The sequence below is a fragment of the Notolabrus celidotus genome, chromosome 5 (genome assembly GCF_009762535.1).
Source record: "Notolabrus celidotus isolate fNotCel1 chromosome 5, fNotCel1.pri, whole genome shotgun sequence".
NCBI classification, from domain to species: Eukaryota; Metazoa; Chordata; class Actinopteri; order Labriformes; family Labridae; genus Notolabrus; species Notolabrus celidotus.
Window position 1 is genome coordinate 7,785,535 of NC_048276.1, and position 203,385 is coordinate 7,988,919.

Below are 203,385 nucleotides of genomic sequence, written 5' to 3' on the forward strand. Positions count from 1 at the left end.
TCTAATACCCTCAGAGTCTAGACTTCAAGTCTTTTAGTCTATTAATAAGCCTTGTATTCCACAAATAAGTGCAAAAATATCAGCCTTTAGGGGGACCGTTTTACACCTGCTTTAATAGCAATAGAAAGTAGAAAGGCGCTATGAGAGTGCATAGTTGTAGTTTTTGCCAATCAGCAAAATTTAGCAATAACATATTCATAAAGACTCATTCAAAAAAATTTGAATACAACATTAGATCTGTATCATGTTTGGCATTTTAAAGTTCTTCCAATGCTTTGTGAAAATTGAGATGAAAGTTTTTCTGTAATCCTGCTAACTGCACTGAAAATGTTGTGGCAGAAGTAAGCGAGTGTGAAAGGATTTAAAGATAGTTTTTCTCTGAAATTCCTGCATAATATATTGCTTTTTACAGCCTCAATGAAAGGAAACGTCACTGCAAGTCCAATGGCGTATATTAATCTTTCATGGCTAGAACAGTGATTATTTTAGATGAGTGTTTTTGTATCGTAAAGCAAGGAAAACCATCTGAATATGCAGAACATGTAACTGAAAACAGCTTTTTTGCTTTGTGTCCCAAGTAAGGATGTGCACTTTTACTGGACTACACAGAACGTGGTCACTTTCATTAGTCGGCACCAGAATTACTAGTCGTTTAGACTCTTTATCCGTTTTTTTATTATAGGCCAGAAATGCCGGTCAAAGGCATAGACTGTATACAAAATGGACCTAGTATCCGTGACTTCACCCATCTGTTCCTGAGCGCTATTTTGAAGCCAATCGTCAGCGGGTGTCATATTGGAAATCCTGAACTCAACCTAACTTCATCCGAGCTAGAGTGAGGTAAAGAGGTGGACCTCTAGCCTTTTTGCTAACAGCTACAGGGTGTCCACCTGTCAATCAAATCAGCCATGTTCTTATTTGGGCAAAACTTGTAGCTACCGCTTTTTGAACCAGGCTGTAATCATGTTTATTAATGCTGTAAATATCGTCTTTTCTGAATGGGTGTGTATGTGGTTTCCGGTGTTTCTGCAGCAAGCCTCAAGTGGACACTCGATGAACTGCAGTTTTTAGCACTTCTGCATGGGCTTCATATTTTAAGACCTGAGGTTGCCGCTTGGTCAAAGGTTGTGCCTAACCTGTAGGACAGCGGGCCACCATTAGCTGGTGCTGTAGCTTTGGTTCACTGCTACTGCCATAATGCTTTAATGCCCTACATGTGGAGGGAAACAAGCCCAGATGACAGATGGTATCTTGTAGTGTGGTGCAGTTTGGCAGTATTTTGATCAAGTAAATATAGATATGGTTGGATGGAGGCTGTCTGGGTAAAGCAATGTGTAACCACCACAGGCTCATGGACGTTTGACTAGAGTGGCCATATTATCAAACCCCCAAATAGGGACACTATTATTCTCCATGGTTCCTGATGTTAGGCAGCAGGTCTTGTCTGTATGATAAGCTTGGCTAGCTAAGCAAGAGATGCACGCTGAGATTGATTAACACATGCACAGCCAAATCAGTATTGAACTTTGAGGGATGTATTTCTAAAGGTTAGAACAGCATCAACCTTGGCAATGGTATTGACATTGACTGATATATACAGACAAATCAGTGTCACTAGCATGTTGCATTGATTTGGTATTTTAATTGTATTGTATAGTATTTGACAGATAGGCCTATTTGATAAGACTTGAGACACAGAGCTTGAAAATAGGACGGTACTGGTCAAACCACATAGTCGTAATTCAAATTTCCATTCAAACGACCAGGAAATGATTCACGTCTGAACGTCACATAGTTTTAAGTATTTTCCCTTTTTGTCTCATTCAGAAGCAAACAAAACAAATAGCCGTGGAAAAAGAGGGCGTTTGATTCGACCTAATTAAGCCCTTTGGTGTTTTAATCAAGAGTTCATTGTCAGTAAATGTCGGCGGAAATGATCCGTTGATCTGTTCACTGAAGTAATTTAAAATTGATTCATTGTCGAATTGGATGACAAGAGACAGGAAGTGGCTGTATTGTGCCAGCTCTGTAATCTTTCCATCTCCCGTCTTTTTCATCCCCTATCATTCACACACACACACACACACACACACACACACACACACACACACACACACACACACACACACACACACACACCCACACATGGACACAAAGGAGTGCATGTGAACGAACACCCACACATGTCTTTATGGTGACTCACATCCGTCTTTGATTACAGGAAGTTATTACCTGTGTTTCTGCTGTAGTCTGAGGTCACTCTCTTGTACATTAACATGCTGTTTTCAGTTGTTTTTTTAAGGAGATTGATTGGGAAGCAGATTAAAAAGCATCTTTAATTTAAATCTTCACTCTTCTTTTTATAATATCTTAACCACTGCACCTCTTTCATCTCATCCTTGACTCATTTATCGCTCATTTAAACGACAACAGCTGCTACTTGTCAAACCAAATCTAACCACAACCAGAGAAAATCTGCAACGAAACAAGCAGCATTTTCTCCGCTCCGCAGAGATCAAACTCTTCCTGACAGACGTCACCTCTACTGCTCTCCCGGCTGCCTGATCCTCTCTGAGCCTCGCTACCCTTCTGAAGCTCCAACACTCTGATCATCGGCCCACACAAGACACAGGCACTACCTCCACATGTCGCTACAAAGGTGCACCGGAACAGAGAGCTAAATGACTGCCTGCCCGCAAGTAATGCTCCTCTACTGGAGGTGAGGCAGGAATAGAAAGAGATGATTAGGTAGAGGAGAGATGAGAGAGTGAGGGAGAGAGAGAGAGAGAGAGAGAGAGAGAGAGAGAGAGAGAGAGAGAGAGAGAGAGAGAGAGAGAGAGAGAGAGAGAGAGAGAGAGAGAGAGAGAGAGAGAGAGAGAGAGAGGGAGAGAGAGAGAGAGAGAGAGAGAGAGAGAGAGAGAGAGAGAGAGAGAACAATGTGAGTGATTTTTACCCAATCACCAACCAGATCCCTGTTAAGACCTCTCCTTTGGCAACAGAAATCTTTTGTAGAATCATGACAAAGCTGCAGAAGCAAGCCTTTGTCTGAAAACAAAGGGGAATGTGTGTGCAAGAGAGCCTACCATTGTTGTATATGTGTGTGTGTGCACAATTGAGAGCAAGATAGCATGTGTTAGTTTGAGAATTTGTTTCTCTCAGTGTGAGTGAAGTGTGTCTCAGATGAAAAAATGTATTTGACTGTGTGTGTGTGTGTGTGTGTGTGTGTGTGTGTGTGTGTGTGTGTGTGTGTGTGTGTGTGTGTGTGTGTGAAATGTCTCCTTCATTTCCCTTGATTTGGCTGAAAGAAAAAAAAAGAAACGATATGGCCTCTGCTCATCTGTAAAATTCCCTCTAATGATATCACGTGCACATACACACGTGCATCACACCCCCACGCACCCACACACACAGAGCCAAAAAAATGTCACTCCCATGTCACCCACACCTTGTCACCCCCTGTCAGCGGTCAGCATCCAGAGAAAAATGAGGAGCGTGACATCGAAGAGACTGCCATCACTGCCTCTATGAAAATACACTCAGACACACACAGGCACACACAAGAGTGACGAATCGGCCTCTATAGCCTTCCTGCTAATGGAAATCCTCCCCCGGCAGATGAGCCCTGTTGGAGGACCACATGGAGTGTGAAACTGGCTTATGTGCATACAGGTAGTGAACAAGTAGCCACAGTCTTTGCAGCCACCACCGGTACCTGTAGTTGTGCAGCAGTGCAAACTCAATTGAGTGTTTTCATTTTTTTTTTTAAAGAAAGACTGAAATAGTTAAGGATGCAATGATCATTTCCCAGGAGGGCTCTTACACTGCTTTTAGTTGCATCACAATTTTCCAGGTTCTTAGCTCATCTTCGGTCTGTTATCTGAAAAAAGCTTTTCCTTTCACCACTACTTGATTGATTAGCAGCTCTACACGTTACATAGTGGGAAAATGGAGGACAAAAAGGCCATATTTCAAGTAGAATAACTGAAACCTTATTCTGTATTCACAACCAACAGCTTTCACTAGCATCAAAAAAGATCATACACTGCAAAAACTCAAAAATAAGGAAGTGTTATTGCCAAAAGTACAAAATGTCTTATTGAACTTAATATGAGTCACATTCACCTGCAGAGTCCAGATAAATGTCTTATTTTAAGATAGTATGAGCAAAAAATAGGACCTTGTTTGCTTGTGATAAATAAAAAAAAACCTGCCAATGGGATGAGAAAAAGATACCTGTTAAGTTTATTGAATGAATACATTGCTCTTTTCCAAAGAGACTCAACTCTTTTTTTCAAGAAACACAACCAGTAGATATTCTTACCCCATTGGCAGATTTCTTCACTTATTAAAAGCAAATCAGGTCATATGTTTTGCTAGTAATATTATAAAAAAATAAGTTTATTAAGACTTGTCAGGCAAATGTAGCTTATAATTAGTCTAATGGGATATTTTTCAATGGAAATGAGATAAAGTCGTTGGCTTAGTTTGAATTTTTTGCAGTGTAGCTACTGTAACAGTTAGCTAACATTAGTTAAGATTTTTAATTGACCATGATTAATAGCTCATTAAATATCATCTGTTAATGTCACATAGCTTAGTAAGCATTTCAAAAATGTCTTGTTAACATAAACATAAGCTAACACAACTGTAAGCTAATACTAACTATTGTTAGCTCGTAATTTATCCACACCGCCTATACTAACAGCTGATGTTAGCATGCAATAAATTCCTAGCTAATACAACTCATAAGCTAGCTAAAATTAGAGTTGGCTAATGCTATTGCTAGCAAACCAAGAATGAGTTTGCACTTTCCTTTTCGTACTGTTTAAGGCTAACTAGTGTTCCTGCTAGCTTGGATGTTGTTGACTTCAAATGTTAAGCTAATGCGAGGCGCAGAGTTAGCCTAATGGTTAAGTTGCCCTGCATTTAACGGGCGTCCCGTTTTTCCCAAAATTGTTCTCTGTTTTCACCAGCTGTCCTGGGGAAATAAAAATCTCAACCGGGACACAATTTGTCCAATTTTTTGGGGGAAAATGCAAAAACCTCATTTGATTTCCTTCGTTCTGGAGTCTAGAAATGTCCCCTGTGCTTCTGCGGCTATTTAAAATGGTCTCTGTTTTCTTCCTGTCTATGCGTACGTCACGCGCGCGGCCTAGAGCTCAAAGCGGATCAAGCAGGGAGGGAAACTTGACCGAAGAGAGACAGCAAGCTGAATTGGCCGACGTACTCCCCGCTGAGGTCTTCTTTGCACCAACTTTTGGTGTCTCCATTTGAAATGGGAGGAGAGACGACTGACGAGGAAGGAGATGGAGCAAATACATGCAAGCCACCAGCATGAAAAACGATATACTAGTTACAATCCTGACTGGGCGACACTGTCAGAGTTTGAATGCGTACGGTCGACCCAGGGAGACAATTTTTCCACCATATGCGTTATCAAACAAACAAAAACAGGCAGCCATTGCAACTTTTATAACCAAAAAAGCTTCACCAGAAGAAGATTGCCGTGGCAGAGCTTCCCAGTGTTCTACGTCTGAATTTTATGTTCATTTGGTCAGTCTGAACTGGTAATAGTGGCCGAGCCCTCCGCCCCAAACAATTGGTCGAGTGTCCCTTTTTTTCACAAATCCAAGGCGACAACCCTAGTGGCTCCTTTCCTGTATGTCATTCCCCAACACTCTCCTAGTTGCCTGAGCTATCCACTGTCCTCTCCTCTATACAATAAAGGTGTAAAAGCCCCAAAAATATCACTTAAAAATGTTTTTTTTTAAGCAAATGCTAACAGTTAAGGGTAATGAAGTTGAAATGTGGCTCGATATCGTGCCATTGTCTTTTCATTTGCTGATTGTGGTGAAATAACAGCAGTTTGTCATATTCCCTAGGTCAGGAATTTGCAAACACAGTATTAAAACAGCTTTTGAGCTTCTCACTCTAAATATAGGAGGAAAACGTGGCAACTATGTCAATATGCCCAATTGGGGCACCATGTGGCTGACTTAGTACAGCCAGGAGTAAATTCTTGTATAAAGAAACCACTTGCATCTATATCTATACTGTGCGTGGGTGTTTGCTAGAAGCACCCCCACCTCACAATCCCTGCCATATAAACACAAACATTATTGTTTTAGGGTTCCACAATCACCATAACGGCCTGTAAGGGAAGTAGGAATGATGCTTTGTATAACAGAAGGCACAAGGATGATAAAGAGGAGAGGAAGTGAGGTAAGAAGGTGCATGCAAAAGTGAAAATGACCGCAGGAAAGGAGTAGAGAGGTGAGGACACTGTAGAGAAGGATGGAAAGTGAGAAAATCACAGCTGACAGGAAGAGGCGGATGTCATGAGCGCTCGTGTGATGCTCAATGAGGAAACAACAGTACCTGAGTTAAACAAGGGACAGCAGTAAGTGGGACAGATGGAGGGTTTCTGAATACATAAACAGCACCCGTCTGGGAGCCAGACTCCTTAAACCAGGGGTTCTCAAACTTTTTTGGCTTGTGTACCCCCTTTCAAAAACAATTTCAGCCTAGTACCCCCTTGTATGGCTGAGAATAATGTTCAGGATATGGGAAAATAACATGAATAAATGTATGCATGTGGTTTTACAGTGTCATAATAACATTGAAATGAAAGATGACACAAATTCTATGCTTTACATTGTAACATTTTTCAGAAATAATTAAAGATTGAGGCAGATAGTACCGTTGATGGCCCAAGGAGCACACTGATTTATTTCTGTCAAACAAGAATGATTTTAATCTGTAATCTGATTATCCTCCTGGCCACGCTTTTATTAGCATGCAAATGTACGGGATCGCTCACTGAACAATTTACGCCAACAGACGGAGGTCTGGTCCAAGCGGTTTTGCAAATAATATATTTTATGAATGAATATGCTCAATTTGGAAATAGTGCCCTATTTATTGTTGCATTGAAATACAAATTAAATGCTGTTGATAAAGTTGTTTTTAATCAGATTTTTTTGTTGTGACGCAACTTCATTTTTTTTGTCACGTACCCCTTGCAGTACTCCCATGTACCCCCATTTGATAATCGCTGCCTTAAACTGCTCATCCACAGAACACACATCACACAGCAAAAAAATGCACATAATGGGACATACCGGATCAGACATATGCACTGAATGTACATTCAATAAACCCGATGACTACCTCCATGCACTCTGGCTCTGCCCACCCATACAACATTTCTGGAAAGAAGTAACCACTAGATTAACTCAATTCCTTGGCTGTAGCGTCCCACTATCCCCTTCTGTATGCATACTCGGCAATTTGGATATACTCAGAACAGACTCAAAACAAATCACAACACCCCTTCTTGTGGCTCTAACTATTGCCAAGAAAACAATAATACTAAACTGGAAAAGCAGGAAAAAAATCAAAATCTCACAATGGTTGGGCCTCCTAACACAACACATATCAATGGAGCAACAATCAGCCCAACAGAACAATCAACTTGAAGAATTCAATAAAACATACTCTATAGTTCTCAAATCTGTCTTGTTGCCGGTGAAATAATGCCACAAAACAAATCAAAACAAATCAAATCAAGTCAAGACAAAAAACAAAAAAACAAACTATATAACATCAAACCCATTCTGCAACAATTTCCTAAAATACACCCAAACAGACCCCACCCTCTATGTATTTACCCTTTTTTTTTCTTTCTTTCTTTTTTGTGTTGTTTTGTTTTATTTTATTTTATTTTATTCTTTCTTGGTTTTGTTTTGTTTTGTGTCCCCCCTCTCTTCTCCTCTGTTTTCTCTCTCTTCACAACTGTATAAATGTGTTCTTCCATGTTTTGTAATGTTTGCACTTGTTAGTATGCCTGTATCGACTTCATGTTTACACACTAATTGGAATTTTTTTTTTTTTTAATTCTTTATTTTTGTTATTGGACAGCAGTTTGTTGTACAGAGCATTGACCCATAAGAGAGAGAATAATGTTCATTTCCTCTGTAGTCCTCCGTTTTTTATGATTATTAGAACTAAATACAACCTGGGAGAGATGATATGTATACACTTATTGTGAGCCAGAAACATTTCAGAGAGAGATAAGTGACAGAAAATCACACAGAAAAACAAAGAAACATGTAATTAGCTAAGACAAGACAGCATCACTGGGTCCTTGAATGGTATCATCCACAAAATCTGCCTGTAGGGGTTTTACATAGGTAGTCCACTTGGTCCAGAGCTTTATGAATATGTCCTTCTGAAGTCGTAAACAGAAGGTAATCTTTTCCATAACATAAATATAATTTACTATATTAATCCACTCCTGTACTGTGGGAGGTTCAGGAAGCAACCAGCGCCTCGTAATGGCTTGCATAGCACAACTCAAAATGGCGAACAGGTATTTATCAACAGGCCTCACCTAAATTGTAGGGGCATGTCAATATTAAATATATTTTTTAATATTCTGTTGAACTCTATCAAGAAGGGTCTTAACACTGGACATCCCCAGAATATACTAATTGGTGAATTATAAAATAATAATAATTTAAAAATTAAAAAAATTAAACTGCACTAATTTCCCATCAACTGTACCCATAATAAACCCACTTTTTTTTAACAAATCTGCTTTTTTTATATTAATCTCAACTCCTCTTCAGTAATCCTCATTTGCATTCCAGAGTCATTAAATATTAAAAACCTAGAGACAAGCTCAAAAACATAACAAACCATCCAGTTGTTGAGGTGGTGCTGTGCTCTGGATCAGTTTGAACCCATGCATGAATGGCTCCCATGTTTTTCTGCTTCAGCACCCTACCAGAAAAACCCATTACCAGTGCGCATGCGTGGCTAGAGCGCGCTGCCGCAGACAGGGGGCGTCAACATGGCGTTCTCTCCTCCACGACCGCACTGACTGCAACCTGCCAATGAGAGAGAGAGAGAGAGAGAGAGAAAGAGAGAGAGAGAGAGAAAGAGAGAGAGGGAGAGAGAGAGAGAGGGGCAAAAAGAGAGGAGAGAGAGAGAGAAGCGTAGGCTACCATTCTGTCAAGCCTCCATCCCTTTTCGCCAGCCTTATGAATCGCTACACATTTTCAGGAGGATAGGGCGAATTTAAAGGATTTCTGAAAACCTTCTTCCTGCGCAGTGGATGGTTTTTGTGCAAGAGAAGACGCAGCTTGTAGAGCAGGTGTGAGAGACAGAGGCGACCGCTCCTCTCCTCCCTGTTTCCGTGGGGAAATGTCGAGCGAGAAGCCGGTTTCAGCACCACCGGGCTCTGCTTCTTCGCTCACGGACACAGACTCCCATCCCCCGCAGGGCTCCTCCGTGCAGCAGCAGCAGCAGCCGCCGCCGACTCCGCAGCAGCAGCAGCAGGTCGCCGCAGGCTCTGGCTCCGGCGCTACCGGGGACAGGATGGTGTCTGCAGCCGGTTCTATGGTCCTCCCGGCCGGGGTGATCAACCCCGCTGTCCCGATACGGAATATCCAGATGAAATTCGCCGTGTTGGTGGGCCTGATCCAGGTCGGGGAGGTTAGCAACAGGGACATCGTGGAGACCGTCCTGAACCTGGTGAGTGGAAACTGCAAACACAGAAAGGCAGCCATAGAATCACACAGCCTTTAAAGCCTCTATGTTTTATTTACGATGCTTCACTCCCATGGTTGTGTGGCTTTTAGAGGATGATGTCATTTGTTTGCTCGCTGGATGCATGAAGGGGTTTTTCTGTTTTTTGCACACATGAGGCTGTATGTTGGGTAATAAATAGGCTGAGGCTGTATTATTGTAAACCCTACAGGAGCTGAATGAAGCATGTGACCCCAACCAAGGCATGGAGGCTTTAATCACCAGCCTTTTGTTGACGAAATGACCCGTTATGTGGTGCAACAAGGAGAAAACCAGTGCAGTATATCAGTATGAGGGAGGAAATACATGCAGGCTATATATTCTCCTGACCCCGATATGTACCCTGAAGTGATGCAGAAAGGCAGCTTGGTACAAACCGCGATAAGCCACAATGTTGCGCACAACAAACACTCCAACTCCATTTTTTCCCCCATTCCTCAAAAGGAGCGACATCCTGCAGGAATGCATGCATATGGAGCCCTGAGACAGAATGAGTCAAACACGGACAAAGGCCCACTAGCATTATGCTACCCATCGACATATGTGCGTGTATGAGAATGGCTCAAAATTATGCATAGGCCTATTGTTGGAGGAGGCAGGGCCCTGCATCCTGTGCGCAAAGCACTGATGTATAGATAGCAGTGGAACGGTTATCCTGGTGATTTATATTGCTGTGATTAATTTAATTATGGATCACATGTATGTTGCCCCCCCTCTCTCTCTCTTCCATCTTCACCCCTCATGCCGGAGCTTGTGTCGGTGATGCTGGGCCTACCCAACACATCCGAGGATTTAATCCAGCTGGGGAGGGAGGGGAGAGGAGAGGAGGGGGGGTTTGACATGACTGGTGTTTACCGTTACGAAACAGATGAGCAGAAATGTACAGCAGATGTAGGTTTTGGAGAAATATAAGGATCTGTGTGTGTGTGTGTGCTGGATGCTGCCAGCCTGTTTTCCCTCCTCCATGCATCAGGCGATGGCGTGTGCTGCATGAGATGTGCCATTAAAAGGGGAGCTCTGATGATCATTTTGAGGGAAGAAGTAGAATACTGCAGATAGATAACCTGATTTCAGTGAAATGCTTTCTGTATGTTGGCTCTCTTACATGCAGCCAGGGGTCTGTTTACTCCCTGGATGCTTGGAGCAGGACATCCAACAGCCGGACTAAACCATTTTCCTCCTAGTCAGACTAGTGAGCTATCCCGATTCAGGTCGCCTCTCATTTCCCAATCGATTATTGTTTCTACAGGGAAGAACAGGGGGTTGCATTTGCTGGCTCACTCCGACCTTGTCTCCTTCCCCTTTCCAACACCCCCCCCACCCTCCCACCCTCACCCCCTCTTTAGCTGCACAGGCTGATAACCATCCATCCTGCTCCACGGCCTCCCCCTCCTCCTCCTCCTCCTCCTTCACTCTGGAGGGGCTGAGGGGAACGATGCTGCCTGCATAGACCGGCCAGGCAGGGCAACGCCATGCATTTAAAAGCAGGTGGAGAAGAAGGAGGAGGAGGAGGAGAGGGGGGTTGAGGGAGGGTGGGGGAGGAGAAGAGAGAGAGTGGAGGAGGAGGAGGAGGATGAGGTGGTAGGATGCTGCAGTGGCTATGTGCTCTGAAATCACCAGCTGATGCAGCGGAAGAGGAAAGGACCCAGTGAAAGCTCATCAGAGCATCCAACTGAAATGTGTACTCTATATTTTACATAAACACCTGCTTTTAGACCCCTGCTCTTTATCTGGGAATGTTGCTTTAAAGCATTAACACACAAAGGCCCAACACCCAGACAAATTAAAGCAGTGTGTGTTAGCCATACTGAGCTTTACTGGCTAAATCCTGAATTGAACAATCAGTTCTGGTTGCGAGGCTGCCAATAGCTAAGCCTGTTAGGGAATTCTGCTGCCCAGCTCCTTAATTAAAAGAGTTGAAACAAAGAGGTGTGGAGGCAGGAACCTCAGCGGTCATGCTGCTGGTACAATGAGTCCACTGTGACCCAAAAGCTGATCCATTATTCCAGTCAATGTGGGAGACCACAGCGGCCACAGTTCTCCGTCCACCGTGGACGTATTGATCAGATCCCTCTGCGGCTCGGGAGAACAGATGGCTTGTCGGCTGAATCAGATATGCTCCTGGTTGTATACAGTGTGTGACGCTGGCCTTTGGCGAGTTATGAACTCTAGTGTCTCCAGAAAGAAAGAGAAGAGCAGGAAAGAGGGAATACAATAAAAAAAATCAACTTGGGGCAGAAACCCAGCTGTACTGATGCTGATAGTGTGACAAACAAAAACACAGCAGCAACAATTTTCCTTCTTTGTTGCTGCTCCACGCAGGAAGACTACCTCAGTGCACTCGCACACACACATGCATTTTGTACTCGTGCTGCTGGCTGCGAGGTGCACGGCTATTATCATCAACAAGGCATCACAGTTGTCAAGGCAACACTGCTCTTTGACTGCCTGCCTCCAGACGCTCGACCACCTGGTGTTGCTTTTCCACTTCCGGACTTCTGCCTTAGCACCGCTCTGTATCTCTCTCACGCTCGCTCTTTGTCCGTGGATCCCGCCATCTCCTACGAATGTGTTGATGTTTTTTGAGGCTTGTGTTTATTACAACTAGAAACATGGCATTGAAATGTAACTGAGTGGATACAACACTAGAGTATGGGGAATGGTAAATAAGCTTGGTTTATGGTGGGCTGGCATGAGTCATCAGACCTTTGTCAACAATTCCTTATTGCTTAAGATTGTACACGTCTGAGAGAGTGTATGAAAATAACTTTCCAAGAGACCTGCGCTCTGTTTTGTCTTCTGATGAGAGTTATAGTGAGCATGCTGGACTAAATACTTCAGAATGTTGAGATTTGCTTGCTGTGAAGGCCATAGTAAGAGATTTACATCATGTTCCTGAATCATTTAATGATTTGACAGGCAGTAATGGAAGAAGCTCCATTTCCCACTGTGTTCTCCTGAAGTTATATCTGTTTTTGCTCTTTATACGTCCTGTTCGTGTGGATGTATCTCAAGCTTTGGGACTGCCATAGATGTTTGAGTTTGAGATCATTCTGAATAGCCATGAGATCATAAATGAAAGAACAGACTCTTTGCACACAGTCTGGGCCCATTGAGGTTGAGTGTCACTGTTAAAGGTCTGTCGAATGGGATACTTAGGGGTAGTTATTTCATATGGTCAAACATTTATTATCAGTACATTTTCAGACCTATAAAGATAGACAGTTAATATGTTAACAGTTTACTATTTCAATCTTGGAAAGGAGTGGATGTTGCATGCAAAGTAGATTCCCTTCATGGTGAGGAAAGACCTCTCTGAAGTCTAGCTAACCCTGGTAATTTACTTTGCAACAATCTGCTACTGAGAGATCCACTCACCAGCTCTGCTGCTGTTGCCTGGTTTGCAGGACTAGACTCCAATTCAATTCAATTAAAAACCTTTATTTGGGGCGTGGACTAAGCCTAATGGTTAAGTTGCAAGCCCATGAAGCGTTTGGCCCGGGTTCGAATCCAGCCTGTGGCCTCTTTCCCGCCTGTCAGCCCCCCCACCTTCTCCCTGTTTCCTGCACTATCCACTGTCCTCTCTCTATAATAAAGGTATAAAAGCCCCAAAAATATAACTTAAAAAAAACCCCTTTATTTATTCCTGAAAAAACATTGAGGTTTCCCTCATTTCCAATGTCGTCGAGATCACAGGCACATTAGAAACAACGAACAATCACACAATCATTTACAAAACAATAGATTAAATAAAACAGATGTAATTTGAGACTCAGTTGTCAGAGATCAAAGTCTTAAATTCTGCAAAAGAGGGAATGGATATCAACTAGGCCTGGGTGATAATGCAATAACAATAATTATTGTGGTATAATTTTACTCAATATAAATATAACAAATGTTTGAAAAAAAAATCAACATAAATAAACCTGTAATAACACCCCCAACCACTGGAAGGAGGGGGCGCTAATGAGCTTTAAACGCTAGCTGCCAACCAACATTAGACAGAAGAAGATGACATTGAACAGCCAATCATATCGCATGCTGAGAGGTAGGCGGGGCTTAAAGACGTTCGGAGCTGAATGTAAACACAGCTGAAACGAGCGACAGCGGCATGGGAGAAAACTCCAAACCTACCAGCTCAAAGCAGAGACGTTAGTCTGACACTCTGCTGACTCTGCCTTAACATTTAAATGAAATAATGATTTGATTATTATCGTGATAATTATCGATATCGACTGATATGAAATATCTTATCGTGATAACATAATTTCAATATCGCCCAGCTCTAATATCAACTTTAAAGTCTGTCATGATTTAGGGACATCAATGGACTGATCAACCGAGCTCAGTGTAAACTCAAGGGGCTTTCAGAACGAGCCAATCAGAAGAGCGAGTCATGTTGGATCCATAATTCCATTTCAACAAGTTGAAGAATGAGTCAGTAACTCTTCTAGGTAGCTCAATATTTCCAGACTCTCAAGACCAGCCTGAGATGGAAAGTAACATTTTGCCTCAAGTTTATAAATTTGTAGAATGCTAACAGAAACAAATGTTTTTGCCACAGTGTCAACAGGCTGTGATAAAACATGCTGAAACTCCTTTTCATGGATTGATTTGATCAGACCTGTGGGATCAGGTTATCCCTGGTGTTGCTTTTCTATTTCTGGGGTTCTGACCAATCAGAATGAAGTATTTAACACAGCCATAAGTAAGTCAGCTGCTTTAAAAGCTTAAAAGGAATTTACTCATGAAGGAAGACTTTATCTATATTTTTTATACGTTTTCATATTTATAGTTTACATACATTATTAAGGGGTTTGAGATGCTTGAAGACCATGCACTCTGAAAGGGTCTGCTTTATGTTGATGTACACATTTACTGATGTTTTATTCCTTTAGAGTCTTTTCCTCTCTCTCCTTTATCTCTCATTTCAGTGTTTTTGTACATTGAGAACCTCCCATTTCTTCTATTAAATGGGTTAGCCTCTCTCCACCCCAGGCTGTGGTTATCTGATTTGACATGTTGTGATGTTGGATTTTATGGAAAAAGAGGTGAGGAGGAGTTTTTGTCGACAGAAGGAAGAGGTTTGACATATGATCTATCCATCTGAAGCGTAGTGTCATATCTATTCTTTATTTGAAGAATCCAGAGGTATATTTCAAATACAGACAGTGCTGTCACTCCTGCCTCAGTACAGCAGCAGATGTGCTTATTTTTGGACCGCTCTATCTTGTTGTAATGCTGCTTTTTTGGGATCAAAAAACAGCGCGTTTGTCTGGCATAGAAAATGCTTCGTGACACACTCGTCTTTTGCTTTTCATTTTCACCTTTACCTTCCTTCTTGGTGGGAAGCAATATCTTCTGGCAGTGTCAATCCCCACCTGAGCCTCCTTAGTCCTCCCGCTGAGTCTCTGTTTGCAAAATCCTCATTATTCTTGTCCACACTCCACAAGGTCACCTGATACTGAGCTCACAGCCAGCAGAGTCAGAGTTAGCACAACACACCAAGTCTTACATGAACAGAAGGCTCTCAAAATGCACATGAATACTCTCAGATGTTCATATTTTTACATTACCACTAAAATGTAAACAGCATGAGATGTACAGTACAACTTAAAGATTAATGTCTTTGCTGAAGGAAGAAAAAGAGGCATTTAAAAAGATCTCATTTCTATGTTTTGTCATGATTTCAATACTACTTGACCCAACGTGTGCCTGGAGTGTATTGACATTACCTCCTGCTACTCTGGCTTTAAAGGACTAGGTCACACAGTTTAGGAGCACATAATATGGCATGCTGTTTTGCCCTGTGGTGTTTCCAAAATGCCAGTTAAAAAATTCACTTTAATTGAACTGTTCTTGGAGTTCGCCCTGTGGCTGCACACTCGGGGCAGAGGCTAACTATTGGCCTGCAGCTCTGTAATCTGCTTGCAGGGCCATGCTGACAAATAACAATGCGTCATTGTGGCCTTGCACAGCCTGGTCATGGCTCCACTAACAAACATCACACCAATAGACTTACATTTCCCATAAAAAATAAAGTGCAGTCCGAATAATGAACCCTGTGACATTACAGGTAGTTGGAAACTAAGTATAGTGTTTCTTTACCTAGCACCTTGTCTTTGGATTGTACTGTAAAGCACATAATTAAAGGTTCTGCTCTGTTACTGGCTTTGTATTACTGTCATTGACTAATAAGAACATGGTCAAGTCAACAGGCTGTACATTATGTGCTAAAATACCAACTCCAGTAACAGAAAGTAGGGCACCCTCTCCAATAATTCTGCTGTTATGCAAAGAGGACTGTGGCTCATGTCTTCATCATGCACCTATCTTCATGTTCTTTGATTCATGTGTCTCTGTTAGTGTTGAGCTGTCAGGTGCATTCATCATGTTTTGATTTTGCCTGATCATTGTTGCTTTTTTCTGCTGATTTGACAGGAAGTATGATTTAGTAATAGACCAGTTATTGCTGCTGTTGTCCAAGGATTGTTATGTGGATTGGAACCTCGACAGGGTGAGCAGGACTTGTCTCAAATCTGTTTCTTAAACCTGCTCACAGTTGATTTTGGAATGATTTTATTGATTTAAAAATGATAATATTTCCTCTGTTTGAAATAGTTTGTCACAGTTTGTGCTGCATTCATAGAAAACGTTAGCTTTGTCAGTTTAACACTCTCTATTTAACTAAACTGTTTAGTTGATGTTGAAATAAAACAAAGTAAACAGGGTTGCATTAATCACATTTTCTTAGGGGTGTAACGATTCTTTTAAACAACGATTCGTTTCGATCTGAAACGATTCAGTGATTTGAAATTGATTCAGTAACTTTTCTGCCAAAAATTCAACCAGTGTGTCTGTGGCTTGATAATTTCTCGCTTGCCAGCTTCTCCTCTGCTGTCCGCCATGCTATGTTTTTTTGTCTGCTGGAGCGTGGCGATGACGTCACAGACAGGCAGCCTGAATTGAGTAACGTTTAACGTCTTTTTCATAAAAGTGCAAAAAAAAAACCACATCCATGTAAAGTCTGCCGTGCTTAAATCCAGTGTGTTATTTCCTAGTATTGATACAATTGATTTAATACCTTTTGAAACGATGTTAGATCGGTATATGTCGTCCGGAAGGCCAACTTGCCGAGCACAGATCAATGTAGTCGGTTTGTAGGAATATAAATCGATACATCGATGTAGTAGATGAATCGTTAAACCCCTATATTTTCTTCCTCTACGTCCTTAAACACCATCCATATCCCATACTGTGTCAACCTCATTGACCATGGCAATTTTGTACATTTTTCTGTCCTCTGTTTACAGTTTCTTTAAACTTTCCTGCCTTTTCATGGCTGCACTAATAACAAAACAACATCAAATCGACCTGGCTTCTTTCTAGGCATGACAACACTGAAAAAGTCAAATCTGAGCATGTTTATTTGTCTTTTTAACTCATGACAAATCATGATAATCATTTTATTTCAAGATATTCCATCCAACCAAATTCACCCCCAGTATAGTGTGTGCCAATCGAGAAATAAGCTATCCAGACTACACTTGTCTTTTTGTACCAGGCTGTAAACATCTTTATTTCTGCTGTAAAGATCAGCTTTTTTGAATCGGTGTGTATGGGGTTTCTGGTACTTCCAGAGCCAGCCTCAAGCGGATCCTTGTTGACCTGCAGTTTTTAGTACTTCCACATTGGACTCATCTTTTTAGACTGGAGGTTGCCGCTTGGGAGCGACCCCAAATATGGCTGTCACAGGGTTTGGCGTGTGCCACACACTTATAACAACAGATAAAACAAAAAGAAAAGGTAAGAAAACAACGCAATAAGAGTCACAAATGATAACTCCTGTCGTCTCAATCAGTTGAGACGGGGTTATTATCTGAATCCTAATGTTGTCTTAAAATGTGTTGTTCTGTCCAACCTTTATGCTGAAATACAAAGACAATTTGTTCACTGTCATGTCAATTAAACAACAACAACATACTAATATTTGAAAGTCTACTTTTATTACTTTTTAACCAACAGCTTATAATATTTTGATAATTTGGGCGACAGTCACGCACAAAAACATCCCATCTTTTTCTTTTTCATCACTAATGAATGAGTCCACTTTCCATTCAAGCTCTTGTTGTATTTAAGCTGAACACTATATACATTTTTGTGCAGCAGAATTTCAACTGTATCCTGTCTTCATGAGGGGAACATTAGCATGAACTTTGGCCTCAGGCTACTGCTGTAGTAGAGAGAAGAGAAGTGTCTGTAAAAGCCTTAAATATAACAGAAATGTCTCAGAGAGAGGATGTACACTGTGTTTGTCCTCAGCAAGTGTTTTGCTGGCCTCCAAGCGAGCTGATGCTGGGGGTTATTTTTGGGAAAGATTAGCCGCCATAATGCTGCAATGAGTCGGTTTGTGCCTTCAGGCTACAGCCAGTTAGCTAACAGTGACAACTGTGTTGAAAAAACAGCCCAAATGTTTTTTTATGGGGTAACCTGCCCATGAACTTCACGGACACACACACAGTCAAAGCCTGTTTCCACTTCCCTGTGACACACACGCGCTGGTGCACTAACACACACCAGTGTTGTTGAAGAGGTGGAGGACAGAGGGTGTGGCTTCCACTGCAAGGTCAGGAATGACTTTGCGATCTATCACACAGCTGGGTGGAGAAAGTGAAGAGAGAGATGGAGGAGGATGATGATGAGCGCAGGATGCTCATTTTTAAAGGAGGAAGAGGCAGAAAGCAGTAAACTGGAGGGAGAGAAATAATGAGAGGGATTCGGGGGGACAAATTGAAAAGTGTGATTGTTGTTCAGGTTCAGGTGCTCCTTCTCTTCTCGAATGTAACCCAGGTTCAGGTCTACAGTGTCCTGTGGGGGTCTGATGAGTTTCTGGGCCCCCCTGTAGAGCCTCATCACGCTGCCTGTATCACTGTTCTCACTCTGCTCCTCGGGATGGAGGAGGAGGGGAGAGAGGATGAGGAGGAGGACCATCCAGAGACCTGAGTGACCAAACGATTGCACACTTTTGCCTGTTAGAGAAAGCGTGACATTTGAGTTTTAATTGGCCATTTTTCATCATCAGTCTCTGTCACAAAGTGGGAAAAGCCTCTGCTAGCTTGTTAGAGGGGTTGGCGTCCCTGAATTTGAACGAGGGCTTCAGAGGGAGCTTCCATGCTCCGAGGCATGCCGGACAAATTTTGAAACATTTAAATAGTGAGAAAGAAAAATAGCTAATTCAAAATCCAAATCTCAAGTTGTCTCTTTAACCAAAAGCAGAATCCTCTCACTAACAGGCATCTCCATAATTATCCTCTTCAGGGCTGAATGGATCTTTTCCAACAAGGTTCTCTCGTGTGTTTTTTTCTCCTTTCTGGCTTAAATTAGAACAAGATTTTGTCTTGTAGGAGGTGTTAAGCTTCCAGGCTAAAACCACTCACCTCTCCATGTCTTACAGCGCTTCATTTCACCACCCTTTCTCCAAATTCCTCCTCATCCTCGCTTGGCCACGATTCGAAACGCTGGCGGTATAAGCCGTGTCAGATTTTGCGTGAGGGCACCCCGTTTGGATTTGGAAGAACGCAGAATAAATATTCCTCATCCTTCGCTTAACGACACCTTCCCTGTGGTTGCCTTTATCTCTCCCTTCGTGATCTCCCCTGAGAACATCCATCTCCCTAACCCCTTAGGTGTAACCTTGCCCCTCCCTGACATCGCGGTTGGGTGAAGCTGGCGGATAAATGTGGATGAGCCCCATTGTGTGGAGGTAATGGAGCTGTCTGCGGTGCCATTCCCTCTCCAGTGTTCATCTTTTACACAATTCTGCTTGAGAAATCCTGGAGAGGGACTATTTTTTCTCATCCAGGTTTCTTTTCACCTCCTGCTCTGTACTTTCAGAAGCGTGGTCGAGCTGAAGAGAAAGATGTTAAAAAGAGATTTTACTATTTCAAGTATTTCTGTTATTTTTCTGCAGAAGTGAATCACAGGACTGAGCTTCACATGAGCTAACATCTTCCTTTTAAAGCTCAAAAGTCTCATTTTAATACGCTGGATTATATCTTGGATGACTTTGACTTGCATTTCAGGGTCTTTACTTCAAATCCTGTTACGATCTAGTTTGCATTGATGCAGACGAAGTCATCAGACGTCAGAAATCTTTCATAAATAAATTGCATTGATCTCCCACAAGAGTAGATGAATTAAACATGAATTCAACATGCAGAGCGCGTGCTTGTTGTCAACCGCTGAGTGTTAAATTAAGACACTGTCACACTCCCACTATAGCCTCTATAGGTCCTTTATTCGAGACATGCTTTTATTTTTCTTGTAGTTATTTGTTAGGTTTTATAAAGTAACTCAAAACTTTTGTGTATCTTCAGGTCAGGTCAGGTTACTTTATTTGTACCCGTAGGTAAACTTGTTTTGCAGCCAGTGAGATGTTAAGTCGATACAAAATTACAAGATAGACTTCAGACAGAACAATCTACTTAATGTGCAAAACATACAAAAAATATCCTAAAAACGAATCTAACACTAAAAATGGTAAAATGAATAGACATGATAAAATGATAAAAGTGCTAAAGGTTCCATTTAAAAAGCATATCAGAAAACAGTCAACCAATAAAAACAATGGAATCACATGAATAAATAAGACAATCTGGGCTCAAGTCATAAGATTGGAGGCTGACTGTGTGGGAAAATAAAAGCTATTGCTTGTTCAGCTCAGTAATAGCAGCAGGAACAAAGCTTTTCTTGTGACACTGTGTCCTGCACCTTGGGACTAAGGTGGTTTGTTGAGTGTACTGGTACTGACTAATTTCTGCTCATAAGATCTCATTAGACCAAATATGAGTCACACTGAGTCCAGATAACACTTTGATTAAAGATATTACGAGCCAAAAATGAATTCTGAATTGTTTTTAATGAGTAGAAATATCTGCCAGTGCAGTAAGCATTATCAGAACAATGTCATAGGTCAAGATGCTTAAGTTCATGTTACTGAAAAAGCAGATATTACCAACAATTCAGGCCTTTTTTATAATAATATTATAAAATAAGATGTTCATCTGTACTTGTCCAGTGGATGTGGCTTATGTAAAGTCTAATGAGTTATTCTTGACCGGAAATAAGACGACTATTTAGCTAATATTTAAGTTTTAGCAGTCAAAGAGGCATCTTCATTTTCTTACCTTTGTTAGAGGCAGCAGTGGCTCAATCTGTAGGGACTTGGGTTGGGGATTTGAGTGGGTCCAAGTCCAAGTTTGGGTCAAAGTATGGACATAAGGCTGATAGCTGGAGATGTGTTAGTTTACTTTTTGGACACTTCTGAGGTGTCACTGAGTGAGGCGTCGAACCCTCCACTGCTCAGGGTTCCTGACTGTGTGTAGCCTCCTCTCTCTGATATCTCTCCCTTAGTGACCCTGTTGGTGCATGTATGTATTGCCTATGTGTTAAAATTGATTTTCCTCTTTTAAATTATTTATTCTTCCCTCCATATAAAGAAAAAACATTTACTTATTACACAATGGAAGTACAAACTCTGCAATCCTTGAACCAAAAAGCCTTTGATATTGACTCTAGAATAGATTATTCTATAAAATTAGTCTCTCAAATTTGTGTTTTGTAGAAAAGGAATGAAAGGTGTTATAATGGATATTTAAGAAAAATACTTGTAGTATTTTGTTTCTCCTAGATCTGTTTATTTGAATTTTTTTCCACATTATATACAGATAATTAATTTAACAATTAAGGCAAGTGATGTTTTTCTTGTAAAAGAAGGGTGAAGAAACCTGTTAATAAAATAATAATTATCCAAGTTTAAAACAGAAAATAAATAGCTAGAAAGAAGAAAAAAAAACTTGTATTATTAACTTTTATTTTATTTTAATTAATTTATTTATAGGGACAGTGCATGCTAATGAAAATATCAGCATAGCATCCATGTAAATATGCCAGAGTTAGCCATAAGGCTAATTTTCATCCGTAGCCCCCGGCAGTTCATAACAAACAATAAAGATAAATAACAACAGATGGAAACGATCCATCCTGATAGCATGACAATGAAAACACAATAAATCACAAGCACATACGATATAAAAGTAGTACAATCAAGTGCATTAGAGTGTCATTCAGTATAATGGAGTGATATATCTGGAGTTGGACCAAACAAAAAGGCTGCCTGATCCAACATATCAGTATATCACAAGTGCCTTCCTCCATTATTGATCTCCTTTGCCCGGGTAATGATCACATTCTGCTTTAGTGTGTTTCTTAAAGTGACGTTAATCTTGTGTTATGGAACGACTCTCTCCTTCCTCCTCGTTTCTTTGCCATTGTGTCTGTCTGCCCGCTTCTTGCCATTGTGTCTGGCTCTTTTGTGTTTTTTCTTTGTAAAATATTGGAGTCGTCTGTAGGGTGGGGTTGGGTGTAGGGCGTTGTCATTTCTGTGGATTCATCATATAGCACACTTGGATCAAAAGACGTAGAAGAAGAAACATGGTTTTATTGCCCTGTTTGTGTGGGTGTGTGTGTGTGGGTGTTTGGGAGTCTGGCACCCCTGCAACACACTAATCTTTACATTATAACAAGCTGCTTTGTTAGAATTACCTGATGTTTGTGCTGCTGCTGTGTGTGTGTGTGTGAGTGTGTGTGTGTGTGCTCTCTACATCCCAGAGAGATGATAAACGAGTGTTCCTGCAAACCTTTGCTTTAGTCTCCTACACCTTCATCTGCACATTTTCTCTGCACACACACATGCAGCAGATAAAAAAAAAAATACACACACTGCTCCTTTCCTTCTTGTAGCCCACATCACTGCCTGGCAGGGGTGATTTTATATTCATGCTGGCCTACTTCGCTTCTTCTCCCTCGGCTCCTCACTCGCACACACACACACACACACACACACACAAACACATCTGCTTTACTGTGAAGTATCGCTGTATAGCTATTCATCATGCTGAATACTGCAGTGGCCTAAGGTTGATTATTAACAGACTGCGTGTGTTTGTGTTCGTCTAAGTGTAATTTTAGTTTTCAAGAACTACTCCTAATTTGATTTCATACCTTAAACATCCAGCATCTGCCCGCACACGCCCTGAAGCGTGAATAAACAGACTGAGTAACTAGTCATTTAACACCACATCACACTGGTTGGTCAAAAACAAAAACCCCACTCCACTCTCTCATTACTTCCATTTGTATTCTGCGCTGAGTGAGGAGTTTATCAGGACCGCACGTTCCCTCCATGAAACAGACTTTAACGTGTGAATACAGATGAGCGCTACAATCCGTCTAATGTCATCTAATAAATCCAATTCAGTAATGACAGCGAGCTGCAGATGAAGGGGAGGCTTAAAGAGTGTTTCAGTCAGAGATTTCATAAGACGGCACAGCTTGATAGCAGGAAGGCCTCGGTAATATTTAGCACACTCCAAAGAGAACTAGTTAAACAGACCAGACAGAGGGACACTATGCTCCTTTTATTGTGTTCCCTCCTTTTTTTTTTATGTGGATGTGATACTGCCTGGCTAGCATACAATAAAGGAAGGTGTGTGTGTGCTCTGGGCCATGTCAGCGAGGGAAATAAGAAGAACAGAATCCTAATCTGCAGCTCTGCGGCTTTATTCAGTAATAACATTGTGTGAGGGCCGACTTCAACGTCTCAACCAGCTGTGTTCAACGCGTTATATCTCAAACTTTAAGGAAAAATCTCTCCAGGATGAGTTTAGAGAGAGGTGCTCCAAATCCATCAAAACCAATATTGATAGCATGCAGAGCTAGCCCAGTGGCAATATGTACAGCACATGATTCTGTTATTGAGGGTAGAGGTCTGTCCTGTTGTAACATCAATAAGATTCCACATCCCTGTTTGTATTTTCCAGAGGCTTTCTCAGCTATAAGCTAACCATGCTTTGAGCTAAATGTCAACATCAATCTGTGTAAGATTTCATGGCTACCCATCAATACTTACAGTGAGACAGTCACGTAGGCCAAAGCTGCTGTGGACTGATCAACAATCTGCCAGACCATCAACAAAAAATGTCTTTAACAGACAAATATTGAAGCAGTCATGCAATTAGAAAGTCAATCAATCAATCTTTATTTGTATAGCGCCAAATCACAACAAACATTACCTCAAGATGCTTTTACAAACACAGCAGGTCTACACCGTACTCTGTTATGATATTAACAAAGACCCAACACCAAGACAGGATAAGATCCAGTCCCATCCTACAGACAGGACTCAGTCTGATCTCATCTTAATCCACCATGAGCACTTTGAAGCTTTTAGCAAGTTGCAGCAGCAAGGACAAACTTCCTTTAACAGATAGAAACCTTGAGCAGGACCAGACTCATGTTAGACACCAGTGGCGGTTCTGGAGAGGGGCCAACAGGGGCCAGTGCCCCTGTAAAGCTGAATCTGGACCCCCCCTGTGGTCCCCCTTCCACACCAAACAAATATTATACAATAAAAAAAGCTTTGGTATTGCGCTGATGTTACAGGTGGAACACATACGTGTTGCACTTGGTTCCAGTCCCTGGTTAAACAGCCAAACAGCTGCTGTCAGTCTTCATTTTGATATAATACACAGTACTATATATGTCTTGTATAAAGGGATGCACTGATGTTTTGCCAGTTTGTTCTCAGCTTGTCCTCCCCCTTCTCAGTCTCTTTTGTCAGGGTTGAATGTGTCCCTCTGACAACACCCTTGGCCCTAGCCTGGCCCCTCCAGTAAAATTGGTCTAGAACCGCCACTGTTATCCAATTAGCCAATCTGCTGAGAGTGAGTTGGGGTTGGAAAGAGGGATAGAGGAGATGAAGAGAGAGAGATGATAGTGGTGAGATGGATAGTAGTAAACGCTGGTGTCTGGCACGTCCACAGCAGCAGGCTGTCTATGGCAGCGACTCATGTATGACGTGTTTAACCCTCCTACCCCCAGATGAACTAGTGTTTCAATAAGGGCTATAATAAACTGATGTTGCGATATTTAATTCCTGCAATGTTTTTCAGTATGAAAAACTTTTATTTTTATGCATGCAGGATATGAAAAAATATGTGATGTGCCATTACATCGCTCATTATTACAATAACCTTATGAATCGTTGCTTTTAAACTAGTATGAAAGAGTGCTTGCTAGCTACAATTCACGGTTTCTATCTGCTACACATACACACTCATCTCCTGAATCCAAAATAAACCCACATATTTTATTTTTCACAACTATTCTTTTTTTTTTATATATATTTTTATTGATTTTACATGGACATACATTCATAAAAATCGAGGATAAGATGTTAAATATAGACACAAATATAATATAGTCAAAATTAGCCTAGAAAGGAACATCAAGGGTGCTGGTGGAACGTACCAGGCACCACTAAACCAACAACAGAAACCTTAAAATGTTAGAAAAAAATAACAAAAGCAAACAAAACAAAAACACACATACACACACACACACACACACACACGGGGGGGGGGGGGGGGGGGGGGGGGGTTAAGTGTTGCCAGTCAAAGTATTTTAACAGTGTACCAAATCTGCTGGATGTTAGTCAGTCCAACTGCAGCCCATCAAGATCCTTGACAAAGTTCATAAAACCATCCCAAGTGCTATGGAAGTTCTGGAGGGCGCCATTTACACTGTATCGGATCTTTTCCAACTGAAGACTAGACATTATATTACGGACAAGATGAGTGTGGGTGGGTGGAGCAGCGTTCTTCCAGTTCAGCAATATCAACCGTCGTGCCAATAGGGAAGAGAACGCAAGAGCTTTTCTCTGTTTGGTAGTTGTGGTTATGTTTGCTGGGGGTACACCAAAGATAGCAGTGAGGGGGCAGAGGGGAATATTTTTCTTAAATATTTTAGAGAACAAATTGAAGAAGGAGGACCAAAATTGATCTAGTTCTGAGCATCCCCAAAACATGTGGTAAAGGGTTGCAGGCACTATTTTGCATCGATAGCAGTGAGGGTCTATGTTAGGGATTTTCACAACTATTCTCACGCAAACTTTACTGAGGTGTAGCTGATAGCTAAGCTAAGAAGAACGTCATCTTACATGGCATGGCTATTATACCCCAGCCTCTCTCCATCAGGTAAATCTACACATGCTGGGTGTACTTAATATTTCTTTGACTTATTGCTGTAAATTCAGAATTTGCAGTGTGTGTATTGTAAATGATCTGCATGCCATAACGATAAATCAGATATTTATTGTGCAGCTCTGTTTTAAATCTATCATCAGCTATTTGAGTCTTGTACTAAATCACAACAACATAAAATGCAACAAGCACATACTTAAGCCTCAACACAAGTCCTATAAAACAGAGTGAAATATCGCCTTGCATACAACATTGCAGTGCATGGCATCATACATATTGTATCACAGGATGCATGACATTATACACCCCTGTTCTATTATGTTCAACAATAACAGGTTTGTTGTTACATTGAGGTTACAATGAATGCTTTATAGTTTTAAAATCTTCATAATGAGGAGGAGGATTTTTAAAGTAAAGGGAGCAGTATTATTAACTCATAATGCGCTGAATGAAGCCATGCCTGGAAGCTTCCTGCTCTGCATCCAGTCTGCTGCTGTACGGTAATACCTCGCCAGGTTCAGCCTCCCCCCTCTTGTGAGCACTTTCACACTCAGGAATGCTGTTAGATGGAGGTGGAGGAAGAGGTTTAGCAGCCAATACCTGGCAGTGATGACTCACTGTAGGACACTTCTGCCTCCCCTCAACTCCCCCTCCCTTCCTCCCTTCCTCCCTTCCTTCCTTCCTTCCTTCCCCCTTCATCCCTCACCCTGCCACCATGATACATCCAGGCTCTGGTTCCAAGAAAACCATTAATGGGAATACATCATTTGAATGCAGAGAGGCACAGGCTCATAATCAGGCTAATGTATGGATCCAGAAAGCTCTGCTCAGAGGATCAGTGTTGGTTTATGTTATGTAAGGGGGCTCAAAGTGAAAGCTTAGTTTATTGCCATTGTTACACAATGAAATAAAGAGTGTTATGTTGATTTGTCGTCACTGTTGGGGACCATGCACAGTTGTTTCCTCTGGTGATCTAAGACTTTACCATCCCTCTGCAGACGTATATATATCTTTCATCTTTCATCCAAGTTTTATTGTTGTTTCCAAATGCCGTGTCCTCCTTCAGAGAGAGCATTAGCTCTCAAGGCCGTGAGAGCGTGTTGACGATGGACTGTGATATTTGAGAATGGATTTGTGTTGATTTGACCTTTTGATAGGATTTTTTTTTTTTCGTGGGTTAGTTTGACATTTGACACGGTCATATAGGAAGCCTGAGGAAGTCTCTTTGTAACTTTCAGCACCTGAACTGTGTTTATGTTTGTAACAATCATTAGAGTTGTGAACCATTAGAGCGAGGGAGTAGAGCGTTCAGTCTAACCCAGTGAGGGTGAGCTCTAGCTAAACATGCTTCTCAACGTGGCTCTGTCTTTCCTTTCCACTTCCTAACATCTCGCTACAGAATCTTCTCTTTGCTTTCTATCTCTCTGCTCAAGGAAACAGGGAAGGTAAAGCATGCAGCCTTGCCCATGCTTCTTACTTCTCTCTCTGTTTTTCCTCTTCAATTACTGTTTTGGAATATGGATGCAGTGTAGAGGTCAACATACTATCATTGTGACTGATTATCAGGCAGATATTTGGCCTTTGGTTGATCATCTGTATCAGCACCTTATTTCACCGATCACTGATATAATTTATTAATTAAAAAGTGTGCTACTGTGGCTCTGCTGCAGATATGTCTTTCTAAATTTTGACAGAAATATTTTAATTTTTAAGATAAGATAAAATAATACTTTATTCATCCTGGGGGGAAATTTGATTGCTGCAGCAACACAGACATAGTAGCAAGAATAGTACAAGAATAATAGATCACAAGCAGAGAGAACATTTAAATAAAGTTAAAAAAAAAAGATAAATAAAATAAGAATACAATAAATGGTATATACAAATGTTACACATTGTGTAAATTAATTTACTGTAATTACAGACAGCAAAGACATTTTATGCAGATGTGACAGGTTGAAATGGTGTGATTATGGTGTGGTAATGACAGATTGTATGCAATATAAATAAATCAATATATATATATATATATTGGTATGTAGATATATATGTATGCAGAGATAGAGAATAGAGTAAAGTACTTAATAATAGTAACACAATCAGTTGTAATTAATAATAATATAAAATATTTAATATAACATAATATAATAATAAATAATAACAATATACTAATAATACACTATGATAATAATTAATAATACTATGATTATAAATTATAATATACTATAACTATGTAATATAATATTATTATTATATTATTGTAACCTTTATTTAACCAGGAAATGCTCATGGAGATTAAAAATCTCTTTTCCAAGAGAGTCCTGGCCAAGATAGGCAGCAGCACAGTTACAGAGTTACAATTTTACAATAGACATAAATACAAATAGCAGACGCATACAACAGCTACACAACAGGTACCTCCAGAAAAACAGCATGTCACATTTAAACAAAACATCCACAGATAGATGCTTCAGCCTCCATGTCTTATAAGGACCACTTAAAAGCATTGAAAGATATCATCTCAGACAGTTTTAGATTCTTTTGTAAAGCATTCCAGGTCGAGAGAGCAGCAAACCTGAAGGCCTTTTTCCCAAGTTCAGTCCTGACCCTCGGAGCAGATAATATGTATTTTTATTGTAAATGCTTATGAGTTCCAAATTATCTATACTAGTAATTCTCATTGGTATTGGCCCTAGAAAAACAATATTAGAAAGAAAGAAAGGTACTTTATTAATCCCCAGGGGGGAAATTCAATTTTTTCACTCGTGCTATTTTTGGACATGCTACACATACAGTTTTTTTTGATATACATACAATCATGCACACACATGCAGTGAACATGCTTAGGGAGAGATGTCAGAGTGAGGATACTGCCATCAACCAGCGCACCCAGAGCAGTTGGGGGGTTCGGTGCCTTGCTCAAGGGCACATCGGCAGTGCCCAGGCAAGTGAACCAGCACCTCTCCGGCCACCAGTCCACTTGCCAAACTTCGTCCATACTGGGACTCGAACCGGCGACCCTTCAGTTCCCAAGCCAAGTCTCTATGGACTGATCTACTGCCGCCCCCGTCAACCCCTAGTCAACCCCTTGTGTGGCAGGAAGTGAGAACTAGCATGTAGAGGGATGTTTCTGAGACACATGAGCTAACTATCCAGCCTCCCTGAGGTGTCCTGGGCCTGACTTAGCAAAACAAAGATGGAGGAAGGTGCCCACGAGATAACCCTGGTGATGTACCCATCTTTCGTCATGTTTGGGTTGTGGGAGACGTTAGAGGTCATGTGATAAGTTGTGTAACTTACCAACAGATCATAAATGGGATAAGAGCATAAAGGGGCGTCTGATGAGGGTTTGTTCACTGAGTGCTTATTTTATCACAGCACAAGTACCTCTTGTGTTAATTTGTAACAATCCGATTCTAGTTTCCTACATTTATTGAAATGTGATAGTATTTTTTTATGGATTTAGGCTGTTTGATGTCTAATTGGTTAATTAACAGAATGATTTCATGCAATCATTTCACTTTGATGACTTCACTTCCTCTGTTCACAAATAACAACATCATGTCATCAGTAATCTGTAAGTCAGACACTCATCTTGTATATTCGCTGCAGACGTGAAGCCACTCAATCTGAACTCATCATTCAGGATTGTAAACCTCCTCTGAGTTGCAGCTAACCCCTCCAGCTTACACATCTCTCTTAGTTATCCATTAGTATCCATGGAAATATCCGCCAGCGCGATGGCACTGCTTGTAATTTATTCCATCATAATAGACGCTCTGAGATAAAGAATAAAAGGTTCCCTGAGGGCACCGTGTTAATAAGGCAAACTCCTCAGTGTAGAAACAGAAGGCGCTGATGTGGATAATATTGTGTAGCATTGGTCAAAAATATACGAAAAGCTGTGAATCGAAATGAATGAGAGAGGCAGCCTTTAAATGCTCCCTCTTTCAAGCTTCTTCTTCTTCCCAGGCACCAGCTCCTGACAAGTGCTGCTCTCGTACCGCTGTGTCTGCTGTGCATCAGACTACAGCGGCTTCAAACGGCACACGTCTGCACCGCTGTCCACTGTGGAGGACGAGTCTGAAGTAGAGATGATGCACTGACAGGCCTGTAGTGCAGAAACATCTCCGCAGAGAGGCAGATGGTGTTGCCGCTGATTGTTTGGACAAAACCTCAAAATAAAAGCGGTCTTGTTTTTTGAAATAACAACGAGATCAGAGCGAGGTTTGACTTCAGCAGACGTGTTTCTGTGGTTCTTCAGGGGAGGATTATATAGTCTGGTTCATTTGCTGGTCAACTAAAGCGACCCAGACGAACCTTTCAATCGTTTTGAGTCATTTTCTAAGCATTTAAGTCTGAACTATTTAAATCCTTGCGACAGTACACATATTTAAGAGCATTATAAGGTAACACAAGCAGACATTTTAACTCTTTTCTTATACTTTAGGGACCAAACGAATCACTGATTTATCCAAAAATAAAAGACACATCACTCCAGAAGGAGAAACAATCTTAAGCTGCAGCCACACTTAACTTTTGATGGTGTGTTTCACACTGTGTGGTCTTTTTTTCACACAATAAAATGCAGCACATCATGCTCCACTAACCCTTCCAACCCTGCTTTATGTGTGTGTGTGTGTGAGTGTGTGCGTTTGCATGTGTGTGTGTCATTCCCAAGCCTGTCTTATGTTGATGGATTACCGAGACTCATTGGAACTGCTTGCTGCCTCTCTTATCCTCCATCAGCTGTGGCTCAAAGGAACAGTGCTCTCTATTGTTTCAACCAATGTCTAACGCGTGCACAATCGTGTGTGTGTGTGTGTGTATGTGTGTGTGAGGTTGTGCTTGTGTATTCAGGCACAAGCACTCACACACATGAGTGCTTGCACACATTCTCTCTTTGCAGCAGCAGCACACACTCATAACCAGGCCAAACAAACAGATTAGTGATCCTGAGTTGCCACCAGCCTGGCCTGAGTCAGGTCTGCAGGGCTTATCTGCTGACCTTTGAACTTAGCATCAGCTAGTCTACACCTGCCTCGTCTCACAGGCAGACGCTCACAGGCTGTGAATGAAAAAGAAGCTCTGTAGTGTTACCCTCTCTTGTCTCTCTGTGTTCTGCCCTCAAATAAACTCAGTGAGCCTCATCCTCGATATCTTCAGAAGGTTTTTCTTGAAGTTGTTCTTCAGGAAGTTTCTGAGGGAAGTAGAAAGCAGATTCACGACACCGTTCTTAACTTGCAGAGTTCACACCTGGTAGAGGCTTGTGCCAGTTTTCCCTAATTAGCAAGTAAATGCCCCTCCAGTGCCAATAAGAGTGCAAAAGACTGCAGGGACGTGCACATGCAGAGATCACACAACGCTGAGAAGAGAAGTGGAAAGAAGCTGAGACTGCCTGGAATAAAATTGAAGAAAAACTGCTTACTGAAGTGGAACAGCAGATTAAACAGAGCAGATTTATTTTATGATATTTAATAACCTCAGTTGTGAATATAAGATGTGAACTACAGATCCATGATTCACACAGCGCTCTCAGAAAAGAGAAAAGCTGATCATATTTCATACATATTGCTCCACATTTATCTAAAAGCTGCTGAGGTAACATGATGGACTGTGACAGTTCCCTTAGTTAACAGCAACATGAACACTTCTATGAGTAAAACCCTCCACCTCTCCCTCTGCTACCTCATGTCACTCTGCTAAGCCCCTCCCAACACATGACACAACAAACATGCATGCCAGCTGTAGTCGCTGCAAACTGTCTGTTCCACTCGGAGGACAGAAACACTCACAGCCTATCAACACGGATCACAGAAAGGTAAAGGGTTGCTGTGATTGGCTGGTGGCATGTAAGCCAATCCTGATTGGTTGTTTGATTCAGATCAGACCAGTTTAAAAAAATAAAAACAAAGGGGCGTAGCTAAGAGACAGAGATCACACATGATTATTTAAAGAACTCTTTAATTTGATATTTAGTGACATGCAAGGATCAAAATGTGTTAACCTAAATTATAATGACATCATTATTATAAATGTTGCACACAGTAGCTTTGAATAGCCGTGTGTAAAGACAGGCTGTGATTGTTGTGTCTTTTTTCCGACAGCTAATTTCTTAGCAGAATAAGAAAGTACTTAGTAATTTTGCACAGTAGCATATCAGCCCTCAAGCAGTGTGTTCTTAAGTGTTCTTCGATTATGTTTTCCCTTGTTACAAATGAGTAGGGATCAAGTAGCATCCCCCAGTCTCGACAAATTAAGCCAATGTGGATGTGCTTAAAGCTGCAGTACCCCCAGTATCCACTTGAGACTGGCTGCAGGAACACAGGGAGCCCCAGTACACACCATAGACTGTATAAAAAATGGACGCAGTATCCGTGACATCACCCATCTGTTCCTGAAGCACTGTTTTGAAGCCTACCGTCGGCTGGCGCCATATTGGAAATGCTGAACGCAACTAAACTTCATTCAAGCTAGTGTGAGGCAAAGAGGCAGGGTTTTAGCCTTTTCGCTAACAGCTACCCGTCAATCAAGTCAGGCATGTCCTTATTTGGACAAAACTTGTAATCTTAATATCTTTGAAATAATAAGTTCTAGAAAGATTCACCCCTGCACAGTGTGTGCTGAGAGAGAAATTAGCTATTCAGACCTAAACTATTTTTTGTACCAGGCTGTAAACATGTTTATTTCTGCTGTAAATATCGTCTTTTTTGAATGAATGTGTATGTGGTTTCCAATGTTTCTGCAGCCTGCCTCAAGTGGAAGCTCGATGAACTGCAGTTTTTAACATTTCTGCATGGGCTTTATATTTTAAGACAGGAGGTTGCCATCTTTGTACACGCAAACATTCATAAAGCTGATCTTTACAGCAAAAATAAACATGTTTACAGCCTGGTTCAAAAAACAATTTTGGAAACAATTTTGGTCTTACTAGAAAACACAGTGTACAAGGTGAATTTTTCTATAAGTCTTTAGCTTTGAAGATATTAAAATTACGAGTTTCACGTAATTAGGGGCATTGCAGACTTGATTGACAGATGGGCACACAGTAGTTGTAACAAGGAGGCTTAAGACCCGCCTCTTTGCCTCTTGTTAGGTCGACGAAGAGTTAGGTTGAGACAGCATTTCCAATATGGCGACTGCCGTTGATAGGCTTCAAAACACCACTTCAAGGGGTACCGGTGGCCTAAGCACCCAATATACAGAGGCTATAGCTCTCGTCGCATAGGTCGCTGGTTCGACTCTTGGCTACCACCATTTGCTGCATGTCATCCCCAACTCTCTACTCCCCATATTTCCTGTCTCTCTTCATCTGTCTCATCAATACAAACAAAAATGATCATGATTTTTACTCTCTATGGTAGAGATGCACTGATGTATGATGTTTAATTTTGGTATCAGCACTGTGGAGTAACATCTGCCATTGGCAAGTAAAGTGTATGAGTTGTGTTGCATCACTTTATTCTAGCCAGCCAATATCCCTAACTTCTTATTCTGAAATGTTTTTTTTTAAGTGGGCTTAAGCTGAAAATACTCTGACATAATATACAGTAAGTTTTATGGTCAGATGTCAAGGAAAATGCCAGCAGTGTGGAAGTATTTTTATTTTTTTAAATTTTATTTAACCTTTATTTAACCAGATGAGTCCCATTGAGATCAAGACCTCATTTTCAAGGGCGACCTGGCCAAGAGGTCAGCAGCACACGTCAGAATAAATGGCACAACTCAACAACATGGAACATATATGCAGACAGTATGTAGAAGCAAACAATAATAATTTAAAAAGTGCAACTTATTTTCAAGTAAAGTGCAGTTTGTGAATATAAAACAGCATTTAAAAACACAGGCACTGTTCTGGGGTCTTTCTTTCATTTAAGATAGACTTAAAGGTGTCCAGAGAGATGAGATCCGACAGATTCAAGTCCTTCTGGAGTTTATTCCAAGCAGTAGGAGCAGCAAAACTGAACGCTCTCTTACCGAACTCTGTCCGAACACGGGGAACACACATCCGCAAGGTGTCGCAGGAGCGCAAGGCATAGTGACTTCCTGATATCTGAAGATAAACACATAAATACATTGGGATCAAGCCAAGTAGACATTTGTAAATTAGATGAAGCCAATGTGTTTGCCTGCGCACACTCAGGGATGGCCAGTCGGCTCTGACATAAAGCTCACAGTGGTGAGTGAGGCGTTTGCAACCCGTGACAAACCTCAGCGCGCAGTGATATACACTATTTAAAGACAACAAACATTTAGCCGAGGCTCCCAAGTACAAGACATCACCATAATCAATAAGAGGCAAGAATGTTGCAGACACTAAAAGTTTCCTCGCTCTGAGGGAGAAACAGGATTTATTCCTGTACAGGAAACCTAGTTTCACCCTAAGTTTGGAGACCAGGTTGGATATATGAGTTTTAAATGAAAGCTCCCTATCGAGAATAAAACCCACCGTCTCTGAGAAAGATCAGCAACATGCAGACTGTAACACATTTCCCAGTGACATTTCATGAGAGGGGATCAATGCTGATGATATACAGTACATATGTCAAATTTGAAATGCAAGCATGAAAAATTACAAAAAAGGTCACGTATCAATATATTATAATGTCAGTATCAGAATCAGCTATCGGCTAAATTATTATTTGAAACATTGGTATCAGTATTATTGAGTTTTGCAATGGATGCATCCCTTAAATTAAGTTAAGAGTTATGTAACATTTAAAAAAAAACTCTTGTAGGTTTAAAGACAAAGAAATTTGAGGTGCAAGCAACATCTAGGACGCCTTGCAGGTCTTCTCTTCCTGTCAGTGTCTCATAAATTGAGAGAGTTAAGAGACAAAGGCGAGGATGAAGGCCTTGTTACCGTCCTGGATCTCAGCCTTCAGTCCATACTCCTGAAACCCCCTTGACATGAACACACAAGGATGCAATCATTACTGCCTGTTTGGAGGAAAAAAATATCAGAGTAAATCAGAGTCCTTGATAGAATCTGCTCTTTTCATCTCGAAGCGAGCAAAAAAAATCAACACCCCAGCACCCCCTCCTACACCTCACCTCATGCCTCCCTTTTTTGCTCGCTCTAAAACTCGATAGCATGTCTCATTTGTTTCATGCTGTCCTTTCAACGGTGCCCTCTCAATCACAGACGCTCCCTGATGCTATTTTTTCTCCCTGCCTCTTAGTTTTCTCTCTCCACTCTTTCTTCTCTCTCCCTCTGTGCCTTAGCACTTAAGATGTTTTTTTCTCTTGCTCTCCTCTAGACCTCTCTCTCCCCTGGCGAGAGATGCTGCCTTCAGTTCTTTTCTATTAAATCATCAGTCTAGAGGTCTTAACACAAACATCAAACTGTAGTTTTTTTGGTCTTGTGAGGTCCTGACAGAGGGTCAGTGCTTCCTTTGAATTTAGATTGTATTTTTTTTTAAAGCTGTTGTGTTGAATCTTTACAGAGGATGGGTCTGTGCTCAGTTAGTGATGTGTACTAAGGAGGGGAAAGAGTAAATCAAGTGTTATTCACTAAAATCACAAAGTCATGATCTGCATGTATTTTATAATGCTGCTTTGATTTCCAGAAGAACAGATCACACTTGGTTCAGATTCCAGCTACCACTACTACAGCCCCTCCACATTTTCTATTTGTATTCTAACCCTGACCTGATTATTGTCTTATTTCCCCACAAAGACTCCCAGTAACACTGTATGACACCAGCTGAACTGCAGAAACTCCTTTGAAAAGGTTACAGCTTGAGTCCTTATTGTGTTGTAGAAAGAAGGATGTAAATTTATTCATGAGAAAGTGCGGTGGATTATTATTTTAGCTCGGAGGCATGATTCTGAGCTATTCTCTGACACTGTTAGTCTCGAGCACATACTGTCTGTCATTTAACTGAAATGCTAAATTGTTTTTTTTGTTTGTTTTTTTTTCTTTTTGAGGGAAATAAACAGAATATTTAAATTCCAATATTCAACCCCCTCATGGTTAAAAAAACTGACAGTTGAAGGCTTATAGTAGATGACAGAATTTCAACACCCAGCATATCATCAAAAATCAAATGAAATATTCATCAGTTTGCACAATGTATACTCCACAGAGTGAATGAATATCTACTGCAGTAGACATAGATACACTGCTGAGAGACAGACACAATAACACAGTGTGTTCTGGTCTCAGTATATGTCCTGTATACACCTTGACAGACAGCTAAACTCCTTCTTTATACCAAGACTCTGAAGGTGTTGTCTGTCCACAGGTTTATTGATACCTCAGAAAAGGGTAAAACTATACAATATACAAAAAACAATATCAGTATTGCTTATATACAGTGTAAATATACATATATCAACTCAAATGAATTCAATCCTTTTAACATAACCTTATTTTTATTTATTTATTTATCTATTTATTTATTTATTTATTTATTTATTTATTTATTTATTTTATTACCATTAGCTTAGTAACACAGTATCAAACTACAAAATATGTTTATCCCAAAAATAATCCTCTACAAATAAAGATACAAGTTGCACAAAGAACGTTCAGGCAGATGTCAGAGGATTACTAATGCCATAACAAAACACCACCATGTTCTCTAATGCCTCTTCATTTTCTGTTCACAGGTCATGTGACCCAACCACTTGAGGCACACTTCCTGTAACTCTTAAAGTGACAACACCAAACCAAAACTCACAATAAAACAGGAACAAAATCAACACATATTAACTGTGTAACAGCACACAGTGTATTTGGTCAGAGTGTTTCTGTTCAGTCGGTTAAGCAATTGAATGACCTCACTCATGCTGGTCACACTATAGAATAACTATTCAGTTAAACTATCAAGTACTTTTTTGTAATTGTAAGCACGACATGCTGGTCATATGTTGTGCTTTAGCTGTGATTTGCCACTAGGGCTCTATTTCCAGTTAACAGCTACTGCCATAATGCTATAATGATCTACTACCCGGATGTAAACAAGCACAGATGACAGATGAGATCTCATAGCACGTTGCGGTTTAGCAGTATTTTGATCTAGAAAATTGAGATACAGTTGTAAGTAGGTTTGTGGACGTTAACCTGTAAGGAGGAGCAAAGGCTGATGGTGCTAGCTCTGCTAATGTTAGCTAAACTCTGCATTTAATTTGATCTTGTTTGTCTGTGTAAATGTATTTATGAATTTTTCCAATACAACAATAATAATTCACAGTGATGACACATACTGATTAATAGAAATCCCCCTCAATGCTAACATTTAGAGGGACTAAAACTTAATATCAAAAGATTAAATAATATGAAGAACAATAGATAAAGTAAAACAAGTTGTTAGGGGTTTAAGCAGTACACTCTATTATCTAGGGCACAAACCAGCATTGAAACACAAAAGAGAGAAGCTGCGGCATCAACAGGGTCTCTCCAGTTGTTTGTTTCAGATGCCTCTTGTTGTTTCATTAGGATGAAAGGTTACTCATCCACAAAATTATCAGCGCCTAAAACTCCAAGGGGACTCAGAAAGAGCTGCTATATTAATAAAAACATGTAGGATGAATTCTAACCGCTTTCTAAGTGTGCATTTTTTTTTATCTTTATACTTCAGACAGTGCTAGTGTGAGTGGAAATTTAAATTTCCATTGATGATAGTTTTTAATGGGGATCTATAATGATAAACACTACATAAACAATACATTACTCGTTATGTTTTGTGTTTTTATTTGCATTTTCTTGCACTCTATTAGAGTCCAGTCCATGTTTTTGACCACCAATTTACTGCAGTGTTATCAGTGAAACTATATAATACAACACAAATAAGAAGTGTGACTGTATGCAGATGATCTGCTGTTGTTTGTTGTCTTTATATTGTGGTGACTACAGAAAGTGTGAGGGATAACATGCTAGTATTTGTTGCATTTCATGATGCAGAACAAATCTTTTTTGTTATTTATTATTTGTTGCCCAATAGCATGTGAAAAGGCTTATAGCTAGATCCGTTACTAAGCCTCTTTAGCCAATCAGGTGGCAGACATTTTAAACTGCATTTGGATGGAGTCAGAGTCCTGATCACTTGACTTGAAAAGTGTGTGTGTGTGTGCATACATACATGTGTTTGTGACCTGGATTTCTCTCAGAGACAATCAGCTGTGAACACTGTGCTTGTGTTTTGTTGCGATGCCTTTAAACAGCCGAGCTTCAGAGTCATACTCATCCACGTCAGAGTTATATTTTGCCTTCACAGACTTTTAGTCCTTGAAAACACTGATGCTATTTATACAGCTTCTCTAACGGTCGCAATTTCAGCTGTGTGTCAATGGATTGTAGTGAAGGATTTCTACTGCAGCTTCTTTCATAGTGTAGCTGTCAGCAGAGGGAGCAGGAGCTGTCCGTTGTGCTGAAAAGAGTCTGCTGTATATGTCTGTCTGCCTTCTTAATCTGTCTTTTCTCTCTGCTTTTCCTGAGCACACATTCACACCACTTTCTTTTGATGCGCATTTCCTCTCTTCCCCCGTTTTTAGATGTCTGACCTCACTTTCTTGCTCTCCGCCTCTCTCTCCTCTCTTAATCTTCCTCTTTGCTCTTCCTCTGTTCTCCTTTTCTCCTCTGCTCTCTTTAAAGCTCCTTGGCCTCCCACTCTGGTAAACAGACTTTGAAAATTAGATTTGTTTCCTCGCGAGCTGCTCATATGCTAATGAAATGGCGCCTCATTATTATTGGATTGGGAAGATTCCCTGATTTTCCTTCAGTTCCTGCTCTTCCTCTCTCTCTCTCTCTCCCCTTTTCTCTCGCTTCATGTTGTCATTCTTGTGAATCGCCCGCTGCAGCTGTTGTCAGCATTTATGAAAGCGTTAGTGACGAACTGAGTGAGAGTGTTTGTGGGGATGACTAAGCCCTACAAGACTTTCTGCAATGAATTGTTTAAAAGGCTGTTGCCCTTTGAATGCTGAGTATGTGTGCCATTTGGCTGAGTTTGTCGAGTGTGTGCTTATGTGTGTGTGTGTGTGTGTGTGTGTGTGTGCAGTATGTTTTATGCTTGCACTTGACAAGCTTTGAGTCAGATGTTGGAGGCGGGAAAAGGCACACTGAACTGGTCTGCAGCGAACTGGAGACTTTTTAGAGGCTTTTATGAAGACAGATCTCAGCAGGTTCGGCTGTGTTATCTCGCCCTCACTCGCTCCTCTTTCATGCAGCTCTCTCTCTTTGGTTTTCTGGCAGCTTTAATAAAAACTGACAAGCCAATACATGGGCGCTCTCAATAGCTTTTGCTTTTCTTTGATGTATGTACAGAGGCGCAATCATGGTTATTTTGGTGGTAAACGTGCCCCGAGTACAGCTCTTGGCACCGACTACATAAACGCCTGTCCCTTTAATCTAACACAACTACAAAGCAAAAAGCACTTAATTGTTAAATTGAAGGTAGCAGTTTCCTGATTGGAATTTGTCACCTTCCTCACACACGGCCTCTGACAGGTCGCACTAATTGACTGGACGCAAGCCTTTCTTTGTGCCTCGGGTCTCCATGTTTATGCACACACGTCGTTCCTTGTACGCTGAATTAAGCCGTGGCATGGTTAAGGCTTGAATGGCACATTTTTTATTCACTGCATTAGAGCTCATACATAAAATGTATTTGAGCACATTATCTGACTCTGTTCTCCATCCCAGTTTTAATTTGGAAATTTTCACTGAAGCGGTACAATATGCAAATCCATTCCAATTTAGATTGTAAACCTTCCCACAGAGCTTTCATGAAATGTATGAAGAAATGTATGAATGCCAACAGTTCTGATGTCATTACTTAGATATGTAATCTCATTTTCTTGTATACTATTCACGTTTTAAATTGTGTTACGCAAATTCACCCATTCTTAAGTTGTCTTGTGGTTAATTTAGGAAGGTTGAACCAAAAAAAGGAAAGGGAAAAACATGTGAAAAATGCAAATCCGATTTGAGAGGAGAGCCTATAAGCACTCTAAACCGAACCTTTAAGCCCGCTTATTTCCTGTGTATTGGCTCTGTGATTGCTTGGCTCATGCTTCACAGAGAGAAGTGAGGACAATGTTGCTGTTGATGTTGAAGAAGTTGGCTGAGAACTTTGCAGAAGTTAGTTGAAGAGTTTTTTATTGTAGCTCAAGTTGTAGCTTGTAATAAAATACCATGTGCACGTTAAATAATAAACAATGTGTGTTTGGAAGAATGCTTTAACTGGAATCCTGGAATGTGCAGGGACCAGAGATGTGCTCCAAGGATCCATACATCTGAGTCCAATCATTAAGAGTAGTTGGAGGAAGATTCCCCTGACTCCCATGACCCTTTAGCTTTTGTCCTACACATCATGGACGTGAAAAGGATTGTAATCAACACAAGAGAAGCAGAAATTAAGACAAAGGGTAAAGGGTGATAGCAGTGAAAGCTGGTCTGTCAGGCTGCTAAGAGGTTAATGCTAATGCCAGCATGCTAAAATGCTATCAAGGATACAGCTATGCTCATTTTCAAAATATGTTTTATTGAGGGGGGGTTTATTTTTGGTCTTTTTATGCATTTCTTTAGAGATGGAACACTGGATAGAGTAGGGGCAAGAGAGAGAGTGAGAGAGTGAGTGAGTGAGTGAGTGGGGAATGACATGCAGTGATCGGCTACACTGTCTGCTTTGAGGACTATATCCTCAGTACATGGGGTGCATGATTTAACCACTGAGTCCAACACTATCATAGTTCACGAGTTAGCATGCTTAAATATACTGTACTTACTCCCCTTAAACTCAAAGTATAGCTAAGTTATAAGGGAATGTTTTATTTTGCTGTATACACCACCAGTCAAAAGTTTGGACACACCTTCTCATTCAAGGGTTTGTATTTATTTTAATTATTTTCAACACTGTAGATTAATACCAAAGACATCAAAACTATGAAAGAACACATATGGAATTATTTAATTAAAAAAAAAGTGTTAAATAAGCCAGAACATGTTTTATATTTTAGATTCTGTAAAGTAGCCCCCTTTTTCCTTCATGACAGCGTTGCACACTCTTGGTATTCTCTCAGTCCGCTTCATGAAGTGGTCTCCTGGAATGGTTTCTAATTAACATGAGCCTTGTCAAGAGTTCATTTGTAGAATGACTTGCCATCTTAATGTGTTTGAGACCATCAGTTGTGTTGTTCAGAGCTAGGGTTAGCACACAATGGATAGCCCTGTATGACTACGGTTGTAATCCAGATTATGGCAAAACCAGATTATTTCATAGTTTTGATGTCTTCAGTATTAATCTACAATGTTGAAAATAATTCAAATAATTAAAAACCATTGAATGAGAATGTGTCCAAACTTTTGACTGGTATATATTCTTCATAAACCTAAAGCTCCTCTGAGATGTTATTAGCTCTTTAAGAAAAAGACTGAAATTAAAAACATCACCTCTCTGTGAGATACTAAAGCAGTCAGCATAAAAACTGACCGAAGAGTTATTTTTATTCTCACCTCTTGAAACTGCAGCTCTAAGGCAGGTGTTGTACCAAGAGGTCAACTGGAGGCTGAAGAGATTAATTTATGACAAAGTTTCTGTTTCATACTTTTGACTGTTAATATAAAGCAGGATATATTTTGTTGTTGAATTATCTTTTGTTAAATAACACTAACTACAAACACAGAGGTTCCATTCTTTCTACACGGAACATGGATTTCTTGTTATTTCAAAGCGATCTATCCAGTGCTTTTTGAGAGCAGCTAAAGCCAGCAGGATTGATCCTCTGAAGACAATGAATGGCCGTGTTAAATTACTCTGCAATTCATCAAATTTTGAACCGGATCAAAGTGGTGGAAGGACATTACCGTCTCTGGGGAACCTCTCTTCCATGGATGATAAGTAATTAGCCTTGTGATATATTATTCATCGCTCAGACATGCTGCACATGTGCAACGCCACTCAGTGTAGTTATGCTAGACTTCCTTTAAGGTCCCTTACACATTGTCAGAATTTGTCTCATCAGAGAGCTTTCACATCACTGAGGTCACGTCCCTGCTTAGAGTGGTCTGTTTATTACCGTAGAGTTGTAGTTTTTCTTTAAGAGGTATTACCTGCAAGAGAAGATGTAACATTGTTCAGAAGAAGAAGAGTTTATTACATTACACATCCATAATGTAGCTTATTCTGTATGAGAACTACATGAGCTGAAAAGGTGCTCTTTGCACTCTGGTTCTTTTGATAGTAGTGAGAAACCCTCGCATCCTATTTCAAACATCTTTTTTGTCGTTTTGATGCTTCAACCCTTTATTTTTCCATCCCTCCTCACCCCTACCACACCAACCTTCCTCTGTTGTGCTAAACCTCCCTTATATCCCCAGAGTGGATTTACGTAATCATTGGGTGTTTCTGCAGTGTGTGTTGAAATCTTGTTTTTCCTCTGTGTACTTCCTAAAGCTTCTCCACGCTCTCCCAGACTGCTCTCTCTCTCTCTCTCTCTTTCCCTCTTTTCATGTAAACTCTGACGTAAAAGCTTCAAGCTGAACCTCAAGCGTAACCCCTCTTTGATATTTCATACGCTGCTCTCTGATAGTGTTTATTTTGCTGACTTTAGTGTGAAATGACTGTCTCATTGTATGTCCCATCTGCCATCTGTGCAGACGCTGGTACAAAGGCCCATGGGAAATGCAGTCTGGGGGGCGCCCCCCCTCCTCCTTCCTCTGTGTCTGGAGGCTATAGTCAGTCAACATGTCAGTGTTGATCACAATCACAGAGGGAGGTGCAGACACAAAAACTGCACTTTCCTCTGCAAAATTTTCAACATTCTCCTCTCCTGCTTTAACACTTTCCAACAGAATCACAACAGACTTTAGGAATTAATAACCGAGGGCTTCAGCTAATCCTTTTTTTGTTAATCATCCATTTATCCAATAATTATTTTTGGGGGGAAATTAGAGAAACTCTGAAGAAAATTGAAAAGAATGCTGTTGCTCGCCTCAGAGGAGTTTTTTTTAAATCATGTTTTTTTTTTTTTGCTTCTGTTCAATGAACACTGACAAATACAAGTAAAAACCCTCACATCTGAGGAGATAAAAACCTGAAATGACATCCTCAAAAACGCTTGTTTGTCTGACCCAAAAGTCCAATAGAAACCAAATATATTCAGATTAGTATCATGTGATGCAATGCAAAGTAGAAAATCCTCACTTCCAAGAAGCTGGACCCGGCAAATGTTTGGCAGATTTCCAAGTCAAATGACCTAAAACCATTATTTGAATATTAAAACTGTTGGGGATTAATCCTCTACTAATCAATTAATCATCTTATCGTTGCTGTGCCCTCGAAGAATCTCACCATTACAAACATGATTTTTTTATTTCCCCCCCCCCTGAATAAATTTGTCCTCCGTGTTTTTTTTAAAAGCCTCCCCTGCACAGATCCCAAAGCCTGTGAAAACCAAGATTATGAGAAGTTTATCCTGTGCATGAATCTGAGCCAGTGATAAAATTAACCGCTGCTCTTATCAATGCTGTTTACAAAAAAAAAAGAAACGAGGTCACGCTGAAAACAGAATGTGGATTATTGAGTGTTTAGTGGCCAGTTTAGCCCGGGTGTAATCCATATCTTTTTTAGAGATTTGCTATGGTCATCACCAAAGCACTAAACCCTACGCTGCACATTGTGCAGCTGTAAGCAATAAAAGCGCTCTGCCGTCCTGATAAGAGGGCACAATAGCATTTAGCCGCCGTCTCGCCCTCATTCTCTTTCTCCATCTCTCTTTGCTCTCTCACACTCTGTTTTCTCCTCCCTTTTTTCAGATCTCACCGTCCTTTCTCTTGTTTGTTTTTCTCCCTCTCTCTTTTTTCCTCACTCTCCTCCAATTTTGCTCTTCCTGCGCTCTGTTGAGCCCTCTTGGCGAAGCGTTAAGTATATAATCTGTGATCTCATGTCTAGATGGGCCTCTCGTCTCCTCTCTCGTTCGGCGCACAAAGGGACTGAATGGCCGCTGCTCACTCAGGGGACACAAATGAGTAATGAGCCACACACACACACGCAGTCGCATACACACACACAGCGGAAAAACACACTCTCACACCTCTCCCAGCGCACTCCCAGAGGCTTTGAAGTTGCATATTGATGATGCCAGCTCCAAAAGGCTCAATTGAATGCGCAGAGGCAGAGGAGGTGGCTATTGACCGTCCACTCGCCTCGCTGACCTGTCATCTCTGACGGCCGTAATGAGCAACAGGTGCCTCTTTTTGCCAGCTTTGGCCCTGAGAGTCATTCAATATTCAACAGTGAGTCGCAGTAATCATCCGGCATAATGGCTCATTTGATGTGCCATTGCAGCACCGCATAATAGACTGTGGTGGGACTGTAGGAGATCGTTTTCAGTTGAATAATAGTAATTATAGTTTATGCAGCACCCTTAAGAAACCATTTGAGAAAAGTGGTATTTAAAGGCCAGACTTAATGAGGTCAGAACCCGCAGTATAAACACAAGGCATGGCGAGGTCATATTCAAATATTTGAGCTCATACATAATCAGAAAACCAACGATACAACGCTGGATAAAATACTAATTCAAGCATATGGCGAAACGCCCCGTCCGATTTTCAATGCTTGAAATAATTCTGCGACTTGATAAGTTACCTGGCAGGCTCGCCCTCTCCCTCATGCAGAATAAAATAGTACTATAATTTATAAAACAAATCAACTATAAAGGTTGCATGGCTATATTTTTAGCACGAGTAGACCTGAGGGAACCAGATACTCATTTAAAGCAGTCCAAGAGAATTGCCCTACTTTTCAGTCATACAGAATAACACAGATGCTATCAATTGCTTAAAATCTCAGTAATGGTTGTTCATTTATTCTCTGAAAGGAGGAAGGGGAATACATTCAGTTCGACAAGAAACCTCTTGTGGTGTGATGGATAATCGCTTTCCTCCAGCGTGAGCAAATGAAGAAGTATTGTGATGGAGTGTCGGGGTGTTTAGTGTGCAGAGACAACAAAGACAGCGCTTTACATCAGGCCAACATTCATTTATATTACCTCATGCAAAATCTTCTCCTCATCTTTACTCAGCTGTGTGTTTAAGGAGATATAAAAGGGAGCTCACTATGACAAATATTACAAGGATCATCAACTGGATCTGCAGCTTTCCTTTAGCTTTATGCAGCTTATAGAGCTTTAACTCATTGTTTTACAGTCCCACTGCTCAACTTCCTGTCCTTATTCCCTCTTACTGATGTTATAACATCCTTTTTATGTGTCATATGAAAGCTTTTTGTAGCCACAAAACTTTAGAAACCCTATCTGATCAGCAGGTAAAAGGGTTTGTTTGTCTGGAAAAAATAAATATAATCATTTTTTCTGATTTATATGTATGTGTTTGAGTAAAATAAACATATTTGTTTTATTCTATAAACTACTGACAACATTTCTCCCAAATTCAAAATAAAAATATTAGCATTTAGAGCCTTTATTTGCGCAAAAGGAAAAAACAATGTAAAAATATCAAAAAAGATGATTTCAGACCTCAAATAATGCAAATAAAACAAGTTGATATTCATTTTTAAATAACACAATACTTATGTTTTAACTTTACAAAGCTAACAAAGCTGAGCTGTTTGAATTTTTGGGCCAGGAGTGTCATAAAGTCACTCAACAGCAATGAAAAGACTGGTTGAGAGCGTGCCAAGACCATAGTCTGTATAATAAATGGACGTAGTATCCGTGACGTCACCCTTTTGTTTCTGAAGCGCTGTTTTGAAGCCAATCGTCAGCGGGAGCCATATTGGAAATGCTGAACTCAGCCTCATGTCTGTTGAGCTAGTGTGAGGTAAAGAGGCGGGCTTTGAGCCTCCTCGCCAACAGCTACAGTGTTACCGCCTGTCAGTCAAGTCAGCTGTGTGAGAACTCGTAATCTAAATATCTTCAAAACTGTTCGTTATGAAAAAACATGTGTGCCAAGAAAAAAATGAGCTACTCAGAACGAAATCGTTTTTTGAACCAGGCTGTAGACATGTTTATTATTGCTGTAAAGATCGTCTTCTTTGAATGGGTGTGTATGTGGTTTCTGATGTTTCTGCAGCCAGCCTCAAGTGGACACTCAAGGAACTGCAGTTTATAACACTTCAGCATGGGCTTCATATTTTAAGACTGGTGGTTGCCGTTTGGCAAGACGCATGAAAGCTGTGATTGAAAATCAGGTTTATTTACCAAATATTGATTTCTGAACTCTTCCCAAGTCAAAACATTTGTATTGTGTGATTTTAAATTGAATCTGAACTTGTTTTCTTTGCATTATTTGAGGACTGAAAACATCTTTTCTGTCGTTTTGACCTTTTTTGTCATTTTCTGCAAATAAATGCTCTAAATGCTAATATTTTTATTTGGAATTTGCAGGAAATGTTGTCAGTAGTTTGTAGAATATAACAAAAATATTCATTTTACTCAAACACATACCCTTTAAATAGTAAAATCAGAGAAACTGATCATTTTGCAGTGGTCTTTTAATGTTTTCCAGAGCTGTATACCAAAGAGTTACCAGAGACCGGAGCTACACGATAGTTAATAATTAGCTTACATTCAATCTGAAACTTTACACCACATATGTTCAACTGCTCTACATCTGCTGGATGTACAAATGGGCTTTTGTGGGCAACAAGTTCACCATACCAATCAATAAGGTGATACTTCAGCATAGAGGTCACAGCAGTAACCCAGACTGAGAGAGCGTGACCGCTTTTAAGGTTCATCTCACAACAGCCTGTCTGTTAGAGGCAAGAGATCATAAAATCAGGGGTTGAAGTTTCCCTTTGTTTAAAGGGCGAATTATAAAACACCATTGACTGTATATTCATGAGGATGGCTCGTTTCTTTTTCCTCCTGGTGCTGACATATCATGGATATATGCTAAGAGAGCTTCAGGTCGGTACGGTCCACAGCAGAACAGATTCATGTGTGTATTTAAAGTTAACACTTATGGTTATAGAAAGTTTGTTCTGTATTCTCTACTTTGCTAATCCGTTAAAGAATGCTGGAGCGTGTATTTCAACAGATCCGGCAGTCCTGATCTCACTTCCTCTCTTTTTGGTATCAGATCATGAATTAAAACCAAACTTATTGAGTAAATAAACACTTGGACATAAATCAACATGACAAGAACTAGAGATAAATGTATTTGACTTGTATTTAAGTTTTCTAGTTTGATCCATGTCCCATCTGTTATAATGGAGAAGCCAGGCTCTATGGTTAAACTGCATCCAGTCACCAGGGGGAGCTATAAAAGTTCTTGCCTAACTTTTGGAGAGCTGTTGTGCCGTGCATGTTTTCATACAGCTCAATAAAACACTCATTTTTCTAGCCAATGCAGAATACTGTTGATTTTTAGAGGCACTGACCAGTGACCTATTTCACTGTAGGACCCAGGACTGTTTGTGAGTGGTGGTGAGAAAGGGTCAGTGTAGACAGAGGCGGTGTTTGTTATACCGAGCTGGTCTTGGCTGGTCGAGCTGCCTGCTCATATAAGCTCTTTGTGGTGTGAAAACAGTCCTGGCACTGACCCCCGCAACCTCCTTAAGCTCCCACCTCACTGACATGGTCAGAGTGATGCCAAGCTGAGGGCCAGCTTCCCTTTAGGGTCTGAATGAAACCGCACTGCAGAACTGGTCTGGGCAGGATTAGAAATGTGGGATCAGGGATGAAAGGTTGCACGTATGTATGTGTGCAGGGCTGTATCTGAACGAGGATCCAGAGAGTAAAACAGTGAGATACAGTGGTGTCTGGCTGATAGACGGACTCTCAGACCCATAAATACTCTACAATTCAAAGAGATTAGTCATCAGTGATAAGTCCAGTGGGAGATGTTCTTACATTTCAGACTCTTACTGAATGTGTTTCAAGGTTAAACATAACACTTTAAGCTTTGAAGCAAGAAATGAATAAAATATTATATCCAGTCATAATACAAGTCAAATATGATATTTCAAGAGTATGCAGTCTTGAGTGTGTTTTCTTTACTGCACTTTGACTACAACTGCATATTTTATATATAGTAGGTAAGACACACACAGTTGGTATAAGTACGAACACGATCCAGCTTTAAATGTAAACCGTCATATGAACACGAAGCGCTGAAAACACCAGTTGTGGGAAGGAGGTTGCCGCTTCCTCTCCAGCTGCTTGAAAACAGGTTGACTTACCCGCCGGTTTCTCCTCTTTGTTTTGTATGAATGGAACATGAGTGCTGCACTTGGGGAGCAATCATTGCATGATGGTGCCAAAACAAACTTACCCGACCAGTTGCCAAGAGGACGACGAGGTCAGGACTCAAATTGCCTCAAATTGCAGAGAGAGGGCATCACTGCCAATCCCCCTCCCCCTGCGGCGTGTGCCATAATGTGGGTCCCCGTTTATGAGTGGGCTTTCTTTAACCACACAGGGTAGTAGAGGCCTCCTTGTGCACGCTCAATGATGCGATTACTGGTCTCTTTTGTGAGAACTTTCCCCCAGTGGGTTTGAGACGCTGAGGCGGGGTGTGAGATCATCTGACACTGCGGTCACATGGGGAAAGCAAAGGTTATGAGTGTTTATGCAAAGGAAGCATGTTTCTTCGTAAAACTAATTAGTCATCTTTTGTCCGTGTGCATGGTGGCGGTGATGATGCTGCTGCTGGAGTGTGCTCAAGTGTGCTTGAGCTGCTTGTTTATATTGCCATCAAGGCAGCGTGTTTATTTATACATCAATTAAAAGCCCTGCTCGAGCAAATAATGGCAGGAAACGTTCCTGCATCTATCACTTTTATGGAAGCCACATGAAATAGAGAACATATATTTCATGTGTCATTTTTATATCCTAGATGATTTCCTTCTTCTTTCTTTGCACCTTCTTCCTCCTTTCTTCTTGTCACCTAGTTCTTCTTTGTCCAGCTAGAGTCACCAATGTTTGTTTTTTACTTCAATAATTTTTATTGATTTTCACACAAACAAATAGACAAATGTACACAGAAAACTACACGATGGGATCAGCTGGTTCTAACACAAAACCCATCCCTCATAACCCAACAGTCCCAATGTCTGTATAGGGGCTCAATGGTGCAAACATTTAGTAAAAAACAGTCCTGGAGTAAACAGTGTTCAAGTGCTGGAAGTCAGGTCATCAGTTATTTTCGAGGATTACAAAGGTACTAGACATAACAATAATTGGGTGGGAATACATTAGTGGTGCAACGGATCATCGTTGATCCGTGATCCGTACGGATGCCTCTCCACGGTTCGGCACGGACGTGGTCCGCGGATCGGTTGATGAAAAAAGTTGCGCGTGTTCACGTGATGACCGCATGTTCAATCCACACTCACTCGTCAAGCGCAGCTGTTGTCATGGCAAGTGAAGGAGCAGAGGGACTTGAAAAACCTCCTGCATCTTGTAAGTCACATGTATGGGAGCATTTTGTTTTCCCTGTGAAATACAGTGAATGCTGAATGTGCTTGAGCCACGTTATGAAACTCCGTCGAGCACCCACTAGACCAGAGGCCGTCAATACGCGGCCCGCGGCCCGCATCCGGCCGCCTATTTGTGGTCCTCGAACTGTTATTCCTTCACTCTGTGTTTTGGTCGGGTCACCCCGTGTTTACCAGGACTTGTCTCCATGTCAATGATACGCAGACAGGCTGTTACTGGGTCACTTAGAGTCCACTGCTGCGAGTGCAATTTTTAACTTTGTTTCTGGAGCAGTTCGCATGTTGGCACTTTGCCAGCTGTCGGACCCTAGAATGCACGAAAACGGTGTGTTCCAAGTTTGCAGCTCAAAGAAAAGTGGACGGTGAAAATCAGCAAATGAAAGAAGAATGGAGTGAAACTTTTGAAGTTCTTCTGCTCCTTCACTTGCCATGCCATGAAATGCAGTGAATGAGGCAGGACTGGGCCCACAGATAGGGTGCTTTGCACATGCTGTACATTTTGAGTTGAATGTTGTTTTTATTTAATGGGCAAAAGTTTACAAGGGTTTTACAAAATAAATGGAGGACAAGTTATATTTGTCTTGTCTTCTTTTTTTTATTTTTATTTTTTTATTGCTGATCCGAAAAATGATCCGATCCGTGACTCAAAACCGTGATCCGATCCGAACCGTGAGTTTTTTGATCCGTTGCACCCCTAGAATACATAGAATAAAGAGTGTAAACAAATAAAAATAAGAAAAATAAAAAGACTGTACTATAATAATTGTAAGGTCAAAGACCGAGACAAAGAAGGAGGGTGCTTCTTAAATTGACTGAAGTTGCTGAAAGTGCTCCATGAAAGGTCCCCACATTTGATTAAACTTGTTACTGCAGCCAGTGACTGAATAACGGATCTTTTCAAGGTTTAAGCACGACATGATATCCTTCAGCCACTGACTGTGGGTGGGCAGGGCAGCATCCCTCCATCTCAGCAAAACTGCACGCCTGGCTAAGAGCGATGAAAAAGCCAGAGTGCGACTTTTAAATGGAGTCAGACGCACATCATCCTCTCCAGTAGTGCCAAAAATGGCCACCAGAGGGTTCGGCTCTAAATTGAAGTCAAGAATTTGAGACAAGGTCAGAAACACCTCTCTCCAGAATTTTTCCAGACTGGGACACGTCCAGAACATGTGGATAAGGGAGGCCTCACCTATCTTACATTTGTCACAGTAGGGGCTGACATTAGGATAACATATATGGCTTTACATATATGGGCCCTGTGCACAACTTTGAACTGCAACAGGCAGTGGCGAACACAAAGGGGTGTTGAATTCACCAGTTTAAGGACAGAGTCCCAGGCATGCTCTGAAAGTGAAAGGCCCAGATCCTGTTCCCAAGCAGCTTTTATTCTGTCAAGGGGAGCAAGTCTCAGACCTGTCAGCTTATTGTAGATGGTTGATAGAGTCACCAATGTTTTAAATTCCCTTTCCAGATGTAGCTTCTGATTGAGAATAGAGATGTTATCTAGCCACTCCCTCATCTTCCTCAACCGGCCTGCTCTCCTTTTCCTCACTACTGTTTGTCACGAGACCCAATTCGTTGCCATCGTTTGCATCACCCTCTCATCTCGCTGTGATGTTCAGCACACGAGTAGGAAGTACGAGCGTGGAGAGATTAAGCTCCTGCTGTACATGTGTCGGTGGATGCCCTGGGGATGTGTGTTTTTTCTCCGTGCTCAAGTTGAATCTGGGAGTAAGTTCCTACAAAGACTTTCTGCGCTGTCTTCCCCCCGAAGCTTCAGTTGCGTGGTGTGTCGAGCATCTTCACTCGGCAGGTTATATAGATGTTGGAGGACGCAGTCCCCAGCGAGCTCTGTAATTGGGAACCTCAGAGGAGCAGGGAAAAATTCGACGTGGGATGAATTAATTCTTCCTCCTTTTATTCCATGCCTTGTTCAGGAGTTCTTCTCTAATCTGGTCTGGTGCGTTCGCTGAGTGTACCGGATCAATTCACTTGACTGAGAGAGAAAGAGGCCGGATGAAAGTGAAAAATGAGGCGTAGTTAGTCTGTCCGACGAGAGGGATAGGGATGGGAAGAAAGTGGAGCAACAAGGCGGCTGTGTTCCTTTTTTTAGAAGTGTTGCTTTGTTGACAGAGACCTAAATCTACGAGCAGATCAATCACAAAGTCAAACGTGAAGCTAGAGAAGAGCCACAGTTTACAGAGCCTAATGCGTTATCTAACCGGCCCCACTGCTGCCGAGAACAGGTCTGTCGATGGGCCATCATGTGATGAATGTTGGTGTGGGTCATAATTGCTGCAGCTAATGTACCGTTTTATATCGATATTCTACAAAGCCCCATCAAGGAGACATCCTTTGGCCTCCATGCTCTCTGTCTTCCAGTGAGGGGCTCCCCTGCTCCTGATGGATCAGGACTTTGGGGATGGTATAGATGGTTTAAGGCTGACACTTCTATCTGTTTAGTGAGCAGGCAACTCAAGTGACAGATCAGTCACATGCTCGAAGTCTATTCCACATGAAACCTGTTCTGGTTGTTATTTTTATCAATACAGCAGCCTGGTCGCTAACCTCTAGCTTGTAGATTGATTTGCTGTTATGGAGACTGTAAAAGCTTGGGTGGCTACATGTTAGTGTGTTTAATTAGTATGTTGGTCTTGTTAACAGTGCTTGTGTACTGTCCTCAGTATCTAAGCTGTATACCTGGACAATTAATCAATCAACCTTATTTATATAGGGCCAAATCACAACAAACAGCAGGTCTAGACCATACTCTATGTTATATTATTAACAAAGATCCAACATCAAGACAGGATAAGATCCAGTCCCATCTTACAGACAGGACTCAGTCTGATCTCATCTTAATCCACCATGAGTAGAGCACTTTGCAGTATTTAGCAAGTTACAGTGGCAAGGACAAACTTCCTTTAACAGGCAGAAACCTCCAGCAGGACCAGACTCGTGTTAGACACACATCTGCCATGACTGAGTTGGGGTTGGAAAGAGGGATAGACAGTCCCTCCAGGAAGTTGCGATTTCGCGATCGCAACTATCAACGCAAATTCAACCAATCAGCGCGATTTTTTCGCGGCCTTGCAATTTTATACAATCAACGCAACTTTCACGCAACTTTGACCAATTACCTTAATCTCAGCCCCTGTACGTCATCAGTTTTGTCATCAATTTCACTTCCTAGGAACATAAACGTAAGTCCTCACTTGATCGGCACTTTTCAACAACAAAACACGCACAGAGAACGGGTGAAAAGAGAGAGGACAGCAGGCAGGACAAGTGAACATGACAACGTTGTTATTTATAGATTGAGGGGCTCAGTGTTCGCTTGGTCACCTACCTGCAGCAGGTGTACTTCATGAACCAGCTCTCCTCACCTCCATGCATCTGTCTCATCTTCATTGATGATTTTTACTCCCCGGTGTGCGTTAGTGACAAAGACACAACCAGGGGACGTCTGTTTACTATTTGCTGTTTGACGTTGTTGCCGCCATCACCGTAAAAAGCTCTGCATCTACAGCTTGATTTAATCCAGTTTGGTGAAACATCAGACACATTTAGTAAGTTTGGATCAACTCCTGGTCAACAAAGATGCAGATTAATTTCAGAGTGCCGTGAACTGACTGTCTGTGCCTCTGTCACTGCGAGGTGCATTCAGGGACCGTCATAAATGTGAAATACAGCCCTTTCATGGCATTTTTCTGTGAATAAAGAGAATCAAAACACATTCACAGTGGCCACATCAAGAAGGTTTTCTAAAAACAACTGTAATTTAGCGTATTTATTTGCCCCTGAGATGTTATTGGGGGAAAAAAGCACAAAAAAAAAATCGCAACTTTCACCGCAATTTTTTCAAAAAGCTGTCGCAAATTCAGGCTTTTTGGGACGCAACAATCACAAAAAAGTCCCGCGAAATCCTGGAGGGACTGGATAGAGGAGAATAAAAGGGAGAGAGAGATGATAGTGATGGGACCAATAGTAGTAGTAGCTGTTGCCGCTGAGTCCAGCACATCCACAGCAAGCAGGACGATGTCTACAATAGGGATGGACAATGATTTTCCAATATTCGTTCATTTTGTAAAAATTGAAGAGTTACTTCATATATTTTCTAATTTTAGAAGTAATTTTTCATTGTTTTTACCGGTGCCTGGTTGTAATAGGGTATTACTGCCAGATGGGTGCTATAGAGCGTCTTAAAGCTGTTTGCTAACAGCAGAAGAAGAATAATGCAAACTGCATTAATTATCAAAAGAAGAAGAAAACATTAGTGACAGTCGCTGCTATTTCTCCGCTGAGCATGGCTGTAAAATGTAAACACACACGTCACAGATATACTGACATAAAGATCAAGACAGATGATTATTCGAATAATCTTAGAATAGATGCCAATGATTATCGAATAGTATTTCCGCTTGGATTGTCCATCCCTAGTCTACGGCAGTGACTCCAGGAAGGTCAATGGTTAGTAACTTTCAACGGGACAGACAGCTTAACATTTTTCTAACATTAAAAAAACATATTTTCGGGGCACCGGTGGCCTACCGGTGTAAGTGCGCCCTACATACAGAGGCAGCAGTCGCTGGTTCGACTCCCAGCCTGGACAATTTTGCTGCAAGTGTAATTATAATTTCAATTCCTTTCAACTACTTGAGATGCCCACCTCCTGCTTTCTCACCAAGATACCGCCTGGATACAAAACCCTGTCCCGATGCTGATACCTGCAGCAGACAAAAGGGTGTGAAACATACCTTAGGGGGCGTTACTCAGGTATAAAGGTTTAAGTCTCCCCATGTTCGGGGTCTTTCTTCATTCTGACCGCTCGTGTGTTGATTGACCTTTTCTTCGCAAAGAAAATGAAAAGAGAAGTCTGTATTTCATTCTTCACCAGAAGCAGAAAACTTCCACAACACGTCTTTCCAGCACTCTGCTCCCCTGTCTCTCTTCTTCTCCTTAGTATAAAGTATTACTTTTAAAAAGAAAGTATTATAAAGCAAATACCTTCTATCAGTAAATCTGATCTGAATGATTATTCTAAACTGAAGAGCTTTTAATCATTTACTGCTTTAGCTGAGTTATCCCTGTTCATGCCAGCACTTCTCTCTGTTATGCAATACGACACACAAACAAATCTTGAATATATCCACTCTCTATTTTATGTCGTCTTATTTTCCTTCAGCTTCTTTTGGCAAACAGTGTTGTTAAATGAAAACAAGTCACGCTGATCTCATTAAGATAAGAGCGTGCACAGACGGGATGATCCTCCTTTGATTACACAGAGCAGATTCACTTTTTCTTTAACCATTGACTGGATCAGAATCAAACTTTGCCCTGCTCCTCTCCGGCTCTGACACCTCTTCAGAAAAGCCAATAGCGGCGCGTGACTCTGCTCTTCATCGCTCTGTGAAACACGCTCCCCTGCTTGACTTCTCCTTTATTGTCGTCCTCAGAGTTCACACTGACTTCCATGTTTATCCTTTTCATGGAGGCATGTCTTCATTTCTTCTGGTTAATCTCTTCATCTGCTACCTTTTCCTAACTTATTGCATGTTTCTGCACCGTGTGATTAAATAACCTCAATGGTGCACTTCTTAGCTTACCGGTTGCCATGGCTACCGTTTCCTGGATAGTGTAGTTTGCTGAGGATGAACTGCGTGGGTATGCTGGTGTTCATGTGGTACATAAGTGAACAGCCAGTGTGTGTGTGTGTGTGTGTGTGTGTGTGTGTGTGTGTGTGTGTGTGTGTGCGTGTGCGTGTGCGTGTGTGTGAGTCACAGTGATTTGCAGGCTGTACTATAACAAGTAATTATAGTGCAGCAGCCATTAGGAGACAGAACATTTGCACTGGATTTTGAAAGTATGGCGTCCTCTGACTAATGCTATCTGAGAGGACATGGACTGAAATGTGCATTAATCAGTGTGTGTGTGTGTGTGTGTGTGTGTGTGTGTGTTTGTGGTTGTGTGTGTGTTTCTGAGGCAGCAGAGGGGGCCATTTTTTGTGCCTGCTGTGTTTTGAGAGCGTTTGTAGTTCACAGAGTAGAGTGCTGTGCTTCTCACACAGAAAGCTGAAGAGGAAATGGCATTGTGTGTGTGTGTGTGTGTGTGTGTGTGCGCGTGTGTGTGCAAAGATGAAGGACATTTATTCGCTGCAGTGTGTGCGGCCCCCGGCAGAAGAAATGCTTCTCCAACCACAATCAGCATCCATCAGAAGCCAGGCTTACCTCTCCTGCAGACACCAGGTTAAATGCTTCACTAAATCATTCTCTCTTTTTTTCTCCCTCTCCTCCCTCTTGCTTCATCATCCTCCCCCAATATCCAAACACTTCCACTATCCAATTTCCTACCACTTCCTCCTTTCAAAACATTCCCCCTACCTCTCTTCCTCCCACTCCTCTTCCTCCTCCTCCTCCTCCTCCTCTTCCTCCTCCAGCTGGTGGGCGGCGAGTTTGACCTGGAGATGAACTTCATCATCCAGGAGGCAGAGAGCATCGGCTGCATGGTGGAGCTGCTGTCCCACTGCGAGGTGACGTGCCAGGCAGAGATATGGAGCATGTTCACCGCCATCCTTCGCAAGAGCGTCCGCAACCTGCAGACCAGCACCGAGGTGGGCCTCATCCAGCAGGTGCTGCTCAAGATGAGCACGGTGGACGACATGATCGCAGGTAAGAGCGTTGAGTGACAAACGTCAAGACATTTAATGACACGTTTAAATCAGTCATACATTATTACAACCTAGTTTATTTAGTTTACTTCTATGACTTTTTCCATATTATACTGCAACAAAATGGAATTCAAATGGAGTCCAAAAAGTAGTTAACGTAGAAACAAAGAGGAAGCAAGTTGCATCTGCTCTTGATTAGGGGTTTTGCAGCACAGCACTCAGAGCTTTCCATGTTTTTATTTCTAAATAATGTTGAACACCATGTAGTTATCACACATCCAGCTTAAAATGATGCAGTATTATGTTTTTGGTCATAAATCTCCAATGAAATTCATTCTAATTTGCAGCTGTAACATGAAAACATGGAAAGTTCCCAAGCTGGGATGAATACTTACGCAAGACACTCTACATTAAGGAAGAGAAATTCTATGTACACTACCAGTCAAAAGTTTGGACACACCTTCTCATTCAATGGTTTTTATTTATTTTAACTATTTTCAACATTGTAGATTAATACTGAAGACATCAAAACTATGAAATAATCTGGTCCCACCATAATACTGGATTACAACAGTAGTCAAATAGGGCTATCCATTGTGTACTAACCCTACCTCTGAACAACACAACTGATGGTCTCAAACACATTAAGAAGGCAAGTCATTCTACAAATGAACTCTTGACAAGGCTCATGTTAATTAGAAACCATTCCAGGAGACCACTTCATGAAGCAGACTGAGAGAATACCAAGAGTGTGCGAAGCTGTCATGAAGGAAAAAGGGGGCTACTTTACAGAATCTAAAATTTAAAACATATTCTGCTTTGTTTAACACTTTTTTGTTGATTAAATAATTCCATATATGTTCTTTCATAGTGTTGATGTCTTCAGTATTAATCTACAGTGTTTACTATAATTAAAATAAATACAAACCCTTGAATGAGAAGGTGTTTCCAAACTTTTGACTGGTAGTGGACATAATTGTTGGTAATTAATAAAATGAATCTGCATACATTACATCTTTAACAAGTAATAGTTTGAAATGAAATATTTTTCTGGGCACTGGTGGCCTGGCGGTCTAAGCATGTGCCCCATATACAGAGGCTAAAGCCCTCATTGCAGCGGCCGCCGGTCCAACTCCTGGCCCCGGCTTTTTGCTGCATGTCTTCCGCCGCTCTCTGCTCCCCACATTTCCTGTCTCTCTTCAGCTATCCTATCCATTAAGGCAATGCAAGGCAACTTTATCTGTATAGCGCATTTCATACACAAGGGCAACTCAATGTGCTTTACATTAAAACATTAAAAGCATTGGAGACATTCAGACAAGCAGAAAAGAGCACAATTAAAATGACAAATATAATAAAACAGAAAAGAAAAGGAAAATTAGAAATATGTTAAAAATAAAAATAAAATTTGCATTTAAAGTGGGTTAAAATGAGCTAAGATAGGAAGGCAGTGGCAAATAAAAAGGTCTTAATCTTTGATTTAAAAGAGGTGAGAGTTGGAGCAGACCTGCAGCTTTCAGGGAGTGTGTTCCAGATATGTGGTGCATAATGACTAAACGCTGCTTCATCATGTTTCGTTCTGACTCTTAAGGACTGAAAGCAGACCAGTACCTGATGACCTCAGAGGTTGAGGTGGTTCATAAAGTAGCAGCAGATCAGCAATGTATTTTGGGCCTAAACCATTCAGTGCTTTATAAACCATCCGCAGGATTTTAAAGGCAAAAGTTGCCCAAAAATGTAATTACAAAAAAAGCACATAAAAAATAAAATATTTTTCAATCATTTTGGTAACACGAGAACACAATAGGATCGAACCATCACAATATAAAGCACTTAAGGTTGAAAATGGAAGATTAATGGCAATTGACCGAGCGGCAACCTCTTGTTGTGAGAAATTAAGCTGATGTGGAAGTGCTAAAAACTGCAGTTCCTAGAGTGTCCACTTGAGGCTTGCTCTGGAAGTACTGGAAACCACATACACACCCATTCAAAAAAGCAGAAATAAACATGTTTACAGCCTGGCACAAACACAGATTTTGGTCTGATTTAGCTAATTTCTTGCAGCACAGGGGTGAACTTTTAATAACTCAGTTGTATAGAAGATGTTAAGATAACAACTGACTTGACTGACACACTAGCACACTGTAGCTGTTAGCGAGGAGGCTAAAGGCCCGCCTCAAATCCACGTCTTTTCTTCATGCTAGGTTGACCGAAAGTTAGGTTGAGTCAGCATTTCCAATATGGCAACCACAGACGATAGGCTTCAAAATTCTGCTTCAGGAACAAATGGAAGACCAAGCGGCAACCTCCGGTCTAAAAATATGAGTCCAATGCGGAAGTGTTAAAAGCTGCAGTTCATCGAGGATCCGCTTGAGGCTGGCTCCGGAAGTACCGGAAGTCACATACATAGAATGGGGAAAAGACGATCTTTGCAGCATTAATAAACATGTTTACAGCCTGGTACAAAAGATGAGTGTAGTCTGAATAGCTAATTTCTCGATGTCCTCTCACTGTGAGAGGGGTGAATTTTTTTCTAATTTGGTAATTTAGAAGATATTGAGATTACTAGTCTTCCAATGAGAGGCACAGCTGCCTGTGGGAACACTGCAGCTGTTGGCTAGGAGGCTCAAAGCCCGCCTCTTTACGTCACACTGGCTCGACAGAAGCAATATGGCTGCCGCAGCCGATTGGTCTCAAAACAGCTCTTCAGAAACAGATGGGTGACGTCACGGATCCTACGTCCATATTTTTTACAGTCTATGTGGAAGACATCACGAAGACTACGTCCATGTATTATACAGTCTGCTCAAGTTTGACCTTTTATTTCAGTGACAATACTTGAAGTGTTTTGATAAATTTCTGAGCCAAAAATAGAACTAGAAATGATTAAAATATAGAGTGTAGACTATTGCATGTATGAAAACACAGAAACACTCTCCTCAGCTCACATTAGCACCCTGACACCTCCTGTCTTGTGTCATCAATGTATGATGTTCTGTGTGTAAAAATCTGCTGTTGTGAAGGTTAGTTATTTAATTAAGCTTTTCACACGTACCCTCAACATGAAGCAGCCACTGTTTTCAAGCAGGTAGTGATTTTCCAACAAGTTCCTTTCACAATCACACAAAGCTCCTGCATTCAGCAGTGGGTTGGAGTGTGTAGGTGGCACAACAATAGCAATGCCATTGAAAGGACAGAGCGGTGAAAGCCACATGTCGTGCTGAAGACAGAGCAGATCTTGAGACAGCACTCTCATTTATTAAAGATGCTTTTGATGGAGAGAGAGTTCTCTCTGTGTCCTGGACTGGACTCTGTAGGACGGTTTGGCTCCGGGACAAAAATGGGGGAGGAAGGATTGTTGAAAAATGACATTACATTACTTAAACTAAACTTGAAAAAACACATTCACACAGATGCCATTTTTCTCAGGTATCACATTCAGAGTGGGCAGCTCAAATTTTGTGTTGTTGTTTTTATCAAAGCTGTTTATTTTTTACACAATATGTACAGAGGATCAATGTAAACAACTGGGACAACAAGGGATGTTTTTCTTTGAAAGGAAACAAGGAATGAATAAAATCAATATATGAGGGAGTGAAAAATAACGATAGAAGAGATGATGTACATGAAGGCACCTAAACATATATGCTGAATGACTTGAAAACAAAAACAATAAGATAAGTAAATCAATTAATTAATGAAAAAAAAATAATAATAATAATAATGACAATAATAATGATTTCAAATAGAAATGAATAAATGCATCCAAATTGTATATTAATCTTGTACTTTTCCATTATAGTATGCTGATCATACTAAGTTTGGGACTTTGAAAATGTATTGTTCTCATATAAAAGCTTCCTGATTATGACTTTTGTAAGGTACGGCTCATGCATCCCTTTTAAAAGTAGACAGGAGTAAAAAGGATTCATCTTTAGTTTGTTGTGTTTTGGTTTTAGAATGGTGGGGACAGCTGGAGAACTATCAGACACAAAACAGTATTGGCTCTGAGGTACAAATTCTTTAGCGTGTTATTTGTATTTATCTGAAATGGCTTTAAAAGATAATGCATACACCACAATATTTGTTTTATGTTCAGATGATGTCAATCATTCTCTATTTGTCTAGCGCCAGATCAAAACAAACGTTATCTGAAGACTCTTTCCAAACAGAGCAGGTCTAGACCGTACTCTATGTTATGTTGTTAACAAAGACCCAACATCAAGATCCAGTCCCCTCTTACAGACAGGACTGATCAGGTCTGATCTCATCTTAATCCACCATGAGCAGAGCACTTTGCAGCATTTAGCAAGTTACAGTGGCAAGGACAAACTTCCTTTAACAGGCAGAAACCTCCAGCAGGACCAGACTCATGTTAGACACACACCTGCCATGACTAAGTGTGTCTGTGATTCTCCTCTTACCAGCAGCTTCCTGTTTTCTCTCGACAACATTTTGAAAAGGCCAACAAAAAAAAGATGTAACATATTTCTCTGAATATAAAATAATATTAAATGATTCATTTTGTGTCAGGTACATTTAGAAAATACCTGAATATATATATTTGTAATTAATACCTTAATAACCACAACCTCTCTGAAAGCAAAAATATTATTTGGGACCCTTTAAGTTTACCAGGGACCAGCTCAGACCACTACTGTGGGTCCCTGTGACTCATTTAAAATCTATCAACATCCCTGGATTAGAGTCACATGGTTAGCACTGCACTGGTCTTCTTAGCAGTGGTGTTCAATGAAGAATTCACACAGTTGCAAGAGTGAGTATTGACCGATTAGAAACAAGTATTTATCAGAGTTATTAACAGCAGCATAACATATCAACAACATTTCAGATACTCACTCTGAGTTTAATTTGAGAGAGAAATAGTTGAGAATTAAGACTTGTGTATTTTTTAATTTCTTTTTACTGCCCTCTTGAGTTTTGATCACAAGAGACCTCCTCTTTGTATGTTTACCCAGCAGGTAGACCTCCATTAGTACCCCTAGTAGAAGCAGAGCAGTGACCGAAGCGAGTGCCTGTGCTGCAATCTGTATAGAGAGCTTATAGCAAAACAACACATACACAGACGTATCTTTACATGATCGGATTGACCTTGACTTCCTCTTAATGATGCCTGGGAGTGCGCGTCCTCTCCTTCCCTCCCCCGACCGGTGTCATCTCTGTCCTACCTACCGCCGCAGGATAATGTGCTTTATTACTTCAATGACTTATCACTGCTCACCACGGCGGGGTATACACCGCTCACATCAATTTAATGCCAATTTTCACAGTCTGCCTTTCTGAACCACGATTCTGACACTTTTTGAAAAACTGTTTGAAATGACCTACATGCATTGATTGTGCTAAAAACAGGGCTTGGGGGTTTGAATCTAGGACATTGTGTATTGCGGTTTTCCTCTCATACCAAGCACCTCGGTGAGCTTGCCTGCTGCTGCTGTATTCCCTGTCGCTGGGCTCTGGCTAATGAAATATTGTGGGAAGACTATTCATATCTAGCAGGCCCTAATGGGAAAAAAAGAGTCTTTGTAAGCAGATTGCCTCACTCTGAGGGGCCTGCGCACGACTCCGCCATATCCTCACTGATCTTTTGTGGCTGTGTGGAGGGAAAGTCAATGAGGCAGGAAGGTCATTTTCACTGAACAAACGCCTTTTAACACAATGTGCTTTCTAATTATCTGCTTAAGTATGCAGGGGGAAATATCTCTTATGCCTTGTTATTGTCAGTTCTGTTACTCGAGGTCATTAAAAAAGGGCTTTTTGCTGCATTAATGAGCTTGTTACTATGAGTTACCATTACTTGTTAAAATGGGAAAAAGAAGAAAAGGCTACTTTGACTTTTTGGAAAATGTACTGATCCACTGTCATGTCCAGAGTAGGATGAGAGGATTGATACCGCTTTGAGTGTCAGACACAAGTATAGAGGGAGCAATAGATTGGCTTAGCCAGGGTTCCCACGTGTCCTGGAAAACCTGGAAAACCTGGAAAACAGTTGACCAGTTTTGCAGTACTGGAAAACACCTGGAAAATGGGAGAAAAAGTAAAATGTCCTGGAAAATCACAGATTGTTCTGGAAAATTATTCCAACATGACTGTGTGCGACCTGACAAGGTTAAAAAAAATATAAAAGAAATATAAAAAAATTCTGCATTAAAAAAGGAGGAATCTAAAACACAGTTTTAACTCGTTATAAGCAGTGCCTCATAATTATATGGAAAAATCATCATCCACTGATCATTTTTCTTCTACTTAATATATATATATAAACATATACTTACATATGTTTAAATATATATAAAATAATAACAAATTTGAATTTAACATGTTAAGATTTTGATTATTTATAGACTTTATATGTATTTCATGTTTAAATGATTTATTATTATACATCATCATCTTCATTTAACTACATGGCAGTTACTGTGTGACTTGGCAATATGTCTCTGTCTTCCCAGGTCAGTTGTTGCAGCAACACAGACAAGTACAATCACGGAAAAAGTTCCAATTAGTAAAATAAAATAAGTAAAAATAAAAATAGATAAATAAAGATATAATACAATTTAGATATATACAAAGTTACTGATGGAATTTAGATAAATGTTACAAATGGATTAAGTAGAAGTAATTACAGGCAGTATTGAAAATGATTCAGTAGTGACAGGTTGACATGGTGTGATTATAGTTGGTAATGACAGATTAAGCAACATAATAATAAATATGGGTATATAATATGACCATAAGTTATAGTAAACAATAATAATGTAATATAAAATAATATAGTATAGTAAGATATAGTCAGTGTTCCCACGCGTCCTGGAAAACCTGGAAAACCTGGAAAACAGTTGACCAGTTTTCCAGTACTGGAAAACACCTGGAAAATGGGAGAACAAGTAAAATGTCCTGGAAAATTACAGATAGTCCTGGAAAATGATTCCAACATGACTGAGTGCGACCTGACAAGGTTAAAAAAACACATCCCCATTCAACATTTGTGGCCATTTTTGTCATTCAGTTCTATTTAGGTCAATTTATACCCTGATCCTCAGATTATTATTATTATTTATTTATTTCAGTAAGGCAGCTTCCAGATTCCTTTGCTGGCTCTTTCGTTTTTGTACTTAGCTAATTTAATATTTTTTTGAGAAAAGAGAAAGCTGAGATGAGAGTTGGCCATCATTGCTACTTGGTTGCACTAATAAAGTGCTGTACATCTGTGGTTGCATTGTTCTGTAATTGATTTGCCATCATTTTTAAGCATGTAAGAGATGATTTCATGGATAGCCCTAGACTGCACATCATTCAATGTAGACTTCCACTGAGAGGAACATATTAGACTATTTAGGAACTAAATTAGGAACTCAATTTGACTGTCATACCAGCTTGATCATCACTGAAAATGTCCTGGAAATGTTCTGGAAAATGATCTCTGGAAAATAGTGGGAACCCTGCTTAGCAAGCAGAAACAATCCATGAACTAGCTTAAAGATTTTTTTAGATTTACATTTGTGTTAGACAGACCCAGTCTAGCTGTTTTCTTCTGCTTCCCACCCTTTTGCTAAGCCAAGCTAACCATCTGATGTAGGCTTAAATTTAGCGTACAAACATGAAAGTAGTATAAATCTGATATAAAGTAATATTTAATAATGGTAATAATATTTCATAGGATTTATATAGCGCTTTTCTTAATACTCAAAGTCGCTTTACATAAAATAAAAGTAAAAATAAAGCAGATAAATAAAGCAGAACAAGGATAGAGGTGGGGTGGGGGTGGAGGTCATGTGTTGTCTGCTTTTTTGAACAGGTAGGTCTTGAGGTGGTTTTTAAATGATTGAAGTGAGTCAGAGTTGCGGATGTGTGCAGGGAGAGAGTTCCAGAGAGTTGGGGCAGCGATGGCAAAGTCTCTGTCCCCCAAGGTGCGGTGCTTGGACTTGGTGATAGAGTACAGGAAAGGAGGTTGACATCTGATGATCTGAGGCGGCAAGATGGGGAGTGACATTTGAGGAGGTCGGTCAGGTATGAGGAGGCGAGGTTATTGAGGGCTTTGAGCAGGATCTTGAAGTGGATTCTGTGCTGTATGGGGAGCCAGTAGAGGTGCTGAAGGATGGGTGTGATGTGGGCTCTGGAGTGGGAGTGGGTGAGTAACTGGGCATCTGAATTCTGGACATATTGGAGTTTTTTGAGGTCAGTGGAGGGAAGGCCGTAAAGGATGCTGTTGCAGTAGACGAGTCGGGAGGTTATGAAGGCGTGGATGAGGGTTTCTGCAGTAGAGGAGGAGAGAGAAGATCTGAGCCGTGCAATGTTGTGGAGGTGAAAAAAGGATGTTTTGGTGATGTTTCTGATGTGTGGATTGAAGGAAAGGGTTGGGTCGAGGATGATGCCAAGGTTATGGACTACTGGGGAAGGTGTGACTGTGGTTGTCGATGCTTAGTGAGAAGTTCTTGGTGGAGTTGTAGTACTGGGGCATTTTCGCCTTTAAAGGACAGGACAGCTGAAGAGAGACATGAAATGTGGGGAGCAGAGAGCATGGGAGGACATGCAGTAAATGGTAAAGGCTGGAATCGAACCTGTGACCTCTGCGACGAGGGCTGTAGTCTCTGTGTATGGTGGGGCGCTGGCCAACGGCGCCCTGAAACCAATACTTTTTAAAGAAATGTATATAAGAAGATAAATACATAACTTAATCCTAGACATAAACTGAATCTACAACATTGAGTCACAGTGGTCCAAGACTCCCATAATCAAAGGAAGTATTATTTTATTGTACACAATATGCAAACATGTCACATGTTGATATCAGAAAAGCTTTGACATCATGTTCTGCCAGCTGAGGTTGCTTTGCACGTTTCCTCAGCGTGTTCGGCCTCATATTACACGATGTATTACGATCAATATATACTAATGCGACAAGAAATCCTACTGCAGTGTTTGCATTTCAGGTGTTAAGTAATGCTGTGCACAGCAGCTCTGCTCTAAATTCAAGGCTGTGTGTAATACGTGTACTGGGTTGACACAGGCTTGGGTTTCGCCTGCACTGAATCATAAATGACACAGCCCGCATGGCATTACCTCATCATATCTTATCAGAGAAGTGTCGTTGGAAGACCTTCTCAATGCTGACTCACAAACACAGTTATGAGAGCTCTCGCAAACTCACTGATTTCTTGTGCTTACTTTGTTTGTGTGTGTGTGTGTGTGTGTTTGGTTCCTCAGACCTCCTGGTGGACATGCTGGGAGTCATGGCCAGTTACAGCATCACAGTCAAGGAGCTGAAGCTGCTCTTCAGTATGCTGAGGGGAGACAACGGCATCTGGGTAAGTTTGTGGACGCAATAAGATATCACTGACATTATTTGATGCTTAAATTCTGTGTGTGTGTGTGTGTGTGTATCTCTGGGTATTGTTGGCAATAAGACAACCTTTATGTTATTGCTTAAAGGACACACACACATCCCTCTGTGCTTTGCTGGTGCAGGGCAGAATACAGTATCGTTAAATATTTTATTGCTTTTAAATTGAGCAGTAAGTTGGTATTTGAAATCAATTAACATCTCTTACTGGGTATTAAATGCAGTTTTTGTATTACATTGAAAGTCTGTATGAAAGAACTTCAATGTAGACCTCCTCCTCATAGCAGCATACTTCCATGCATAAGAACACATCTGTGGTTTTCTCTGGTCTGTTTTGTCTTTCTTTATTTATCATGCTATATTTCATCACAGATGCATTCACTGAAGCAACAAGTGAGATGAGCGCAAGTAGCAAAGACATTTCAACACGGCTTTGAAGTCCTTTTTAACTCAGAAAGCTGTGGCAGAGATCAGCCGGTGTTTTGGTTTAAACAGTGACCCTGTTAACTGCCGACTTTCAGATGAATGCGTCCCTCATAAACGTCTTTAGACCATCATTAAATATCTGATGAGGATATTTTGAAATATTAATAAAAACTAAACTAGTTTGCATTCCCAGGAACTCCATCTGTGTTTCAACAGCTGTGTAAACTCCACAAACACTGACACGTTCAGCTGAAGGTCTCCAGTTTACAGGGTCACTTTTAAAACCGTAACACCAGGAGAGACGCATTCGCGGTGGGCTGAGAGAAGACTGCTGTTACAAGCTGCTAAATCAAGAGAATCACAGCTTCTTCTTTTGAAAAGTACACACACATACGAAAAAAGATAGAACAAATTGAAGAAAGAGAAATCAAGTGAATCACGGCGGGCGGAATAAAAACACAGCCGTTAATCTACCAATCAGACACATTCAGCATTGCAGGCCCTGCCCCCCTGAAAGCCGCAGGACCTTAGAAAAGTACTACCCCCTAGCAGGGGCTTTTTAGGGGGGGAGATGATCTACCCCTGAACTAAATTTAGACCCTGGGTCCACCGTAGAAACGCACATAGTTCCGGGGTAAAGTTCCCCCTGTCGAAAAACGCCTTTATTCATTCATTCATTCCCTCTAATAACACAATGCTTTATATAACAGTTAAATTTAACGCCTCATTTCAATCTAGAAAAAACACACGATTGTCTAATTATAGTGTCATCATCATAACATTGCTTTATCTCTGAATATCAAACGTTTTTCAATCAAAATAGACCAAAACTGACGCCTTCATTTATTTTCCTGGTGTGCCAGTACTCTAATATTAATGGCTGTGGGAGCTAAATTTGTTGCAGTAGATTAATTATACAGCATTTGTTTGTGTCATTAGTCTGGATGTGACTTAATGGGATGGCCGTGCTAATAACCCAGAATAAAGGATGGGTGTATATTTATCTGTGTGTGTCTATGTTTAGATTGATTTGTGAGTGTAAGTCAAGAGAAGGGCATTTAGCATATGTTTTATGTTTGTCTCCTCCTGTAATTAGTTGTAAATGCAGCAGAGGTTTACCTGTGTTATTTCTGTGAGAGTGATGGAACCATGATGCAAACAGACAAATAGTGACAGCCAAATCATCTGTGAAGGTGAAAACTGCAAAAATAGGCCATGATCTCAATATTGCTTTCCTCCAGGTGAATCCCTCTGTGCCGTGTACCCTGCAGCGTCTCCATTAAGAACCACCGAGCAGCTCCACATGAGTAAACACCGAGCTCCAGAGCTCTTCATCTTAAGAAACAGAGTTGGTGTGCTCAATCAAAAATACAAAAGACATTAGAGACAGTCGCTGGAAATACAAAAATGTGGTGGTGTGAGTTTCAGAAACTGAGGAAATTGGAGAGACAGAGCATGGCTGTAAAATGTAAACATACACGCCACGCTGCTGCGTCACTGAAACACCAGCATATAGGTCGAGAACAAGCTGCAACCTCCAACCGCAAAAATTGAAGCCAGCTCACATGAACTAACTGTTCATGTGATGTTAAAAGATCTTTGTAGCCAATAACAATTTTGTATTTAATCACAGGTTGTATAAAAAATTAGACGAAGCCACTTTGCATGGTTTTTCTCAACTATACTCTCGTGTGTTTTTGGCTTTTGCCATGTTGATTTCTTGAACCACTTTCAGCCAAATGTCTCTTGCAAATGCCATTTTTTCATTGAAGACATACTGTACTCATATATGTATATATAACTTCAACAAACCTTCTCCAAGGATAGAGTTTTTTTTCCACAAGTATGTTTTTCCCAAGCGACAACCTTCGGTCTAAAAATATGAGTCCAATGCGGAATTGTTATAAACTGCAGTTCATTGAGTGTCCACTTGAGGCTAGCACCAGAAGTACCAGAAACCACATACACACCCATTCAAAAAAGCTGATCTTTACAGCAGAAATAAACATGTTTACAGCCTGGTACAAAAAAACGAGTGTAGTCTGGATAGCTAATTCCTTGATTGGCACACACTGTACGGGGGGTGAATTTTTTCATAACACGGCAATTCCAAAGATATTAAGATTACGAGTCTTCCAATGAGAGGCACAGCTGACTTGATTTACAGGCGGGAACACTGTAGCTGTTGGCTAGGAGGCTCAAAGCCTGCCTCTTTATGTCACACTCGGTTCAAGGATTCAAGGTTTTTTATTGTCATACCAACACAAGCAGTCACATGATATGGAACAGAATTTGGATTCTCAGGTCCCGTATGAAGCCACAAAGAACACACAATTTAAAAAGTAATAAATATCAAAAAATATAAATACAAATATAAATAATGTGCATGGACTGATTGAGTTGTTATGTCATAATGCAGTTAAATGTGCAAATATACAATGTGCAAGTTTTGAGCTAGTCCGTTGTATTGTACTGTTGGTATCGGAGTCTGTGGGAGCGGCCGAGATTACAGAGCACCACCAGAGTTCAGCAGTCTTACGGCCTCAGGAAAGAAGCTGTTCCTCATTCTGGTGGTTCTGCTTTTGATGCTTCACAGCCTCCTGCTGCGATAGAAGTTGTGTTGAGTTCAACATTTCCAATATGGCTGCCGCCAATGCCTGGCCTCAAAAAAAGCGCTTCATAAACAGATGCGTGACGTCACGGATACTACGTCCATTATTTACACAGTCTATGGTCGAGACAGGCGCTTGCCAGTTCCCGCTACTAGCAGCACCTCGTCCTGGTGCTGGTTAACGCGGCCGCCGCTTGATTACGAATAATCGCCGAGTATGTCTGGGATTATTGAATCGCATTAAGCAACACTGTCTCCTCATGTGAAACTTTCTTAACTCAGCAAAGAAATAATATCTCTTGTACCAGATATTGTGAACACTTTCGTTGGATGAGTTTTTTTTATCAGTGGGTGTAGGAATGTTATTGAAAAAGAGCTGAATTGAAATGATTTCAGTTTGTGAAGGACTCACTGCATGAGTAGATTAGTATCTCAAAATCTGAAAAATGTTGAGTCTCCTTGAAAAATAATCTAAGTCACACTGTCAGGACTGTCGAAACTAAAAAGCCTTTAAAGCAAACTTTAACAGGGCATTTCAATGTTTTGCCCTTTAACATCAGCATAACTGTGTTATCCTTTTAAGTACATAACTTTTGTACACATTTGGCCTGAGTGATCTGATGACTTTGGTTTGAAGAGTGAGGGGAGATTTAAACCATGTTGCTGATTCATGCTTACGTTTAATGCCAGTTTCTCTTGAGTTCCCTGTTAATGAGATGAATTCAGGATTGGAGAGTCGAGAGTGCTTAACACAAATTCCACTTACAAACCTACCTGTTCGTCTCATTCCTACGTCTCTAGCTCCCTGATTAGCCCAGATTCCCTGGTTTGCATGATGGGATAGTTATGTCTGACTCAACCTAGTGAGGTGTGCCGGCTGTATAGTAGCCGCCGCTCTCCAGTAGTTCAGTCAATACCCCCTCGCTGCTTCTCGTCAATCTATCTTCCACTCAGGCTCCAGGGCGACGGCCATCAACAACCCCTGGTCCGTGGTCTACAGCAGCGCCATCATCCATCCCCTCAGCCGCTCTCTTAGAGCCTCCTCCATCCAGTAGCTATCACTACCTCATCCACCTCGCCCCTATTTCCCTGTCTCCTGTAATTCCTCCTCCCCCGGCAGCCCCCCTCCAGAGACAGATCGATTAAGGGTTGCCATGGTATTGATGAGGTGTTGTCGGGGGAAGGCTGAGGTGATTGAAGAGTTATTGATCCCGGGAGGTTGTGGTTAAGATGTGATGTCACACCATGTTTATTTTAATAGTCTCCCCCCCCTCTGCTGTGCTGCTGATTGCCGGCATCCTTCACACTGTAATGACAATCAATTTTTTTTCTATCCTTCCTTCCTTCCTTCCTTTCTTCTTCCCTTCCTTCTCATCCTGCCTCCTACAGCCGAGACATGCTATCAAGCTCCTGTCAGTGTTGAACCAGATGCCACAGAGACACGGTCCTGATACCTTCTTCAACTTTCCAGGACGGAGTGCAGCGGTGAGTCTGACGAAGATAACACACACACACACACATCCTACAGACATTTGATCAATTTATGTTGCACTTGTTTTCCTTGATGCTATTCTTTCTTAGACGGTAATTCATCACAACAGTGCATAGATATGAAAAGTTAATTCTTCAGTGCAGAACTCTCAGTTTTTGTCCTTATTTTGCAAGATAGTCTAGCTGCAGACCTCCGCTGTCAGGCCCTTACTTCTGCAGACCCCCCCCCCCGTTAACCACAATAAAGGCCAGAAATGCATGCAAAAAGTTTCAAAATAAAACTAGTTGAACTTCCTGTTTTACATTTCAGTCTTTTTTTTTTACCCTTATAATGTATGCAAGATATTTATAATAATAATAATAACTTTATTTATATAGCACCTTTAAAAACAAATGTTTACAAAGTGCTTTGAGAAACAAAGCATGGTTCGAATAACAAAGTAAACCTTTTGACAGACAGGGAGGAGATATTTCTAACAATGCAAAACAGAAAACAACGTGAGGTTAAAAAGAATGCACGTAAATTAAACAGAATGAAGTGGTGTGACAGTAGACCAATAAATGAGTGTTTATCAGAATCAGAATTAGAATCAGTAATACTTTATTTATCCTTGTTGGAAATTCAGTTGTTGCAGAATGTTCTTATACACAGTGTGAAAAAGTCAAAATATCAATAGAAACAAGGAATAAAATAACATATATATACAAATTAAGTTATATAAATTGGATTAATAACGAGTATATACAGAAACGCAGAATAGTTACAGTTCACCATGTACAAAAGCACTGGGAATGAAGTTATTGTATACAGGATGTTAAAGTGGCAGGGATATTGTACAGTGTATTGCATGTTATTGCACAGAGTACAGAATATAATTCAGTCATCAGAGGGAGGAGTAATTAAATTACATTTTTAATTAGTAATTTAGGAGTTTTTTCAAGGATAAATAAAATAAATAAATAAAGATAAATAAATAAAAATGGATAAGTAAATAAAAGCATTTAAAGGACAATACAAGAGGTTTTCAGAATGAGAGGACGATATTAGAAAAAGTGAAAAGGATACATTAGGAACATTAAAATAATAAATTAAATAAAAAAATAAAAATAAATGTAAACAATAAATAATCAAATAACATAATCAAATACAATTTTAAACAATTAATTAATTGGATAAAAGCTAAAATTAATAATAAAATAGAAGTAAAAGCGGTTAGAAGGAATTCAAGTCTTTAAAATGGTTTTAAAAAGAGATTTAAAATATTTAGAATAAAAGAAAATCCAGTGTTCACTTCTGGTTTAACATCTTAGTAATTTATTGAGATTACTCAACACCATGTTTAACTTACACTTGCTACAGATTTATAAAGTGAGAATGGAAAATTAACTCTTTTTGTGCCCCCTGTTAACAAAGCAGTGTTTCTTTTATTTTGCTTACTGGCCCTGTACATGCTTAGGTAGTATTTCTGCTTGTTCAACATTTGAAATGATCACATATTGTGAGTATATGCTGTGGAAAATGTAAAAAACTAAAGTCTGTGTCTTTATCGTACTGCAAATCCTCTCAATCTGATTCTTCTCCACCATTTGGCAATACTAACTTACAGGCTTTTAAAGGATAAAAATAAAAACAGTCAGTCTTTTTAGGTCATCAATAGCTGGCGCTCTGGTTTGTAGGTCATATAGTAGCATCACTGTTATTTTCAGTCTGTTTCATAACCAGCTGAAAACTCCTCACAGGAGCTTTAGGGCGAGGTAATGATTGACTGATTGACATATTGATCACTAAACGTTGGTGTGAGTTAAAGTGTTGTGCGTATCTTCCCCCTTAGGCCATAGCTTTGCCGCCAATTGCCAAATGGCCTTACCAGAATGGATTCACCATCAACACCTGGTTCAGACAGGATCCACTCAACAACATCAACGTGGACAAAGACAAACCGTACCTCTATTGGTAAGTAGCTCGCCATTTTTACTTCACAGAGAGGAGACACTGAGACTGAAGTCAGCTCAGCATTGTCAGGGTTTTCCACTTGAAGATACATCTTTCTGATTTGTTATTTGACCCAATGGCAATTTGTTGAGACAGAGGAGTTTCACTGCAGCAAAATAATCCCAAAATATTAATAGTAAATGTAAGTTTTGTACGTTTCTTCAATATCACATAGGACGATTTTGTTGGTCTTCTAGCAGTCAAAGCAAATAAGGTTGTAAAAGATGCATAAACACCTGTGTCCCTGTTTAAAGTACTCATTTATGCAGCACAGCTTTAAGAACTTTTACTCTGAAATGAGATTTAATTATTGTTTACGGTACAAACTGTGTCTTGCTTCTGCTATTACTATTGATCCGAGCTAAGGAAAGTGCACAGCTGAATAACCCAGGTTCAGGTCTGCTCCTTCTGTGTGTCAAAAGGCATTCTGGTTAGAGTAAGAAGAAACTAACTTAAGTGAACAGAAATGATGCAGGTTGTGGGAGAGTGCACAACACTTAATCAGAGTGTGAGGGAGCACTCGGTGGACTGCAGACTTTTGCTCTGGTCTAATAATCCTCCACATTAGCTGTCAACAGGGTACAGGGCAGGTGATTGAATACCTGTGTGCTGGTAGTTGTGCCTTCTGGTGGATTCTTGGATTTTTAAGAGGCTTTTCCATTAGCATACAATCTGTTAATTGTTGGAGCATGAATGTGTACAGCAGATTTTAGGTGTCTGTTTTAATGATATGTCAAAAACTGAAAGCTTAGCCTGAGGATGGAGCCAAAACAACAGTCACTGGATACGCAGAATCTTCACGTGCAACATTATTTTTTTTGTCAATCATGTTTTCTGATAAGTAACAATTATTTTAAGTAATTAAGTAATGCTTTTTTACTCAGTATACATGCTGTCACATCAACACAAGCTTGGGAAGTATAGTTTTCGTCCAGGGCTTCCAAGCAGCGGCTGATTTCCCTTGCTATAGGTAGGGGAGGCAGACCTAACCTGTCGTAGCTTCTCGTTGGCCTTTTTGCCTTTATTTTGACAGCACAGCTTGAGAGAGACAAGATATATGAGCAGGGAGCGGGGGGGACTGACATGCACATAATGGTGTCAGGATCGGGAATCAATGCAGTGCAACAAGGACCGCAGCCTCTGCACATAAGGCACCAGCTCCACCAACAACCCAAAACAGCTCGTGCTTCTTTGTTCTGACTATAGATTGTATAATAAATGGACGTAGCAACTGTTACGCCACCCATCTGTTTCTGAAGCCCTGTTTTTGAAGCAGATTGTTGGTGGGTAATGCTGAACTCAACCTCACGTCTGTCAAGCTAGTGTGAGGTAAAGAGGCGGGCTTTGAGCCTCCTAGCAAACAGCTACAGTGTTCCCGCTTGTCAGTTAAGTCAGTCATGTCTTTAAATGCGCAAAACTTGTCATCTTAATATCTTGTGAACTGTCGAGTTCAAGAGAAATGAGCTCTTCAGACTGAAGCCGTTTTTTGAACCAGGCTGTAAACACGTTTATTTCTGCTGTAAAGATCGTCTTCTTTGAATGGGTATGTATGTGGTTTCCGGTGTTTCTGCAGCCAGCCTCTAGTGGACGCTCAATGAACTGCAGTTTATAACACTTTGGCATGGGCTTCATATTTTGAGAACAGAGGTTGCCGCTTGGTTCTAACTCGTCTTCCTTGGAGCCTAAGATAGCAGTTCATTATTGTAACATAGGCACTAGGGATGACCACAATTAATCGATTATCGATTAATTGCTTGTTAAGAAATTACTCGAAACACACATTTTTGTTATCAATTTTCCGTCACGTGGAACAAACATCATGTGGTCTCATATTACACTCATCTATCAGGGAGGTGTTTTAAGTTTAAAGCATGTTTCGATGTGAATCAGCTGTTAAAGGTGTTGCGCACAGCGGAGATGCTCAGCTGGCGGCTGCGGCTGTGCGTCAGGTCTCCACGTGTGCTTTTTAAAAGAGGATCAATACAAAACTGCTGCCAACAACAACACGGGCACAAAGGTTGACAGCTTTAAACAGGACATTTCCCACCTTTGGATACGAAGGCAACAGACAGGTGGGAAATTCTGGTATGCTATGTTTGCAGAGCAGCAACATCAGAGCCGTCTGAGCTTTTCTCCAGCGGGACTGATTATGACCCGGTTGCGCTCCTGGCTGACACCTGACCGTGTACACATGTTTATTTTTCTCAATAAGAACGAGTAGACAGAAAACTGGACACTGGGAGTCTGAAGTACTTTTCTCTTAGTACTCTCAGCCTTCACTTTATAAGATTATGTCCGCGTAGAATATTTTAATGAGCCTGATCGTTGATATTCTGCGTGTCAAACATGTACCCGTATTCAATCCCGTCAGTTCTATGCATTTTGTTGCTGTAGAAAATATAATTTAGGGGGAAAACAACCTATTTGGCATAGTTTTTGACGTAAGAATAATAATGTTATTTTTTATCAATTAATCGATAATTGATCTTTAACATTTCCAAAAATCGATCACGGAAAATACTTAAAATGTACATCCCTAATAGGCACGCAACAGTAATTAAACACAAACACAAAAAACTCCTGGGGCGCTGATGGCCTACCATAAAACAATAAGAAACACTAAATATGTGACAAATCCTTCAGAAAGGTCCTGCTGCCTTTCTGGTAGAGGTCGGTTTTACTCCCCACGTCTGCAGATTTGAAGATCTAGTGGATGATTTTTATTTATCATGGATAAGTGCTAGCGCTAGTTAGCATAGCCACATAGCTACATGTTTGTAGCTTTGTACCAAGACACACGTCTACATACTGACAAATAAAACAACAAGAAACACAAAATCTGTGACCAATCCTTCAGAAAGGTCCTGCTACAGGCGCCTCTCCGTCAGGATCAGATTCAGAGGGTTGAAGTAGCGTGGTCTGCTAGCAGCCGTGTATATTCAGCCAACATGTAAACATTAGATCAACGTGCTGGAGAGCTGAGGCCACATCCACTTCCTGAGGGGGCGTGGTCAGAGAGAAAACAGAGTGTTCTGAGGACTGCTGAAGAAGAGGGTTCTTCAGGCATGCCAAAATCTGATTTCAAAGTGTTTTTTTCAGCATAAACTTTAAAGACATGTTTTGGGGACCTCTTAGACCAATATATATTGATGAAAAAAGCATGATATGTCACCTTTAATATTAAGCAAGTTATTCAATGAAAACATATTCAAACTGTGGGTTTTTTACATTTCTGGAGTCTTAATGTTCTCAGCCAGTAGGTTTCAAACAACACTGATAGAGATGAAAACATGTCCGAACCCACGTCACAGATACGCATAACTCTGCCTCTCTTGAGGTGAAGAAAATAAGGGCAACAAATCTTAATTCTAACATATTTGTGTCCAGAACTCCTGGGAGAGCACCTGATGTAAAATATTTAGCCCATCAGACTGAATAACAGCGACAGGAAGTTAATAGATAAACAGATAATGAATTAGATGATAATTCTAAATGTCAGGCAGTCCATTAAGGGTGTGCTGGCGGTGGATGCCTCTGCTCATCGTGCAGCTCCGGACTTCCCCGGCCTCCACGTTAGCGTTATAAGAGCAAGCCGTTAGCCACTATGAAGCTTCATTAGCTTTGACCTTTTATTTAATTGAACTCTTTTACTCCTCTGCTTGGCATCTTCCCACCACCTCTCCAGTCCGTCACGCTAACCAGCAGCGTCTCCCCCTCACCTCTCCGCCCCTAACATATTCACACTCCGGTTCGTTATGCACAGGTTTTGCTAAAAAATTAGTAAGCATGACATGAATGCTCGCGCCTTTGGATACCATCAAGACGTCAGTACATTATCTTGTTTCCATAGTAACTTTTTGTCAGGTTGCCATTGTGTGAGGGGATCTGGAGGAGGAGGGGGCACTCTCCTCCTTTGGCCCAGGTCTTATCATCCCCCCCCAGACACATCTGCTACTCCAGCCGCCTGTCTGATACAGGCCTTCACAGCTGAATGAAGGCCGTGATAACACACTATATGCACTCCTAACATATAGCAGGGATTCACTTGAGAGGGATTTATCTCTGCTTTCTGGCTCTGCTATGTGTGTGTGTGTGTGTGTGAGTGTGATCCTTCTGGGACTGTTTTAGAAGTGAAATATGTCTCATTTCGTGAAGAAGCTTCGCTTTGAGACTTGGTTTTATGTGGCGGTTATGAGAGAAGGAAGAGGAATATTATAGGGAGAGATGTAAGGGAAGGGGATTAGGAATGTTTTTCCTCAAACCTGTGATGTGGGACCCCTGGTGCTGCTGCAAAGAAAAAAAATACATCTTCTCTGCTTGTAAAAAATCCTGCTTTTGTGACTGGTGTTGGCTTAAATGATGCAATATGTGAAAGGTGTCCCACAGATACTTCACCTGGCAGGATTTCTTTCTTTGCTCTCTTATTGATGAAAAAGGTTTGAATTCTCTCAGCGACAGCTCTTTGCAGTTGTAGTGGTACTTTTCAGAAGCACAAACACTCTATTATTAACTCAACTCAAAGCATAGCACATCTAACAAGCGTTTGCTTTTTGTTTTAGTTAATATCCTTTTAAAAATGTCTTTCTGTTTCACTTAAATCAAATGAAACTCTGTGGTGAACATATCATTTAGTCACTCAGTCACCCACATTTTCTTCTTTTCGCTGAGAAGCACCATAATTAGTTTTAATTTAGAGCTATCATGTTTGAACTGAAGAGTTATTTCCAAACACAGATTTAGAGTCTGAATCTCTTTCTTTGGTTCTCCTGCAGTTTTCGCACCAGTAAAGGAATTGGTTACTCTGCACACTTTGTGGGAAACTGTCTCATCGTGACATCATTGAAGTCGAAAGGAAAAGGCTTTCAGCACTGTGTGAAATACGATTTCCAGCCCCGCAAGGTAAGAATCACAAACACACACACACACACACACACACACACACATATATAGGCACACATAATGCAACCAAGAAATTCAATTTAGCCAGTGTTAGGCTGCGTTTTGTAATCCTGTGCCACTTGTTACATGAGACAGCATGCCGCTGTCTTGTATCCATCCTTGCACTCACTTGGAGTGTTGATAAGGTCTGTCAATTAAGACCAGCACACTGCCCCTGTACCGCACTGTCAGCATTCTGTGTCCATCCTGCACACACACACACACACACACACTCACACACACAATCACGAACACACACTCACTTGATGAGATGGCCTTCTGCAGTATTTGCTGACCCAGTGGAATCCCTGCACTGCCTAACAAAGTTCCCAGTGGTTCCATTTGATCAATTTACAAGTCACCATGTCTCACAGCGTTTTGTCCACCCTGTGCATGTGCTAGTGTGTGTGTGTGGGTGTGTGTGTGTGTGTATTGTCCACTCCACAGCTATGCATACACCAGCAGAAATTCCAGTTTCTCCTCCTCCTCTGACCGCAGTCCACCCTCCCCCCTCTGGGACCTCCATGTATCATCTCCAGGGAGGGATCTATAAAACCTAACTCATGGACACAAATGCACATCACTAATAATAATGGTATCACAAAGACAGAGGAGATAGATTTGAATGAAAATTATGGTTATTGACTGATGTTAACACATTGTTATTTTCTATGTTAGCCAACATTCTGGAGATCTCATGCCTCTAGCGGAAGCTTTGAAAAGACATACATTTTTACCAAAAATACAGAAGTTAAAAGAAAAGAATCTTGCACAGCTGGAGGCCCTTATCAATGATCCCCAAAAGTAGAGGTTCATTAAATGTCTTAAATTTTTCTGACCAAAACAGCCAAATATTCCCCTCATTGTAAGTAGTTACTGTTGAAAATGTCATGATGCCTTTTTTTCAGTAGGCCATCATTGCCTGGTCTGTTTGCTCTTGAAAGTCATTTAAAGACATTGGTTTCAATTTGGATCCGATTCACAGCCACTCAAAAACTTCTCACAGGAGCTTTAAATAAAGGTTAGATAAGAAAGTAAAAAAGTACAAAGATGCAAACAATCTGACAAAGCTCCAAGAAGTCTGCATCACAGCGATGTTCTCATTACTGTTTTTTGATTGGCATGCATGGGGGTGTGTTTAACAGGTAAAAACTACCACTTCATTTAAAACAGGTTGCTAGTAAGATCAGTTAAATACAAATTATAAGGAAGGATATTTAAAATAAGAGTTTATGCTAAATGTTGGTATTTGGAGGAGTGAGTTAGAGAGTTAAACTAAAGTAACTAACTCTAAAACTACTGTTAAAGGTGACATATCATGCAAAATTGACTTTTTAATGGTTCTTTACCTGAAATATGTGTCCCTGGCATGTCTACAAACCCCCAGAGAATAAAAAAAATCCATTCTGCCCCTGTTTTGATTTCTACACCTTTCTGTAAATGTGTGTGAAACGAGCCGTTTCAGACTTCCGTGTTTTTGTTACGTAACAACAATATCCGGTCTGTCACGGAGTCAGAGCTCGGAGCTTGTTCAGCCCATAGACTGTATAAAATAATACTGAATCCCTCCTCCGTTTTTCATTACCTGCACAAATGTGTGCTAACAAGGAGCTTAGGAGGGAGGCATGCTAGTTGTAGGCTGTCTTAATGAACACAAAGGTCGGTTTTACTCCCCACGTCTGCAGATTTGAAGATCTAGTGGATGATTTTTATTTGTCATGGATAAGTGCTAGCGCTAGTTAGCATAGCCACATAGCTATATGTTCATAGCTGTAGCTGTAGCTGTAGCTGTAGCTGTGTACCAAGACACACGTCGACATACTGACAAATAAAACAACAAGAAACACTAAATCTGTGACCAATCCTTCAGAAAAGGTCCCGCTGCCTTTCTGGCAGAGGTCGGTTTTACTCCCCACGTCTGCAGATTTGAAGATCTAGTGGATGATTTTTATTTATCATGGATAAGTGCTAGCGCTAGTTAGCATAGCCACATAGCTACATGTTCGTAGCTGTGTACCAAGACACACGTCTACATATTGACAAATAAAACAACAAGAAACACTAAATCTATGACCAATCGTCCAGAAAGGTCCTGCTACAGGCGCCTCTCCGTCAGGATCAGATTCAGAGGGTTGAAGTAACGCGATCTCTGAGCAGCCGTGTATATTCAGCCAACATGTAAACATTAGATCAACGTGCTGGAGAGCCGAGGCACATCCACTTCCTGAGGGGGCGTGGTCAGAGGGAAAACAGAGTGTTCTGAGGAGGACTGAAGAAGAGGACTTTTCAGGCATGCCAAAATCTGATTTCAAAGTGTTTTTTTGAGCATAAACTTTAAAGACATGTTTTGGGGACCTCTTAGACCAATATATATTGATGAAAAAAGCGTGATATGTCCCCTTTAAATAAAGGTTAGATAAGAAAGTAAAAAGTACAAAAATGCAAACAATCTGTCAAAGCTCCAAGAAGTCTGCATCACAGCGATGTTCTCATTACTGTTTTTTGATTGGCATGCATGGGGGTGTGTTTAACAGGTAAAAACTACCACTGCATTTAAAACAGGTCGCTAGTAAGATCAGTTGAATAAAAATTATAAGGAAGGATATTTAAAATAAGAGTTTATGCTAAATGTTGGTATTTGGAGGAGTGAGTTAGAGAGTTAAACTTAAGTAACTAACTCTAAAACTACTGTTAAAGGTGACATATCATGCAAAATTGACTTTTTAATGGTTCTCTACCTGAAATATGTGTCCCTGGCATGTCTACAAACCCCCAGAGAATAAAAAAAATCCATTCTGCCCCTGTTCTGATTTCTACACCTTTCTGTTAATGTGTGTGAAACGAGCCGTTTCAGACTTCCGTGTTATTGTTACGTAACAACAATATCCGGTCTGTCACGGAGTCAGAGCTCGGAGCTTGTTCAGCCCATAGACTGTATAAAATAAAACTGAATCCCTCCTCTGTTTTTCATTACCTGCACAAATGTGTGCTAACAAGGAGCTTAGGAGGGAGGCATGCTAGTTGTAGGCTGTCTTAATGAACACAAAGGTCGGTTTTACTCCCCACGTCTGCAGATTTGAAGATCTAGTGGAGGATTTTTATGTATCATGGATAAGTGCTAGCGCTAGTTAGCATAGCTACATGTCGTAGCTGTAGCTGTGTACCAAGACACACGTCTACACACTGACAAATAAAACAACAAGAAACACAGAATCTGTGACCAATCCTTCAGAAAAGGTCCCGCTGCCTTTCTGGTAGAGGTCGGTTTTACTCCCCACGTCTGCAGATTTGAAGATCTAGTGGATGATTTTTATTTGTCATGGATAAGTGCTAGCGCTAGTTAGCATAGCCACATAGTTACATGTTCGTAGCTGTGTACCAAGACACACGTCTATATACTGATAAATACTGATAAATAAAACAACAAGAAACACTAAATCTGTGACCAATCCTTCAGAAAGGTCCTGCTGCAGGCGCCTCTCCGTCAGGATCAGATTCTGGATCAGATTCAGAGGGTTGAAGTAACGCGATCTCTGGGCAGCCGTGTATATTCAGCTGACATGTAAACATTAGATCAACGTGCTGGAGAGCCGAGGCACATCCACTTCCTGAGGGGGCGTGGTCAGAGAGAAAACAGACTGTTCTGAGGAGGACTGAAGAAGAGGGCTTTTCAGGCAGACCAAAATCTGATTTCAAAGTGTTTTTTTGAGCATAAACTTTAAAGACATGTTTTGGTGACCTCTTAGACCAATATATATTGATGAAAAAAGCGTGATATGTCACCTTTAAACCTCCAGCTGTTGAAGCTTTTATTGTGAAAGAGCTTTTTTGAATTGCTGGCATGTTTTTTTTTCTTCACTTTTTTAAGTTTGTTTTGTAACAAATATATAACAAACAATACAGAATACATAAGACAGACAGGGTCATCATGAGTGAGGTCAAATGTTTGACATGATATCACAATAAGGGACAGAAATAATAAATAGTGGCATGGTGAGCTGTCTCACTCAATGACTAAGTGTCCGAGAATTTATTTTAAATCCTTAAGGTTCTGTTAGTTCAAGAGTGTCCACAGGAGAAAGAGACAAGACCTTTTCCACAGCAGAATACATGTAGAATATAGACATCTTTGCATGTGTTTTAAATTGTATTTGTATTGTTTTCATGTTGATGTGTGTGAATGTTTTGTCTTGATGTCCTTTGTGTGGACTATTGTAAGAGGAGGTGGTCCTGCGGTGATGAGGATGTGATGTAAATACATATAAAACATATGCATACACTTGGCCTCGAACAGGGAGTGTGCAGAATAATGTATTAAAGCAACACAAGCAAAATCTATTTCTTTAATTTCACCATGAATGTGTTATTTTTGTGTTTCTTCCTCTCATCTTTCTCTGCTCTTGTTTCCTGTGTTTTCCAGTGGTACATGATCAGCATCGTCCACATCTACAACCGCTGGAGGAACTCAGAGATCCGTTGCTATGTCAACGGTCAGCTGGTCTCATACGGGGATATGGCCTGGCACGTCAACACCAATGATGTAAGATGGAGGGACAGAGATGTTGTGTTATTATGTGTGCTGACATTTGGAAGGGTAAAAATGCCAGAAAAAACACACGAGGCATCAACAACACGTCATATACTCAGAGACAGTGAAGCTGCTGATCTTAGTACTCTGAATCCTCTTTCTAAAAATTAATTTTCTGGGAGTCACATGTTGCTTTCTATGAAGGTTTGCCCCCAAACAAAGCCACCTTCACCAGCTTTAGAAATCCAGTATTGCTCTGGCTCCACTTCCTCTTCCCTCCTACTGTGATATTGGCAAACGTTTGAGGTTCGCCCTCTGCATTCGTCAGCTGGGGCAGAGTTGCCCTTGGGCCGCGTTCCAGCACAGCTCGCCCAAACTCCAGCTTCAAACTTTTCCATTTAGCTGGGGACAGGTACCCTGACCTTACAGTGGCAGCAGAGCCTCCATTACACTTCCTTCCGGGTCGCCTCTGAGCGTTGCAGCAGTTACCCTGAGCAGGTGTTGGTCTCTGCAAGGAATATCTTAGCCTTGGGGTAAAGTGTCTTTTAGTTCTTGTGACTCAGTAAAAGGTTCATGAGCGAAAGAGCAGGTCTCAAAATGTGTTGATGCTATCAGGGGTTTGTATTTTCCCAAAGGCCAAAGATAAAACTTATCCCATCATGTTTCAGAAGCAGAAAATTGAAGATCTCATTGTGATAAAGGGTGTCAGAGAAGGGGACAGAGAAGATGAAAGGGGAGGGGACATAAAGAACCTAATAGCAGGTGATAACGAAAGTTGTAACAAGCGAGCATCAGAAGTTGGGTCTGTTTTTCCACCATCTTTTGTGTTCATCTCTGCAGAAACTATGAACTTATGACCAGAGCTTCAAAATGAATAATTTAACAAGATGTTTAAAAATGTGGAGCTCAAAACAGACAGGGAGGAACTGTGGCTGGTGTACCGAAGACTCAAGGAAGCCAGACTTAGTTTATTAACAAAAAGAAAAGGACACTGGTATCGTTCTGAAATGTAAAATATTTCAATTAAGCTGATAACTTGTGTTTGTGCTTTTTTCCTCAGAGCTATGATAAGTGTTTCCTGGGTTCATCGGAGACAGCGGACGCTAACAGGGTGTTTTGTGGTCAGCTGGGAGCCATTTACGTTTTCAGTGAAGCTCTCAACCCAGCTCAGATCTTTGCCATCCACCAGCTCGGCCCAGGATACAAGGTGAGACAGCAGCTACCTACTGTACAACTTTATCACTCTCTGTCCTGTATTTCCATGCACACTTTACAGCCCATCAATGGCGAGCAAAAACCTGGCAGGCTGAATATCCAGGCAACCCAAAAAGTATTGCATCGTCAGTTTTTCTAACGCCACCTTTGCCCAATTCACAGCGTAAGCTCCAAGAAGATTTTTCCATCCATCAATCTGAAGCTGTCAATCTCAGATTTAGCCTTTACTTTGCTGCCAAGGTGTCTTTGTTGTTGGCTGGTTAATGTTTATGTTGTCTGTCGATGAGTGGGAGGACTTCACATGGCCTTGTGTAATGCATTAATGCTGGATTATGACTCCCAAGAGCTCAACACCACTTCTCTGATACTTGTTTTCAAATTTGTTATGTATTCATAATAAGCTATTTTTATGAAATGTTGAATGCACTTGAATTTTCAGGGTTCAAATTGATCTGGTTAAGTTTGACTTTGTACTTCAGATCTACCACTTGTTGTTGAAAGCTGTTCCACTTACTCTCTTGCACTTTAGGCGAAGTACTTCAATGTGGTTAGCCTTCACTTCTAACAGCAGCACTGTTGGACATTACCTTTCAACATTTATCAAATACACTCTTTGATACTGTTGTGGTTTATTTCATATTCTTATTCTATTAAAAGTATTTATTCATTTTAGCCATTTAACATTTTGACAAAGTTCCAATTCAACAGATTACCTGTTGTTAGCTCACTGGAGCCTTCAAATGGTGTCGTGTTTACCGTGTTCACGAGAAATAACCAAATGAACGCCCCCATCGTAACGTACTCATGACATCGTAAGTTGAAATTTTCTGAAAGCATCGAGTTCAGGAATTGTGACATTTCTGATGATGTTCTCATAAATGGTGGAGCCCATGGACTCCAGTTTCAGGCAAATGCATTATGTTATAATGTAACTGATATGGTCTGTAATGAAAGGAGTGAAATTGGCCTAACATTAGCGAGTGCACAGCTTTGTACAACGTGGTTTGATTAACGTTAGCCATGTATGGGACCAAGAGGAGCCATGGCAAGTGTTAATCTAGATTGTTAACTTTGTTGCCTTTTGATCTGTTTGACATTTCAGAACTGTAAAATTAGCATTTCCATTTATAAAGCAAGGAAGGCAATGATTGAAATGTTGGCTTTCATGTAGCCATTGCCTAGCATCAGTGTTACCACCTGAACGCAAAGCCACCATTCACACAACTTCATAACTTTACAAGTTTCTTTTGAAAGCAGCATACTTCTACAAACATTGTAGCTAACTGTTAAGCTAACTGCTTCTTTAAGATAACCAATTGTTTTGGTAAGCAGACATTGTTTGACAATTAATTCACAACATTTTGCTATTTGTTAATTTGAGCTCACTTTTTAATGCCTAGTTTTCAGTAACTTTGTAACTGTTGCTATTAGCCCAAAAAATTTGATAACTAATTAAAATATCAAGCTAGCTGTTACATGTAGCTTACATCTTTAGTCATTTATTCATTAACTTTTTCTAACTCTTACATTTATCTGATATTCCAACCTATTGTTTATTACTTTTGGCTAACTCTTACCCATATTCCTTCGTTAATACTTCACTCTAATTCAGTAGTTATTTATTTTAATTTTAGAATTTATTTGATCATTTTTCAGTTGTTGAATTCTTTGCTAGCATGCTACGTTTCATTATCAGGCCCCTTTAATTACAGCATGTCATGGTCAAGAGCTACAGTTTATTCAGTGTGTAGAAATTATTTTTAAAATTAAATCAAAATAGCTATTTTAGTAGAGCTAGCACCTTTTGATATACCCTCTGGCTACTGAAGTCGTACCTTGAGGAGTACAAGTTCAGCTGAATGGGAATCACTAGGATTAAAGGCAGAACTAGATATGGATTTAATAGAGTGTGTGAGAAAAAAATCTACTTTTCAGCACTTTTGTCACTTAAAAGAAAAAACTTTAACAAACATGGACACGCTTTTCTCAACTCTGCAAGCAGTCTTCATCTCTGTGGTGCATCAGGTGCAGTGGATTTTCTGGCTGTGCAGACAAAAATGCCAACATTTAATCTTTTATAGTTCAAAATTGTCAAATTCACAAACAGATGGTCTGCAGTTTAGGATAATGCATCCCTGGAAATAAACATGAATTGAAAAGTTGGTGCTGGTTCAGATGTAAGAGTCGTAACGACAGAGGGAAGTATTACAATATTAGAAAAAACATCACGAGGGAAATTTCAAATTGATGTTTGGAGTGTGCAATTTGCAAGTATGTGAGGGTGGATTTGCCTCAAAACCTTGGGTCTAGACACAGAAGTTTTGCGGTTCTTTGATAATAAAAATTATTCAAATAAGGCTTCAAAATGTTGGGTGTTGAGCTCTGATAGCTTTAGAAATCACCATCTTTGCCTTTTGGCCTGGCTATCGGTGACAGCTGAGATGTCGCAACACCTTGCCAGCTGTCTGCTGCTCCTTGTTTTGGCAGACTTGCACGCCTCAGGCCACTTACAGCTTGTTTATGAAGGTGTCCAAAGCTGTCAAGATTTCAGCACCGTGAGACTGCTCGCCTATCTGAGGCTGCTGATGTGTGCAAGCAGCTGCTGGTGTTTTAACAGCTCCTCAAACGGAGGAATATACTGAATCAGAAATATGCTTCTGTGAGACTGCAACAGCTGATGGAGGAACACATTGACAAGAGAGTGCTCAAAGATGGCATAAAATAAAACTTCTCTCACATAGGAGCCGTTAATCAATCATGCAATTCTGCACTTCTCCGTTTTGTCCATCAAAGTCCTCTCCTATGTTCCGCCTTGCAATCACATGCTCGTGGTTTGCTGTTTCTTGACCACAATTACTGATTCCTCCCTCGGTCACAGCCCACAGTTTCCTGGGTCTGATCAGTCAGATGATTGCCTCTGCATGGTGCAGGATGGGCCTCTCGGATGCCCAGAAGAGACCATTAAATGGCTCAGTTGTTTGAAAGCCGCAGGCCTCAGTGTGGGTACTGTAATGATGAGTGCGCTGTTTTTTTGGTTTGCTAAAGGGGGGAGAGGGACGCAGCTTGTGTCTCACAGCTTCATGTTTTAAAGCAAGTATCGGCCGGTTCATCTCAGAAGCTGATGTGTGTGTGTGTGTGTGTGTGACGAGAGGGTCGAGGAGTGTAGCCTAATGGGGGTTGAAGAGAACTGTATCTGTTTAAATCTTGGAGTGTTAAATGAGTGTGTGTGTGTAGCCGTATGTAGACTCATGGTCTCAGCTTCTGTCACTGTATCTGTTCAATAACAAGGAGCATGAAGCAGACAGACACTCTCCTCGCTCTGCTAATCGAGCTCTCCGCACAGCAAGTGTTCAAGGTCTCCTCGCTCAGCGCGCTTCATGATGGCCAACACACTGAGTGTACCTAATGGGTGTGTATATGTTTCAGCACTACCATGCTCTCCTAATGACGGGAGAAGATGGAACATTACGTCTTGTTTTTCAGTCTGGTCAGAAGAAAGCTCCAGTGACTTTCAGTCTGTTCATATTTGTGTGTGTGTGTGTGTGTTTGTGTGTTTGTGCTTCCTGTGTGTGTGCGGTCATTGGTGTGTTGTTGAGTGTGTCGCTGGTTCATCAGGAGTCCAGATGTCCTCATCGCAGGGCACCGCCAACAATCTGGCCATGGCGGAATTAATGGACCATGTGAGACTATCTGGACAGACACCTGTACTGTATGTGTCTGTGCTGTTTTTGTCGTGCTCTTGTGTCGTGCAAGATTTGTCAAGTTTTACACCAATTTTTTTTTTAGCGGTTTGCAGATTTTATTCCCAAATTATTGTAGCCTCTAAATCAGATTTATGTAGAACTTGGTATCAATGACTCTGTATGGCATGTCTGTAATAATTAGAACTGACAAAGCTGGGATTTTATTCTGGGAAAGTTATTATATGACTAATGGGAATAGATACCTGAATTAAAAATGTTCAAACTTTATTGTATTTAAAACTGACAAATCTAAATACCTAGATTTTATTCCCAATTTATTGTAGCCTCTAAATCAGATTAATGTAGAACTTGGCATCACTAACTCTGCATGTCTACAGTAATTAGAAATTGATAACTAAGGAAGCTGGAATTTTATTCTGGGAAAGTTATTATATGTCTACTGGGGATAGGATGTATGGAAGCCCATTTCCGCCAGTTAAAAAAAAATTAAAAATTAAAAGAAAAATATTTTTTTTTAGGAAAAGTAAAAAAAAAAAAAAAAAATTTAAGAAAATTAAAAAAAATTTTTTAAATTTTTAAAATTTAAAATTTAAAAAATTTAAAAAAAATTTTTTAGGAAAACTAAAAAACATTTTTTTTAAAGAAAAGTTAAAAAAAAAAAATAATAGTTTTTTTTTAGGAAAAGAAAAAGAAAAAAATTATGCTTGTATGCTTCTAGCCATATCATTTTTCTTCAGAAACCATCAATGCAACCACTGATGCATATTCCATAGGGCTTTCATTTGTCATAGCCATCTATATGCCATACATAGTTTGGCCCACGACTGACATACACACGCTTTCTCAAACTGTTGTGCGCACACAGTTCTATCCCCGCTCCCATCCATCAGTCGCATCAATTGACACACAGTTTCTCTGTCTGTAATTATTCTGGCCATCCAACATATTTGGTGCATCCAACTGTAGCCGCTGTAGCTTGCCAAACGTTTGCAACTGATGGTCTATGAAGGCATTAAGGTCTGCAAAGCTTTGTCGCAGCCCCTTCAAACTGTAGCTGCGGCGCAACACACAATGAAGCCCATTTAGACCTATCTCATTATTATGACTTAGTATCTCAATATTATGACTTAGTATCTCATTATTATGACTTAGTATCTCAATATTATGACTTAGTATCTCATTATTATGACTTAGTATCTCATTATTATGACTTAGTATCTCATTATTATGACTTAGTATCTAATAGAATAATTACAGACAGAGAAACTGTGTGTCAATTGATGCGACTGATGGATGGGAGCGGGGATAGAACTGTGTGCGCACAACAGTTTGAGAAAGCGTGTGTATGTCAGTCGTGGGCCAAACTATGTATGGCATATAGATGGCTATGACAAATGAAAGCCCTATGGAATATGCATCAGTGGTTGCATTGATGGTTTCTGAAGAAAAATGATATGGCTAGAAGCATACAAGCATAATTTTTTTTTTTTTTTTTTTTTTTTTTTTACTTTTCCTAAAAAATAATTTATTTATTTTTCTTAAAAATACATATATATATTTTTTTTTTTTTTTTTTTTACTTTTCCTAAAAAAAAAAAATCTTTTAATTTTTAATTTTTTTTTAAACTGGCGGAAACGGGCTTCCATAAGGATGTTCAAATGTTACTGTATTTAAAACAGAAAAATCTAAATACATACCTAACCTAAACATATATTTATTGGGGCGTTGTTGGCCTAGCAGTTGGAGCGCATGCCCCATATACAAAGGCTATAGTCCTTGTTGCAGCGGCCACAGGCCTGACTCCCAGCCCTGGCAATATGCTGCATGTCTTCCCCTGCTCCCCACATTTCCTGTCTCTCTTCAGCTGTCCTATCAAATAAATTAAAAAATGGCCAAAAATATAACTTAGAAAACAAGCAAACATGCATTTATTAACATATTTATTTATTTAACTTATGACCAAAACCACTTAACAAAGTAAATCCACAACGCTTTGTTGTCTGTGCAGAGAAGCAGGAAGACCAGGCAGAGCTGAATGCTTATTTGTAGATATGTGTGTGTGCGCTTTCGTGCATGTGTGTGCATACTGTTATCACTGCCGGCCAGCATTGTATCTGCAGCTTTCAGATGTCACACCAGCAGTAGCTGTCGCTTTCATTCCTCTCTGCCTGTTCGTGTGACCAGGTGAGGGGCGGATACGTGTTAAAACTTCACATTTGTAAAAAATATTCACTTTCCTTCACCGCTGCATGTTTCTCACCCCCTCTCGCTCAAATGCCTCCGTACATCCTTTAATAGTTAAAGAGTCAGCAAAGCTCTTTTACACTTTAAGCTACCTTCCAGCACCATTTGGCGCAGCAGCATGAGTACAAGCCCACATTAACACAACCACATCTGTAAACACCACAAGTACACACGAGCTAACACACACACACACGCGCGCTTCATGAATGCACCACAATAAATGGGCTTACACTGCAGAAAATGTGCATGTTAATAAGTGTATCAGTTCTGTATTCAGGCTATTTAGTATATTTTTTGTGCACCAACCTTCAAAATGAAGCAAAGAGCAATTTATTTATATGTGTGTGATTGATTATCCTTGCACATGGCTGCAGTTTACCACGGTACTTAACATTGGCTAATCAGCACTTATATTTTGCTAAAGTTAGAAAATACAACAAAGTGTGAGAGAGTGTCTTTGGATTGTGTGCTTCACTTTCAGATTCAATATTTCTACACTTCAGCTTTTCATATCACAAGTCACTCTGGTTGACAAAGAAGGGGAAAGTGGAGGTGAAGACGGGGCTGGAAAACAGAGGATTTGTACACAGCCCCCTGGTCGTAGATAAGGATGTTACACAGTAGACTAGCTGTTATCCTCAGACGTCTCCATTGTGCAGCTTACACTCTGCTTCAGTGCGAGTTTTAGTCCTGCATGGTTAAAACCGCTCTGGGCACCTCTTCTACAGCAGACCTCAGATGAAAGGTTCAGAACAAGCCGGGGCCTGCAGGTCTGTGAGCAGCCCGCGGCTTTCCTGCGCAGTCGGGCTGTGCTTGGGCGCCTGGGGAGCATGCCGCTTGAAGGAGAGAGCGCCCCTCGCCTGGAGCTGCTGCAAAGTGTGGCAGAGCAACTCCCTGGCCTCTAACCTAACAGCATTGCTGCAGGATATACGGACCCAGAGACCTGTGCAGATAGACAGATATAGACTTAGAGATGCATGCACACAAGCAAAGTGCAATCTGCCTCTGCTGCAATACTGTACCGACAAAAACAGATTAATCTGAGTGTTTCCTTTTTAGGTTTCCTCGTTTAAACATGCCTTACAAACCTCAATACAATATTTGAATATAAAGAGTGTTTGTATTAATGTGGGAAGACTAAGAAAATGCTCTGTCATAAGGATTCTTGGACTCCCACCAGATGAAGGCTTAGAGGCAGCTGGAATGTTTTTATCTTGGAGTAGAAATGTAGCTCAACATATAGAAACGGAAGAAAGGAAATGAGTGTGTAACTGTTTTGTGTGTTTTCTGTGAGGAGACTACAAAGAGAGGATAAATTTGGATCTCCGGGTGCCTCTCTCCCACACATCCGCTCCCCCCCTCTCACTCTCTTATTCTGGGCTAATTGAATTAGCGCCTGGGTTAGCTCTGTGTTCATTAAGCTAATGCTGTGTTGTTTACACTCGGCTCATGCTGCAATTAAGCAGACTCCATTTTGGGTGCTGAACTTGTACACAAAGGCAAGCGCTCACACACACACACACACACACACACACACACACACACACACACACACACACACACTGACACACACACTTCTCTCAACAAGTCATCCGTCTCAAAGTTTTTCAAACACGCCCCTGCTCTGACGCCTTCTTTCTCCTTCTCCGCAGAGCACCTTCAAGTTCAAGTCAGAAAGCGACATCCACCTGGCCGAGCACCACAAGCAGGTGCTGTACGACGGCAAGCTGGCCAGCTCCATCTCCTTCACCTACAACGCCAAGGCAACAGACGCCCAGCTGTGCCTGGAGTCGTCGCCCAGGGAAAACCCCTCCATCTTTGTCCACTCCCCACACGCGCTCATGCTGCAGGTCAGTCTGGTTGAGTTGTCTGGGTGTCTCAAATATATCACGTCTTTACTTCTGTAATCAGTCATGTGTGAACAATTGAGGTGAACTTAAATATTTTTAGACTTCTTTGTCATGGGCTAACACACCTGAGCAAATAGACTCAGAGACAAATCTGTTGTATTTATCTAGCTCTGGGTTCTATAGATGTTTGCCCGGACAGAAGCTCGCTGCAGCTCACTGCAGTGTTTGATTCTTGAATGAGTCCCTCAGCTGTTCCTTTAACTCTTTGCTTGTGAGGATATTTCCTGCACAATGGTTGTATTTAAGCAAATATCTCTTTTAGAAACTTCATTCAAAGATGATTGTGCAATTACTTGCTAATGATGTTTTTTCCTTGTTACTCATCTCAGCATTCTTATTTTCCTACCCTCCTTTTCCAGCTGGGTAAAAAAAAAATTTGAACCAAAGATCTTGGTGACAATGATTTTAATCCACCGTTACAAAGGGAGCAATTTAGTCAATTGACTCAACTTAAGTTGCTTAGTTGGGGTTCCACAATCATCTTTTGTATGAGCTCAGTTTGACGACTTAAGACATGACAAGTAAGAGATAACACACGGTGAGCAGGTTGTTGTTGCAGATTGGAGTTGGTCGAGTTTTTAACCCCTCCTTCTCTTTCCTCCTGATTCCCTCTCTTTTATTGGTTTTCCCTCCACAAACAACAAACATCAAATGAACAAGACTTCTATCTGCTTGTTGAACTATGATTGATTAGTAGTAGTGAGTCCATCAGAGTCCGTGATCAGAGCCATGTCCTTAGCTACAGATTGCTCTTCATACAGGTCTGCTCTAAGAAATAGCAGACCACTGCTTTGAAATGTTGCAATATAATAACCAATCAGAACCAAGAACGTAGCTCTGCTGTTTAAGAAAACCATAGACTTCATAAGTAATGGACGTAGTATACGTGACGTTACCTATCTGCTTCTGAAGCGCTGTTTTGAAGCCAATCGTTGGCGGGAGCCATATTGGAAATGTTGAACCCAACATAACTGCTGTTGAGCTAGTGTGACGTAAAGAGGCGGGCTTTGAGCCTCCTCGCCAACAGCTACAACGTTCCCGTCTGTCAATCAAGTCAGCTGTGCCTCTCATAATGGGAAACTTGTAATCTTAATATCTTTGAAATTGCCACGTTATGAAAAAATTTGCACCCCGTACAGTGTGTGCCGATCGAGAAATGAGCCATCCAGACTACACTCGTCTTTTGTACCAGGCTGTAAACATGTTTATTTCTGCTGTAAAGATCAGCTTTTTTGAATGGGTGTGTATGTGGTTTCTGTTACTTCCAGAGACAGCCTCAAGCAGACACTCCAGGAACTGCAGTTTTTAACACTTCCGCATTAGCTTCAATTCTCGCGGCCGGAGATTGCCGCTTGAATAAAACAGGCTAATACACAGTCTCACAGGAGCCATTTATGATGCTACAGAAAATGTAACTTTTGGCATAGAAAGAATTAAGTCAAATTATGTATGTTTCTTGGAAGATTCCAGAAATATGTTACTAAATTCTATTTTTTATACAACCTCTGAAACTTCAGATGGATCCAATTCTATGTAACCAAGCTTATAGTAGAAAGATGTCACACTGTGAAGACTCAACAAGTACCTCAACGCTGAAATCAGGCTCACTCTGGGATTCAAATCCCATGTTATTATTCTTTTTATCTTTTTGCCCCTTTTTTGCCTTTATTAATTGACAGGACAACTGATGAGGGACAGGAAGTGTGGGGAGCAGAGAGTTGGGGGAGACATGCAGCAAATAGTAGAAGCCGGGAGTTGAACCTGCGGCCACTGCAACAAGAACTTTAGCCTTTGTATATGGGGCGTGCTTAGGTCGCTAAATAAGCCAGCGCCGCCTCAGAAAAAGTATTTTCTAACATAATATGGGAGTTGAGGGACACCTTTGGCCTAGCGGTCTAAGCTGTCAGCCAATGGCACCCCTCAACTCCCAAGTTATGCTAGAAAATACTTTTTCTTGGGCGCCTTTGGCCTAGAAAGTTTAGTGTGTGCCCCCATATGGGTTGCTGTTTGAACTCCCGGCCTCTACTATTTTCTGCATGTCTTCCCCCACTCTCTGCTCCCCACATCCCCCCTCTCTCTCCAGCTGTCCTATCAAATAAAAGCAAAAATGACCAGAGAATTCAACTTTAAAAAAAGAAAATACTTTGTTGTTTTGTTTCAATAAAGAAGTGGAATTCAATCCTTGTGTCTGTGTGGATGTAGAGAATCTGCCTCTTTCTGTACTAACAGCATATTTCCGTCCCTCAGGATGTGAAGGCCATTGTTACCCACTCCATCCACAGTGCCATCCACTCTATAGGAGGCATCCAGGTCCTGTTCCCCCTGTTTGCCCAGCTGGACTACAAACAGCTCAATGACAGCAGTGTGGACACCACAGTCTGGTGAGTGGTCCACAACATTATGTAGAAAGTAGGGAAACAAACAATATGAAGTATATCAAGTGCAGTGGACACAAAATCCAAGAATGCACGCTTTGTTTTATGAGCAACATCAAGTGCAATTGATCCTTAAATTAACCCCAGAAACAGGAGGAGAAAGACAAAGTGATGAAATGAGACTGTAAGGGACATTACATGAAGATGAATCTACTGTGTGTGAGAGTTTTTTTCCATCAGAAGACAATTATGCTGCAGGCGAGAAATAACTGATTATAGAGAGTAGGGATGTAAGTGTGAAAGAGAGAGAGGAGTTATGTGGTTTTTACCCCAGGGCGATGAGCAGCTCAGGCTTTCTTGATCAGCAGATCAGGGAGTCTGTGTTCTTCATGCTCTAAGATCGTCCCGATACTGCTACATCACATGATCCCTGATGCACTTACATATCAGGCTGCATCTCCTCATCATGTTAGCTGCAGTCGTATAATTTGTCAAAAGTCACCACAGGAAGATAACAATAACAAACGGAAACACATTAGCTTATTGAAAATAATACATCAGAAGCGTCCCGTGTATCATTCCTGAAATATGTGTTTGCATTGTGTGTGTGTGTCGCAGTGCCACTCTGCTGGCGTTCCTGGTGGAGCTGTTGAAGAGCTCGGTGGCCATGCAGGAGCAGATGCTGGGAGGGAAGGGCTTTCTGGTGATTGGATACCTCCTGGAGAAGGTCAGTACACAAGGCCTTCAGAACGATGAGGTTTATTTGTTGTTGGGTAAACAAGGAGAGCAACCTTGACCTGACCAAAGCCTCCTGTTAGTTTTCCAAGGTGTTCACTAACGTAACAACATGCTCTCTTCATGGCTCATGTTTGGCTGCTGTATCGTGGAGACCGTAGTTTATGGTGTTTCAGATGATTTTGTCCGTCTCATTTAGGCAAGGCAGCTTTATTTGTATAGCGCATTTCATACACGAGGGCAACTCAATGTGCTTTACATTAAAACATTAAAAGCATTGGAGACATTCAGACGAGCATAAAAGAACACAATTAAAATGACAAATATGATAAAACAAAAAAGAAAAGGAAAATTAGAAATATATTAAAAATTACATTAAAATTTTAATTTAAAGTGAGTTAAAATGAGCTAAGATAGGAAGGCAGTGGCAAATAAAAAAGGTCTTAGTCTTTGATTTAAAAGAGGTGAGAGTTGGAGCAGACCTGCAGCTTTCAGGGAGTGTGTTCCAGATATGTGGTGCATAATGACTAAATGCTGCTTCACCATGTTTCCTTCTGACTCTTGGGACTGAAAGCAGACCAGTACCTGATGACCTCAGAGGTCGAGGTGGTTCATAAAGTAGCAGCAGATCAGCAATGTATTTTGGGCCTAAACCATTCAGTGCTTTATAAACCATCAGCAGGATTTTAAAGTCTATTCTCTGATAGACAGGAAGCCAGTGTAGGGATCTAAGAACTGGAGTGATGTAGTCTACTTTTTTGGTCCTTGTTAGGACTCGAGCAGCAGCATTCTGTATGAGCTGCAGCCGTCTGATGGACTTTTTAGGGAGTCCTGTAAAGACCCCGTTACAGTAGTCTAGTCTGCTAAAGATAAATGCATGGACGAGTTTTTCTGCATCCTGCTGAGACATAAGTCCTTTAATCCTTGATATATTCTTAAGGTGATAGTAGGCTGGCTTTGTAATTGTCTGCTGAAATTAAGGTCTGAGTCTATGACTACACCAAGGTTTCTGGCTTGGTTTGAACATTTCACCTGTGCACATTGGAGCTGAGCAGTAACCTTTAACCTTTCCTCCTCGGCTCCAAAAACAATCATTTCAGTTTTTTCTTTGTTTAACTGAAGAAAGTTCTGGCTCGTCCAGTCATTGATTTGTTCAATGCATTTACTCAGTGTTTGTATGGGACTATAATCCCCTGGTGACATGGTGATGTAAATGTGTGTGTCATCTGCATAGCTATGGTATTTTATTTTGTTGTTTCGTATTATCTGACCTAAGGGGAGCATGTAGATGTTGAATAGCAGAGGCCCCAGAATGGATCCCTGAGGTACTCCACATACGATTTTTCATCCGCTCAGATGTGTATTTACCTATAGACACAAAATAGTCCCGTAGTAATAGTTTAAGTGAAGTATGCAAAACAACAGACTTTCCTCTCTGTGTAGCGGCATGCAGATAAGCAACAACTCAAACTACAGCCTCCAAAATGATCACACCTTTACATCAACACCTCTCTAACACAACAGCAAGAATAATTTGTGTCTTAATTCAACTACTTTTGGAGTTTAATATAGCCACAGCCGGAGATGTCAGTTTCAAATGTGCAAAAAGAAGTTCAATATTCTGTTGTTGGTGTAAATGAATGACATTACACCTCCGTCGACTGATAACACAGGCACCTGAGATGATGCAACACAAAACATAATGCAGCAGGTAATTAAACAGATGCCTCATGTGCTGTAATGTAGCCTCACAGTTCATTAAATACATAATATTTTAAAAAGGCTTTCCTTTAGAACTGTAAGAGTCTGATCTCACTTAAAATGTTCACCCACTTACAGGGACGCATTTGACTTCTGAATCTTCTGTCATTAAAGTGTCAATCAGTTACCACAGCATCTATATTGTACTATAGAAGCAGTTACATCTGGTTTCATACATAGTAAGGAACCATTGCTGTTGTTTTTATTCACATCTGTTAAAGATAACCAAGTATTAAACATACGTTTTTTTTGTTGAGCACACAAAAATAAAACATTAATGAAACAAAACAAGACTTTAATCAAAAACATTCTGCTATGTTAAGGAAATTATCGATGTAGTATTAGGTTAGGTTTCAAGCTTATCCATATACATCAATATTGGATCCTAGATGCTGTTAAATAATGTTCTTAGACTCTCTCAGTGAATATTTCATCTTTTCCTTTTGTGTATCATTTCTTTTATTCACATTTAACATTATACACATGAACACCAAAACAAACAAACAAGCAATAAAACAGGAAAACACAGGAGACAATTAAATTAACAGTAACCCAAAAAAACAAACAAACAAACAAAAAAAGGATCAACAAACAGAACAAACAAATAAAAAAATAAAAAATAAATAAAAAAGGGCTTTTACAGTCACTAACTCTCTCCTCACACCGACAAGCTCGACCTCTATAATTTCATAATTTTTTTCTTCTTTGAATAAATGTTAGCTGTTAAAGAAATAATAAATCCAAACAACATAAAACCTTTAATCACAAATCAAATTCTGCACTTCTCTCACTAAAACTTATGAACTAAGTGCGTGTAATACTTTACCCCACATGTTTTCAAAATGAAATATTTTGTTCTTTTCAAAGGCTAATGATTTTTCCAACATGAAATAATATTGCAGTTCGTACTCCAGTGTTTAAGTGAGGGAGGATATGTAGCTTTCCAGTGTTTTAAAATAACTTTCTTAAATACAATAGAGGAAAAAAGAATAACCTAGCTTTGTTGATATCTTACTCTTACATGTGACATATGTGAAGTGCAATAAATCACTCAGGCACAGGGACGCTTTGGGAGGACTTCCAATGTAGTCGTATTCTTCTGTGTGAAAGCACTGTTGTAAAAGCAATGCTGTCTTTTTGTCTCCTTCACATTGTGCAGTGATCTTTATCCATATACCGTCCCCCAGTTCATGAACTATTGGACTCTCCAACTGATGATCTTTAACTTTGCACAGGAAGTACTATCGTTAACTCTTTGTTGAGCACAGTTCCAACTACCATCACCATTGTTGGTTTTATTGAAGTTTAGTTAATTTATTAAACACATTAATGCAAAATACAAGGCACATAGAGAAGATGTAAAAGAACACGTGTGGGTTAAGAAGGAACAGAAATGGTTAATATTAAGACCACGCCAAACAAAAGACGGATTAAAAGGTAATCCTAAACCACCAGAATGAGGCTAAACTGACTAGAGCAGGCGTCCCCAGGTCAAACAAAGGCCAGAAATAATCATACAAAAGCATCAAGACAAGCTCAGTGTCAGAGGTCAATGCATGAAAGAGAGCAGAATAGAAATTCAACAGTGAAATTAAACAAAAAAAGGAAGTGAGAGATGTTGACAATATCACAGCACTCTCATTTCAAAGTTAATGGAAAGTTAAAACAACAATATGCCTGCATGAACATATTGTATGTCTGGTTGAATCACAGCTAATGTTTCCTCATCTCTTTTGTCCAGTCATCACGAGTCCACATCACCCGGGCGGTACTTGAACAGTTCTTGTCCTTTGCCAAGTATCTGGATGGTTTACCTCACGGAGCGCCGCTCCTCAAACAGCTCTGTGACCATGTCCTCTTCAACGCTGCCATCTGGATTCACACCCCTGCCAAGGTCTGTTTACTCCGGTGTATCTACTGAATGTATGTGTGTGTGTCTGTTTGTGTGACCTTGCTACAAAAAACAATGGCCTGAAGAAGAAAACAGGCATGACATACAGAGGGAGTTTTCTGAATGTCAGAAAGACTGAGGCAAGCAAGAAGCATTAACCAAGAGGAAGGAGGGACTGATATCTTAATGCCCTTTTCAATAATGAAACAAAGGACATCGCAGGACACAGTGGGAGGAGCTAACACATCATGCAGGGAAAGGACAGCGCATGCAAGCTAAGGAAACAAGCGAGAAGAAGTGACATTTGAAGAGACCCTGGGATGGGAGAGGGATGTGTAGTTCCTCCTCTCCTTCTCCCTCTCTCTTTCTCTCTCTCTGAACTAGATGTGAATGTTCCTGGCATTCCCGCAGGGCAGTCAGCTCTCCTCCTCCTCCATTATTTTCAGAACTTCCTGACTCCCTGTCTTCTTCCCTTTGACCCCGTGATGTGATTGGCTCCTGGGTAAAGCAGCAGCGCTCTCCAGGGTGTGCTGGAGTTAAGACAGGTGACGTGTCTGAGCTGCTGTTGCTGCTGCTGCTTTGCAGAATTAGGAGGATGTGAGAGTCAGAATCCAACACAGCCTCAGTGTCTAGACTTTGTGATTGCCTGGTTTCAGTTTTACCCTTTAATTGAGTGATGTTGCAGCAAATTAAGATTAACTGCTCATAAAAATTACCACAATTCAGTAGGGACATAAAGAGAACAAAACATGCATAATAAGTGTATCCAGTAATGGCACACACAGCGGCTTGCCTCAAATGTACCTCTCTGACTCCCACTCTTCTCTGTTATTGTCCCCTTCTTTGGCAAGGATAGCCTTGGTCATGCTTAGGACGTAACAAAAGATTCAAGTTCTTCACATCTGGATTTCAATCAGGAGAGACACAATTTGAATATTAAAGGTTATTTATTACAACTGAATGAATGATGGAACTTGACAGATATCTGATTAGCCAATGACAGCTCTGGAGCATGCAGCTGGAAGCAGGTGAGCTATTGAATGAGGGAGAGAGAGTTAAACAACTGCTGTGATTGCTTATAGTCTTCCTGTCTGAACTTTTGCTAGAGCTACATTTCACTGTCTATCAATCATAAAGTTTCCCCTTCTTTAAGCCTTTTAGAATGCACGTATAGTTCTTCTGAGACAGAAGAGGGATAAAACCAGATCTGGCAACCCTATAAACAGCTTCAGTGAAAGAGCTCTCAAACGGCTGTGGCTCAGTGGGTAGAGTTGGTCGTCTATCAATCGGCAGGTTGGCGGTTCGATCCCAGTGTCCTTGAGCAAGACACTGAACCCAGAATTGCTCCCTCTGTTGTTCAGAGGTGTGTGAATGTGAAGGAATGAGATTAGCTAACACTGATGGTCCCTTACTATAGCAGCCTCTACCATCAGTGAGTGAATGGGTATGAATGGGTGAATGTGACATGTAGTGTAAAAGCGCTTTGAGTGGTCAGAAAGACTAGAAAAGTGCTATATAAGTACAAGTCCACTTACCAAACCCCCTAACAAACCAGCTTGGTTTCCAAGCAAGTTCACAAGCCCAACTTAAATATATATTTATATATATATATTTTGAAGTTATATTTTTGGGCATTTTCACCTTTAATGGACAGGACAGCTGAAGAGAAACAGGAAATGAGGGAAGTAGAGAGTCCAGGAAGACATGCAGCCATTGGTCGAGGCTGGAATTGAACCTGCATCTCTGCAATGAAGGCTCTGGCCTCTGTATATAGGGGGCGCGCTTAGACCACTAGGCTATCAGCGCCCCACAACTTAGACATTTAACTTCAAACTGAACCATTTTAAGTCATAATATATTTTTTTTATTTGGGGTTTTATTAGTTGATTCATTTCTTACTTACCTTATTTTTCTCCTCAGTGTTTTATATCATCATGTTGTATTTATGCAAATTAAATTTCCCATCAGTTTATGATACTGTAAAGCACTTCTTTGCATGATCTTCACAAGTATGATATCTTGACTCTAAGAAAAAGACTGGACTTGTTTTGTTAAAGTATTCAAATTTTCATTTTATACTATTTTAATATGATAAATTCTGAGGAGGAGTTTCTTTCAATCGACTGTTCAGACTTTGAGGAATTTCAGCAGCAGCCAAACCTGCTACAGATCAACACAACAGCCTCAAATGGTGAAATATAATATGATATAATGAAACCGTTTAAGTGCTCTCTCCATTCTAGATGATCTGCGATGCGGTTCGGTCAGGCTGCACTGCTCTGCTAATTTTCATCTGCTTAAACAGAGCTTCCTCGTTAGGGCCGGTCCTTAGTGCCACGGTCACCGTAATGAGCTCGGAGATTTGCGAGCGTGCTGCAGACTCGAATCTGTGCACGGCCGCTGGAGAGGATCGGTTAGAGGAATATTACAAGAGGGGAAAAAAAGGAACAGCAGGAGGCAGGAAGAAGGAAATGAGCAATCAGTGAGCGCCCTCCTTTAAATGTCAGCGCTGCGTAAAGGAGCCCCTCACATGCCTGACGGCTTCAGGCGCAGAAACATCAAAAAATAACACAAAGCAGAGAGTAAACTTGGTGCGTTTGCAGGAGGGAAGTCTCCTCCTGTTCCCCTGTGGCTGTCTTTTCACAATAAAAGTGCTTTCTGTTTGACAGCAGGAACACACAGAGAAGATTTGTGTCTGCCCAGCAGGCAGCTGACAGTTTGTGTTTGTCCATCAATCTATGTGTGTGGGTGTTTATGTGTGTATAAACCTTTATGTTTAAACGGCTGCGGCTCTGTGTGTTTGTGTTTGTGCATATAGGTCCAGCTCTCCCTCTACACATACCTGTCATCGGAGTTCATCGGCACAGCCACCATCTACACCACCATCCGTCGTGTGGGCACCGTCCTGCAGCTGATGCACACCCTCAAGTACTATTACTGGGCCATCAACCCGCTGGAGTGCAGCGGAATCAGCCCGAAAGGTCTAGGTATGTTTACACATGCACACACAGATACTCATTCCTGTCTTGTTTTTGTTTTTGTCACTGTTATTTGATTTCTACTCAACATACACTACCAGTCAAAAGTTTGGACACACCTTCTCATTCAATTTAATTATTTTCAACATTGTAGATTAATATTGAAGACATCAAAACTATGAAATAATCTGGTTTTGCCATAATCTGGATTACAACAGTAGTCAAATAGGGCTATCCATTGTGTGCTAACCCTACCTCTGAACAACACAACTGATGGTCTCAAACACATTAAGAAGGCAAGTCATTCCACAAATGAACTCTTGACAAGGCTCATGTTAATTAGAAACCATTCCAGGAGACCACTTCATGAAGCAGACTGAGAGAATACCAGGAGTGTGCAAAGCTGTCATGAAGGAAAAAGGGGGCTACTTTACAGAATCTAAAATATAAAACATATTCTGCTTTGTTTAACACTTTTTTGTTAATTAAATAATTCAATATATATGTTTTTTCATAGTTTTGATGTCTTTGGTATTAATCTACAGTGTTTCAAATAATTAAAATAAACACAAACCCTTGAATGAGACGGTGTTTCCAAACTTTTGACTGGTAGTGTACTCAATATCATTTAATTCCCCTTGTTACTGACTCTTACAACAATTTCTCATGTCATTGTAGTCATGTCAGTTGAAAGTCCCCATCATATTCTCACAGAGCCATCCCCTTATCTTCCTATGAATACCCAGCGTACGATATAATAAGGATCTGAAGCCTTTCCCATTGTATGGCTCTCACACGAGGACATATTTCACTGTCACATTCACACCTGAGAGCAAATTAAGGTGACATACGATCCAGCCGTAGTGCTTGTAAGACGGTCGTACAGTGTCTGAATTGCCTCTCTGACACTGTACTACACTCCAACTCTCTGAAACACACCGCTCAACTAGAGAGGCAGTGTTTTTCAGGGGTGCTGGGATGATCTGAGATCTCTTTTTCTTGCACCGTCATCCACGCGTCTCCTGACCTGGTCTGAAAACATGATAGAAATAAATCCAACACCCCCCAAAGCTCTTCAAAAGAAGGCTCTCTATGAATGCAGTCTATCCTTCTTAAATGAAGCATTCCTGGATTAAGGCCTCCTCACACATTTTTTACATACATTGTTTTGTATGCCACAGTCACACTGCGCCATAGAATTAAAGAGGTCATGTACAAGAGGTTCCAGACTATTCACAAGTCAAGTACAAGCTCTATGTTTCAACTGAGACTAATTCATTTCAGACACCACGCAGTAATCATCACATTTATGCTCCTGTTGACGCTTCCTTTGTTTCATTGACTGCATCAGAATACCCTGACCCCTGTGGAGCTGTGTTAGCTAACAGGTTCATTTAAAACTGTCTTTTTGTCTGCAGATAAAAAGGAAAATACATGATGTAACAGAGCTGATCACCTTTTATGTTCTAACTTTGGAGATTTTTTTTCAGTGTTTTGGTGAATAGAAGATTTTTTGGTTTCATAACAACCAGCTTATCAGAATTTAAAGACCTTAATTCAAGGCCTTCTTTTAGTACATTTTTCATATCAATTCATTCTGCCTTTAATCTGCAGAACTCATAATAACACAGAAAATAAGACATGGTTCAGTTATCATAGACGTCTTTAAGGTGAGGAATCAGTTTAAGCCAAAAGCTGAAAACAACCTGCTGAAGATGATAACCTATGATAATTAAAAAAGCTTTATTAGATATGTCAGGTTAGGGACGCTGGTGGCCTAGCAGTCTAAGCGCCCCACATACAAAGGGTATAGTCCTCGTTGCAGAGGTTGCCTGTTCGACTCCCAACCGCTACCATGTACTGCATGTCTTCCCCCCTCTCTACTCCCCACATTTCTTGTCTCTCTTCAGCTGTCCTATCATAAAGGCAAAAATCCTTTCGGTCCTGTCCAGTCAATAGGTGTACCTTGGTTTACTCACATTTCAAAAAGAGTGTGAGCAAAACTGAGACAAAGAGAGACAAGGACGAAGGAAAGTCAGGATAAAAGAAAGAGAAAAAGAAACAAGTGTGTGTGCTGAGAAAGACTTTCAAAATAAAAGCAGTAAAATGTAGTCGATTGTTAAATCAGACACAAAAAGGTGATGAGCAAAAAATCTGATGCTAAAATCTCCTGATACAAGTTTCTTTAAAGGAAGGATTTGATGCTTTTGTTGTGGCCCTCTTCAATCAATCAATCTTTATTTATAAAGTGCCAAATCACAACAAACGCTATCTCAAGACACTTTTACAAACAGAGCAGGTCTAGACCCAATAACAAGACTCGGTCTGATCTCATCTTAATCCACCATGAGCATTGCACCTTGCAGTATTTAGCTAGTTACAGCGACAAGGAAAAACTTCCTTCTAACGGGCAGAAACCTCCAGCAGGACTAGACTCATGTTAGACACACAGCTGCCTCTTGATCATAGGCTGTATTTTTGTTCTTTTTTAGATGGAGGTGAATAAGTTCATGGAACCAAAAACATTTCATCCTCCTCAAAAGAACACTTTGTGTAGAAAACATCGATTTACTGTTTGGTATGAAGTTATGCTCATGCACATCCTTCAGTCAGTGCACTCTTGAATACAGGGTATTTGGAAACAGCACTCTAAAAGGTTTGTCTCTGTTTGAAAAAAAGCAGCTGATGTGCAGCACATCACATTCCAAACAGCGCTCAGAGCTGAAATCAGATTTGGTATTTTCCCTGCCTTTGTGAATCAGCAGAGAACAGTGTTAGCTGCACAGCGGAGCTCCAGAAAGGTCGGAGCAGGCCTTTTTTCACTTTAATCAACCTCTCCTTTTTCCCCCCGCGACCCTGCGCCGGCGATGAGTGCGCATCCGATGTTGCCATGGCAACAGACCGGTTTGATTGGCAGATCCAAGGGAGCTTTTTGAATTTCTAATCGAGTGTCTGTCTGGCTTCCCTTTTCTGTTTGGCGATATTGCCGTTTGACTGCTGGGATTTGGCTTCATAAAGAAGCGCTGATAACAGTAGCAATTAGCCTCAGACACATACTAATGGCTGTTCAAAGCTAAAGGATAATGCTAGATGGGGTTTAGAAGTCTGCATGCGTGTGCACTTGACTACTCTATAAGAGGGTGATACGCATTGATAGAATACATTTTGCATAATAATAGCAGATATTTGGATCATGCAGAAGGCTTACAGATGAAAATATTTTGGACTTAACCCTCCGTCTGAAGTAATGATGTTAATCCAAGCAGCAGGTATTAATAATACAAAGCTTTTCTCCAAGCTCTCCTCTTATTTTACAGCTTAGACCATTTCATGTTGTGGATGAATTGCTTTTGAAGAGTAATGAATGCACCTCAGGCCTTTTGCATTCGGCAGGTAGATTGCTTTTGAACTCTGCAGCTGAATTAAAACACAGTGAGAGCGGTAATTAAACGGCTTCCATTGAATGAAACAAGAATTATTCTGCAAAAACAAATAACGGCATAAATATTAATGTCAGCGTTTATTTTTTACATTTTTTATGAGCTTTTTTTGGAAAGTTTCAGCCCCCCAACCTCATTAATGGAATTGTTTTTATGCATTATGTTTTACTTTAATGTCAAAACCTGACTTGTCTTTTTGTTTCATAAGTAATCTTAACCCCAAGTAGAAAAACAAAAAGGATGCAAAAGAAATGCAGCAATTTGTAGTATATTTAGTTCAAAGCAGAGTGTATGCGTGTGCTTAGTTTTTCAAAGGTGCCTAAATTGTTAGTGCAAACCCAACAGTGTCCTTGCATACTCGCATTCAGACCCATAACTTGAATAGATTCATTAAAAACAGCCTCCTCTCAGGTTGTCACTATCTGGCAGGAAAACAGTGTTTTCACAGTGACTAAATGAAACCGTTGAGTCAGATTAGGATGAAATAAAAAAGCTTGTGAGGAAGAAAATAAAAAATTAAGAAGTAAAAGATGATAATTAAAGCTGCCCCTGAGAAGCAGCTTGCATGTAAGCCTGATTCAAAACTTCTGCTGAGACCCAAAAGACACTTTGATTTGAAGGTCGCACTCACACACGTGCAGCTGCTGCAGCCGTGCCCCCGTTTGACACAGAGTGGCTGCGTAACCGTGATGGATGGTGAGTGTCACCACCCTGCAACGTGAACCAGCTTGACAGGTAAAAGGATGATGGATCACAGGGGACCATTTCGGTGTCATGTTTGGGTTTCCACAAAGCCCTACACCCTCGTATGATTCAAGGGCAGCTGTGCCTGGTAAAGATTCAGAGTAAGAAGCCTCATATCTTCCTCCTGTTTTTGATGTTTCTGTTTGCTCATTTACGCTAGGGTCGATTATCTGTTCAAATGCTCTAAGAGTCTGAGTCTAGTTTCATTGAGCTTACAATAAGTACTGTTTTGCAGTTTCAGTACTTTCCCTTTTGTTGCTCGCATAAAATCCGGCTGATTCCAAACATCCTGACGCAGCAGAGTGTGCGGTGGCAAAAAGCACACAAGCTGGACATCATAAATGTTTATTGTGGCCTTATAAACCCCAAAAACCTCTGTTGGGAATGTAGAATGCTGATGAGGACAGGTAGCTTGTGAAGTTTATTGTGTGCTGTCCATTTGTTTGGTGTTGATATCTGTAGAGGAGTAGTTAAAGGAGGGGAGGGAGTGACAGAGGCTGTTAAAGGAAAAATGCACTTGTATCACCAACCTCTATCTAAAGCTGATTCCTTTTCAGACCATTTGACACAAGTGTATCATTTGGCTGTGGTCTGGAGAGGGTTAATTGCAGTCTTAAGACTCAAAGTTATCAAGCTAACAAGTTAACACCTCAAAGGGAGTCAAGTACATTTCAACACCAAAATACCAATTAAGATATCAGAGCTGTCACTTCTTTCTTTCGCATATGAAAGGGGCCTAAGTGGTAGATTTTAAGATGTAGAGTGAGGCTTTTGAGCCTCAGCTGAAGTTAAATTTAACATCAATAAATAAGAATATGTGTGCAGCATTGGAGTCCAAAAGAAAAATCCTTATGAAGACAACAAAGTGTATCATATATTGTTTTTTGTTGTGTAGTGTCCTGTCTTGTCGTGTCAATTTGTACCGTATCATGATATATCTCACTATAGAATCTTACTGTAATGTATTGTATTGTTTCCTATTGATCAGATTGTCTAGTATATTATTGTATCATATCCCATCATATTGTAACAAATTGCACAGCACCATATGAGTTATATTGCATCATATTTTATCTTTGTATCATTCCCTGTCATATCCTATCACATCATCTGACACAGTCGCAGCAGATGGCTGTTCAACATGAGTCTGGTTCTGCTCGAGGTGTCTGCCTGTAATAAGGATGTTTTTTTTAGTAGCTGCTAAAACTCCCTAAATACTGCGATTCTTTGCTGGTGGATTAAGATTGAATCTTATCTTATTGCTGCATATTTGTAGATAATATAACAAAGAGTTCCATCTGGATGGTAATGTATGGTATATCCTACTGTCCCGTACTATACAGTATTACAATATATCGTATCGTATCATTAAGATTCGTGCTGTTCCTTGGCGTTCCGGGCAGCACTGTGCCCTGTCGTGTCGTTTCGTGTCATGTCATATCATATTGTATTGTCACATACTGTGTCGTGCCTGGTCATGTTGTTCCGTATCATTCCGTGGCATGTTGTGGATTAAGATAGGTCAAGGTTGAATCTTATCTTAATGCTAATGTGACAAAGAGTATGGTCTGGACCTGCTTTTGAATGTATGCCAAAGCTTGATCCATAAAGCAACTGGACTGGTAGAAATTCTTGAAGACGTTTCACCTCCCCTCCGAAAGGCTTCTTCAGTTGTGACCAGACTGGGGAAGACCTCGAAGATATAAGCCACTAACAGTCGTGGGTGTGTCCAGGAGTCACAAAGGGTCCTAAGTGGGGTCGTTAATCTAGTTTCTGTTAGTCGTCCTGTACCTCCTGACAATCGTTAACCTAGTTCTTGACAGTCGTTAGGGTGATGGGTCAGCTGTGAGTCGTTGGAGTCACATGGTCTCTGGTGTGAGTATGGTCTTACCTGTTTTGACAGAGAATTCAAAACAGCATTGTATGTAGGAGACAAATGGTGTCTTAGTCCACCACCTCTGTTAAGATAAGGGTGTCCAGTCTGGTCAGAACTGAAGAAGCCTTTCGGAGGAGAGGTGAAACGTCTTCAAGAATTTGTACCAGTCCAGTTGTCTTACGGATCAAGCTTTGGATTACCATGACCTGGATGACTGAGAACCTTCACAGACATTTTGAATGTATGGTATCATATCCTGTCCTCGTGGCAGGACAGGACACAATATGATCCGACACGACAAGACATGGCACGGCGGGGCTTGATGCGATACGATACAATATGATATCATATGTTATGATACCGTATAGTCTGGGACCACAGGATGTGCTGACTCGTGTTGTGTTGTATCGTGTCATCTCTCATTATTTCATACTGTATCATATTTCATGTACCTGGTGGCTCATAAAGCACGCATTCAAAGGTAACAGAGAACAAATGAATGCTTCAACAATGCCGTTAGATGTCGCAACTTTTATAAATAGGCAATGACATCACTCCTGACATGAAGAACTGCTTGTGCTCTGCCTCAGATGCTTTGGTGTTTTCAGCCTGATTATTTCTTTGTAGCCCTGCACAGCAAACAAGTGATGGAGTGCCAGAGCTCTAAAGTTTATACAGTGGATTACACACTGCCTGTTTGGTTTGGATCATTTGGACCATCAATCACGTTTTTGTAAATTGCCATGTCTTTGCTGTAATCAGTCAGATTAGTACAACTATAAAATATCCAGATTGCTGAATTGCCTCTGGAGTTAATGGAAGTGATTTTCAGTTTACACTTCTATCATAGAGAGAGTGAATGTGGGTGTGTTGACATGTTTTTCTCTGCTCTCCAGGAAGCCTAATAAAACCTAATATCAGTTAACAGTGGAGCTTATTTAGACGAATCCACAGACTGATCATTATCGTCCATAAAAGATCGATTTTTTAACAGGAAATTACTCTTTTTGTTTGTGTTTGTTTGTTTAGACGGACCACGACCATCCCAGAAGGAGATCATCTCGCTCCGAGCCTTCATGCTCCTCTTCCTCAAACAGCTCATACTAAAGGTACAGCCAACAAAATGGATTAAAATCTTTACCACATAGCTCCAGTAGCAAGAAATCACTTTCTCCAGTGTGTCCTCTGTTCTTTGTGTCCCTGCCTGGGGCCGCTGGCTTAATCTGAAATGTGTGTGTGGAGAATCACATCAAAGACCAGCCGCCTGAAAGAAGCTCGGCAGCTTTTGTGTTTATGCAGGCTTGTATTGATTTGGGCTACATTTATATGTGTGTGTGAGAGAGAGATGAGCCAAGAACAGGATTAATGAAGTCATTTAAGGTTAAGGAGGCAAAAACAATCAAAGATCTTACGTGTTTTCGTGTGTTTCCACAGGATCGGGGAGTAAAGGAGGACGAGCTACAGAGCATTCTTAACTACCTGCTGACCATGCATGAGGTAAACACAAACTTTTATGTCTCAAAATAAAAGACTTGAGAGAGAAAGAGGGATACAGAGAGAGACAGTGAGAGCAGGGCGAGAGGAGCTGGTGGCAAAATGTGCATTATAATTTGTAGGCTGCAGTTACGGTCCACTTAAAGGAGTGAGAGAGTGAGTCAGCTCGGGCGCTGTGACAGCATGAAGAATGGTGCAACAATGGAGTGAACAGAGTGTACTCTTCTGATACAATTACAGCTATTCTTGCTCTGATATACCACCTGCTCCTCCACAACCTCACTTCCCCCCGTCCATCCTTACAACTCCTCTCTTTGTCCTCTTAACCCTTGCATTGATCTGTCCATTCAGGCTTCATCTGTCTGCTGCATTCACCTGTTCACCCGTGTCTTTCTTCTCTCTGCAGGATGAGAATATCCATGATGTACTCCAGCTGCTGGTGGCTCTTATGTCTGAACATCCTGCGTCTATGATCCCGGCGTTTGACCAGAGGAATGGAATAAGGTGAATGTTACTAGGTTGGATGAAAAGAGAGATCCCTGTCATATAGAAGAAGTGTCTATCTGCACACATTTTGTTAAACCTTTTTCATGTATGCATATTTTAAATAACAGGTCACCATAATATATTAAAATTTTGAGTCTCACAATGCAGGAAAAAAACCTGGCCTTCATTAATTTCTCAGCTTCTGTCTTTTTCCTTTAATTATTTTATATTACAAAAACAAAACCCTCTGCTTTCTTCTAAAAGGGTTTTTGCAACCATATGCTATAAATGCTTTAACTGTAGGGTTGAATCATCATCTGTGTAGTTGTACAATTAGAGAACTGATGCTACATAAATTAAGGCTTCATCCAGGCTGCGTTATTTTCAGAGGGTGGACTCAAACTGAGCCGGGAAACCCCCAAAAGCACAACTAGACGTGAATGCTTTTCAGTTGCTATGGTAAAACCTTCAATTGCTGGAGCACTACTCTGCAAGCGGGGTGTTTTTCTCATAATTGAAGTACTTATTTGTCCTCTGAGTGCAACCCTTTTAACAAAATGATCATTCAGCTTATGTGTGGCTTAATTTGAGGATGTTGGTCGTGATTATCAGAAAGGAAGGAAGGTTCATTCAAGACAGAAGATCTCTGCTTTTCCTTCATCTCAGATTGTATAACTCCTTCATTGACATAAGATACGATCAACTTCATTGATCCCCATTGGGGGACATTTCTTTGTTAAAGCAGTTTACAGCAAGAGACGGGAATACAACACTATACTTACAAAGTTAAAATAGAATAATTATTTCCAACCCCAACTTGGTCTTATTTATTTGTTATTTAAAAGGACCATGCATATTAATTAACACTTCTGTAAATATGCCAGACTTAGCCAAAAGGCTAGTTTACATCTGTTGTCCCTTGCCAGATGTTCAAAAGGCTCCCTAAAAAGATCAAGATTAAACAAAGATAAAATAGGGTAAAATAAGATCAGAATAAGAAGGTAGAGGAGAAACCAAGACACAAACAAACAAACAAACAAACAAAAAAGAGAAGAAAAGAAAAGTACAAATAGCACCATACGATTAAAGATGACTAAAAGCTACATAAGGACATGATATGACAGTCTTTGAGAAAGTGTCCATGGACATAAAATACATGGAGCAAGACAATCAGGAAGCAGCAATAAGGAAATGTTAAAGAAGACACATGCAGACACAACAGGACACTGGTCTCTGGTCTCAGCAGATGTGTGTCTAACATGAGTCTGGTCCTGCTGGAGGTTTCTGCCTGTTAAAGGAAGTTTGTCCTTGCCGCTGTAACTTGCTAAATGCTGCAAAGTGCTCTGCTCATGGTGGATTAACATGAGATCAGGCTGAGTCCTGTCTGTAGGAGGGGACTGGATCTTATCCTGTCTTGATGTTGGGTCTTTGTTAATAATAGAACATAGAGTACGGTCTAAACCTGCTCTGTATGTGAAGCATCGTGTGATTTGGCGCTATACAAATAAAGATTGATTGATTGATAAAATATAGCAAATATATACACTTTATACTATGGACACTTCCTACTTGTGCATAGTTTAGTTATTGCACCATGTTGCTGAACACACACAGTATGTACCATGATGATATGATGAAGTGAATGATGCAGTGAGCAGATCACAGGAAAATACAGAGTTGGTTACTGAATAATTGCAAAGCAATGATAAGAGATGTTTCGAGTATCTGCACATGTCTCTAACATGTTGTCATTGTGTCTGTGTGACATATTACAGGGTAATCTGCAAACTCCTCGCCTCTAAAAGTGAGAGCATCCGGGTTCAAGCCCTCAAAGTCCTGGGTTACTTCCTCAAGCACCTCGGTCACAAGTCAGTACTTCTTTGTCTCTCTGTCTGCCTGATTCCTTTGTCTGCTTCTCGCTTGAACGATGTCACTGAAAATAAGAAGGCACTTAAGCACTTCTTCTTATTTCCCTGTCACAACTACAACACAAATCCTGTTTATGTCTGGAAGTGAGAAAAACACACTGCAGTCAAAACTGAAAAACTACAGCAGCTCAGCCTCCAGTGAGCCTCAGAAGATCTGTTTGTTTGTGAATGTGTGTGTGTGTGTGTGTACACGCAAAAGATAATGTCCTCATCATCACGTCCAGGCGGAATAATCATCTCGACAGCGTGCACTGGCAGTGAGGAGGAACCTTGATGAGCAGCAATGAATGCTGGGGGATTTATGCATCCCGTGTGACATACACACGTCTTGCTGCACGACATGGGAGCAGGCTGTTAAACTGCACCTGAGCCCTGCACCTTGACTCCCCGCCTAGTTCACATCTGCTCCAACCAAACGCCCTTTTAACTTCATATGCATCTTTAAAACCCACTGTAGGAGCCATGAAGGATTTGAGTGTTTATAGTGTCTTATTTTGAGGTTTAAGGGAGGTTATTGTTTGTATATATTTTTTGTGGTGTTATTTTTGTTGTTTGTTTACGATGTGGTTTATTGTGGGGTCAGTTAATTAGATTGTTTACAGGTTACGTGTTAGGGGCGGGATTATTCTGTTCATCTGGGCCACCTGTTTTCTTTTGTTTGGAGGTAGAGAGAGGGGGTGAGCTGGGTCTCCATACTTTTTGTTGACCGCTATTTTAACTGTTTTAACTATTTTAACTATTTTTGCTATTTTTGCTCATTTTGCTATATTCGCTTTTTTTGTTACCATTTTTGGATTATTTCGCTCATTTAGATATTTTTGCTATTTTTTTTTTACTATTTTTGCTACTTTCGCTTATTTTGATCACTTAGCTATTTTTACTATTTTCGCTTCTTTCACTTATTTAGCTATTTTTCACCATTTTAAATATTTTTGCTATTTTTGCTATTTTCACTTATTTCGCTTATTTAGCTATTTTTTGCTATTTTCGCTCATTTCGATCGCTCAGCTATTTTTTGCTATTTTCGCTTATTTAGCTTATTTAGCTATTTTTCACTATTTTAACTATTTTTGCTATTTTCGCTCGTTTAGCTATTTTTGCTATTTTTACTTTTTTTGTTAATATTTTTGGCTTATTTCGCTTATTTAGTTTTTTTTGCTATTTTCGCTAATTTTGTTTATTTCGCTCACTTTGCTTTTTTTTGCTATTTTTGATAAATATATATTTTTTACTTAACTATTTGTGCTATTTTTGCTATTTTTGCTTATTTCGCTCACTTAGATTTTTTTTGGTATTTTTACTATTTTCGCTTATTTCACCCATTTAGCTATTTTTCCCCATTTTCACTATTTTCCGCTTTTTTGCACTGTTTTCTCTGTTTTCTCTATATTCTTTTGGTCACTTTAATCACTTGTTTGTGCACTTTATTATGAGTTAATTATTCTTTTTCGTTATAAAAGGTTAAACTTACTTTTTTGTACATCAGTGATTTTTGCTTTTAGCGCGTCAGACACTTTAGTAGGCCTAACCTCAGCCTCTCAGCAGCTTTCGGCTCTTTGTAGTCGCTACACCTACGGGAATCCAATATTCATCCAGATAGCAACTGATCCATACTGTAAACATTGTCTTATTTGAAAGACAATACAATGTACATGTTTTTTTTAGTGGTACATAGTGTTTAAATTCATCAAGCATAACCTATTTACATGAAGTCCTGATGATTTGAGGCTTAAAAAGGCTGGAAAAAAAAGTGTCTGCTTTAATTATGGCAGACAGTCTCCCTCTGACATGTTGTGTTATTCATCTCCTAGATCAAAATGAAACCTGAATCATACTGGGTTTCTACACCCTCATTCTTTGATTTGATGTTATCTCTAAAGCCACACTTACCAAGCCAATCAATCCCCAACTAATTTTTTCCAAAACACTCAAGGTTAGTCCTCTCTCTTTTCTGATCATATCAAGTCGAAGCCTCTTGGACGCACGATTCACCCATTGGCAAGGTTACTAATTTGCAGCCTTCTGAATGTTACCTCAGTGACTCCTGCAGGGTTGCTGTTCTCTTTATGCCTTCCATTAATTTCTCTTGTTAGTATTCATCTCTCGTTCTCTTTGGTCCCATCAAAACTGACAGGACCACATGGTGCCAATATCAGACTGTCATCCTGCTCGTGACAATCACTGTCAATTTCAACTGTCATAAATTATGTTATGAATGCCAAGCTTTCTCTCTGCGTGTGTATGTGCAGGAGGAAGGTGGAGATCATGCACACACACAGCCTGTTCACGCTGCTGGGAGAGAGGCTGATGATGCACACCAACACCGTCTCCATCACCACCTACAATACCCTTTACGAGGTATGTGACTGTGAAGTGAAGTGGCGCCCTTTTTTAGTCCGTTATGAGACATCAGGATTCTGTCATTGTCATGGCGTGTTACTGACAGCTATAAAACTATGTGTGTTTGTGTGTGTGTGCAGATTCTTACAGAGCAGGTGTGCACTCAGGTGGTTCACAAACCCCACCCAGAACCCGACTCCACTGTCAAAATCCAGAATCCAAGTAAGTGCAGGAACAAAGCAGCTGTGTCTGTCTGTCTTTGAGCGTTCCCTCGTCTGTCAATAACACCGTGTTGTTTTAATACGAGTAAACAAACAACAAAGCATGAACTCAGAAGCTGCTTCCGCCTCTTGCTTATTGATCTGCCTGGCACCCTCCTCTCCTTCTCTCATTTTCGTCTCATTTAAAAACACTTTTTGTGTATTTGTTTCTCCTCCTCTCTAATCACTTTCTTCATCCTCCTCTTCTTCCTCTCCCTATTACCTGATCTCTTCTGCCTCCCACCCAGTGATTTTAAAGGTAGTGGCCACCCTGCTGAAGAACTCGTCCCCCAGTGCTGAGCTAATGGAAGTGAGAAGACTCTTCCTCTCCGACATGATCAAACTCTTCAGTAACAGCCGTGAAAACAGGCGGTAAGAGCACAAAAACATGCATATTAAGTCATTTGCTTCTTGCAGTTGTTGCTGTTGTTTTTTTAAATTAGGCTCACGCTCACATGTAGCTTTTGTGTTGTCTTCCAGCTGCTTGCTGCAGTGCTCTGTGTGGCAGGATTGGATGTTCTCCCTCGGATACATCAACCCCAAGAATCCAGAGGAGCAGAAAATAACTGAGATGGTGTACAACATCTTTAGGATCCTGCTCTACCATGCCATCAAATACGAATGGGGAGGGTGGAGGGTCTGGGTTGATACCCTCTCCATCGCACATTCTAAGGTGAGCCTGATTACGAACAGAAGCACAGACATATCACTCTGTCTAATGTGCCCTTCCTCTCATTAATGGTTTCAACCTGCTATATTTCCCTTAGAATTCTAAATTCAGACATGTTTAATTTAACACCCCTCAAGCATCAGATTGTTTGTAACACTTTGTTTTGCACTTGCAGTCAGCAATCATACATGAATCCTTGAATAAGAAGACAGGATTACAAATTCCTCCATCTAGAGGAGTCTCTTCGCACCAGAATGCCGTGCAGCCACGTCTTATTTGATTTCCTTCCAGGACTTTCATTTTGTTTAGTATCAAACTGTTAGTTCACACCAAAACTGCAATGAAAATGTATAAATCAAGCAATCTTTATTTATATAGTGCCAAATCACAGCGAATGTTATCTAAAAACAGAGCAGGTCTAGACTGTACTCTGTGTTATATTATTAACAAAGACCCACATCAAGACAGGATAAGATCCAGTCCCATCTTACAGACAGGACTCAGTCTGATCTCATCCTAATCGACCATGAGCAGAGCACTTTGCAGCATTTAGCAAGTTACAGTGGCAAGGACAAACTTCCTTTAACAGGCAGAAACCTCCAGCAGGACCAGACTCATGTTAGACACACATCTGCTGAGACCGAGTTGGGGTTGGATAGAGGGATAGAGGAGAATAAGAAAGAAAGAGAGAGATGATAGTGGTGAGACAGATAGTAGGAGATGACTCAGAGGAACCTACGAGACAAGGGAGCTCAGGGACTCCAGAAAGGTCTATGGTTAGTTAGTTTAGGGGTTCCCAAAGTGTGTCTCACGACCCGTCGTGAGATGTCCTCCAGGATGTCCTCCTGTCCTCCAGGATGTATTTTCTTTTTTAAGTTATTTAGAAAAAGTACATTTTACCCATTACAGCAAAAAATATCAACAAAAATAGAAGCTAAATTTTAAATAAAACCTTGAAAATAGAAAATGTAATTAATTTTCTGCCTTTCTTTTTGCCGGATGACTCCTAAGTTTAGGGGTACTGAACAGTTAATTATCAAAAGCATCAGTAGCAGCAGGTTAATTCATAACAGCACAGGCAACACAGACACATGCTCATATAGGTAGGCTAATTTTCTGCAGACCAGCTACATTAAGCCACATTAAATCACCTTGAGGGGTCAGTGGGGGTCGCAAGTCTTTGGCACCAAAGTTTGGGAACCCCTGAGTTAGTTAATCGGACATGGAGAGTTAAAGTAAGATATAGTGGGGATCCCAGTGTGTCAGTTTCCCCTGGCAGTCTAAGCCTATAGCAGCAGAACTAAGAGCTGGTCCAAGCCTGAGCCAGCTGTATCAAAAAGGAAAGTTTTAATCCTCCTCTTGTACCGTCTGTTTTGGGATGTTTTTAAGTGGAAATCAGGGATACTAATGAACCCTAAAGTAGCATGGTTATAAATAGATACTGAATAATAATAATAAAGTCAATACTTGCTTAAATCCGCTCATGATCACAGATCACAGAGCACGCTGGTAAAAGCTGTTGGAGGATCTTTCTTCCTCTTAGCACATACTTGATTTTGAATGTCATTATGCTACTAGCGAATTAGCCAAACCTCACTGAAGTAGGGAGAGACTCCTGTTGATGATTTCCCTCCATGACAGCTTATTTAAAATGCATTCCATAAATGAAGACGTAAACTGATGATATTGATTAGAAGATATTGATGAGTGAAGCAATTATTGATTTGTAAATACAGACTTTTTTTAAATGTCGTTTTCCTTCATTGACCTGTAACATATTGACTAATGTGTCATTACAGGTATTGTTTTTAATTTCGATCAGCACTGTTCAGTGTTCAGTGGTGGGAATCAAAGTCAGCTGTTTTTTAAAGGTAGTGGAAAAGAAAGAGCTCATTATGGATCACGGTGTTAGAGCTCCGTTAGGCTAGTGTCCCAGTTTTATCCAAACGATGATTTATTCGCAGCATAAGGTCTCCTAATGGAGGAGATATTGATCTAAAGGTTAACTTGTGTTCTGATCACGTCACCACTGACATTAATCGCTCTCTGTCACAGGTGACCTACGAAGCCCACAAAGAGTATCTGGCAAAGATGTATGAAGAGTACCAGCGACAGGAGGAGGAGAACATGAAGAAGGGGAAGAAAGGCTCCGTCTCCACCATCTCTGGGCTTTCTGCTGCGCCTGCCCCTGTCGTAAACGGCAACCTGGAGATTGATGACAACTCCCAAACACAGACGCCTGAGAGCGAGGCGGAGTACAGCGAGGGTGCCGGCGGGGATTCGCGCAATCTCCTCGCTGAAGGCGCCGTAAAGCGACCAAACGGAGAGGCGCTGACACCCGGGGAGCAGAGCGCAGCTCCAGGGGTGAGGGTGGAAGTCCACGACTTGCTGGTGGACATTAAAGCAGAGAAGGTAGAGGCCACAGAGGTGAAGCTGGATGACTTGGACTTGTCTCCAGAAGGCCTCAGTGGGAATGTAAGCGGACAGGGTGGAGGTGGGATGGAGAACGGACCTCTAGTGGAGGTGGACTCTCTCCTGGATAGTGCGTACTGTGCTGTGGTTCAAAACCTAAATGGGACTCTGGCGCCTAAAGAGGACACGCCAGGCTCAGGGGTGGGGATTGGGACGAGTTTGGGGCTTTCTGGAGTCAGCCTGGAGGACGATGGGAACATGGGACCGCTTATTACGCTGGCGGACGAGAAGGACAGCGTCCCGAGCAACAATGGATTTCTCTTCAGCAAGGTAGGAATGAAAAGGATTGTTACTGAAAATCTTATCTCTGGAGACACATTTTCCCCTGCCAATGGAGACCATAATAAGCAGACAAAAGAGAAGTTGTTGCTGCTGACTTGTTGTTTTTCTCCTGAGTCCATAAACACACAAAGGACTAGGAGGAAATAAAGCTAGTAGCAGTCCAATCAAAAATGCTACATATTGCTGGATAATTTAACAAGAACTGAAGGACTTCTAAAAAAAAAGCAGAAGAAAAAGTGGACAAAAAAGCTTCTTAAGTTTATAAATCATCAAAGTAATAACCAGCAGCAGGCTTCTCTTAATGACTTCATGTTCCTTCATTTTCCTTCTAGGTGGACGAGAAGCTGCTCCCAGCTCTGGCAGCGACAGACCCCCTCGTTCTGCCGAGCCCAGACCAGCCCCCTCCGTCAGGCCCTGTCCCAGCTCACTCCACCACCAGCGCCAGCGACGACCTCAGCCTGCTGGCCCACATGACAAGCTGCGGCTCTGATCTAACACAGACGCAGAGCAACACGGCCGGGGAGCTTCCAGAGGACGGACTCTTCAAGATCCAGAGTCCGCTCGCTGACATCAGCTCCATCGCAGAGGCCGAGAGCCAGATCCAGGCAGCCTCCAGACCAGATTTCCCAGAGGGAGAGGGCACATCCGGGGCAGAGGGAGAGGCTGCGGGGTTAAAGACTGGGGGAGACACAGCCAGCACAACATCTGATACAGAGAGGTCGGATGATGGGAAAGACAAGGACATAAAGAAGATCCAAACTACTGCAACCACTCAGGTGTGTTTCTCCATCACTCTGAAATGAATCCTCTTTATCAAAGTTTATAAAGATGTATGCAATTAAAAAATACTGAGCTGCAAAAAAAGCAGATGCATTTACTGCTTCATCAACATGCTCACCACATCTTCATCATCATTTCCTCCTGATGTCTTATTCTTCTCTAATCTATCACAAGCCGGGGGAGCAGAGTCTGATCTGTTTGTCTCTGAGCTGAATCAGTCAAATAGAAAGGGATGAACTCATTGACTCTACATTGATAAAGAGGACACGTCTCCATGTCCCCCCCCATTGTGAGGAGTGAAGCCAAAATACCCCCTCTATGGGCGCTTGCATATTGTGCTGGTAGAGCCAAGGCATGAGCAGAAGCAAGCTGGCCGTTGGAGCCGCAGGACTGACGTCACGTACCAAAACATGCATTTCACTTCCCTCTGCATGACCCGTGTGCCATCTGTAAGCATGGAGGAGGCGGGATTTATGACCTACATGCAGTGCAGACAGTCACCAGGGGCACCTTTGGCTTTACTCAGGGTAGCTGTCTATGGCTGTCTTCGAAACTGCCTACTATACTAACAGTACGTACTGATTTGGGCAAAATTCAGTTTCTGGGAAGGGAGACAAGAGCAAAATCTGCAGTATGCCAAAAACTACCCGGATGTCGTACTGATTTGGGAAAATTTCTCAGTATGCACGACCAGTCTTCCTCGTGTAGTGTTTCCCACAATGCACAGCTCTACTCAGTTTGTAGCTGCATTAGCGCCACCTACTGTGTTGGAGTTGTATCAGATGTTTAACAGTCTGTTACATTTTCAGTTAAGTAATGCGAAAGAAACTCCACTGAATCTTGTAACTTCCAGTAATTACAGAGTCGATACCCAACCCACAGGTAACTGTTCTTGTCTGTGAAAATTATTAAATTCCATATAAACCACTTCTTAACTTTTTAAATCATAAGTGATGCTAAAGAAGCAGTTTCTCTATCAGCTTGGCCATTGTTTGCTTCCGCTTTCCTGCAGAACAGAACAGATCCAACAGAACAGTCATACTGCATACTACCTTCAGACGCAGTATGCAGTACATACTACATACTACATCAGTACATACTACATACTACATCAGTACATACTGCATACTACATCAGTAGCTAGTATACAGTAGGCGGTTTCAAAAACAGCCCACAAGTTTATACATTTTTGGTTAAGGCCAATGAAAACAGACTTTTTCAGATTTTTTTTTGCATGACTCTGTTTGAACTAATGATGAATTTATTATTATTATTATTACTATTATTATTAATGTTTAGGTTTTTTATTTTTATTATTATTAATATTAATAGCAATAATTGTAATGTTATTATAACCATTCGTTTTATAATTATTATTATTATTATTGTCAATATTATTTTGATTAATAATGATACAATTAATAATGGTAATAATAATAACAAGAATACTAATAATATCATTATTAATAATAATAATAATAATAATAATAATAATAATGCTTGTAATATTGTTATAAATAATAATAATAATAATAATAATGATAATAATAATCATTGTTATTCAACTTGAATAGTTAGTGAAATCATATTTTTATTAGAAAGTGAAGTTTTTGTCTCTGACATCATCATGTTGCATAAAATAATTTGTTGATAAAATAAAAGTGAAGGGGGAAACCTTTAACTGACCCTGAAACAGTCTTTACATAATCCATAATATATATATATAACCTTTAGTGTACAGATATTAGAGATAGGTGACACTTGAAGTGACTTCATAACATAACCTTTTAGGTTTGATCGTAGAGACTTTATTCATCTTTATTTTCCAAACATGGGGAAGTCAGTGTTCGTAAGGAAGGCATGACAGGTCCTTCCTTTCCTGATTAGTTTGACTTCTTCAAGGACTGAAATGTGGAACCTTAATCACAGCAGGCGTCCTTTACCAGCCTAAGTCTTAATGTGATAGACTGGGAGTGATAAGCATATAAAACATGTACAGTTTGTCTGGACAGAAAAGCTGAGTAACCGCCCACACATGAACTGAGCTTACCTAAAAGCTCACTGAATACGAAATAATAACTCCCTGAGATCCTTAAGTGGTTTCTGTTCTGCCTTTCTTTTTCATAACTACATGTACGCCACAGTGGTTCATATGAGACAGCTAAGAGATTTACTGTGCTCCCTCCCCCCTCCTCCCAGGCCCTCCACGGTCGCACCGCAGCCCAGCTGGAGCGGGACCTCCGTGTAGATCTGGGTTTCAGGGGCATGCCCATGACGGAGGAGCAGCGGCGGCAGTTCAGCCCTGGCCCACGCACCACAATGTTCCGTATCCCAGAATTCAAGTGGTCTCCGATGCACCAGAGGCTGCTCACTGACCTGCTGTTCGCACTGGAGACTGACGTGCATGTGTGGAGGAGGTGAGTCAGGGATTTTGAGTCTTTTACAAATTCAGGCTTCAAAAAACTGGTGATTCAAAAGATGTGCTCTTAACAAACTTGTAACCTTGAGTGTGAATGTTATACTATGATATTGTGATACTGAAGTGATACCTCTGATGTCTCTTTTTTTTTTTTCCCGTTGCAGCCACTCCACCAAGTCCGTGATGGATTTCGTCAACAGCAACGAGAACATCATCTTCGTCCACAACACCATCCACCTCATTTCTCAGATGGTGGACAACATCATCATCGCCTGTGGGGGCATCCTGCCTCTCCTGTCTGCTGCCACCTCCCCTTCTGTAAGTGGCTCTACTCTGCCCCTCTGTGGTGGGAGGGAGAACTGCAGGTCAACAGCTGCTTTGATCTGAAGGCTTTTAACTCTGTTTGCTTAGAAAAGACTTAAGTCAACCTGCTGAAACCTTATTCCCCTTAATGCTTAGGAAAGTGTTGATCTTGTATGATTTGATAGGTTAAAGAATAAGTTATGGATCAAATAAAAGAAGACATTTGAAGTTGGAATTTACAGAATTTCGGTCGAGTTTGGCCTTTTCTAAAAAAACAGGATAAACAAATTAAAAATTCAAACATATTTCTGGATCCCTCTCATCTTTATCACTTTATATTTAACTTCCAACCTAACACTTCTTACTCAATGTTTTGACTTTTATTTGATCTTTTTTAATTAACAACCTACTTCCTTTCAAAGTTTGACAATCTATTTACTTTAATTCTTTATTCTTTCTTTCCTTTCCTCTCTGTGTTACGTGTTTTGTGTATTTTCTCGTCCTTTTCGTCTGTTTTTGTCTGTTCTTTTGCATGTCCAGAGTTCTAAGAGTAGTGCCAACACTGTAAGTTGCAGTTTCTTTCTCTCTTTCTATTCTACTAATACTTTGTTTCCCAGTTTATTTACCATTGTGACTGACACTAAAACTTGCTTGTCTGACATCCATAGTGTTTCTATTTGTTGTGCTCCTCTGCTTCTGATCGATGCTTCCCCTTTTACTGTTTGTATATACTGTGGGTTTGCATTGATCCGTCTGCCTCAGTGTATCTAGTTCTTTTAGTATAACACTAGATTTATATTGAACTAGATACACTTTGTATAATATTCTGAAAATGTTGGAATAATATACAAATAATGGGGGGGAAAGAGAAGACTAAAAGGCCAGGAGGTGGATCAATAATAAAGAGAAATATCTCAGATGTGTATTTAAAGGTGAAATATTATAGAGAGTAACAGCATGAGAGTTGTCCATGAGTCCTTGGGGGTTGCATCTGCTAAGCCTGTCCCATTTGTATCAACACTAAAGAAGGCAGGAGGATCCGGGCCCCAGAGGGGGTCAAAGGGAGAGGAGGTGACCCCTGTTCCTGGGGGAGGAGGCGCAGGGGGAGAGGTGGGTAAAGAGCCTTAGACTCCCACCATCACCAGAAGAGCTACGAGCACCAACCTGTGCCCTTCTGTCCTCACCCTGTGTGTCTGTTTTTCCCCCCAAATGTGTGTGCTCACGAGCAGATGCTTGCACTTTGTCGACTCTGCACAGCCTCACACCCTGCTCACTGAAGCAGAGACACAGAAATCACTCACTGGGTTTGATTGCAACTTTTAACCCCTGATATTCTGACTTCAGATTTCATCTTAATTAAATTTGGTGATTAAAAACTCTAGCTGGTGTGAACATAAGGGGACTTCTTTTTTTTTTTTATCCTAGGCTTTACTTGTCTCTGCACTGCCACTGTTACTGCTAATATGTCACACTGCTACTCTCATGATCCCACTGTTACCATTACTTCTGTGTCATCTGGCTGTACTTCCTGTGTGTTGTGTAGAACACCTCATGTTGCCAGATTTCATCATATCAGTATGTTTGTCACTCAAACAGCATGATACTCCAGGTTTGCTTTTCCTGTCTGTCGGTATAATTAGCCATGGCTGCTGCCGTAACCATGATCAGGACCAAACTGCACACATTTTAGAAGAAGAAAGCAGGACACTACAGAATTACACAACCTTTCTAAAAACCACCAAGAGCATCTGGTTTACATTTCACTAACCAGCAAGCTTTTGTGTGTTTTTTCCCTTCCATCATTCCTCAGACGGAGCTGGAGAACATTGAAGCGACGCAGGGCATGTCTTCAGAGACGGCGGTCACCTTCCTGTCCCGTCTCATGGCCATGGTGGACGTGTTGGTGTTTGCCAGCTCTCTTAACTTCAGCGAGATCGAAGCGGAGAAGAACATGTCGTCAGGAGGGCTGATGAGGCAATGTCTCCGCCTTGGTGTGTGCTGAGTTCATGTATTCAGTATTAACCATTGACTAGATAAATAAACTCTTAAGAGGCATGGGGCTTTGCTTCGTGGGGATCCAAGTATTATTGTCTTAATGATTAAAACTTTGATCATACAAGTGGGTAAGCTTTTAGATGATGAGGAAAAGAGTAAACACAATCTCCTGTAGCCTTTAAAGGTCTTCAGATTGTATATTTATGTCAGTTTTAAACCCCTTCATAAGTATTTTATTCTTTATAGTAACAGAAATAAATTACTGAGGATAATTCTCATGCATTTGTCTGATTAGTTAAAGAACTATTTGACGTAGGACTAAAAACAAATGCCTACCAGCCGGGAATAAAACCAGCGGTCCCGGCGACGAGGACTGTAGCCGCTGTACGTGGGGCGCTTAGACCGCTAGGCCACAAGCGCCCCACATACAGTGGCTACAGTCCTCGTCGCAAGGATCGGCGGTTTGATTCCCAGCCGGTCGACCATTTCCTGCATGTCTTCCCCTGCTCTCTACTCCCCACATTTTTCCTGTCTCTCTTCAGCTGTCCTATCCATTGAAAGCAACAAAAATATATCTTTAAAAAAAAAAAGTGATGTTTCAGAAGACCTCAAACGGGTCTTCATGACTAAAGATGTGCATGAAACGACCCAAATTGCATTTATGATGCAAAGTTTGGTTCCTGAGTTGTGATCATTAAATCCAATCAATTTAATCCATGCACCTACCTGACCACTACTCAAGCTTTAAAGTCCATCCCTGCACTTTGATTGCAGAATTACTCCATATTGCATGTTCGCTTTAAGGTTCTTTGTGTCAAAACTCATTTATACACCCTTGATTTTACAAAAATATCCAATATATGTTCTCTGAATTCTTTCTTGCCTCTGAAGTTTCTTTTAAAAAAGAAACAGAAATACTGCGACATGGAATAAAAGTGCCCCTCAAGTGTCCAGTACTTACAGCTCTCCTCTTGTCCTCTCTGTGTTCATCAGTTTGCTGCGTGGCAGTGAGGAACTGTCTGGAGTGCCGGCAGAGACAGAGAGATCGAAGCTGCAAGACCTCGTTAACCAGCAGCAAGTCACAGGACAGCCTCCATAGTGCCTCCACCACCAGCAAGGTACCACACATACACACACACACACACACACACACACAGACATAGACACAGGCATGTAGAATTACAAAAAGCTCGTGTCCTGCTCCTCAAATCTGACAGAGGAATATTTAAATGTATGACAGCACACATCTGATGTTCTGTCTTCCATATTCAGCAGGACCCAGACAGACTCCTGCAGGATGTAGACATCAATCGTCTTCGAGCTGTGGTTTTCAGAGATGTGGTAAGCGTGTGTGTTTGTTTATTTTTGGTGTAAACAGTGTGTGTGTGTGTGTGTGTGTGTGTGTGTGTGTGTATGTGTGTGTGGGTACAGTACAAAGGAAACACCTGTACAGTCGTTAGTGTTGTTGTTTTCTGAATACATTTGCATGCTTCTTGTTTTTCTGTAGGATGACAGCAAGCAGGCTCAGTTTCTGGCACTGGCGGTCGTCTACTTCATCTCCGTTCTCATGGTGTCGAAGTACCGGGATATCTTAGAGCCCCAGCGGGAGATTGGCAGGTCCACCAGCCTATCAGGTAGAAGCATTCGCCACGAGATCAACTCCCCGACCAGTACAGGTGACTCCTTGTTTTTCTTCTGCTGCAATATCCTCGATATTAGAGGGTAATCTTAGATGTGTCAGCGGTGACTCATCATTGTGGCGCTGCTAGAGTGAATGCAGGCTGCAGGCAAACAACAATACATCTGCCAAAAATATGAGACAATTACAAGAAGAAAGCGAGACGCAGGCAGAAAAAAGGGTATTACTTGACAGAGGAATGAAAGCGTACACGCAATAGAATGATGTCTTAGAAACAGACAACAGGAATGCTTTCACAGAGCATTTTCTAGGAACTGAATTTGTCATTGCTTCACATTTCATCCTTTATTTCTCCCAGAACACCCGTCCTCAGGCTTCTCTGACCGCGACAAACAGACTCCCACCCCAGTGGACGACTCTCCCCGGGCCGGCCTCCCACACACAGACTCAGGCATCGGCGAGGAGGGACATGTGGCCGGGTCCCTGAATGGCTCAGAGATGGGTTTAGGTCTCGGTCTGGGCCTGGTGGGGAGAGAGACGGATCGAGACAGAGACAGAGACATGGGGGGAGGAGGCGGAGGTGTAGGAGGCACAGATCTGCTGTGCAGCCTGTCGGATGTCAGGAGGTCACAGGAGAGTCTTCTGGATTCTCCACACAACCCCAGCTCTAATCCGAACTCCAGCCAAGCCCCGCCTTCGTCCATCTCCAGCATCAGCCAGACAAACAAAGGCATCAATGTCAAGGTGGGTCAGTGTGACGGCCACTTGGACCTGTTTGCTCCACCAAATTCATCATAAAAAATTATCTTTAGTGGCTTTGACTGAGTTTTTTAACTACACATAAAATAGACAGAAAAAGTCAGGCAAGTATCAGGAAGTACTAAATTAAAAAATAAGAGAAAGGGTGTTGGAGTGAAGTTGTAGTTACAGCCAGTACTTTTTCTTTGTCTTATGAATAACAGCTTTTTGTAAGTAAATCTATAAATTACTAGTTAAAGAGATATTACATGTGGCTCATCATATTTGCTGTTACTCTTTACATTTAGGCCCAGTGAATCTTTGAACACTGATATATTTTGATCTATCCACATCTCTTTTGTTAGGATCTTTTCACAGATGCTTCTTGCACAGAGCTGTATAATGTTATGCATCATTAAATTAAAGTTAACAGCTCTAGAGAAGATTTCATCCTCTACTATAACTTACTTAAAATTGATTGATTGATTGATAGTGTTGAAAAGTGGCATACCCTTTAAAAAAAGACTAACAACAGCAGCTTGGGTTCTGTAGTCACCACTTACATCATCCTCTCATGACCACAGGAGATCCTGAAGAGTCTGGTGGCAGCTCCGCTCGATGGGGGGGACCTGGGACAGGAGTCCGGGCCGACGCCCTATCACCCAGACCCAGCGCTGAAGACTCACCCCATGCTGCCTATGCAGTTCCACTCCTTCGACAGGTCAGTCCATCTTGCTGTTTGACCTACAACAGACAGAGATATCAGAGTCAGGACAACAGGACACATCCATCAATATATAGATTTTTCTGTATGACAGTGATCTTTTGAAGATGCATGTTGGTGGAGTGCTGTTCGTCAGTTTGGGAAAAGATGAATGGAGGAATCAGTCATTTGATTATTATTATATTTTTTTAAGTCCAATGGCATGTTTACAGATTTTCAAATTTAGCGCACACGATGTATATATGACACATTCAGTTTGAGAGTAATTGTTGTTTTTTAGATGTGTTCATAGTTTTATGATTGAACATGAATGACATGCGATTGATTGCTTTTCAAATTTGTATTTATTATTTTATTAAAGTTATGCTTTTGAGCATTTTTGCCTTTGATTGGAAGGAAAGCTGGAGAAAGACAGGAAATAAGAGAAGTAGAGAGTGGGGGAAGACATGCAGCAAATGGTTCAGGCCAGGAGTTGAACCTACGACCACTGCAATGAGGACTATGCCCTCTGTATATGGGTTTCGCACTTAGACCTCCAGCCCCAAATCTTAGAGTTCACACTGTGCCGAGCAGATGGTGTTCTAGTTATAATCGGAAAAAGGTACATTAGGTCTGACACTGTATTTGATAGGAAGACAGTTCTTATTATTAGACCAGTGTGGGGTTGTTTTTTGTTACCTTGCCATATTTTGACTACAAACTTCCTGCAGTCTTCCTCAGAAGTGTCACGTGATGTCATTGTCTATCGGCTGATTTATAGAGGTTTGGTTTGAATGAAAGAGCAATGTCTTTTATGAAATTCCATGCCTTTCCTGCGACCAGCAAAACAGGCAGGATTTATTTTGCACATGAAAAAGTGAACACAGAAAAAAGTGTGAGAAAGAAACATCTGGATGTGCAAGAAAAGCAAAAAGCGGACCAAGGAAATTTAAAATCAGTCATCTCAGATTACTGCAAGAGAGAAAATCACAATCATGGACCAGGAAAAGTCTGAGGTAATCCACTCTGAGAGCAACAGATACCAGCGTTAGCTGATGGAAGCTTTAAAGATCAGGAAGCCCAGAGGAAAGTAAACTGGGATGAGGGAAGCTTACATGCAGTCACACACCTGGGATGACTGTCGGACAACAGGGGGCATGGTAGTCCTGCCGTTTTAGGTAGGACAACTAAACCTCTATAAATCAGCTGACAGACATGACAACAACATCACAACATCACAACATCGTGACTCTTCTGAGGAAGACTGCAGGAAGTTTGTAGTTGAAACTTCTCAAGATGAAAAGGTGCACTAGTTATAATGTTTCTCAAAAATAACTTAGTTGATGATGTCAGGAAACGTACTCTAACCAGAGGTGGAAATGCTCCTCTCTTGTTCTGTTTACACATTGACCCTCATATTGATTGATGACCTGCTTGTATCGCCCGTGCATCACTTAGTCTGCTTGATGCTGCTGTGGCAGTCCTTGAGAGGAGATATATTGATTGAACACAATATGCATAATAGATCATAGACGGCTTTATATCCTTCTGAGACGTCCTCCCGATGTGTGACACATGCAGGCTGGATGCATCTGATACCTCAGTGCATTGTTACCAAGGAACAGTATATATAGTAATGTCTCAGAAAAGAAAGCTGTGTTAGTTCTTCTTCATAATGCGGCTGTTTCACTCTTGCATCTAAATTTTACCCTCTTGAGTTATAGATTTTTTAAAGCGTCTAATTCATGTACTTGATTAAATTTTGATTCCACAGTGCCACAGCTTCATTAAGTCACATCAACTCATACTGGCATGGCTCTGTTTTGGTACATTTTTATGAACTTCTCCTGTGTGACACAGATCTACAGATCAATAACGCCTTAAAACCACTCCATCAATACCAGACTGTAATCTGAAATGTTCATTGTGCATGTAACAGTGTCAGACAAAGATACTACTGTTTGTATTTTTTCAGAGTTTGATGATAGAATATCGACGTGCAAGTTTAAAGATCATCTTTTTTGGTGGATGAGGAAAAAAACAGGCATTTTATTATAAATAAACAGTAAAATGCTGTGAGTAACAAAAGCTTACCGCTTCATGAACTTCAAATAAACCCACTAACACATTCAGTATTATCATCTCATACTAAAGTCTACTCTAAATTGAAAAACGTATTGATCGTGCAGGTTTGTCTCATGTCTTTGTGTCTCTACTTTTGCAGGAGCGTCGTGGTTCCGGTCAAAAAGCCTCCCCCTGGCAGCCTGTCAGTCAACACTGTGGGCACACCTACCACTGGTGGAGCGGCCACTCCTGGCAGCACACCCAATATTTTTGCTGCTGCGACAGCCACACCCAAGAGTATGATCAACACTACAGGTGAGAGAACATAGAGCGCTATTAATTAAACCCCTGAACGTGCTTCATCTATTTTCATCCATGTAAACGTTTTTTCACGGCAGCTACTTGGTATGCATGTGAGGTGAGGAAGCAGCCGGACGTCTGCAGTATGACAAAGGTGTTTTTGTGAGAGGACTCCAGCAGTTCAGAAATTAGGCACACATTTCTCCTTTTTTTTTACAAGAGTCTTTGATGCAGAACGCTGCTGCACCCTTACAGTCAGAAAATAGTCATATGGGAACAAACTGAAGTCTTAGTGGCATCAAATCCTTTCTTTATTATGTGAACCTATAATAATAGTAATAGTAATAGTAATAATAATAATAATAATAATAATAATAATAATGATAATAATAATAAAAATAATAATAATAATAATAATAATGATAATAGTAATAATAATAGTAATAGTAATAATAATAATAATAATAATAATGATAATAATAATAAAAATAATAATAATAATAATAATAATGATAATAGTTATAATAATAATAATAGTAATAATAATAGTGATAATAATAAACTAATAATAATAACAATAATGATAATGGTAATAATAATAATAGTAATAATAATAGTGATAATAATAAACTAATAATAATAACAATAATAATAATTAGAAACAACAATAATAATTCTAATAATAAAACTACTATTACTATTACTAATAATAAACTAATAATAATTTAAAAAACAATAATAATAATAATGATAAAAGCAACAATAATAATACAAATACACATAATATTAATAATAATAATAATAATAACAATAATAATAATAATCATGAAACAACCATAATAATACAAATACACATAATAATAATAATAATAATAATAATAATAACAATAATGGGCAGCAAAATAAAATAAGCAGGTCATTACATCACTTAATGCTAGATGAAGAAATAAAACATATTTTAAAAGACTTAAAATTCCATTAAAATAATTCTAAAGGAATAGAATCTGTTAAAATATTTTTAGTAAAAATGGTTAAAATCAAGTTAGATGAAAATCAGAAAAGGCTCTGTAATAAAAGTATGTTTTTTTAGAAGTGATTTCAAAGAGCTTACTGACTCAGCAGACCTGATCTCCTCGGGCAGATTGTTCCAGAGTTTTGGACCCCTCACTGCACACGCTCTGTCTCCTTTAGTTTGCATTTTTGCATTTGGAATGCACAATAAACCTTTGCCTGAGGATCTCAATGTACACGTCGGCTCATAGGGTAACAACATACAGCTAAGTAGCTGGGAGAAAGTCCATGGAGAGCTTTACAAGTAATCAGTTAAATCTTAAAATTAGTTCTAAAACATACATTTTTTTTGTGCAGGCAGGTAAATGACTGTTACATTAGTCCAGGCGTGATGAGATAAAAGCTGTAAAATCATCTTGAAAATGTGTCTGTAAAAGTTGAAACGGACAGAATTTGGGAAATTTTAGGGGCAGGAGTCAGATCAATGAGTTAATTTAGTGAACTTTCCTATGCTTTTTTAAAAAACTTGCACTTGATTGAGGAGACAGATATGTTACAAGATGTATTCTGTGACCCAGCTGTAGTACTGAATAAGATTAAACCTCTAATCCTCTTCATCGTAGCATAGTGGATTTGTATTCAAAGCTTTGCCAGCCCTACTGTAACGCATCATACATGCATAATGGACAAGGTGCAGATTCATTCCCTGGAATTGATTCTCCATTATTGATTTCAAAGCAATTTTCCTCAAGAGGAGCCATTACCAGAGGACGAGCAGCAGCATGTCCGCTGAAATTCCATCCAAATTTAATTTGACCATAACTGAGCCGGACACCGATACATATCCTGTTATTATCATCCTGCATGCCGATCGTCGTCACGCCTCGTTCATGTTTCTCTAATGCTTGTCTAATTTTCATCCCTCTCTTTCCTGCCCCCAGGTGCCACAGACTCTGCCTCCTCTTCCTCCTCCTCTTCTTCATCGTTTGTCAACGGCGCAACCAGCAAGAATCTGCCGGCGGTGCAGACGGTGGCCCCCATGCCCGAAGACTCGATGGAGAATATGAGGTCAGTGCTCTCAACGCAGCAAAGCTCCCTCCTTAAACACCGCTTCAACCATTCACCGTCCTCCTTTTTCTTTTCTCCCTCCTTTATGCTTTTCTTTTCTGTTGATTTGTCTGTTTCCTTGCTTGTAGTTTTTCCACCTCATCCCGGTCCCTCTTATCGCTTCATACTTAGGTCTACGTTCTCCCCACAGAGCTCTCACTAGCAGGTCACTATCACAGTCAGAACTGACATTAAACAGCTGGTGTAGGAGACCACTTACGCCTTGGAATGCTAATTTCACAGTTAGACTTGGGGACAAAAGACTAGAAGTTAAAAGTCACACAACCCATCTGAGATAAAGCAATAAATCTGACATAAGCACATATCCACAAACTAACAATAAGCTAGTAGAGAAGCGTAATCTGTGCTAACTCACATTCACATTTCTGATGCTGACATGCAGGCGTACCCTCCACACATCTCACTCAGTCTACCCTATGGTGCTTCTCATCCCTGACATGGCAACTGTGTTTTAATGTCACAATAACATTTTGCAGAGAAATTTGGAACCACCTGATTGATTTTAGAGAAACATGTGAAATAAAAGTGTCATAAATCTGTGTTTTAGATTCTGTAATCATCTGATTCTCACTTTTAAAGTATAAGATAATCTGCCGTATGACATGCTTTATAATTAGGGACAAGATTTAAGATATGAAATAATAATAACAAGCTTCTATTTACGCTGCTGTAGTTGTTCTGTAACATTGCTCTCTCTTTAGACCTGTTAGTTATGAAATGTGCAGTGATGTGTGCGCACGCATGTAAGTGGGTGCGTGTGCATGCGTTCCTTAATCAGTGTGCGTGTCTGTTCATGTGTGTTTGTTTGTGTGTGTGTGTGGTTTGTGTTGCAGTGCCTATTGTGAGGTGGCGCAGTGTGCGCTGCGCAGCGGTCAGACGCCCCCTGAGCTCAAGTCTTTTAGCTCTCTGGCAGGCTTCCAGGCAGCTCCCCGAGATGCAGGACAGTGTTTTAGGCAAGGAGATACTCGTCCTGTCCCCATGCCCTCCCACACCCACCCCCCCACCTCTCCCTCTTCTCTGCCCCACCTCCACCACACACACACACACCCTCTGCTACGCCTAGACACTACTAGATGATCCCTGAAAGCCATGGGAGGAAGGACAGACATCACTTTGCTAACAGCTTCTTTTTTTTTCTTTTGTATTTACAATAGAGCAGCCAACTCTGTCACTTCTCACATGGCTGTCTTCTCATGCTAACCCCAAACTCAAGTCAGACCTGTGTCAGGCTGTGTTTGACAATAATCTAAACAAATGCAGCTCATCTGCAACTTTAAGAGAGTTTAAACCAAGTATGAAATTGTAAACATGAGGGACGATGTCAGAGTCAGAAATCACACGCTGACCAGTGTTGTTTTTGGCAGCTATCTTAGTCTTAGTCTTTTGGATGAAAATGCTTATTAGTTTTAGTCACACTTTAGTCATTTCTATATTTGATAGTTAAGATAAGATAAGATAAGAGAGTCCTTTACTCGTCCCACAACGGGGAAATTCAAGTGTCACAGTAACAAATTAGAGAGTGCAAAAAATATAAAGCAAACAAGAGCCTATAAAATATCAATTATTAAAAAGTTATTAGCAATTAATTAAAATTAAAGAGGTAAAAGATAAGCATATCTTACAACATATGTATATATATTATTGGTTATAGAGTCTGACACTGCAGGAAGAAAAGACCATATATATATATATATGTTATCTGTCTGCTTTTCATACTTTTCATGATACAGTTGTGCTCATAAGTTTACATACCCTGGCAGAATTTGTGATTTTTTTGGCCATTTTTCAGAGAATATGAATGATAAGAGGAAAAAGTTTTTTTTCACTCATGGTTAGTGGTTGGGTGAAGCAACATTTTTATCAAACAACTGTGTTTACTCTTTTTATATCATAAAGACAACAGAAAATACCAAAGAAACCATAAATTCTGCCAGGATATGTACATTTATGAGCACAACTGTATACACCTATATCCAGACTCAGACAGCAGTATGCAAGCATATAGCATTTCTGGAGATACGTTGAGATATAACCTATACCACATTTTCATCACAAGTTTAAAGTAAGGACAGCTTTTTGCAGGTTTTAGCTTAAAAGCACCTCAAAGAAGCAGAATCCTAATTTAATTAGCTTAGCGCTAAGCCGTAAAACCATGCAACCATTGACTTTAACACTGACCTAAACTAACCCCAGCACAGTGCTCCCATCCCAACCCATCATGCATCCTCTTTAATGATCTAATTTGTGTCCATTTCAGATATACTTCTTCTTATAGCACCTTTAGCTTGCCTTTTTTCTTTCTCCTCCTCGTTTGTGATTTCTCTCCCTCTCATTATCTCACCTGTCTCCCACCTGCATGCTTTCCTCTCTCCCTCTCTCACCTCCTGTAACCTCCCCTCCCTCACCCTTCTCCTCACCTGCACTTTTAACCCCTCATTTGTATGTCGCTTATTACTCCATCTTCACTCCAGTTTCCTCATCTTTCTCTCTTTACTCGTCTTTCCGCCACAGCATCACCACTAAGCTGGAGCGCGCTCTGGAGAAGGTGGCCCCCCTGCTGAGGGAGATTTTCGTGGACTTTGCGCCCTTCTTGTCAAGGACGCTGCTGGGTAGCCATGGGCAGGAGCTGCTCATAGAAGGTACAGGTGCTGTACACGGCTCCTTTTTCTCTAACTGGCGTCTCTCTGTGGAGTCTACCCATTCACTGTCCCTCACTGCGACGTGTGAGTGCAGGACTGAGAGGAAAGTGGAATGAGTGTGTGGATGTGTGACTGTGTGAGCGCTTGAGAGTGAGTGTGTGAGTGTGTGAGTCTCTGAGCTGGCTGCTTCACTCATTCGTCAAGCAGGTATGAAGTCAAACCTTTGCAGAGTTTTTGACACAGCTAGCTAGGAAATGACATTTTGAGTTTAGATTATAATAGCCTTTAAAGTTAACATTACTGCGGGTATAGATTGTCCTAAATGTGATGCACTCCTCCCTCCGCCCACCTGCTTCCTGGCGTCCTGTTTCGTGATCCACCGTCTCAATGTTGATCTCTCTCTCCTCTTCCTCCCCCTACTCTCCCCTCCCTCCCTTTCTCTCTGCTGTTTGTTCCTGTCTTCTCTGTGGCATGCTTTTTATAAACTTCACTATGATGGCTTTATACAACAGCAGAAAACAACTGACACTACTGTGTCTTCTTTGATGATATTTTTGTATCTCTGAGCAGTATGTGAGTCTGTGTGTGTGTGTGTGTGTGTGTGTGTGTGTGTGTGTGTGTGTGTGTGTGTGTGTGTGTGTGTGTGTGTGTGTGTGTGTGTGTGTGTGTGTGTGTGTGTGTGTGTGAGTGTCAGAGAGAAAGCGAGAGAGGCTCCTGACTGTGCTGTGTGTGTCTCTGTGCTGCAGGTCTGGTGTGCATGAAGTCTAGCACCTCTGTGGTGGAGCTGGTGATGCTGCTCTGTTCTCAGGTTGGTACCTCCACACCTCTCCTCTTGTTATTTTTTTTTTCTCCTTGCACATTGAAGCCACGCCGTCGGAGCCAATTTGTCACGTTCATAACTGGCTCTGAATGTGCCCTTCTTATTTTAGAGCCATGATAAGTGGCTAAGTCTCATGCACACAGGAAGCTGTAGAGCTATTGATCCCCCCTGTGAGGCAGGGTTCACTCTGTAATGAGCGCATTGCAGATGTAATATAATATTAACCTCTATGCATTATCACACCATCAATATCAAGGCCACAAGGAGACTTTCATGCAAATTAAACTGTATTTTAACAACATTAAATCAACTTACATTCAAAGCCATTATCAAGGTTCTCATGAATAACACTCAAAGACAGAATGACAACAAAGAGGCACTCACCATTTTCTCCTGACGGCGTAGGAGTCCACTGTTCCTGTCCTTTATGAAGTTCCTCCTCCATTCATCCGTCTCTCCTCAGCTGGATTTTGTCTGCCTGTAAACACTCTTGTCCTTGAAGTAGCCCCAAAGTTCTTTCCTCTCCTCTTTCTCTTCATCTCTGCTCCTCTGGCCTCTACGTGTCCCTTTGTCCCAAACATACCAGTCTCTTCTCAAGCAGCACCATCACACACCTCCTGAGTTCCTGCTCCTTTTAAACTCAGTGATCCCGTGGAACTGCTTTCATCTTTCATCACTCTTCCTCACAGTACCCGTTCCTCTCACCACTCCCTCTCCTTTCCCCCCCTCTTGCCTTGCTCTCTCATGGCTGGCTCCTCGTCAGCATGTATAGTATTACCTCCTAGCTCCGGCCTTGTCTGCCATTAGAGGCCCAGGAGAGCAAACCCTAGCCTAGATATCGATCCTATGGATGGAGGGGGGATGTAACCAGAGAAGCTCCCACGTGTCCTTAACGGCCCTAAGAGCTAATGGAGCTCTGATAGTTTGAGGCTTTCAGCTGCACTTCTTTTCCTGCTCAGAGGTCTCCACTCTAATATGCACAAAGACAAAAAACACTCTCATACATACACATAGATGTTGGCTTTGACTGCCAGGAAGCTTTTGCTGTTGGTCTTATTTTACACTGTTGGTGGTTATTTTGTCACGTTTAGCAAGTCTCCTTCAAAGTTGAGACAAGGACACTGGAGCCAACAATGTAGCCAACAGATTGAGATCATCATTGGGGTGAATCAGCATTATTGTTAGCCTAGATTGTGTTACACCAAAGAGTTTTTTGGTAGATGGGTTCTCTATGAACGTTCAAGGCTATTGGTCAAGATCAAGGAAGTGAATCATCATCGAGGAAGGAGGAGGAGGAAAGGAGTTAAGCTTACTTTGTGATGCTATATAGCAAAGTTCCAAGAGCAGGACCACACCTCAACTACGCCTCTTCCTGCTCTCTTACAAATTCAAACCTATCCCTCTCCTCCCCTTCGTTATCAGATTCCTCACCCTGCCATCCCTCCCTTTTTCTTCCTATATCTTTCTTTCCTTCTATACATAGGGCTCTTAAGGGGAGTTCATCATGCCCCTAATAAGCTTCCCCAAACCAGTAACAGCTACAAGTTCAACGTCAAATTCAGAATCACTATTCCTATAAATCAATAAATCATTGTCAAACTACATCCTGTTGATGGTGTGTTCCTTGCTTGTGAGAGGGCACTTATACGCAAACTCCCTCCTTACTTGACTCGTCTTCTGGCTCCAACCAGATCTCAAAACTGGATTACTTTAAAAACACCAAGGTTTAGTACTGAATGGAGAAAGACTGCTTTTAGTATTGCTGCTCTCAGTATGTGGACGAACTTTCAAATGACAGCTAAACTCCCCTCTCTGATATCTTCTCACGTTTTTTAAAGAGGTAGTGTCAGAGCGACTTAAAGACAGTGTTTTAAAACATGAAAGCATTTAGTAAAGTGTTGGTTTGCGAATATGAATATGTTGTTAATGTATCTGTGAATATTTTTAACTGTGTTTACATGTGTTTGAAGGCTCTCAGTCATCCAGGTCATTGTAATTCAAAGCTTGATCCGAAAAGGTAACTGGACTTGGTATAAATTCTTGAATAGTTTTTTTTCCAAGAATTTCTACAAAGTCCAGTTGCCTTTTCAGATCAAACTTTGAATGTGTTTATTCCTATTTTTGTCTTGTTAATTGTATTGCTAGAGGGCACCTTGGTCTCAGTGGGTCCTTCTGCTAAAATAAAGGATCATTTAAAAAGTAACAAAAGCAAGAAAGGAGTTCATATGAGGGGTTACCTACATTTTAAAAATATGCATATAATTTGATCACCACATCCAGGTGCTGTTGCTACGATCAAGTATTTATTAAGACTGCATGTGAAGAGCATTTATCAAAACCTGGTCAGCTTTTGAGGGAGATTCAACTTTTGATTGTGATTACATTCTTCTTGCAGTGAGACCTTAAAAACAAGACATACATCTTTCCTCTCTCCTGTTGTATTAAGCCCACTTTTACCTCTTTGTATACCCAATATCACTTTCTTTGTTCAGCTACAAAAACCTGCATGTGTAGCTCTCCCAACCAGTGCTGAAAGCTTTAGTATGTACAGTGAAAACATGATGCATTGTGAGGTTCTTAGCATTACAAGCGTACAAAACATACACCAGGCTTTTGTTCATTATGTTGTAAGGTGATGTTAAAGACTCCTGGGTAAGAATATTGAAGTTTCAAGACTCAAAATAAGACGATTGTTTCATCCATAAAATGTGTTTTCAGCTGGATTTGAATTGAAAGTCCTGTATCTTTTTAAATGTACATTTATATTGATAAGTTTTTCCACACTGATCGTCACATATCCTTTCCTCTGCACTCAGGAGTGGCAGAACTCCATTCAGAAGAATGCCGGACTGGCCTTCATTGAGCTCATCAATGAGGGAAGGTAATCTATCACACCGACTGATCACCACCATCATGATTCTCCCTGATTCACACAATTACAGCATCACTGTTATCAGTGCATTACAGCTAATGGCTACGATAGAGCCTTAATGAGAAGCTCGCCAGGATAAGTGCATGGTGCCATGTGTGTTCAGTAGGAAGTCCAATCATTAAAGTGCAATTAAGTTTACAGTTCATTTGTGCAGCTCTATTATCAGAGCCTGCTTCGTGCCTATCTTATTCTTATCTTATAGTGCAGACTGTTAATCAGGGAACCAACCTCAATTAAAAGACCACAAAAAGAAAGAAATAATCATGCAGGGCTACTTTTTAACTGTTTACTAACAAAAAGGTTGCAGTTTCCTTTTCACATTTCCTCTCTCCAGGAAGATTTTTGTCTTAGTGGAACTGTCTGTAATGATTTTTGTCCATGTGTCTCACTCACACTCCAGACTTCTGTGCCACGCCATGAAGGATCACATCGTGCGTGTTGCCAATGAAGCAGAGTTCATCCTGAACAGACAGAGGGCTGAGGATGTTCACAAACATGCTGAATTTGAGGTAAACGCACAGAACACCACTTTTATTTTCTGTGATACATGAGTCAATTAAAAGCTGCAGATAAATCTCTTTGTTCCTGACACGTTGTTCTCATCGGTTTTAATGATCAGCCTGTTCTCTTTGTTCTTGTTCGCTCAAAAGTATCTCAGGAAGACTAATCCTCTTCTACAAAGCAAAATGTTTTTATTATACCTTGATCAGAGATCTTCGCTGTTTTATTTATAACACCAATTTACAAGCTGACTCTAGCTACCCTCTTTAGATCACCATTATTTCTCCCCCCCTCTTAAACTCTCTACTTCCCACCCTCCTCTAGTCAAACTGTGCCCAGTACGCTGCAGACCGGAGAGAGGAGGAGAAAATGTGTGACCACCTCATCAGTGCCGCTAAGCACAGAGATCATGTGACCGCCAACCAGCTGAAACAGAAGATCCTCAACATCCTGACCAACAAGCACGGGGCGTGGGGGACAATGTCACAGAGGTGAGACAAAGACATGTGCACAGGGTGCTGAGATGAGGGTGCTGAGACAACATGACAGGCTTTAAATTGAGAAAAGGGTGTAGGAATGATTCAGATCTTTCCAATTTTTTTGCTCCTCTTCTCTTAAAAACATGGACAGTGTTTGTTTACATCATAGACTGTATGATAAATGGATGTAGAATCCATGACGTCACCCATCTGTTCCTGAACACTGTTTTGAAGCCAATTGTCAGCGGGTGCCATATTGGAAATGCTGAACTCAACCTAACTTTGAGCTAGTGTGAGGTAAAGAGGCGGGCCTTTAGCCTTTTCGCTTGCAGCTACAGGATCAAGTCAGCCATGCCCTTATTTGGACAAACTTGTAAGTTTAATATAAAAAAAAAAAAGGAGTTATAAAATAATTCACCCAGAGATGGTCTTTTTTGAATGGGTGTGTATGTGGTTTCTGGTGTTTCTGCAGTCAGCCTCAAGTGGACACTCGATGAACTGCAGTTTTTAGCACTTCCTCATAGGCTTGTATTTTAGAGGTGCATTTCGACCAAGACTTCCGGTGTCTTTTAGCCCCCAGAACTACTTTCCCCGGAACTAAAAGGTTCCTGTGCCCCCATTGTTGTCTGCGTTTCGACCGCGGGCTCAAGTCCCAGGTAGATTGTGCAAATCAGGCCAGTGACATGGAGAAAAAAATATATATTAAATAAGATTTTGAAATCTTAATAAATAACTAAACTAGTATGCATTCCCAGGAATTCTCTATGTGTTTCAACAACTGTGTAATCTCCACAAACACTGTTTCGCTCAGCCAAAAGTCCCAGGACCTTTGAAAAGTACTACCCCCCCCAAGCAGGGGCTTTTCAGGGGGAAATTAACTACCCCTGAACTAAATTTAGACCCTGGTTCCTCCGGTCGAAACGCATGTAGTTCAGAGGTAAAGTCCCTAGTTCCGGGGTAAAGTTCCTGTGGTCGCAAAACGCCTTAAGACCTAAAGTTGCAGCTTGGTTTAAACACTGTAAATCTACTGCTGTACGACTACTACACCATGTATTAATTTAGCCAATCACAGACTGAGTAAATCCCCTTCATGTTTTTATATTATGGATTTAATCTGCAGGCTGAATGAAACCATCAAAGACTGGTTTATACAAATTACTTAACATGACCTGCAGCACACAACACATCAAGCTACATCCTGATATCATATTCGCCTCGTAGGTGTGTGAGCCTGACGTCCCCGTTAAGCGCTCTCACATACACACATTAAATCAATGATTGCTGCTTATCCAGATCTGCCTGCAGGCTGGCAGCTCCTCTCAGGACATGTGATGTAATTTGAGAACCTGTGACACGCAACATCTGAAGCCTGTCTCCCTCATGTCACTGCTGATTAAATAAACAGTGTAACACAATGTGCTGCGAGCTGTTAATAAACACGCTCTTTTACATAGATGGAGATTTAATCAAGGTAAAACTGCATCTTAAGAGCTCCGGCCCTGATGAGGACTTCAGTCAAAGTTGCGTCATAAAATCTCACATTTGATCTGTTTTCTTCAGAAGGACTCTTGAAAATAAGTCATTTCAGTGTTTTCTCTCCCGCCTGATAAAGTTTTCTGCAGAGCTGTCAGCGTTTTTCAAATGCTCCCCCTGTGATCAAGCCTGCCCTTTATCCCAATAAAAAAAATGACCTATTAAATGTAGGAAATAAGTTTTGGAAGTTGCCATCCTAAATGTCACTTCATCTCCCACTCACACTTTAGCTTTATTGACCCTGAAGAAAAACAACACTCATCTTTGCCTGTTCTCTTTATCGTCTCCAGCCAACTACATGACTTCTGGCGTCTAGACTACTGGGAGGATGACCTCAGGAGGAGACGGAGATTTGTGCGAAATGCTTTCGGATCCACTCACGCCGACGTGTCACTCAAACCTCTGGAGGAATACGGTCAGTCATGTGTGCTAACAAACTAAACCTTTCCTTCATCTGCACAAACGCACCCCTTAAAAAGACCTAATTGTCAAACTCACCCCATCTAGGAACAGAAGACGAGGAGGAAGGCGCTAAGTCGAAGAAGACTTTCCGCAGCCAATCAGTGGTCACCCAGAACCCGGAGGCGGAGCTGATGCTGGAGGGAGATGATGATGCTGTTAGCCTGCTGCAGGAGAAGGAGATTGATAACCTTGCTGGTGAGATGCAGAAACGTAGGAGAACACACAAACACACACACACACACACACACACATGCAGAGCTTTGGAGCTAACTGTCCATGACTCTTGTTTTTAGTACGTTTCCGTCCAAGACTTTTTACCTCCAAAGGCAAGTTGGGTGTTTTTAAGTTCTGCATTCGCTCTAACCATCCAGCTGATTTATCTGACTCAACAACAAACAAATCAAATCTACTAAAAACTGATGCAAATCTGACCATGTGCCTAAATTCATCTTGTGGTTCCTGAGACTCACATACCTGATGATTCCTCTACAGAAGGAGCAAATAAATTATGAATCAGAACTAACAAAAATAACTCTGACACATTATCTGTGCTATTTTGATTTCCTTTGTGCTGATTGCTGTTTTATAACTATAGTGTGTGTTAGCTATGGTTAAACATGAGCCTGTTCATAATCTGAGCCGATGTTGCCCCCCTAGGCCCGGTGGTTCTGAGCACCCCTGCGCAACTGGTAGCCCCGGTGGTGGTGGCTCGAGGAACTCTGTCCATCACGACCACTGAGATCTACTTTGAGGTGGATGAAGAGGATCCTACATTCAAAGATACTGACGCTAAAGTAAGAGAGAGCCGTCCTCCTTTATTATTATTACTGATCACAGAGAGTCCTCTTTTACTGATCCAGATGTTTTTCTCCTACTTATGCATGTGTTGCTCATCAGGTGCTGGCGTACTCGGAGGGTCTGCACGGAAAGTGGATGTTCAGTGAGATCAGAGCCGTGTTCTCCAGACGGTACCTGCTGCAGAACACTGGACTCGAGGTCTTCATGGCCAACAGAAGTAAGCATGCAGATTTCATAAATACCAGCTCAGCATTAACCGTCATTCTGTTGTCTTTATGCTGGCTTTATCTTGCGTCTTCTTCCTCTCCTCAGCGTCCGTGATGTTCAACTTCCCAGACCAGGCCACAGTCAAGAGGGTGGTCTACAGTCTCCCCAGGGTTGGAGTGGGAACGAGTTACGGCCTGCCACAAGCCAGGTAGGTTGAGAGTGTAATCAACCAGTGGGACACAGTCCTCTGTTTGATGAGAAACTTCACTTTAATGTGTTTTGTGTTGCAGGCGGATTTCTTTGGCCACCCCTCGTCAGCTCTTCAAGTCGTCTAACATGACGCAGCGCTGGCAGAGGAGAGAGATCTCCAACTTTGAGTACCTCATGTTCCTCAACACTATTGCAGGTAAAAGTCCACTTTCAATCACAATCTGCAGACGCTGTTATTGTAGATAGCTGCTCATTATAAGAGCCTGTTTTGTGTTGAAGCCGACACGGTTTACTCACAAACAGCTTTAATGAGGAAGAATACCTCCTGTTCATTCTGTGTCATTTCCTCTTTGCTTTCTTCTCTCTTATAATGACATTTCTAGCTTCTCTTGTTTTTGATAATTTACTTGTGTGATCTTTTTTTATTCCTGTTATGCTGCGTTGTTCAAAAACATCTGCACTGCCAGAATTTGCAGATTCACCTTGTTTGCACTTCCCTCTCTGTCTGCTTGGATACAAAAAACTAATGCATAAAAAGACCTCATTAAAGAGATAGTAGATACATACAATACACTTAAAGATTTTAATAAGATAAGAGAGATTTATCTGCTACAGTTTGCATCTTAACAGCCTGGAGTTTGACCTTTACAGAAAAGCCCACGATAAGAAATCCAAAGCTGATAATGGACTACATGAGTAATGATTTGTTTTTGTTCGTCTGAGAAAATTCCCATTTGGTTATAGTTTTTCAAAGGTAACTTCAAGTAAACAGACACTGTTATATATATTTTTATATTTTATTTTATATGCAGTATTTATATATATTTGTAAGATTAATGTAGAATCGTTTCATGTACACATTTCAAGGTGAACAACAAACAAGAAAAAGATACACATGCTCCCCATTTGAATGTGTTTTATCACACAAACATGGATGATGTATTGTAATACCAGTCTTGCATTTATTCTCTGTTACCATCAGGATGTTAGTTTTAAGTTAATATTTTTGGGGCATTTAAACCTTTATTTTATAGAGGAGAGGACAGTAGATAGCGTAGGAAACTGAGAGATTTAATTTTTACTTATTGAAACTTCTTCTTGATTGTACTTATGTCTGGGTTGCTGTAACAACTGAATTTCCTCCCTGGGGGATCAATGAAGTAATATCTTATCTCATCTTATCTTAACTTCACCAGTAGGCTTAGTCTGCGCCCGGACGTACTCTTAATGAATAAAATATTTGTGCACGATGTTAATGGATAAATCGGGCATCCATATAGCGGCTGGCCCGGGTTTGATTCCAGCCTGGGGCCCTTTTCCGGCATGTCATTCCCCAACTCTGTCACCCAGTTTCCTGCTCTATCCACTGTCCTCTCCTATATAAATAAAGGTGTAAAACCCCAAAAATATATCTTTAAAATTATGTATATAGTTTGCTCAGTTTGTGTTAAATGCTGTTCAGCAGCGTAGGAGCACACTCTATGTCTGATTTAGTTGTTGTCATTGTCAAATGTCTGAAGTGTACCACTATGCTTTTTAATTACTTTAGGCCATTGCTGGACATGTGCAGTATTGTAACTGCTCTCTTCTCTTTCTTCTTATGTTGTTGCTCCTATTTTGTTTTGTTTTTGTAGTGTCCTGTAAGTCCATATGGGCTGGGCATCTTTTCGGTGCATGACATGATGAATAATAACTAAACTAAACTAAACTAAACTAAACTAAACTAAACTATACTATATATATGTTTTAGAGGCAGATTATGAATGAGCTTGTTTACATCAGAATCAGAATCAGAATCAGCTTTATTCGCCAAGTATGCTTGAACACACAAGGAATTTGACTTTAGTAAACTGTGCTCTCTTTGTACAAGGCATAAGAATAAGAATAAGAACTACAATAAAAAATAAAATAAAAATATAATAACAATAACCTTAGCTATAAATACAAAGAAACAACAAATAGGCATGACTAATATGTACAGGCTAAAATAATATGATAGTGCAGTGGTGAGTAGCAGAGGTAGTTTTACATCATAAAATAGAAGTTAAATAGTACAAAAAATAGAAATATGGAATTCTGCTTGAGAATTGTTGCATTGTGTATCTACATGTATATTTACAGAGAGTATTTATCTGACAGGTATGACACTGTTATGGTTTAGTGTTCATCAGAGTGACAGCCTGGGGGAAGAAACTGTTCTTATGGCGGGTTGTTTTGGCGCACAGTGATCTGTAGCGCTTGCCGGAGGGGAGGAGTTTGAAGAATTTGTGTCCAGGGTGTGAGGGGTCAGCGGTGATGCTACTCACACATGGTACATGTGTCAGTATTAAAGGTCGTACGGGGTTATTGGCGGTCATTTCTATTTAAGGTAGGAACCTTTGTTGTGGGGTCAGGTGTTCCGCCCGGAAAGGTAGAACAGTTTTTTGACCTCTGAAGCAGCATGGTACTGCTGGAGTTATGTGTGGCTGTTCTTTCCTGAAGTGTTGTGTATTGGACACTTTTGGAACTCATCTCATGGAAACAGACGGACCGAGAGTTCAACATGCAAAAAATGACTTGGACTTTCATTCATCAAGCATGGTAATTCGCAGCGCTTCAAATAGGTAATCCAGGTGCAGCGCCTCGTTGGCTTAAAACGTGGACATATATATTTCAGCATGGGCCTGGATTACTCCATGTGCAGGTTTTAACACTTGAAATTGTGAAACAGCAGTTGTATAAGAAATCTGTTTCTTCATTCTCAATTCTGTTACACAGAAACAAAAAAAAAGCTTATACTGTTCACTTTATGAGACCATTTCTGTCTTTACATCCTTCTTATTTTCCTCCCTTGTCGATCTTTTATCTCTGCAGGGAGGACATATAATGATTTGAACCAGTATCCCATCTTCCCCTGGGTCCTGACCAACTATGACTCAGAGGAACTGGATCTCACTCTACCTGGAAACTTCAGAGACCTCTCTAAGGTTAGAGCACTCAGACACGCAGAGCTTAATGCACTTTTTCTGATGAGTGTGCATGTGGCACGATACGGGTCACAGTGACTCACACATACTGAACCAAGGCTTTACAAAACCATAGAAATTAGCTTATGTGTTATTTTTTGTACAAGCATTGAGTGATTTTAAGAATGTATAATGGGAAACCTCATGTGTGGTGTGTATTTAGTGTTTGACTGTTCCTCTCTGGTCCCCTGCAGCCAATCGGTGCACTGAATCCCAAACGAGCAGCGTTTTATGCGGAGCGCTACGAGACATGGGACGACGACAGCACGCCTTCTCACCACTACACAACCCTTTACTCCACCGCTCATTCAACACTAATGTGGATGCTCAGAATAGTAAGTACCCGCTTCACTCACATACAAACTTTCACCTTCAGCAGCTGTTTGAATGCAAGCCAGACCCCCAAGGCTTCTTTTAAAGTAAATGTGTCTGTGTTTTTGTTCCCGTAGGAGCCCTTCACCACCTTTTTCCTCAACGCTAACGATAACAAGTTTGACAATCCAGAGAGAGCTTTCTCTGGCATCGGCTGCTCGTGGAGGAATTGTCAGAGGGACACAGCTGATGTCAAGGTAACAGTTTCTGACGGAGAGTGGCTGAGGGAAGTGTTTTTACCTGGCTGCAGGATAAATTACTTATAGCAACATTTCTTATAAATAAAAAACAACAGGCTGAAATTCGTCTGTTGTGAGATACAAGTTTAAAAAGCAATCAAACACAAAGCACTGAAGAAGAGAGCTTTTCAAATAAAGTGGTGAGAATGTTTCAGAACTTGAAAACATAATTTTGACAGTCATCGTCAACTCATCTTTAATTATATAGCACCTTTCATATAGCCATGCATGCAGCCCAAAGTGCTTCACAAAAGAACAGAGACAGGAAATAACAGGTAAAATGATACAAAGCTAAAACAAGACAGAGGATAATAATATGTAATACTTCAAAATAAAATAAAATCATTACAATAAAATCTGATAAATACCAGAAAAATAATACAAAAAATAAAAATGATGTTAAAGAAATGGTAATAATGCAGTCCAGGGCTAAAAAGGAAATTAAAAGCCAGATTAAAAAGGTAAATCTTAATGTTACTTTTAAAAACACACATAGAGCTTGTTGTTTTAATGTCCAGAGGCAAAGAGTTCAGAGTTTAGGGGCATAAAAATAGAAAGCTTTCTCCTTGCGGCACTTGTGAGGAACACATGAGGAACATTTCATCAATCAGTCAATCAAGCTTCATTTATAGAGCACTTTTCATACAAATCAAATACAATTCAAATTACTTTATGGCGATTGAAAACAAGAAAGAAGCAGAAATAAAGTAATGGCAAGACATATAAAAAAAAAAAAAAATGGATTTTAAAGTCCGCTCGAACTCAGCTGGGATAGGCTCCAGCCCCCTGTGACCCCTAACGGGATAAGCGGACAGGATAAGCGGTCAAGATAATGGATGGATTTTAAAGTAGAGACCAATGCACACCAACAACAATAAAATATGTAATTAAAACTACGTCAAAGCATGAGAATAACATAAAAATATAAATACTTTAAATAGATAAAAAAGGAAGAAAGGGGAGCGTTCAAGGACCTCAGAGATCGAGCTGGGACATAAAATGACAGGAGATCTGTGATGTGAAAATATTTTAACGTATGAAAATGGTGCTGAGTTTCTGCAGAAAATATTGTAAGACTTTAAGATATTGAAAAAGTGTAAGATTGTGGTTTTATGGAGGCTATCCTTTCATTAACATGAACAATGCCTTTCTGTTGTGTCCTTTAGGAGCTGATTCCAGAGTTTTACTACCTGCCTGAGATGTTTGTCAACAGTAATGAGTATGAGCTTGGCGTGCGGGATGATGGCGTTCCTGTGTGTGACGTGGAGCTTCCTGTTTGGGCCAAGAAACCTGAAGATTTTGTTCGGATTAACCGAATGGTGAGAGAAACAGATATTCTGAAGAGCTTAAAAAGAGAAGAATATACACTTAAGAAACACTGACCACTGACTGAACGTATTCTTGCCTCTCTAACTCTTCCTCCCTCCTCCCTCCTCCGTCCTCTTCATCATCTCAGGCACTGGAGAGCGAGTTTGTGTCATGCCAGCTCCACCAGTGGATTGATCTCATATTCGGCTACAAGCAGCGAGGCCCAGAGGCAGTCCGTTCTCTCAACGTGTTCAATTTCATGTGTTATGAGGGAGCAGTCAACCTGGACATTCTAGAGGCAGCGCAGCGTGAGGTCTGTCTCCATGACCACACATCACTCTTGTTTGTCTCACAGATTGTTTATCACAGCACAGAAATCTTTCCCCCCTCACACTGTGATAACAAGCTCTTCCTCCTAGATCACAAGGACTTAGACGATACTTTAAAGTGGCATATAATACAGTTCAGGCACCTGTGTTCTGAAACATGTATATATAAACATGCATATTTTAGAAGAGTCAAATATAGACATTGAGAAGCAAGCAGCCTTCTTTCAGTTGTGTTTGACCTTCCTCTATAAATCTGTTTGCAGGTGATGGAGTTACAGATCCAGATGTGTGGTCAGGTCCCCTCCCAGCTCCTGATAGAGCCACACCCACCTCGATCATCCGCCATGCATCTGGTGAGTAATGCCTTATGTTGGTCTTATACCAAAACACCAATCAGCTGGACTCATTGCTGTATATTCCTCCAGTTAGGTTCTTCCCATGAGGGTGTTTGTTTAAGATGCAGGAAGAGAGCTTTGAGAGATTTCAGTTATGGGCATCAAAGCTCCTGGGAGGAGTTTGTGCTTGATATAAAATGGACTGAAATTGATGCTGATGCTTTTTTTTTTTTTACTTTAAAAAAGCAAACAAGAACCAGCAGGAAGAATTGTAATCATCTCTGCAGAGTTATTGTCTGTTACAGCAGCCACAGGACACATTTCAGAAGAGTAGACTAATCGTTCACTGTTGAAAAAAAAGCCTTTGATTACATTTTTAAACAGCAAGGATTCACAGCGAGTGTTGAGTCATGTGACAGCCTGGTTTGTAGCTTACGTGCGTACTGATTTGGCCAAATTTCAGGATGTAGTATGTGAACAACAGCAAAAAACGCAGTATGCCAAAACTACTCGGATGTCTTACTGATTAGAGAAAATTTCTCAGTCTACAACGGACCAGTCTCCCTCGTGTACTGTTTCCCACAATGCACAGTGCTATTGTCACACTTCTTCTTTTTTTCTGTATATATATGACGGGAGTTTTTGGGTGCTGGGAAGATTATTAAATTCCATATAAACACTTCATAACTTTTTAAATCATAAGTGATGCTAAAGAAGCAGTTTCAATATCAGCTTGGTTGTTTACTTCCCTTTTCTGAAACCTGAAATCTAGCAACTGCTGACCCAGCATGCTACAACAAAGATCAAACAGAGCAGTCATACTACATGCTACCCTCAGAAACAGTATGTTGTAGTATTTGAAAAACAGCCATAGGCTCCAAAATGTAAATACGCTTTGAAACAGACCGCAAGCCCTGTGATTGGTCCGTTGGACAGCATTGTATTTCCTGCATTTACAGCACTTCTGGAATCAGCTGTAAATTATCATAATACGCTCAGAATCGTAGCGGGACAGGCAGTGGCGGTTCTGGGGAGGGGCCAGCAGGGGCCAGTGCCCCTGTAAAACGGAACCTGGACCCCCCTGTGGCCCCCCCTTCCACACCAAAATAATATTATGCAATAAAAAAAGCTTCGGTATCGCGCCGATGTTACAGGAAGAACACATGCGTGTGGCACTTGGTTCCAGGGACCCTTAAATCCAAGGGACTCATGATGAGTGTAAACAGCCAAACAGCTGCTGTCAGTCTGCATTTTGATATAATACACAGTAGTATATATGTCTAGTATATAGGGATGCACTGATGTTTTGCCAGTTTGTTCTCAGTCGGTCCTCGCCCTTCTCAGTCTCTTTTGTCAGGGTTGAATGTGTCCCTCTGACAACACCCTTGGCCCCAGCCTGGCCCCCCCAGTAAAATTGGTCTAGAACCGCCACTTGGGACAGGAAACAGACGACCCGACTATCATGGAGACCACACTGCCCTCAAGTGTTCTGGTGGAGTATTGCAGCGTGATACGGACAGAGGGCAGTGTGGTCTCTCTGATAGTCGGTCCGTCTGTTTCCAGCACCGCTACGTTTTCTGTTTACCTTTTTACAGCGATTCCCAACATATTACGTTACTTTACAGCTGATACACGTTGTTGTTTATCATAAAGCAATGATTCCAGGGAAGAATAGAGAGAAGACGTGGAGGAGATGAAATTAGTGATCCTCATAGGGTCAAAGCAGAAGTATAAACCAGGCAGGAAAGTGTGAAAAGAAGTGAAAGTTACTCATGGTGCCTTTATCTTAGTCTGGAGGAATGTTTGTGAGTTATTGGTACTCAGACTCTGTACTGTATGCATCTTTTTTTAACACATAAAAACTTCACACAGCAGTTATTTCAGTCCACACATTCCCTCGACTAGCTTCATTACCAGCTGTATGGATGTTCGAGTTTTTCTTACTCACAGGTGTACGTCTTGCTTTTCATCAAAGCAAGTTTCACCCCGGTTCTAGCCTCTCTGTCTTCCCCGCCCCCCTCAACAGCTCGAGGCCTCAGTGTCTCCACATCAGAGCCATCCATTCCAACCCAAACCTGTCAGTCCCGACCCCCCAACCAGCCAGAGCCTCCACCTCCTCTCCTCGGCCTATAGCCCCCCTCAGTGTGTGTACCTGCTCTGACCCTGTGCTCCCACTAATAGACCTTCTCCCTCCTTCCTCCTCCTGTCCCATCTGTTCTGTCTCTCCCTCCATATCCTCCCCCCCCCCCCCCCCCCTCCCCCCCCTCCTTGCTCTGCCCCTCTCTCCTCCTCGCTGTCCCTTTCTCTCTCTCTCTCTTTCTCTGTCTGTCTCACCAGTGTTTCCTTCCTCAGAGCCCCCTGATGTTTAAGGATCAGATGCAGCAGGATGTCATCATGGTGCTCAAGTTCCCGTCCAACTCCCCCGTCACCCACGTCGCAGCCAACACGCTCCCCCACCTCAGTATACCAGCCGCCGTCACCGTCACGTGTAGCCGCCTGTTCGCCGTCAACCGCTGGCACAACACCGTCGGTAAGAGCTACATACAACAGTGTGTTATGAAAGAAGTCATCATCTGTGTGTTTGCACTCCTATCATTTATTTTCTGCTGTTTACACAAACAAACTTCAGAGATAATGTTTGTTGATATGTGAGCACCTTTATTCATCTCTGTGTCCTTGAACATCAGAACATTTTAAAGAAGCTGAAGGTATCGGATGAATCAGTTTTGATAATCCACAGTCATTTACTAAGATTTTAACTTGTAGCTTTGTTGCTTTTACCTGTCAACAAATAAAGTCACCTTGTGGTTTTTTTAGATAAGTATTTCTTAAATTTTATTCGATGAGAGGAAGAGGGCGCCACTTTGGTATTTCTCATCTACTGAAGCCAGAGTCCTCAAAGCAGGCAGCCCCATTTTGAGTCCAACACGTGGCACTTTGCTGCAAGTCATCCCTCACTCTCTCGTTCCAGTTTCCTTCTCCATCCACTGTCCGATCCTTTAAATAGAGGCAGGTGTTCTTTAAAAAAAAGTCCCACCTCATTAAAGCATGCCAAACAAAGAGTCTCTGTTCAGTTACAAGGTTTCAGTAGAGACACTGAAAGCTCAGCACTCGATTGTCAAGTCAAGTCAAACTTAATTTATATAAAACATTTTAAAACAACCGCAGTTGACCAAAGTGCTGTACAAGCTTAAAAACACAATCAATAAAACTAATTTTAGTTAAAAAGAATAGATATAAGGGGCGCTGGTGGCTTAGTGGTCTAAGCGCCCCACGTCGCAGAGGTCGCCGGTTCGACTCCCGACCGGTTGACCATCTGCTGCATGTCTTCCCCCACTCTCCACTCCCCATGTTACCTGTCTCTCTTCAGCCGTCCTGTCAATAAAGGCGAAAAAGCCCTAAAATATAAAAAAGGAAAAACAAAATAGATATTAAAAATACAACAGGTAATACAAAAAAATGACAATAAATAAAAGCAAAGTAAAAATTTTACCTATATGGACAGACTTAATTTCTAACCAGAAACCTTGTTTCATTTTTTTGGATCAAATATTTGTATTTAAATTGTAGAAAAACAACAAATACTGTTTATTTTATTCACATGCGCAGCATCAAGTAGGTACAATGGCTAAACAGCAGCACACACAAACTTAGATTAGGAGATTCATTTGAAAACACATACACATAAAAAAACAAACCATAAATAAATGTAATAAAAACCCACCCCAGAGCAGCTCGAGACCTCCAGCTGCATCAGATTAGAACACAGATCTTACGAGAGGCTAGATCTGTTCTTACCCTGTTTCTGATTTCTAGTTGAAATGAAGTGAGTAATATGACAACAGCACCTGTCAGTGGTTGGGATATGTTAGCCAGCAAATAAACATTCTGGCCTCAGAGCTGATGTAGTGGAGGCAGGAACAATGGAGGAGAGTAAAGGTGTGAGAGGGAGTCTGACACGGGCCAAATTGTGATGGATCAGATAATCTCCTAGCTCTTGTTGGGCTCCATGTTTGTGGGTGTGACCATTTATAAGTGTTCCAAAGAAGGAGAACCAGTAAACCAGTGACAGGGTCATCGGTCTCCCAGGCTTGTTGATGTGTGTGTGGAGGGTGTAGGCTGGCCTGTGTGGTCTGATCCTGCAGGAGAGCGACTGGAGCTCAAACTGCTGATAGACACTAGTCAGAGGCGGGGTGGCCTACATGGTTTCAGGCTAGTGTTCATGACTGATTGGTATACATTAATCCCATAGTTCTTGTAACCTCAGTGAGTTGTTGGCTCATTACTCATTGTATTATGGTGTATAAGATTTGATCATGTTTGTGTTAACTCATTTTGTCCTCTCTCTGGATGTTGACACAGAAATGTTTGTTAATTAAATCCTTATTTAACCTCATTAATGACCTCATTAGCACAGCATGCTACCTGTAATGAGTCTAGTCTTGTTCTTATAGAGGGTCATGAGCCGGCTTAAGTCACAATTATTATTGATTGCTGCTATAGGATTCAATTTTTAACGTAAGCCTGCACCCAAGCGTTCACCACAGAGCACTCACCGTGATGATTTTATATGAGGAAGTACTTTATGCTGTTCTGTATATGGATGTGTGTCTGTGTATGTGTGATTGTAATGTTTGAACCTTCTCCCTCTTAGGCCTCCGAGGAGCTCCAGGATACTCCCTGGAGCAGGCGCATCATCTCCCCATCGAGATGGACCCTCTCATAGGTCAGTGCATAAAATCACTGTGGTGGTTCAGGTGATTCTGAACATGTGAACACATCCGTGGAACAAAAGTATCCACAACAAAACAAGAAGTCAGTGTTAATGCTACAAAGGCACATTTTCTGTAAGCAGATAATGAGGTCAGCCAGGGTTAAGAATGGATTTAAAGGGTCAATATCTTTCATGACACACTGGGGGATTTATACACACACATAATCCAGAGACTCAGTCTGCACAATCTGTAGAGACAGTGAACTGTGTGATGACTGATGAGCAGAGGTTAGCGTCCATTGTGTTCTCTTGTTCCATCTTTATTCCCTCATTGATCTTTTAACCTCCCTCCTGTTCTCAAATTCAGCAAACAATTCAGGGGTGAACAAGCGTCAGATCACAGACCTGGTGGACCAAAGCATCCAAATCAACACGCATTGTTTTGTGGTTACTGCTGACAATCGCTACATCCTGGTCTGCGGCTTCTGGGACAAGAGCTTCAGGGTTTACTCCACTGAAACTGGTAGGTATCATGGGATTTATGAATCATCTTCACTGGATGCTTAACTATAAACTCCTAAATATCAACACAGACTCTGGTGCTGCTTCAATGAGGATCATGTAGACTGATGCATGCCCAATTGTATTGAGATATATGTTTTTGTTTTTTTTGAAAGATCTGTTAATTTTAATTTTTAAACATTAGATACAGAAGATCAACTTAAACAATATAGGCAAGTGATGTTTAAAAAATAATTAGATAAGGAAAAAAACAATAATAATTAAATTAATAAATGATAATTATAATAATTTGAAAGAGAAAATAAACACATAAATAAAATGGATAAAAAATTAAATAATAATAATGAAAATACGAGATAAATAAATAAATAAATATGAAAATAAAATAAATAAGTTAATATTTGAAAAAAAAGTAAATAGATATGAAAAGTAAAAATAATAATAAAAAAACATAATAAAATAAATAGGTAAATATGTAAAAAAAAACCATATAAATAAATATGAAAGGTAAAAATAATAATAGTAAAAATATATAAGTTAATATTTAAGAGATAACAAATAAATAAATATGGAATTAAAAAAATAATAAAAACAAATACATAATAAAATAAATAAGTTAATATTTAAAAAACAAATACATATGAAAGGTAAAAATAATAATAATGAAAATATGATAAAATGAATTAGTTAATATTTAAACAAACAAATAAATAAATGAAAAGAATAAACACCACATGTAATAATCTACAACTACACCCAGAACAACTGAACATGTTCTTCCTTACAAAAAAAAAGGGTTAAATCCTCAAAAGATCAAGTTGAAGAGAAAATAGTCCATGATGAAAAAAGAAAACATTCAAAATCTGCAACCAGCTCCACTCAGGTAGATCTTTGAACCAGAGAGGTTTTATAACAGATTTATTTTTAAAAGATCTTTTTATTTCCAGGAAGTATGGATCATTTAAGACATCTGCACCTTGCTTTGTGTTGAATCACTTATTCTTTGTCCAAAGTTTTGAACAGATGGTGCCCAAGTAACCTGTCTCTTTTTCCCTGGGAGTTAATTAGCCGTCACTGTTAAAATCCAGGAATAAACAACTCTCCATCCTCCTTCTCTCTCCTTCTTCTTCTCTCTCTCTCTCTACAGGAAAGCTGACCCAGATTGTTTTCGGTCACTGGGACGTCGTGACGTGTCTGGCCCGGTCAGAGTCCTACATCGGAGGAGACTGCTACATCGTGTCCGGCTCCAGAGATGCCACTCTTCTTCTGTGGTACTGGAGTGGAAGACACCACATAATTGGGGACAACCCAAACAACAGTGAGTGGTGACATGATGGAAACATCACGAGTGAAAGCATCGGAAAACACTTCAGAGGAGAAAGTTTCAACAAGCCTCTGACTTTGTTTTGTCCTCCAGGTGACTATCCTGCTCCGAGGGCAGTACTGACAGGACACGACCACGAGGTGGTGTGTGTGTCCGTCTGTGCAGAGCTGGGGTTGGTCATCAGTGGAGCTAAAGGTTCGTGTCATTTTTACTGTCAGTGCCTGAGAGAGAGTTTAGTTTATTTAGATGTATTTTCATTAGTTGCACAATGAACATTTATATCATTAAAGATCTAAATGATGAAGTATTAAAATGCAAATACCCTCAAATGCATTCACCCTGACAGTAAGATATAGTCTGTACAAAGGTATAGAGGTGCTTTGGAGCCATAATCAGATAAACATGCTCACTGTCACTGCCCTGAAATTTTTATTTAAAAAAAGCATGGCATTTTCATAGACATTTTAGATTTGTCCACTCTTTTCTGCAGTGTTTGCCCTTTTTACAGAATAAACATGTTTGTAAGTAATATCACAAAATAAAGCTGTCTTGCTTTCTTTGCTCTTTGTCCCTCAGAGGGCCCGTGCTTGGTCCACACGATCACAGGGGACCTGCTCAGGGCCTTAGAGGGGCCAGAGCTCTGCCAGCGACCCCGCCTCATCTCTGTGTCCAGCGAGGGCCACTGCATCATCTACTACGAGCGAGGCCGCTTCTGCAACTTCAGCATCAACGGAAAACTGCTGGCACAAATGGAGGTCAACGATTCCTCACGGGTGAGACTGTCACAGTTCAATCTGAACTACAACAAACTTTCTGATGCATTATACTGAACCCTTCGTCCTCTTTTCCTCTTCCTTCCTTCCTTTCTTCCTCCTCAGGCCATCCTGTTGAGCAGTGATGGGCAGAACCTGGTGACAGGAGGTGATAACGGAGTGGTGGAGGTGTGGCAGGCATGCGACTTCAAACAGCTTTACATCTACCCGGGCTGTGACGCAGGCATCCGTGCCATGGACCTTTCACATGACCAGAGGTAAGACGCTCTCTGACAGACACACAGGAATACACGCACACAGCAACAGCAGCCAAGGTCAGGATGTAGTGCTTTTTTAAGGGTTACCTCACAAGGGAATAATGAATGGTAATTAATGGTGACGTTATTTTTACCAAAATCTCTCAGATATCTCTCTAAGTTTTAGTGGTATACATTTAATGCAATGGAAACCTTAAAACTTGCAGAGTCACCGCCAAATTGAACCAGATCCGTGCCCTGTCCTTTTTTGATTCGCCACGGCACCAGAGTTGATGGGTTTCTATTCTAGTCAATGTGTTAACTTCCACTGGATCCACTCAATTGCGTTCCTGGTGCATCTATGGATCAGTTATACAAGACTTCTGTGTTTGCCAGATGCCAGAGCATGACGAATCAATCTCAACAGAGCAGATTGAGCGGGACAGGAAGTCAGGAACCAAAACAAAATGAAAACATACAGATCATTTTCAGAATCAAACACTCTGTGTTATCACCAGATCGTATTTCACTTAACTACAACAACAAACAATCATGATGAGCGGAGCCAGGCCTGGAGACAACAGGTCAGAGGTTTTCAGAGGACCAGAAAGACAACATGGATGAGGAGAGGAGGAGGAGAATCCTTGATTCAGTAATTACAGTGGGAAAACCTCAGTCACATGACTCCAGCTGTCCAGCAGTCCTGCTCCGTGCTGTGTTCTGAAAACACAATCGGTGGGTGTTGACAGACGAGAGAGCATGGAGCAGGACCGCAGCGGATCGGAGATGGAGCGGACACGGATCTGGTGGAAGTCTGATGTCAGAGTCAGAAACTGAAACTTGCAGAGTCATGTCTTGTTTTATTTCATGACTAGAGACACATTTTTACAGAAAAGCTTTTATTCTGTGATTTTATTTCATTTTAACTTTGATTTTATTGGTCTGTTTTATAAATATGTATGCTGATTTTATTGCTTCATCGTTTGTTTTGCATTTATATCTGCCTTTATTGCCCATTGTGAAGCACTTTGTTACAATTATTATTATTATTATTATTATTATTATTATTAAAAATGAGTATCAGTCAGGCGCAGATGTAGCCTAATTGTTAAGTTGCTCACTCGTATCGTGAGCAAGCTCAATTCCAACCTGCAGACCCTTTCGTGCATGTCATTCCCCCTCTCTCTCTCCTGGTTTCCTGCTCTGTCCTCTCCTCTCTAATAAAGATGTGAAAGCCCCAAAATATAAGGGAGGAAAAAAAGAGTATCAGTATAGTCTGGTTTACACGTGTCTTCCTGTGTGCTCTTCTTTCAGGACTCTGATCACTGGCATGGCGTCCGGCAGCATTGTTGCATTCAACATAGACTTCAATCGCTGGCACTACGAACACCAGAACAGGTACTGAGGTGGACAGCGTGAGGAAGAAGAGTGAAGGAGAGGAGGAAAGGAGAGATGAGATGATACATCCTGCTGTGTATCTGCAACACGGAGGAGAAACTACAGGTACAGAGAGGAAGTCAAAAACAAGTACCGGACCTTTAGGCTCTATTTCCATACGAAGTTTACTTGATTAGAAGATGCAGCAGGGGCTGGTGGGAATAACTTCTGTCTGTGCACACGTGTACGTACACACGTGAGCAACCACAGACGCATTATACTTTGAAGATACACACCAAAACCTGCTCGTAACATAGACTGACTGCAGAATGGAAAAAAAGAGAGCGGACCCCGAAGAGGTCGATCATACCGGTACCACTCACAGGACTCGGGAAGCTCCTGGTACGCTTAATGCTTCACAGACAAAGAACCTACTTTATTTTTCTCCTTCTATTTTCTTCTGTATTATTAATCTCTTTCTTTTCTGTCGGAGGGGAGCTCAGTCATTGGGTTATATTTGGGTGGATTTTAAATTAAGACTCCTTCAGTGTGTGTAATCTGATTAGGAATGGTCAGAAATGAACCAGCCCAACCCGCTATTCAAAAACCGGTGCTATTGGCTTGATCTTAAATTCTCCCTTCAAAACGTACCCGGAGCGTCTGATTTGATTTGATCCAACCGTTCATTTTTTTTATTCTACTTTAAGTTCCTTTGACTCTTTCTTTGACCTGCAGCAGGGTTTAGTCTGATTTTAATGTACATAAGACTCTGCTTCCGTCAGAGTCTACACGTGTTCTTTCACTACACAAACTGCGCTTATCACCTTTAATTTATTAATGACTTGCTGTATGTAAAATATTGTGTAATAATTATTATAATGTTGACGAGGCTGATGGTTTAAACGGCGGTGTCAAGGATGGTGATGATTTTGCCGGAGATGGTAACGACGGAGAGATGTTGCCAGTGCCACCAAGGACGACGAACACAAGACTGACATGATTTCCTTTGTATATTTGGTGATTGTTTTGTCAAATATGTACATATAGTCTTGGTTCAGGCTCGGTGGGAGACTTAATCAGCTGAATAAGACTGAAAACGCAAAGGAAAAACCTTCACTTACCCACATTTGTTGATTATTTAAAAAAGAGAATCAAATCAATGTAAAAGTTTGTTTTGTATTTGCACTTTGCACCAATCACATATCATTATTTATTAGCTTGGTTCTTTCTGGTCGGCTGCCATTTTGTTTAGGTCCATTTTTCCCCAACGGGATTATTTGTGCATTGATGTTTGTATTTAAAAAAGCGTTGAGCTCATGTGTGATTATTAGGTTTTACAACCTCACAGTTGTAAGCAATATCATGATTCTGTAGCTGATAGAGTCGGGGTGGGGGGGGGGGAGGAGGAGGAGGGGGAGAGGTGAGAGGGGGGGCGGGGCGGGGGTGAAATGTGAGACGTTCTGTATGTGTGAAGCCATCTTGATCAAATGCGCACATGCACATACTCTATCGACAGGTTCAACTTACGTATCCAAAAAAAGGTTAAATATTTTTGGATCTATGAAACCCTAAAAACTATTGTATTCATGTTTTATTGCAAAGATGTAAAATATGACATGTGTGAGTTGAAAAAAATCATGATAAGAAAAATAAAATATGCAAAGAATTTGATGACTCGACTTTTCATTGGTTGCAGTTTTAATTCCCCTCAAGATTTCTTTGGTGGGGGCACTGGTGGCCTAGCGGTCCAAGCGCCCCATGTACAGAGGCTACAGTCCTGGAAGGAAGGAGGTCCTGACACTGACACACTGGGATCCTAGCTCACCCCCTTCCCCCCAACCCCTTCATCACTTACTTTAACTCTGCCTGTCCCATTAAAATTACTAACCATAGACCTTTATGGAGTCCCTGAGCTCCATTGTCTCTTAGATTCCTCTGAGCTGCCGTAGACGTCCTCCTGCTGCGGACGATCTGGACTCCAGCTGATACGGACGTGCTCATCACTATCACCTCTGTCTCTTACTCCCCTCTATCTGTCTTTCCAGACCCAACTCGGTCGAGGCATGATGGCTGTCTAACATGAGTCTGGTTCTGCCTGAGGTTTCTGCCTGTTAAAAGGAAGTTTTTCCTCACCACTGTAACTAGCTAAATACTGCGATGTGCAATGCTCATGATGGATTAAGGTAGGGTCAGACTGAGTCTTACCCTGTCTTGAAGTTGGGTCTCTGTTCTAATTTGACATAGAGTGGTCTAGACCTCCTATGTTTGTAAAAGCGTCTTGAGATAACGTTTGTTGTGATTTGGCGCTATACAAATAAAGATAAAGATAAAGATTGATTGAGTCCTCCTCACAGGGGTCACCGGTTCGATTCCCGGCTGGTCAACCATCTCCTGCATGTCTTCCCCCGCTCTCCACTCCCCACATTTCCTGTCTCTCTTCAGCTGTCCTATAAAATAAAGGCAAAAATGCCCAAAAAAAGGTTTCTTTAGTGGTGTTTGAAAGCAGCGATGCTCAGGGAGAGTCAGACACCAAGGACGTCTCATTCAAGTAGATACAAGTCACCTCTCTGAAAAGAACCATCCTTGAAAAACTGGTTTCTAAGGACTCTTTGAGTTGTAATGTTGCGCTGTAGACACACTTGACTTTTTTATGCTGAACTACCTGCTATGCTGTGATTTCCATTTCTGCCTACTTCAATTCTGTACAATTATTTATGAAGCAGAGACAGATAATCCTGCATTGTCTTCTCCTTAAATCAAAAGTCTACTATGCTTGATCTGAGTTTTTTCCATGTGTGAATTTGGATTGTTGCATTTGTCACAAGGTGTTTTTTCGGCTTGTGTTCACGTGCTTAGACTAACAGTATGAAGGAATATAAAAGCCTTTCACAGTAGAGGCATCATTTAAAGCCCCTGTGGGGAGCTTTTAACTTGTTATGAAACTGACTGTAATTAACGTTGATGCCTCTTTATGACCTACAAAAGCAAACCAGAACACCAACGAAGAGACTGACATTTTCTATGTAGTGATTTTAAATGCCTCAAACCTTTGTGAGGGAGTAGGTGTCGGACAAGATGATAGACAGCACGCTAAGGAGACAGACTTTTTTGGGGGGACTTTTTCCGAAGCAAATAATCCCATTAAGTGACATATTCACTGTTAAAGGAAAGTTAGATTATAGTTTTTGTCAGAAAACGCCACATAAACGAGACATAATCAGCAAAAAGAGTAAGAGATACCACTTTGTCCAGAGGAAGCGCCAAAATCAACTCAAAAGAATGTTCCTCGCAGGAGCTTTAAATTTTGATAAAACATTATTCATACATTTCTTAGAAAGCTTGAAAAACAAAGTATGATTTATGTGAAAGAGAGGAAGAATTATTTTAATTATTTCATTGAAATCCTTTGACAGTGAGATGTTTTAATCCCAATGCATCCAGAGCAGTATATACTGCAAGGCTGGACAAGAAGTCAGTGCTGCAGTGTATAATGAGATGGATGACGAAGTTGAAAAACCTGTACCTGAACTTAATAATTAGCCTATATGTGTTTGTTAAGTTGTAAGTTGGCCTCTGGATTAAGGACAGAACTACAGCTGAAAACAGCTGATAGTTATTTTAAAACTGGATCCAACAACATGTTGACAGGTGTGAACACAGCTTAAATAATAAACCAATTTTAACACTGCAGAAATATTTTTTCAGCAAATTTCAGGAAGAAAATTTTGGGGAAAATATATTTTTTCTTATCTGTGATAACATAAATGCTCTATTTACTATTATTATTATTATTATTATTATTATTATTATTATTATTATTATTATTGTTGTTTTTATATATTTTTTTTATTTTAGGGTGGGTTAATTATTCACTTAGCAAAACATTTTTTTGCTTGATTTACAGACCAAATCATAAATCTTTAGTCCTAAATATTAGCACAAGCATAATCCCTACCCTATAGTCTATAGACTGCAAGTTAGCATAGGCTAGAGAGGGATTTTTGAATGTGGCTCCATGTGTAAGGAAGCAAATTCAAACTAAAGCTTGCTCTTTTGCAGTCCCACCACCTGAGATGCACAGATCCTCCTTCTTGTAGCTGTCATACATTTCTCAATATTTGCCATTCTTGGTGTATTTTTCTTGCCGTGTAAAAAAAAGCTTCATCCTACGCTCCTCGAACAGAAACGTATTTTTAGCCGACTCAGCCATTACTGAATCTTAAGCCTGAAATACAGACGAGGCTGACAGCTGCACGGGGCCTTCATGCTTCAGTCACTATGGAGACGGCTATCAGACGCCATATGAGCTGACAGGAAGGAGGAGAGTAATCCGTCACGCCGCTAGACCTGTCGTTCAGAACCAGAATTCCATCTTGCTATCCCATGCCCTCCCTTTGTGACCTGATCTTTCTTCAGCAGTGAGAGGAGGACTTCTTCCTGTCAAAAGTATGAAACACAAAGTGGTACAAAGTTGTGTTCTTTATTATCCTTGTAATACTGTTTATATAGTGTAGCCTACAGACATTATTAGACATGCTGTACAAAGCATCACTTTATTTGTTCTACAGTAAATATGTAAAGTATAGTACATGAAATTAATCTTACAAAAAGAGAGAGAATAGTTCATCATTTGAATTTTCCTGCAGGAGGAAACAGTTTTTGTTGTGTCTGTCTCAGATCTTCAAATATAACTTCAGTTCAGTCACTTTATCCTTTAAGGCATGTCCGTCACATTGTGTGCTACAGTATGTTCCCCATGTGTCTTTGCAGAGGCACCATCTGGGTTATAATATGCATGCAAGAAGGGTAAAGTCATGCTGTCCAAGTTCTGGACATGCCTGCCTGTCGTTTGCACGCATGCATACATAATGCACCTGTACAAACACATGTCTGTGTGTCTGTTCATGCTCCCTTCCATTTCACTCAGGTGGACAGTGAGGAGATCGTTGACCTCTGAGATGAGATGCTGCAGATCTCCATGTTTGTAAAGGAGCTCCCTCCCTCGCTGCTGCAGTCAGGCACCGAGGAGGAGGAAGAGATGATGTTCTTCAGCCTGTGGAGGGAGATGATGAGCAGCGTCAGCAGGAAAACCAGCAGGCCGAGGAAGAGCCACACGTAAACGTACACGTTGCCCTGACGTCCCGGTGATGAGGCAGCTGCAGATGGGGAAGAAGAAGTCGGGGAGAAACGGAGAAAGCTGCCGTTGTCCAGTGGAGGGATTCCAGTCTCATTATGGTCCACCAGCGGGACGTCCATCCCTGACATCCTGGCTTACGTTCACAGAGATGTGCATGAGAGAAAAACAGAAAATGAGAGATTTGATGTGAAACAAGAGAAAGACTCCAACACATACAGTATGTTATTAAACAACCTGAAGGATAAATTCTGTTCTGTCCGTAAGTGCTGTCAGGAGTTTAGCCTCTCTCTTTGGGACACTTCAGAGCAGCAGATGTTTGCTGACACCCACATGAGATTAAGAGGAAACAGAGGGGCCTTTTACAGCTCTGATTCAGGGCCAACGATTTACTTCAGAGCATTTCATGACCCACACAAGAGAACCTGATGCAAAGCAGACTTATAGTCAAGAAAATGCAAATATTGTCAATTTCTCCTCAAGGTGGGGTCATAATAAAATTGTGGAAACCAAGCTGACTTTATTGTACTCAGCTTGTATTGACAATGAAGGCCCAAGGTGACTCTGTATTCTGACATTAATATCAAAATAAATGTAAGAAATAAAACTTTCCTACAACAATTGATTTCAAGAGTTCAGGAAACAAGAAAATTAGTAAAAGACTTGAAACTTGGGATACTGAAAACAAGCAAATATCTTGTATTTATTGTGAATTATGAAATATATATCAAAAACTAACCTAGATAAAAGTGTACTGTTTTAACCCATTACATTTTATTTTACTTTATTTATTTTATGTATTCATTTTTATTGAATACATTTATTTTATTTATTCTTATTACTATGTTTTATTCATCTATTTATTTATTTTTATTCTATTTTAATTTTTTGATGTGAAGTTGTATTCCCTCTAAATCAGAAATTATTTATTTATCCCAGGGGGAAATTCAGTCATTAAAGTTGCTCTGATTTAGAATATGAAATAATATTAACAGAAGAAGTTACCTTGGGTGGGAGTGGTGGGGGATTTCTGTTCTGTTCACAGTACATGTCATCACTGTGAATTATTACTGTTACAATTCCTAAATAAACTTTGTTTAACTTTGTCCTAAATAAAAAATGTTTTCATTAAATGATTCAGAAAGTGTAAAAAAAATGTATATGAAATAAAGAGTGAGAATTTAATGTTTTAATCTCTGGTTTTCTGGCACATAAATAATCCCAGACTCTTCCTGATACAGGTCTGTGCAGGTCACATGATCATCAGATTGATCATTAAGACTGTTTAGTGTTTTATTATGAGTCAATCACTTGCTTTGAGTCAGGCAGCCTGCAGATTGAAGGACTAGATTGTAACAAGGATCAACAGCAGGGGGAGTGCTTGTCTCAGCGAATGCCTTTCAGCCTCGGTGCCCTCAGCTGTGTAAGCTCATAAATGAAGGCATCCTTATCTGATGAAATTAACCTCCTCATAATCAGCTTTCACAAAGACAGCTGAGAGCTAACCCTCCTCCACTGCTTATTATAACAGCTAATAATGTTCCACCGCAAATTACAGAGTGGAACAAAACTAGCTGAGACTTTAGATGTGATGTGGAAATGATCAGAGACAGAGAAGGAAGCATTGGGGTGTTAAGTATTTAGGTTAGGTCTCTCTTGTGTCTTGACTTGATCTATGACAGTGAAGACTTCAAAGTGAGGTAAAATACAACATAATCAGAATGAGCGCAAGAGGTCAGCACACAGGCTTCATCATAGTGGATGTATGCTCATTCCACTCATCACCAGCTCTCTCCTCATTCCCTCTCCTCTTCATGCTTATACATTCACATACTTGTGTCATTATAGCCCAGAGAATGGAAACTACTCATCATACAAGTGTGGCTCCTACAGAAAAGGATTAGGGACACTGGGGGAATAAAAGTGCAAATGTTTTTTTTTAATTCTGAGATTAAGGTCAGAATTCTGAGTCTAAAAAAGTTAGAATTCTGACTCTTTTAATCTTAGAATTCAGATTTAAACATGTATATATATATATATATATATATATATATATATATATATATATATATATATATATAAACTTTGGATTAAAGTCATACTTTTTTAATCTCAGAATTCTGATTTTAAAAAGAAAATTAAAAAAATACTGCACATTACATTTTTGAGATTAGAGTCAGAATTCTGACTTTTTCTCCCTGAAAGTCAGAATACAATCTCAGAACTCTTAGAAAAAAAGTGTGAATTCTGACTTTAATTTCTGAATTATGACTTAATCCCAAAAATGTAAGGTGCAATATACATTTTTTTATTCTGAGATTAAGGTCAGAATTCTGAGATTTAAGAAGTCAGAATTCTGACATTTTTAATCTCAGAATTCTGATTTAAATATATTTATAGTGCACCTTAAAGTTTTAGGATTAACGTTTTACTTTTTAACCTCAGGATTCTGATTTAATAAAAATAAAAATATATATTGCACCTTAAATTTTACGGTTTAAAGTCAGAATTCTGAGAAGAAAGTCAGAACTGTAACCTTTTTCTCTGAATGTCAGAAAAAAAACCCTCAGAATTCTAAGAAAAAAGTGAGAATTGTGACTTTAATTTCTGAATTCTGACTTTAAGGCGCAAATATATTTTTAATTCTGAGATTAAAATCAGAAAATAAAAAATATTGCACCTTACATATTTTCCCAATGACCCTGATCCTCTTCTGTAGGCCTCTTTGTAAAGAAGGAGAATTACTTTTAAGTTTTTGTATGAAAATGTAAAACAAAACAGTTTAAGGTGCAACATATTTTGTTATTCTGAGATTAAGGTCTTTAATCTCAGAATGACAAAAAATATTTGCACCTTAAATTTTTTTTTCCAGTGGCCCTAATCCTCTTCCGTATGCCTCTATGTAAAGAGGGAGAATTACTTTCAAGGTTTTATAAGAAATAAATTGAGCAGAGAGAGTTCAGAGGTCAGCAGCTCACAGTCAATCACGGCAGGTTATCGCACGCACAGTGCACGGTGGATATTACCATAAGTATCTGATTCCTCAGGTAAGATCACTTTGATAGTAATAGTGGTGTTACTGAGATAAAAACAGCTTTCTGGACGGAGATGTTGCTGGGTTTTCGGTGGAATTAAAACTGAGGATTTCACTTAAAAAACAAGGATGGGCTCCGTGTATGCGCTGGAAGTCTTCAAGTCGCAGGTGAGTGCAGGTGTTGACTTTTAGCGTCGTTTGTTGGAGCTACAGCCCTCTGGGCATGTTCTACATGTGAAGATGTGAGTGGTTTCCCCTGACATGTGAAGAGTATTCTGTATATTAACAACCTGTTGGATTGAGCAACATTGCAGGTGCAGTTAGTGTTGCTAATGAGTCTACCTTCCCCAGGTGTTCTTCATCACATACAGTGTTAATGATGGAGTTACACATATTAGACAGATACAATAAGAACTGTAGAGAATACATGGTTTTGACTGCATTGCAAAAAAAAGAAGTGTAATGGTAGATCTGGTATGCTTCTGGAATCCTAGTGCAGATTTCTGACCCTGGTGTGTTATTGTTGACTACTGTTGCAGTCACAGCCCTCTGCATGGTCAAGAGGGATTACAGAGCTGCTGCAAATTGAGTCAACACCAGTAGCAAATATGAAAACGTTGCTATTGTCAGAATGATGTTTTACACAGGGCACTGCTATGATTAAATGTGTGGCACTAGTTTGGGCCCAATGCTTCATTCTGATCCCTTAAGCTATAAATGTCAGCGTTGGCACAAAACTTTCCTTGATCCACTATTGACTCTTGGCACATTTGAAGTTCAAGCAAACCTCTCTGGGCTCAAATTCTTTTCTTTTCCACTTATTCATCCGCTTTTATTCGCTCCCCCTTCTCTCCATTTGTCTGCTCCCTTTAATTTACAGCCCACTGTACCTTCAGGGAGATACACAGCATAATGAAGGAGGGATGAGTTGGACTGCTCTCTCTCTTTATGACTGCATGCTCTCTTGCCCCCAACTCTGTTTTCTTTATCAAACACTCCCAGTGGTCTCCCTGGCTCAATGAAAAAGTGTCTTGCTGTGTCTGTTGACTTTATTGTCTCTTTCTCTACTGCAACTTTTCATAGCTGGAGTATTGATATTCACTGTGCGAGCACGGCCCCTGTTCTCTTTTTAAAGTTGTTTTTTATCTCTTGCTGTTCTCGACTACGGAAGCCCTAAAAGGACATGATTGAATAAATTTCATTTTCTCAGTTTTCTTGAGATAACAAGTCAATTTCACTTGTTTTCTCAAGATCTTAACTTATTTTTCTCATTATCTCAAGATAATAAGCTTAGTTTTCTCAAGATAACTAGAAAAATAAGAAGAGAAAACTGAGAAATAACATAAAGATCAAAAAAACTAATAACGAGCTTCGTTCTCTGGAAAAAACTGGATAAATGATCCAATTATCACAAGAAAAATAAGTTGAGATAACTAGAAAATTAACTTGTTATCTTGAGAAAACTGAGGAGATCAAATGTATTTATTCATGTCCTTTTAGCGCTTCCGTCCTCTCCTGATCAAAACTCTAATTCATTAAAAAAATTTAATTATGTGACTTTCTTTGCTTTATGTACAGAAGCCCTAAAAGGACATGATTAAATACATTTTATTTTCTCTGTTTTCTCGAGATAACAAGTTAATTTTACTTGTTTTCTCATGGTCTCAACTTATTTTTCTCATTATTTCAAGAAAGCAAGCTTTGTTTTATCAAGATAACGAGAAAAATAAGATGAGAGAATGAGAAAACAGAGAAAATTAAATGTATTTAATCATGTCCTTTTTAGGGCTTCCATAGTTAACATAAAAGGAGCCATTTCTACAGATGGTAACCAAGTAACTTCAGGTAATAGGAAAGTCCTGTTATCAGTATCTTTAATTATATCATTCAGTAAAGAATACAAACAGTGTTATGAGACATTTCTCTTAGAGGTTGAAGATCAAAAACAGTAAAAACAAGCTTCGTTCTCTGGATAAAAGGAGATAAATGATTCCATTATCACAGGAAATATAAGTCGAGATCTCGAGATAACAAGCTTTGTCTTCTTGGGATAACAACAAAATTAACACTCCTGTCCTTTTAGGGCTTCTGTACTCCTGGTTAAACCTCTCATTCTTTAATTTTTAAATATATGTGACTTTCTTGGCTGTATTGTACGGAAGCCTGAAAAGGACATGAATAAATACATTTAATTTTCTCTCTTTTGTTGTGATAACAAGTTTATTTTAATTGTTTTTTCAAGATTTCAACTAATTGTTTTTGTTATCTTAAGATAACAAGCTTTGATTTCTTGAGATAACTAGAAAAATAAGTTGAGATCTTGAGAAAACTGAGAAAAAAAATGGAGAACAAAAACACAAAAAACAAGCTTTGTTCACTGGATAAAACAAGATAAATGATCCCATTGTCATGAGAAAAAAAGAGTTGAGATCTTGAGATAACAACAACATTAACATGAGAAAACTGAGAAAATAAAATCTATTTTATCATGACTTTTAGGGCCTCCTTACTCCCCTGATCAAAACTCTAATTTATTATTTTTAAAAATTATATATGTCTTTCTTGACCTTATGTACAGAAGCCGTAAAAAGACATGATTAAATACATTTTATTTTCTCTTTTTTCTCGAGATAATGAGAAAAATAAGACGAGATCTCGAGAAAACTGAGAAAACACGAGCTCTGGATAAAACGAGATAAATGATCCCATTATCCCAAGAAAAAAATGTCTAGATCTTGTGAAAACTAAGATTTTCTCAAGATAATGACAAAATGTAGCCTTCTTGTTATCTTGAGAAAACTGAGAATCAAATGTATTTAATCATGTCCGGTTAGGGCTTCCATATTTATGTCTATAAACCAAATGAATGATGAAAAACCAAATCTACCTATATTTGCATAACTCCAAATTCCACCTGAGTCTTTCACCTTCTGCTGAAAATGTCAGTCATCATAAATATACTCGTGTTTGACACTGAACCCCTCGCCTTCTGGCTTACTCTGCTTCCCTTTGGCTCGTGTTTCCTCTTCTCCGCCACCTTTTCTTCATCCTACCTTCTGCTCCTCTCCTGTCATTCCCTCCCACTCTCTCCTGCTCTTTATAGGTTGCTATTGTTAATGATACGTTGTTTTCAAATCTGTGATGAAGCTTGCTCATTGTGAGCGAAGTGGCTGATAATTGGGCTTAATGATGCTTTTTGTATCCAGGCAACAAGGTACGTTCAGTTCTTTTTCAAGCTAATCTACTTTAAGAGGGCAGGCCACGCAGTCCCACTGAGGCTGAAGAGGTCAGACACACGCACACACACACACCCTCCCACACACACAATAAATACCAATACTAATTTTCCTTTGTGGTAGCTGCAGGCATAATGCAGAGAACACCAAGGGGCTAATTGAGAAAATGATACATCTTAATGGAGGAAAATTACATCAACGTTGAGTATACCTTGGCTCGTGACATTATTAAAGGTAATCTGGATCAAAGTTTGTGCTTCCTGCCTTTCCTTCCACATTCACACTCTCACTCTCTCTCCTTTGCTGTCATCTTATACTGTGATCTGTTTGACACCAGCAAACACCATGCTGCACTGCCCTCCCTTGTTGAGAATCTAAAGCCGGTTTTATCTTTGCTGCACCTTTAACCCAATCAGAATCAGCTTCAATAGCCACATATGGGTATGCATACAAGAAATTGAGGAGGGTCATAAGTGCAGCAAAGATAACTTGTGCACTCGCTCTCTTTTTTAACCTATCTTGAGCTTTATCCAAGCTGCAACCTCTGGTGCTGACAAATGAAGCCATTGCAGAGGTGCAAAAGACTGTAGTTCCTCCAGTGTCCACTTGAAGTCGGCTGCAAAAACCCAGGAAACCCTATTAGTGCTCATTATTACAGTAGAGTTGAATTTGTTTACAGCGTGGCACAAAAGCATTATTCATCTGTATCTCATGTATGTGGTTGTGACAACTGTATGGGGTAAAGACTTGATTTGATTTGATTATAATAAGGCAAAGAGTTGTGTATAATTAGGGGCATGGTTGATTTGATCAACAGGTGGTTGGGTTGTAACTGTTTGCCAGGCAGCAAGGCAATAGCCTCAACTCTACCTCTTCATTGGTTTCTTGAGAAGTCTGCAGTTAGTTGGATTTAGCATTTCCAATATGGCAACTAATGTGTCAAAATCTTGTTTGTGTTGTTGGGCTCATTGGCCTGCACTGTAAAGCTTCCTGTAATGGAAACGGTGTTCTGTAAAATGTGTTTTTTGTACTTTCTGGCCTATTTAACTCTACCAGTGAGGTCATCACCCAATGGATAGGTTGGTTTTTTTTTACACAATAATGAGGAGGTGTTTATGTAAGATATATCTTAAGTGTACTAACAGTGTGAGCCTGATGCCTGACTGTAGTAAAGGACAGATTTAGCCAATCTAGCCGTGGACGTCCTGTATTGTCTCAAAAGCTGTCCAAAAGTCGCTCCTCTCGGCCTCAGCTGAAACTGTGAAGACTTACTCTTCTTGCTGTGATTGTTGCTTTTAAATGATAAATAAGTCTTGCGCTTACACTTCATCCTTTGAAGAGAAGACCTTTTATAAACGGTCCCACTGTTGGACTGCTGGTCAAGAATCATTGAAGCTGGTGGTAGCTTCTCTTGAGATGTAAGGAGCTAAGAGCCTGACTGTTCTTCTTGAAACTACTATCATCTCTCTCTCTCTCTCTCTCTCTCCTCTCTCTCTCTCTCTCTCTCTCTCTCTCTCTCTCTCTCTCTCTCTCTCTCTCTCTCTCTCTCTCTCTCTCTCTCTTCATCTCCTCTATCCCTCTTTCCAACCCCAACTCTTAGGTCAAAAACCTTTGAAATGCAGAGAAAAAAAGGCCAAAAATATTTGCATGACATCATATGCTTAATGAAACCAGGCTTAAAACTTTTGTTTTTGATAAAGCTTATAGTTAGGGCTGGCTCAGGTTTGGACCAGGTCTTAGTTATGCAGCTATAGGCTTAGACTGCCAGGGGGACTGACACACTGGGATCCTATCTCACCCCTTGCCCCCCTATCAATTACTTAAACTGTTCCTGTTCCATTAGAGTTACTAACCATAGACCTTTCTGGAGTCCCTGAGCTCCCTTGTCCTGTAGGTTCCTCTGAGTCGCTGCTGTAAACTGCTGCTTCATCTCCCTCTATCCCTCTCTCCAACCCCAACTCCAACTCAGTCTCAGCAGATGTGTGTCTAACATGAGTCTGGTCCTGTTGGAGGTTTCTGCCTGTTTGGGGAAGGAAGTTTGTCCTTGCCACTGTAACTTGCTAAATGCTGCAAAGAGCTCTGCTCATGGTGGATTAAGATGAAATCAGACAGAGTCCTGTCTGTAAGATGGGACTGGATCCTATCCAGTCTTGATGTTGGGTCTTTGTTAATAATAGAACATGGAGTACGGTCTAGACCTCAGGACCAGCCACTATCTAATCCAGGAGCTCTCAAACTTGCATTACGCTGTCTTAAATTTCAACCCTTCTTTAACAGCCTAACGCAGAAGAAGTGTCGTTCTCTCTCTCAGACACGCAGGGCCATGTGAAGTTCAAGCATTTCAAGACTGTTGTGCCTCTCAGCCTCCGTATTCTCCTGTTTCCTCCTGAGTCTGTCAGCCTGGAGCTCATCAATTGCTTCTCGTAGAAGTGCTCCCTCTCCTTGCTGCCAGTTATGATCCAGCTTCTTCAGTGTCAGCTTCGCCCTCTTGGCTGTGTCAAGAGCTTTTAATAAATGCTGTCTCCCCTAGGCTATCACTACAGCTCTCTCTCCAAACCTTGAGCTGATTCCCCATCACGAGTTCCATCGCTTTAGTCCCTCTCTCTCTCTCCCCTTGCTTCACCTCTCTTTGTCCGATCTTGACTCGAGCATGTTTTTCCCAACCATCATGCTGTTTTTGCTGACATTGCGCCTTGACCCCCAAAGCTCCTCTCTTTGTTCTGATCAGATGTCTTCCTGAGCCGCACAAATCACTCCTCAAACAATCTGGCCCTCTGCTGCTGGAGCACGATCAGCCGAGCTCCTCCTGAGACTTTGTGCCGTGAAGCTTCCTCTGCTCTACTTTCTCAATCTGTTTCTCACCCTCGTCTCTTCTTCATCTAATTAAAAGCATTCTTTACATATAAATATCCTGTGCTGTGTTTGTTCTCAGTGTATTTCTGCAGCTTGTTGCCTGATAGATATTTGTTTTGCAGTGTGTGAGTACACGGATAGTGGATTTCAACCCTGGCTGTCGTGTTTGATTTGACTGATTAAATTTGCCTCTCTGGCATTTGCAGCTTTATGCTTTTAAAATGTGAGAAGGTTGGTTACTGAAGCTGTTAAATCTGGATGATTTACAAAATTACTCTATACGTGCATGTATCTGTTTATTGTGAAGAATAACCCTGGTGTTTCTTTTTGTTTTTCATGTCTTAAAAGAATGAATGTTGCATACGGCTCGTCTTTATTCACAGCACCTCATCTATTCAGGGCCAAACACACACAGCCTTGGAGTCTGAATCTCTCTCAGTCACAGGAAATAGCCGGAGTTTTAACAGTCCATGCATGCAGCAAATGCAAATATGTGCAAAAACCTTAACTTCTCAGAGACTCTGTCGTTTGCTCAGTTCTAGTATTAGCTCTTCACTTCATGAATAATGGACGAGATCCATGCGTGGCAAAATGTCATGGCATTTGGGCCATATTGTTTTACGTTTGCATGCGTGTGTGTGTGTGTGTGTGTGTGTGTGTGTGTGTGTGTGTGTGTGTGTGTGAGAGTGCACTTTCTCATACTGTATTCAGTCTAAATGCCTGCACAAAGACAATCAGAGCCAGCAGCAGCAGTAACACCAGGGATTTATTTAACATGCATGCGCATACGTGATATGTTAAAAGGATTTTCACACATTCTTTGTGCGCTTCCACGGGCACACACTTAACAGTTTCAGCGCAAACACCAGACTGCCAGGAGGTGAAAGCAATCCGAATTTCAAACATGTTAAATATCTCATGTTCTGTGCCGGATCTGCTGAAAAAAACAAGACCTGAGGCTCAACCGCATGAATTCTAAATCGGCTCTGCAGCCCCAAATACCACAGATAACCCAGAGGTCAGAGATACGCAGGGATGATGAAACTGAGAAGAAAGTGGTGTTTGAAAATGCGCCGGAACTTTTCAGACACTTCTCTCGCAGAATTCACAATCCTCTTTTAGTTTGATTCAGTTTTTGCTCTAAATCTGCGTCCCCTAGGAGACCATGGAACAATTACAATGCCAAGAAATGACATGCAAAACTCCAAATTAAGCAAAGGAGGTGGAATCTGAATGATTCTTGAAACAATCAGCTTATGTTTTTATTCATGGCCGTTTCATTTGAATGACAAAATGTCACAGTGCACCTGAGTGCACTCCAAGGGACAGCAGGGGTCGGTCGATCGCTCGCTGCTCTGCTGCTCTGCTGCTCTCTGATTCTGTCTGATATCCAGGTGATGAAAGTGAGGATTTCAAAAGTCAGTGGTGTTTGAAAGAGGAAAGTACAAGCGGCACGAAGGTAACATGAGTTAAAACCTGAGAAATAGTGATCATAGTGAACAGGAAGAATTGGAAGTACTGTTTGGTAAAAACAGATAATGAGCTCTTCTGCTTTGATGCCTGAGTGTTTAAGTGTTTTTATACCTTCTATTGCTCCTGAGCGTTCCTCTGAGTGAAATAGCCTGCATTTTTTTGTCTTTGTGCAGCTCATGTTTACGATATAATGAACAGTGAAAAAACAGACACCCTGCTCTTTCACCCTCTTATTGAAAACACACTATTAAGTCCTCCTTCGTCCTCCCTCCATCTGGCAGAACAATCGCTTCACTCATCACCCAACCGTTCCTTCCCTCTTTTTCTCAACTGCCACTGAAGAAGCCCGCTTTTTTTTTTTTTCTCAAGTTGGTGAGTGAAACCAATACATGCATTCTTCCCCTCCACCTTTTTCATATCCTCTAAGATCCTTCATTATCCAATTATCTTATTCTACTTCTCTTTTTCCATCTTACTTTAAATTCTTAAAATCAGAATGAAGTTGTTTGGAACTGAAATTTGAGGCGAGTAATGGCTCTTTGCATTTCACACTTACGCTGTCCCTGTTCTGTCTATCTTTAAAAAAAACCTATATAGAAATGTTTCTTATAAAACAGACAAAAAGTGAGGTAAAAAGAAGAGTTACAGACCTTTTATTCTGTGTGAGGCAGCTCCTCGTGTGCCCTCACATCGTGCAGAAATCCCTCCCGTTGTGCTCCGTCTTTCAGCCGAGCAAACCGGATCTGTTGCCCCTGAGATCGTCTGCTCACTCACTCCCCCTCTCTCTCTCTTCCTCTCCCTCTGTCGTTCAGTGACACACACACACACACGCACACACACACATATGCAGGCACTACAGCTTGAGTAGACACTCTAGGACATGAACCCTCAGAATGAGCTCACATTCAAAAGGCAAACACACAAGATCTGAGGGTTTGACTCAGGGAAGATACTGACGTTTTTTCTTCTCCTCAAAGAGTGATGAAAAGGAAAGAAAAGAGGGAGTAATGCTTACTCTAATCCCTCCCTCCTCTTTGTTGTGACTCCCTCAGTCTCTGCCCTCCCTCTTTTTTCTCTCTGCTGCTCATCACCTCTCAGTAACAACCCCATTAGTCGACAGATAAATCTATCCTCCTCATTATCATAGAGCAAATATTCTTCACAGTTACAGGTTGTTCGATACTTAAGTTACCATGAGCAGACAAGCGCCTCGATCAATACACATGAAGTTAGATAAACGATTTTATGATTGACCATTAATCAATATTTTTCATTAAATCCTCGCCCTCCCAGGAGCTGTGTACACCATCAACACTCTGTTTTCGTTCTCCTCTCTCCAGTGTTTGTGTGGCCCCCGTCCTCTGCTCTCAGCAGCGTGCGTCAGCAGACAGTATCCAGTGGTGAGCAATAAGTGACTGTCTTTATGAAGACAGACCCCAAACTAGCAGGAGGACGAGAAAGAGCAGCTGAGAAGAAAAGAAACAGACTTTAGCACCTCTAAATTTCTCAGTGGAGCTTTCCTGTCGTCGTCTTGACGCTTGTGTTTTCACCTCCCTCACTTTCTCTGATCTCAGCTCTATGTTACAGCTTAGCATTTCTGTTGTGTAAAATAAAGCTACATCACTGACAAGGATTTAAACTTCATAACAAGTAATGCTTTCCACACTGACTTTGTTCTTTTACTGGGGAATCAAAACCTGATTTTACACCTTTATAAAGAGACAGGACAGTGGATAGAGAAGGAGACCAGGCCAGATAGAGAGGGGAGTGAAATGTGGTAAAGGGCCAACAGTCAGAATTGAATAACTGCCGTCCACCTCAAGGACTTTAGCTTCTGTATATGGCACACAATTTAACTGTTGAGCCAAACCAGTGCTATAAAACCTGAAATATATGAACCCACAAACCAGAGATGATTCTCAATGATTCCTTGGTTCAGTCTATTGCTTTGAAACCTCATGTACAGCATTGTTGCTGCTGCCATCTTGTTTTTTTGGGGCCAGAAGTGACCATATTTTTCCAATGGGTTGATCACTCCTCAGCCACTGTCCTTATCGACTTGTCTTGGTGGTTGATCAGAGTGTGCAAGAAGAATATTTTAGATCTTTAAAGTTAAGTCTGTCACTTTTATGGCAAACCCATAATTGTGAAAGGTTTTTATAGGGATGTGGGCGTTTAGTTTACTGAACAATTAAAAATCATATCCCTCTCTAGTCTGTCAAACTAATCATTAATATTTTTGTTATTGTAGACCTGAAATGCTGGTTGTATGTTGTATCTAAGCTGTCGCGCAGCCACCTGCCAATAGCCGGGACAGTAAATACAATACTGCTGTACTGCTGTAATGTTCCACCAGTGGTGGATCCATGCTTTTTTGACTGGGGAGGCCAGACTTGGACCCTGACTTCTTCTTTTCTCTTTTTTAATTTATGTTTTTGGGCATTTTCCTTTATTTGATAGGAAAGTTTGAGAGGGATAGGAAATGTGGGGAGTAGAGAGTGGGGGATGACATGCAGCAAATGATAGAGGCCAGGAGTCGAACCTGCGACCACTTCGACCTCTGTATATGGGAAGCTTGCTTAGACCGCTAGGCTAACGGCGCACAGGCCCTGGCTTCTGTAGGTCTGGTTAGGTTTGGTAAAATTGGGGGCTTGCTGTAAAGATTGCCTTTTTTTGAATGGGTGTGTATATGGTTTCTGGTGTGTAGTGGACGCTCGATGAACTGCAGTTTTTAGCATGGGTTTCATATTTTAAGATCCAAGGTTGCTGTTTATGCATAACCATTAGATTCATGTGGACTGAAACCTGCAAATAGGACTGTTTAAACAACCAGGAAGTTGGTCACTTCAAAGCCCCCATCCCTAGATCTTTATATCAGACCAACCAGGTGGTGGCACCTGAGGAAGATTAGATGATCACCAAGGATGTTAAGTTCATCCTCTGGGGATAATGACTGACTGTAAGCTAATGTTTCTGGCATTTATTGTTGAATATAAATGAAGCCATCCTTTGCTGTAAGAAACACTGCTTTCATTACTTTTTTCGTCATATTTGTTTGACATTAGTCCAAGTTTATAAACGGTATATGTTTTAGTAATAAGATCAACCCTTGGGAAGATGCTCCTTTTTATGGAAAGGGATTGGAAATGACAGCGTTCACTTTGGCAAAACTTTGGAACTCATCTAAGATAATTGTTGGTCTGACCCTGGATCTCACATTTCAGCTTGTTAGCACCATAATTGTATTCATGAAGATGTAAATTGTGTGGCAGATGACACCTGTCCCTACTCTGTGAAGGGGGAAAGGCACCTCCTCCTCCTCCACAGATGCGTCTGCCTGTCGCCATCTGCCCGCTGACATCCACACCAGGGGGGGACAGCAGCAGCGGCGGAGAGCAGAGAGGGTGCTGATGAGAGTCAGTGACTTTATTTCACATCCAAATCCAGCTCTGACAAACATCACGTGCCGGGTATTGATGTGCACTTCATACATATTTTTGACAGCCATAAGAAGAGGTCTGGGATTCCTCTGCTGAGTAAATATGTGAATATTTTCTTAATCTGCATCCCTCAGAGGAAGGACATTTTACTGAATGCTTTTAATGAGATGCCCTCAGCAGATTCACAGGATTTGACCGTGTTGAAATCAAGGACAAGGACAGAGAGCCTTACGCATCATTCAATTACTCCACTCTGCTGATCACACTCCACAAGACTGCTTCTAAAACCCTGACAGGGAATTGACACACTCACACGATTCCTTATTTCTGTGAAGAGGGAATACGCTTGGCAGAGTAGTTTATACATTTTTAAGTAAATGTGCTTGTCTCTGTCCAAACTCCAGAATTCTTGTCTTTTTTGTTGTTCCCTGTGTGTGTGTTTATGTGTGTGTGTGTGACAGAGGACTGAAGGAAAGAGATAAGAGCTCTGGCCTCGGCGTGCTTTTGTCACTAATCCCGGAAGGCGTGGTCGCCAATTCCATGTCATTCCCTGATATCCCAGTCTGTTTCTGACTACATGCCATGCTTGCTGCCCTTGTGAGGACAGCAGTGTCTGTGTACTGCATATTAATGAAGGGGGAGACAAGCAAGAGTGAGGGGGGGTGCAACTGAGTGTAGGCTTTGTGTGTGTTTGGGGATTTGACAGACTCATTCTGCCAAACTCGCTAGGAAAACTTTGAGATAACAAACCGGATGGTGTGGAAGTGTAACATTCAAATGTTTGTTTTGAAGTATTCTGATGCAGTACTAGATATGTTTTACATCAGTCTGGTAATTTAAACCAATTTGTAGAACTCCTCACTCAGAGAGAGACTACAAAGGGTGCTGTTTTATATTCTCATTATCTCTGGAGGAAGAATTGCCTCCCTGTTTTTGTTCAAAACATTAAAATAAAACATATTTTATCCATGTCTCAGAGATTTTGTGTTCGTTTTGCTTTTCAAAGACTTCCAAGATCACACATGAGCCGATAAATATGCGCCGACCGAAGCCCAGCTTTTCGTCTCATGGCACTGTCATGCCAATCAAAACGAGCCACACAGATCTGAGGGCAGGGAGCAGAGGAAACATACAGAGGCACAGCAGTGACACACACACACACACACACACGCTCAGGACAGCAGCCTGACAGGCGTGCACATGTCCAGAATAACAATGAGACAGATGGAAAGACGATACTGGCGCAGTGTCAAAAACATCCTCCATGAGAGGACAAGAAACACCTGTGTACAAGAATCAAAGTCTAAAAAACCAAGACGCCCAGAAGTGGACTGAAACCTTTTGAAATCCCCTTTCAAATAAAACCTTAGCCACTAATAGTCTTGGCAATTTTATACCCCATGCCTCTGAAGGGTGCACTCTAAATTCATGAAAGAGGAGAAGAAAGGAAAATTTGTCCTCAAAGTCAGATTCATTTGAATATATGAATAATTTAGTATACCAAAAGATTTGGGGGTCCTAAATTGCATTAGAAAACCCCCTCTACTTTAGACATTCATAATTCATACATACTGTAGCATGGCTGAGGCATGCAGAGGCAGGGAGGTGTTTGGGGGGTATAAGTTGGCTGTATATCATGCATAGGATGGAAGAACAAAAGCACGACTCCCGAGACAATTTGTCTTTCTCAGTGTGTCTGTTAATACTTTCAACCCATCTCTCTTTAAACACCTTCCCCTGTGATTCATTTAACTGCTAATGAATAGAAAAAATGCAGCAGCAGAGCTCAAAAAGCAACAGAATTAATCTTTCATCAAAGCCTTGTTGCATCATTTTGGTCTTTGCCACTTCCTGGGATATTCTCTGAAGTGTTTTACCCCTAGCTGAAGACTGGTTAAGCTATTTGAGTCTGTGTGTGTGTGTGTTTGTATATGTGTGTGTGTGTGTGTGTGTGTGGTGGTATCCTGGTTAAAGCAGCGGTGGAATTATTCCAACATAAGACACAGAAAATAGATTGTCTGTCTTCGTCTTGACATAACAGTCCCCTTGTCTCTCACAGCTCATTTTCTTTTCATGCCCGCGGCTCATTACAGTGATCGGCCTTTTAGCAGAGATTACTATCAAATGAACCCTTCTTATTCTTCAACAAAAGGTCCGCCGCTTCTCGTGAGGATTGTTAAATAAAGCATTATCATGGTGCTCAGACTGTGAGAACAGTTTGACCTTCAGACAGCAGACAGTGAGGAATATCTGGTAAGTGATGTAGTTGAAGATTTGAGGGCTGCACAGAGCCTAAATATTATAAAAAACACTCAAGACCTACCTTTTCAGTCTCGCTTTTAACTGAGATTTATTCTTAAAACGGTTTTATTTCAGCTTATTTATTTTTTTATTTTTTTATTTTTATTTTATTAATTTATTTTTATTTTATTTCTTTCTTTCTTTATTAATTAATTTATTATCTTGTTTACATTTTAGTCACTTTATTTTATTAATTTATTTTTATTTTATTTTATTTTATTTTTTTTAAATTTTTTTTAAATTTATTTATTTATTATCTTGTCCACATTTTAGTCACTTTGTATTTTATTTATGTATTTTCTCATTTTAAGTATAGCATCTTATTTTCTTTTAATGGTTTAATATTTTAGTGTTTTATTATCTTAGAAATTTATTTTATTTTTGGGAGTTTCATTTTCTGTGTTGAGTTAACATCTTATATTTCCTCCAGTGTTTCCTCATCAAGATATTATGAGAGCGTTTCCTCCGTTCGTTCAGCAACTTCTTATTTATTTTTCATTTATTCATTTATTTTATTTTTGTTGATATTATTATTATTGTTGCATATATTGTGTTCTTAAATTTAGGATTATGGGGTGGGTTAATATATATATATATATATCTTTTTTTTTTATTGTATTCTATTTTAAGTTGTTTTTATGATCAGCACTTTTTGTTACAGTGTCATTGTATGAAAAGCGCTTTATAAGTAAAGTCTGATTGATTGATTGATTGATTAATTGATAGTTTCTTGGTGCTGGGTTGGTAGGGTTTGGAAACTTTCTCAGTCCCCATGTTTGGCAGAGATGATCCGGCCTCTTTAGACTTTTCTTGTCTCTTCATTCTCTGAAAATCCGGGTCTCTATGTACTGATTGCCAACCTTCCCTCACAGCCAATAAATGCTGCTTGTGTTGTCTCGCCTACACACATGTACAGAATAACAGATGGATGGAGAGCAGCCATGTACATGTACAATACTCTCCTCATGGGAACAGATGAAAGTTTAATCAGCCTCAGCTGCCAAGAGAAATCTGTTTCTCAATCTGACTGGTCGTCACTCCGCTTACTTGAAATAGTCACCATCATCATCACCGTCGTCTTTTATGATGGTCACTGTGTCATATATGGAGATCACACAGCCATACATTTGAGCCGTGACTAGACTAACAGACTGCAATGAACCAATCATGACCGACGTGGTGATGTTGGAAGGAAGAGGAGCTTAGCTAGACGACAGCAGTTACTCACTGTGTTGTTACTTCTCACCAACATTTCTCTTTTTTCAGTCTGTCGTGATATTCCCTCGGTGACGCATCTTAAAGGAAGGGATGTTGTTGACAAAGCTCGACTAACTTTTCTTCCGTCTTATTGTTCCATCTCAGGGCACCAACTTTATTCTTCTTTAACTTCCTTGTTTCGTTTGTTTACGCTCTTGATTTTTGCGTGTGCAGGGTGTCCTGTGCTCTCATTGGTCGATGGAACAAATCAGAGGCGGCAGACAGCAAAGTCAAACATGCTTGACTTTCTGTTGAGAGATTGTAAGGGGCGTTCCAGATGTGGCCCTGATTGTTGTGTGCTATGACTGACTACACGGGGTAATAATGTTGATTTTTGGACCCAACGTCTACTGGATGGGGCTGTAATCATGCTCATCACGTGTAGACTGAACGCCATGTCAACCATCAAGTTCAACTTGACAGGATGTGATACTATACCTCATCACTGGGTTGGTGGTTACCTTTAAGCTTCTAAAAGGGTTCCTGTTTTAAAATGAAACAGCTTTTGATTTTTCCTTTTTTAGGGGGCGGGGCTTCTTTTCTACCTTTTATTTGGGGAGGATAGGATAGAACAGTTGATAGAGCAGAAAACTGGGAAAAAGGCTGCGGGTTGTAATCAAACCTGGGCTGTCCGCTTGAGGACTAAACCATCTTTACATGGGGCGCATGACTTTACCACTTGACCAAACCAGCACCCCCATTTTAAAGTTAGATTCAGGGTATTTTTACCTTCATTAAATAGCACAGCTGTAGAAAGGCAGTGTTGGGAGTAGAGAGTTGTGTTGTGTTTTTCTTTTTGTTGTGGACCATAATTAATAATAAGCATGTTATTGTTGTCCTTGTTTTTAAATTGTGCCTCAGATTTGTATTTATGGATTTTGTGTGGATTATACACATTTGCATGAGTTAATTTTTTAGATTGTTTTCTTTAACAAGACTGAATAAAAAGCTTATAAAACAAAGTCCACCTTACCTGAAAAGTTTTCATTCTTGTAACTGTGTGGCTTTAGCTGTTAACTAAAGAACAAACATACAGCTCATGTGTGGAACTGTTTTCTGTGTTGATTTTGGTGCCCCCTTGTGGTCATATAAAGTAGCCTCATCTAACTCTACCCCATGGCAGTTTTCTATAAGGCATTAGTAATAACCCTATAGAAATCATCAGGCTTCAAACGGATGGCTTCTTTTGCTTTTGTGTGTCATATGGAGGCTTAAGTTTTAATTTCAGTTTATTTCAATCCCTACTAAAACCTCAGAGGAGGAGCTTTAAACCAAAGATATACCCCTCCTCATTTTTAAAGGGCTTGAATATGAAATTATGTAATTGCAAACCTTTAACCTTCAAACAGCACCAACTTGAGTTATTTGTCTTAATCTTAAAGATTGCCAAATATGTCCAGAGGTGTCATGCAAAAAATTGGAAGTCAATTTTATGAAGCACCACCCTCTAGATTGCTGTGATTTCCAGTGTGACACCCAACCCTGGTCTCCCCGAGTCATGTCATTTAGACAGAGAAAAATGGAAAGGAAAACATAAGATACATGAGAACAGAGTGATGTATCTTAGGACTTTGCAGTTTGTCTCTTGACATCTAAAATGTGTCATTAAAGAACAGGAAACACAAAGCAACTCTGGGAAAAAAAGACTGATTTTAAATCCAGATTTGGTTTAAATCAGCTTCAATCCCACAAAAGCTGAGAGAGAGAGCCTGTTCAGGATACCCATCCTCCTGGTAAGTAGCCTGGTTCACCTTATCTGCTTCTTTGAATTGCATTTCAGTGCTCAGGTGAGAGTGCTAATCTCAGCTGTGCCCTCTTCCTGCAGGGTAACATTACTGGATGAGCTCGGTGCCGTCTCAGTGTGAGATATGTCATGTCCATCCTCAGCTGGGAAGACTCTCCCGAACGGCCCAGTGTTTTGGAGGTGATGCTTAAACCACAAGCCCATCTGGCCCCGGCTGGTCACCAGCAATTCATCACGCTAATGAAATGGCAACAGCCCAGTGCTGTCTGTCACAAGCAATCTGCATCTGCTTACAGAATGAACGGAAACTGAGGAAGAGGGATAACGAAACACTGAGGAAGACAAAGAGACGCAGTGTCCCCTGAGCTTCTGTGTGTAAGTATGTATTTGTGTGTGTTTGCTCAGCTGTTGTGCACAAATATGGATTTTCTTTTTTAAGAGGACAGTCACAGCAGGACACCTTCTCTCCAGTTTCTACTGGATCAAATATCAGAGGAGCTGTGTGTGGTTCTGAGAAGTTAAACTGCTTCATATCTGTCAGTGAGACTATTACTGTGCCTGGTCTCTTTCATCATTATTTATTTAACTTGTGATTTTATGTATTTCAGATCCAAACACTGATGCTTTACTCAAGCAATGAAAGTGAGTACGATACAAAAACAACAACTCTCAACTCCTGACAAGATGAGCTGCTGTGTAAACAACCTAAAGATCCTTGACTTTAAGAACTCCTGTCTATTTAATGGTAAGAGTAAACCTGGAGGAATCAAAGTATGCTGTTAAGTCATCCTGTGTCATGTTATTAATTAATCCTTTACATGATATACACTACCGATCAAAAGTTTTAGAACACCCCAATTTTTCAAGTTTTTATTGAAAATTATGCAGTTCAATGTCTTATTGTGCTCTGAAATATAAACATCGAACAAGTAAACAATTTCAAAAATAAATCATGGAATCAATTCATAAACCAAAATGTAGTCTAAACTTTTGAATCATCGAAGTAGCCACCTTTGGCACCTTTTCTTGCCATTTGTTAAGCAACACTTAACTTTCTGGAGTACAAGTCTGTTCAAATATTACTCTCGAGGGTGTGGTACCACAGTGTGTTCCAACACTACTTTTATGCAGACAGAGGGAGTTGGAAGTAATCAAGTTTGGGACACCTGTAAGAATTGGTAGCACCAACTTTCAAAGCTTGACTAACCTCAATTTCTGCAGAACAGCAACCCATTTCTTGTTCCCTGAAAAAGGTCTTTTCGTCTAATTCTGAAATGTACATTCTTTTTTCAGTTTTGGGTAATCTTACCCCTTTTTATTTGTATTTTATTTTTTACCTCTGGCAGTTCACCACTTACCTTTTGTGCCATTTGAAGCTATTTGATGGACGTGAACTGCTTTGATTTCAATAAAAAAGTGGAAGAATTGGGGTGTTCTAAAACTTTTCACTGGTAGTGTAGTGCTTTCAAAAATGTCAAGAATGTTTCTGGCTTCAGCATAAGAGATATGATTGTCTTAGCTTTCAAAGTTAATTTGTTAAGAAATTAAGATATTTGACTTAAAGGCGCAGTGTGTAGAAATAGGAATATTAGCGACATCTAGTGGTCTGACTCCAGAATTAATCCCTCTTCGCGTCACCTAAGCGACGGTGGTCGCAGAGGACCAGAAGCATTCCCAAAAATGGCACTTAGTTATCTGACATTGTCTTACTGCCAGACAAAAGACTGTTAGGACATCCTCAGGTCTCAAAAGGAGGTATCAAACCTCAGATGTTAAAGCATCATGTCTCTGGAAAACCTCCATCATGTGTCAGACTTAAGATGAAGCCGCCTCAGTCCAAACGGCTTCAGAAATAAATGATAGGAAATCGACATACTTATTCTACATTTATAAAAAGGGAATTTTATATAGGTGATTATACACAAATTGTAGCATATTATAAATATCACTTCCCATTTCCACCTAATCTGTTCTGCTAAATGCTGCTAACTTCTACACAATGCACCTTTAACCAGCAGGTTATGGTTTTTAGTCTTTGTACTTTCATATGCTTTAATTAACTTTAAGGTTTTACTTTATTATAGAATCATACTCTTAAAAAAATCTGTTTTTAAACTTTGGTTGGATTAACATTACTTTTACAACTTCTACTCAATTTGATTTCATTCAAGGGTTTAATTAACACAACGTGTGGTTGATTTTTTTCTCCTTGATAAATCAAACATGATAACAAAGATCCAATAGTTCAGTTTTTTTCAGTCAGCCAACACTCCACATGGCTTAACCTGCATTAGCACTTGTTAAATATACCCTTTCAGAAGAATCATGCCTCGTATGGTTGGAGACTGCTCTGTAATTTTGATCCTTTGTTTTAGAGTTAATTGGTTTTCCTAAGAAAAGCAGCTTTGACCATCCAACCAACTTGAACAAAAGAAAATCAGAGGGAAAGGTTTATGTCTGATCAGATGTGAAAACAACTGACTTGATTAATAAAAGACAAAAAGTATTAAAAGTGAACCCAGTAAAGGAGTGATGGGAGTGTTGGTTGGCTGGCGGATGAAGAGGAAGCAGCCTCGTGACCAAAAGGTTGCAAATTGGAATCTTTAATCCTCTGGTGCTCCACTGGAGCAGCTCAGCAGCAGCTGCAGCCGGAGGAAGAGGAGACTTTAGGCAAAGCTCAGGGGTCCTCCAAGTTTCCTTACCTGCAGCTCTGGCTTAATGTCTGTAGACTAAGATTTTATTATGTGTAAAATTAATATGGTAAAAAAAGAATGCAGGAAACTCTGAATCTAAACATAATCTCGTTTGGCAGCCAAAAAAATAAAAAACAAACTACTACTCGGCTCAATAGCAGTGTTGTTTTTAAACAGCTGGATGTATCAGTACATCATCTTAATTCTGCAGGAGTTAGAGTTGAGTTCACAAACTTTAGTGTAATTTATGCAGACACAGTCACTCATACATGTATCCAAACTTTTGGACTTTCATTTGTACATTTTATTAAACAAATGTCAAGGAACACCCCTCCCTCCTCAGTTGTTTAAATGTGTTAGAGCAGAGAAACAAACTAAAATGTGCACACTCATACTAAGTAAATAAATATATAAAGAATGTAAAGAGAAGTACAACTTTTAGGATGATTACTTAAAAAAGTTGTTGCAAACCTTACAGTTAATTTGATTAATGGGTATCTGGGTAGAAGCTGTTTGTTGTGCAACCACTTGCACTGGATATTTCCTCGTGGTGGGAATAGGGAATGAGAATTATATTTGCCATGTATACGATTGTTATAAGGGTATGTGAGTAATCGCAATGCACTGATCTCAGTGCTTTCCCTGTACAATACTATTATTTTTATCACTTTTTCTTTTTGTCTTTTGTCAGTGGCCTTATTACTTCTTTTTATGTGACAATATATCTTGTTTTTGTGTTTATTTTTTTCTATTTTTTTTCTTCTGATTTTAGTGTTCTTCTGTGTGTTATCTGTTTTGAAAACCAATGATAAGTTAATTCTAAAAAAAATAGTTGCAAAGGCTAGAATAATAACAACAGAGGTATTAAAACAAGCATCAAAGCAATGCACCATAAAATCAATACAACAGAAGTATAAAATATTGAGTTTTCAAAAGTGAGACTTATACCTCCTCTCTTACCTTCTCAGTGGGTTGCAGCCTCATGACTCTCCTCTTTATTTATAATTTATATTCCTATAAAATAACATGATTTGTGTTGTAATTGACAGGAAAACATGTAAAGTCTGAGTTATGTACTGCAGTTGAAACACATCAGCGTATTATTAGTGAAGAGAGAGCCTGCCATCTGCTGGACGATGCAGTAGTTTCAGGCACTCGGCAGTGGGATTGAAAAAAGAAGCTCTCATAACTAACTTTTCTTTTTGTGGGTTGTTTGATATGAATTCTTATTTTGTTCCAGTTTTTTTTTTTTTTTTGTGGTTCTGGACATTTGAGACATTTGAAAACATAATGTTTGAACAAATTGCTGTAATATTTCTTTTCTGGTTGTGAACAGAACATAATCCAGAGACAAACAAGACACAGTAGCTTCATTCAACTGAAGTGAAAGACATACAATACAGAAACCTTCATACTCAGCCCTCCTCTACACCTCCTTTGGACCTCAGCCAAGTGTGACACTCACATTCTTGCTCAATGATTCAGCATGAGTCCATACATCATTAGATGACATGGTGACAAAAGCAATCATCACATCGACATATGTTAGCAGCAATATGTTATGACAACAAACCACCACTCCCATAAGTCTATACAGGTTTCTAAGCTGTGGTTAAAAAATCCAAAACATAACTAATGTTCTCTGTAGGAAAAATGAAAAAAATCAAGGGTGATCAGTAACACTGTTTGGGTTAAAACTAAGATTTTACAGTCAAATAGACATCCCAAAAAAATAGAAATTAGGAAAAGTCAAAATACTTAAGAGAGACTAGGTTATTTTCTCCAAAAGAAATACATGTTAAATGAAATTATAAGTGTGTGTATGTCATGCTGTAGATAGATCGTATAAATCCGTGAAGATTTAATTCAAGAAGTTGTAAAAATAGAAGCATTCAATAAAAAAAAACCACATTAGGTAACCAATACAAAAATCTGTGTATTAAATAGTTAAATTGAGGCTGTTGTCTGATCAGAGACCATACACATATATTTTGGGACTGTCCAAAACTAAAAACATATTGGAAAGGTTTACAACTTGAAATTAGAAACTGTCTGGGTTTAGGACTGCCCTTTGAACCCTCCTGCTTCATATTGGGAATATTACCTGGGATGAGGAGTACAGTGGCCATGCAGCACTGCTGAGGGTCATCACAGTCTCTTGATTAAAGCCACACAGTTTTATTTGTATTTATTTGATTTAACCTTTATTTAACCAGGTAAGTCATTAAGAACAAATTTGTATTTACAGTGACGACCTGACAAAATGCACATCCTTTTGAGGGGTAAAGGGTCATAGATAACAGTTATGACAGAAACAAACACAAGGTTAAAAAACTTCAAAGACAAGTTAAACACGACAGGACAGAACAGAAGAAGCAAATAATGAACAGCAGAACAGCAGGAGTCCAGGATTAAAAGCAGGGGCAGGTGTGTAAGAAAGGACATTTTCTAAATGGAGTGTATCACCACGAGATTACAGTTAAAACCTGATCTATTCCACATAAGGTGGGCGTCTCTTTTTGGTTGACTTTCTGACGGATTGATTTGTGATATACACTGTTATTATTTTATTGTATTACCTTAATTTTATTTAAAGTTTACAGAATGTATTTTTATTATCATTCCAATTACTATTTATAAAACTATTTCGATGTATTAATTAAATTTTTTAAAAATGTATTATTAATTTTAATCATATTATTTTGTATGTTTGTGTTTACTTTAAAAGAAAATTATATTTATTTATTTATTTATTTATTTATTTATTTATTTATTTATGTATTTATTTATTTATTTATTTATTTATTTATTTATTTATTTTTACTTTCGGACTATGAACAAGAAGTCTTTTTTTTCGCCTCTGAGTTTAATGGCTGCATTTTTGTTTTGTGAGTTTAATAAAAACTTTAAATATAGACTAAAATAAATGTAAATTGCCTCTATGATAAGTTCCTTAAAGTTTGTAGCGCACAGCGTCATCGACGAGATTTGGCGTCCTTGCCATAGGTCCTTGCTCGTGATCTGACGTTCGGAGGAAACAGCTGATTAGTTGACGAGGCAACTTGAAAACAACAGTGTTATCCAGATAGCAGCTTTCAGTCACGTTTATGCATGAAGAGGTCTCTTTTTTATTTTTACATCAAAAGCATTAAGTTTGTGATTACTGCTGTGAGGGGCGCGTAACAGAACGGTAAACTTTGAACTCCGTCGGATCAGGTGATGGTGAGTCTGCAGCCAGGGACGGATGATGGTCTGTTTTAGATTCAAAGACTTCAGGAAACTAGTGTTATACTGTAATCTGTGGTGCTCTCAGTGTGCAGCCTTGCTTTGTTTTGGTAGCTTGTGTTTCTTAGCTTGTTTGCCTGAGGTTGATAGATGGTGCACAATTCTTGTAACCATGGCAATGCTGTCTCAGACATCAGAGTTTAGATTTCACACCTCATTGAATTAATCTGGTTTTCACAGTTAAAACTGCTCATTCAGATTATCAAAGATTGTTTTATTCATTTAAAAAAAAAAGGAGTTAAATTGAATTGTTTTTTGAAGTCTGTTTCTTTCAGTGATAATTCACAGCTGATATTATTTTTCTTAATTTTTTTCTTTATTTATTTAACCAGGTAAGAGACTCATTGAGATTTAAAACCTCTTTTTCAAGAGTGACCTGGCCAAGACGGCAGCACAAAATATGTTACAGCACACAACAAGCACACAAAACAACACAAATAGAATACGGTCACCGTTTCACACAGTTACATGATTACACAGTGCAATCACAAAATCCAGTTGAGCTTGTTTCTCTGTCTTTTATGAGTGACTTGAATTCCCCCAGAGTTGCAAGATGTGTCAGTTTCAAGTCCTTCTGCACATCATTCCAGGTAAACGGGGCTGAAAATGTTAAAGCCTTTTTGCCCAGTTCAGTTCTGACTCTCTGGACCTGCAACTGTATGATGTCCTGAGAGCGCAGGCCATATCGGCTGAGGTTTCTACACATGTGTACACACAAATAGGGAGAAGTCCAAGAATAGATTTATAAATAAAGATCAGCCAGTGAGAGAGTCTACGACCGGACAAAGACGGACAGTGTGTGACAGTGAAATATCTGATATTCAACCACATTAGATTAAGTATATGTTGCTAGTCTGTGTTGTTTAAAATAAGTCCAGGGACCCACAAGAATGAGTTACAATAGTAGGCTCCAGAAGTCTCTAGGAAGGGCCTAAAAAATATCACCTTTGACATAGGCAAATATATGGTTGACAGTGACAGTTGACGTCTTTGTCAATACTTAGAACAAGGCGTCCATAAATGGAGTCAAATAGCAGCTAACTTGAAACTTGTGTTGAAGAGTCCATATTTGTGTATGTTTGAAAGACACCCTCATTCTAATTTGAGTGCACCTTCATAGTATTTAAGCCAGAACGTGGAGACCGAAGAGAGGCGACTTCATCTGGCCCGGTCGTCCTCCAAGCAGTCGCGATGCTTGTTACTGATGCTGATGCTGTTTGATTGTAATAAATCGAATTACTATTCAAGCTGGCCAGTGTCACGAGGTTCATTCTACATCTGCACATCACGGGCTGTTAAGACACGACAACAGCGTATAAGGGACAGTGATATACATGATAGCTGCAACCGGTAATAAAATGCAAAACACAGTGATACACAGCATCTAATTTCTTTAAAAACTGAGCAGGAGCATTCATAAAAAGCAGGTCTCCATAATCCAACAAGGGTAAAAAAGTTGTGGTGATCAGATGTTTTCTGACTTTCAGTGAGAAACATGATTTATTTCTATAAAAGAAGCCCAATTTCAGCTTCAACTTTGAAACAAGTTTATCAATGTGTAGTTTAAAAGACAGGTTCTCATCAAGCAGAATGCCTGAGTATTTATAAGATGTGACCATTTCAATTTCAACACCGTGAGCAGTAGACATCCTGGGAAGGTGAGATGGAAGCTGTTTGCCATTTGAAAACCTATTAGTCAGAAATTGATAGAAAATGATTCCCTGATAATCATTTACCCTTTTCAGTAGCTCCCTGTCCATTTTAGAATTAATTTCAAGATTTTAATGTTTGTTTTTAAGTCACTAAATGGTCTGGCACCTCAGTACATCTCTTTCCTCATACACTTCTACGCCCCCTCCAGAGCACTGAGGTCTGCAGATCTGGTCTTGTCGTGCCAAAAAGACGACAAAAGACAAGGGGTGACCAAGCTTTTTCAGTGGTAGCTCCTAAACTGTGGATTGAGCTACCCACCCCAAGTCAAAATGGGCCCCACCCTGGATACTTTTAAATCATGTCTTAAAACTCATTTGTACTCCTTGGCTTTTAATACAGGATGAGAGTTTGTGTTGGTCTCTGTTTGTCCTTTAATTTACTGTATTTTACATTTTACTATTATTTATTTCTACTGTTGGTATTTGTTGTGCAGGATTTTGTAGCAGATCTGCCATTTACTTGACCTTTTATATTTCTGTAAACAAACAATATTTGAGGATTTTTCTAATGTCACCATGAAGTTGAGACAATATTTGACCATTTTCTGTCCTCTCCTTTCTGACTGCCTGCTTCCTCCTCATTTAAAGATGAACTTCAGCACAAATACCCACGGTGACAGTCGCACCAGCAAAGAAAATCTTCCACCTTCAGTCAGACCGGATGCACTTCAGGGCCAGCGGCCCAAGCAGCGGACCGTGCTTGGTGTGCTGTCACAAAATGAGCAGCATGGCCGATCACACAGCCAGGTAGGTAAAAAGAACAAAGCACTACAGAGAGAAAATCATCGTATGATTGCAATGACAGAAAATTCATATTCTGACTTTTTGTGACGCTAACCTTACAGGGAAGCCAGTTTTCCAAACACAGTTCAATCTCAGACAGCTCCCAGCTCACCTTCTTCGGCTGTCCCTCCAGCTCCAGCTTTGATGTGTACGTAGAAGAGGCCTGTGAGGTTGTTCTTGCAGCTTCTGGTCAAGAAGTTGTCTCAGAGCGCTGCTATGAAGATGCAGAAAGTGAGGCCATGCAGAATGAAGATGTGAGACTACTGCTGGAGCTGAGTTCAAGTGAGTTTGCCAAACATTCAAACCTCTTCCATGCAGGATTTCTTGCTCTTAACCTAAATGTTGTCGTCTCTTGTAGGTTCTTGTCGGGATGTTTCCCTGCAGTCTGAGCCTGACAGATCCATGATGTCAGAGGAGGTGCTGTGTATTTCCCAGTATACACAAGACATTTTCCTGCACCTGCGGGAGATCGAAGTGTGAAACAACCCAGAAATTCTGATTTAATTTTGTAGTAAATAAGCAACACTAAATGCATTATATTTATGCAGATTAGCATGGCCACACTTCATCATCCTGTGTTTCTAATGCTAGGTGAGGTTAAGGCCACAGCCTGGCTACTTAGACAAACATCCAGAGATCACCAACGGCATGCGGGTCATCCTGGTAGACTGGCTGGTTGAAGTTGTGCAGGAGTTTGAGCTTGCTTGTGAGACTCTGCACCTCGCTGTCACCTATTTGGATCGCTTCCTCTCCCGCACAGCGTGCGTGAAACGGGGCAAGCTGCAGCTGGTTGGCACGGCTGCATTGATGATCGCCGCGTGAGCAAATCTTTCTGTTCCCAAAGATTCTACTTTTTTCCTTCCACATATAGTTTTATGGATTGGCACTGACAACCCGACGTTACTTGATCTTGCAGAAAGTATGAGGAGATCTCCCCTCCGGAGCTGAGTGAGTTTGTGTACACCACTGACAGCACCTACACTCAGAGGCAGTTGGTCAGGATGGAGCATGTTTTCCTCCAAGTGCTGACTTTCAGGATGGCTGCTCCGACTATAAACCAGTTCCTTCGCCTTTTCATGTCCATCCAGCCCGTGTGTGCAACCACAGAGAACCTAGCCCTGGTGAGCAAAACAAATCAATCAAATGTTATACAGTCTGTAAGTTCATGCCCCCAATCTTAAGTCTCTGGATTTTATTTTAATATGGTGATGTGCTCTTTTTCTACTTCTTCTAGTATGTAGCAGAGTTAAGCCTGCTGGAATTGGATCCATTCCTACATTATAACCAATCAATAGTGGCAGCAGCAGCATATTGCTTAGCTGTCTACACTATTAACAGATCACTGTGGGTGAGTTTTCCCACAATTTGGCCGCTCCTTAAAGTCTCTACTTGGAGAATTCCTCAAGGATGAAGCCACAACATGACTTTTAAGGATTTTTTTTCTCACCTTAGCCTGATTCCTTATATTCCTTCACTGGTTATCCCATGGCTGAAATTGTTCCTTGCCTGACTGAACTCCACAAGCTGCACGTCTGTGCAGAGAGTTGTCCACAACAAGCAATCAGGGAAAAGTACAAGAGTTCAAAGTCAGTTTAAAGCCTTAGGAATCTTTGATGTATAGTAATAAGTATTTCTGGGACAGGATTTTACACCTCTTATGTTCTTTTAATCTGATCTGTCATCTCTCTATTCACAGGTATTGTCGTGTTTCATTTCTAACTCCACCGGCTGTCATATCTGTCCCTTGAATCACCGCCCCGCCCATCTTCTGACTCTCCTGCGAGAACATAATTAATATGAGACAAAATAAACACAGCTGATTAAACTGCCAATGCAATGGAAGGCATACCACACTGCCGCACACTATATTACCAGGAGATTTTAAAATATTTTTTTTGTGCATCTTCAAATACAATAAATTATTTAAAAAACAACCCATCTAGCTTTATAATCTGATTACCCACAGGTGCTCATACAAAGGGTGTTTAATGCCTATAGGTCCTAAGTTGTAATATATACTTGAAATACTTTGTTTGCAATAATGCTGTCTTTAAATCTTGAATAACATCTTCCATATTCCACATCTGAAATATGATTTGATTTGAGCCTTGTTTGCATGTGTCTGTTCAACCATAATGCTCCATGCAGGGAGTCAAGTGTGAGGTGTATTTGAGGGTAGGAAAAACAATCACAAAATCAAGTGTCTGCACTAATAAGAAATGTTTTTATTCATTGCAGTCCCATTACAAATAAAGTTTTTATCATAGTTTAACATTTTTAAACAACTTGCTATGGAGTTTTATTTTGAAAGTGATAACCGGAAGCTGAATCGTTAACAGTGTTGTGTTGACGCTCCCTCGTAATTGTTGGGTGTTCACCTGATTGACTCAGAGGATGAAGTGAACATTGAATGAGAGGAGACATTTCCACATCCATGAAAGAACTGATGAACCGTCGAAAACTGTTACAGGGACTCTTGGAGACGACTTAACTTTAGTTTAAGTGTTGAATATACTTCCTGTCTCAAGGTAAGTCACACTTCAATTTGCTCTTAGTGTTCTAAACTGACAGACATCATGTCCTTAAAGGTAACACAAAACTTAATTAACTATATATTTAATACAGAGATGAATAATAATGTGTACACTGTTAGACATGATGAAGGAGAGATTCACAAAACAGCTCTCGAGGGCCTGCTCATCAGGTCAAACCTGATTTGTTTGCGAGCTGGAGTCATTTACATGTGTAGCACTGCCAACAATAACAATGCAGTAACATTACAGAGATGTTTGCCACTGTACTTCATATGTTTATCCGGAGTGTTTATGTGTTTTCTTCATATATTTTGATCTTGATTTTTACTTCCATGCCTGGTTCACCTTTATGTAAGGTACATGCCCTCCAATGTGTCATACTTACAATTTAAATGTCCCACTTAACCCTTAAAACACATGCTTACCTCTTTCTTCAATATGTCTGTGCTTTTGCTGTAAAACTCTAGCTGTTGATCGGTGTACTATTATGGGATGCACTTCTCTGTCTCTCTACATCTTCTACTTTGTTCAGTGTTGTTTTGTAAATGTGTTTATTTTTGTCTGTGCCCTGCCAGGGGACAGAACTTAACTCTCTTAACTCATTTTTATTTATAAAGCACCTTTCATACATTCATGCAGCATGGAGCCCAAAATGCTTCACAAAAGAACAGACAGAAAACAAAAGCAACAGATACAATTATTTAAGGCTACAACAAGATAGAGGAGTGTGATATGAAATACTTTAGAAATTAAAATAAAATAAAATCAATTAATTAAATAAAACAATTGAAAAAGAAGAAGTTAGAATAAGAGAATGAAAAATTAAATAAAGGAAAAAAATTCTTAAAAGTAATAATGCAGTCCAGGGATAAAAGGAAATGACTCCAAGTTAAAAGCCAGATTAAAAAGATAAGTCTTAAGTTTACTTTTAAAAACACCCGGAGAGCTCGCCGTTTTAATGCCTAGAGGCAGAGAGTTCCACAGTTTATTAGGTGCATAAAAACAAGTGAACATGGTGGAACATAAAATGACAGGAGATCTGTGATGTATGGAGGAGCAAGGCTGTTTAGAGCTTTAAAGACAATTAAAAGGACTCTGGCAGCGGTGTTCTGAATGAGTTGCCGCTACAAAATACAATACAATCCATTTTATTTATATAACACATTTTTAAAACAACAAGCTTACCAAAGTTCTGCACAACAAATACAAACAGTAGAAATAAATAATAGTAAAATTTAAAATACAGTAAATTAAAGGACAAACAGAGACCAACACAAACTCTCATGCTGTATTAAAAGCCAAGGAATAAAAAGACACTTTTTTGGCAGAAGATAAATACAAGTTTTCAGCCAACTCTGATATAACACAGTAAATAAAAGCATTATGTTTAATATCTTACATGCTCCTTTGACAAATAATCACATAAATGACAAACAAATTCAAATCTTAAATCTGTTCATCCCATCTGTCTCCCATCCAACTAAAATAGAAATATGTTTTTCAAACTATTGATCTAAAGACAGAAATGTAGTTCCAAAAATCCTTCCAGAAGTTTTAAAGAACTAAAAAACAACCAAAACTAACCACTGACCAACAGCTTTTACAGGATTATTGAACAAACCTCTGCAATTGCAATGACTTAGTTTCACTTTTGATTCCCTCCTCTGTCTGTTCTCTCTTTTTAAGACTCTGTCTCTTCTCCTCAGCATGGCTGAGCTGCTGCTCATCAAGGATCAGTATGAGTTGGCGTTTCATTCTCTGAACCGTGGACTCTCAGCTGAAGAAGGCGGGAAAAAAGATGAGGCCTTGATGTATTACAGGAAAGGACACATGCATCTCACTCAAGGTGTGGAGGTCCCTACTGCAGGGCCGAGGCACCATGGAGCGGTCTGGGACACGGCCAGGCAGCTTCAGCAGAAAATGAGGGACACCCTGCAGACTGTCAACGGCCACCTTTCTGACCTGCAGTCCTCTCAGGTGACGCCAGTGCCCCAGAGGAGCTTTCTGTTAAAAAACCTTGATCCTCCCAAAAGCTCTCTAAACCACCTGTACCCCACTGTACCTACTACCAACCAGAACACAACCCCAACCCCCAAAACCCCCCCTCCCAGGCCTCCTTCCCCTGCTGTGTTGCACACACACACACTCCCTGCAGCGGCGCCAGGAACAACAGCCATGGCAAACACAGGGGAACAACCTCCAGTATACACACTGCAGCCAACAGCCGGCCACCGCAGCCTGTCTTACAGTCCTGCTGCTGGAGGAGGAGGCCTCCAGACTGGAGCAGCTGCAGGCAGAGATGGACACGAGCTTATTTTCATCCCCTCAGGGGTGCAGATGTTTTTCGTGGCACCAAATGGACAGGTCAGCTCCCTGTCCTACCCGGGGTTCCTTCGCATCATCACATTTGAGAACCAGAAAAAAGATGTCACAGGAGGGAGGCCCTCAGCATTTCTACATGTAAGTAAACAATGTGTTTGAAGAAGTACGTATGTGATTGGGTGTTGGTATGTTAGAAGATTTTTTCCAGGGGTGTGTCTGTCAGGCAAGCATGTGTGAGCACTAACTTCTAATAAACTATTAGAGCAGTTATATAATTAGCTGACTCATCATGTTGGAGTGAAGACTAGTTTTAATTTTCTGATTACTAAAGATGATGTCGTCGTGATGTATCCTCATACATCAGGTCAACTCATAACTATCATACGTATCCTCATGAGCATATTCCTGAACAACATGCACATCTCTTTATGTAAAATAAAAAGGCAAAACACACAAAAAAACAAAAATTAAAAACAAGCAACAAGTTAAAAGCATCTATAAACATGTAAACTGTGCTTTAAAAGTTTGTGGATTTCACTTTTTTGTCTGTTTTTTTCATTTAAAGGGATTTTTCTAAACTGTATTTGCTAGTAAATGAAAAATAGAGGGCTGCAATTAGCGTCGCAACTACTATAAATCTTAATTTTTCATTAATCTGAAGATTATTTTCCTAATTTATTGATTAGATGCTTGTTCTTTAAGACATCAAAGAAGAGTCAAAACACATGTTTCATTTCATCCTTACATTTGTCAAACCAACTATGACTGGACTTTCTATTCAGTTTGTTTTTGGCTGTATTTAATACTACAGAGGTGTCCCTTTGCATATCTGTGTATATAGTTAAGCAGTGTTACTCTCCACTATGTCAGTATTTTAAGTGATATATCTTTAATGTCCATCTCTTTAACCATTTTCATAGATTAGAAATTTTAGACTTTACTGGAAACTTTCAAATAACTTTGATGGCACAATCTCCAAACCAGAACTAAAATAACAGTGTATCTAGTCTGATCCTGAGTGTGGGGTTCATGTGGAGCTCTGTAAAAACCTGCACACACTGTGTGATAATTTTTGTTTGAACTTCTATAATAACTGTAATGTATTCTGCCACCTCTACAAAGCGTGCATTATGCCGCTCTGTGTACTGCGATGAAACCCATGACTCTGTGTTCCTACCACACCAAGCTGGTGGGCTGCTCGATTGTGTTCTGGCCTTGCTTTGTTTCCCAGTAACACAATGGTCCCATTAACAGATGACTCTGCGCTTCTGTTGTGCTGCTGGTCAGTGTCCTGCACCCTCACAGGGTCATCTGTCAGGTGCCATGCCAGTCTGTACCTGTATTACAGAGCGGGATATCACGAGTACCTCACTATAGAGGGAGATGGACACATACGGTACACCTAAGTGACCATGCAAAGATACTCAAAGAGCTGCTTACTCGGGGTGCAGATTTACCCTAATGATTAAGTTGCGTGCCCATATAGCGGGCGGCCCGAGTTTGATTCCAGCCTGCAGCCACTTTCCTGCATGTCATTCCCTCACTCTCCTGGTTTCCTACACTATCCACTGTCCTCTCCTCTATAAATAAAGGTGTTAAAGCCTAAAAAATATAACTTTTTTAAAAAAGTACAAACATTGATGTCAACTAATTTAGATTTAGACTGCCATCTACTTGGTTCTTATGCTTTGCAGACTGTGCTAATAACAGGTCATATCACTGAATACCTCAAAGCATGCCAACGCTGATATAGGCATACTGCAATAGGCAGCATTGGTCTATACCAGGGGTTCCCAAACTTTTCAGCCCACGACCCCTAAAATATAGATGCCAAAGACTCGTGACCCCCACTGTCCCTCAAAGTGATTTAATGTGGATTAATTTAGCTAGTCTGGAGAAACTAGCCTACCCATATGAGCATGTGTCTGTGTTTCCTGTGCTGTTATGAATTAACCTGCTGCTACTGATGCTTTTGATAATTAACTGTTCACTAACCCTAAACTTAGGAGTGATCTGGCAAAAAGAAAGGCAGAAAACTCATTACATTTTCTGTTTTCAAGGTTTTATTTCAAGTTTAGCTACTATTTTTGTCTATTATTTACTATAATGGGTAAAATGTACTAATTAATATTCTGAAAGACATCTCAAGACCCCCCATTTGTGTCTTGCGACCCCCCAGGGGGTCCCAGCCCACACTTTGGGAACCCCTGGTCTACACTATGTCTGCTCCAGCTACTTTTTGATATCTGAGCAGGTGGCTGACACAAGTCGAGTTTAGGCTGTGATGGGTCTTCAAGAGGGGAAAACTTTTAAAAAGAAAGGCAGACTGCACTCTTGTGGCTTCACAAACCTAACCATTGAGGAAACTGGGCAAATAGGGTGTTAAATTTCTAACATTTTAAACTATTGCAGAGCAAAGTGGACTTGAAGTGTTTGCTAACTGTTCACACTTAACCACCTTCTTATTTTCCTCTCTCCTTGTGCCTTTAAGGTGTGTGACTGTTTGTACCCGCTGACAACAGACACCCCAGTCCTGCTGGCTAACTCTGGGGTCTACATGTTCCCTGACTGCATGGCAAAGGTGCCAGGCTCCTACGTGGGCATTGTGTTGTCCTCTGAGCTGCCTGCTGCTGACCGAGAGATGTTTAAAGACATCCTATCGCAGATGGCTGAGCTCAGGATCCAAGTGGGTGAAGATATGTGTGGAGTTCACACTTTCAAACAGCATGCTTCAAGTTTTTTGCTTTTGTTTAAAGAGTAAAGAGGGTGGAGGTGTTGAAATAGTAAACTCCAGTTTCTCATACTTGACAGCTCGGAAGGAACACAATAGTCGGTGTGTCGTGGGTGAAAACATTCTTTGCCAACTGAGTCATTGCTTTCAGGAATGCTTGTTTACTGTTTGGGTTTATGAATGTTCTAAAAATCATCTGAATGCATGTCCTTCATTTAATCATAATAATCATTGTAAATGTGATTTCATGGATTTTCTCGCAGGGTCCTGTGGGGTCAGATGTCATCAATCTGAGTGAGAAAATCCCCCTCGGTACTGCAGGAGGGCAAACAATGCTGGTTGGACCCACAGGGGAGAGGGAAAAACTACTTCCTGGCTGGAGTGAGAAGATGGCACAAGGGATTCTGTCAGGTATGTTTGTAAACAATAATGCTTAAAATGAAAAAAGGGAAACAGAAAACACGTTCCCTTGTGTACCAAAAATGGCCACTAGAGGGCAGTGTTCACCTTTTGTTGCTGTGTGTCCTAAACTGAGGTGAGGGAAGTTTTTTTTCTTTAACCACCTCTTTATTTCACTGCAGTAGAGATTTTTGAAATCATAAATGTAAGGATAATGATGGTTTTCAATAAAAACTCATTTTTCTTTTGGTCTTAAGGTGCCACAAAGGTGAGTCATCAACTTGTGAGAGGGGCAGAGGCCACTGGTAGAGCCATCCATAGAGGAGCATCCAAGATCAGAGACCACATTACACCTGAGGACACCCCTTCAGAGGTCAGCCCCGGTGTCACCAGAAGTCTGTACGTGGCTAAAAAGGCCACTGGGGGCGCTGTGCGGGTCAGCCAGTTCTTGGGTGAGTAATGAATACGGGAAAAAAGGGGGGCATAGTAATTATATAAACAACTACAAGGCACAGCAGTTTGTGTCATAAGTCCTGACATTCACACAGACTGCTTTCGGGTAGTGAGCAAAGACAACTCTTTATTTATGAGGCTTTCTACTTATATATATTCTTCTACCTGTGTGTGCCTTCACAGTTAATGGAGTGAGCTCAGTGGCAGGACATGTGGCAGAGAAGGTGGCGCCCCATGTGAAGAAACATGGTGCTAAGCTGGTCCCGGAGTCTCTGAAGAGCAAAGACGGTCAGCCGTCCAACGTGGATGGAGCCAAGCATGTGGCAGCCAGCGGTGTGCATGGTGGGTACCAGTAGAAAGGAATTTGCAGAAGCATGCATACAGTCAAATATAAATGTACTCATCCCTGTCATACATGGTTCTCATATTCAAAGCTTTATCTTCTTCAAATGTCTTCTTGGAGTTTGCTTAAAGGTGACATATCATGCAAAATTGACTTTTTAATGGTTCTCTACCTGAAATATGTGTCCCTGGCATGTCTACAAACCCCAAGAGAATGAAAAAAATCCATTCTGCCCCTGTTTTGATTTCTACACCTTTCTGTAAATGTGTGTGAAACGAGCCGTTTCAGACTTCCGTGTTTTTGTTACGTAACAACAATATCCGGTCTGTCACAGAGTCAGAGCTCGGAGCTTGTTCAGCCCATAGACTGTATAAAATAATACTGAATCCCTCCTCCGTTTTTCATTATCTGCACAAATGTGTGGTAACAAGGAGCTTAGGAGGGAGGCATGCTAGTTGTAGGCTGTCTTAATAAACACAAAGGTCGGTTTTACTCCCCACGTCTGCAGATTTGAAGATCTAGTGGATGATTTTTATTTGTCATGGATAAGTGCTAGCGCTAATTAGCATAGCTACATAGCTACATGTCGTAGCTGTAGCTGTGAACCAAGACACACGTCGACATACTGACAAATAAAACAACAAGAAACACAGAATCTGTGACCAATCCTTCGTAAAAGGTCCTGCTGCCTTTCTGGCAGAGGTCGGTTTTACTCCCCACGTCTGCAGATTTGAAGATCTAGTGGATGATTTTTATTTATCATGGATAAATGCTAGCGCTAGTTAGCATAGCCACATAGCTACATGTTCGTAGCTGTGTACCAAGACACACGTCGACATACTGATAAATAAAACAACAAGAAACACTAAATCTGTGACCAATCCTTCAGAAAGGTCCTGCTGTAGGCGCCTATCTGTCAGGATCAGATTCTGGATCAGATTCAGAGGGTTGAAGTAACGCTATCTGTGAGCAGTCATGCATTTTCAGCCAACATGTAAACATTAGATCAACGTGCTGGAGAGCCAAGGGCACAGTCACTTCCTGAGGGGGCGTGGTCAGAGAGAAAACAGAGTGTTCTGAGGAGGGTTGAAGAAGAGGGTTCTTCAGGCATGCCAAAATCTGATTTCAAAGTGGGTTTTTTTCAGCATAAACTTTAAAGACTTGTTTTGGGGAACTCTTAGACCAATATATATTGATGAAAAAAGCGTGATATGTCACCTTTAAAGATGGCTGATCCAAGACGAGCGAGTGCCCAGAGATTCTTATTTAATATGCATCATTCCAGGTTTCTCTGCTATCTGGACGAGTATGGAGACTGGAGCAAAGCTCATTGCCAAAAGCGTCGCATCAGAGACTGTCATGTGTGTGACTTACAAGTAAGTTTGAACATTTCCCATCTCTTAGTCTTCACTTTTCTGATGAACATTTTCTGATATTTCACTATGTTAGATCCTGTTTCCAGCCTGTTTCTGAATCTATTCGGTGATTTTGATGAGTAGTTGTCGGGATCAGAAAGCAGCTCCACTGTTTCCTTCTCTGTTGCTTTCTTCTTGGTACGTTGGGAAACTGATCTTCTTTCACATGTGCTTCTTTTCAGATTTAGGGGCTTAGAGAATCTATTAAACTTGTCCAAGAACATATGACTGCATGGGGGAGTAAAGGCAAAGACTTTTGAACTAACAATTTTCCCTGCTTCATTTATACTCTTTCATTAACACATATAAAGTCAGAAAACAGCCCTCAATGAGTTAAAATCCTAATCCTAACCCCACAGATTTGGCCTTATAACGTTTAATCAAACTGACTTTCTTTGATTCAAATTTTGTCTGGACGTTTTATTGTGTTTTGGGTTCTTTTTTGACTTATTGTAGTTTGGCCAGAATTCCATTCCTACTAGAAAGGCCATGAGGTCATTTTGACTGCCAGATTCCAAATTGTAGTATCTGTTATGATAAATACCCAATATAAAGTGTGAGGTGTTTTTATTGTTTAAGAATATACTGTATATGTATATATAGGATGAAACCCAATTCATGATGGGTGAGTTCAGGTACACAACGAAACATCTAGGAGGCTGAATAGCCGTTATAACAGCAGCAGGTGGACAACAATACGGAAGAGTCTCTTTGCAGAGGACCATGAACACAGATAAATACAGCACAAAGCTCTTAACCCAGACCTCTCCTGACAATGTCCCAGAGCCCACTCAGACCTCGGTCAAAGTCTTTTAAGAGACCAGCAGCTCTCTCCATATTTAGCAGGTCAAGGTAATCCTCCAGCCAAGAGTCCTTCATGAAGCATGCTGGCCTTCACTCCCTCCAACTAAGAAGAATCAGACTTTTAACCGAAAGGCACCCAAGGGCCCAAAGGCGTGTGACAGCAGGGCTAGTTTTAGTCTGGGGCTTATAGCTCAAAATGCAAACAGAAGAGGAGAAGGGAAGAGCAGTATGCAAAATTCCTGTCATGACGGCATGCACTTCTGACCACAAGGACTTTTATCGGCTTCTAATTCGGTCTGCGGCGCTGTCCAATTCCTGAAACAGCAGTCATCTCTCTCTTCGTGCTTCTCTTAACCATAATTGCACAAATAGAGTTGTTTATTTTTCTCAGTTTTGATTCAAAATCTTTCAAATAGCATTGTACCCTAACTCAAGGCAGTCATTGACTGCCTGTGGCCAAAGTAGGTAAATATCAATCAATCAATCAATCAATCAATCAATCAATCAATCAATCAATCAATCAATCAATCAATCAATCAATCAATCCACCTTTATTTATACTCGAGAGATCATTGAGGGGCAACCCTCATTTACAATGATATCAAGTCATTTACAGTGACATTTAAAAAACATCACATGCATCAAGAGTATCAAAGTCATCAAATAGGATAATTCTTTTTTTTTTATATAAAAACAATTAAAAGATCAAATAAAATGACTATAAAAGCACTATATAAGAAAGGCCGATGATACAAATGATATAATAATATACACAGGTTAATCTAGCTAAAACAGTTGCAGAGCGGGGTTGAAAGGTTAAAAATTAGGATTCTTAATTGTCCAAAAGTTAAAAGTGCATTTAATTCAAGACACTGCTGCAACTTGTCCCAGGAGTCAGGAGCAGAGAAACAAAAGGCAGTTTTTCCCAGTTCTGACCGAACTCGAGGAACATGCAAAAGTAGCTGTTTTGAGGTGCGAGACTGTGGTCTGGGTATTTAAGAAGTTCAGTGAGGTATGGTGGTAATTTTCCTAAAACAGCTTTATAGATAAAAAGATTCCAATGGATATTGCGTATTTCATGGAGAGAGGGCCAGCCAACCTTATTGTACAGAATGCAATGATGTGTGTGAAAGGGGTCACCTGTAATAAACCGTAACGCAGAGTGATAAATGGAGTCAAGACGTTTGAGGGTTGAGGATGGTGCGTTTGACAAAAAAAAAACATGATCATATAATTGTTGCCTTCTGTGCAATTTGTATAAATGACATTTTAAATACTTAAACACACAACTTTAGGAAAAATCAGGAACCAGCGGCTCTGTAATCTTTGATTGAACAAAGTTACATGAATTATAAATGTTAAAACAGTCAAAATGACCCCCTTTGGCATTTCCAGTGTTAAGCCTCTGTCATGTGTTTGATTTACTGAGCCTGTTTTCGGGTATGTTAAACATCTGCTTGTGTTGGGTGGTTCTGCTTTTGCTGTTCATACCATCTATTTCCTGGTTTGTTGCTAATAAAACTGCTAAAAGTAATACATGTCTGTTGTTCTTCACCGCCAGTGTGTTGATGTGAATGACAATGAAAAGATATCACAGTCAAATTTCACTTCTGTACGCATATACCTTCTGCACCAAACTCTCCTCTAACTCGGGCGTGTTATTTGTGGTGAAGGTATGGTAATGACGCAGGTGCAGCCACAGACACAGCACTCAAGTCAGTGATCAATGTTGGCGTGACTGCACACAACATCGACAATCTGGGAATTAAAGCCATCCTGAAGACCACAGGCAAGCAGGCAGCCAAGGCCATGGTGAAGAGCCCGAACGGAAAGACAGCAGAGACACAGGCCAAGGAGGCCCAGAAAAGAGAACATCAACCAGATAATAATATGGAGTTCATTGAGAAAGGAGAGGAAGAGAAGAAGAAAAAACTCTGAGTGTAACCACACAAAGACGAATTAGCCGGGGTCAAAGTGCTTTATTCTGTACAAGCTATTACATAGCTTACTAAGTTATTCATGTCTATATAGGTCAAGGTAACAGGATTGTATACTTTAACATGATACTGACTATTTTTACTGAAGTATTTTACTACAGAAGTGTACAGTATTTTAGATTGATTATTTGTGTCTGTTCTCATTTAGCTAAACAGTAGCTGTAAAAGTAGACAGTAAATTGATTTACAAACACCTGTTGAAGGAGTGCATGTTGAAACCTGTTTGAAAATGAGTTATTATAAGTTATTGTTAAACATAGCTTAGAAGTTTGTAGAGAAATATTGATACTTCTCTTTAACTTTGATTATTTTAGATTTTTTATCTGAAGATCTTGTATGAATGGATAAAAATAACTATAATGCTTTTGCTTACAAACTCTCAGACTGCTCGGTTATGTTGACTATTTTATTGAACTTTTAAATAGCATAGTCTATCAGAGTTGGATGTTAAACACTAATTGTATTATTGCTATTGCTAAGTATTTAGGATCGCATAGCAACATTTAACATTTAGATTTAACAATCAATATTTATGTTTAACATTTAAATTTAGATTTTACAGTTTGATTTAAAATTGAACCTTCAGATTTATATTTAACATGTAGATTCATATTTAACATTCAGATTTATATTTGACATTTAGATTCATATTTAACATTTTGATTTATATTTAACATTTAACATTTAGATTTATATGTAATATTCAGATTTAACAATGAGATTATTTTTTGATACGTAGATTCATATTTAATATTTAGATTTAGATTTGACATTTAGATTCATATTTAACATTTAGATTTAACATTAAGATTTATGTTTGACATTTAGATTTAACATTGAGATTTATATTTGACATTTAGGTTCATATTTAATATTTAGATTTATATTTAACATTCAGATTTAACATTTAACATTGAGATTTATATTTGACATTTAGATTCATATTTAACATTTAGATTTATATTTAACATTTAACATTTAGATTTATATGTAATATTCAGATTTAACAATGAGATTTATTTTTGACACGTAGATTCATATTTAATATTTAGATTTAGATTTGACATTTAGATTCATATTTAACATTTAGATTTAACATTAAGATTTATGTTTGACATTTAGATTTAACATTGAGATTTATATTTGACATTTAGGTTCATATTTAATATTTAGATTTATATTTAACTTTCAGATTTAACATTTAACATTGAGATTTATATTTGACATTTAGATTCATATTTAACATTCAGATTTATATTTGACATTTAGATTCATATTTAACATTTATATTTATATTTAACATTTAGATTTATATTTAACATTTAGATTTATATGTAATATTCAGATTTAACAATGAGATTTATTTTTGACACGTAGATTCATATTTAATATTTAGATTTAGATTTGACATTTAGATTCATATTTAACATTTAGATTTAACATTAAGATTTATGTTTGACATTTAGATTTAACATTGAGATTTATATTTGACATTTAGGTTCATATTTAATATTTAGATTTATATTTAACTTTCAGATTTAACATTTAACATTGAGATTTATATTTGACATTTAGATTCATATTTAACATTTAGATTTATATTTAACATTTAACATTTAGATTTATATGTAATATTCAGATTTAACAATGAGATTTATTTTTGACACGTAGATTCATATTTAATATTTAGATTTAGATTTGACATTTAGATTCATATTTAACATTTAGATGTAACATTTAGATTTATGTTTGACATTTAGATTTCACATTGAGATTTAGATTTGACATTTAGGTTCATATTTAATATTTAGATTTATATTTAACATTCAGATTTAACATTTAACATTCAGATTTATATTTGACATTTAAATTCATATTTAACATTTAGATTTATATTTAACATTTAACATTTAGATTTATATGTAATATTCAGATTTAACAATGAGATTTATTTTTGACACGTAGATTCATATTTAACATTTAGATTATCTTAAACATTTAGATATAACATTTGACATTTACATTTATATTTAGCATTTGGATATAACAGTGATTGTGAAATTTTTCACAACAAAATTAAGTGTGAATAGGATCACAAATATTGATCTAAATGTGATTTTAAAAAAAAGTAACTTAAAAATTCACACTACGTTTTAATTTTGGAGCTGCTTGTGGAGAAATGTTGCTGTTCCTTAAAGTGCGCACAACTTTACAAACGGCGCCCCAAACATAGACGTCATTTCTAGTTTACTTTTACATGCATTAACCTGAGGGGAGTTTTATTTCTAATACCCCATCCATTCTCCTAAATGCACGAGAGGCACCCTACTGCAGGCAAGATGGCGCCGCCACAACATCCACACCGGAAGTCCGTACCGGAAGTCCATACCGGAAGTGATTCTTTAACCCCCTCTCTACCCAATGCCGGATGCTTCGAACTGGAAGTTTCTTCTTCGTGTAGCGTATTGATTGCATTAGTCTGTCGCTGCTAAATCAATTAGCAGAAAGCTAATTGTGATAGAGAGAGTGAGTGAGAGAGATCCCGCTGTGTATGAAGAACAGAATAATGTAGAGTGTTAGTGTGTGTGGGGGGAGGGGATGAGAAGGAAAAGACTGTAAGTAAGAGGGAAAATACACTCAAGCTGTACACAGAGATCTATATTCACCACAAAAACAACAGAGGCTCCCCAGAAATGTGTACTGTACATCTATCATCAGTGGCTGACAGTGGTGCCTCAAGTTGAAATATTTTAGTCCTAATATTTTATGTTGATTTGGAGTTTGTAATAGCAAAGGTGCATTGTTCATTTTCAAGTACAACATTATCAATACAAAAGGGTTAAGACATCATACATATAACATTAAAAGAACATAAAATAAAGTATAATTCTACATTTCAAGTAGGGGTTGGATGGAAAGAAACAGTAGCTATGTATACATTTGCAGTTTTTCTAGTCATTCTAATTGAAGGTTCCAACTTCAATGTTTTCATGGACGCCAAATAAAGTGATCTTGTTAAGACATTGGTGTACATGCATCAAGCATTCAATCTGAATAAAACTGTTTGACAAGCTCAGAGTGTTTACGCCCATCTAATGTCTCAAAATAGAAGGAGAAACCATTCCCTCCGTTTGTTCTTGTGGTTAATGAACACCCCTGTCACTGTGTCATTGTAACGTGTTACAAATTATGTTAAAAAAGAAACAGTCACCACACACCTCTACATTTTCCTCCTCCACTCGCCCCTGCACCATAGATAACATTCTGCTCTTCTCTCGTGACTGTGGATCTACTCTGGATCTGTATTTCATTCATTCATTAATCT

General features: G+C 40.3%; 4 protein-coding genes across 14 annotated transcripts; 3 read left to right on the forward strand and 1 right to left on the reverse strand.

The window, feature by feature from the left end:
- The first annotated feature begins 8,726 nt into the window (after positions 1–8,726).
- Positions 8,727–155,500, forward strand: nbeaa (neurobeachin a). Its single transcript, XM_034684399.1, has 61 exons — positions 8,727–9,537; positions 55,536–55,767; positions 64,995–65,095; positions 69,557–69,652; positions 71,491–71,612; positions 76,424–76,550; positions 81,010–81,129; positions 82,178–82,324; positions 89,933–90,130; positions 92,438–92,571; positions 93,184–93,292; positions 96,803–96,955; positions 99,771–99,939; positions 107,020–107,099; positions 107,425–107,487; positions 107,891–107,988; positions 109,746–109,838; positions 112,148–112,256; positions 112,379–112,460; positions 112,747–112,870; positions 112,979–113,171; positions 115,224–115,910; positions 116,255–116,698; positions 118,902–119,119; positions 119,286–119,439; positions 119,965–119,988; positions 120,451–120,534; positions 121,235–121,415; positions 122,413–122,537; positions 122,692–122,760; positions 122,927–123,095; positions 123,417–123,802; positions 124,381–124,517; positions 126,724–126,878; positions 128,816–128,942; positions 129,836–129,955; positions 131,514–131,641; positions 132,388–132,449; positions 135,278–135,342; positions 135,794–135,902; positions 136,219–136,385; positions 138,197–138,321; positions 138,414–138,563; positions 139,026–139,162; positions 139,266–139,383; positions 139,479–139,581; positions 139,664–139,779; positions 142,437–142,549; positions 142,783–142,923; positions 143,038–143,157; positions 144,366–144,518; positions 144,656–144,820; positions 145,100–145,189; positions 147,509–147,701; positions 149,826–149,897; positions 150,253–150,408; positions 151,555–151,725; positions 151,825–151,926; positions 152,308–152,504; positions 152,610–152,761; positions 154,055–155,500. The coding sequence occupies exons 1-61, from the start codon at positions 9,208–9,210 to the stop codon at positions 154,143–154,145; spliced, it is 9,156 nt and encodes a 3,051-aa protein (XP_034540290.1). The 5' UTR covers positions 8,727–9,207; the 3' UTR covers positions 154,146–155,500.
- Positions 155,501–158,586: 3,086 nt separating this feature from the next.
- On the reverse strand, positions 158,587–170,797 carry LOC117813315 (serine-rich and transmembrane domain-containing protein 1). 4 transcript variants are annotated; one of them, XM_034684470.1, is made up of 2 exons: positions 170,498–170,797; positions 158,587–159,383 (listed from the first exon to the last, which is right to left on the reverse strand). In XM_034684470.1, the coding sequence occupies exon 2, from the start codon at positions 159,380–159,382 to the stop codon at positions 159,041–159,043; it is 342 nt and encodes a 113-aa protein (XP_034540361.1). In that variant the 5' UTR covers position 159,383; positions 170,498–170,797; the 3' UTR covers positions 158,587–159,040. The 4 variants fall into 4 exon arrangements, with proteins under 4 accessions (XP_034540361.1, XP_034540359.1, XP_034540358.1 ...); XM_034684468.1 differs by having other exon boundaries at positions 158,587–159,387; XM_034684467.1 differs by lacking the exon at positions 170,498–170,797 and adding an exon at positions 162,628–162,679.
- ccna1 (cyclin A1) lies at positions 162,236–188,894 on the forward strand. 4 transcript variants are annotated; one of them, XM_034684465.1, is made up of 9 exons: positions 162,236–162,298; positions 186,868–187,026; positions 187,125–187,344; positions 187,421–187,536; positions 187,654–187,880; positions 187,979–188,183; positions 188,297–188,410; positions 188,515–188,648; positions 188,759–188,894. In XM_034684465.1, exons 2-9 carry the CDS (start codon positions 186,868–186,870, stop codon positions 188,808–188,810), a joined length of 1,227 nt encoding a protein of 408 aa, XP_034540356.1. In that variant the 5' UTR covers positions 162,236–162,298; the 3' UTR covers positions 188,811–188,894. The 4 variants fall into 4 exon arrangements, with proteins under 4 accessions (XP_034540356.1, XP_034540357.1, XP_034540354.1 ...); XM_034684463.1 differs by lacking the exon at positions 162,236–162,298 and adding an exon at positions 162,367–162,453; XM_034684464.1 differs by lacking the exon at positions 162,236–162,298 and adding an exon at positions 184,287–184,504.
- Positions 188,895–189,118: 224 nt separating this feature from the next.
- sparta (spartin a) lies at positions 189,119–200,352 on the forward strand. Of its 5 annotated transcripts, none has more exons than XM_034684459.1 (8): positions 189,119–189,590; positions 191,283–192,056; positions 194,410–194,604; positions 194,913–195,060; positions 195,306–195,500; positions 195,685–195,843; positions 197,130–197,220; positions 199,737–200,352. In XM_034684459.1, the coding sequence occupies exons 2-8, from the start codon at positions 191,304–191,306 to the stop codon at positions 199,999–200,001; spliced, it is 1,806 nt and encodes a 601-aa protein (XP_034540350.1). In that variant the 5' UTR covers positions 189,119–189,590; positions 191,283–191,303; the 3' UTR covers positions 200,002–200,352. The 5 variants fall into 5 exon arrangements, with proteins under 5 accessions (XP_034540350.1, XP_034540349.1, XP_034540353.1 ...); XM_034684458.1 differs by having other exon boundaries at positions 191,303–192,056; XM_034684462.1 differs by lacking the exon at positions 199,737–200,352 and adding an exon at positions 197,442–199,589.
- Positions 200,353–203,385: the final 3,033 nt, after the last annotated feature.

Coding starts and splice junctions, on each gene's coding strand:
- nbeaa (XM_034684399.1), top strand. CDS start 9,208: ATGTCGAGCGAGAAGCCGGTTTCAGCACCACCGGGCTCTGCTTCTTCG. Junction 112,257..112,378: donor CCTACAATACCCTTTACGAG/GTATGTGACTGT, acceptor GTGTGTGTGCAG/ATTCTTACAGAGCAGGTGTG. Junction 135,903..136,218: donor ACAAACATGCTGAATTTGAG/GTAAACGCACAG, acceptor ACCCTCCTCTAG/TCAAACTGTGCCCAGTACGC.
- ccna1 (XM_034684463.1), top strand. CDS start 162,415: ATGGGCTCCGTGTATGCGCTGGAAGTCTTCAAGTCGCAG. Junction 187,345..187,420: donor ACTGCTGGAGCTGAGTTCAA/GTGAGTTTGCCA, acceptor CGTCTCTTGTAG/GTTCTTGTCGGGATGTTTCC. Junction 188,411..188,514: donor CTATTAACAGATCACTGTGG/GTGAGTTTTCCC, acceptor TTCTCACCTTAG/CCTGATTCCTTATATTCCTT.
- LOC117813315 (XM_034684467.1), bottom strand. CDS start 162,647: ATGAAGAACACCTGGGGAAG. Junction 159,384..162,627: donor ATGAAGAACACCTGGGGAAG/GTAGACTCATTA, acceptor AACGTAAGCCAG/GATGTCAGGGATGGACGTCC.
- sparta (XM_034684457.1), top strand. Junction 192,057..194,409: donor GGCCCTCAGCATTTCTACAT/GTAAGTAAACAA, acceptor TGTGCCTTTAAG/GTGTGTGACTGTTTGTACCC. Junction 195,061..195,305: donor GGCACAAGGGATTCTGTCAG/GTATGTTTGTAA, acceptor TTTGGTCTTAAG/GTGCCACAAAGGTGAGTCAT.